Source organism: Moschus berezovskii, chromosome 4, assembly GCF_049115385.1.
Source record: "Moschus berezovskii isolate FMDL1 chromosome 4, NW_MosBer_1.0, whole genome shotgun sequence".
NCBI lineage: Eukaryota > Metazoa > Chordata > Mammalia > Artiodactyla > Moschidae > Moschus > Moschus berezovskii.
In genome coordinates this window covers 21,349,400-21,637,757 of record NC_142463.1, presented here as the reverse complement: position 1 = coordinate 21,637,757, position 288,358 = coordinate 21,349,400, and the positions used below count along the sequence as shown (strand labels likewise).

Below are 288,358 nucleotides of genomic sequence, written 5' to 3'. Positions count from 1 at the left end.
TATTCCTCCGCCATCTTCCCGTGCTCCTCAGTCTGAGTTCTAACACAAAAACAGAACCAGCAGAATAGACATCCACAGAGGGCAAAAGATAAACACAGCAGGAGAAGCTGCCTGAGTGCTGCTTCTCCGCCCAGCCACGAGTTCTCCTGCCTCCTTCTCTGTCATCCCACTAGGAAGCTGAAAACCTGAGCTTCAGAAAGGAACATGGGGACCAGGCAGTCTGGTGGATCAGATGACTGACTGAGTGGGAACAGGGCAGGGAGAGACAGACCAGGCAAAGATCCTTCTCACACAGCACCAAAGGGGAGTGGGAAGGGCAGGGAAGTGTTGTGCTCACTCACCAATCCACTGGAAGAAGAAGTCATGTATATCTGGGCTTTAGGATCTTCAGGAGGCAGAGAAGACTGAGTCAGGCAGGGGCTGAGGGATTCCCTGAGGATGCCAGGTGATAAATAGGGTGGGTCCCCACCCGGCCAGATTTGGGTGCAGGCCCAGGGCCCCTCCCCACATGGCACCTTGACCCTTTGATCTCAGTAGCTTCAACTCCTCCCATCAGCCCTCACCTTCTCCAGTGTTCACAGCTTTGGCAAATCAAGGTCATAGATGTTTAGGAATCCAAGGAACTGTCCAAACCAAAGTCAGTGTCTTAAGAAAACTGGAGGGCCCAGACACAACCTTGTTCAAACTCCCGGTCTACTGGATCTGAAATAGCAACAGAAGGCCTGCCCCTCAGGAACACAGTGTTACCAGCCAGGCCAGCACGGAAAGAGAAGGCTGCCTGGGAAGCACCCCTCCCTGCATAATAAGCAAGTAAACAGTAAAGTAAAATGACTGCAGGTAGTACTAAGTCCTAAGAAGGAAATAAACACAGTGCTGGGAGAGAGACTGACAGGGAGGCCCTGCTTAGATACAGAGACTCAGAATGGATTCTTTTTGTAGAGGACATTCAAGGTCAAACCAATGGATGATAATGGAGCTGACCCTGTGAAGTATAAGGGGAAGGGCATTCCAGGTAAAGGTAGCAGCAAGCAATGTCTGGAGTAGGAAAAAATGTGGTGTCTTCCAAGAGCTGCCACTAGATGCGGCAGTGGCCCGAGATAAGGTTGGAGAGATCGTCTGGGGGGTGGTGTACATTCTAGGGCTGAGAGTATAGAATTATGATATAGGAAAAGCAGCTGGCACCATGGCAGCACATCACGGGCTGACACAAAATGAATGAGAGTCAGGTATTAACAAAGCTGGAGGTAGAAATTTAAGGTGATGGTCTTGATTCTGACACTGACGTGTTTTGTGTCTTGAGAACTCCACTATCCCTGTTTTCTTGTCCATAAAACAAACTTAATAACACATGGTCAATCAAGTAGTTGTGATTGTGCTTCATAAAGTATAAGCACTATGTAAACATTGAAGAGACAGCTTTAAAAGCTTTACTGCTTTTACTGCCAGCATTGTGCAGACTACAGAAAAAGGATACTGCACTTTTTCAGAATCATTTCTGTTTCTAAATCCGGGCAGAAAGATGTGATATAAATTTGTTCTCGTGCAGTTCTTCAGTCGTGTTTGACTCTTTGTGACCCCATGGACCACAGCACATCAGGCTTTCTTATCCTTCACTATCTCCTAGAGCTTGTTCAAAATCATGTCCATTGAGTGAGTGATGCCATCCAACCATCTCGTCCTCTGTCATCCCCTTCTCCTCCTGCCTTCAATCTTTCCCAGAATCACGGTCTATGTTAATCAGTCAGCTCTTCCCATAAGGTAGCCAAAGTATTGTAACTCAGCTTCAGCATCAGTCCTTCCAATGAATATTCAGGATAGATTTCCTTTAGTATTGACTGGTCTGAACTCCTTGCAATCCAAGGAACTCTCGAGAGTCTTCTCCAACATCACAGAATGAAAGCATCGATTCTTCAACACTCAGCTGTCTTCATGATCCAGTTCTCACCCACACATGACTACTGGAAAAACCATAGCTTTGACTTTACATACCCTCATCGGTAAATAATGTCTCTACTTTTTCATAGGTTGACTAGGATTGGTATGATTTTCCTTCCAAGGAGCAAATGTCTTTTAAAATTTCAAGGCTGCAGTAACTCTCCACAGTGATTTTGGAGCCCAAGAAAATAAATCTGTCACTGTTTCCATTGTTTCTCCATATAATTGCCATGAATTGGTGGGACCGGATGCCATGATCTTAGTTTTTTGAACGTTGAGTTTTAAGCCAACTCCAATGGCGGTGATACATAGTGACTCCTGGCCAACATAAAGATAATTGTTCTGTGACTTCCACTGCATGGGGAAAGCAAGCAAATATTTGGCTTGAAAGACTTTTGCTGGAAGTTGCTGTCTTTATGTGAGGGTAAAAGTAAACAAGATATGATAAGTTGCATCAAATCAAACCCAACTTTATCAAGTGCAGAGAACAAGAAGTGCCTGTGACCTCCCCACAGCAGTAATCACTTCAAGCTGCTGCCTTGGAAATTGACTACAATTTTCTGTTGCCTATAACCTCAATCAGGAACCATCCTGAAATAAAAATGCTAAGTTCCTTGTTAAAATATGGCACTAAAAAATGACGATAGTGTATTGAAGATGATGATTTAACTAGTTCAAAGTTACACTTCCTTCCTCTTTCATTCATTTATCAAATCAGTAAGTATTTACTGAGGATCATCAATAGGTACTGTCTTCAGGTCCAGGTTATGGAAATTATAAGGACATAGAATGCTAAGTGACAACTTTCAAGGAGTCCTTAGTTGGGTTAGATGAGTACCAAATGGATGGAAAAAATATTTATTGGTTAATAAATATTAACCTCAGATGACACTTTTTAAAAGAGTTTAGCTCATGCTTTACAGTTGAATAATACCACGTTGTAAGAAGTTCATTGAAAATTCTCCATAAACATCATTTTCAGTGATTGCTACATCAAACCACCCAGTTTGCCCAACACTTTCTCACAAAGGCAACCTTGAGTAGTGAGACTGCATTTATACCAGTACATGGAGTTGATAACCTGGAAGATTCTCCTGCTACTTGGATCACCGGAAAACAGATCAAGCATGAAAAACCCCTGGAAAATCAGGCTGCATTCATATATGGAGAGCAGTTCAGCCCACTCATTAATGTTCACGCTCATGATTAACAACAAAGTGTCTGGATCCAGACTGGGTTTGAATCCTGGTTCTACTTCTCACCAACAGAGTGACCCTGGGTGAGAATAGCCTCTTAGTGCCTTCATTTTCTTGCCTAGACTATGGGCATTATTTTAATCTGTCTTGTAGGACCCTTGGAGATCAAACATAATGTTCTTTGCCTAGTTCCTTTAATGCAGGAGGTGCTCACTAATGTTGGCTATTACCAAGCATTTTGAGCCCAGCTGTATAGAAGAGGCCAAGGACTGAGGAAGGGAAAGGGTAATGACCAGAATTCAAATCCAGCTTCTCCCACTTCAGAGTTCGTTCCTTTACTGCCCCTATGCTGTGGAGAAAAGCTAGTGCTGAGCCAAGTGAGGGAAAGAGTCAGGGTCCAAGAGTCCTTGTGTGGGTGCACAGAGGGGGATGGAAGACAACCAAAGAACAAGGTGAAATTGGAGAAGAATGAATGTAAGTGGTTACATGCCCTGGAGTTTGGACAGAGCTCAGGATTTAGGGGACAAAGAAAAGAACTCTGGCCTCACGGGTTGTGTAATAAATCCCCTGTCATGAGGATGGATAAAGGAGGAGGGTGTTGGGAGTAAGAGGTTAAATAGTTCAAAGAGCTCGTCCATGGGAAATGGGGCCCCTTTGAGAAAGCTCTCCAAAGAATCTTTCCTGAAATGTATGGTGTTTTACTTTCTGTGTTATGGGCCTTGGATATGACCTAGAAATAGATAATCGTGGGGAAAGTGAGAGGCGTGTTGAGTTGAAGACGATGTCCTCACCCTTTGCTTTTTCATGTATGACATCCATGGATTTGCCAATATTTGGAAATTTTTCCTAGCATTTGCCAACTGGTGTTCGCCTATGCATCCTCCAAGACCTCTTTATCTTTTAATTTTCCCCTTCCCTGGGTGGCCCAAGCCTACTATTCATTCCTTCAGTACATCCTTTATCATATTTTATTGAACTAATTCATTTTTTTGTCTTAAGGCACCAAACTGTGAACTCACAAGATATTAATTTTTGAGTGAATGCATGACTATGAATGAGTGAATACCTGTATGAGGTATTCAGAGATAGAATTACCATCCTACCTTTATTAGATTTGCAGGAGAACTGTAGCAATTGACCAGAAACTAGGTCTTAAAACAATATAAATTTATTGTGATATAATTCTTGGGGTCATAGATGAAATCAATATCACTGGGCCAAAATCAAGATATATCCAGGGCCATACTCTCCCTGGAATCTCTAGGGTGAATTCAGTCCCTTCCCTGTCCCCCCAGCTGCTTCTAATGTACCACTTGTAGGCATATTTACAATTTGATGCTCATCCTGACCTTATTATTCAGAGTACAGGGTGGAGTACAGAGTTAGCTTGTTGTTGGTAAAATAAATCATATCCTTAATTTTATATTAACTAATGGGTGTGGGATGGGTAGAAGAATTCAATGTGTTAATATTAAAGCAAGCAATAGAACTGAGGAATGATAAATATTAATACAGAGGAAGCTCATGTGTATAATGATTATTTAATATCCTACAACTGTGGCAATTAGTATAGGTATTCCATCGAAGACAATAAACTAGATTTTTCTGAAGGTATGCACACCCTAAAACTTCTTGTACCATTAATATTAGGAGTGCTTAGTTCAGTTCAGTTCAGTCGCTCAGTCGTGTCCGACTCTCTGTGACCCCATGAATCACAGCACGCCAGGCCTCCCTATCCATCACCAAATCCCGGAGTACACTCAAACTCATGTCCATCGAGTCGGTGATGCCATCCAGCCATCTCATTCTCTGTCGTCCCCTTCTCCTCCCACCCCCAACCTTTCCCAGCATCAGAGTCTTTTCCAGTGAGTCAACTTGTCGCATGAGGTGGCCAAAGTATTGCAGTTTCAGCTTTAGCATCAGTCCTTCCAATGAGCACCTAGGATTGATCTCCTCCAGAATGGACTGGTTGGATCTCCTTGCAGTACAAGGGACTCTCAAGAGTCTTCTCCAACACCACAGTTCAAAAGCATCAATTCTTCGGCGATCAGCCTTCTTCACAGTCCAACTTTCACATCCATACATGACCACTGGAAAAACCATAGCCTTGACTAGACGGACCTTTGTTGGCAAAGTAATGTCTCTGCTTTTTAATATACTATTAAGGAGCCTCAAAAAATAAAGTCTGACACTTTTCCCACTGTTTTTCCATCTATTTCCCATGATTTCCAATATTTAGCAAAGATATAGGCAGAGTTTTCGATGATTGTCCTATCTTTGTAGATCTTGCTCATCATTTAAATTACGAATAATGAATACAAAGCCTAAGTCTAACCCACTGGAATGGGTTGCCATTTCCTCCTTCAGGGGATCTTCTCGACCCAGGGATCGAGCCAGAATCTCCTGCATCTCCTACACCCCAGGATTTATTTGTTTTATAACTGACAGTTGGAACCTTTTGATTCAACCCATTTTGCCTAAGCCCCATCCCCCACCTCTGGCAACCTCCAATTTTTTCCTGTAAGTCCAGTTGTTTTATTTTGGATTAGACATTTAAGTGAGACAATCTTTTTGGTCTGACTTATTTTTGTTAGCATAGTGCCCTCAATTTTCATCCATGCTGTCACAAATAGCCAGATTGCCTTTTTTTTTACGTCTGAATTACATTCAATATATATATGCTCAGTCACTTCAGTCGTGTTTGACTCCTTGTGACTCTATACACTGTAGCCTACCAGGGTCTTTGGTCACTGGGGGTTCTCCAGGCACAAATACTGGAGTGGGTTGCTATGCCCTCCTCTGGGGGATCTTACCAGCTTAGGAATTGAACCCATGTCTCCTGCGGCTCCTGCATTAAAGGCGGATTTTTTTACTGCTGAGACACTGGGGAAGCCTCTCTCTCTCTTTATAAATATATACATATATATATACACACACATACATGTTTTATCCATTTATAAGCATTTTGTTTATTCATTCATCCATCAATTAACACTTAGATTGTTTCTGTATCTTGGCTGTTATAAATAACATACTATTTTCCGTAGAGGTTTCACCAAGTTATGTTGGCACACATCGTGCACAGTGTTCCCTTTTCTCAAGATCCTTGCCAACACATTTCTTCTCTTTTTGGTTATAAGCATTTTAACTGTTTGAGGTGATAACTTATTGTGATTTGACTTGCATTTCCCTGATTATTGATATTGAGCACCTTTTCCTGTGTCTGTAGGCCATCTATATGTTTTCTTTTGAAAAATGCCTATCCAGATCCTCTACCCTTTTCTAATCAGATATATAATTCTGCTATTAATTTTTTGAATTCTTTATCCATTTTGTAGACCAACCCTTTATCAGATATGTGAATGGCAAATATTTTCTCCCATCTGGTAGGTTGCCTCTTCATTTTGTTGAGCACTTTTGTTGCTGTGCAAAAGCTTTTCAGTTTGACCTATATGTTATATCCCACTTGCTTATTTTGCCTTTGGTGTCAAACCCAAAAAATCATTGCCAAGAATGATGCCAAGGAGGTCATTGACTATGTTTTATTCTAAGGAGTTTTAGGATCTTCTAAGCTTTGTTCACGTCTTTAATCTATTTTCAGCTAAGTGAGAGATAGTGGTTCAGCATCATTGTTTTGCATGTTACAGTCCAGTTTTCCCAACACCAATTATTAAAGAGATTGTCTTTTTCCCATTGTATATTCTTGACTCTTTTGTCATGAATTAACGAAAGAACATGTGTGTGATTATTTCTGGGTACTCTGTTCTATGGCAATGATCTATGTGTCCATTTTTATGACAATACTGTATTGTTTTGATTACCATAGCTTTGTAGTATAGGCTGAAGGCTGGGAGCATGATACCTCCAGACTTGTTCATTTTCTCAAGATCACTTTGGGTACGTGGGGACTTTCATGCTTTCAACATTTAAATTCTTGCTGAATTCAGTTTGTTAATATTTTGTTGAAGATCCTTGTATCTATGTCCATCACATATATTGGCCTGTAATTTTGTTTTCTTGAGATAACGGTATTCGGTTTTGTTGCCAGGGTAATACTGGCCTCATATAAAGGGTTTGGAAGTGTTTTCACCTATTCTATTTTGAGAAGAGTTTCAAAAGGATCACTATGAATTCTTCTTCAAAGTTTTCATAGAACTCACCAGTGAAGCTGTCTGGTCCTAGACAATTTATTTATTGAAGGTTTTTGATTATTGATTCAATCTCCTTACTAGTAATCAGTAACTTCAGATATTCTCTTTTCTTCATGTTTCAGACTTGGTAGGTTGTATGCTTTTAGAAATTTCTCCATTTCTTCTAGGTCATCAAATTTGTTGGCATGTAATTGTTCACAGTATTCTCTTATGTAACTTGTATTTCTGTAATATCACGTGTAACTTCTTTTTTCTTTTTTTTTCTTTTAGAGTCTAGTTAAAGTTTTCTCAGAAGAAAGCAAGAAGCTTTAAAATACCATTTTTTTGTTTAAGAACAGATTGCAACAAACAGTGTATTAAAGGCTCCCAAGCAGAGTGTAAAATCGTTAATGATATAATTGTTTTCTATCATAGTATAAAAGGGAATTTCTAGAACTACTGCTACAAGTGTAGTACTTCAGTGAAGTATCACTGAAACTGGTGTTGGATCCTCTATGGCTGATGGAACGTGAGGGGTGTAGTCCAAGGTGAGCACATTTTCTGGTTGCAGCTCAAAGTAAACCTATTAACACTGAAGAAGCTGAAGTTGAATGGTTCTTTGAAGACCTTCAAGTCCTTTGAGAACCAACACAAAAAAAGATGTCCTTTTCATTATAGAAGACTGGAATGCAAAAGTAGGAAGTCATGAAATACCTGGAGTAATAGGCAAATTTGGCCTTGGAGCACAGAATGAAGCAGGGCAAAGGCTAATAGAGTTTTGCCAAGAGAATGCACTGGTCATAGCAAACACCCTCTTTCAACAACACAAGAGAAGACTCTATACATGGACATCACTAGATGATCAACACCGAAATCAGATTGATTATATTCTTTGCAGCCAAAGATGGAGAAGCTCTATACAGTTAGCAAAAACAAGACCAGAGCTGACTGTGGCTCAGATCATGAACTCCTTATTGCCAAATTCAGACTTAAATTGAAGAAAGTAGGGAAAACCACTAGACCATTCAGGTATGACCTAAATCAAATCCCTTATGATTATACAGTGGAAGTGAGAAATAGACTTAAGGGACTAGATCTGATAGAGTGCCTGATGAACTCTGGACGGACGTTCGTGACATTGTACAGGAGACAGGGGCCAAGACTATCCCCATGGAAAAGAAATGCAAAAAAGCAAAATGGCTGTCTGAGGAGGCCTTACAAATAGCTGTGAAAAGAGAGAAGCAAAAAGTAAAGGAGAAAAAGAAAGATATAAGCATCTGAATGCAGAGTTCCAGAGAATACCAAGGAGAGATAAGAAAGCCTTCCTCAGTGATCAATACAAAGAAATAGAGGAAATCAACAGAATAGGAAAGACAAGAGATCTCTTCAAGAAAATTAGAGATACCAAGGGAATATTTCATGCAAAGAAGGGCTCGATAAAAGACAGAAATGGTATGGAACTAACAGAAGCAGAAGATATTAAGAAGAGGTGGCAAGAATACACAGAGGAAATGTACAAAAAAGATCTTCATGACCCAGATAATCACGATGGTGTGATCACTCACCTAGAGCCAGACATCTTGGAATGTAAAGTCAAGTAGGCCTTAGAAAGCATCACTGAGAACAAACTAGTGGAGGTGATGGAATTCCAGTTGAGTTATTTCAAATCCTGAAAGATGATGCTGTGAAAGTGCTGCACTCAATATGCCAGCAAATTTGGAAAACTCAGCAGTGGCCACAGGACTGGAAAAGTTCAGTTTTCATTCCAATCCCTAAGAAAGGCAATGCCAAAGAATGCTCAAACTACCGCATAATTGCACTCATCTCACACCCTAGTAAAGTCATGCTCAAAATTCTCCAAGCCAGGGTTCAGCAATACATGAACCGTGAACTTCCAGATGTTCAAGCAGGTTTTAGAAAAGGCAGAGGAACCAGAGATCAAATTGTCAACATCCACTGGATCATGAAAATGCAAAAGAGTTCCAGATAAACATCTATTCCTGCTTTATTGACCATGCCAAAGCCTTTGACTGTGTGGATCACAATAAACTGTGGAACATTCTGAAAGAGATGGGAATACCAGACCACCTGACCTGCCTCTTAAGAAACCTGTATGCGGGTCAGGAAGCAAGAGTTAGAACTGGACATGGAATAACAGACTGGTTCCAAATAGGAAAAGGAGTACGTCAAGTTGTATATTGTCACCCTGCTTATTTACCTTACATGCCGACTACATCATGAGGAACGCTGGGCTGGAAGAAGCACAAGCTGGAAAGAAGATTGCCGGGAGAAATATCAATAAGCTCAGAATGCAGATGACACCACCCTTATGGCAGAAAGTAAAGAGGAACTAAAAAGCCTCTTGATGAAGGTGAAAGAGGAGAGTGAAAAAGTTGACTTAAAGCTCAACAGTCAAACAACTAAGGTCATGGCATCTGGTCCCATCACATCATGGAAAATAGATGGGGAAACAGAGGAAACAGAGTCAGACATTATATTTTTGGGCTCCAAAATCACTGTGGATGCTGGTTGCATTAATGGAATTAAAATCGCTTACTCCTTGGAAGGAAAATTATGACCAACTTAGATAGCATATTAAAAAGCAGAGACATTACTTTGCCAAAAAAGGCCCATCTAGTCAAGGCTATGGTTTTTCCAGTGGTCATTTATGGATGTGTGAGTTGGACTGTGAAGAAAGCTGATCACTGAAAAATTGATGCCTTTGAATCGTGGTGTTGAAGAAGACTCTTGAGAGACCCTTGGACTGCAAGGAGATGCAACCAGTCCATTCTAAAGGAGATCAATCCTGGGTGTTCATTGGAAGGAATGATGCTAAAGCTGAAACTCCAATACTTTGGCCATCTCATGTGAAGAGTTGACTAACTAGAAAAGACTCTGATGCTGGGAGGGATTGGGGGCAGGAGGAGAAGGGGACAACAGAGAATGAGATGGCTGGATGGCATCACTGACTCGATGGACATGAGTTTGAGTGAACTCCGGGAGTTGGTGATGGACAGGGAGGCCTGGCGTGCTGTGATCCATGGGTTCGCAAAGAGTCAGACACTACTGAGCGACTGACCTGAACTGAACTGATTGAAAAACCAATCATTCCAATGTGATCATAGGGTTTCCCTGCAGGCTGAGACAGTGAAGAATCTACCTGCAAAGCAGGAGACCCAGGTTTGATCCCTGGGTCAGGAAGATCATCTGGAGGAGGGCATAGCAACCCAACCAGCATTTTTGCCTAGAAAATGCTATGGACAGAGAGGCCTAGTGGACTACAGTCCATGGGGTCACAAAGACCTGAGAAGCCTTGCGTGACTAACCAGTCATTGCAATTTGATTATAAAAATGTGCTTAAAGAGTTGTTAATTAGCCACAGTCACAACCAGGAGGTAGGTTGGAGGGAGAAGAACAGGGGACTAGGAGTGCAGGAATGGCTCAGGTTCTTGGACAAGGTTGGGGTCAACAAGTCCACAGGACAAAGTCTTGCTGCATAACAATCACATGGTCCCCAGGTAAAAGCCAGCAAACCTCTCAGGCGGCCCCTCACCCAGTCCTGGGAGCTCAGTCCTCTTCAGGCCCTATGCTGGTAACGTCGGGTCTGTCAAAAACCCCTACCTTAGGGAGATCTCAGGCTGTCGTGGCAGCCCGGCCATCTGAGGACAACAGCTGTTCCTTCCTGAGTCTCCCTGTTCTCCAGGCTGAGCACCTTCAGCTGTTCTCACAGGCTTCCAGATGTTTCCCTGCCCATCCCTCAAGTCCACCCTCACTGCCAGGACCTGAGCTTGCCTCGGAGCACAGACATCAGTCTGATGGATCAGCCCTGTGGGTCCACTGTGTGTGGAGACACAGACAGGAATCTAAGATGGTGTCATGTCACAGTGTAAGAGGTTCACCTGCTGTGTGGGACATTAGGTCAGGTAGAGTGACCAATTGGTTTGATTTTGTGGAACACAAGAATTTGCTTAAAACTGACATTCGCAGACCGAATGATCAGCCTCAAGGATGGCCTTGAAGCAAAGCGTGCTGATATTTGACTGTGCCCTTAAACTGGGTCTGGTTATCTCTGGGCATGCTTCCCTGCGACAGTGTGCTGTGAGTTTCCCGGGGCTGAGGCATCATCCCCTTCCTTTACCCCTGTACACAACACAGAGGCTGACCTGGAGGGATGCTCAGCCCAGGTGTGTGGAGAGAGAGGACAAGAGAAATGAGTCGCTTGCAGGCTGGGGAAGCACAGCATCTACCCACTGAATGAGCCAGCACTCAGCCCTGTAGTGGGGCGGGGCAGGGGGGTAGAGGGGGTGAGGGCACACTGTGGAGCCAGTCTTTTTGCAAGAGAAGGAGTCTCAGTCATCATCAGCAGAGTGGAGCTAAGACGGGGACTGTTAGAATCAGCCACAGACAGACATACAGCCCAGTTAGTTCATGGAGGTTGTTGTATTAGATTTCCAGGTTATTTTGATTTTGAGAAACTGTGGGATTTTTTGGGTGCAAATGTCACCTTTCTGAGCTAAGGGTTGACACATGGAACCATTAAAACACTTGCACTGCTGTTCCCACTTCACTGATGGCCATTGCATAGTATTTAGACTCTGTAAGTGGATAATTTCTCTTATGTCAACTGTGTTACTCATGGTGCTTCCATAATGGCTAAGATGGTGAAGAATCTGCCTGCAATGCAAGAGACCTGGGCCTGATCCCTGAAACCGGAGGATCCCCTGGGGAGGGTACAGCTACCACTCCATTATACTTTGGAGTATATTGGAGAATTGCTATACTTAGGAGAACTCCAGGGACACAGGAGCCTGGCAGGCTGCAGCCCATGAAGTGGCAAAGAGTAGGACACAAACTGCATGATTTACACACACACAGAGTGGGTTGCTTAATCTTCTCTCAGTTCCTGCTGGTCTAATAGAGCAATTGCAACCAAATATTCCTAGCTGTTATAACACAGAGATGTTTTTCAACACTTCTGTTACCGTCAGTTAGGAATTAGAATGCCAACTTAATTGAGTAGAACAAAGGACGTGCCTAGGAAGAAGTATTTGCAGGCGTCTGGCTTTCTTGGGCACCAGGCTATCAGAAATGACATCCCGGACCTCTGGGTCCACGAGAGGAGATCCAAGAAAACTAGGTAATATAGCTGGAGTGTTAAGAGGCTCCTAAACGTCAGTCCCTGCACTGGATCAGTAGAACAGGGCAGATTAAATGATGGTCATGACTTTGGAGCACAGAGCAGCCCTCTGAATGCACTCAAGCAGACATGTCTCAGGTCAGGGCAGGATTGTCAGCCCCCACTAGAGCAGGAGCTCCATAAAGGCAAGGATTCTGTTGCTCACTGCTGAATCTCTAGCTCCTAGGATGGCAATTGATCCAAAGTGTGTACTCAAGATATAGGTATCAAATAAATGAATTACTGAGCTCATCTACCCACCCAATTGTTCATGATTTTGACATTCATGTGGTGGAAACATTATGGGATGTCTGCTCAGCTCACTTGCTCCCAGATCTCTTCCCTCAAGAGGGTGGGCCTTTGGAAGGCCTTCACTCCAGCCATAGTTGACTGTACAGGTGGACACCTTGGCCATGATGTAAGAATCAGAGTCTTAGAATAGGATTTAATAAGGCCCCTCAGGCTTAAGGGTGGCAGGACGGGGAAACGTTCCAATGCCAGAAGGGTGGACATTCCCTCCTCCACCGCCCAAACCAGCGTGCATGGAAAGGAACTGTGTCTGTTGATTCATGACAGCATCACCAACCCCTGGAAAACTGTCTGGTTCAAGGTAGAGCCTCCATAGACACTTGCAGAGGGATGCCTGCATGGATGTACAGAGCGAAAGAATGGGAGATGCAGTCCTGGCAGCCCTCTAGTCCCTGGTTCTCCCCTTCCACACCCTGGCTGCCCCTGCCCCTGGGCTCTGTGAGATGCCCCTGAGAACCGGCTTTATTTTTGTGCTTCCTTCTTTCCTACATTAGCTCTGATTCTATCTGACACTTGCAAAAGGAATTTTGTATTAAACTCACTCATCACTCCTATATGTACTCATTCCTTCTTCATGAACTTATTGCTTCTTTGAAAAGTGAGGCTTAATCCCTATGAACATGCTCTACACTGAGTCTAAAAACAGGGATGATAGATATGAAAGGCAAACCTGTGAACATGATACCAAGCAATCAGAACATTGAATGGAAACGTGATAAGAGAGGCACCCAGGGAGTCTTAGGAATCCTGGGAAGGGACACCTTGGGGTCAGCAGCTTTGGGTTTAAATGAGCTCACCTGGGTATATATCTTTTACATGGGTTTCCTCATTCTTCAGTGAAACAAGATCAAGTAATAATCCCCCCTCATACAGGTTTGCCTTGAGTTTTACATAAGCCTATGAAAATGTTTTGTACTCCATAGAGTTAATCCCTGAACATTTATCAAGCATTCACTGTGTGTAAAGTTCCAATAGCAGTTCTGAGTGAGAAACAATGAAGGAAATGAAATCAGATCTTAGGCCAAGTTCTGGAGAGATATTGAAAGTCTGGATCCGAGTCTAGCTCAGCAGTTCTAGTCTTCGATCTCTGTGGATACCCTCAGAACCATCTTGCCATGTCTGTGCAAACACTCATCCTTACCTCAAGCACTTAACCTTAAAACAGAGTTGCTGCTGTTTTGTTATAGTTCAAAGGAACAGAAACAGCAACAACTGCTGAAAAGGACAGAGAAATTTCCATGTATTCGTGTTCACTACTGTGGGTGAGCAAGGTTAGCCCTGTGACTCTGACCCTGACGACATGAAGATGGTCCTGCGAAGGACAGGCGGAGTGAAACCCATATGCCCGCAGGAACAAAGCTTCCCTCTTGGGTACATGCCTCTGGGTCGTGAAATTCCAACATAGACTGTCCTTTCGGCATCAGTACATGACTCTCTACCAGCCATCCTTGAAGCCTGAGAGAGTCAGGGATGGGAAGCAAGTTTGTGGTGACTGAGACAGATTGATAGCTGAGAGTCATCAGGAAGGGAAGGCAGTTCATAGTATTATTATTATTAAAAATAGTCATGATAGTAGCAACAACCCTCTGAAGTATTTTCTTGGATCTAAAGAATAAGAGATACAAGCATTCTTAGTAACATGAACTCTTCTTATTTAGTGCCAGATGAGAACCTCCACTCACCACTGTAGTGAAAGCCCGCGTATAGATGAAGACCCAGCACATCCAAACGTAATAAAATAAATAAATAATTGTTGAATAAAAAAAATAGCTCTGTAAGCTGCCCAATAGTATTCTTTATATATGAGAAATGAGGAGATTGTTTCATGCCTATCACTATGGAGAAAACTTGTGAGATGATTGATTTTCTTACTATTTTCTGAACAGTGAATAATTAATAACAACTAACAAAGAAAGAGATTATTAAATGTTTTCAGAGTGTGATTATATTTCAAATACATATGAGCTGTTGTAATGTATTGTTGAAACCTTTTATTGCCATGTCCTTGATTTACCCTGCTCTACAGTGTTAAGTGTACAGCACAGGAATTCAGATTCTTTTCCCTGATAGTTACTACAAAATATTGAGTGTAGTTCCTCATTTCATATTGTAGGTCCTTGTTTCCCTACGCTTTTTTAACCTTTATCTGAAACTGTCACATCTTAATGGAATAGCCATTTTGGAAATTCACTTTCCAGAAATGTACTGGCCTTGCTGAATTTTCCTGTGACATACCTACTTCTGACAATCTTGGTTCCTTCTGTGTAGTCCCCAGTCACCTCTTTGACAAGTTTCCCTGAACACACCCATTTGTGGGCCAGAGAATGGTTCTCGCCTTTTGGAGGGGCAGATGTGGTTCGAGTACCAGTGGATGCTGACCCCAGCCTTCCACCATGGCATCCTGAAGTCTTCTGTGGGGCTCATGGCCTACTCTGTCCAACTGATGGTGGTGAGTCCACCTCTCTCTCATCTGCACATACTCACACCAAGCTCAGTCCACAGTTCACTCTCAAGCAGATATATCCATCAAACATCAGTCAGACACAGCCCCCCAGAATAATGCGCTCAACCCCAGAGACAGGCACATTACACACTAGAGTGCACAAACACACTGTCAAGTGCTGAAACTCCCTTCGACAGCCAAGCCTATTCCCTCTTGCAGACACATGGACACATTATTACTTATCTTATGTGACACACACCTCAACACACATGTGCTACTGCCATATGGAGACAAGAATTTGTGGCTATGGTGGGCTGCATCTGGGCCCCCAGAGTCCTCATCTCTGGCTGGGAACCACTGTTCTGGGACAGACGCAGTGATCAAGGAGAGGAAGGCTCACCTGCAGAAGGAGGGACAGCTAGAGAAGGAGAAGACCAAGAGGGACTTGGACTTCCAGGACATCTTCTTCTTTGCCAGAGTGAGTGTGGGCAGGAGAGGCCTGAGCCTTTGGGCAGAAGCAAACCGGAGGGTATACTGGCACTCCTGCCCGGCCTCCTTAGATGGAGAATGGGAGCAGCCTGTCTTACAAGAACCTGTGGAAGTTTCAGTTGCCTTGGAGAAATGAAAATGATTCATGTTGTCAAGCAGGGTGTTTCATGGCTCTTTTTACAAGAGAATTAAACCTGATTCTGAACAATATCACACTGTTAAATAAGACACCTCAGGGATATGCTATTCAAGGAAGTTTTTTTTTTAATCAGCTTGTTTGTTTTTTCTTTAACCTTTCATATTTTCTACTGAAATGAAAGTCGCTCCGTAGGGTACAACTCTTTGCAACTCTATGAACTGTAAAGTGCCAGGCTCCTCTGTCTGTGGAATTCTCCAGGCAAGAATACTGGAAATGGTAGCCATTGCTTTTTTCAGGGAATCTTCCTGAACAAGGATCAACCTGGGTCTTCTGCATTGCAGGCTGATTCTTTACCCTCTGAGCCACCAGCCCAATTTTTATTGGAGTACACTCAATTATCAATGTGTGATAGTTTCAGGTGAACACTGAAGGGACTCAGTCATCAAGAAGTCTTTTAAAATATTTACTTTTCTGTTTTATTTCAAACTGTCTAAAGGTTTCAAAAATGTAAGCAAGTGATCATTTGCAGTATCCAAGTATGTCTCAAACTTCCAGATCAAGTTACAAATATTATCTTCTCTTTATAATACTTATATTTTGTAACAAAAGAGATTGGTTTAAGAAAACAGAAACAAAAAAACAGCATCAAATCTGGAGTCCAGGTCTGAGCTCTGCCTTGACCTTCACCCTCCAGGAGGTGGGCGGGGAGATCCTCCCAGATCAGGCTGGGTGCTCAGGGGAGGCCAGCCACAGTCAGGGGCAGTCAGCGATCCAGAAGCCTCTGCACCATGAGTGTCTCTGCACTGAGCCCCTCCAGAGCCCTGGGCGGCGTCTCTGGGCTCCTGCAGGTGGTCTCCCTGCTCGGCCTGGTTCTGCTTCTTCTCAAGGTGGTACAGCTCTACCTGCACAGACAGTGGATGCTCAAAGCCCTTCACCAGTTCCCATCTCCTCCTTCCCACTGGTTCTATGGGCACAAGAAAGAGGTAGGATGGAGCTGGATGGGGGAGTGGGAGCGCAGGGAGGGCCGGAGATCTAGAGCATGGTCACACTCAGCAAGTTCATACCTGGCCCTGTGCTTGCCTGAGAGCACAGATGTCCAGTCTGATGGATCAGCCCTGTGGGTTCACTGTGTGCGGAGACAACAGACAGGAATCTAAGAAGATGTCAGGTCACAGGATAAGAGGCTTATCTGCTGGGTTGTGTTATGTCAGGTATGGAGACAAACCGGCTTGGTTCATTCAGACTAAGGGATTTTCTAGTCCCATAAGGTCAGTGCCAGAAACCCACACCAGAGGCCACACACAGGAGCGAAACCCCATGATGGGGCCAAGTGAGGAGAACTGCCTCTCTGGTGTCCTCTCTCTGAACTCTGAGCTCTTGGAACTGAGCCTGTAATCCTGCTCACCCTCAGCCCCCACAACAGAGCCTGCACAGAGTGGTGTCAGACCATTGTGTGGAGGGACAGGCAGGAGGGAAAGGAGCAGCTTGCAGCTTGGGAGGGGTAGCACCTGCCCACCCAGCACTGGCACCAAAGCCTGGAGGTGGGGGAGCCAGAGCAAAGTCTGGGGCCACATGGAAATGGGCCACCAAGGGTCTGTGGTTAAACAAGTTAGGAGATAATCACAGGTTGCAGAGAGCTGAGGTCTCTCTTTCTCAGCAGCACGATTAGAGCAGAGTGGAGACAAAGAGAAGAACTAGAAGCAGCCCAAGCCCCATGTGGGCTGGCCCAGCACCTCTCTCCCCTCTCCTTCCTACTCTCCTGCACCCCAGGTCACTCAAGGTCCTCCCCCCTTGCCTGTGCATTCCAGCCTCTGGGACTCGGCTCCCATGTGCCCTCTCCCTAGAATGGTCTCATCCCTCCTATTTCTGTCTCACAAGCCCAGGGCCAAGTCATTTTCATCCTGGGTCTTCCAGGAGTGGAGAGGACACTCTTTTTGCCTTGGATGTCCTTCCCACAAGTCAGTGATTACTGGACTCAACTATTTCTCTCTGCAAGATCGTAGCTATGAGCTTCTTCTGGGAAATCTTGCCTCAGGTTCATCTTTCTACCCTGAAATCATCTTGATAAATTATGAGTCAAAGAAAGAGCTAGTACAGGAAGACTTTCCTAACATCCAGGTCTGAGTTAGGCCCCCTTCCCCAAAGCTTATCCATAGGCTTTGTCTCCTGTCCGTCACACTTTTATGACACCCTCCTGTTATGGTCATTTGATGCTGTTGCTAAGTCACGTCATTCATGTCTGACTCTGTGCAACCCCATAGACGGAAGCCCACCAGGCTCCCCCGTCCCTGGGATTCTCCAGGCAAGAACACTGGAGTGGGTTGCCATTTCCTTCTCCAATGCATGAAAGAGAAAAGTGAAATGGAAGTTGCTCAGTCGTGTCTGACTCTTAGCGAGCCCATGGACTGTAGCCTCCCAGGCTCCTCTGTCCATGGGATTTCCCAGGCAAGAGTACTGGAGTAGGGTGCCACTGCCTTCTCCAATAGTCATTTGATTTCTCAGTCTATTTCACTAGCCTGCAGGCTCCAAACAGACTCTAGAGCCACATCCTAATTTAGTGCCTTGAATCTGTGTCTGGCACAGAGTTACTGCTCAGTAAAGACACGCTCAGTGAAGGAACATGGCCCAGAGTAGCCAAATTGCCTCAGAGCTGGTGAGTCTTGATGGTAGAAGGATGCAGGCAGAGATCAGATACCAAAGTGCAGAGGGCTGATCTGACTGACACAGAAGCCATTGAAATAAAGACGATGTGACTAAATGGAACTTGCCTGGGATCAACTGCTGACAAGAAATCCAGAGGTAACTAAACAAACTGAGTCTCCAAAGTTGAGGAGAGACAGTTGCTCTGTGGTAACGATGACAGGCCACCAGGTAGAGGGAAGAACACGAGCAGAGACCTGGAAGATGAGCAGGTGGACGCAGTGCAGGGAGCGCTGGCAGTAGCATCCAGGAGGCAGAGCAATGGGTCCCGTGGAATCGCCAGCCTGTCAGGGCAAGAGGAGAGAGGGTAAAGTCAGAGAGGAAAGGCCATGTGATCCACACTCAGGGGTGCACAAAGATTCCACTACAAGAAGGGAAGTGCACAAAAGTTTCTGACAATTAGTCAGTGAATCTGAGATTAAAAATCCACATTCAAAATCTTATTTCAATACCATTCTCATATGTGTACATGCAGAATCGGTCCTACAGCTGTGCACACACTCATTATGGAAAACAATATTACTCACACAGTGTAATATTTTTTTTCCACTTAGCCATTCACATTCCAAACATTGTTTCATACTCATATACATTAACATGTAGGCTGGGATAGCATCAAACATATATATGACCAGGATGGCAAAATGAAATTAATATAGAAATTCAATTCTTAAACTATCTATCTCTTCTCTAAATAAGTCAAATAATATGAAAAAACTGCTCACTTTTTCCAGGGGATCTTCCCTCCAGGCATTGACCCAGTCTTCCACTTTGTAGGCATGTTCCTTAACACCTGAGCCACCAAGGAAGCCCACCAAGTGAGCCCACCAAGTGATACAAATTATCATAAATTGCTCAAGCAGTTATGTCACTGTGTGCAAATTATTTCTAAATGTTTCACAAGCCATGGAGTTGCCTTTGATGTAAGCCTCTGTAGGCAGTTTGTAGTGTTGGCCCATAATTCTACTTGACATGGGACAGAATCCGATCTTAGGAGAATGGTGGACACCCTAAAGGTTGGATGAGATTCCAGGTCAGAAGAAATAGTTCTAAGCTGTCAGTTCTGCTGATGGATCCAGAGTGATCACCTGGTACACTTCCAGGCCTTCACCTCCAGTCCTGCTCTGGAACTAAAAGAAAGAAGTTATTGACGTGTCTTTCCCTTGGTGACAGTTTGAAGAGGAGAGTGAGCTGCCACACCTACGGAAAAGGGTAGAGAAATACCCAAGGGCCTGTGTTCGCTGGATGTGGGGCACAAGAGCCTTTGTATTGGTCTACGACCCTGACTACATGAAGATGGTCCTGGGGAGATCAGGTGAGAGGGAAACCCTCAGCTGAAGACAACCTTGCATTTGAGTACATTAACTTTGGTGTGAAATCCCACAAGTCACAGGCACATCAGACACCAAGGCCGGAACTCCTTAAACACCATCCCAACCAAAGCCAGATAAGGACAATATTATTTACTATTCACTTATTTACTATTAATAAATGCTTTAGTCCTGGTGGGGCTGGTTTCTCTTTTACATCTTTTTTTCTTTTTACAAACATATTGAGATGATCCCAGACCTGGAGCCAATTCCCTGTCCACACTGTCCTAGGTTGGGCACCATTCACTGTTGCCTGTCCTGGGTCTTGAGATGGCCAGACCACCACCGATTGTAGAAAAAGCACAGATTCTGTCTCATTCTATGGCACTGAACAGAGTTTATGTTTCAGGGCAATTCACCATCTTAGTCCTTTTGGTGTTCTGCTCCGCAACACTGAGGCTACTTTCCTGGGACCACGGTGACTATCAGGACAGAGAGAGTCAGGGATGGGAGGCAAGTGGGTGGTGGCTTCAGCCTGACTGCCATTAGACAAGCACCAGGAAGGGAAGGGAGCCCATGGTCTAGACCTCAGCTACTCTAGAGGCTGTCTGCCATGTTTTGTTCCATCCATATTCCCTCCTTACTTTTCAGACCCAAAGGCTCACGTTAGCTACAGACACCTGAAGGCCTGGATTGGTAAGTACATTTAAATACAACTGCAAACCACCCACCCGTTAGGTTAACCAAGAGCAGTCTCTTTGTGTAAATGGAGAAGAACAGGTGCCAAGCACCCTCATCTCTGAATCAAATCTCATTTTTCTAATAATAACGTCAGTCTTTGTAATGGCGCTGTAGCCCTCCTCAAGCCTAGCCACTTCCTCATCACTTCTCAGTCTTTTCTAATGTTCCCAGCCTCACTTTTCAATAAGATCTTTTATCACCTGCCCACCCTACAGTTTTTCGACCTCATTGCTATCATAGTCACATGCTATGGACAGACATATTGGAAATTCACATCGCTGAAGTGGACTGACCTCACCGACCCTTGCTCCTGATGTGATTTCTCCTGACACCCTTGGTTCCTCCCAAGATGGCCCTAGTCTCCGCGACACCCATACACACCCTTCTGTGGTTCAGGGACAGGTTTGCTGCTGTTGGAGGGGCAGACGTGGTTCCAGCACCGGCGGATGCTGACCCCAGCCTTCCACTATGACATCCTAAAGCCCTACGTGGGAATCATGGCCGACTCTGTCCGAGCAATGCTGGTGAGTCCATCCCTTTTCACCATACACACTAGAATCCAGCACAGCTGACATAGTCCACTATCAGACACTTATGTCCCTCAGACACTCACTGAATAGAGCCACCCAGCTTGATGCACTCATGACTTAGTATGAGACAGGACTCGTTAAAACTGGTTGGGACAGAGGAACTTCTTTTTTTTATTTTTTTAGTGAAGGCTAATTATTTTACAATATTATATTCGTTGGTTTTGCCATACATTGACATGAACCCTCCCCGGGTGTACATGAGTTCCCCCTCCTGAACCCCCCTCCCACCTCCCTCCTCTCCTTATCCTCCCTCTGGGTCATCTCCGCATCCCAGTCCCTAGCATCCTGTAACATGCATCGACCCTGAACTGGCGATTCGTTTCACATATGGTAACATGTTTCAATGCCATTCTCCCAAACCATCCCACCCTCACCCTCTCCCAGGGAGTCCCAAAGACTGTTCTATACATCTGTGTCTCTTTTGCTGTCTCGTATACAGGGTTATCATTTGCATCTTTCTAAATTCCATATATATGCATTAGTATATTGTATTGGGTTTTTCTTTCTGGCTTACTTCACTCTGTATAATAGGCTCTAGTTTCATCCACCTCATTAGAGCTAGTTCAAATGCATTCTTTTTAATGGCTGAGTAATACTCCATTGTGTATATGTACCAAAGCGTCCTTATCCATTTGTCTTCAGATGGACATCTAGGTTGCTTCCAAGTCCTGGCTATTATAAACAGTGCTGCAATGAACATTGGAATACATGTGTCTCTTTTAATTCTGGTTTCCTCGGTGTGTATGCCCAGGAGTGCGATGGCTGGATCATATGGCAGTTCTATTTCTAGTTTTTTGAGCAATCTCCACACTGTTCTCCATAGTGGCTGTACTAGTTTGCATTCCCATCAACAGTGTAAGAGGGTTCCCTTCTCTCCACACCCTCTCCAGCATTTATTGCATGTAGACTTTTGGATAGCAGCCATTCTGACTGGTGTGAAATGATATCTCATTGTGGTTTTGATTTGCATTTCTCTGATTATGAGGGATGTTGAGCATCTTTTCATGTGTTTGTTAGCCATCTGTATGTCTTCTTTGGAGAAATGTCTGTTTAGTTCTTTGGCCCATTTTTTGATTGGGTCATTTATTTTTCTGGAATTGAGCTACAGGAGCTGCTTGTATATTTTGGAGATACATCCTTTATCAGTTGCTTCATTTGCTATTATTATCTCCCATTCTGAAGGCTGTCTTTTCACCTTGCTTATAGTTTCCTTTGCTGTGCAGAAGCTTTTGATTTTAATTAGGTCCCATTCGTTTATTTTTGCTTTTATTTCCAATATTCTGGGAGGTGGGTCTTGGAGGATCCTGCTGTGATTTATGTCAGAGAGTGATTTGCCTACATTCTCCTCTAGGAGTTTTATAGAATCTGGTCTTACATTTAGCTCTCTAATCCATTGTGAGTTTACTTATTTGCATGGTGTTAGCTAGTGTTCTAGTTTCATTCTTTTACAAGTGGTTGACCAGTTTACCCAGCACCACTTGTTAAAGAGGTTGTCTTTTCTCCATTGAATATTCTTGCCTCCCTTGTCAAAGATAAGGTGCCCATAGGTGCATGGATTTATCTCTGGGCTTTCTATTTTGTTCCACTGATCTATATTTCTGTCTTTATGCCAGTACCATACTGTCTTGATGACTGTGGCTTTGGAGTAGAGCCTGAAGTCCGGCAGGTTGATTCCCCCATTTCCATTTTTCTTCCTCAAGATTGCTTTGGCTATTCGAGGTTTTTTGTATTTCCATACAAATTGTGAGATTATTTGTTGTAGTTCTGTGAAAAATATCATTGGTATCTTGATAGGGATTGCATTGAATGTATAAGGGAGGGAGGAACTTCTAAGCATCAAATGGATCCATAGTTTTCTCTTCACCAAGAGAAATGAGGGGCATGGTGTATTCAGGGTCCACTCTTCTCCCATCTCCATGTCTGAACACAGGGGAATAGAGCAAGGAGGTCAGCTCAGATTGGCCCTGGCTGGCCTGGACAGTGGCAGCTTCGTTGGCAGAGTTGACATCCCAGGATGTCACACAGGTGGGCTCTGGCCTGGGTTCCATTGCTTCTGCACGTCACTGAGCCATTTATAGGAAGAAATGAGTCCAGGTCTACACTCAGAGAGCTGGGTCTTCAGAAACATCATTTCTGATCCAGACCAGGTATCACCTGTTCTTAGCTAACATTAGATGAATGAAAGGAGTTGAGTAGCTCATGCCCTGTCTTGGAGCCCCATTAGAGTCACTTTAGCTTTTCCTTGCCATGAAATATTTGCTTCCTAGTGTTGGATATCACCTGTCCAGATCAGCCCTCAGGACACAAAAGTTCTCCCTTTGTCCCCTGAGAAACTATGCTTTCTCCTCTGCCAAAGCTGGTTATTTTCATAGCTTATTGAAAATATTCAGGATTAGTCAGGATATTAGAAGAGAATATAACTGCATACATAAGAAAGATTCAGAAAAATAGGCTCATGTTTCACACGGGTGTTACAGCCCTAAGCTGCTAAAAGATGTCTGCTTAGGAAATGAGCAAATCTCATCTGAAGATGTAGAGACAGAGAGAAAGCCTGGCCTTGCAGCACAGGTCTTCTGGGGAAGCAGAGCAGGGTCGGTGCCTCCTCCCTCCACAGGACAAGTGGGAGGAGCTCGTCAGCCAGGACTCACATCTGGAGATCTTCGGGCACATCTCCTCGATGACCCTGGACACCATCATGAAGTGCGCCTTCAGCCACCAGGGTAGCGTCCAGATGGACAGGTCAGTGACAGCTCTTCAATGGCAAGGTCCTGTTTTCACCAATGGGAAGGACTTACCTGAGAGTCAGAAAGGGCAGTGTGGATGCTTATCAGCACAAAAGGTAACGTTCTCCAGAGAGACATGGACCATGGTAAAATTCCACCCAGACCACCCTTGACTCAGTCAGAGGTCCCTGACTCCTGTACAGGGAGAAGCCTGGCCGCTCAGAAAGCTTGTGAAGGTCTCCAGGGGGAGGGCTCCAGGGCAATGAGGAGGAAATCACAATGCCTCAGTGGACTTGAGGAGTCCTCCACCCAGAGCCTCAGTCCCTCTCCAGGTCAGAGGTTCCCTCAACTCCAGTCTCTTCAGTGTCCTCTCCCTTCAGGAACGCACAGTCCTACACCCAGGCCATCAAGGACATCAGTCATCTGATTTATTCCCGACTGAGGAATGGTTTTCACCAGAATGACCTCATCTACAGGCTGACCCCTGAAGGCCATAGGAGCCACCAGGCCTGCCACATTGCCCATCAACACACAGGTTCTCCTCCCCACCCTGGGCTGCTCCCCCACCTTCATCAAGTTCATATGGACTAGCCTTGACCCCTTAGAGGGGTCAGACTCATGAGTCAGACTCAGAATCCAGACTCCTGCTCTTATTCAGGAGCTGGCATACACCTGCCTGTTGCAGGGACGGGGAATCCAGAGGTTGGGGTGTCAGATGTTGAACAGGAAGTAACAGGAGTTACCAGGTTGGTGATGACTGAGTGAGACCCCCTCCCAGCAGCATTCAGGCAGAGCCCCCATGGGCTGTGTCACTCGGGGATTCCCATCTGAGTAGATGATGCTGGAGCTCTCAGTCCTGACATGCTCACTCTGTCCCACCCTCACCCTCATCCACCTGGCACCCAGACTGGGCCTGAGGGGCAGATGGGTTTATGGTGAGTGCAGAATCTGAGCCCCCAGAGTGCTCTGTTTGGGTGGGAACCACTGTTCTGGGACAGACGCAGTGATCAAGGAGAGGAAGGCTCGCCTGCAGAAGGAGGGAGAGCTGGAGAAGGTGAGGAGCAAGAGGCACTTGGACTTCCTGGACATCCTCCTCTTTGCCAGAGTGAGTGTGGGCAGGAGAGGCCTGAGCCTTTGGGCAGAAGCACACAGGAAGAGCATACCTGCACTCTGGCCCTGCCTCCACAGATGGAGAATGGGAGCAGCTTGTCTGATGAGGACTTCCGTGCTGAAGTGGACACGTTCATGTTTGAGGGTCACGACACCACAGCCAGTGGCATCTCCTGGATCCTCTATGCTCTAGCCTCCCATCCTGAACATCAGCAGAGGTGTCGGGAAGAGATCCAGAGCCTCCTGGGGGATGGTGCTTCCATAACCTGGTGAGTGTCCTGGCAATGAAGAACCCTGTCCCACCTGAGCTAGAGAGAATCCCTGGTTGTCCAGTCCTGCCTGCCCTCAAGTGTGCTTCCTTTCAGGGACCATCTGGACCAGATGCCCTACACCACCATGTGCATCCAGGAGGCCATGAGACTCTATCCACCAGTACCAGTCATCAGCAGAGAGCTTAGCAAGCCCATCACCTTCCCTGATGGGCGCTCCTTACCTGCAGGTATGAACTTCACCTCACCACTCAGCTAAGCACTCTGTAGGACCACGTGCTAGACCAGAAATCGACCTGTTCTCCAGTTCCAGGATGCTCTGGCTCTTGTCTGACTGAATATAACATTTATTCTGTTCTGAATGAGTTTTAAAAAATGCTTTTCCGTAAAATTAGGATTAATACTACCATATATTCAACAATCCCACTACTGGGAATATACCCTGGGAAAACCAAAATCCAAAAAGCACACGTGCTGCAGTGTTCATTGCAGCATTGTTTACATTAGCCAGGACGTGGAAGCAACCTAGGTGTCCACTGACAGATGAATGGATAATGAAGACGTGGTCTGTATACAGAATGGAATATTACTCAGTATAAAATGGAACAAATCTGAGTCAGTTGCGGTGAGGTGGAAGAATCTACAGCCTGTTATGCAGAGTGAAGCACTCGGAAAGAGAAAACAAATCCATATATTAACACACACACATAGTATATAGGATCTAGGAAAACAGTTTTGATGAACCTATTTTCAGAGATGGATTGGAGATGCAGACATAAGAACGGACTTATGAACGCTTGAACGTAAGGAGAGAGTAGGATGAATTGAGAAAGTAACATCCACATTCCCAAAGAAAGGCAATGCCAAAAAAATCTCAAACTACGGCTCAATTGCACTCGTATCACACACTAGTAAAGTCATGCTCAAAATTCTCCAAGGCAGGTTTCAGAAATACGTGACCTGTGAACTTCCAGATGTTCAAGCTGGATTTAGAAAACGCAGAGGAACCAGAGATCAAATTGCCAACATCCGCTGGATCAGAAAACTGAGATCATGGCATCCGATCCCATCACTTCATGGCAAATAGATGGGGAAACAGTGGAAACAGTGGCTGAATTATTTTGGGGGGCTCCAATATCACTAAAGATGGTGATTGCAGCCATGAAATTAAAAGACGATACTCCCTGGAAGGAAAGTTATGACCAACCTAGACAGCATATTAAAAAGCAGAGACATTACTTTGTCAACAAAGGTCCATCTAGTCAAGGCTATGGTTTTTCTAATAGTCATGTATGAATGTGAGAGTTGGACTATAAAGAAAGCTGATCGCTGAACAATTGATGCTTTTGAACTGTGGTGATGGAGAAGACTCTGGAGAGTCCCTTGGACTGCAAGGAGATCCAACCAGTCCATCCTAAAGGAGATCAGTCCTGGGTGTTCATTGGAAGGACTGATGTTGTTGCTGAAACTCCAATACTTTGGCCACCTGATGCAAAGAGCTGACACATTTAAGAAGACCCTGATTCTGGGAAAGGTTGAGGGCAGGAGCAGAAGGGGATGGCAGAGGATGAGATGGTTGGATGGCATCAGCGACTCAGTGGACGCGGATTTGGTTGGACTCAAGCAGCTGATGATAGATAGGGAGGCCCGGTGTGCTGCGGTTCACGGGGTGGCCGAGAGTCAGACGCGGCTGAGGAATGAACTGCACTGAACAGCGACGCAGATGGACTGTCGTGTGTAAAATGCTAACATGTGTCTAGTGGAAGCTGCTACATAAGAGGAAGCCCAGCCTGCTGCTCCAGATGACCTACAGGGGTGGGATGGGAAGGGGGACAGAGGTGCACATGGAGGGGGTCCAGCTGTTGTTTCGTTGCCAAGTCATGTCTGGCTCTGTTGCCACCCCATAGACTGTGGCCCACCAGGCTCCACTGTCCATGACATTTCTCAGGCAAGAATACTGGAGTGAGTTGCCATTTCCTTCTCCATATATATACAGATACACAACTGTGCCTTATTTGCACAGGAGTATGGCAGAAACCAACACACCACTGTAAAGAAATTAACCTCTACTGAAAAAAAAATGTTTGACCAAAACTTGAATGCAACAAAGCTCAACAAATAAGCGTTGACCCTCCTGTGCAGTCTTATGATGGAGCCTAAAATTATAATTCTTGAATCATGAAAGCTTAAGAGAAAAGCAGAAGCAGGGGGAGGCATGGTTCTTCCATATGGGGTGTAAGTAAAGGAGGGAGCTCAAGAGACTCCACTGTCATGGGTCAGAGGGTCTAGTCTCTGAGGTGCCCTCTGGTGGATGGCAAAGAGCAGGTGATGATGAGGTCTGAGAGCCCTGCCATGGCTGGAGGCCACCCACTGACTCAGCACCCATTGGGTCTGAATCCCAGCCCTGTTCCCTCCTAACTGTGGGATCACAGACCCAACCCATAACCTCTCTGAGGCTCAGGTGCTTCATTGGCTCATGGGGACAGGAGTGCTTGCATGAGGATTAAATGATTCTTGCACATTCCCCAGGTTCATGATGGCACTTGATAAATGTGAGTTGTCACCTGAGCTGCTCCTAAGTGTAGCCTTGCAGTTCTTTTAATTCTCAATCCGGGGCTGTGCTCACCTACCCCTAATCTGTGATCGTGTGCTTTGTCATGCCCTGCCCAATTGTCTTGCAAGAGCATCATGTCATTAAGAGTGATGGAGGGTGCTCCCATGGTGGCTTCCAGGACTTTTGTGAAGACGCACATCCCCTACACTATGAGAACATCAGGCTTCTCTCTCTCCTCTGCCACACAGGAATCTTAGTCTCCCTCTCCATTTATGGACTTCATCACAACCCGAAGGTGTGGCCGAACCCAGAGGTATGATGGATGTAGGAGGAGGAGGTGGGAGGCTCTCTCGACACCAGACCCTTCTCCTGCTCCCTCTCTGGGACTCTTATCTCCCGGTGGGTTCATGTGAGGGGTTTGACCCAAAATGTCCTGGCCCCGGTGCTCTCACTGCAGGTGTTTGACCCAACCCGGTTTGCGCCAGGTTCTACTCGACACAGCCATGCCTTCCTGCCCTTCTCAGGAGGATCCAGGTGAGGCCTCTGTCCTGGGGGAAGCAAGTGTCACTGGTTGCTACCCGAAGTGTGTGACTGTCTACCTTCATATGAGCAGCATGACGTTCTGTCCTTGTATGTTGATAGGCTGAGAAGGAGGTGTGGGTATCCATGTACAAGAAGGTCTTCAGGACTCACCACAATGACACTGACCTCCTACTGTCCACAAGGATTGACCTCATTTCCATGTCAGTGGCCAATCCAAAGTATCCAGGGTTTTCCTCACTTTAGGAGTATGACGTTTTAGCATTACAAGTCTTCATGAAAGTTAAGCTACACATGTTTGGTTAGCACAATTTCAGTCACCTTAAAAGATGGTTTTTTCTGCTCCCACCTTCCTAGTCAGCCCACTGCTTTCTGCTTAATTCACTTGTCCACCCTCACTGTATTCGTTGCGCTTGCCTGGATTGTGAATACCATGTCCTGAGCCTTGTCATGTATGTGATGTATGTGATCATGTATGTGATCAGTTATAGTTGTAGTTTGAAGAAAGTTTCACAGTCATGAGTGTGCTCTCACTTCCTGCAGTACATCCGACATAGATTTGACTGTGTATTAATATAACCATGACATATATTTTCTGTTGGCAAAATTCTTTACAAAAAGCAGAGTGTAGATACCATAGTCCCAGTTTGTACAGAGCAATGTTAGTAAGAAAAATGTTAAAGTGGGGACAATCAAGTCCGCTTTGGGGACTCTATTGCTGATCCTGCTCATGATGCCAGTGTCTCACAGTTCACAGTGTGCACACTGTTCGCTGAAACCAGGATAGACGAAGCGTCAGCTAAGAGGCTGGGAGAGGACTGGAGGAGCCTAAGAACTGCAGACACGTTTATTCTCTCCTGGCTGTGTTATGGCCGCCATAACACAGTTCTGTCCTCCGTGACGCAGCCGCTGTAGCAGCAGCTTTAAACACCATAGCAAAGCTAGAACATAACCTCATATGACATAACCATGAGGTTGCTCCAATGTAGCCCCAGTGCAGCAGTAACCAGGGCATTCATAGTGAAACTCCTAAAGGCGTACCACACACCTCCGCCAGAGCTTTTTCAGGTGGAGTTCACATAACAGAAGTAGCCAGAGTCCAAGCGAGTACCATGTGACGCATGTACGCAGTGCTATACGTGGTCCAGCTGTTCCATAATTGTTAGTTACGAACCCTGAGGCAACAGTGAGGACCCCAGGGCGAGAGCGCTGACAACGCCATCTTAGCTAATGTGCTCTTTCCCTACAGGGGAGACTATTTTGTGTTTGAGACGTGCATTTCAAAAATCCGTTGCATGTAAAACATAAAGCACACTGAAATAGCTGTTAGCCGGGATGATACACTCCTAATTGATTGCTGAGAAGACTTTAAAGGCTACAAAACCTCCCCTGAAATAATGACTTTGTAACTTAGTAGAAAGAAGTTTTTTCTCCCTCTGCAGGTCTAGGAATCCCTCAGTTGATGAATCACCCTTTAGGGAGCAGTGTTTAATCAAAATGTCTTCCTGAATTGATTCTAGGATTTGGTTTACACCAGGGTCCAGTCCTTCCTTGTAGACATGGTTGCACGTCATGCAGGTGGCACTAGAGGGCAGGAGGGACTAGGCAGTTTGATTCCTAGGTCAGACTGAATATTTCTTATTTCTCATTCCACTTGAGTTGTTTTCAATTCAATTAATATTGTTTAAATATGAAAGTATGTATTAAGTGTGTCTCCATGTAACAAGACCTGTGCTGGGAGATGGGAACACAGGGATGATAACGCTGTCATCCCCCAGGGCTCACAGTCAACAACACATCTACTCAAGACAGACATCATTCACACATCCATCTTTCACTCATTCATTCCTTGAGCAGACTGTGGGAGGATGCATGATCCGGCACTGTGCTGGGCACTGGATGTGATGTGTCCTTGAGTTAACACCCATAATGCCTTGAGGGTCCAGAGTGGAAAGAGGTGCAGCCAGCAGAGAGGGTGAGGGTGGTGGTCACTGGATTGAGCCTTGAGCATGAGGATGGCAGCGGCAAGGCGAGGGGAGGGGACCTCAAGAGTCGCTGAGTCAGCAAGAGAGAGGGAAAGACCCCAGGTGAGTGAGGAAGTATCCAGAGAGGCTGTGATACAGCTGAGGCACCGGGACGTGTCCCCCCTGTGATGCGGAATAGAGCAGGCCTGGAACTCCTGTGGCTTTAGAGGGAGGGGAGGAATGGAGGCTGAAAAGGCCTGATGAGGAGCCCAAGGGATGATTAGGAGGGGCATTTCTGGATTAGAATGGGAAGGTTCCAAAGGTAGATTAACGGAGGGGCTGAGGGAGACAGGAAGCCAGGCCATTAACTGGGAGGGAATTGGTCTAGTAGGTTCAGGGTGGTTAGCGCTTTCCTCTCCAGGAAGCCTCCCTGTTGCCATTCTGATTCCTTGCACAGCCCTGTCTTGTCGTCTCTGGGAACTGTGCAGCCTGTTTGTCCACCGTAGGTGGTAAGGTTCTGAGAGGGTGTCCACCCTGCCCCTACAATGCCCTGGGCTGACCTGAAACCAGGAATTGCCAGTGGACGAGTGAATAAAGTACCAGTTCACAGTTCTTGATACATTTGACTTGAATCTGCGGCTTAGAACACTAATGCTCCCCAGGTTTTCCTGCCGAGAGCAGGAGTAGGAGTTAGGAGCTCGTCCTTAGAGAGGTGGGCTTTGTAATCTGAGAGGGAGAGAGCTTTGCTGGCAAGTTCAGGGCTGGACCTCGTGGAGGACAGCACTGAATCCCTGTGCTCAGCAGAGTTTTGAAGCCTCTGTTTACTTCCTTTTCATCTCCCAACCTAGGAACTGCATTGGGAAGCAGTTTGCCATGAATGAGTTGAAGGTGGCCGTGGCCCTGACTTTGCTTCGCTTTGAGGTGTCACCGGATCCCTCCAGGGTCCTATGCCCATGCCAGTCATTGTGCTGAGATCCAAAAATGGGATCCACTTGCAGCTCAGGAAGCTCTCTGATCCAGGTGGGGACAAGGGCAAGCTCTGAGGGCCCCTGCCTGCCACCTGTCTTGCTGTCACTCTCTCCTGTCCTTGCCCCTTTGCCCACTTCCTGCTTCTGTCTGCCCCTGTCAGCATGCCTCATCTCCTGCCTCCTGTCCAGCAGACTTTCTGCCCTTCTCCTCTCACCTTTCTCCAGGCTCCCAATCCGCTTGTGTCTCCACCCATCTCTGACCCCCTGCATCTCTCTGTGTCCACCCGCATCCTGATCACTCAACACCCTCCAGTCTTCGGTTCTCCCCTGGGATTCTCCATCTGCCTGCCTTCTGACCCTGAACTCACTTCTGTTTTGATGGTAAAATGAATTGTCTCTGCCTTAGGGACTTAGAACAGCACAAAGTTATCCTCTGATGGCTCTGGAGAGAGAAGTCAACAATGGGTTTCCCAGTACACAACCAAGATGTTGACAGGCCCCTCATCCTGTGACCTGGGACAGGATCCTGCTTTTCACCATTTTTGCATCTAGAGCTTCAGTCCTTGCATTCCTTGAGTCCTGGGCCCTCCTCCACATTCAAATCCAGCAGCGTCTTCAAATGTCCCTCTGCTTCTGTCTTCACATAACCTTCTCTTTCAGCAAGACTTTGTGCCCACCTGAGCAACTCAGATCAAACAGGCTCGTTCTGTGGTTCCGGATCAGGACCAGAACACCTGGGGAGCCATCACTGGACCTGTTGAATCCTGTGTGACTCCCTTTGCCCTGGGCCACTGCTCTCTCCTGTGTGAGATGGGTCTACCCCCGTTTCACTCACATGGTTTCCTCTCTCCCCATCCCTGGATAAAGTGCACAATATCATATGGAATGCGTGTGTCTTCTCTGAAAGCAGCAGGATGAAACAGAAGAGAGAAAAGGGAAGGGAATAACACGGGGAGGAGGAGGGGAGATAACACCTGCTCTGTGGGGCCGAGACCCTAGCAGGGAGAGCGTGTCCAGCCCCCCTGCAGCTTCACACTCTGGAGTCACTCAAGCCCCACATCCTGCCTGGCGCCTGAGGCTCCATGACAACTGAGTCAGGAAAAGGCCTCGTTGCCTAAGGCTCAGAGGGAAGACCCTCATATCAACACCTGTCAGGGAAGGAGCCTGCCCCTACTTCCGTGGTAGCTTTCTCACCACATCTGTAGAGGGGCCCAGACAGCGCCCACCCTGTGCTGAGCAGGGAATTCTTACAGACTTGGTCAGGCACAAGGGTCTCCTTCACCCCAGAAGGGATTCGAGAAGAGCCCAGCCTGCTCATGTCACCAGCCCCCTGGAGCCCTTCCTCACAGGCAGGGCCTTCAGGCTCCTCAGTTGCCACAAGTGGTGGGGGCGTGTGTGTGCAGGAGGGCCTGGGAGGAACCATCTGGGCGCAAGTCTTGGCTGCCACACAGGGAGAAGCCAGGCCCCTCAGAACACTTGTAAATACTGAGCTTCTCCAGAGGGTAAGGCAGCAATGACAATGCCTCAGTTGGGAATGCAAACTAGTATAGCCACTATGGAGAACAGTGTGGAGATTCCTTAAAAAACTGGAAATAGAACTGCCATATGACCCAGCAATCCCACCGCTGGGCATACACACCAAGGAAACCAGAATTGAAAGAGACGTGTTTAGCCCAGTGTTCATCACAGCACTGTTCACCATGGCCAGGACATGGAGAAACCTAGATGTGCATCAGCAGACGAATGGATAAGAAGTTGTGGTACACACACAATGAAATATTACTCAGTATAGGAAAGAACGCATTTGAGTCCATTCCAACGAGGCGGATGAAACTGGAGCACATTATACACAGTGAAGTATGTCAGAAAGAGAAAGACCAATACAGTACATTAATGCATATATTTACAATTTAGAAAGACGGTAATGATGACCCTATATGGAAGACAGCAAAAGAGACACAGATGTAACGAACAGACGTTTGGAGTACGTGGGAGAAGGAGAGAGTGGGGTGATATGAGAGAAGAGCACTGAACCATGTATATTGCCATATGTCAAACAGATGACCGTGCAAGTTCAGTACATGAAGCAGGACACTCAAAGCTGGTGCTCTGGGACAACCCAGAGAGATGGGATGGGGGGGGTTTCAGGATGGGGGACTCATGCACACCCGTGGCGGGTCAACTTGTGGCAAAAACCACCACAAATGTGTTAAGTAATCAGCCTCCAATTAAATAAATAAAAGGAAATTAGGTATTGTGGAAAAATTATAACGTAATACAAATGAACTTGTTTACAAAACAGAAACAGACTCACAGGCATAGAAACATGCATTGCTTACCAAGGAAAGAGGGAGAAAAGAATAAATTAGGAGTATGGGATCAGTCGATACATTACTGTATATAAAGTAGATAAATATCAAGAATCCACTGTATTGCACAGGGTATCTTTTCAAAATATTTCGATAACTTAAAATGGAGAAGAACCTAAAAAAGAATCTGTATGCATATAATGCATATATCTGAATCACTTTGTTGTACACCTGAACTAACACAGTGTTGCCAATCAACTAAAAGTTAATAAAGTAAAAAAAAACAAATAGCAGCATACATTGGCCTTTAATTTAGAGCATTTACACTCTGACTGACACTCTCCTGGAGAACCTTACCTCAGACATGCAAGTCATTGCCACCTAGTTGGTGCTGCATAGCTACCCCTCCTAATGTTATTTTTCTGGTTCTGGAATGCTTAACGAGAACACACATATTCATCAGTTGGTGAAGAAGAAGTAGCTACATTAGGGATTTAATGTTTCCAGCTTCACTGGGATCTTCCCATATGTCCCCACTCCAATTTCAGGTTCCCATTACTTCCCAATAAATGCTCACACTTTGGCAGAATATTGGGAAATCAGTTTGCATGTAATTCAGACACTGACAGGATGAGACTCTGGATTTAGTTTTCACCAACCTCAGTCCTGGCTGAGGCCCTGTGGCTACAGGTAACAAAGGTTTTTTTCAGGTCAGACATTGAAGCTTTCTGGTCAATTATGTGTAGTTTCACCTGGGAATTTGAATCCCAACCTCATTCATTTCCTTTGGCGCTTTCACCAGTACAGCTGGGACCAACCAGCCATTCTTACTAAACTCTTTAATTTGACTGAAAAGTTCTAAGATAGCGAGTATATGGTCATCAGAATCTTGCCTTTTATAAAAATTTGGTTAGTAACATCCAATGATGATGTTTTGTGTATCTTTATTTAAAATCCTCAAAGATGATGGCCTTAAAGGACCGCACTCAATATGTCAGCAAATTTGGAAAACTCAGCAGTGGCCACAGGACTGGCAAATGTCAGTTTCATTCCAATACCAAAGAAGAGCAATGCTAAAGAATGTTCATTCTACATATGCTTGTGCTCACTTTACATGCTAGCAAGATTATGCTCAAAATCCTTCAAGCTAGGATTCAGCAGTATGTGAATCGAGAATTTCCAGATGTGCAAGCTGGGTTTAAAAAACATAGAGGAACCAGAGATCAAATTATCAACATTCTCTGGATCATTGAGAAAGCAAGAGAATTCCAGAAAAACATCTACTTCTGCTTCATTGACTATGCTAAAGCCTTTGACTATGTGGATCACAACAAACTGTGGAAAATTCTTCAAGGGTTGGGAGTACCAGTCCAACTTACCTGTCTCCTGAGAAACCTGAATGATGCAAATCAAGAAGCAACAGTTAGAACTGGACGTGAAACAGCAGACTGCTTCCAAATAGAGAAAGGATTTCATCAAGGCTGTATATTGCCACCCTGTTTATTGAGTTTATATGCAGCGTATATCATGCGAAATGGTGGGCTGGATGACTCACAAACTGGAATCTAGATTGCCGGGAGAAATACCAACAACTTCAGATATGCAAATAATACCACTCTAATGGCAGAAAATGAAGAGGAACTAAAAGTCTCTTAATAAAACTGAAAGAAGGGAGTGAAAAAGCTGGCTTGAAACTCAGGGTTCAAAATACTAAGATCATGGCATCTGATTGCAACAATTCATGGCAAACAGAAGGAGAAAAAGTGGAAGCAGTGACAGATTTTATTTTCTTGGGCTCCAAAATCCCTGTGGATGGTGACTGCAGCCATGAAATTTGAGACACTTGCTCCTTGGATGGAAAACGATGATAAAACTATATAGCATATTAAAAAGCAGAGACATTATTTTGCTGACAAAGATCCGTATAGTGAAAGCTAAGGGTTTTTTTTAGTGGTCATGTACAGATTTGAGAGTTGGACCATAAAAAGGGCTGAGTCCCAAAGAATTGTTGCTTTCTATCTGTGATGCTGGAGAAGACTCCTGAGAGTTCCTTGGACTGCAAGGAGATCAAACCAGTCATTCCTATAGGAAATCAACCTTGAATATGCATTGGAAGAACTGATACTGAAGCTGAGGCTCCTGTACTTTGGCTACCTGACATGAAAAACAGACTCCCTGGAAAAGACCCCGATGCTGGGAAATATTGAGGACATGAAGAGAAGCGGGTGGTGGCAGATGAGATGGTTGATAGCATCACCAATTCAATGGACATGGGTGTGAACAAACTCCAGGAGAAAGTGAAGGACAGAGAAGCCTGGCATGCTGCAGTCCATGGGTCACAAAGAGCCAGACTCAACTTAGCAGTGGAACAACAACAACACTGCTACCTCATACCCTAGACTCCCTGTGTCCTCTTTACCACTGACCACATAGTCATTAGTGTCTTTCCAACTACTTCTATAAGAGAACCTTCCATCCAGAAGTAAACTCAGGAAACTCATCCCTAAGATTTTCCTCCTCTACAACCATTATGGGTAGCCAAATCTGAGATAGTCTGAGTTCTAACAGAGAAACAGAACCAGCAGAATAGACGTCCACACAGGGAAAAAGGCCAATGCAGCAGGAGAAGCTGCCTGATTGCTGCTTCTCCAACCAGCCATGAGTTCTCCTGCCTCCTTCTCTGTCATCCCACTAGGAAGCTGAAAAGCTGAGCTTCAGAAAGGAACATGGGGACCAGGCAGTCCAGTGGATCAGATGACTGACTGAGAGGGAGGAGAGCAGGGAGAGCCAAGCCAGGCAAAGATCCTTCTCACACAGCACCAAAGGGGAGTGGGAAGGGCAGGGAAGGCAGGTGCTCACTCACCAATCCACTGGAAGAAGTCATGTATATCTGGGCCTTAGGATCTTCAGGAGGCAGAGAAGACTGAGTCAGGCAGGGGCTGAGGGATTCCCTGAGGATGCCAGGTGATAAATAGGGTGGGTCCCCACCCGGCCAGATTTGGGTGCAGGCCCAGGACCCCTCCCCACATAGCACCTTGAGTCTTTTGCTCTCAGGAGCTTCAACTCCTCCCAGAAGCCCTCACCTTCTCCAGTGTTCACAGCTTTGGCAAAGCAAGGTCATAGATGTTTAGGAATCCAAGGAACTGTCCAAACCAGAGTCAGTGTCTTAAGAAAACTGGAGGGCCCAGGACAGCACCTTGTTCAAACTCCCGGTCTACTGGATCTGAAATACCAACAGAAGGCCTGCCCTCCAGGAGCCCAGTGTTACCAGCCAGGCCAGCAGGGAAAGAAAAGCCTGCCCGGGAAGTTGTAAGGAGCACCCCTCCCTGCATAATAAGCAAGTAAACAGTAAAGTAAAATGACTGCAGGTAGTACTAAGTCCTAAGAAGGAAATAAGCACAGTGCTGGGAGAGAGACTGACAGGGAGGCCCTGCTTAGATAGAGAGACCCAGGATGGACTCTTGTTGGAGAGGACATTCAAGGTCAAACCAATGGATGATAATGGAACTGACCCTGTGAAGAGTAAGGGGTGGGCATTCCATGTAAAGGGAGCAGCAAGCAGTGTCTGGAGTAGGAGAAAAGATGGTGTCTTCCAGGAGCTGCCACTAGATGCAGCAGTGGCCCAAGATAAGGTTGGAGAGATTGTCTGGGGGATGGTGTACCTTCCAGGACTGAGAGTATAGAAATGATTGTACAGGGAAAGCAGCTGGCACCATGCCAGCACATCGCAGGCTGACACAAAATGAATGAGAGTCAGGTATTAGCAAAGCTAGAGTTAGAATTTAAGGTGATGGTATTAATTCTGACACTGACCTGTTTTGTGTCTTGAGAAGTACATTATCCCTATTTTCTTGTCTGTGAAACAAGCTTCATAACACATGGTAAATCGAGTAGTTGCGATTGTGCTTTATAAAATATAAGCACTATGTAAATATTGAAGAGACAGCTTTAAAAGCTTTACAGTTGTTACAGCCAGCACTGTGTAGATTACGGAAAAAGGATACTGGGCTTTCTCAGAATCATTTCTATATCTAACTCCGAGCAGAAATATGTGATATAATTTGTTCTTGTGCAGTCCCTCAGTTGTGTTTGATTCTTGTGACCCCATGGACTGCAGCACGTCAGACTTTCTTACCCTTCACCATCTTCTAGAGCTTGTTCAAAATCATATCCATTGAATTAGTGATGCCATCCAACCATCTCGTCCTCTGTCATCCCCTTCTCCTCCTGCCTTCAATCTTTCCCAGCATCACAGCCTTTGTTCATCAGTCAGCTCTTTCCATAAGGTAACCAAAGTATTGGAACTCAGCTTCAGCGTCAGTCCTTCCAATGAATATTCAGGATTGATTTCCTTTAGAGTTGACTGGTTTGAACGTGCAGTCCAAGGGACTCTCGAGAATATTCTCCAAATCACAGTTTGAAAGCATCGATTCCTCAACACTCAGCTGTCTTCATGGTCCAGCTGTCAGGTCCATACATGACTACTGGAAAAACCATAGCTTTGACTTTACATAGCCTCTTCGGTAAATAATGTCTCTACTTTTTCATACGCTGACTAGGCTTGGTATGGTTTCCATCCAAGGAGCAAACGTCTTTTAAATTAATTTTTACAGCCACCGTCCACAGTGATTTTGGAGCCCAAGAAAACAGAGTCTATCACTGTTAGCCACAGTCCACAGTGATTTTGGAGCCCAAGAAAATAAAGGCTATCACTGTTTTCATTATTTCTCCATATAATTGCCATGAAGTGGTGGGACCAGATGCCATGATCTTAGTTTTTTGAATGTTGAGTTTTAAGCCAACTCCAATGGAGGTGATAATAGTGACTCCTGGCTAACAATAAAGAGAATTGTTCTGTGACTTCAACTGCATGGGGAAAGCAAGCAAATATTTGGCTTGCATGATTTTTCCTGGAAGTTGCTATCTTTATAAGAGGGTAAAAGTAATCACTTCATGAGAAATAGATGGGGAAACAGTGGAAACGGTATCAGACTTTCTGTTGGGGGGCTCCAAAATCACTGCAGATGGTGATTGCAGCCATGAAATTAAAAGGCACTTGCTCCTTTGAAGGAAAGTTATGACCAACTTAGACAGCATATTAAAAAGCAGAGACATCACTTTGCCAACAAAGGTCCATCTAGTCAAGGCTATGGTTTTTCCAGTGGTCATGTATGGATGTGAGAGTTGGCCTGTGAAGAAAGCTGATCGCCGAAGAATTGATGCTTTTGAACTGTGGTGTTGGAGGAGACTCTTGAGAGTCCCTTGGACTGCAAGGAGATCCAACTAGTCCATACTAAAGGAGATCAGTCCTGGGTGTTCATTGGAAGGACTGATGCTAAAGCTGAAACTCCAATACTTTGGCCACCTCATGTGAAGAGTTGACTCACTGGAAAAGACTCTGATGCTAGGAGGGATTGGGGGCGGGAGGAGACAGGGATGACAGAGAAAGAGATGGCTGGATAGCGTCAACGACTCGATGCACATGAGTTTGAGTGAACTCCAGGAGTTGGTGATGTACAGGGAGGCCTGGTGTGCTGCGATTCATGGTGTCACAAAGAGTCAGACAAAACTCAGTGACTGAACTGAACTGAAAAGTAAAGAAGGTATCATAAGTTGCAACAGCATCAAACCCAACTTTCTCAAATGCAGAGAACAAGACGTGCCTATGACCTCCCCACAGCAGTAATCACTTCAAGCTGCTGCCTTGGAAATTGACTACAATTTTCTGTTGCCTATAACCTCAATCAGGAACCATCCTGAAATAAAAATGCTAAGTTCCTTGTTAAAATATGGCACTAAAAAATGATGATAGTCTATTGAAGATGATGATTTAACTAGTCCAAAGTTACACTTCCTCCCTCTTTCATTCATTTATCAAATCAGGAAGTATTTACTGAGGATCATCAATAGGTACTGTCTTCTGGTCCAGGTTATGGAAATTATAAGGGCACAGAATGCTAAGTGACAACTTTCAAGGAGTCCTTGGTTGGGTTATGTGAGTACCAAATGAATGGAAAAAATATTTACTGGTTAATAGATATTAACCACAGCTGACATATTTTTTAAAGAGTTTAGCTCATGCTCTACAGTTGAATAATCTCACGTTGTAACAAGTTCATTGAAAATTCTCCATAAACATCATTTTCAGTGATTGCTACATCAAACCACCCAGTTTGCCCAACACTTTCTCACAAAGGCAGCCCTGAGTAGTGAGGCTGCATTTATACCAGTACATGGAGTTGATAACCTGGAAGATTCTCCTGCTACTTGGATCACCGGAAAACAGATCAAGCATGAAAAACCCTTGGAAAATCAGGCTGCATTCATATATTGACAGCCGTTCAACCCACTCATTAATGTTCACGCTCATGATTAACAACAAAGTGTCTGGATCCAGACTGGGTTTGAATCCTGGGTCTACTTCTCACCAACAGAGTGACCCTGGGTGAGAATAGCCTCTTAGTGCCTTCATTTTCTTGCCTAGACTATGGGCATTATTTTAATCTGTCTTGTAGGACCCTTGTGGGATCAAGCATAATGTTCTTTGCCTAGTTCCTTTAATGCAGGAGGTGCTCACTAATGTTAGCTATTACCAAGCATTTTGAGCCCAGCTGTATAGAAGAGGCCAAGGACTGAGGAAGGGAAAGGGTAACGACCAGAATTCAAATCCAGCTTCTCCCACTTCAGAGTTCATTTCTTTACTGCCCCTATGCTGTAGAGAAAAGCTAGTGCTGAGCCAAGTGAGGGAAAGAGTCAGGGTCCAAGAGTCCTTGTGTGGGGACACAGGGGGATGGAAGGCACCAAAGAACAAGGTGAAATTGGAGAAGAATGAGTGTAAGCGGTTACATGCCCTGGAGTTTGGATAGAGCTCCGGATTTAGGGGACAAAGAAAAGAACTCTGGCCTCACGGGTTGTGTAATAAATCCCCTGTCATGAGGATGGACAAAGGAGGAGGGTGTTGGGAGTAAGAGGTTAAATAGTTCAAAGAGCTCATCCATGGGAAATGGGACCCCTTTGGGAAAGCTTTCCAAAGAATCCTTCCTGAAATGCATGGTGTTTTACTTTCTGTGTTATGGGCCTTGGATATGACCTAGAAGGAGATAATCGTGGGTAAAGTGAGTTGCGTGTTGATTTGAAGATGATGTCCTCACCCCTTGCTTTTTCATGTATGACATCCATGGATTTGACAATTATTGGAAAATTTTCCTAGTGTTTGCCATCTGGTGTTCTCCTATCCATCCTCCAGACATCTTTATCTTTTAATTTTCCCCTTCCCTGGGTGGCCCAAGCCTACTATTCATTCCTTCAGTACATCCTTTATCATATTTTATTGAACTAATTCATTTTTCTGACTTAAGGCACCAAACCGTGAACTCACAAGATATTAATTTTTGAGTGAGTGAATGACTATGAATGAGTGAATACCTGTGTGAGGTATTCAGAGATAGAATTACCATCCTACCTTTATTAGATTTGCAGGAGAACTGTAGCAATTGCCCAGAAACTAGGTGACTTAAAACAATATATTGTGGTATAATTCTTGGGGTCATAGATGAAATCAATATCACTGGGCCAAGTCAAGATATTGGCAGGGCCATACTCTCCCTGAAATCTCTAGGGTGAGTTCAGTCCCTTCCCTGCCCCCGCAGCTGCTCCTAATGTACCAGTTGTAGGCATATTTACAATTTGAAGCTCATCCTGACCTTAGGATGGAGTACAGAGCTAGCATGTTATTGGTGAAATAAATCATATCCTTAATTTTATATTAACTAATGGGTGTGGTATGGGTAGAAGAATTCAGTGTGTTAATATTAAGGCAAGCAATAGAACTGAGCAATGATAAATATTAATACAGATGAAGCTCATGGGTATAATGATGCTTTAATATTTTACAACTTTGGCAATTAGTATAGGTATTCCATTGAAGACAATAAACTAGATTTTTTCTGAAGGTATGCACACCCTAAAACTTTTTGTACCTTTAATATTAGGAGTGCTATGGCTAATTAAATAGGAATAGCTAGTCACACGTAGAAGGAAATGGCAACCCACTCCCATACTCTTCCCTGGAAACTCCAGTGGATGGAGGAGCCTGGTAGGCTGCAGTCCATGGGGTCGCTAAGGGTCGGATACGACTGAGCGACTTCACTTTCACTTTTCACTTTCATGCATCGGAGAAGGAAATGGCAACCCACTCCAGTGTTCTTGCCTGGAGAATCCCAGGGACGGGGCAGCCTGGTGGGCTTCTGTCTATGGAATTGCACAGAGTCGGACACAACTGAAGTGACTTAGCAGCAGCAGCAGCTAGTCACAGGGCTTTCCAGGCGGTGCAGTGGTAAAAAATCCGACCGCCAGTGTAGGAGATGGCAGGAGACAGGTTTGATGCTTGAGTCAGGAAGATACCTTGAGGAGGAAATGGCAACCCACTCCAGTGTTCTTACCTGGAAAATCCCATGGACGGAAGAACCTGGAGGACTGTAGTCCATGGGGTCTCAAAGAGTTGGTCACGACTGAGCGACTGGGCACGCTCGAGCATGCAGGCAACTAATAGTAAGTCATTACAAATGAACATATTGTTAAGAATCTCCCCTCTGAATAGAAAGGTCTACGTGTTAACAATTACCAGGCTTTGCTACCTTAACAAACCCATTTTGGAGTAGAGCTAATGCTTATTGTTTTGATTAAGATGACTTCCCCTATTTAATATAAAAAACTTTGAAATGATCGGCCTTACTTCTGTTGCCCTTTTAAGATATAGAAGCCTGTCAGGAATGGTTTGTCTCAGTGCTAGATTTCCAATATTTAGCAAAGATATAGGCAGAGTTTTCAGTGATTGTCCTATCTTTGTAGATCTTGCTCATCATTTAAATTACGAATAATGAATACAAAGCCTAAGTCTAACCCACTGGAGTGGGGATCCTCCTTCAGGGGATCTTCTAGACCCAGGGATCGAGCCAGAATCTCCTGCATCTCCTACACCCCAGGATTTATTTGTTTTATAACTGACAGTTGGAACCTTTTGATTCAACCCATTTTGCCTAAGCCCCATCCCCCACCTCTGGCAACCTCCAATTTTTTTCCTGTAAGTCCAGTTGTTTTAGTTTATCTTGGATTAGACATTTAAGTGAGATGATGTCTTTCTTGGTCTGACATATTTTTGTTAGCCGTCAAGTTTCATCCATGCTGTCACAAATAGCCAGATTGCCTTCCTTTTCATGTCTGAATTACATTCCATATATGTATGCTCAGTCACTTCAGTCGTGTTTGACTCCTTGTGACTCTATACACTGTAGCCTCCCAGGCTCCTCTGCCCATGGGGATTCTCCAGGCAAGAATACTGGAGTGGGTTGTAATGCCCTCCTCCAGGGGATCTTCCCAGCTGAGGGACCGAACCCGTGTCTCCTGTGGCTCCTGCATTGCCGACGGATTTTTTACCACTGAGACACTGGGGAAGCCTCTCTCTCGCTCCCTCTCTCTCTATTTGTGTGTGTGTGTGTGTGTATCATGTTTTATCCATTTATAAACGTTTTGTTTATTCATTCATCCATCAGTTAACACTTAGATTGTTTCTGTATCTTGGAAACATACTGTTTTCCATAGAGGTTTCACCAAGTTACATTGCCACACATCGTGCATACATCCTTTTCTGAAGATCCTTGCTAACACATTTCTTGTCTTTTTGGTATAAACATTTTAACAGTTTGAGGTGATAACTCATTGTGGTTTGACTTGCATTTCCCTGATTATTGATATTGAGCACCTTTTCATGTGTCTATAGGCCACCTATATGTTTTCTTTTGAAAAATGCCTATCCAGATCTTCTACCCATTTCTAATCAGATATATAACTATTAATTTTATGAATTCTTTATCCATTTTGTAGACCAACCCTTTATCAGATATATGAATGGCAAATATTTTCTCCCATCTGGTAGGTTGCCTCTTCATGATGTTGATCACTTTCTTTGCAGTGCAGAAGTTTTTCAGTTTGACCCATATGTTATATCCCACTTGCTTATTTTGGTTTTGGTGTCAAACTCAAAAAATCATTGCCAAGACTGATGCCAAGGAGATTATCACCTATGTTTTCTTCTAAGGAGTTTTAGGATCTTCTGAGCTTATGTTCACGTCTTTAATCTATTTTCAGTTAAGTGTAAGATAGTGGTTCAGCATCATTGTTTTGCATATTACTGTCCAGCTTTCCCAACACCACTTGTTAAAGAGATTGTCTTTTTCCCATGGTATATTCTTGAGTCCCTCGTCATGAATTAACGAACCAATATATGTGGGATTATTTCTGGGAACTCTGTTCTATGTCAATGATCTATGTGTCCATTTTTATGACAATACTGTATTGCTTTGATTATTACAGTTTTGCAGTATAGGCTGAAGTCTGGGAGCATGATACCTCCAGATTTGTTCATTTCTCAATATTGCTTTGGGTACGTGGGGACTTTCATGCTTCCAACTTTTAAATTATTGTTCAATTCAGTTTGTTAATATTTTGTTGAAGATCCTTGTGTCTATGTCCATCAGATATTGGCCTGTAATTTTGTTTTCTTGAGATATCGTTATTTGGTTTCGTTGCCAGGGTAATACCGGCCTCATATAAAGGGTTTGGGAGTGTTTTCACCTATTCTCTTTTGAGAAGAGCTTCAAAAGAATCGGTATGAATTCTTCTTCAAAGTTTTAGTAGAACTCACAAGTGAAGCTGTCTGGTCCTAGACAATTTGTTTATTGAAGGTTTTTGATTACTGATTCAATCCCCTTACTAGTAATCAGCAAGTTTAGATTTTCTCTTTTCTTCATGTTTCAGACTTGGTAGGTTGTACACTTTTAGAAATGTATACATTTTTCTAGGTCATCAAATTTGTTGGCGTGTAATTGTTTGTCGCATTCTCTTATGTAACTTGTATTTCTGTGGTATCACTTGTAACATCTTTTTTCTTTTTTTCTTGAAGAGCCTAGTTAAAGTTTTCCCAGAAGAAAGCAACAAGTTTTAAAATTCCATTTTTTTGTTTAAGAACAGATTGCAACAAACAGTGTATTAAATGCTCCCAGTTAAGTTCATTCGCTCAGTCGTGTCCGACTCTCCGCGACCCCATGAATCACAGCACGACAGACCTCCCTGTCCATCACCAACTCCCGGAGTTCACTCAAACTCATGTGTATCGAGTCGGTAATGCCATCCAGCCATCTCATTCTCTGTCGTCCCCTTCTCCTCCTGCCCCCAATCCCTCCCAGCATCAGAGTCTTTTCCAGTGAGTCAACTCGTCGCATGAGGTGGCCAAAGTATTGGAGTTTCAGCTTTAGCATCAGTCCTTCCAATGAACACCCAGGACTGATCTCCTTTAGTATGGACTGGTTGGATCTCCTTGCAGTCCAAGGGAGTCTCAAGAGTCTTCTCCAACACCACAGTTCAAAGGCATCAATTCTTCGGCGATCAGCTTTCTTCGCAGGCCAACTCTCACATCCATACATGACCACTGGAAAAACCATAACCTTTACTAGAAGGACCTTTGAGGGCAAAGTAATGTCTCTGCTCTTTAAAATGCTATTTAAATTGGTCATAACTTTCCTCCCAAGGAGTAAGCGTTTTTTAATTTCATGGCTGCTATCAGCATTCGCAGTGATTTTGGAGCCCCCCAAAATAAAGCCTGACACTGTTTCCACTGCTTCTCCGTCTATTTCCCATGAAGTGATGGGAACAGATGCCATGATCTTAAGCAGAGTGTAAAACCGTTAATGATATAATTGTTTTCTATCATAGTATAAAAGGGAACTACTAGAACTACTCCTGCTACAAGTGTAGTAATTCAGTGAGGTAGGACTGAAACTGGTGTTGGATCCTCTGCGGCTGATTGAAAGCGAGGGGTGTAGTTCAAGGTGAACACATTTTCTGGTTGCAGCTCAGGTAAACCTATTAGTAGGAAAATACCATAATTAAGATCAAGCATAAAACTTTGTTGAAATTCTCAAGTATTTGAATGGAGAAGTAATTATGTATTGATATTGCAAAACCAATCATTCCAGTGTGATCATAGGGCTTCCCTGGAGGCTGAGACAGTGAAGAATCTATCCGCAATGCAGGAAACCAAGGTTTGATCCCTGGGTCAGGACGATCATCTGGAGGAGGGCATAGCAACCCAGTCCAGCATTCTTGCCTGGAAAATTCTATGGACAGAGAGACCTAGTGGACTACAGTCCACGGGGTCACAAAGACTCAGAAAAAGCCTTGCATGATTAACCAGTCATTGCAATGTGATTATAAAAATGTGCTTAAAGGGTTGTTAATTAGCCTTAGTCACAACCAGGAGGTAGGTAGGAGGGGGTAGGACAGTGGACTGGGAGTGCAGGAATGGCTCAGGTTCTTGGAACAAGGTTGTGGTCAACAAGTCCACAGGACAAAGTCTTGCTGTGTAACAATCACATGGTTCCCAGGTAAAAGCCAGCAAACCTCTCAGGTGGCCCCTCACCCAATCCTGGGAGCTCATTCCTCTTCAGGCCTTGTACTGGTAACCTCAGGTCTGTCAGACACCTCTTCCTTAGGGAGATCTCAGGCTGTCTTGGCAGCCCGGCCATCTGAGGACAACAGCAGTTCCTTCCTGAGTTTCCCTGTTCTCCAGGCTGAGCACCTTCAGCTGTTCTCACAGGCTTCCAGATGCTTTCCTGCCCATTCCTCAATCCCACCTTCCCTGCCGGGACCTGAGCTTGCCTCGGAGCACAGACATCAGTCTGATGGATCAGCCCTGTGGGTCCACTGTGTGTGGAGACAACAGACAGGAATCTAAGATGGTGTCATGTCACAGTGTAAGAGGTTCACCTGCTGTGTGGGACATTAGGTCAGGTAGAGCAGGTAACTGGCTTGATTTTGTGGAAAACAGGACTTTGCTTAAAACTGACATCCCCAGACAGAATGATCAGCCTCAAGGATGGCCTTGAAGCAAAGGGCACTGATATTTGACTTGTGCCCTTAAACTGGGTCTGGTTATCTCTGGTGGTGTTTCCCTCATACAGTGTGCTGTGTTTTCCTGGGGCTGAGGTATCATCCCCTTTCTTTACCCCTGTACACAGCACAGAGGCTGACCTTGAGGGATGCTCAGCCCAGGTGTGTGGAGAGAGAGAGGACGAGAGAAATGAGTCGCTTGCAGGCTGGGGAAGCACAGCATCTACCCACTGAATGAGCCAGCACTCAGCCCTGTGGCGGGGCGGGGCAGGGGGGTAGAGGGGGTGAGGGCACACTGTGGGGCCAGTCTTTTTGCAAGAGAAGGAGTCTCAGTCATCATCAGCAGAGTGGAGCTAAGACGGGGACTGTTAGAATCAGCCACAGAGAGACAGCCAAAGCCCAGTTAGTTCTCGGATGTTGTTCTATAAGATTTTCAGATGATTTAGATTTTGAGAAACTGTGGTGTTTTTTGGGTGCAAATGTCACCTCTCTGAGCTAAGGGTTAACACATGGAACCGTTAAAACACTTGCACTGCTGTTCCCACTTCACTGATGGCCATTGCATAGTATATAGACTCTGTAAGTGGATAATTGCTCTTATGTCAACTGTGTTACTCATGGTGCTTCCATAATGGCTCAGATGGTGAAGAATCTGCCTGCAATGCAGGAGACCTGGGCCTGATCCCTGAAACGGGAAGATCCCTGGAGAAGGGAATACTTTTATTGTACTTTGTCCATTATACTTTGGAGTATACTGGAGAATTGCAATACTTAGCAGTATTCCAGGGACAGAGGAGCCTGGCAGGCTGCAGTCCATGAAGTAGGACAAAGTGTAGGACACGACTGAACAACTAACACACAAACACAAATGGTGCTTAATCATCTCCTAATTTCTGCTGGTCTAATATAGCAATTGCAACCAAATATTTTTAGCTCATACAATACAGAGATTTTTTTCAATACCTGTGTTTTTGGCACATTTAGGAATTAGAATGCCAGCTTAACTGGGTAGAACTGAGGACATGCCCAGGAAGAATGACTTGCAGGCATCTGGCTTTCTTAGGCACCAAGCAATCAGAAAAGACATCCAGGTCCTCTGGGCCAACCAGAGGAGATCCAAGAAAACTAGGTAAAATAGCTAGAGTGGTTAGTTCAGTTCAGTTAAGTCGCTCAGTCGTGTCCGACTGTTTGCAACCCCATGAATCACAGCACGCCAGGCCTCCCTGTCCATGACCAACTCCCAGAGTTCACTCAAACTCATGTCCATCGAGTTGGTGATGCCATCCAGCCATCTCATTCTCTGTCGTCCCCGTCTCCTCCCACCCCCAATCCCTCCCAGCATCAGACTCTTTTCCAGTGAGTCAACTCCTTGCATGAGGCGGCCAAAGTATTGGAGTTTCAGCTTTAGCATCAGTCCTTCCAATGAACACCCAGGATTGTTCTCCTTTAGAATGGACTGGTTAAGAGGCTCCTTAATGTCAGTCCCTGCACTGGATCATAGAACAGGGCAGACCAAATGACGGTCATGACTTTGGAGCACAGAGCAGCCCTCAGGATGCACTCAAGCACAAGATCTTTCAGTTCAGGACAGGATTGTCAGCCCCCACTAGAACAGAAGCTCCATGATGGCAGGGATTCTGTTGCTCATGGCTGAATCTCTAGCTCCTAGGATGGCAATTGATCCAAAGCATGTACTCAAGATACAGGTATCAAATAAAAGAATAACTGAGCTCAGCCACCCACCCAAACTTTTATGTACTTGACTTCACTGTTGTGGAAACATTATGGGATGTCTGCCCAGCTCACTTGCTCCCAGATCTCTTCCCTCACAGAGGGTGGGCCTTTGAAAGCCTGTTAACCCAAGCCAGAGTTTTCTGTACAGGTGGACACCTTGGCCATGATATAAGAATCAGAGTCTTGGAATAGGATTCAACAGGGCCCCTCAGGATTAAGGGTGGCAGAATGGGGACACATGCCAACACCAAGAGGGTAGACATTCCCTTCTGCACCACCCGGACCCAGCTGTGCAAGGACAGGGACTGTATCTGTTGATTCATGACAGCATCACCAACCCCTAGAAAACTGTCTGGTTCAAGGTAGAGCCTCCATAGACACTTGCAGAGGGATGCCTGCATGGATGTACAGAGAGAAAGAATGGGCGATGCAGTCCTGGCAGCCCTCCAGTCCCTGGTTCTCCCCTTCCACACCCTGGCTGCCCCTGCCCTTGGGCTCTGTGAGATGCCCCTGAGAACCAGCTTTATTTTTTTTGCTTCCTTCTTTCCTACGTTGGAGAAGGAAATGGCAAACCACTCCAGTACTCTTGCCTGGAAAATCCCATGGACAGAGGAGCCTGGTAGGCTATATTCCATAGGGTTGCAAAGAGTCGGACACGACTGAGCGACTTCACTTTCACTTTCCTACGTTAGCTGTGATTCTGACTCTTTCAAACAGAATTTTGTATTAAAACTCACTCATCACTCCTACATGTACTCATTTCTGCTTCATGAAATTATTGCTTCTTTGAAAAGTGAGGCTTAATTCCTATGAACATGCTCTACACTCACTCTAAAAACAGGGATGATAGATATGAAAGGCAAGCCTGTGAACATGATGCCAAGCAATTAGAATATTGAATGGAAACGTGATAAGAGAGGCACCCAGGGAGTCTTGGGAATCCTGGGAAGGGACATCTTGGGGTCAGCAGCTTTGGGTTTAAATGAGCTCACCTGGGTATATATCTTTTACATGGGTTTCCTCATTCTTCAGTGAACAAGATCCAGTAATAATCCCCCCCTCATACAGGTTTGCCTTGAGTTTTACATAAGCCTATGAAAATGTTTTGTACTCCATGGAGTTAATCCCTGAACATTTATCAAGCACTCACTGTGTGTAAAGTTCCAATGGCAGTTCTGAGTGAGAAACAATGAAGGAAACGAAATCGGATCTTAGGCCAAGTTCTGGAGAGATATTGGAAGTCTGGATCCGAGTCTGGCTTAGCAGTTCTAGTCTTCGATCTCTGTGGATACACTCAGAACCATCTCACCATGCCTGTGCAAACACTCCTCCTTATCTCAAGCACTTGACCTTAAAACAGAGTTGCTGCTGTTTTTAATTTTTTGCTCTTGTTATAGATCCAAAGGAACTGAAACAGCAACAACTGCTGAAAAGGACAGAGAAATTCCCACGTATTCGTGTTCACTACTGTGGGTGAGCAAGGTTAGCCCTGTGACTCAGACCCTGACGACATGAAGGTGGTCCTGCGAAGGACAGGTGGAGTGAAACCCACATGCCAGCAGGAGAAAAGCTTCCCTCTTGGGTTCATGCCCCCGGGTCTGTGAAATTCCGACAGAGACTGGCCCTTCAGCATCAGTACGTGATTCTCTACCAGCCATCCTTGAAGCCTGAGAGAGTCAGGGATGGGAGGCAAGTTTGTGGTGACTGAGACAGATTGATAGCTGAGAGTCATCAGGAAGGGAAGACAGTTCATAGTATTATTATTGTTAAAAATAGTCATGATAGTAGCAACAACCCTCTGAAGTATTTTCTCAGCTCCAAAGAATAAGAAATAACAAGTACTCTTAGTAACATGAACTCTTCTTATTAAGTGTCAGATGTGTTCCCCTACTCACTGCAAATAGAGAAAATCTACACGTAGCAACAGAGACCCTGCACAACCAAACACAATTAAAATAAATAAATAATTTTTAAAAATAAAATAATAGGCCTATAAGTGGTCCAATATTATTCTTCATATACTAGAAAGGAGTAGATTGTTTCATAACCTATCGCTATGGATTAAAATCGTTAGATATCTCGGTTTTCTTACTTTTTCTGAATAATGAATAATTAATAACAACTATCAAAGGAAAGAGATTATTAAATGTTTTCAGAGTGTGATTATATTTCAAATATATTGAGTTTTTTATAACTCATTTTAAAAACCTTTGATTGCCATGTCGTTGATTTACCCTGTTCTGCACTGTTAGGTGTACAGAACAGGGATTCAGATTCTTTTCCCTTATAGTTTACTACAAAATATTGAGCTTACTTCCTCATCTTATACCACAGATAGTTGTTCCTCCCACTCTTTTCTAACCTTTATCTCAAACTGTCACATCTTAATGGAACTGCTCTTTGGAAATTCACTTTCCAGAAATATACAGGCCTTCTTGCCTTTTCCTGTGGCATACCTCCTTCTGACACGCTTGGTTCCTCCTATGTAGTCCCCAGTCACCCCTCTGATCCAGTCTCCTCAACCCCCACACACACCCACCTGGGAATGGTTCTCTCCTGTTGGAGGGGCAGATGTGGTTTCAGTACCAGCGGATGCTGACCCCAGCCTTCCACCGTGACATCCTGAAGTCCTCCATGGGGTTCATGGCATACTCTGTCCAGCTGATGGTGGTGAGTCCACCTCTCTCTCATCTGCACATACTCACACCAAGCTCAATCCACAGTTCACTCTCAAGCAGATATATCCATCAAACATCCGTCAGACACAGCCCCCCAGAATAATGCGCTCAACCCAGAGACAGGCACATTACACACTAGAGTGCACAAACACACTGTCAAGTGCTGAGACTCCCTTCGACAGACAAGCCTGTTCCCTCTTGCAGACACATGGACACATTATTACCCATCTTATGTGACACACACCTCAACACACATGTGCTACTGCCATATGGAGACAAGAATTTGGGGCTATGGTGGGGCTGCATCTGGGCCCCCAGAGTCCTCATCTCTGGCTGGGAACCACTGTTCTGGGACAGACGCAGTGAACAAGGAGAGGAAGGCTCATCTGCAAAAGGAGGGACAGCTAGAGAAGGAGAAGACCAGGAGGCACTTGGACTTCCTGGACATCGTCCTCTTTGCCAGAGTGAGTGTGGGCAGGAGAGGCCTGAGCCTTTGGGCAGAAGCAACAGGAAGGGATACCTGCACTCTGGCCCTGCCTCCACAGATGAAGAATAGGAGCAGCTTGTGTCACGAGAACCTGTGGAAGTTTCAGTTGCCTTGGAGGAATGAAAATGATTCATGTTGTCAAGCAGGGTATTCCAAGGCTATTTTTACTAGAGAATTAAACCTGATTCTGAACAATATCACACTGTTAAATAAGACACCCCAGGGATATGTTCAGAGAAGGCAATGACACCCCACTCCAGTACTCTTGACTGGAAAATTCCATGGATGGAGGAGCCTGGTAGGCTATAGTCCATGGGGTCACTAAGTGTCAGACACGAATGAGCTACTTGACTTTCACTTTTCACTTGCATGCATTGGAGAAGGAAATGGTAACCCACTCCAGTGTTCTTGCCTGGAGAATCCCAGGGATGGAGGAACCTGGTGGGCTGCCGTCTATGGGGTCACATAGAGTCGGACACAACAGAGGTGACTTTAGAGCTTAGCAGAAGGGATGTTATTCAAGGAAGCTTTTTTTTTTTAATCTATATGTTTGCTAGTTTTTTCTTAACTTTTTTTTTTTTTTTTTTTTTACTGAAAAGCAAGTTAGTCGCTCAGTAGAATCCAACTCTTTGCAATATATGGATTGTAATAATGTACCAGGGTCCTCTGTCTGTGGAATTCTCGAGGCAAGAATACTGGAATGGGTAGCCATTTCTTTGTCCAGGAGATCTTCCTGACTAAGGATCAACCTGGGTCTCCTGCATTGCAGGCAGATTTTTACCCTCTGAGCCACCAGCCCAAATTTTCTTGGAGTACACTCAACTATCAATGTGTGATAGTTCCAGGTGAACACTGAAGGGACTCAGTCATCAGGAAGCTGTTAAAAATATTTTTCTGTTTTATTTCAGACTGTCTAAAGGTTTCAAAAAATGTAAGCAAGCGATACTTTGCAGTATCCTAGAACAACCCAGATTCCTAGATCAATTTATAAACATTATCTTCTCAGCTTAATACTTACATTTTGTATCAAAAGAGAGATTGGTTTAAGAAACGCAAAAAAAAAAAAGAACAGCAACTCTGGAGGCCCAGGTCTGAGCTCTGCCTTCACCTTCACCCTCCCCCAGGTGGGCAGGGAGGTCCTCTCAGATAAGGCTGGATGCTCAGGGAAGGTCAGCCACAGTCAGGGGTGGTCAGCCACAGTCAGGGGCAGTCAGCGATCCAGAAGCCTCTGCACCATGAGTGTCTCTGCACTGAGCCCCTCCAGAGCCCTGGGCGGCGTCTCTGGGCTCCTGCAGGTGGTCTCCCTGCTCGGCCTGGTTCTGCTTCTGCTCAAGGCAGCACAGCTCTACCTGCGCAGACAGTGGCTGCTCAAAGCCCTACATCAGTTCCCATCTCCTCCTTCCCACTGGTTCTACGGACACAAGAAAGAGGTAGGATGGAGCTGGATGGGGGAGTGGGAGGGCAGGGAGGGCCAGAGATCTAGAGCATGGTCACACTCAGTAAGTTCATACCTGGCCCTGTGCTTGCCTGAGAGCACAGATGTCCAGTCTGATGGATCAGCCCTGTGGGTTCACTGTGTGTGGAGACAACAGACAGGAATCTAAGAAGATGTCAGGTCACAGGATAAGAGGCTTGCCTGCTAGATTGCATTAAGTCAGGTATGGAGACAAACCGGCTTGGTTCATTCAGACTAAGGGATTTTCTAGTCCCTTAAGGTCAGTGCCAGAAACCCACACCAGAGGCCACACACAGGAGCGAACTCTCATGATGGGGCCAGGTGAGAAGAACGGCCTCTCTGGTGTCCTGTCTCTGAACTCTGAGCTCTTGGAACTGAGCCTGTAATCCTGCTCACCCTCAGCCCCCACAACAGAGCCTGCACAGAGCGCTGTCAGTCCATCGTGTGGAGGGACAGGCAGGAGGGAAAGGAGCAGCTTGCAGCTTGGGAGGGGCAGCACCTGCCCACCCAACACTGGCACCAAAGCCTGGAGGTGGGGGAGCCCAGAGCAAAGTCTGAGGCCACATGGAAATGGGCCACCAAGGGTCTGTGGCTTAAACAAGTTTTAGGAGATAAGCACAGGTTGCAGAGAGCTGAGGTCTCTCTTTCTCAGCAGCACGATTAGAGCAGAGTGGAGACAAAGAGAAGAACTAAAAGCAGCCCAAGCCCCATGGGGGCTGGCCCAGCACCTCTCTCCCCTCTCCTTCCTACTCTTCTGTACCCCAGGTCACTCAAGGTCCTCCCCCACTGCCTGTGCATTTCAGCCTCTGGGACTCGGCTCCCAGTGCCCTCTCCCTGGAATGATCTCATCCCTCCTATGACTGTCTCACAAGACCCAGGACCAAGTCATCATCATCCTGAATCTCCCAGGAGTGGAGAGGACACTCTTTTACCTTGGATGTCCTTCCCACAAGTCAGTGCCTACTAGATGGAGCTATTTCTCTCTGCAAGATCGTAGCTATGAGCTTCTTCTGGGAAACCTTGCCTTGGGTTCATCTTTCCATCCTAAAAGCATCTTGGTAAATTATGAGTCAAAGACAAAGCCAGTGCAAGAAGACTCTCCTAACATCCAGGTCTGAGTTAGACCCCCTTCCCCAAAGCTTCCCCATAGGCTTTGTCTTCTGTCCATCACACTTTCATGACGCCCTCCTGTTATGGCCACTTGATCTCTCATCTATTTCACTAGCCTGCAGGCTCCAAACAGACAAACATCTAGAGCCACATCCTAATTTAGTGCCTTGAATCTGTGTCTGGCACAGAGTTACTGCTCAGTAAACACAAACTCAGTGAAGGAACGTGACCCAGAGTAGCCAAATTGCCTCAGAGCTGGTGAGTCTTGATGGTAGAAGGATGCAGGCAGAGATCATATACATATATATATATGCAGAGGGCTGATCTGAATGACACAGAAGCCACTGAAATAAAGATGATGTGACTAAATGGAAATTGCCTGGGATCAACCGCTGACAAGAAATCCAGAGGTAACTAAACAAACTGAGTCTCCAAAGTTGAGGAGAGGCAATTGCTCTGTGGTAACGATGACAGGCCACCAGGTAGAGGGAAGAACACGAGCAGAGACCTGGAAGATGAGCAGGTGGACCCAGTGCAGGGAGGCTGGCATCAGCATTCTGGGGGCCGAGCAATGGGTCCCGTGGAATCGCCAGCCTGTCAGGGCAAGAGGAGAGAGGGAAAAGTCAGAGAGGAAAAGCCATGTGGTCCACACTCAGGGGTGCACAAAGATTCCACTACAAGAAGGGAAGTGCACAAAAGTTTCTGACAATTAGTCAATAAATCTGAGATTAAAAATCCAGTTCTTAAACTATCTATCTCTTCTCTAAATAAACCAAATAATATGAAAAATTGTTCTTTCTCCAGGGGGTCTTCCCAACACAGGCATCAACCCAGGTCTCCCACTTTGTAGGTAAATTCCATAACACCTGAGGTGCCAGAGAAGCCCACCAAGTGATACAAATTATCATAAATTGCTCAAGCAGTTATGTCACTGTGTGCAAATTATTTCTAAATGTTTCACAAGCCGTGGAGATCTCTTTGATGTAAGACTCTGTAAGCAGTTTGTAGTGTTGGCCCATAACTCTACTTGACATGGGACAGAATCCGATCTTAGGAGAATGATGGACAGCCTTCAGGGTTGGATGAGATTCCAGGTCAGAAGAAATAGTTCTAAACTGTCAGTTCTGCTGATGGATCCAGAGTGATCACCTGGTACCCTTCCAGGCCTTCACCTCCACTTCTGCTCTGGAACTAAAACAAAGAAGTCATTGACTTGTCTTTCCCTTGGTGACAGTTTGAAGAGGAGGGTGAGCTGCCACACCTACGGAAAAGGGTAGAGAAATACCCAAGGGCCTGTGTTCGCTGGATGTGGGGCACAAGGGCCTTTGTATTCGTCTACGACCCTGACTACATGAAGATGGTCCTGGGGAGATCAGATGAGAGGGAAACCCTCAGCTGGAGACAACCTTGCATTTGAGTACATGCACTTCGGTGTGAAATCCCACAAGTCACAGGCACATCAGACGCCAAGGCCGGAAATCCTCCAAACACCCTCCCAGCCAAAGCCAGATAAGGACATTATTTACTATTAATAAATGCTTTAGTCCTGGTGGGGCTCGTTTCTCTTTTACATCTTTTTTTTCTTTTTACAAACATATTGAGATGATCCCAGACCTGGAGCCAATTCCCTGTCCACACTGTCCTAGGTTGGGCACCATTCACTGTTGCCTGTCCTGGGTCTTGAGATGGCCAGACCACCACCGATTGTAGAAAAAGCACAGATTCTGTCTCATTCTATGGCACTGAACAGAGTTTATGTTTCAGGGCAATTCACCATCTTAGTCCTTTTGGTGTTCTGCTCCGCAACACTGAGGCTACTTTCCTGGGACCACGGTGACTATCAGGACAGAGAGAGTCAGGGATGGGAGGCAAGTGGGTGGTGGCTTCAGCCTGACTGCCATTAGACAAGCACCAGGAAGGGAAGGGAGCCCATGGTTTAGACCTCAGCTACTCTAGAGGCTGTCTGCCATGTTTGGTCCCATCCATCTTCCCTCCTTACTTTTCAGACCCCAAGGATCAAATTATCCACAGATTCGCAAAGCCCTGGATTGGTAAGTATATTTAATAAAACTGCCAACCACCCACCGGTTATGTTAACCAAGAGCGGTCTGTTTGTGTAAATGGAGAAGAACAGGTGCCAAGCACCCTCATCTCTGTATCAAACCTCATTTTTCTAATAATAAGGTCAGCCTATGTAATTGCTCTGTAGCCCTCCTCAAGCCTAGCCACTTCCTCATCACTTCTCAGCCTTTTCTAATGTTCCCAGCCTGACTTTTCGATAAGTTCTTTTATCACCTGCCCCCCTACAGTTTCTTGACCTCATTGCTGTCATAGTCAATGTTATGGACAGACATACTGGAAATTCACATCGCTGAAGTGGTCTGACTTCACCGACCCTTGCCCCTCATGAGATTTCTTCTGACACCCTTGGCTCCTCCCAAGATGGCCCGAGTCTCCACGACACCCCCACACACCCTTCTGTGGTTCAGGGACAGGTTTGCTGCTGTTGGAGGGGCAGACGTGGTTCCAGCACCGGCGGATGCTGACCCCAGCCTTTCACTATGACATCCTAAAGCCCTACGTGGGAATCATGGCCGACTCTGTCTGAGCAATGCTGGTAAGTCCATCCCTAGTCACCATAAACACTAGAATCCAGCACAGCTGACATAGTCCACTATCAGACACTTACATCCCTCAGACAATCATTGAATAGAGCCACCCAGATTGATGCACTCATGACTTAGTACAAGACAGCACTTGTTAAAACTAGCTGGGACAGACGAACATCTAAGCATCGAGTGGATCCATAGTTTTCTCGTCACCACGAGAAATCAGGGCCAAGGTGTATTCAGGGTCCACTCTTCTCCCATCTCCATGTCTGAACACAGGGGAATAGAGCAAGCAGGTCAGCTCAGATTGGCCCTGGCTGACCTGGACAGTGGCAGCTTCGTTGGCAGAGTGGACATCCCAGGATGTCACACAAGTGGGCTCTGGCCGGGGTTCCATGGCTTCTGCACGTCACTGAGCCACTCACAGGAGGAAATGAGTCCCGATCTACAATCAGAGAGCTGGGTCTTCAAAAATATCACCTCTGATCCAGACCAAGTACCACCTGTTCTTAGCTAACATTAGATGAATGAAAGGAGTTGAGTAGCTCATGCCCCTTCTAGGAGTCCTATTAGAGCTACTTTAGCTTTTCCTTACCTGAAATAATTCCTTCCCAGTGTTGAATATCACCTGTCCAGATTTGACCTCTGAAGGCCGATGGAACCACCGGGCCTGTCACCTTGCCCATCAACACACAGGTTCCACTCTCCCTTCTGGGCTGTTCTGCCACCTTCATCATGCAGATGACACAAAAGTTCTACCTTTGTCCCCTGAGAAACTATGCTTTCTTCTCTGCCAAAGGTGGTTATTTTCATAAGTTATCCCAAATATTCAGGATTAGTCAGGATATTAGAACAGAATATAACTGCATACATAAGAAAGATTCAGAAAAATAGGCATCACGTTTCACACGGGTGTTACAGCCCTAAGCTGCTAAAAGATGTCTGCTTAGGAAATGAGCAAATCTCATCTGAAGATGTAGAGACAGAGAGAAAGCCTGGCCTTGCAGCACAGGTCTTCTGGGGAAGCAGAGCAGGGTCGGTGCCTCATCCCTCCACAGGACAAGTGGGAGGAGCTCGTCAGCCAGGACTCACATCTGGAGATCTTCGGGCACGTCTCCTCGATGACCCTGGACACCATCATGAAGTGCGCCTTCAGCCACCAGGGCAGCATCCAGACGGACAGGTCAGTGACAGCTCTTCAAAGGCAGGGTCCTGTTTTCATCAGTTGGGCAGGACTTACCTGAGAGTCAGAAAGGGCAGTGTGGATGCTTATCAGCACAAATAGTAACATTCTACACAAAGACATGGGCCAGGGTCAAATTCTACTAGGACCACCCTTGACCCAGTCAGAGGTCCCTGACTCTTGTACAGGGAGAAGCCTGGGCTCTCAGGACACTTGTAAAGGACTCCAGGGGCAGGACGCCAAGGACATGAGGCAGAAATCACAATGCCTTGTGTTACCTGAGGAATCTGACTCTCTGCAGGTCAGCACCTCCCTCAACTTCCGTCACCTTTGTGTCCTCTCCCTTCAGGAACTCCCAGTCGTACACCCAGGCCATCAGGGACCTCAGTCATCTGATTATGTGCCGACTGCGGAATGCTTTCCACCAGAACGACCTCATCTATAGACTGACCCCTGAAGGCCGCTGGAACCACCGGGCCTGTCACCTTGCCCATCAACACACAGGTTCCACTCCCCCTTCTGGGCTGTTCTGCCACCTTCATCATGCAGATGTGCAACGGCCTGGCCTTGACCCCTTAGGCAAAGCTCAGACTCCTCCTTCCTGTTCAGTAACTGGCATATACCCACCTGCTGCAGGGACTGGGAACCCAGAGGTCAGGGTGTCAGGTGTTGAACAGGGAGTTACAGGAGTCACCACGTTGCTGATGACTGAGTGAGACCCCCTCCCAGCAGCATTCAGGGGGAGCCCCCACGGGCTCACCCTCATCTACCTGGCACCCAGACTGGGCCTGAGGGGCAGATGGGGTTATGGTGAGTGCAGAATCTGAGCCCCCAGAGTGCTCAGCTCTGGCTGGGAACCACTGTTCTGGGACAGACGCAGTGATCAAGGAGAGAAAGGCTCACCTGCAGAAGGAGGGAGAGCTGGAGAAGGTGAGGAGCAGGAGGCACTTGGACTTCCTGGACATCCTCCTCTTTGCCAGAGTGAGTGTTGGAGGCGGGGCCTGAGCTTTTCGGCAGAAGCACACAGGAAGAGCAGACCCTGCACTCTGGCCCTGCCTCCACAGATGGAGAATGGGAGCAGCTTGTCTGACGAGGATCTCCGGGCTGAGGTGGACACGTTCATGTTCGAGGGTCACGACACCACAGCCAGTGGCATCTCCTGGATCCTCTATGCTCTAGCCTCCCATCCTGAACATCAGCAGAGGTGTCGGAAAGAGATCCAGAGCCTCCTGGGGGATCATGCTGCCATAACCTGGTGAGTGTCCTGGCAATGAAGAACCCTGTCCCACCTGAGCTAGAGAGAATCCCTGGTTGTCCAGTCCTGCCTGCCCTCAAGTGTGCTTCCTTTCAGGGACCATCTGGACCAGATGCCCTACACCACCATGTGCATAAAGGAGGCACTGAGACTCTATCCACCAGTGCCAGTCATCAACAGAGAGCTTAGCAAGCCCATCACCTTCCCTGATGGGCGCTCCTTACCTGCAGGTATGAACTTCACCTCACCACTCAGCTAAGCACTCTGTAGGACCACGTGCTAGACCAGAAATCCACCTGCTTTCCAGTTCCAGGATGCTCTGGCTCTTGTCTGCCTGAAGATAACAGTTATTCTATAGTTTGAATGAGTTTTAAAAAATGCTTTTCCATAAAACCTAGGATTAAGACTACCATATATTCAACAATCCTACTACTGGGAATATACCCTGGGAAAACCAGAATCCAAAAAGCACACGTGCTGCAGTGTTCATTGCAGCATTGTTTACAATAGCCAGGACGTGGAAGCAACCTAGGTGTCCACTGACAGATGAATGGATAATGAAGAAGTGATCCATATACAGAATGGAATATTACTCAGTATAAAATGGAACAAATCTGAGTCAGTTGCAGTGAGGTGGAAGAATCTACAGCCTGTTATACAGAGTGAAGCACTCAGAAAGAGAAAACAAAAAATATCATATATTAACACACACACGTATATATGGAATATAGGAAAATAGTGCTGATGAATGTACTTGCAGAGTAGCAATGTAGATGCAGACCTAGGGAATGGACTTGTGGACGCAGGAGGGGAAGGAGAGGGTAGGACAAATTGAGAAAGTAACATCACCATAGATAGACTATCATGTGTAAAATATTGGTATGTATCTAGTGGAAAGCTGCTATATAAAAGGAAGCCCAGCCTGATGCTCTAGATGACCTAGAGGGGTGGAATGGGAAGGGGGAGAGAGGTGTACATGGAGGGGGTACAGCTATTGTTTAGTTGTCAAGTCATGTTTGGCTCTTTTGCCACCCCACAGACTGTGGCCCACCAGGCTACCTGTCTATGACATTTCTCAGGCAAGAATACTGGAGTGAGTTGCCATTTCCTTCTCCATATATATATACAGATACATAACTCTGCCTTATTTGCCCTGTAGTATGGCAGAAACTAACACACCATTGCAATGGAATTAAACTTTACTGAAAGAAAAAATATTTGACACAAAACTTGAATGCAACAAAGCTCAACAAATAAATGTTGACCCTTCTGTGCGGTCTTATGATGGAGCCTAAACTTCTAATTCCTTGAATCATGAAGGCTTAAGAGAAAAGCAGAAGCAGGAGGAGGCATGGTTCTTCCATATGGGGTGTAAATAAAGGGGGGAGCTCAAGAGTCTCCACTGTCATGGGTCAAAGGGTCTAGTCTCTGAGGTGCCCTCTGGTGGATGGCAAAGAGCAGGTGATGATGAAGTCTGAGAGCTCTGCCATGGCTGGAGGCCACCCACTGACTCAGCACCCATTGGGTCTGAATCCCAGCCCTGTTCCTTCCTAACTGTGGGATCACAGAGACCCAACTCACAACCTCTCTGAGGCTCAGGTGCTTCATGGACTGGTGAGGACAGGAGTGCTTGCATGAGGATTAAATGATTCTTGCACATTCCCCAGGTTCATGATGGCACTCGATAAATGTGAGTTGTCACCTGAGCTGCTCCTAAGTGTAACCTTGCAGTTCTTTTAATTCTCAATATGGGGTTGTGGTCACCTACCCCTAATCTGTGATCGTGTGCTTTGTCATGCCCCGCCCAATTGTCTTGCAAGAACATCATGTCATTCAGAGTGACGGAGGGTGCTCCCATTGTGGCTCCCAGGACTTTTGTGAAGTCGCACGTCCCCTGCACTATGGCACCATCAGGCTTCTCTCTCTCCTCTCTGCCCCACAGGAATCTTAGTCGCCCTCTCCATTTATGGGCTTCATCACAACCCGAAGGTGTGGCCAAACCCAGAGGTACGATGGACATAGGGGGAGGAGATGAGATGTTCTCTCGACAACAAACCCTTCCCCTGCTCCCTCTCTGGGATTCGTATCCCCTGGTGGGTTCATGTGAGGGGTTTGACCCCAAATATCCTAGCCCTGGTGCTCTCTCTGCAGTTGTTTGACCCAACCCAGTTCGCACCAGGTTCTACTCAACACAACCATGCCTTCCTGCCCTTCTCAGGAGGATCCAGGTGAGGCTTCTGTCCTGGGGGAAGGAAGTGTCACTGGTTCCTACCTGATGTGTGTGGCTGTCTACCTTCATATGAGGAGCATGAAGTTCTGTCCTTGTATGCTGATGTGCTGAGAAGGAGGCGTGGGTCTCCATGTACACGACGGTCTTCAGGTTTCACCACAGGACACTGACCTCCTACTGTTCACAAGAATGACCTCATTTCCATGTCAGTGGCCAATCCAAAGTATCCAGGGTTTTCCTCACTTTAGGAGTATGATGTTTTAGCATTACAAGTGTTCATGAAATTTAAACTAACATGTTTGGTTAGCACAATTTCAGTCTCCTTAAAGATGATTTTCACTGTTCCCACCTTCCTAGTCAGCCCACTGCTTTCTGCTTAATTCACCTGTCCACCCTCACTGTATTCGTCGTGCTTGCCTGGATTGGGAACTTCATGTCCTGAGGCTCCCAGTCATGTATGTGATCAGTTATAGTTGTAGATTGAAGAAAGTTTCACAGTCATGAGTGTATTCTCACTTCCTGCAGTACATCCAACATAGATTTGACTGTGTATTAATATAACTGTGACATATATTTTCTGTTGGCAGAATTCTTTATTAAAAAGCAGAGTTTAGATACCATAGTCAGTCCCAGATTGTACAGAGCAATGTTAGTAAGAAAAATCTTAAACTGAAAGACAATCAAGTCTGCTTTGGGGACTCTATTGCTAATCCTGCTCATGATGCCAGGTGTCTTAGAGTTCACAAAGTCCACACTGTTCGCTGAACCCAGGATAGACGAAGCGTCAGCTAAGAGGCTGGGAGAGGACTGGAGGAGCCTAAGAACTGCAGACACGTTTATTCTCTCCTGGCTGTGTTATGGCCGCCATAACACAGCTCTGTCCTCCGTGACGCAGCCGCCGTAGCAGCAGCCGTAAACACCAAAGCAAAGCTAGAACATAACCTCATATGACATAACCATGAGGTTGCTCCAGTGTAGCCCCAATGCAGCAGTAACCAGGGCATTCATAGTGAAACTCCTAAAGGCGTAGCCCACACCTCCGCCAGAGCTTTTCCAGGTGGAGTTCATAAAACAGAAGTAGCCAGAGTCCAAGCGAGTACCATGTGACGCACGTATGCAGTGCTATACGTGGTCCAGCTGTTCCATAATCATTAGTTACAAACCCTGAGGCAACAGTGAGGACCACAGGGCGAGAGCGCTGACAACACCATCTTGGCTAATGTGCTCTTTCCCTACAGGGGAGACTATTTTGTGCTTGAGACGTGCATTTAAAAATTTTATTGCATGTGAAACATAAAGCACCCTTGAAATAGCTGTTAGCCTGGATGATACACTCCTAAATGATTGCCGTGAAGATCTTAAGGGCTACAGAACCTCCCCTGAAATAGTAACTTCAGTGACTTTGTAACTTAGTAGGAACAAGTTTTTTCTGACAGTACAGATCTAGGAAACTTTCAGTTGGTGAATCAACCTTTACAGAACAGTGTTGAAACAAACTGCCTTGGGGAATTGTTTCTAGGATTTGGTTTACACCAGGGTCCAGTCCTTCCTGTAGACATGGCTGCATGTCATGCAGCTGCCACTAGAGGGCAGGAGGGTCTAGGCAGTTTGTTTCTTAGGTCAGACTGAATAATATTTCTAATATTCTCATTCCACCTGAGTTGTTTTCAATTCAATTAATATTGTTCAAATGTGAAAGTATGTATTAAGCGTGTCTCCATGTACCAAGACCAGTGCTAGGAGTTGGGAACACAGGGATGATAATGCTGTCATCCCCCAGGGCTCACAGTCCACATACCAACACATTTACTCAAGACAAACATCGTTCACACATCCACTCTTTCACTCATTCATTCCTTAGCAGACTGTGGGAGGATGCATGATCCGGCACTGTGCTGGGCACTGGACGTGATGTGTCTTTGAGTTACAATCCATGGTGCCTTGAGGGTTCAGGTGGAAAGAGGTGCAGCCAGCAGAGGGGGTAAGGGTGGAGGTCACTGGATTGAGCCTTGAGCATGAGGATGGCAGAGGCGAGGGGAGGGGAGGGGATCTCAACAGTTGCTGAGTCAGCAAGAGAGGGACAGACCCCAGAGAGGGCTGTGATGCAGCTGAGGCACCGGGACGTGTCCCCCCTGTGATGCGGAACAGAGCAGGCCTGGAGCTCCTGTGGCTTTAGAGGGAGAGGAGGAATGGAGGCTGAAAAGGTCTGATGAGGAGCCCCAGGAATGATTAGGAGGGTTAGCGCAAGGAAGGTCATTTCTGGATTAGAGTGGGAAAGTTCCAAAGGTAGATTAACTGAGGGGCTGAGGGAGACAGGAAGCCAGACCATTAACTGGGAGGGAATTGGTCTAGTAGGTTCAAGGTGGTTAACCCTTGTCCTCTCCAGGGAGACTCCCTGTTGCCATTCTGATTCCTTCTACAACACTGTCTTGTCATCTCTGGGAACAGTGCAAGCCTGTTTGTCCACCGTAGGTGGTAAGGTCCTGAGAGGGTGTCCACCTTGCCCCTACAGTGCCCTGGGCTGACCTGAAAACAAGAATTGCCAGTGACGAGTGAATAAAGTACTTGTTCACAGTTCGTGATCCACTTGATTGACTCTGTGGCTTAGAGCACTGATGCCCCCCAGGTTTTCCTGCTGAGAGCAGGAGTTGGAGTTAGGAGCTAATCCTTAGACAGGTGGGCTTTGTAATCTGAGAAGGGGAGAGCTTTGCTGGCAAGTTCAGTGTGATGAGTAAGAAAGGGATCAGGGCTGGACGACGTGTAGGATAGCACTGAATCCCTGTGCTCGGCAGGGTTTAGAAGCCTCTGCTTACTTCCTTTTCATCTCCCAACCTAGGAACTGCATCGGGAGGCAGTTTGCCATGAATAAGTTGAAGGTGGCTGTGGCCCTGACCTTGCATCGCTTTGAGCTGTCACCGGATCCCTCCAGGGTCCCTGTGCCCATGCCAGTCATTGTGCTGAGACCCAAAAATGGGGTCCACTTGCAGCTCAGGAAGCTCTCTGATCCAGGTGGGGACAAGGACAAGCTCTGAGGGCCCCTGCCTGCCACCTGTCTTGCTGTCACTCTCCCCTGTCCTTGCCTCTTTGCCCACTTCCTGCTTCTGTCTGCCCCCTGCTCGCGTGCCTCATCTCCTGCCTCCTGCCCAGCAGACTTTCTGCCCTTCTCCTCTCACCTTTCTCCAGGCTCCCGATCCGCTTGTGTCTCCACCCATCTCTGACCCCCTGCATCTCTCTCTCCACCCACATCCTGATCACCCAACACCCTTCAGTCTTCGGTTCTCCCCTGGGATTCTCCATCTGCCTGCCTTCTGACTCTGAACTCACTTCCGTTTTGATGGTAAAATGAATTGTCTCTGCCTTAGGGACTTAGAACAGCACAAAGTTATCCTCTGATGGCTCTGGAGTGAGAAGTCAACAATGGGTTTCCCTGGACACAACCAAGATGTTGACAGGCCCCTCATCCTATGACCTGGGACAGGATACCGCTCTTTGACTTTCTGCATCTAGAGCTTCAATCCTTGCATTCCTTGAGTCCTGGGCCCTCCTCCACATTCAAATCCAGCAGCGTCTTCAAATGTCCCTCTGCTTCTGTCTTCACATAACCTTCTCTTTCACCAAGACTTTGTGCTCACCTGAGCAACTCAGATCAAACAGGCTCGTTCTGTGGTTCCGGATCAGGACCAGAACACCTGGGGAGCCATCACTGAACCTGTTGAATCCTGTGTGACTCCCTTTGCCCTGGGCCACTGCTCTCTCCTGTGTGAGATGGGTCTACCCCCGTTTCACTCACATGGTTTCCTCTCTCCCCATCCCTGGATAAAGTGCACAATATCATATGGAATGCGTGTGTCTTCTCTGAAAGCAGCAGGATGAAACAGAAGAGAGAAAAGGGAAGGGAATAACACGGGGAGGAGGAGGGGAGATAACACCTGCTCTGTGGGGCCGAGACCCTAGCAGGGAGAGCATGTCCAGCCCCCCTGCAGCTTCACACTCTGGAGTCACTCAAGCCCCACACCCTGCCTGGTGCCTGAGGCTCCATGACAACTGAGTCAGGAAAAGGCCTCGTTGCCTAAGGCTCAGAGGGAAGACGCTGATATCAACACCTGTCAGGGAAGGAGCCTGCCCCTACTTCCGTGGTAGCTTTCTCACCACATCTGTAGAGGGGCCCAGACAGCGCCCACCCTGTGCTGAGCAGGGAATTCTTACAGACTTGGTCAGGCACAAGGGTCTCCTTCACCCTAGAAGAGATTCGAGAAGAGCCCAGCCTGCTCATGTCACCAGCCCCCTGGAGCCCTTCCTCACAGGCAGGGCCTTCAGGCTCCTCAGTTGCCACAAGTGGTGGGGGCGTGTGTGTGCAGGAGGGCCTGGGAGGAACCATCTGGGCGCAAGTCTTGGCTGCCACACAGGGAGAAGCCAGGCCCCTCAGAACACTTGTAAATACTGAGCTTCTCCAGAGGGTAAGGCAGCAATGACAATGCCTCAGTTGGGAATGCAAACTAGTATAGCCACTGTGAAGAACAGTGTGGAGATTCCTTAAAAAACTGGAAATAGAACTGCCATATGACCCAGCAATCCCACCGCTGGGCATACACACCAAGGAAACCAGAATTGAAAGAGACGTGTTTAGCCCAGTGTTCATCACAGCACTGTTCACCATGGCCAGGACATGGAGAAACCTAGATGTGCATCAGCAGACGAATGGATAAGAAGTTGTGGTACACACACAATGAAATATTACTCAGTATAGGAAAGAACGCATTTGAGTCCATTCCAACGAGGCGGATGAAACTGGAGCACATTATACACAGTGAAGTACGTCAGAAAGAGAAAGACCAATACACTACATTAATGCATATATTTACAATTTAGAAAGACGGTAATGATGACCCTATATGGAAGACAGCAAAAGAGACACAGATGTAAAGAACAGACGTTTGGAGTACGTGGGAGAAGGAGAGAGTGGGGTGATATGAGAGAAGAGCACTGAACCATGTATATTGCCATATGTCAAACAGATGACCGTGCAAGTTCAGTACATGAAGCAGGACACTCAAAGCTGGTGCTCTGGGACAACCCAGAGAGATGGGATGGGGGGGGTTTCAGGATGGGGGACTCATGCACACCCGTGGCGGGTCGACGCATGGCAAAAACCACCACAATATTGTAAAGTAAGTAGCCTCCAATTCAAATAAATAAAAGGAATGGAGGTACTGTGGAAAAATTATAAAATAATACGAATGACCTTGTTTATGAAACAGAAAGAGACTCACAGGCATCGAAACATGCATTTGCTTACCAAGGAAAGAGGAAGAAAGGAATAAATTAGGAATATGGAATCAATCAATACACAGTACTGTATATAAAGTAGATGAATATAAAAAATTCACTGTATATCACAGGGAATCTTTTCAACATATTTCGATAAACTATAATGGAGAAGAATCTAAAAAAGAATCTGTATGCATATAATGCATATATCTGAATCACTTTGTTGTACACCTGAACTAACACAGTGTTGCAAATCAACTAAAAGTTAATAAAGTAAAAAAACAAATAGCAGCATACATTGGCCTTTAATTTAAAGCATTTACACTCTCCTGGAGAATGTTTCTTCAGACATGCAAGTCATTGCCACCTAGCTGGTGTTGCATAACTACCCCTTCTAAAGTTATTTTTCTGGTTCTGGAATGCTTAACGAGAACACACATATTCATCCGCTGGTAAAGAAGAAGTAGCTACATTTAGGGATTTAATATTTCCAGCTTCACTGGGATCTCCCCATATGTCCCCATTCCAATTTCAGGTTCCCTTCAGTTCAGTTCAGTTCAGTTCAGTTGCTCAGTCGTGTCCGACTCTTCGCGACCCCATGAATCACAGCACGCCAGGCCTCCCTGTCCATCACCAACTCCCGGAGTTCACTCAAACTCATGTCCACAGAGTCGGTGATGACATCCAGCCATCTCATTCTCGGTCGTCCCCTTCTCCTCCCACCCTCAACCTTTCCCCGCATCAGAGTTTTTTCCAGTGAGTCAACTCGTCGCATGAAGTGGCCAAAGTATTGCAGTTTCAGCTTTAGCATCAGTCCTTCCAGTGAATATCCAGGATTGATCTCCTTTAGAATGGACTGGTTGGATCTCCTTGCAGTACAAGGGACTCTCAAGAGTCTTCTCCAACACCACAGTTCAAAAGCATCAATTCTTCGGCGATCAGCTTTCTTCACAGTCCAACTCTCACATCCATACATGACCACGGGAAAAACCATAGCCTTGACTAGACCGACCTTTGTTGGCAAAGTAATGTCTCTGCTTTTTAATATACTATCAAGGTTGGTCATAACTTTCCTTCCAAGGAGTAAGCGTCTTTTAATTTCATGGCTGCAATCAGCATCTGCAGTGATTTTGGAGCCCAAAAAAATAAAGTCTGACACTGTTTCCACTGTTTTTCCATCTATTTCCCATGAAGTGATGGGACCAGATGCCATGATCTTTGTTTTCTGAATGTTGAGCTTCAAGCCAACCTTTTCACTCTCCTCTTTCACTTTCATCAAGAGGCTTTTGAGTTCCTCTTCACTTTCTGCCATAAGGGTAGTGTCATCTGCATATCCGAGGTTATTGATATTTCTCCCAGGAATCTTGATTCCAGCTTGTGCTTCTTCCAGCCCAGCATTCCTCATGATGTACTCTGCATATAAGTTAAATAAGCAAGGTGACAATATACAGCCTTGACGCACTCCTTTTCCTATTTGGAACCAGTCTGTTGTTCCATGTCCAGTTCTGGCTGTTGCTTCCTGACCTGCATACAGGTTTCTCAAGAGGCAGGTCAGGTGGTCTGGGATTCCCATCTCTTTCAGAATGTTCCACAGTTTATTGTGATCCACACAGTCAAAGGCTTTGGCATAGTCAATGAAGCAGAAATAGATGCTCTTCTGGAACTCTCTTGCTTTCTCCATGATCCAGCGGATGTTGGCAATTTGATCTCTGGTTCCTCTGCCTTTTCTAAAACCTGCTTGAACATCTGGGAGTTCATGGTTTACATACTGCTGAAGCCTGGCTTGGAGAATTTTGAGCATGACTTTACTAGCGTGTGAGATGAGTGTAATTGTCCGGTAGTTTGAGCATTCTTTGGCATTGCCTTTCTTTAGGATTGGAATGAAGACTGACCTTTTCCAGTCCTGTGGCCACTGCTGAGTTTTCCAAATTTCCTCACATATTGAGTGCAGCACTTTCACAGCATCATCTTTCAAGATTTGAAATAGCTCAACTGGAATTCCATCACCTCCACTAGCTTTGTTCTTAGTGATGCTTTCTAAGGCCCACTTGACTTCACATTCCAAGATGTCTGGCTCTAGGTCAGTGATCACTTTATCGTGACTATCTTGGTCGTGAAGAATAAATGCTCACACTCTGGCAGAAGATTGGGAAATCAGTTTGCATGTAATTCAGACACTGACAGGATGAGATTCTGGATTTAGTTTTCACAAACCTCAGCCCTGGCTGAGGCCCTGTGGCTACAGGAAACAAATGTTTTTTTCAGGTCAGACATTGAAGCTTTCTGGTCAGCTATGCGTAGTTTCGCCTGGGAATTTGAATCCCCAACCTCATTCATTTCCTTCGGTGCTTTCACCAGTACAGCTAGAACCCACCAGCCATTCTTACTAAACTCTTTAATTTTACTGAAAAGTTCTACGATATCAAGTATATGGTCATCAGAATCTTGCCTTTTATAAAAATTTGGTTAGTGACATCCAATGATGATGTTTTGTGGATCTTTATTTAAAATCTTCAAAGATAATGCTCTTAAAGGACTGTACTAAATATGTCAGCAAATTTGGAAAACTCAGCAGTGGCCAGAGGACTAGCAAAGGTCAGTTTTCATTCCAATCCCCAAAAAGGGCAATGCTAAAGAATGTTCAAACTGCATATCCTTGTGCTCACTTTTCATGCTAGCAAGATTATGTTCAAAATCCTTCAAGCTAGGATTTAGCAATATGTGAATCGAGAATTTCCAGATGTGCAAGCTGGGTTTAAAAAACATAGAGGAACCACAGATCAAATTATCAACATTCGCTGGATCATTGAGAAAGCAAGGGAATTCCAGAAAAACATCTACTTCTGCTTCATTGACTATGCTAAAGCCTTTGATCACATATGTGGATCACAGCAAACTGAAAATTCTTCAAGAGATGGGAGTATCAGACCACCTTACCTACCTCCTGAGAAACCTGAATGATGCAGGTCAAGAAGCAACAGTTAGAACTGGACATTAAACAACAGACTGGTTCCAAATTGAGAAAGGAGCATAACAGGACTGTATATTGTCACCCTGTTTATTGAGTTTATATGCAGAGTATAACATGGGAAATGTTGGGCTGGATAACTCACAAACTGTAATCTAGATAGCCGGGAGAAATACCAACAACTTCAGATATGCAGATGATACCACTCTAATGGCAGAAAATGAAGAACTAAAAGCCTCTTAATAAGACTGAAAAACAGGAGTGAAAAAGCTGGCTTGAAACTCAGGGTTCAAAATACTAAAGTCATGGCATCTGATTGCAACATTTCATGGCAAACAGAAGCAGAAAAAGTGGAAGCAGTGACAGATTTTATTTTCTTGGGCTCCAAAATCCCTGTGGATGGTGACTGCAGCCATGAAATTTGAGACACTTGCCCCTTGAATGGAAAACGATGATAAAACTATATAGCATATTAAAAAGCAGAGACAGTATTTTACTGACAAAGATCTGTATAGGGAAAGCTAAGGTTTTTTCCAGTTGGTCATGTACAGATGTAAGAGTTGGACCATAAAAATGGCTGAGTCCCAAAGAATTGTTGCTTTCTATCTGTGGTGCTAGAGAAGAATCCTGAGAGTTCCTTGGACTGCAAGGAGATCAAACCAGTCATTCCTAAAGGAAATCAACCTTGAATATTCATTGGAAGGACTGATACTGAAGCTGAGGCTCCTGTACTTTGGCTACCTGACATGAAAAACAGACTCATTGGAAAATACCCTGATGCTGGGAAATATTGAGGACAGGAAGAGAAAGGGGTGGTGGCGGATGAGATGGTGGGATAGCATCACCAATTCAATGGACATAAATTTGAACAAACTCCAGGCGAAACTGAAGGACAGAGAAACCTGGCATGCTGCAGTCCATGGGTCACAAAGAGCCAAACTCAAGTTAGCAAGGGAACAACAACAACACTGCTACCTCATGCCTTAGACTCCCTGTGTCCTCTTTACCACTGACCACATAGTCATCAGTGTCTTTCCAGCTACTTCTATTAGAGAACCTTCCATCCAGAAGTAAACTCAGGAAACTCATCCCTAAGATTTTCCTCCTCTACAACCATTATGGGTAGCAAACTCTGAGATAGTCTGAGTTCTAACAGAGAAACAGAACCAGCAGAATAGACGTCCACACAGGACAAAAGGGAAACGCAGCAGAAGAAGCTACCTGATTCCTCCTTCTCCGACCAGCCATGAGTTCTCCTGCCTCCTTCTCTGTCATCACACTAGGAAGCTGAACAGCTGAGCTCAGAAAGGAACATGGGGACCAGGCAGTCCGGTTGATCAGATGACTGACTGAGTGGGAACAGGGCAGGGAGAGACAGGCCAGGCAAAGATCCTTCTCACACAGCACGAAAGGGGAGTGGAAAAGGCAGGGAAGGCAGGTGCTCACTCACCAATCCACTGGAAGAAGATGTCATGTATATCTGGGCCTTAGGATCTTCAGGAGGCAGAGAAGACTGAGTCAGGCAGGGGTTGAGGGATTCCCTGAGGATGCCAGGTGATAAACAGGGTGGATCCACACCTGGCCAGACTTTGGGTGCAGGCCTAGGACCCCTCCCCATTTGCCACCCTGAGCCCTTTGCTCTCAGGAGCTTCAACTTCTCCCATCAGCCCTCACCTTCTCCAGTGTTCACAGCTTTGGCAAATCAAGGTCATAGATGTTTAGGAATCCAAGGAACTGTCCAAACCAGAGTCAGTGTCTTAAGAAAACTGGAGGGCCCAGGACACCACCTTGTTCAAACTCCCGGTCTACTGGATTTGAAATAGCAACAGAAGGCCTGCCCCCCAGGAACCCAGCGTTACCAGCCAGGCCAGCAGGGAAAGAGAAGGCTGCCTGGGAAGATGTAGGGAGCACCCCTCCCTGCATAATAAGCAAGTAAACAGTAAAGTAAAATGACGGCAGGTAGTACTAAGTCCTAAGAAGGAAATAAGCACAGTGCTGGGAGAGAGACTGACAGGGAGGCCCTGCTTAGATAGAGAGACCCAGGATGGTCTCTTGTTGGAGAGAACATTCAAGGTCAAACCAATGGATGATAATGGAGCTGACCCTGTGAAGAGTAAGGGGAAGGGCATTTCTGGAGTAGGAAAAAATGTGATGTATTCCAGGAGCTGCCACTAGATGTGGCAGTGGCCAGAGATAAGGTTGGAAAGATTCTGGGGGGTGGAGTACATTCTAGGGCTGAGAGTATAGAAATGATGGTACAGGGAAAGCAGCTGGCACCATGCCAGCACATCGCAGGCTGACACAAAATGAATGAGAGTCAGTTCAGTTCAGTCTCTCAGTCGTGTCCCACTCTTTGCGACCCCATGAATCACAGCACACCAGGCCTCCCTGTCCATCACCAACTCCCGGAGTTCACTCAAACTCATGTCCATTGAGTCGGTGATGCCATCAAGCCATCTCATTCTCTGTCGTCCCCGTCTCCTCCCACCCCCAATTCTTCCTAGCATCAGAGTCTTTTCCAGTGAGTCAACTCGACGCATGAGGTGGCCAAAGTATTGGAGTTTCAGCTTTAGCATCATCAGTCATTCCAGAGGACACCCAGGATTGATCTCCCCTAGAATGGACTGGTCGGATCTCCTTGCAGTACAAGGGACTCTCAAGAGTCTTCTCCAACACCACAGTTCAAAAGCATCAATTCTTCGGCAATCAGATTTCTTCACAGTCCAACTCTCACATCCATACATGACCACGGGAAAAACCATAGCCTTGACTAGACCGACCTTTGTTGGCAAAGTAATGTCTCTGCTTTTTAATATACTATCAAGGTTGGTCATAACTTTCCTTCCAAGGAGTAAGCGCCTTTTAATTTCATGGCTGCAGTCACCATCTGCAGTGATTTTGGAGTCCAAAGAAATAAAGCCTGTCACTGTTTCCACTATTTTCCCATCTATTTGCCATGAAGTCATGAGACCAGATGCCATGATCCTAGTTTTATGAATATTGAATTTTAAGCCAGCTTTTTCACTCTCCTCTTTCACTTTCATCAAGAGACTCTTTAGTTCTTCTTCACTTTCTGCCATAAGGGTGGTGTCATCTGCATATCTGAGGTTATTGATATTTCTCCCAGCAATCTTGATCAGGTATTAGCAAAGCTGGAGTTAGAATTTAAGGTGATGGTCTTAATTCTGACACTGAATTGTTTTGTGTCTTGAGAAGTCCACTATCCCTGTTTAGATGTTGTCCGTAAAACAAGCTTCATAACACATGGTAAATCGAGTAGTTGCGATTGTGCTTTATAAAGTGTAAGCACTATGTAAACATTGAAGAGACAGCTTTAAAAGCTTTACCGCTTTTACTGCCAGCATTGTGTAGATTACAAAAAAGGATATTGGGCTTTCTCAGAATCATTTCTGTATCTATATCCAGGCAGAAAGACGTGATTTAAATTTGTTTTTGTGCAGTCCCTCAGTCATGTTTGACTCTTTGTGACACCATGGACTGCAGCACATCAGGCTTTCTTATCCTTCACCATCTGCTAGAGCTTGTTCAAAATCAGGTCCATTGAGTCAGTGATGCCATCCAACCATCTCGTCCTCTGTCATCCCCTTCTCCTACTGCCTTCAATCTTTCCCAGCATCACGGCCTTTGTAATGAGTCAGCTCTTCCCATAAGGTAGCCAAAGTATTGGAACTCTGCTTCAGCATCAGTCCTTCCAAGGAATTTTCAGGATTGATTTCCTTTAGCATTGACTGGTTTGAACTCCTTGCAGTCCAAGGGACTCTCGAGAGTCTTCTCCAACATCACAGTTCTTTCGAAAGCTTCTTCTTCAACATTCAGCTGTCGTCATGGTCCAGCTGTCAAGTCCATACGTGACTACTGGAAAAACCATAGCTTTGACTTTACATACCTTCATCAGTAAATAATGTCACTACTTTTTCATATGCTGACTAGGCTTGGCATGGTTTTCCTTCCAAGGAGCAAATGTCTTTTAATTTCATGGTTGCAGTCACCTTCCACAGTGAATTTGGAGCCCAAGAAAATAAAGTCTGTCACTGTTTCCATTTTTTCTCTATAAAATTGCCATGAAGTGGTGGGACCAGATGCCATAATCTTAGTTTTTTCAATGTTGAGTTTTAAGATCCAGTGGGGGTGATACATAATGACTCCTGACTAAAATAAAGAGAATTGTTCTGTGACTTCAACTGCATGGGGAAAGCAAGGAACTATTCAGCTTGAAAGACTTTTCCTGGAAGTAGCTCTCTTTATATGAGGGTAAATGTAAATAAGATATAAGTTGCATCAGCATCAAACCCAACTTTCTCAAGTGCAGAGAACAAGAAGTGCCTGTGACTTCCCCATAGCAGTAATCACTTCAAGCTGCTGCCTTGGAAATTGACTACAATCCCTCTTCCACCTTTCCGTTGCCTAGAACCTGAACCAGGAACCATCCTGAAATAAAAATGTTAAGTTCCTTATTAAAATATGGCACTAAAAACTGACCCTAGTCTATTGAGGATGATGATTGAACTAGTCCAAAGTTACACTTCCTCCCTCTTTCATTCATTTATCAAATCAGTAAGTATTTACTGAGGATCATCAATAGGTACTGTCTTCTGGTCCAAGTTATGGAAATTATAAGGACATAGAATGCTAAGTGACAACTTTCAAGGAGTCCTTGGTTGGGTTATGTGAGCACCAAATGAATGAAAAAATATTTACTGGTTAATAAATATTAACCACAGCTGACATATTTTTTAAAGAGTTTAGCTCATGCTCTACAGTTGAATAATTTCACGTTGTAACAAGTTCATTGAAAATTCTCCATAAACATCATTTTCGGTGATTGCTACATCAAACCACCCAGTTTGCCCAACACTTTCTCACAAAGGCAGCCCTGAGTAGTGAGGCTGCATTTATACCAGTACATGGAGTTGATAACCTGGAAGATTCTCCTGCTACTTGGATCACCGGAAAACAGATCAAGCATGAAACACCCTTGGAAAATCAGGCTGCATTCATATATGGAGAGCAGTTCAGCCCACTCATTAATGTTCACGCTCATGATTAACAACAAAGTGTCTGGATCCAGACTGGGTTTGAATCCTGGGTCTACTTCTCACCAACAGAGTGACCCTGGGTGAGAATAGCCTCTTGGTGCCTTCATTTTCTTGCCTAGACTATGGGCATTATTTTAATCTGTCTTGTAGGACCCTTGTGGGATCAAACATAATGTTCTTTGCCTAGTTCCTTTAATGCAGGAGGTGCTCACTAATGTTGGCTATTACCAAGCATTTTGAGCCCAGCTGCATAGAAGAGGCCAAGGACTGGGGAAGGGAAAGGGTAATGACCAGAATTCAAATCCAGCTTCTCCCACTTCAGAGTTCATTCCCTTACTACCCCTATGCTGTGGAGAAAAGCTAGTGCTGAGCCAAGTGAGGGAAAGGATCAGGGTCCAAGAGTCCTTGTGTGGGGACACAGAGGGGGATGGAAGGCAACCAGAGAACAAGGTGAAATTGGAGAAGAATGAGTGTAAGCGGTTACATGCCCTGGAGTTTGGACAGAGCTCAGGTTTTAGGGGACAAAGAAAGAACTCTGGCCTCACAGGTTGTGTAATAAATCCCCTGTCATGAACATGGGAAAGGAGGAGGGTGTTGGGAGTAAGAGGTTAAATAGTTCAAAGAGCTCATCCATGGGAAATGGGGCCCCTTTGGGAAAGCTCTCCAAAGAATCTTTCCTGAAATGTATGGTGTTTTACTTTCTGTGTTATGGGCCTTGGATATGACCTAGAAGGAGATAATCACGGGAAAAGTGAGAGGCGTGTTGAGTTGAAGATGGTGTCCTTACCCCTTGCTTTTTCATGTATGACATCCATGGATTTGACAATACTTGGAAATTTTCCTAGTGTTTGCCATCTGGTGTTCTCCTATCCATCCTCCAGACATCTTTATTTTTTAATATTCTCCTTCCCTGGGTGGCCCAAGCCTACTATTCATTCCTTCAGTATATCTTTTATCATATTTTATTGAACTAATTCATTTTTCTGACTTAAGGCACCAAACCGTGAACTCACAAGATATTAATTTTTGAGTGAGTGAATGACTATGAATGAGTGAATACCTGTGTGAGGTATTCAGAGTTAGAATTACCATCCTACCTTTATTAGATTTGCAGGAGAACTGTAGCAATTGCCCAGAAACTAGGTGACTTAAAACAATATAAATTTATTGTGGTATAATTCTTGGGGTCATAGATGAAATCAATATCACTGGGCCAAGTCAAGATATTGGCAGGGTCATACTCTCCCTGAAATCTCTAGGGTGAATTCAGTCCCTTCCCTGCCCCCGCAGCTGCTCCTAATGTACCAGTTGTAGGCATATTTACAATTTGAAGTTCATCCTGACCTTAGGATGGAGTACAGAGCTAGCATGTTATTGGTGAAATAAATCATACCCTTAATTTTATATTAACTAATGGGTGTGGTATGGGTAGAAGAATTCAGTGTGTTAATATTAAGGCAAGCAATAGAACTGAGCAATGATAAATAGTAATACAGAGGAAGTTAAAGGGTATATTGATTCTTTAATATCTTACAACTTTGGCAATTAGTATAGGTATTCCATCTAAGACAATAAACTAGATTTTTTCTGAAGGTATGAATACCCTAAAACTTCTTGTACCATTGATATTAGAAGTGCTATGGCTAATTAAATAGAAATAGCTCGTCATAGGGCTCTCCAGGTGGTGCAGTGGTAAAAAATCTGACCACCAGTGTAGGAGATGGCAGGAGACAGGTTTGATGCATGAGTCAGGAAGATCCCTGGAGGAGGAAATGGCAACCCACTCCAGTGTTCTTACCTGGAAAATCCCATGGATGGAGGAACCTGGAGGGCTATAGTCCATAGGGTCGTAAAGAGTTGGTCACAACTGAGCAACTGGGCATGCTCGAGCATGCAAGAAACTTATAATAAGTCATTCAGTTCAGTTCAGTTCAGTTCAGTCGCTCAGTCGTGTCCGACTCTTTGCGACCCCATGAATTGCAGCACGCCAGACCTCCCTGTCCATCACCACTCCCGGAGTTCACTCAAACTCACGTCCATCGAGTTGGTGATGCCATCCAGTCATCTCATCTTCTGTCGTCCCCTTCTCCTCCTGCCCCCAATCCCTCCCAACATTAGGGTCTTTTCCATTAAGTCAACTCTTCACATGAGGTGGCCAACTATTGGAGTTTCAGCTTTAGTACCAGTCCTTGCAATGAACACCCAGGACTGATCTCCTTTAGAATGGACTGGTTGTATCTCCTCACAGTCCAAGGGACTCCAAGAGTCTTCTCCAACACCATGGTACAAAAGCATCAATTCTTCGGCGATCAGCTTTCTTCACAGTCCAACTTTCTATAATAAGTCATTACAAATGAACATAGTGTTAAGAATCTCCCCTCTGAATAGAAAGGTTTACGTGTTATACAATTACCAGACTTTGCTACCTTAACAAACCCATTTTGGAGTAGAGCTAATGTTTATGGCCTTGATTAAGATGACTTCCCCTATTTAATATAAAAAACTTTTAAATGATCGGCCTTACTTCTGTTGTCCTTTTAAAATATAGAAGCCTGTCAGGAATGGTCTGTCTGTTAGTGCTAGATTTCCAATATTTAGCAAAGATATAGGCAGAGCTTTCAATGATTCTCCTATCTTTTGTAGATCTTGCTCATCATTTAAATTACGAATAATGAATACAAAGCATAAGTCTAACCCACTGGAATGGGTCGCCATTTCCTCCTTTGGGGATCTTCTCGACCCAGGGATCGAGCCAGAATCTCCTGCATCTCCTACACCCCAGGATTTATTTATTTTATAACTGACAGTTGGAACCTTTTGACTCAACCCATTTTGCCTAAGCCCCATCCCCCACCTCTGGCAACCTCCAATTTTTTCCTGTAAGTCCAGTTGTTTTATTTTATTTTGGTTTAGACATTTAAGTGAGATGATGTCTTTCTTGGTCTGACATATTTTTGTTAACATAATGCCCTCAAGTTTCATCCATGCTGTCACAAATAGCCAGATTGCCTTCCTTTTTTATGTCTGAATTACATTCCATATATATATACATATATATGCTCAGTCACTTCAGTTGTGTTTGACTCCTTGTAACCCTATACACTGTAGCCTCCCAGGCTCCTCTGTCCATGGGGATTCTCCAGGCAAGAATACTGGAGTGGGTTGCTATGCCCTCCTCCGGGGGACCTTTCCAGCTAGGGATCGAACCTGTGTCTCCTGTGGCTCTTGCATTGCAGGCGGATTTTTTACCGCTAAGACACTAGGGAAGCCTCCCTCTCTCTCTCTCTCTGTGTCATGTTTTATCCATTTATAAACGTTTTGTTTATTCATTCATCCATCATTCATCAATTAACACTTAGATTGTTTCTATTTCTCTTGGCTGTTATAAATAACATAGTGTTTTCCATAGAGGTTTCACCAAGTTACATTGCCACACATCGTTCACAGTGTAACCTTTTCTCATGATCCTCGCTAACACATTTCTTGTCTTTTTTGTTATAAGAGTTTTAACAGTTTGAGGTGATAACTCATTGTGGTTTGACTTGCATTTTCCTGATGATTTTTGATACTGAGCACTTTTTCATGTGTCTGTAGGCCATCTATATGTTTCTTTTGAAAAATGCCTATCCAGATCCTCTACCCATTTCTAATCAGATATGTAATTCTGCTATTAATTTTATGAATTCTTTATCCATTTTGTAGACCAACCCTTTATCAGATATATGAATGGCAAATATTTTCTCCCATCTGGTAGGTTGCCTCTTCATTTTTTTGGAGCACTTTTGTTACTGAGCAGAAGATTTTCAGTTTGACTTATATGTTATATTCCACTTGCTTATTTTGATTTTGGTGTCAAACCCAAAAAATCATTGCCAAGACTGATGCCAAGGAGATTATCGCCTATGTTTTCTTCTAAGGAGTTTTAAGATCTTTTGAGCTTATGTTCACGTCTCTAATCTATTTTCAGTTAAGTTTAAGATAGTGGTTCAGCATCATTGTTTTGCATGTTACAGTCAGTTTTCCCAACACCACTTATTAAAGAGATTGCCTTTTTCCCATTGAATATTCTTGAATCCTTTGTCATGAATTAACGAACCAATATGTGTGGGATTATTTCTGGGAACTCTGTTCTATGTCAATGATCTATGTGTTTGTTTTTATGACAGTAGTGTATTGTTTTGATTACTACAGCTTTGAAGTATAGACTGAAGTCTGGGAGGATGATACCTCCAGATTTGTTCATTTTCTCAATATTGCTTTGGGTCCGTGGGGACTTTCATGCTTCCAACTTTTAAATTATTGTTCAATTCAATTTGTTAATATTTTGTTGAAGATCCATGGTGTCTATGTCCATCAGATATTGGCCTGTAATTTTGTTTTCTTGAGATAGCATTATTTGGTTTTGTTGCAAGGGTAATACTGGCCTCATATAAAGGGTTTGGGAGTGTTTTCACCTATTCTCTTTTGAGAAGAGCTTCAAAAGAATCGGTATGAATTCTTCTTCAAAGTTTTTGTAGAACTCACCAGTGAAGCTGTCTGGTCCTAGACAATTTGTTTATTGAAGGTTTTTGATTACTGATTCAATCCCCTTACTAGTAATCAGTAAGTTTAGATTTTCTCTTTTCTTCATGTTTCAGACTTGGTAGGTTGTAAGCTTTTAAAAATTTCTCCATTTCTTCTAGGTCATCAAATTTGTTGGCATGTATACTTTGGCCAGCTCATGTGACGAGTTGACTCACTGGAAAAGACTCTGATGCTGGGAAAGGTTGGGGGCGGGAGGAGAAGGGGACAACCAAGGGTGAGATGGTTGGATGGCATCACTGACTCTGTGGACATGAGTTTGAGTGAACTCCAGGAGTTGCTGATGGATAGGGAGGCCTGGCGTGCTGTGATTCATGGGGTTGCGGAGAGTCGGACACGACTGAGTGACTGAACTGAACTGAACTGAATTGTTCACAGTATTCTTTTATGTAACTTGTATATCTGTGGTATCAGTTGTAATATCTTTTTTCTTTTTTTCTTGGAGAGTCTAGTTAAAGTTTTCTCAGAAGAAAGCAACAAGTTTTAAAATACCATTTTTTTTGTTTAAGAACAGATTGCAACAAACAGTGTATTAAAGGCTCCCAAGCAGAGTGTGAAATCGTTGATTATATAATTGCTTTCTTTCATAGTATAAAGGGAATTCTAGAACTACTCCTGCTACAAGTGTAGTACTTCAGTGAAGTAGGACTGAAACTGGTTTTGGATCCTCTGTGGCTGACGGAAAGCGAGGGGTGTAGTCCAAGGTGAACACATTTTCTGGTTGCAGCTCAAAGTAAACCTATTAGTAGGAAAATACCATAATTAAGATCAAGGACAAAACTTTGTTGAAATTCTCAAGTATTTGAATGGAGAAGTAATTATGTATTGATATTATAAAACCAATCATTCCAATGTGATCACAGGGCTTCCCTGGAGGCTGAGACAGTGAAGAATCTACCTGCAATGCAGGAAACCAAGGTTTGATCCCTAGGTCAGGACGATCATCTGGAAGAGGCCACAGCAATGCAGTCCAGCATTCTTGCCTGGAAAATGTTATGGACAGAGAGGCCTAGTGGACTACAGTTCATGGGGTCACAAAGACCCAGAAAAGCCTTGCATGATTAATCAGTCATTGCAATGTGATTATAAAAATGTGCTTAAAGCGTTGTTAATTAGCCTCAGTCACAACCAGGAGGTAGGTGGTGGGGGAAGGACAGGGGACCGGGAAGGCAGGAATGGCTCGGGTTCTTAGAGTAAGGTTGGGGTCAACAAGTCCACAGGACAAAGTCTTGTTGTGTAACAATCACATGGTTCCCAGGGAAAAGCCAGCTAACCTCTCAGGTGGCCCCTCACCCAGTCCTGGGAGCTCACTCCTCTTCAGGCCCTGTACTGGTAACCTCGGGTCTTTCAGACACCCCTTCCTTAGGGAGATCTCAGACTGTCCTGGCAGTCGGGCCCTCTGAGGACAAAGCTGTTCCTTCCTGAGTCTCCCTGTTCTCCAGACTGAGCACCTTCAGCTGTTCTCACAGGCTTCCAGGTGCTTTCCTGCCCATTTGTCAATCCCACCCTCCCTGCCTGGACCTGAGCTTGCCTCGGAGCACAGACATCAGTCTGATGGATCAGCCCTTGGGACACTGTGTGTGGAGACACAGACAGGAATCTAAGATGCTGTCATGTCACAGTGTAAGAGGCTCGCCTGCTTTGTGGGAAATCAGGTCAGGTAGAGCGGGCCAACTTACTTGATTTTGTGGAAAACAGGACTTTGCTTAAAACTGACATCCCCAGACAGAATGATCAACCTCAAGGATGGCCTTGAAGCAAAGAGTGCTGATATTTGACTTGTGCCCTTAAACTGGGTCTGGTTATCTCTGGGCATGCTTCCCTCATACAGTGTGCTGTGAGTTTCCTGGGGCTGAGGTATCATCCCCTTCCTTTACCCCTGTACATAGCACAGAGGCTGACCTTGAGGGATGCTCAGCCCAGGTGTGTGGAGAGAGAGGATGAGAGAAATGAGTCGCTTGCAGGTTGGGGAAGCACAGCATCTACCCACTTAATGAGCCAGCACTCAGCCCTGTGGCAGGGTGGTACTGGGTTGTAGAGGGGGTGAGGGCACACTGTGTGGGGCCAGTCTTTTTGCAAGAGAAGGAGTCTCAGTCATCATCAGCAGAGTGGAGCTAAGACGGGGACTGTTAGAATCAGCCACAGAGAGACAGCCAAAACCCAGTTAGTTCATGGAGGTTGTTGTATTAGATTTCCAGGTTATTTTGATTTTGAGAAACTGTGGGGGTTTTTGGGTGCAAATGTCACCTTTCTGAGGTAAGGGTTGACACATGGAACCGTTAAAACACTTGCACTGCTGTTCCCACTTCACTGATGGCCATTGCATAGTATATAGACTCTGTAAGTGGATAATTGCTCTTATGTCAACTGTGTTACTCATGGTGCTTCCATAATGGCTCAGATGGTGAAGAATCTGCGTGCAATGAAGGAGACCTGGGCTTGATCCCTGAAACGGGAGGATCGCCTGGAGAAGGGAATAGGTACCACTCCTTTATACTTTGGAGTGTATTGGAGAATTGCAATACTTTGGAGAATTCCAGGGACAGAGGAGCCTGGCAGGCTACAGTCCATGGGGTCGCTAAGAGTCGGACACGACTGACAGACTTCAGTTTCACTTTTCACTTTCTGGCATTGAAGAAGGAAAGTGCAACCCACTCCAGTATTCTTGCCTGGAGAATCCCAGGGATGGAGGAGCTTGGTGGGCTGCCGTCTATGGGGTCGCACAGAGTCGAACACGACTGAAGTGACTTAGCAGCTTAGCAGCAGGGATATGTTATTCGAGGAAGCTTTTTTTTTTTTTTAATCTATATGATTGCTAGTTTTTTTTTCATCTTTTTTATTTTTTACTGAAAAGCAAATTAGTCACTCAGTAGGATCCAACTCTTTGCAATACTATGGATTGTAACGTGCCAGGGTCCTCTGTCTGTGGAATTCTCGAGGCAAGAATACTGGAATGGGTAGCCATTCCTTGTCCAGGAGATCTTCCTGAGTAAGGATTAACCTGGGTCTCCTGCATTGTAGGCAGATTTTTACCCTCTGAGCCACCAGCCCAAATTTTCTTGGAGTACACTCAACTATCAATGTGTGATAATTTCAGGTGAACACTGAAGGGACTCAGTCATCAGGAAGCTGTTAACAATATTTATTTTTCTGTTTTATTTCAGACTGTCTAAAGGTTTCAAAAAATGTAAGCAAGCGATAGTTTGCAGTATCCTAGAAAAACCCAGACTCACAGATCAATTTATAAACATTATCTTCCCTGCTTAAAACTTACATTTTGTACCAAAAGAGAGATTGGTTTAAGAAACGCAAAAACAAAAAAGAACAGCAACTCTGGAGGCCCAGGTCTGAGCTCTGCCTTCACCTTCACCCTCCCCCAGGTGGGCGGGGAGGTCCTCTCAGATCAGGCTGGGTGCTCAGGAGAGGTCAGCCACAGTCAGGGGCAGTCAGCAATCCAGAAGCCACTGCACCATGAGTGTCTCTGCACTGAGCCCCTCCAGAGCCCTGATCGGGGTCACTGGGCTCCTGCAGGTGGTCTCCCTGCTCGGCCTGGTTCTGCTTCTGCTCAAGGCAGCACAGCTCTACCTGCGCAGACAGTGGCTGCTCAAAGCCCTTCATCAGTTCCCATCTCCTCCTTCCCACTGGTTCTATGGACACAAGAAAGAGGTAGGATGGAGCTGAATGGGGGAGTGGGAGGGCAGTGAGGGCTGGAGATCTAGAGCATGGTCACACTCAGCAAGTTCATACCTGGCCCTGTGCTTGCCTGAGAGCACAGATGTCCAGTCCGATAGATCAGCCCTGTGGGTTCACTGTGTGTGGAGACAACAGACAGGAATCTAAGGTGTCAAGTCACAGGAAATGAGGCTTGCCTGCTGGGTTGGGTTATGTCAGGTATGGAGACAAACCGGCTTGGTTCATTCAGACTAAGGGATTTTCTAGGCCCTTAAGGTCAGAGCCAGAAACCCACACCAGAGGCCACACACAGGAGCAAACTCCCATGAAGGGGCCAGGTGAGGAGAACTGCCTCTCTGGTGTCTTATCTCTGAACTCTGAGCTCTTGGAACTGAGCCTGTAATCCTGCTCACCCTCAGCCCCCACAACAGAGCCTGCACAGAGTGGTGTCAGACCATTGTGTGGAGGGACAGGCAGGAGGGAAAGGAGCAGCTTGCAGCTTGGGAGGGGCAGCACCTGCCCACCCAGCACTGGCACCAAAGCCTGGAGGTGGGGAAGCCAGAGCAAAGTCTGGGGCCACATGGAAATGGGCCACCAAGGGTCTGTGGTTAAACAAGTTAGGAGATAATCACAGGTTGCAGAGAGCTGAGGTCTCTCTTTCTCAGCAGCACGATTAGAGCAGAGTGGAGACAAAGAGAAGAACTAGAAGCAGCCCAAGCCCCATGCAGGCTGGCCCAGCACCTCTCTCCCCTCTCCTTCCTACTCTCCTGCACCCCAAGTCACTCAAGGTCCTCCCCCCCTGCCTGTGCATTCCAGTCTCTGGGACTCGGCTCCCATGTGCCTTCTCCCTGGAATGATCTCGTCTCTCCTGTGACTGTCTGACAAGACCCAGGACCAAGTCATTTTCATCCTGAATCTCCCAGGAGTGGATAGGACACTCTTTTTCCCTTGGATGTCCCTCCCACAAGTCAGTGGTAACTGGATTCAACTATTTCTCTCTGCAAGATCGTAGCTATGAGCTCTTCTGGGAAATCTTGTCTTGGGTTCATCTTTCTACCCTGAAAGCATCTTGGTAAATTATGAGTCAAAGACAAAGCAAGTGCAGGAAGACTCTCCTAACATCCAGGTCTGAGTCAGGCCCCCTTCCCCAAAGCTTCCCCATAGGCTTTGTCTTCTGTCCATCACACTTTCATGACGCCCTCCTGTTACGGCCACTTGATCTCTCATCTGTTTCACTAGCCTGCAGGCTCCAAACAGACAAACATCTAGAGCCACATCCTAATTTAGTGCCTTGAATCTGTGTCTGGCACAGAGTTACTGCTCAGTAAACACAAACTCAGTGAAGGAACGTGACCCAGAGTAGCCAAATTGCCTCAGAGCTGGTGAGTCTTGATGGTAGAAGGATGCAGGCAGAGATCAGATACCAAAGTGCAGAGGGCTGATCTGAATGACACAGAAGCCACTGAAATAAAGACGATGTGACTAAATGGAACTTGCCTGGGATCAACTGCTGACAAGAAATCCAGAGGTAACTAAACAAACTGAGTCTCCAAAGTTGAGGAGAGGCAGTTGCTCTGTGGTAACGATGACAGGCCACCAGGTAGAGGGAAGAACACGAGCAGAGACCTGGAAGATGAGCAGGTGGACCCAGTGCAGGGAGGCTGGTGCAGCATCCTGGGGGCCGAGCAATGGGTCCTGTGGAATCGCCAGCCTGTCAGGGAAAAGGAGAGAGGGAAAAGTCAGAGAGGAAAGGCCATGTGGTCCACACTCAGGGGTGCACAAAGTCCACTACAAGATGGGAAGTGGGTTTTTTTTCCTTTGCAGCTTGAGGCAGTTGTAAAATAACTTAATGTAGCTTTTTACAACTGTGTATTCTATAGCCGTTTTTCATTTGGTGAAATTTTAACTGTTAATGTTTTTGGCATTGTGCTTTGTACCATTTATTAAATAAAAATTAAAAAAAAAAACAAGACGGGAAGTGCACAAAAGTTTCTGACAATTAGTCAATGAATCAGAGATTAAAAATCCACATATCAAAATCTTATTTCAATACCATTCTCATATGTTAACATGGAGAATCTGACCTGCAACTGTGCACACACTCATTATGGAAAATAATATAATAATATTATAATATTTTTATTTTTTTTAATTTTTTAATTTTAATTTTTTAATTTTTAATTTTTTTCACTTAGCCATACACATTCCAAACATTTTTCATACTCATATACTTTAACATGTATGCTGGGATAACATCAAACATATATATGATCAGGATGGCAAAATGAAATTAATATAGAAATTCAATTCTTAAACTATCTATCTCTTCTCTAAATTAACCAAATAATATGAAAATTGTTTACTTTCTCCAGGGGGTCTTCCCAACACAGGCATCAACCCAGGTCTCCCACTTTGTAGGTAAATTCCATAACACCTGAGGTGCCAGGGAAGCCCACCAAGTGATACAAATTATCATAAATTGCTCAAGCAATTCTGTCACTGCGTGCAAATTATTTCCAAATGTTTCACAGGCCATGGAGTTGTCTTTGATGTAAGATTCTATAGGCAGTTTGTAGTGTTGGCCCATAACTCTACTTGACATGGGACAGAATCCGATCTTAGAAGAATGGTGGACAGCCTGCAGGGTTGGATGAGATTCCAGGTCAGAAGAAATAGTTCTAAGCTGTCAGTTCTGCTGATGGATCCAGAGTGATCACCTGGTACCCTTCCAGGCCTTCACCTCCACTCCTGCTCTGGAACTAAAACAAAGAAGTCATTGACTCGTCTTTCCCTTGGTGACAGTTTGAAGAGGAGGGTGAGCTGCCATACCTACTGAAAATGGTAGAGAAATACCCAAGGGCCTGTGTTCGCTGGATGTGGGGCACAAGGGCCATTGTATTGGCCTATGACCCTGACTGCATGAAGATGGTCCTGGGGAGATCAGGTGAGAGGGAAACCCTCAGCTGGTGACGATCTTCCATTGAGTACATGTCCCTGGGTGTGAAATTCCACAAAAGACTGACACTTCTGTCTTCAAGGCCTGAATTCATCGAAACACCCTCTCAACCAAAGACAGTTAAAGACAACATTATTTACTATTAATAAATGCTTTACTCCTGGTGGGTCTGGTTTCTCTTTTAAGTCTTTTTTCTTTTTACAAACAAACAGAGATGATCCCAGACCTGGAGCCAATTCCCTGTCCACACTGTCCTAGGTTGGGCACCATTCACTGTTGCCTGTCCTGGGTCTTGAGATGGCCAGACCACCACCGATTGTAGAAAAAGCACAGATTCTGTCTCATTCTATGGCACTGAACAGAGTTTATGTTTCAGGGCAATTCACCATCTTAGTCCTTTTTGTGTTCTGCTCTACAACACTGAGGCTACTTTCCTGGGACCACGGTGACTATCAGGACAGAGAAAGTCAGGGATGGGAGGCAAGTGGGTGGTGGCTTCAGCCTGACTGCCATTAGACAAGCACCAGGAAGGGAAGGGAGCCCATGGTCTAGACCTCACTCTAGAGGCTGTCTGCCATGTTTGGTCCCATCCATCTTCCCTCCTTACTTTTCAGACCCCAAGGATCAAATTATCCACAGATTCGCAAAGCCCTGGATTGGTAAGTATATTTAAATACAACTGCAAACCACCCACCGGTTATGTTAACCAAGAGCGGTCTGTTTGTGTAAATGGAGAAGAACAGGTGCCAAGCACCCTCATCTCTGAATCAAACCTCATTTTTCTAATAATAACGTCAGTCTTTGTAATGGCGCTGTAGCCCTCCTCAAGCCTAGCCACTTCATCATCAAATCTCAGTCTTTTCTAATGTTCCCAGCCTGACTTTTCAATAAGTTCTTTTATCACCTGCCCCCCTACAGTTTCTTGACCTCATTGCTGTCATAGTCACATGCTATGGACAGACATATTGGAAATTCACATAGCTGAAGTGTGCTGACCTCACCGACCCTTGCCCCTCATGAGATTTCTCCTGACATCCCAAGATGGCCCGAGTCTCCACGACACCCACACACACCCTTCTGTGGTTCAGGGACAGGTTTGCTGCTGTTGGAGGGGCAGACATGGTTCCAGCACCGGCGGATGCTGACCCCAGCCTTTCACTATGACATCCTGAAGCCCTACGTGGGAATCATGGCCAACTCCGTCCGAGTGATGCTGGTGAGTCCATCCCTTGTCACCATAAACACTAGAATCCAGCACAGCTGACATAGTCCACTATCAGACACTTACATCCCTCTTACACTCATTGAATATAGCCACCCAGATTGATGCACACATGACTTAGTATGAGACAGCACTTGTTAAAACTAGCTGGGACAGAGGAACTTCTAAGCATCGAGTGGATCCATAGTTTTCTCCTCACCAAGAGAAATCAGGGCCATGGTGTATTCAGGGTCCACTCTTCTCCCATTTCCATGTCTGAACACAGGGGAATAGAGCAAGCAGGTCAGCTCAGTTTGACCCTGGCTGGCCTGGACAGTGGCATCTTCGTTAGCAGAGTGGACATCCCAGGATGTCACACAAGTGGGCTCTGGCCGGGGTTCCATGGCTTCTGCACGTCACTGAGCCATTCATAGGAGGGAATGAGTCCCGGTCTACAATCAGAGAGCTGGGTCTTCAAAAATATCACCTCTGATCCAGACCAAGTACCACCTGTTCTTAGCTAACATTAGATGAATGAAAGGAGTTGAGTAGCTCATGCCCCATCTAGGAGCCCCATTAGAGCTACTTTAGCTTTTCCTTACCTTGAAATATTTGCTTCCCAGTGTTGGATATCACCTGTCCAGATCCGACCTCAGGATGCAAAAGTTCTCCCTTTGTCCCTGAGAAACTATGCTTTCTGATTTGCCAAAGGTGGTTATTTTCATAAATTATCCCAAATATTCAGAATTAGTTAGGATATTAGAAGAGAATATAACTGCATTATTAGAAAGATTCAGAAAAACAGGCATCACGTTTCACACGGGTGTTACAGCCCTAAGCTGCTAAAAGATGTCTGCTTAGGAAATGAGGAAATCTCATCTGAAGATGTAGAGACAGAGAGAAAGCCTGGCCTTGCAGCACAGGTCTTCTGGGGAAGCAGAGCAGGGTCGGTGCCTCCTCCCTCCACAGGACAAGTGGGAGGAGCTCGTCAGCCAGGACTCACATCTGGAGATCTTCGGGCACGTCTCCACGATGACCCTGGACACCATCATGAAGTGCGCCTTCAGCCACCAGGGCAGCATCCAGACGGACAGGTCAGTGACAGCTCTTCAAAGGCAGGGTCCTGTTTTCATCAGTTGGGCAGGACTTACCTGAGAGTCAGAAAGGGCAGTGTGGATGCTTATCAGCCCCAAATAGTAACATTCTACACAGAGACATGGGCCAGGGTCAAATTCTACTCGGACCACCCTTGACCCAGTCAGAGGTCCCTGACTCTTGTACAGGGAGAAGCCTGGGCTCTCAGGACACTTGTAAAGGACTCCAGGGGCAGGACGCCAAGGACATGAGGCAGAAATCACAATGCCTTGTGTTACCTGAGGAATCTGACTCTCTGCAGGTCAGCACCTCCCTCAACTTCCGTCACCTTTGTGTCCTCTCCCTTCAGGAACTCCCAGTCCTACATCCAGGCCATCAGGGACCTCAGTCATCTGCTTATTTGCCGACTGCGGAATGCTTTCCACCAGAACGACCTCATCTACTGGCTGACCCCTGAAGGCCGCTGGAACCACCGAGTCTGTCACCTTGCCCATCAACACACAGGTTCCACTCCCCCTCCTGGGCTTCTCCCCCAACTTAATCATGCTGATGTGCAATGGCCTGGCCTTGATGCCTCATCAAAGCCCAGACTGCTTCCTGTTCAGGAACTGGCATACACCTACCTGCTGCAGGGACTGGGAACCCAGGGTTCGGGGTGTCAGCTGTTGAACAGGGAGTTATAGGGGTCACTACATTGCTGATGACTGAGTGAGAACCCCTCCCAGCAGCATTCAGGGAGAGCCCCCACGGGCTCACCCTCATCCACCTGGCACCCAGACTGGGCCTGAGGGACAGATGGGGTTATGGTGAGTGCAGAATCTGAGTCCCCAGAGTGCTCAGCTCTGGCTGGGAACCACTGTTCTGGGACAGACGCAGTGATCAAGGAGAGGAAGGCTCACCTGCAGAAGGAGGGAGAGCTGGAGAAGGTGAGGAGCAGGAGGCACTTGGACTTCCTGGACATCCTCCTCTTTGCCAGAGTGAGTGTTGGAGGCGGGGCCTGAGCCTTTCGGCAGAAGCACACAGGAAGAGCAGACCCTGCACTGTGGCCCTGCCTCCACAGATGGAGAATGGGAGCAGCTTGTCTGACAAGGATCTCCGGGCTGAGGTGGACACGTTCATGTTCGAGGGTCACGACACCACAGCCAGTGGCATCTCCTGGATCCTCTATGCTCTAGCCTCCCATCCTGAACATCAGCAGAGATGCAGGCAAGAGATCCAGAACCTCCTGCGAGATGACACCTCCATCACCTGGTGAGTGTCCAGGAGATAGAAGAACCCTGTTCCACTTGAGCTAGAGAGAATCCCTGGTTGTCTAGTCCTTCCTGCCATCATGGGCTTCCTTTCAGGGACCATCTGGACCAAATGCCCTACACCACCATGTGCATCCAGGAGGCCATGAGACTCTATCCACCAGTACCAGTCATCAGCAGAGAGCTTAGCAAACCCATCACCTTCCCTGACGGGCGCTCCTTACCTGCAGGTATGAACTTCACCTCAAAACTCAGCTAAGCACTCTGTAGGACGACGTGCTAGACCAGTAATCCACCTGCTTTCCAGTTCCAGGATGCTCTGGCTCTTGTCTGCCTGAAGATAACAGTTATTCTATAGTTTGAATGAGTTTTAAAAAAATGCTTTTCCATAAAACCTAGGATTAATACTACCATATATTCAACAATCCTACTACTGGGAATATACCCTGGGAAAACCAGAATCCAAAAAGCACACATGCTGCAGTGTTCATTGCAGCATTGTTTACATTAGCCAGGACGTGGAAGCAACCTAGGTGTCCACTGACAGATGAATGGATAATGAAGACGTGGTCTGTATACAGAATGGAATATTACTCAGTATAAAATGGAACAAATCTGAGTCAGTTGCGGTGAGGTGGAAGAATCTACAGCCTGTTATGCAGAGTGAAGCACTCAGAAAGGGAAAACAAATATCGTATATTAACACACACACGTATATATAGAATATTGGAAAATAGTGCTGATGAATGTACTTGCAGAGTAGCAATGTAGGTGCAGACATAAGGAATGAACTTGTGGACGCAGGAGGGGAAGAAGAGGGTAGGACAAATTGAGAAAGTAACATCGCCATAGATAGACTATCATGTGTAAATATTGGTATGTATCTAGTGGAAAGCTGCTATATAAAAGGAAGCCCAGCCTGATGCTCTAGATGACCTACAGGGGTGGAATGGGAAGGGGGAGAGAGGTGCACATGGAGGGGTACAGCCGTTGTTTAGTTGCCAAGTCATGTCTGGCTCTTTTGCCACCCCATAGACTGTGGCCCACCAGGCTCCCTGTCTATGACATTTCTCAGGCAAGAATACTGGAGCGAGTTGCCATTTCCTTCTCCATATATATACACAGATACATAACTGTGCCTTATTTGCACTGTATTATGGAATAAACCAACACACCATTGTAATGGAATTAAACTTTACTGAAGAAAAAATGTTTGACACAAAACTTGAATGCAACACAGCTCAACAAATAAATGTTGACCCTTCTGTGCGGTCTTATGATGGAGCCTAAATTTCTAATTCATTGAATCACGAAGGCTTAAGAGAAAAGCAGAAGCAGGGGGAGGCATGGTTCTTCCATATGGGGTGTAAGTAAAGGAGGGAGCTCAAGAGACTCCACTGTCATGGGTCAGAGGGTCTAGTCTCTGAGGTGCCCTCTGGTGGATGGCAAAGAGCAGGTGATGATGAGGTCTGAGAGCCCTGCCATGGCTGGAGGCCACCCACTGACTCAGCACCCATTGGGTCTGAATCCTAGCCCTGTTCTCTCTAACTGTGGGATCACAGACCCAACCCATAACCTCTCTGAGGCTCAGGTGCTTCATGGGCTCGTGGGCACAGGAGTGCTTGCGTGAGGATTAAATGATTCTTGCACATTCCCCAGGTTCATGATGGCACTTGATAAATGTGAGTTGTCACCAGAGCTGCTCCTAAGTGTAACCTTGCAGTTCTTTTAATTCTCAATCTGGGGCTATGCTCACCTACTCCTTAATCTGTGATCGTGTGCTTTGTCATGCCCCGCCCACCTGTCTTGCAAGAGCATCATGTCATTCAGACCGACGGAGGGTACTCCCATGGTGGCTTCCAGGACTTTTGTGAAGATGCACATCCCCTGCACTATGAGAACATCAGGCTTCTCTCTCACCTCTCTGCCCCACAGGAATCTCAGTCTCCCTCTCCATTTATGGACTTCATCACAACCCAAAGGTGTGGCCGAACCCAGAGGTACGATGGACATAGGGGGAGGAGATGGGATGTTCTCTTGACATCAAACCCTTCCCCTGCTCCCTCTTTGGGATTCTTATCCCCCAGTGGGTTCATGTGAGGGGTTTGACCCCAAATATCCTAGCCCTGGTGCTCTCACTGCAGGTGTTTGATCCAACCCGATTTGCTCCAGGTTCTACTCGCCACAGCCATGCCTTCCTGCCCTTCTCAGGAGGATCCAGGTGAGGCCTCTGTCCTGGGGGAAGCAAGTATAACCGGTTGCTACCCAGTGTGTATGACTATCTACCTTCATATGAAGAGCATGAAGGTCTGTCCTTGTATGTTGATGTGCTGAGAAGGAGTCTTGGGTCTCCACGTACACGAAGGTCTTCAGGACTCACCACAGGACACTGACCTCCTACTGTCCACAAGGATTGACCTCATTTCCATGTCAGTGGCCAATTCAAAGTATTCAGGGTTTTCCTCACTTTAGGAGTATGACATTTTAGCATTACAAGTCTTCATGAAATTTAAACTACACGTTTGGTTGGCACAATTTCGGTCACCTTAAAAGATGATTTTCTCTGTTCTCACCTTCCTAGTCAGTTCAAAGCTTTCTGCTTAATTCACCTGTCCACCCTCACTGTATTCGTCGTGCTTGCCTGGATTGGGAATTCCATGTCCTGAGGCTTCAAGTCATGTATGTGATCAGTTATAGTTCTAGTTTGAAGAAAGTTTCACAGTCATGAGTGTGCTCTCACTTCCTGCAGTACATCCGACATAGATTTGACTGTGTATTAATATAACCATGACATATATTTGCTGTTGGCAAAATTCTTTACAAAAAGCAGAGGTTAGATACCATAGTCCCAGATTGTACAGAGCAATGTTAGTAAGAAAAATGTTAAAGTGGGGACAATCAAGTCCGCTTTGGGGACTCTATTGCTGATCCTGCTCATGACGCCAGTGTCTCACAGTTCACAGTGTGCACACTGTTTGCTGAACCCAGGATAGACGAAGCGTCAGCTAAGAGGCTGGGAGAGGACTGGAGGAGCCTAAGAACTGCAGACACGTTTATTCTCTGCTGGCTGTGTTATGGCCGCCATAACACAGCTCTGTCCTCCTTGATGCAGCCGCCGTAGCAGCAGCCGTAAACACCATAGCAAAGCTAGAACATAACCCCACATGACATAACCATGAGGTTGCTCCAATGTAGCCCCAATGCAGCAGTAACCAAGGCATTCAGGTGAAACTTCTAAAGGCGTAGCCCACACCTCCCCCAGAGCTTTTCCAGGTGGAGCTTATATGACAAAAGTAGCCAGAGTCCAAGCGAGTACCATGTGATGCACGTATGCAGTGCTATACGTGGTCTAGCTGTTCCACAATCGTTGGTTACAAACCCTGTGGCAACAGTGAGGACCCCAGGGCGAGAGCGCTGACAATACCATCTTGGCTAATTTGCTCTTTCCCTACAGGGGAGACTACTTTGTGTTTGACACGTGCATTTCAAAAATCTATTGCATGTGAAACATAAAGCACCCTTGAAATAGCTGTTAGCCTGGATGATACACTCCTAAATGATTGCTGTGAAGATCTTAAAGGCTACAGAACCTCCCCTGAAATAGTAACTTCAGTGACTTTGTAACTTAGTAGGAACAAGTTTTTTCTGACAGTACAGATCTTGGAAACTTTCAGCTGGTGAATCAACCTTTACAGAAAAGTGTTGAAGCAAATTGTCTTCCTGAATTTTTTCTAGGATTTGCTTTACACCAGGGTCCAGTCCTTCCTTAACATGGCTGCAGGTCATGCAACTGCCACTAGAGGGCAAGAGGGACTAGGCGGTTTGATTCCTAGGCGGTCAAACTGAATATTTCTTATACTCTCATTCCTTTTGAGTTGTTTTTCAATTCAATTAATATTGTTCAAATGTGGAAGTATGTATTAAGTGTGTCTCCGTGTACCAAGACACTGGGATGTATCCTCCCTGTTATGTGAAACAGACTACTGTGGCTTTAGAGGGAAGGGAGGAAAGGAGGCTGAGAAGTCCTGATGAGGAGCCCAAGGGATGATTAAGAGGGTCATCTCTAGATTAGAATGGGAATGTTACAAAGGTAGATTGACTGAGGGTCTGAGGGAGACAGGAAGCCAGACCTTTAACTGGGAGGGAATTGGTCCAGTAGGTTCAGGGTTGTAAACCCTGTCCTCTCCAGGAAGCCCGGTTGCCATTCTGATTCCTTGTACAACCCCGTCTTGTCGTCTCTGGGTACTGTGCAAGCCTGTTTGTCCATCATAAGTGGTAAGGTCCTGAGAGGGTGTCCACCCTGACCCTATAGTGCCCTGGGCTGACCTGAAACCAGGAATTACCAGTGGACGAATGAATAAAGTACTAGTTCACAGTTCTTGATCCACTTGACTTGAATCTGTGGCTTAGAACACCGATGCTCCCCAGGTTTTCCTGCTGAGAGCAGGAGTAGGAGTTAAGAGCTAGTCCTTAGACAGGTGGGCTTTGTAATCTAATAGGGGGAGAGCTTTGCTGGCAAATTCGGTGTGATGAGTGAGGAACAAATCAGGGCTAGACCACGTGTAGGACAGCACTGAATCCCTCTGCTCAGCAGGGGTTAGTTAGAAGTCTCTGCTTACTTCCTTTTTATCTCCCAACCTAGGAACTGCATCGGGAGGCAGTTTGCCATGAATGAGTTAAAGGTGGCCGTGGCCCTGACCTTGCTTCGCTTTGAGCTGTCACTGGATCCCTCCAGGGTCTCTGTGCCCATGCCAGTCATTGTACTGAGATCCAAAAATGGGATTCACTTGCAGCTCAGGAAGCTCTCTGATCCAGGTGGGGACAAGGACAAGCTCTGAGGGCCCCTGCCTGCCACCTGTCTTGCTGTCACTCTCTCCTGCCCTTGCCCCTTTGCCCACTTCCTGCTTCTGTCTGCCCCCTGCCCGCGTGCCTCATCTCCTGCCTCCTGCCCAGCAGACTTTCTGCCCTTCTCCTCTCACCTTTCTCCAGGCTCCCCATCCACTTGTGTCTCCACCCATCTCTGACCCCCTGCATCTCTCTGTCCACCCGCATCCTGATCACCCAACACCCTCCAGTCTTCAGTTCTCCCCTGGGATTCTCCATCTGCCTGCCTTCTGACCCTGAACTCACTTTCGTTTTGAAGGTAAAATGAATTGTCTCTGCCTTAGGGATTTAGAACAGCACAAAGTTATCCTCTGATGACTCTGGAGTGAGAAGTCAACAATGGGTTTCCCTGGACACAACCAAGATGTTGACAGGCCCCTCATCCTGTGACCTGGAACAGGATACCGCTCTTTGACTTTCTGCATCTAGAGCTTCAATCCTTGCATTCCTAGAGTCCTGGGCCCTCCTCCACATTCAAATCCAGCAGCATCTTCAAATGTCCCTCTGCTTCTGTCTTCACATAACCTTCTCTTTCAGCAAGACTTTGTGCTCACCTGAGCAACTCAGATCAAACAGGCTCTTTCTGTGGTTCTGGATCAGGACCAGAACACCTGGGGAGCCATCACTGGACCTGTTGAATCCTGTGTGACTCCCTTTGCCCTGGGCCACTGCTCTCTCCTGTGTGAGATGGGTCTACCCCCGTTTCACTCACATGGTTTCCTCTCTCCCCATCCCTGGATAAAGTGCACAATATCATATGGAATGCGTGTGTCTTCTCTGAAAGCAGCAGGATGAAACAGAAGAGAGAAAAGGGAAGGGAATAACACGGGGAGGAGGAGGGGAGATAATACCTGCTCTGTGGGGCCGACCCTAGCAGGGAGAGCGTGTCCAGCCCCCTACAGCTTCACACTCTGGAGTCACTCAAGCCCCACACCCTGCCTGGTGCCTGAGGCTCCCATGACAGCTGAGTCAGGAGAAAGGCCTCGTTGCCTAAGGCTCAGAGGGAAGACGCTCACACCAACACCTGTCAGGGAAGGAGCTTGCCTCTTCTTCCGTGGTAGTTTTCTCACCACATCTGTAGAGGGGCCCAGCCAGCACCCACCCTGTGCTGAGCAGGGAAAGTTACAGACTTGGTCAGGCACAAGGGTCTCCTTCACCCCAGAAGACATTCGAGAAAAACCCATCCTACTCATGTCACCAGCCCCCTGGCAGCCCTTACTCATGGAAAGGGCCTTCAGGCTCCTCAGATGCCACAAGTGGTTGGGGTGTGTGTGTGGAGGAGGGCCTGGGAGGAACCACCAGGGAGCAAGTCTTGGCTGCCACACAGGGAGAAGCCAGGCCCCTCAGGACACTTGTAAATACTGAGCTTCTCCAGAGGGTAAGGCAGAAGTGACAATGCCTCAGTTGGGAATGCAAACTACTCTAGCCACTATGGAGAACAGTGTACAGATTCCTTAAAAAACTGGAACTAGAACTGCCATATGACCCAACAATCCCACCGCTGGGCATACACACCGAGGAAACCAGAATTGAAAGAGACGTGTTTAGCCTAATATTCATCACAGCACTGTTTACCATAGCCAGGACATGGAAGCAACCTAGATGTCCATCGGCAGATAAATGGATAAGGAAGTTGTGAATATGGATAAGGAAGTTGTGAAGTTGTGAATATTAGAGTATTACTCAGCTATATATATTTAAAAAAACGCATTTAGTCCGTTCTAATGAGATGGACGAAACTGGATTCTATTATATAGAGTGAAGAAAGTCAGAGAACGACCAATACAGTATATTAACGCATATATATGGATTTTAGAAAGACGGTAATGATGACCCTATATGGAAGATAGCAAAAGAGACACAGATGTAAAGAACAGACTTTTGGACTATGTGAGAAAGGCGAGGGTGGTGTGATATGAAAGAATAGGATTGAAACATGTATATTACCATATGTAAAACAGATGATCACGGCAAGTTCAGTACATGAAGCAGGACACTCAAAGCTGGTGCTCTGGGACAACCCAGAGAGATGGGGTGTGGGGAGGTTCAGGATGGGGGGACTCATGCACACCCATGGCTGGGTCGACATGTGGCAAAAACCACCACAAATTTGTAAAGTAATTAGCCTCCAATTAAAATAAATAAAAAGAATGGAGGTAGTGTGGAAAAATTATAAAATAGTATGAATGAACTTGTTTACAAAGAAGAAACGGACTCACAGGCATAGAAACATGCATTTGCTTACCAAGGAAACAGGGAGAAAGGAATAAATTAGGAGTATGGGATCAATCAATACACAGTGAAGGTTGGCTTGAAGCTCAACATTCAGAAAACAAAGATCATGGCATCTGGTCCCATCACTTCATGGGAAATAGATGGAAAAACAGTGGAAACAGTGTCAGACTTTATTTTTTGGGGCTCCAAAATCACTGCAGATGCTGATTGCAGCCATGAAATTAAAAGACGCTTACTCCTTGGAAGGAAAGTTATGACCAACATTGATAGTATATTAAAAAGTAGAGACATTACTTTGCCAACAAAGGTCCGTCTAGTCAAGGCTATGGTTTTTCCAGTGGTCATGTATGGATGTGAGAGTTGGACTGTGAAGAAAGCTGATCGCCGAAGAATCGATGCTTTTGAGCTGTGGTGTTGGAGAAGACTCTTGAGAGTCCCTTGGACTGCAAGGAGATCCAACCAGTCCATTCTAAAGGAGATCAATCCTGAGTGTTCATTGGAAGGACTGATGCTAAAGCTGAAACTGCAATACTTTGGCCACCTCATGCGGCGAGTTGACTCACTGGAAAAGACTCTGAGGCTGGGAAAGGTTGGGGGCGGGAGGAGAAGGGGACGACCGAGAATGAGATGGCTGGATGGCATCACCGACTCTGTGGACATGAGTTTGAGTGAACTCCGGGAGTTGGTGATGGACAGGGAGGCCTGGCGTGCTGTGATTCATGGGGTCACAAAGAGTTGGACACGACTGAGCGACTGAACTGAACTGATGGGATCAATAGATACACAGTGCTGTATATAAAGTAGATAAATATCAAGAATTCACTGTATTGTACAGATAATCCTATATTTCAATAGCCTATAATGGAAAATAATCTAAGAAAGAATGTGTATGCATATAATACATATATGTGAATCATTTTGCTGTACACCTGAAAGTTACACTCTATTGCATATCAACTAAAAGTCAATAAAGTAAAAAAAAAAAAAAAAAGCACCGTACATTGACCTTCAATATAGAGCATTTACACTCTCCTGGAGAACCTTACCTCAGACATGCAAGTTATTGCCACCTAGCTGGTGCTGCATACCTACCCCTCCTAAAATTATTTTTCTGGTTCTGGAATGCATAACAGGAACACATATATTCATCAGCTGGTAAAGAGGAAGTACTTAAATTTAGGGGTTTAAGGTTACCAGCTTCACTGGGATCTTCCCATATGTCCCCATTCCAATTTCAGGTTCCCATTACTACCCAATAAATGCTCACACTTTGGCAGAAGATTGGGAAATCAATTTGCGTGTAATTCAGACACTGACAGGATGAGACTCTGGATTTGGTTTTCACAAATCTCAGTCCTGGCTGAGGCCCTGTAGCTAAAGGAAACAAAGGTTACTTTCAGGTCAGATATTGAAGCTTTATGGTCAGTTTTGTGTAGTTTTGCCTGGGAATTTGAACCCCCACCTCATTCATTTCCTTCAGTGTTTTCACCAGTACAGCTAGGACCAACCAGCCATTCTTAATAAACTCTTTAATTTGACTGAAAAGTTCTAAGATATCGAATATGTGGTCCTCAGAATCTTGCTTTTTATAAAAATTTGGTTAGTAATATCCAATGATGATGTTTTGTGCATCTTTATTGAAATTCCTCAAAGATGATGCTCTTAAAGGACCACACTCAATATGTCAGCAAATTTGGAAAACTCAGCAGTGGTCACAGGACTGGCAAAGGTCAGTTTTCATTCCAATCCCCAAGAAGAGCAATGCTAAAGAATGTTCAAACTATATATCCTTGTGCTCACTTTACATGCTAGCAAGATTATGCTCAAAATCTTTCAAGCTAGGATTCAGCAGTATGTGAATCGAGAATTTCCAGATGTGCATGCTGGGTTTAAAAAACATAGAGGGGAGAAGGAACAAGATGGTGGAGGAATAGGATGGTGAGACCACTCTCTCCCCCACAAATTCATCAAAAGAACATTTGAACGCTGAGTAAAGTCCACAAAACCACTTCTGAATGCTGGCAGAGGACATCAGGCACCCAGAAAAGCAGCCCATTGTCTTTGAAAGGAGGTAGGAAAAAACATAAAAGATAAAAAGAGAGACAAAAGAAGTAAGGACGGAGCTCTGTCCGGGGAAGGGAGGCTTTAAAAAGAGAGAACTTTCCAAACACCAGGAAACACTCTCACTGGCAAATCTATGGCGAACCTTGGAACCTCAGAGGACCACATAACCCTCTTTTCTTTTTTAAGATCTTTTTAAAACCCTCAGATTACATGCCAAATGGTAACTCCCAGTGGAGAAGCAGCGCAGACACCTGCATACGCCATTAGCAAGTGGGGGCTGGGCAGGGAAGAGCCGGCTGAACTGCTTAGAGAGAGGACTGGGCTTGAATGCCGTTAGAACAATCTGAGAGAACTGGGGATAGCAAAGCAGACTGGGATAGGTTCCCCACAAAAAGGTGGAAAGCTCTAACCAAAGACTCCACCAGCCCCACTCACAGAACAAAGGACTGAGCAGAGCGAGCCGGCTGTGGTCAGCCCATCCCCAATCCCCCACCGAGACAGGCAGGGAGGGCAGCCAGAGCCGGAGGGGGCAACCACGGCCCCAGAAGGCATCCGATACCAAACTTCAGACAGGCTTGTTGCTAATTAAGACTTCTTGGGCTCAGGCCGGTGGATATCCGCCTGAGAAGGTGCACCGGTTGTACACCCAGAAAACCGAGTGGCAGGGATTGGGGAGGCGATAAGTCGCAGTGACTGCGCTCGCCAAACACCTGGTCACCTGAGCTGCTCGGACCGGGGAAGGCACAAAACGCAGGCCCAACCAAGTCTGCGCCTTTGTGGAGTACCCGAGAACCTGAACTTGAGCCGCTCACCTGGGAAGTGCATACAACCCAGCGCCGGCCTCGGAGAGTTCCCGGCAGAGCAACCTAGAGCCTGTGCAGTGTAGACTGGGACAGCACACGCGCTGTGAGTGGGGCCAAACCCAGTGTGGCCGAGACACTGCGAGCAATCCCCACAGACGCCAGAGATATTTGTCTGCAGTGTTCCTCCCTTCCCAGAACAGGACTGAACAACTGAGCCATTAAAAAGTGTCCACCCGCACCCTAGTGTCAGGGTGGAAATTAGACACTGAAGAGACCAGCAAACAGAAGCTAAAACAGAGGGAACCACCTTGAAAATGACAGATAGAGTAGTCTAGAAGCTACTCCAAGAATAAGACCAAAAACCAGAGGCAAGAGGCTTAAGCCCGAATCCTGAGACCACCAGAGAACTCCTGACTCCAGGGAACATTAATAGATAGGAGCTCATCAAACGTCTCCATACCTACACTAAAACCAAGCACCACTCAAGGGTCAACAAGTTCCAGAGCAAGACATACCATGCAAATTCTCCAGCAACACAGGAAAATAGCCCTGAACTTCAATATACAGCCTGCCCAAAGTCACTCCAAACCCACTGACATCTCATAACTCATTACGGGACACTTCATTAGACTCCAGAGAGAAGAAATCCAGCTCCACCCACCAGAACACCGACGAAAGCTTCTCTAAACAGGGAACCTTCACAAGTCACCCGTCCAACCACACACACAGCAAAGAAACTACATAATAAAGAGAACTCCAAAAACTGCCAGAAGAGGGAAAGGCGACCCCATGGAAAGCAATATAAGCAAGATGAAGAGGCAGAGAAATACCCAGCAAGTAAATGAACAGGATAAATGCCCACCAACACAAACAAAAGAAAAAGATATAGGGAATCTACCTGATAAAGAATTTCGAATTCTGGTGGTGAAAATGATTCAAAATCTTGAAAGCAAAATGCAGTTACAGATAAATAACCTGTAGAAAAGGATTGAGAAGATGGAAAAAAGGTTTAAGAAGGACTTCAGTTCAGTTCAGTCACTGAGTCGTGTCCGACTCTCCACGACCCCATGAATCATAGTACGCCAGGCCTCCCTGTCCATCACCAACTCCCAGGGTTCACTCAAACTCATGTCCACAGAGTCGGTGATGACATCCAGCCATCTCATTCTCTGTCGTCCCCTTCTCCACCCACCCATACCTTTCCCAGCATCAGAGTCTTTTCCAGTGAGCCAACTCGTCACATGAGGTGGCCAAAGTATTGCAGTTTCAGCTTTAGCATCAGTCCTTCCAATGAACACCCAGGATTGATCTCCTTTAGAATGGACTGGTTGGATCTCCTTGCAGTACAAGGGACTCTCAAGAGTCTTCTCCAACACCACAGCTCAAAAGCATCGATTCTTCGGCGATCAGCTTTCTTCACAGTCCAACTCTCACATCCATACATGACCACGGAAAACACCATAGCCTTGACTAGACGGACCTTTGTTGGCAAAGTAATGTCTCTGCTTTTTAATATACTATCAAGGTTGGTCATAACTTTCCTTCCAAGGAGTAAGCGTCTTTTAATTTCATGGCTGCATTCAGCATCTGCAGTGATTTTGGAGCCCAAAAAAATAAAGTCTGACACTGTTTCCACTGTTTTTCCATCTATTTCCCATGAAGTGATGGGACCAGATGCCATGATCTTTGTTTTCTGAATGTTGAGCTTCAAGCCAACCTTTTCACTCTCCTCTTTCACTTTCATCAAGAGGCTTTTGAGTTCCTCTTCACTTTCTGCCATAAGGGTAGTGTCATCTGCATATCTGAGGTTATTGATATTTCTCCCAGCAATCTTGATTCCGGCTTGTGCTTCTTCCAGCCCAGTGTTCCTCATGATGTACTCTGCATATAAGTTAAATAAGCAAGGTGACAATATACAGCCTTGACGTACTCCTTTTCCTATTTGGAACCAGTCTGTTGTTCCATGTCCAGTTCTGACTGTTGCTTCCTGACCTGCATACAGGTTTCTCAAGAGGCAGGTCAGGTGGTCTGGGATTCCCATCTCTTTCAGAATGTTCCACAGTTGATTGTGATCCACACAGTCAAAGGCTTTGGCATAGTCAATGAAGCAGAAATAGATGTTTTTCTGAAACTCTCTTGCTTTCTCCATGATCCAGCGGATGTTGGCAATTTGATCTCTGGTGCCTCTGCCTTTTCTAAAACCTGCTTGAACATCTGGGAGTTCACGGTTTACATACTGCTGAAGCCTGGCTTGGAGAATTTTGAGCATGACTTTACTAGCGTGTGAGATGAGTGCAATTGTGCGGTAGTTTGAGCATTCTTTGGCATTGCCTGTCTTTGGGATTGGAATGAAGACTGACCTCTTCCAGTCCTGTGGCCACTGCTGAGTTTTCCAAATCTGCTGGCATGTTGAGTGCAGCACTTTCACAGCATCATCTTTCAAGATTTGAAATAGCTCAACTGGAATTCCATCACCTCCACTAACTTTGTTTGTAGTGACGCTTTCTAAGGCCCACTTGACTTCACATTGCGAGATATCTGGCTCTAGGTCAGTGATCACGTTATTGTGACTATCTTGGTCGTGAAGATCTTTTTTGTACAGTTCTTCTGTGTATTCCTGCCACCTCTTCTTAATATCTTCTGCTTCTGTTAGGTCCATACCATTTCTGTCCTTTATCGAGCCCATCTTTGCATGAAATGTCCCCTTGGAATCTCTAATTTTCTTCAAGAGGTCTCTTGTTTTTCCTATTCAGTTTTTTTCCTCTATTGTTTTGCATTGATCACTGAGGAAGGCATTCTTATCTCTCCTTGCTATTCTTTGGAACTCTGCATTCAGATGCTTATATCTTTCCTTTTCTCCTTTGCTTTTTGCTTCTTTTCTTTTCACAGGTATTTGTAAGGCCTCAGACAGCTATTTCACTTTTTTCAGGAAATAAAAAAGAGTCAATATAAAATGAATAATGCAATAGATGAGATCAGAAACACTCTGGAGGGAACAAACAGTAGAATAACAGAGGCAGAAGACAGGATAAGCTAGCTGGAAGAAGAATTGTAGAAATAAATGAAACAGAGAGGAAAAAAGAAAAACGAATTAAAAGAAATGAGGACAATATTAGAGACCTCTGGGACAATGTTAAACGCTCCAACATTCGAATCATAGGAGTCCCAGAAGAAGAAGACAAAAAGAAAGCCCATGAGAGAATACTTGAGGAGAAAATAGTTGAAAATTTCCCTCAAATGGGGAAAGAAATAATCACCCAGGTCCAAGAAACCCAGAGAGTCCCCAACAGGATAAACCCAAGACGAAATACTCCAAGATACATATTAATCAAATTAACAAAGATCAAACACAAAGAACAAATATTAAAAACAACAAGGGAAAAGCAGCAAATAACACACAAGGGGATTCCCATAAGGATAACAGCTGATCTTTCAACAGAAACTCTTCAGGCCAGGAGGGAATGGCAAGACATACTTAAAGTGATGAAAGAAAATAACCTACAGCCCAGATTACTGTACCCAGAAAGTATCTCATTCAAATATGAAGGAGAAATCAAAAACTTTACAGACAAGCAAAAGCTGAGAGAATTCAGCATCACCAAACCAGCTCTCCAACAAATGCTAAAGGATCTTCGCTAGACAGGAAACACAGAAAGGGTGTATAAACTCAAACCCAAAGCAATAAAGAAAATGGCAACGGGATCATACTTATCAATAATTACCTTAAACATAAATGGGTTGAATGCCCCAACCAAAAGACAAAGGCTGGCTGAATAGATACAAAAACAAGACCCCCATATATGTTGTCTACAAGAGACACACCTCAAAATGAGGGAAACATACAGGCTAAAAGTGAAAGGCTGGAAAAAGATATTCCATGCAAATAGAGACCAAAAGAAAGCAGGGGTAGCAATACTCATATCAGATGAAATAGACTTTAAAACAAAGGCTGTGAAAAGAGACAAAGAAGGAAACTACATAATGATCAAAGAATCAATCCAAGAAGAAAATATAACAATTATAAATATCTATGCACCCAACATAGGAGCACCGCAATATGTAAGACAATTACTAACAAGTATGAAAGGGGAAATTAACAACAAAGCAATAATAGTTCAGTTAAGTTCAGTTCAGTCGCTCAGTCGTGTCTGACTCTCCGCGACCCCATGAATCATAGCACGCCAGGCCTCCCTGTCCATCACCAACTCCCGGAGTTCACTCAAACTCATGTCCACAGAGTCGGTGATGCCATCCAGCCATCTCATTCTCCGTCGTCCCCTTCTCCTCCCGCCCCAACCTTTCCCAGCATCAGAGTATTTTCCAGTGAGTCAACTCGTCGCATGAGGTGGCCAAAGTATTGCAGTTTCAGCTTTAGCATCAGTCCCTCCAATGAACATCCAGGATTGATCTCCTTTAGAATGGACTGGTTGGATCTCCTTGCAGTATAAGGGACTCTCAAGAATCTTCTCCAACACCACAGTTCAAAAGCATCGATTCTTCGGCTATCAGCTTTCTTCACAGTCCAACTCTCACATCCATACATGACCATGGGAAAAACCATTGCCTTGACTAGACAGACCTTGGTTGGCAAAGTAATGTCTCTGCTTTTTAATATACTATCAAGGTTGGTCATAACTTTCCTTCCAAAGAGCAAGCGTCTTTTAATTTCATGGCTGCAATCAGCATCTGCAGTGATTTTGGAGCCCAAAAAAATAAAGTCTGACACTGTTTCCACTGTTTTTCCATCTATTTCCCATGAAGTGATGGGACCAGATGCCATGATCTTTGTTTTCTGAATGTTGAGCTTCAAGCCAACCTTTTCATTCTCCTCTTTCACTTTCATCAAGAGGCTTTTGATGAAGAAAGTAGGCTTTTCCTTTTCACTTTCTGCCATAAGGGTAGTGTCATCTGCATATCTGAGGTTATTGATATTTCTCCCAGAAATCTAGATTCCGGCTAGTGCTTCTTCCAGCCCAGCGTTCCTCATGATGTACTCTGCATATAAGTTAAATAAGCATGGTGACAATATACAACCTTGACGTACACCTTTTCCTATTTGGAACCAGTCTGTTGTTCCATGTCCAGTTCTGACTGTTGCTTCCTGACCTGCATACAGGTTTCTCAAGAGGCAGGTCAGGTGGTCTGGGATTCCCATCTCTTTCAGAATGTTCCACAGTTGATTGTGATCCACACAGTCAAAGGCTTTGGCATAGTCAATGAAGCAGAAATAGATGTTTTTCTGAAACTCTCTTGCTTTCTCCATGATCCAGCGGATGTTGGCAATTTGATCTCTGGTGCCTCTGCCTTTTCTAAAACCTGCTTGAACATCTGGGAGTTCATGGTTTACATACTGCTGAAGCCTGGCTTGGAGAATTTTGAGCATGACTTTACTAGCGTGTGAGATGAGTGCAATTGTGCGGTAGTTTGAGCATTCTTTGGCATTGCCTGTCTTTGGGATTGGAATGAAGACTGACCTCTTCCAGTCCTGTGGCCACTGCTGAGTTTTCCAAATCTGCTGGCATGTTGAGTGCAGCACTTTCACAGCATCATCTTTCAGGACTTGAAATAGCTCAACTGGAATTCCATCACCTCCACTAGCTTTGTTTGTAGTGATGCTTTCTAAGGCCCACTTGACTTCACATTCCAAGATGTCTGGCTCTAGGTCAGTGATCACGTTATCGTGACTATCTTGGTCATGAAGATCTTTTTTGTACAGTTCTTCTGTGTATTCTTGCCACCTCTTCTTAATATCTTCTGCTTCTGTTAGGTCCATACCATTTCTGTCCTTTATCGAGCCCATCTTTGCATGAAATGTCCCCTTGGAATCTCTAAGTTTCTTGAAGAGGTCTCTTGTTTTTCCTATTCTGTTGTTTTCCTCTATTTTTTTGCATTGATCACTGAGGAAGGCTTTCTTATCTCTCCTTGCTATTCTTTGGAACTCTGCATTCAGATGCTTATATCTTTCCTTTTCTCCTTTGCTTTTTGCTTCTCTTCTTTTCAGAGCTATTTGTAAGGACTCCTCAGACAGCCATTTCGCTCTTTTGCATTTCTTTTCCATGGGGATGGTCTTGGTCCCTGTCTCCTGTACAATGTCACGAACCTCCGCCCAGAGTTCATCAGGCACTCTATCAATCAGATCTAGTCCCTTAAATCTATTTCTCACTTCCACTGTATAATCATAAGGGATTTGATTGAGGTCATATCTGAATGGTCTAGTGGTTTTCCCTACTTTCTTCAATTTAAGTCTGAACTTCGCAATAAGGAGTTCATGATCTGAGCCACAGTCAGCTCCTGGTCTTGTTTTCGCTAACTGTATACAGCTTCTCCATCTTTGGTTGCAAAGAATATAATCAATCTGATTTTGGTGTTGACCCTCTGGTGATGTCTATGTGTAGAGTCTTCTCTTGTGTTGTTGGAAGAGGGTGTTTGCTATGACCAGTGCATTCTCTTGGCAAAACTCTATTAGCCTTTGCCCTGCTTCATTCCGTGCTCCAAGGCCAAATTTGCCAGTTACTCCAGGTGTTTCTTGACTTCCTACCTTTGCATTCCAGTCCCCTATAATGAAAAGGACATCTTTTTTGGGTGTTCGTTCTAAAAGGTCTTGTAGGTCTTCATAGAACCGTTCAACTTCGGCTTCTTCAGCGTTACTGGTTGGGGCATAGGCCTGGATTACTGTAATATTGAATGGTTTGCCTTGGAAACAAACAGAAATCATTCTGTCATTTTTAAGATTGCATCGAAGTACTGCATTTCGGACTCTTTTGTTGACCATGATGGCTACTCCATTTCTTCTAAGGGATTCCTGTCCACAGTAGTAGATATAATGGTCATCTGAGTTAAATCCACCCATTCCAGTCCATTTTAATTCACTGATTCCTAGAATTTCGCAATAAGAGTAGGAGATTTTAATACACCACTTACATATATGGATAGATCAACTAAACAGAAAATTAACAAGGAAACACAAACTTTAAATGATACAATAGACCAGTTAGACCTAATAGATCTCTATAGGACATTCCACCCCAAAACAGTGAATTTCACCTTTTTATCAAGTGCACACGGAACATTTTCCAAGATAGAGCACATCCTGGGCCATAAATCTACCCTTGGTAAATTCAAAAAAATTGAAATTATTTCAAGCATCTTTTCTGACCACAACGCAGTAAGATTAGATCTCAATTATAGGAGAAAAACTATTAAAAATGCCAACATATGGAGGCTGAACAACACGCTGCTGAACAATGAACAAATCATAGGAGAAATCAAAAGAGAAATCAAAATATGCATAGAAATGAATGAAAATGAAAACACGACAACCCAAAACCTCTGGGACACTGTAAAAGCAGTGCTAAGGGGGAAGTTCATAGCAATACAGGCACACCTCAAGAAACAAGAAAAAAGTAAACTAAATAACCTAACTCTACATCTAAAGCAACTAGAAAAGGAAGAAATGAAGACCCCCAGGGTCAGTAGAAGGAAAGAAATCATAAAAATTAGGGCAGAGATAAATGCAAAAGAAACAAAGGAGACCATAGCAAAAATCAACAAAGCCAAAAGCTGGTTCTTTGAGAAGGTAAATAAAATTGACAAACCACTAGCCAGACTCATCAAGAAACAAAGGGAGAAGAAGCAAATCAATAAATTAGAAATGAAAATGGAGAGATCACAACCAACAACACAGAAATACAAAGGATTATTAGAGAATACTATCAGCAATTATATGGCAATAAAATGAATAATCTGGAAGAAATGGACAAATTCCTAGAAAAGTACACCTTTCCAAAACTTTACCAGGAAGAAATCGAAAATCTGAACAGACCCATCACAAGCACGGAACTAGAGTCTGTAATCAGAAATCTTCCAGCAAACAAAAGCCCAGGTCCAGACGGCTTCACAGCTGAATTCTACCAAAAATTTAGAGAAGAGCTAACATCTATTCTACTCAAACTCTTCCAGAAAATTGCTGAGGAAGGGAAACTTCCAAACTCATTCTGTGAGGCCACCATCACCCTAATCCCCAAACCTGGTAAAGACCCCACAAAAAAAGAAAACTACAGGCCAATATCACTGATGAACATAGATGCAAAAATCCTTAACAAGATTCTAGCAATCAGAATCCAGCAACACATTAAGAAGATCATACATCATGACCAAGTGGACTTTATCCCAGGAATGCAAGGATTCTTCAATATCCGCAAATCAATCGACGTAATACACCACATTCAGTTCAGTTCAGTTCAGTTCAGTTCAGTCGCTCAGTCGTGTCCAACTCTCCGTGACCCCATGAATAACAGCACGCCAGGCCTCCCTGTCCATCACCAACTCCAGGAGTTCACTCAAACTTATGTCCACAGAGTCAGTGATGCCATCCAGCCATCTCATTCTCGGTAATCCCCTTCTCCTCCCGCCCCCAAACTTTCCCAGCATCAGAGTCTTTTCCAGTGAGTCAACTCGTCGCATGAGGTGGCCAAAGTATTGCAGTTTCAGCTTCAGCATCAGTCCTTCCAATGAACACCCAGGATCGATCTCCCTTAGAATGGACTGGTTGGATCTCCTTGCAGTACAAGGGACTCTCAAGAGTCTTCTCCAACACCACAGTTCAAAAGCATCAATTCTTCGGTGATCATTTTCTTCACAGTCCAACTCTCACATCCATACATGACCACAGAAAAAACCATAGCCTTGACTAGACGGACCTTGGTTGGCAAAGTAATGTCTCTGCTTTTTAATATATTATCAAGGCAAACCACTTCAGTATACTTGCCTTGAGAACCCCATGAACAGTAACAAAGGGCAAAATGATAGGATACTGAATGAGGAATTCCCCAGGTCAGTAGGTGCCCAGTATGCTACTAGAGCTCAGTGGAGAAATAACTATAGAAGGAATAAAGGGATGGAGCAAAAGCAAAACCCATACCCAATTGTGGATGTGACCAGTGATAGAAGCAAGGTCCGGTGCTATAAAGAGCAATATTGCATAGGAACCTGGAATGTTAGGTCCATGAATCAAGGCAAATTGGAAGTGGTCAAACAGGAGATGGCAAGAGTGAACGTCGACATTCTAGGAATCAGTGAATTAAAATGGACTGGAATGGGTGAATTTAACTCGGATGACCATTATATCTACTACTGTGGACAGGAATCCCTTAGAAGAAATGGAGTAGCCATCATGGTCAACAAAAGAGTCCGAAATGCAGTACTTGCATGCAATCTTAAAAATGACAGGATGATTTCTGTTCGTTTCCAAGGCAAACCATTCAATATTACAGTAATCCAGGCCTATGCCCAAACCAGTAATGCTGAAGAAGCCGAAGTTGAACGGTTCTATGAAGACCTACAAGACCTTTTAGAACGAACACCCAAAAAAGATGTCCTTTTCATTATAGGGGACTGGAATGCAAAAGTAGGAATTCAAGAAACACCTGGAGTAACTGGCAAATTTGGCCTTGGAGCACGGAATGAAGCAGGGCAAAGGCTAATAGAGTTTTGCCAAGAGAATGCACTGGTCATAGCAAACACCCTCTTCCAACAACACAAGAGAAGACTCTACACATGGACATCACCAGATGGTCAACACCGAAATCAGATTGATTATATTCTTTGTAACCAAAGATGGAGAAGCTGTATACAGTTAGCGAAAACAAGACCAGGAGCTGACTGTGGCTCAGATCATGAACTCCTTATTGCGAAGTTCAGACTTAAATTGAAGAAAGTAGGGAAAACCACTAGACCTTTCAGATATGACCTCAATCAAATCCCTTATGATTATACAGTGGAAGTGAGAAATAGATTTAAGGGACTAGATCTGATTGATAGAGTGCCTGATGAACTCTGGGCGGAGGTTCGTGACATTGTACAGGAGACAGGGACCAAGACCATCCCCATGGAAAAGAAATGCAAAAGAGCGAAATGGCTGTCTGAGGAGGCCTTACAAATAGCTGTGAAAAGAAGAGAGGCGAAAAGCAAAGGAGAAAAGGAACGATATAAGCACCTGAGTGCAGAGTTCCAAAGAATAGCAAGGAGAGATAAGAAAGACTTCCTCAGTGATCAATGCAAAGAAATAGAGGAAAACAACAGAATAGGAAAAACAAGAGACCTCTTCAAGAAACTTAGAGATTCCAAGGGGACATTTCATGCAAAGATGGGCTCGATAAAGGACAGAAATGGTATGGACCTAACAGAAGCAGAAGATATTAAGAAGAGGTGGCAGGAATACACAGAAGAACTGTACAAAAAAGATCTTCATGACCAAGATAGTCACGATAACGTGACCACTGACCTAGAGCCAGACATCTTGGAATGGGAAGTCAAGTGGGCCTTAGAAAGCATCACTACAAACAAAGCTAGTGGAGGTGATGGAATTCCAGTTGAGCTATTTCAAGTCTTGAAATATGATGCTGTGAAAGTGCTGCACTCAACATGCCAGCAGATTTGGAAAACTCAGCAGTGGCCACAGGACTGGAAGAGGTCAGTCTTCATTCCAATCCCAAAGACAGGCAATGCCAAAGAATGCTCAAACTACCGGACAATTGCCCTCATCTCACACGCTAGCAAAGTCATGCTCAAAATTCTCCAACCAGGCTTTAGCAATGTGTAAACCGTGAACTTCCAGATGTTCAAGCAGGTTTTAGAAAAGGCAGAGGCACCAGAGATCAAATTGCCAACATCCGCTGGATCATGGAGAAAGCAAGAGAGTTCCAGAAGAGCATCTATTTCTGCTTCATTGACTATGCCAAAGCCTTTGACTGTGTGGATCACAACAAACTGTGGAAAATTCTGGAAGAGATGGGCATACCAGACCACCTGACCTGCCTCTTGAGAAACCTGTATGCAGGTCAGGAAGCAACAGTTAGCACTGGACATGGAACAACAGACTGGTTCCAAATAGGAAAATGTGTACGTCAAGGTTGTATATTGTCACCTTGCTTATTTAACTTATATGCAGAGTACATCATGAGGAACGCTGGGCTGGAAGAAGCACAAGCTGGAATCAAGATTGCTGGGAGAAATATCAATAACCTCAGATATGCAGATGACACTACCCTTATGGCAGAAAGTGAAGAGGAACTCAAAAGCCTCTTGATTTATTAATTTAGAATTATTTGATTTGGTCTCCGGGCAGCTGCTTGGAGGCCTGCCATAAGAATCTGGCAGTACACTCAGAGATGCTCCCTACCTTCTGCGCGCTCAAAGTCCTGCTGGGGCCGGGTCAATGGAAGTCCCTCATCAATTAGGTTTGGCTGCATGGTGGGCCTCCCGTCCAGACCAGGGACATGTTTCCGAGCTTCCGATAGAATCCGCTCCCATTCTTCTGTGGTGAAGAGCACCTGTAACAGCTACTGACAGTTATCCCAGGTGGGATTATAGGTGAAAAGGATAGAAACAAAAGGCTTTATCCATGCTGGTGGGTTTTCCGCCAGATATTGCCAGACCAGGATATAGGGCATCTGGTCCGGGTGGCCAGAAGGGCCGGGAGTGAGAACCTTCCCCCAACAGCTGGATGGTGGGCAGGCTGAAGGTTCCCTCCTTCGGCCACCTGACATTAAAAGTGGGCCACTCCGAGGAGCAGAGCGTCACCAGCTTATTCCTCTTCACTAGCAGAGACAAGTCTCCCACCCTAGATTTAAAGTCAGACAAATGATCCATCATAAGGGAGAGCGGGGTAGAGCTTCCTTGACCCATGACCACAGAATAGATTACGGCAGAGAACAGACACAGGAGAGAGACAGAGACAATGCCGGCACACACGATAACATGACAAACGGAGGACAAACGTCGGCCGAAAACACACTACTAGGTCTCTGAGACCTCTGAGGCTTCCTGCAGTTTAAAGTAACCTTACCGAAGGGCGTCCACTGCCCACCAGATTCCGGATCAGGAGAGACCTCCTCTCTCCCGCAGAGCCAGCTGCCTTCCAGTGCAAATGCTGGGCCTCGGCCTTATGCCGGCTATGGCGATCAATTCGCCCCTGAACAGACCTTGCAGAGCCAGCTGCCTTCCAGCGCGAATGCTGGGCCTTGGCCTTATGCCGGCTACGGCGATCAATTTGCCCCTGAACAGACCTTGCAGAGCCAGAAAAAGACAAGGGATACAGTTCTAGCGGACACACAAATTCGAACCGAGCTTTTCAACACCCACTGGCCAGTCCACCACAGCACATTCACAGGCGCCGTCTCATTCACACAATACTCAGGACCCTTACCTAGGGGTCCAAACGGCTTCCACTGTGGACGTCGTTCAGGCACCCCTTCGTTGGGGACGTCTCCCACGACTTCCAGTAATGGAGCCTCCAGGGTCGTAACCGGCTTCTTCCCTTCCACGAGAATTCTCAATTGGGACCGGGCAGAGACCTGTTTCAGTCTCTCCGGTCGAGGACCTGTTTCAGTCCTCCCCTCTAGGGCCAGGCAGAGACCTGTTTCAGTCCTCCACTCTAGGGCCAGGCAGAGACCTGTTTCAGTCCTCCCCTCTAGGGCCAGGCAGAGACCTCTTTCAGTCCTCCCCTCTAGGGCCAGGCAGAGACCTCTTTCAGTCCTCCCCTCTAGGGACCTGTTTCAGTCTTCCCCTCTAGGACCGGGCAGACCTGTTTCAGTCCCTCCGGTCGAAGACCTGTTTCAGTCTTCCCCTCTAGGGCCAGGCAGAGACCTGTTTCAGTCCCTCCGGTCGAGGACCTGTTTCAGTCCTCCCCTCTAGGAGGTGGCCAAACCTCCTGCCGTGGCTTTTGTGCAAACCTCGGTATCGGAGGTTGTCTGTCTCTTTGAGGAGGGGTCTTGGGATCCCGGACGAGCCCCCAAATGTTAGAGTCCGGAGTCGCCCTTCCCTCAAAGGAACAGAGGACACTCACGATAATGCAAGACACACAGAGAGGTTTATTTCCAGCTAGCTGGGGTCCAAGTGCCCGCCTGACGCAGCGGGTTTCAACAAGGACTCAACATCCATTTATGATAAAAACCCTCCAGAAAGTGGGAATAGAAGGGACATATCTCAACATAATAAAAGCTATATATGACAAACCCACAGCAAACATTATCCTCAATGGTGAAAAACTGAAAGCATTTCCCCTAATGTCAGGAACAAGTCAAGGGTGCCCACTCTCACCACTACTATTCAACATAGTTCTGGAAGTTTTGGCCACAGCAATCAGAGCAAAAAAAGACATAAAAGGAATACAAATTGGAAAAGAAGTAAAACTTTCACTGTTCGCTGATGACATGATCCTCTACACAGAAATCCCTAAAGACTCTACCAGAAAACTACTAGAGCTAATCAATGAATACAGTAAAGTTGCAGGATATAAAATCAACACACAGAAATCCCTTGCATTCCTATACACTAATAATGAGAAAATAGAAAGAGAAATTAAGGAAACTGTTCCATTCACTGTTGCAACGAAAAGAATTAAATACTTAGGAATATATCTACCTAAGGAAACAAAAGACTTGTACATAGAAAACTACAAAACACTAGTGAAAGTAATCAAAGAGGACACTAATAGATGGAGAAGTATACTGTGTTCATGGATCGGAAGAAAAAATTTGTCAAAATGAGTATACTACCCAAAGTAATTTATACATTCAATGCAATCCCTATCAAGCTACCAACGATATTTTTCACAGAACTAGAACAAATAATCTCACAATTTGTATGGAAATACAAAAAACCTCGAATAGCCAAAGCAATCTTGAAGAAGAAAAATGGAAGTGGGGGAATCAACCTGCCGGACTTCAGGCTCAACTACAAAGCCACAGTCATCAAGACAGTATGGTACTGGCATAAAGACAGAAATACAGATCAATGGAACAAAATAGAAAGCCCAGAGATAAATCCACGCACCTATGGACACCTTATCTTTGACAAAGGAGGCAAGAATATACAATGGAGAAAAGACAGTCTCTTTAACAAGTGGTGCTGGGAAAACTGGTCAGCCACTTGTAAAAGAATGAGACTAGAACACTTCCTAACACCATACACCAAAATAAACTCAAAATGGATTAGAGAGCTAAATGCAAGACCAGATTCTATAAAACTCCTAGAGGAGAACGTAGGCAAAACACTCTCCGACATAAATTACAGCAGGATCCTCCAAGACCCACCTCCCAGAATATTGGAAATAAAAGCAAAAATAAATGAATGGGACCTAATTAAAATCAAAAGCTTCTGCACAGCAAAGGAAACTATAAGCAAGGTGAAGAGACAGCCTTCAGAATGGGAGAAAATAATAGCAAATGAAGCAACTGATAAAGGATTAATCTCCAAAATATACAAGCAGCCCCTGCAGCTCAATTCCAGAAAAAAAAAAAAAATGACCCAATCAAAAAATGGGCCAATGAACTAAACAGACATTTCTCCAAAGTAGACATAAAGATGGCTAACAAACACATGAAAAAATGCTCAACATCCCTCATAATCAGAGAAATGCAAATCAAAACCACAATGAGATACCATTTCACACCAGTCAGAATGGCTGCTATCCAAAAGTCTACATGCAATAAATGCTGGAGAGGGTGTGGAGAAAAGGGAACCCTCTTACACTGTTGGTGGGAATGCAAACTAGTACAGTCACTATGGAGAACAGTGTGGAGATTTTTCAAAAAACTGGAAATAGAACTGCCATATGATCCAGCAATCGCACTCTTGGGCATACACACCAAGGAAACCAGAATTGAAAGAGACACATGTATTCCAATGTTCATTGCAGCACTGTTTATAATAGCCAGGACATGGAAGCAACCTAGATGTCCATCTGCAGACGAATGGATAAGAAAGCAGTGGTACATATACAAAATGGAGTATTACTCAGCCATTAAAAAGAATGAATTTGAATCAGTTCTAATGAGATGGATGAAACTGGAGCCTATTATACAGAGTGAAGTAAGCCAGAAAGAAAAACACCAATTCAGTATACTAACACATATATATGGAATTTAGGAAGATGCAAATGATAACCCTATATACAAGACAGCAAAAGAGACACAGATGTATAGAACAGTCTTTGGGACTTTGTGGGAGAGGGTGAGGGTGGGATGATTTGGGAGAATGGCATTGAAACATGTATGTTGTCATATGTGAAACGAATCGCCAGTTCAGGGTCGATGCATGTTACAGGATGCTCAGGACTGGTGTGCAGGGATGACCCAGAGGGAGGATAAAGGAAGGAGGGAGGTGGGAGGGGGGTTCAGGAGAGGGAACTCGTGTACACCAGGGGCGGATTCATGTCAATGTATGGCAAAACCAACCAATATAATATTGTAAAATAATTAGCCTCCAATTAAAAAAAAGTTAAAAAAAAAAACATAGAGGAACCAGAGATCAAATTATCAACATTTGCTTGATCATTGAGAAAGCAAGGGAATTCCATAAAAACACCTACTTCTGTTTCATTGACTATGCTAAAGCCTTTGACTATGTGGATCACAACAAACTTTGGAAAATTCTTCAAGAGATGGGAGTACCAGACCACCTTACCTCCCTCCTGAGAAACCTGAATGATGCAGGTCAAGAAGCAACAGTTAGAATTGAACACGAAACAACAGACTGGTTCCAAATTGAGAAAGGAGTACGTCAAGGCTGTATATTGTCACCCTGTTTATTGAGTTTATATGCAGCATATATCATGCAAAATGTTGGGGTGATTGACTCACAAACTGAAATTGGTATTGCTGGGAGAAATACCAAGAACTTCAGATATGCAGATGATACCACTCTAATGGTATCTAATCATCTGCAGAAAATGAAGAGGAACTTAAAAAACTCTTAATAAAACTGAAAGAAGGGAGTGAAAAAGCTGGCTTGAAACTCAGGGTTCAAAATACTAAGATCATGGCATCTGATTGCAACATTTCATGGCAAACAGAAGCAGAAAAAGTGGAAGCAGTGACAGATTTTATTTTCCACAAAATCCCTGTGGATGGTGACTGCAGCCATGAAATTTGAGACAATTGCTCCTTCGATGGAAAACGATGATAAAACTATATAGCATTTTTTAAAATTTATTTTAATTGGAGGCTAATTACCTTATTGTATTGGTTTTGCCATACATTGACATGAATCTGCCCCGAGTGTACATGTGTCCCCCATCCTGATCCCCCTCCCACCTCCCTCCCCATCCGATCCCTCTGGTTCATCCCAGCACACCAGCCCCGAGCATCCTGTATCATGCATCGAACTTGGACTGGCGATTCATTTCATTATTTTGTTGAAAAAAGATTCATATAATCAAAGCTAAGGTTTTTTCAGCGGTCATGTACAGATGTGAGAGTTGGACCATAAACAAGGCTGAACACTGACAAATTGTTCCTTTTGATTTGTGGTGCTGGAGAAGACTCCTGAGAGTCCCTTGGACTGCAAGGAGATCAAACCAGTCATTCCTAAAGGAAATCAACCTTGGATATTCATTGGAAAGACTGATACTGAAGCTCCTGTACTTTGGCTGCTGCTGCTAAGTCACTTCAGTCGTGTCTGACTCTGTATGACCCCATAGACGGAAGCCCACCAGGCTTCCCCATCCCTGGGATTCTCCAGGCAAGTATCTGACATGAAATACAGACTCATTGGAAAAGACCCTGATGCTGGGAAATATTGAGCACAGGAGGAGAAGGGGATGGCAGAGAATGAAATGGTTGGATAGCATCACCAATTCAATGGACATGAATTTGAACAAACTCCAGGAGAAACTGAAGGATGGAGAAGCTTGGCATGCTGCAGTCCATGGGTCACAAAGAGCCAAACTCAACTTAGCAACGGAACAACAACAACACTGCTACCTCATGCCCTAAACTCCCTGTGTCCTCTTTACCACTGACCACATAGTCATTAGTGTCTTTCCAACTGCTTCTATTAGAGAACCATTTCCATCCAGAAGACAACTCAGGAAACACATCCTTAAGATTTTGCTCCTCTACAACCATTATGGGTAGCAAACTCTGAGATAGTCTGAGTTCTAACAGAGAAACAGAACCAGCAGAATAGACATCCACACAGGACAAAAGACAAATGCAGCAGGAGAAGCTGCCTGAATGCTGCTTCTCCAACCAGCCACGAGTTCTCCTGCCTCCTTCTCTGTCATCACACTAGGAAGCTGAGCAGCTGAGCTTCAGAAAGGAACATGGGGACCAGGTAGTCCAGTGGATCAGATGACTGACTGAGTGGGAGCAGGGCAGGGAGAGACAGGCCAGGCAAAGATACTTCTCACACAGCACCAAAGGGGAGTGGGAAGGGCAGGGAAGTGTGGTGCTCACTCACCAATCCACTGAAAGAAGAAGTCATGTATATCTGGGCCTTAGGATCTTCAGGAGGCAGAGAAGACTGAGCCAGGTAGGGACCAAGGGATTCCCAGAGGAAGCCAGGTGATAAATAGGGTGGGTCCCCACCTGGCCAGATTTGTGTGCAGGCCCAGGACCACTCCCCACATGACACCTTGAGCCTTTTGATCTCAGGAAGCTTCCACTTGTCTCAGGAGCCCTCACCTCCTCGCGTGTACACAGCTTTGGCATAGTCAGGATCATCGATGTTTAGGAAGCCAAGGAACTGTCCAAGCCAGAGCGTGTGGCCTAAGGGAACTGGTGAGCCCAGGACACCATCTTGTTCAGACTCCCACTCTACTGGGTCTGAAATAGCAACAGAAGGCCTGCCCCTGATGAACCCAGGGACACCAGCCAAGCCAGCAGGGAAAGAAAAGCCTGCCCAGGAAGATGTAGGGAGCACCCCTCCCTGCATAATAAGCAAGTAAACAGTAAAGTAAAATGACTGCAAGCAGTACTAAGTCCTAAGAAGAAAACAAGCACAGTGCTGAGAGAGAGACTGACAGGGAGGCCCTGCTTATATAGAGTGACCCAGGATGGACTCTTGTTGGAGAGGACATTCAAGGTCAAACCAACGGATGATAATGGAGCTGACCCTGTGAAGAGTATGGGGAAGGGCATTCCAGGTAAAGGGAGCAGCAAGCAGTGTCTGGAGTAGGAAAAAAGATGGTGTCTTCCAGGAGCTGCCACTAGATGAGGCAGTGGCCCGAGATAAGGTTGGAGAGATTGTCTGGGAGTTGGTGTATGTTCTAGGACTGAGAATAGAGAAAGGATGGTACAGGGAAACCATCTCGTCCTTTGTCATCCCCTTCTCCTCCTGCCTTCAGTCTTTCCCAGCATCACAGTCTTTGTTAATGAGTCAGCTCTTCCCATAAGGTAGCCAAAATATTGGAACTCAGCTTCAACATCAGTCCTTCCAATGAATTTTCAGGATTGATTTCCTTTAGGATTGACTGATTCGAACTCCTTGGAGTCCAAGGGACTCTCGAGAGTCTTCTCCAACACCACAGTTGAAAAGCATCAATTCTTCGACACTCTGCTGTCTTCATGTTCCAGCTCTCACATCCACACATGACTACTGGAAAAACCATAGCTTTGACTTTACGTACCCTTGTCGGTAATGTCTCTACTTTTTCATATGTTGTCTAGGCTTCTCATGGTTTTTATTCCAAGGAGCAAGCACCTTATATTTATTTATTTTTGCTTTAAAATTTTTTTATCATTATTTAAAATTTTAATTGGAGGCTAATTACTTTACAATATTGTATTGGTTTTGCCATACATTGACATGAATCGTCCCCGGGTGTACATGTGTTCCCCATCTTGAACCCCTCTCCCACCTCCCTCCCCATATCATCCCTCTAGGTCATCCCAGCACCAGCCCAGAGCATCCTGTATCATGCATGGAACCTGGACTGGTGATTCGTTTCACATATGATAATATACATGTCTCAATGCCATTCTCCCAAATCATCCCACCCTCGCCCTCTCCCACAGAGTCCAAAAGATTGTTCTATACATCTGTGTCTCTTTTGCTGTCTCATTTACGGGGTTATCGTTACCATCTTTCTAAATTCCATATATATATGTTAGTATACTGTATTGGTGTTTTTCTTTTTTCTTTTTTTTTTTTGCAGTTTCTTTTTTTTCACATGCATATTTTATTCAAATTCTATAATGCTACTGTCAGAATATGTATTCTTTTTTATAATTTTTAATTTATTTATTTTAATTGGAGACTAATTACTTTACATTATTGTATTGGTTTTGCCATACATTGATATGAATCCTCCCTGGGTGTACATGAGTTCCCCATCTTGAACCCCCCTTCCACCTCCCTCCCCATCCCATCCATCTGGCTCATCCCAGTACACCAGCCCCAAGCATTCTGTATCATGCATCAAACCTGGACTGGCGATTCATTTCACATATGATAATATACATGTCTCAATGCCATTCTCCCAAATCATCCCACCCTCTCCCTCTGCCACAGTGTCCAAAAGACTGTTCTATACATCTGGGTCTCTTTTGCTGTCTCACATACAGGGTTATCATTATCATCTTTCTAAATTCCATATATATGCGTTAGCATACTGTATTGGTGTTTTTCTTTCTGGCTTACTTCACTCTGTATAATAGGCTCCAGTCTCATCCACCTCATTAGAACTGATTCAAATTTCTTCTTTTTAACATCTGAGTAATACTCCATTGTGTATATGTACCACAGCTTTCTTATCCATTCGTCTGCAGATGGACATCTAGGTTGCTTCCATGTCCTGGCTATTATAAACAGTGCTGCAATGAATATTGGAGTACATGTGTCTCTTTCAATTCTGGTTTCCTCGGTGTGTATGCCCAGGAGTGCGATTGCTGGGCCATATGGCAGTTCTATTTCCAGTTTTTCAAGGAATCTCCACACTGTTCTCCATAGTAGCTGTACTAGCTTGCATTCCCACCAACAGTGTAAGAGGGTTCCCTTTTCTCCACACCCTCTCCAGCATTTATTGTTTGTAGACTTTTGGATAGCAGCCATTCTGATTGGCGTTAGATGGTACCTCCTTGTGGTTTTGATTTGCATTTCTCTGATTATGAGGGATGTTGAGCATCTTTTCATGTGTTTGTTAGCCATCTGTATGTCTTCTTTGAAGAAATGTCTGTTTACTTCTTTGGCCCACTTTTTGACTGGGTCATTTATTTATCTGGAATTGAGATGCAGGAGTTGCTTGTGTATTTTTGAGATTAATTCTTTGTCAGTTGCTTCATTTGTTATTATTTTCTCCCATTCTGAACTCTGTCATTTCTCCTTGCTTATAGTTTCCTTTGCTGTGCAGAAGCTTTTAATTTTAATTAGGTCCCATTTGTTTATTTTTGCTTTTATTACCAATATTCTGGGAGGTGGGTCATGGAGGATCCTGCTGTGATTTATGTCGGAGAGTCTTTTGCCTATGTTCTCTAGGAATTTTATAGTTTCTGGTCTTACATTTATATCTTTAATCCATTTTGAGTTTACTTTTGTGTATGGTGTTAGAAAGTGTTCTAGTTTCATTCTTTTACAAGTGGCTGACCAGTTTTCCCAGCACCACCTGTTAAAAAGACTGTCTTTTCTCCATTTTATATTCTTGCATCCTTTGTCAAAGATAAGGTGTCCATAGGTGCATGGATTTATCTCTGGGCTTTCTATTTTGTTCCATTGATTTATATTTCTGTCTTTATGCCAGTACCATACTGTCTTGATGACTGTGGCTTTGTAGTAGAACCTGAAGTCAGGCAGGTTGATTCTTCCAGTTCCATTCTTCTTTCTCAAGATTGCTTTGGCTATTCGAGGTTTTTTTTATTTCCATACAAATTGTGAAATTATTTGTTCTAGCTCTCTGAAAAATACCATTGGTAGCTTGATAGGGATGGTATTGATACTTTAGATTACTTTGGGTAGTGTACTTATTTTCACTATTTTGATTCTTCCAATCCATGAACACGGTATATTTCTCCATATATTAGTGTCCTCTTTGATTTCTTTCATCAGTGTTTTATAGTTTTCTATATATAGGTCTTTTGTTTCTTTAGGTAGATATATTCCTAAGTATTTTATTCTTTTCGTTGTGAATGGAATTGTTTCCTTAATTTCTCTTTCTATTTTCTCATAATTAGTGTATAGGAATGCAAGGGATTTCTGTGTGTTGATTTTATATCCTGAAACTTTACTATATTCATTGATTAGCTTTAGTAATTTTCTGGTGGATACTTTAGGGTTTTCTATGTAGAGGATCATGTCATCTGCAAACAGTGAAAGTTTTACTTCTTCTTTTCCAATTTGGATTCCTTTTATGTCTTTTTCTGCTCTGATTGCTGTGCCCAACTCTTCCAAAACTATGTTGAATAGTAGTGGTGAGAGTGGGCACCCTTGTCTTGTTCCTGACTCTATGGGAAATGCTTTTAATTTTTCACCATTGAGGATAATGTTTGCTGTGGGTTTGTCATATATAGCTTTTATTATGTTGAGGTATGTTCCTTCTATTCCCACTTTCTGGAGGGTTTTTATCATAAATGGATGTTGAATTTAGTCAAAGGCTTTCTCTGCATCTATTGAGATAATCATATGGCTTTTAATGGCTTTTATTTTTCAGTTTGTTAATGTGGTGTATTACATTGATTGATTTGCAGATATTGAAGATTCCTTGCATTCCTGGGATAAAGCCCACTTGGTCATGATGTATGATCTTCTTAAAGTGCTGATGGATTCTTATTGCTATAATTTGTTAAGGATTTTTGCATCTATATTCGTCAGTGATATTGACCTGTAGTTTTCTTTTTTTGTGGCATCTTTGTCAGGTTTTGGTATTAGGGTGATGGTGGCCTCATAGAATGAGTTTGGAAATTTCCCTTCCTCAGCAATTTTCTGGAAGAGTTTGAGTAGGATAGGTGTTAGCTCTTCTCTAAATTCTTGGTAGAATTCAGCTGTGAAGCCATCTGGACCTGGGCTTTTGTTTGCTGGAAGATTTCTGATTACAGCTTCTATTTCTGTGCCTGTGATGGGTCTGTTAAGATTTTCTATTTCTTCCTGGTTCAGTTTTGTAAAGTTGTACTTTTCTAGGAAAATGTCCTTTTCTTCCAGATTATTCATTTTATTGCCATATAACTGCTGATAGTATTCTCCAATAATCTTTGTATTTCTGTGTTGTCGGTTGTGATCCCTCCATTTTCATTTCTAATTTTATTGATTTGGTTTTTCTCCTTTTGTTTCTTGATGAGTCTGGCTAGTGGTTTATCAACTTTATTTACCCTCTGAAAGAACCAGCTTTTGGCTTTGTTGATTTTTGCTATGGTCAACTTTGTTTCTTTGCATTTATTTCTGCCCTAATTTTTAAGATTTCTTTCCTTCTACTAACCCTGGGGTTCTTCAGTTCTTCCTTTTCTAGTTTCTTTAGGTGTAGAGTTAGGTTATTTAGCTGACATTTTTCTTGTTTCTTGAGGTATGCCTATATTGCTATGAACCTTCACCTTAGCACTGATTTTACAGAGTCCCAGAGGTTTTGGGTTGTTGTGTTTACATTTTCATTCGTTTCTATGCATATTTTGATTTCTTTTTTGATTTCTTCTACGATTTTTTGGTTATTCAGCAGCGTGTTATTCAGCCTCCATATGTTGGAATTTTTAATAGTTTTTCTCCTGTAATTGAGATCTAATCTTACTGCATTGTGTCAGAAAAGATGCTTGGAACGATTTCATTTTTTGTGAATTTACCAAGGCTAGATTTATGGCCCAGGATGTGATCTATCCTGGAGAAAGTTCCATGTACGCTTGAGAAAAAGTTGAAATTCATTGTTTTTGGGTGAAATGTTCTATAGATATCAATTAGGTCTAACTGATCTATTGTTTCACTTAAAGTTTGTGTTTCCTTGTTAATTTTCTGTTTAGTTATCTATCCATAGGTGTGAGTGGGGTATTAAAGTCTCCCACTGTTATTTTGTTATTGTTAATTTCCCCTTTCATACTTGTTATTAATTGTATTACATATTGCAGTGCTTCTATGTTGGGTGCATATATATTTATAATTATTATATCTTCTTCTTGGATTGATCCTTTGATCATTATGTATTGTCCTTCTTTGTCTCTTTTCACAGCCTTTGTTTTAAAGTCTATTTTATCTGATGTGAGTATTGCTACTCCTGCTTTCTTTTGGTCTCTGTTTGCATGGAATATCTTTTTCCATCCCTTCACTTTCAGTCTGTATGTGTCCCTCGTTTTGAGGTGGGTCTCTTGTAGACAACAAATATGGGGGTCTTGTTTTTTTATCCATCCAGCCAGTCTTTGTCTTTTGCTTGGGGCATTCAACCCATTTACATTTAAGGTAATTATTGATAAGTATGATCCCATTGCCATTTTCTTTATTGTTTTGGGTTCGAGTTTATACACCCTTTCTGTGTTTCCTGTCTAGAGAAGATCCTTTAGTATTTGTTGGAGAGCTGGTTTGGTGATGCTGAATTCTCTCAGCTTTTGCTTGCCTGTAAATCTATTGATTTCTCCTTCATATTTCAATGAGATCCTTGCTGGATGCAGTAATCTGGGCTGTAGGTTATTTTCTTTCATCACTTTAAGTATGCCCTGCCATTCTCTCCTGGCCTGAAGAGCTTCTATTGAAAGATCAGCTATTATCCTTATGGGAATCCCCTTGTGTTTTATTTGTTGCTTTTCCCTTGCTGCTTTTAATATTTGTTCCTTGTGTTTGATCTTTGTTAATTTGATTAATATGTGTCTTGGAGTATTTTGCCTTGGGCTTATCCTGTTTGGGAGTCTCTGGGTTTCCTGGACTTGAGTGATGATTTCCTTCCCCATTTTAGGGAAGTTTTCAACTATTATCTCAAGTATTCTCTCATGGTCTTTCTTTTTTTCTCCTTCTTCTGGTACTCCTATGATTCGAATGTTGGGGCATTTAACATTGTCCCAGAGGTCTCTGAGGTTGTCCTCATTTCTTTTAATTCATTTTTCTTTTTTCCTCTCTGTTTCATTTATTTCTATCTTCTATCTCACTTATCCTATCCTCTGCCTTCATTATTCTACTGTTGGTACCCTCCAGAGTGTTTTTTATCTCATTTATTGCATTATTCATTATATATTGACTCTTTTTTATTTCTTCTAGGCCCTTGTTAAACCTTTCTTGCATCTTCTCGATCCTTGTCTCCAAGCTATTTATCTGTAATTCCATTTTGTTTTCAAGATTCTGGATCATTTTCACTATCATTAGTCGGAATTCTTTATCAGGTAGATTCCCTATCTCTTCCTCTTTTGTTTGGTTTGGTGGGCATTTATCCTGTTCCTTTACCTTCTGGGTATTTCTCTGCCTCTTCATCTTCCTTATATTCTGTGTTTGTGGTGGTCTTTCCATATTCTTGTAGATTGTGGAGTTCTCTTCATTGTGGAGTATCGCTGTGGGTGGGGTTGGATGGTTGGCTTGTCAAGGATTCCTGGTTAGGGAAGCTTGTGTCGGTGTTCTGGTGGGTGGAGCTGGATTTCTTCTCTCTGGAGTGCAATGAAGTGTCCCATAATGAGTTATGAGATGTCAGTGGGTTTTGAGTGTCTTTGAGCAGCCTGTATATTGAAGCTCAGGGCTATTTTCCTGTGTTGCTGGAGAATTTGCGTGGTGTGTCTTGCTCTGGAACTTCTTGCCCTTGGGTGGTGCTTGGTTTCAGTGTAGGTATGGAGGCGTTTGATGAGCTCCTATCGATTAATGTTCCTTGGTGTCAGGAGTTCTCTGGTGTTCTCAGGATTTGGACTTAAGCCTCTTGCTTTGGTTTTCGGTCTTATTCTTGCAGCTACCTCAAGACTTCTCCATCTGTCACTTCCAAGGCGGTTTCCTCTGTTTTAGCTTCTTCTGTTTGCTGGTCTCTTCAGTGTCTAATATCCGCCATGACACAAGGGGGTGGTGGTGGACACTTTTTTAGACTCGCTTGTTCAGTCGTGCTGTGGGGAGGGAGGAACGCTGCAAACAAATATCATTGGCATCTGTGGGGAGTTGTCACAGTGTCTCAGCCACACTGGGTTTGCCTCCACTAACGGCGTCTGTGCTTTCCCTGTCTATACTGCCCTGCTCTATGTTGCTCTGCCAGGAACTGTCTGAGGCGGGCCCTGTGTTGAGTGAACTTCCCTGGTCAAAGCCGCTCAGAGTCAGGTACTCGGGTACTCCACAAAGGTGCAAACTTGGTTGGGCCTGCATTTTGTGCCCTTCCCCGGTCTGAGCAGTTCAGGTTACCAGGTGTTTAGTGAGCGCAGTCACTGCGACTTTTCGCCTCCCAGGTCCCTGCCGTTCAGTTTTTTGTGTGTACAACCAGCACACTTTCTCAGGCGGATGTCAACCACCCAGAATCCCTAGAAGTCTTGGTGAGCAACGAAGCCTGCTTTCAGTTTGGTAGATAATGCCTCTCTGGGGCCGCGATTGCCCCCTTCCAGCTCTGGTTGCACTCCCCTGCCTGTCTCGGTGGGGGATGGGCCGTCCGCAGCTGGCTAGCTCTATTTAGTCCTTTGTTCTGTGAGCGGATGTGGCGGTGTCTAGGTTAGGGCTTTTCACCTTTGCGGGGTAGCTATCCCACAGTCCGCTTTGCTACATCAAGTTAGCTCCCTCAGATTGCCCTTGGGGCATTCAGGCCCAGTCCTTACTCTAAGCTTGCAGCCCCTGCCTCCCTGCCCAGACCCCACTTGCTAGTTGCAAATGCGGGTGTCTGCGCTGCTTCACCACTGGGAGTTACCATTGGGCACACAATCTGTGGGTGTTAATCATTTATTTACTTTTCCTCCCAGTTATGTTGCCTTCTGACGTTCCAAGGCTAACCACAGACTCACCAGTGAGACTGTTTCCTGGTGTTTGAAAACTTCTCTAATTTTTAAGACTCCCTACCCAGGATGGATCTCTGTCCCTACCACTTTTGTCTCTCTTTTTATCTTTTATATTTTTTCCTACCTCCTTTTGAAGACAATGGGCTGCTTTTCTGGGTGCCTGACATCCTCTTTTGTTACTGTTCATGGGGTTCTCAAGGCAAGTATACTGAAGTGGTTTGCCATTCCCTTCTCCAGTGGACCACATTCGTCTGTGGTCCATGTGATCAGATCGGTTAGTTTCCTGTGATTATGATTTCAGTTTGTATGCCCTCTGATGTCCCCTCGCAATACCTACCATCTTATTTGGGTTTCTCTTACCTTGGGCGTGGAAAATCCCTTCACAGCCACTCCAGCAAAGTGCAGCCGCTGGACCTTACCTTGGACGAGGGGTATCTCCTCAAGGCCGCCCCTCCTGACCTTGAACGCAGAGTAGCTCCTCTCGGCCCTCTTGCGCCCACGCAGCCACCGCCTGTTGGACGTGGGGTCACAATAAAGAGTGGAACATTCTGAAACAGATGGGAATCCCAGACCACCTGACCTGCCTCTTGAGAAACCTGTATGCAGGTCAGGAAGCAACAGTTAGAACTGGACATGGAACAACAGACTGGTTCCAAATAGGAAAAGGTGTACGTCAAGGTTGTATATTGTCACCTTGCTTATTTAACTTATATGCAGATTACATCATGAGGAACGCTGGGCTGGAAGAAGCACAAGCTGGAATCAAGATTGCCAGGAGAAATATCAATAACCTCAGATATGCAGATGACACCACCCTTATGGCAGAAAGTGAAGAGGAACTCAAAAGCCTCTTGATGAAAGTGAAAGAGGAGAGTGAAAAGGTTGGCTTGAAGCTCAACATTCAGAAAACAAAGATCATGGCATCTGGTCCCATCACGTCATGGGAAATAGATGGAAAAACAGTGGAAACAGTGTCAGACTTTATTTTTTGGGGCTCCAAAATCACTGCGGATGCTGATTGCAGCCATGAAATTAAAAGACGCTTACTCCTTGGAAGGAAAGTTATGACCAACCTTGATAATATATTAAAAAGCAGAGACATTACTTTGCCAACCAAGGTCTGTCTAGTCAAGGTTATGGTTTTTCCCGTGGTCGTGTATGGATATGAGAGTTGGACTATGAAGAAAGCTGATCGCCGAAGAATCGATGCTTTTGAACTGTGGTGCTGGAGAAGACTCTTGAGAGTCCCTTGGACTGCAAGGAGATCCAACCAGTCCATTCTAAAGGAAATCAATCCTAGGTGTTCATTGGAGGGACTGATGCTAATGCTGAAACTGCAATACTTTGGTCACCTCATGCGACGAGTTGACGCACTGGAAAAGACTCTGAGGCTGGGAAACGTTGGGGCGGGAGGAGAAGGGGACGACGGAGAATGAGATGGCTGGATGGCATCACCGACTCTGTGGATATGAGTTTGAGTGAACTCCGGGAGTTGGTGATGGACAGGGAGGCCTGGCGTGCTGTGATTCATGGGGTCGCAGAGAGTCGGACTGAGCGACTGAACCGAACTGAACTGAAGTCCTCTACCAACATTCAGAAGTAGTTTTGTGGAATTTACTCAGCGTTCAAATGTACTTTTAATGAATTTGTGGGGGAGAAAGTGGCCTCGCTGTCCTATTCCTCCGCCATTTAGGACCGCCCCCGAGCAAGCATCTTTTAATTTTATGGTTGCAGTCAACATCCTCAGTGATTTTGGAGTCCAAGAAAATAAAGTATGTCACTGTTTCCATTGTTTATCCATATAAATGCCATAAAGTGATGGTACTGGATACCATGATGTTAGTTTTTTGAATGTTGAGGTTAAATAGCTTCAGTTGGAGTGATACATATTGACCCCAGGCTAAAACAAACAGAATTACTCTGTGACTTCCACTGCATGGGGAAGTTCAGTTCAGTTCAGTCACTCAGTCGTGTCCGACTCTCCGCGACACCATGAATCACAGCACGCCAGGCCTCCCTGTCCATCACCAACTCCCGGAGTTCACTCAAACTCATGTCCACAGAGTCAGTGATGTCATCCAGCCATCTCATTCTCAGTCGTCCCCTTCTCCTCCCACCCCCAACTTTTCCCAGCCTCAGAGTTTTTTCCAGTGAGTCAACTCGTCGCATGAGGTGGCCAAAGTATTGCAGTTTCAGCATTAGCATCAGTCCTTCCAATGAACACCCAGGACTGATCTCCTTTAGAATGGACTGGTTGGATCTCCTTGCAGTCCAAGGGACTCTCAAGAGTCTTCTCCAAAACCACAGTTCAAAAGCATAAATTCTTCGGCGATCAGCTTTCTTTACAGTCCAACTCTCACATCCATACATGACCATGGGAAAAACCATTGCCTTGACTAGATGGACCTTTGTTGGCAAAGTAATGTCTCTGCTTTTTAATATATTATCAAGGTTGGTCATAACTTTCCTTCCAAGGAGTAAGCGTCTTTTAATTTCATGGCTGCAATCAGCATCCGCAGTGATTTTGGAGCCCCAAAAAATAAAGTCTGACACTGTTTCCACTGTTTTTCCATCTATTTCCCATGAAGTGATGGGACCGGATGCCATGATCTTTGTTTTCTGAATGTTGAGCTTCAAGCCAACCTTTTCACTCTCCTCTTTCACTTTCATCAAGAGGCTTTTGAGTTCCTCTTCACTTTCTGCCATAAGGGTGGTGTCATCTGCATATCTGAGGTTATTGATATTTCTCCTGGCAATCTTGATTCCAGCTTGTGCTTCTTCCAGCCCAGCGTTCCTCATGATGTACTCTGCATATAAGTTAAATAAGCAAGGTGACAATATACAGCCTTGACGCACTCCTTTTCCTATTTGGAACCAGTCTGTTGTTCCATGTCCAGTTCTGACTGTTGCTTCCTGACCTGCATACAGGTTTCTCAAGAGGCAGGTCAGGTGGTCTGGTATTCCCATCTCTTTCAGAATGTTCCACAGTTGATTGTGATCCACACAGTCAAAGGCTTTGGCATAGTCAATGAAGCAGAAATAGATGCTCTTCTGGAACTCTCTTGCTTTCTCCATGATCCAGCCGATGTTGGCAATTTGATCTCTGGTGCCTCTGCCTTTTCGAAAACCTGCTTGAACATCTGGGAGTTCACGGTTCACATATTGCTGAAGCCTGGCTTGGAGAATTTTGAGCATGACTTTACTAGCGTGTGAGATGAGTGCAATTGTGCGGTAGTTTGAGCATTCTTTGGTATTGCCTTTCTTTGTGATTGGAATAAAGACTGACCTTTTCCAGTCCTGTGACCACTGCTGAGTTTTCCAAATCTGCTGGCATATTGAGTGCAGCACTTTCACGGCATCCTCTTTCAGGATTTGAAATAGCTCAACTGGAATTCCATCACCTCCACTAGCTTTGTTAGTAGTGATGCTTTCTAAGGCCCACTTGACTTCACATTCCAAGATGTCTGGCTCTAGGTCAGTGATCACGTTATCGTGACTATCTTGGTCGTGAAGATCTTTTTTGAACAGTTCTTCTGTGTATTCTTGCCACCTCTTCTTAATATCTTCTGCTTCTGTTAGATCCATACCATTTCTGTCCTTTATCGAGCCCATCTTTGCATGAAATGTTCCCTTGGTATCTCTAATTTTCTTGAAGAGATCTCTTGTTTTTCCTATTCTGTTGTTTTCCTCTATTTCTTTGCATTGATCACTGAGGAAGGTTTTCTTATCTCTCCTTGCTATTCTTTGGAACTCTGCATTCAGATGCTTCTATCTTTCCTTTTCTCCTTTGCTTTTCGCTTCTCTTCTTTTCACAGCTATTTGTAAGGCCTCCTCAGACAGTCATTTTGCTTGTTTGCATTTCTTTTCCATGGGGATGGTCTTGGTCCCTGTCTCCTGTACAATGTCACGAACCTCCGTCCAGGGTTCATCAGGCACTCTATCTACCAGATCTAGTCCTTTAAATCTATTTCTCACTTCCACTGTATAATCATCAGGGATTTGATTGAGGTCATATCTGAACGGTCTAGTGGTTTTCCCTACTTTCTTCAATTTAAGTCTAAATTTGGCAATAAGGAGTTCATGATCTGAGCCACAGTCAGCTCCTGGTCTTGTTTTCGCTAACTGTATACAGCTTCTCCATCTTTGGTTACAAAGAATATAATCAATCTGATTTTGGTGTTGACCATCGGTGATGTCCATGTGTAGAGTCTTCTCTTGTGTTGTTGGAAGAGGGTGTTTGCTATGACCAGTGCGTTCTCTTGACAGAACTCTATTAGCCTTTGCCCTGCTTCATTCCATGCTCCAAGGCCACATTTGCCTGTTACTCCAGGTGTTTCTTGACTTCCTACTTTTGCATTCCAGTCCCCTATAATGAAAAGGACATCTTTTTTGGATGTTAGTTCTTAAAGGTCTTGTAGGTCTTCATAGAACCGTTCAACTTCGGCTTCTTCAGCGTTACTGGTTGGGGCATAGGCCTGGATTACTGTAATATTGAATGGTTTGCCTTGGAAACGAACAGAAATCATTCTGTCGTTTTTAAGATTGCATCCAAGTACTGCATTTCGGACTCTTTTGTTGACCATGATGGCTACTCCATTTCTTCTAAGGGATTCCTGCCCACAGTAGTAGATATAATGGTCATCTGAGTTAAATTCACCCATTCCAGTCCAGTTTAATTCACTGATTCCTAGAATGTCTACATTCACTCTTGCCATCTCCTGTTTGACCACTTCCAATTTGCCTTGATTCATGGACCTAACATTCCAGGTTCATATGCAATATTGCTCTTTACAGCACCAGACCTTGCTTCTATCACCAGTCACATCCACAACTGGGTATTGGTTTTGCTTTTGTTCCATCCCGTCATTCCTTCTATAGTTATTTCTCCACTGATCTCCAGAACATACTGGGCACCTACCGAACTGGGGAATTCCTCATTCAGTATCCTATCATTTTGCCCTTTGATACTGTTCATGGGGTTCTCAAGGCAAGTATACTGAAGTGGTTTGCCATTATTAGGCTGTGGTCCATGTGATCAGATCGACTAGTTTCCTGTGATTTGATTTCAGTGTGGCTGCCCTCTGATGGCCCCTCAATACCTACCATCTTATTTGGGTTTCTCTTACCTTGGGCGTGGGATATCTCCACAACTGCTCCAAGAAAGCTCAGCCACTGCACCTTACCTTGGATGAGGGGTATCTCCTCAAGGCCGCCCCTCCTGACCTTGAATGTGGAGTAGCTCCTCTCGGCCCTCCTGCGCCCGCGCAGCCACCGCCTAGTGGACGTGGGGCAGCTCCTTCAGCCGCTAGCCTTGGCCTCAGGCGTGGGGTAGCTCCTCACCATCACGCCTCTTTGCATGGTCGGTTGCGCCGCCGCCAGGGCCGGGGTCTCTCGCATCTGCACCGCCTGGCTTGAAAGACTTTTCCTGGAAGTTGCTGTCTTTATATAAGCATAAAAGTAAACAAGATATGATAAGTTGCATTAGCATCAAACCCAACTTTCTCAAATGCAGAGAACAAGAAGTGCCTGTGACCTCCCCACAGCAGTAATCACTACAACCTGCTGCCTTGGGAATTGACGACATTCCTTCTGCCTTTCTGTTGCCTATAACCTGAGCCAGGAAGCATTCTGAAATAAAAATATTAATTTCCTTGTTAAAATATGGCACTAAAAACTGACCCTAGTCTATTGAAGATGATGATTTAACTTTTCCAAAGTTACACTTCCTCCCTCTTTCACTCATTTATCAATCAGTAAGTATTTATTTCAAATCCTGAAATATGATGCTGTGAAAGTGATGCACTCAATATGCCAGCAATTTTGGAAACCTCAGCAGTGGCCACAGGACTGGAAAAGGTCAGTTTTCATTCCAATCCCAAAGAAAAGCAATGCCAAAGAATGCTCAGACTACTGCACAATTGCACCCATCTCACACGCTTGTAAAGTCATACTCAAAATTCTCCAAGCCAGGCTTTAACAATATGTGAACTGTGAACTTCCAGGTGTTCAAGCTGCTTTTACAAAAGGCAGAGGAACCAAAGATCAAATTGCCAACATCTGCTGGATCATCAAAAAAGCAAGAGGGTTCCAGAAAAACATCTATTTCTGCTTTATTGACTATGCCAAAGCCTTTGACTGTGTGGATCACAATAAACTGTGGAAAATTCTGAAAGAGATGGGAATCCCAGACCACCTGACCTGCCTCTTGAGAAACCTGTATGCAGGTCATGAAGCAACAGTTAGAACTAGACATGGAACAACAGACTGGTTCCAAATAGGAAAAGGAGTACGTCAAGGCTGTATAGTGTCACCCTGCTTACTTAACTTATATGCAGAGTAAATCAAGAGAAATGCTGGGCTGGAAGAAGTACAAACTTGAATCAAGATTGCCAGGAGGGGGTGAGGGAGCAAGATTGAAGAGGAATAGGACGGCGAGACCACTTTCTCCCCCACAAATTTATCAAAAGAACATTTGAACGCTGAGTAAATTCCACAAAACAACTTCTGAATGCCAGCAGAGGACATCAGGCACCCAGAAAAGCAGCCCATTGTCTTCGAAAGGAGGTAGGAAAAAACATAAAAGATAAAAAGAGAGACAAAAGAAGTAGGGACGGAGCTCCATCCCGGGAAGGGAGGCTAAAAAGAGAGAGAAGTTTCCAAACACCAGGAAACACTCTTACTGGTGAGTCTGTGGTGAGCCTTGGAACCTCAGAGGGCCACATAATTGGGAGGAAAAAGAAAGAAATTATTAAAACCCACAAATTACCTGCCAAACGGTAACTTCCAGAGGAGAAGCAGCGCAGACGCCCAAATCCACCATTAGCAAGCAGGGGCTGGGCAGGGAGGAGCCAGTTGACCTGCTTAGAGAAAGGACTGGCCTTGAATGCCGCGAGAGCAACCTGAGAGAACTAACTGGGGACAGCAAAGCAGACTGTGGGATAGCTACCCCATGCCGCAAGAGCAATCTGAGAGAACTAACTGGGGACAGCAAAGCAGACTGTGGGATAGCTACCCCGAAAAAAGGCGAAAAGCCCTAACCTAAGACTCTACCAGTCCCGCTCACAGAACAAAGGACTGAGCAGAGTGAGGTGGCTGTGGTCGGCCCATGCCCTACCAAGACAGGCAGGGGAGGTCAGCCAGAGCCGAAAGGGGCCAACCGCGGCTCCATAGACGCATCCGATATCAACTACAGGCAGGCTTCGTTGCTCACCAAGACTTCTTGGGATTCTGACTGGTCGACATCCACCTGAGAAGGTGCGCCAGCTGTACAACCAGAATACTGAGTGGGAGGGACCGGGGAAGCGATAAGTCGCAGTGACCGCTCTCGCCAAACACCTGGTAGCCTGAGCTGCTCGCACCGGGGAAGGCACAAAACGCAGGCCCAACCAAGTCTGCACCTTTGTGGAGTACCCGAGTACCTGAACCTGAGCTGCTCAGACCTGGGAAGTGTATGCAACACAGGGCCCACCTCAGACAGTTCCCAGCAGAGAAACATAGAGCAGGGCAATATAGACAGGGAAAGCACACATGCCATGAGCAGGGGCAAACCCAGTGTGACCAAGACACTGTGAGCAATCCCCACAGATGCCAGAGATATTTGTCTGCAGTGTTCCTCCCTTCCCAGAACAGAACTGAAAAAGTGAGCCTTTAAAAAGTGTCCACCACCGCCCTCTAGTATCAGGGCAGAAATTAGACACTGAAGAGACCAGCAAACAGAGGCTAAAACAGAGGGAACCACCTTGGAAAATGACAGATAGAGAAGTCTAGAGGCTACTCCAAGAATAAGACCGAAAACCAGAAGCAAGAGGCTTAAGCCCGAATCCTGAGAACACCAGAGAACTCCTGACTCCAGGGAACATTAATTGATAGGAGCTCATCAAACGCCTCCATACCTACACTAAAACCAAGCACCACCCAAGTATCAACAAGTTCCAGAGCAAGACATACCACGCAAATTCTCCAGCAACACAGGAAAATAGCCCTGAGCTTCAATATACAGGCTGCCCAAAGTCACTCCAAAACCACTGACATCTCATAACTCATTATGGGATACTTCATTGCACTCCAGAGAGAAGAAATCCAGCTCCACCCACCAGAACACTGACACAAGCTTCCCTAAACTGGGAACCTTCACAAGTCACCCGTCCACCCCTACAAAACTACAAAATAAAGGAAACTACAAAATTGAGGAAACTACAAAATAAAGAGAACTCCACAAACTGCCAGAAGATGGAAAGGCCACCCCAAGCACAGCAATATAAGCAAGATGAAGAGGCAGAGAAATACCCAGCAAGTAAAGGAACAGGATAAATTCCCATGAACACAAACAAAAGAGGAAGATACAGGGAATATACCTGATAAAGAATTTTGAATTTTGATGGTGAAAATGATTCAAAATCTTGAAAGCAAAATGCAGTTACAGATAAATAACCTGGAGACAAGGATTGAGAAGATGCAAGAAAGGTTTAATAAGGATTTAGAGGAAATAAAAAGAGTCAATATACAATGAATAATGCAATAGATAAGATCAGAAACACTCTGGAGGGAACAAACAGTAGAATAACAGAGGCAGAAGACAGGATAAGCTAGCTAGAAGATACAATTGTAGAAATAAATGAAACAGAGAGGAAAAAAGAAAAATGAATTAAAGGAAATGAGGGCAATATTAGAGACCTCTGGGACAATGAAAATGCCCCAACATTCGAATCATAGGAGTCCCAGAAGAAGAAGACAAAAAGAAAGACCATGAGAGAATACTTGAGGAGATAATAATTGAAAATTTCCCTAAAATGGGGAAAGAAATAATCACCCAAGTCCAAGAAACCCAGCGAGTCCCTAACAGGATAAACCCACGGTGAAATACTCCAAGACACATATTAATCAAATTAACAAAGATCAAACACAAAGAACAAATATTAAAAACAACAAGGGAAAAACAATAAATAACACACAAGGGGATCCCCATAAGGATCACAGCTGATCTTTCAACAGAAACTCTTCAGGCCAGGAGGGAATGGCAAGATATACCTAAAGTGATGAAAGAAAGTAACCTACAGTCCATATTACTGTACCCAGCAAGGATCTCATTCAAATATGAACGAGAAATCAAAAGCTTTACAGAGAAGCGAAAGCTGAGAGAATTCAGCATCACCAAACCAGCTCTCCAACAAATACTAAAGGATCTTCTCTAGACAGGAAACAGAGAAAGGGTATATAAACTCGAACCCAAAACAATAAAGAAAATGGCAAAGGGATCATACTTAATCACCTTAAACGTAAATGGGTTGAATGCCCCAACCAAAGGACAAAAGCTGGCTGAATGGATACAAAAACAAGACCCCCGTATATGTTGTCTACAAGAGACCCACCTCAAAGTGAAGGACACATGCAGACTGAAAGTGAAGTGCTGGAAAGAGATATTCCACGCAAAAAGAGACCAAAAGAAAGCATGAGTAGCAATACTCATATCAGATAAAATGGACTTTAAAACAAAGGCTGTGAAAAGAGACAAAGAAGGAAACTACATAATGATCAAAGGATCAATCCAAGAAGAAAATATAACAATTATAAATAGTTATGCACCCAACATAGGAGCACTGCAATATGTAAGACAATTACTAACAAGTATGAAAGGGGAAATTAACAACAAGGCAATAATAGTGGGAGACTTTAATACCCCACTCACACCTATGGATAGATAAACTAAACAGAAAATTAACAAGGAAACACAAACTTTAAATGATACAATAGACCAGTTAGACCTAATAGATCTCTATACCCCAAAACAATGAATTTCACCTTTTCCTCAAGTGCACACAGAAACTTTTCCAGGATAGAGCACATCCTGGGCCATAAATCTAGCCTTGATAAATTCAAAAAAATTGAAATCATCCCAAGCATCTTTTCTGACCACAGTGCAGTAAGATTAGATCTCAATCACATGAAAAAAACTATTAAAAATGCCAACATATGGAGGCTGAACAACACGCTGCTGAATAACGAACAAATCATAGAAGAAATCAAAAGAGAAATCAAAATATGCATAGAAATGAATGAAAATGAAAACACAACAACCCAACCTCTGGCACTCTGTAAAAGCAGTGCTAAGGTGAAGGTTCATAGCAATACAGGCATACCTCAAGAAACAAGAAAAAATTCAACTAAATAACCTAACTCTACATCTAAAGCAACTCAGTTCAGTTCAGTCGCTCAGTCGTGTCCGACTCTCCGCGACCCCATGAATCACAGCACGCCAGGCCTCCCTGTCCATCACCAACTCCCGGAGTACACTCAAACTCATGTCCACAGAGTCGGTGATGCCATCCAGCCATCTCATTCTCCGTCGTCCCCTTCTCCTCCCGCCCCCAACCTTTCCCAGCATCAGAGTCTTTTCCAGTGAGTCAACTCGTCGCATGAGGTGGCCAAAGTATTGCAGTTTCAGCTTTAGAATCAGTCCCTCCAATGAACACCCAGGATTGATCTCCTTTAGAATGGACTGGTTGGATCTCCTTGCAGTATAAGGGACTCTCAAGAGTCTTCTCCAACACCACAGTTCAAAAGCATCGATTCTTCGGCGATCAGCTTTCTTCACAGTCCAACTCTCACATCCATACATGACCACGGGAAAAACCATTGCCTTGACTAGACGGACCTTGGTTGGCAAAGTAATGTCTCTGCTTTTTAATTTACTATCAAGGTTGGTCATAACTTTCCTTCCAAGGAGCAAGCGTCTTTTAATTTCATGGCTGCAATCAGCATCCGCAGTGATTTTGGAGCCCAAAAAAATAAAGTCTGACACTGTTTCCACTGTTTTTCCATCTATTTCCCATGAAGTGATGGGACCAGATGCCATGATCTTTGTTTTCTGAATGTTGAGCTTCAAGCCAACCTTTTCACTCTCCTCTTTCACTTTCATCAAGAGGCTTTTGAGTTCCTCTTCACTTTCTGCCATAAGGGTAGTGTCATCTGCATATCTGAGGTTATTGATATTTCTTCCAGCAATCTTGATTCCAGCTTGTGCTTCTTCCAGCCCAGTGTTCCTCAAGGAAAAAATGAAGAACCCCAGGGTCAGTAGAAGGAAAGAAATCGTAAAAATTAGGACAGAGATAAATGCAAAAGAAACAAAGGAGACCATAGCAAAAATCAACAAAGCCAAAACCTGGTTCTTTGAGAAGGTAAATAAAATTGACAAACCACTAGCCAGACTCATCAAGAAACAAAGGGAGAAGAACCAAATCAATAAAATTAGAAATGAAAATGGAGAGATTACAACTGACAACACAGAATTACAAAGGATTATTAGAGAATACTATCAGCAATTATATGGCAATAAAATGAATAACCTGTAAGAAATGGACAAATTCCTAGAAAAGTGCACCTTTCCAAAACTTTACCAGGAAGAAATCGAAAATCTGAACAGACCCATCACAAGCACGGAACTAGAGTCTGTAATCAGAAATCTTCCAGCAAACAAAAGCCCAGGTCCAGACGGCTTTACAGCTGAATTCTACCAAAAATTTAGAGAAGAGCTAACACCTATTCTACTCAAACTCTTCCAGAAAGTTGCTGAGGAAGGAAAACTTCCAAACTCATTCTATGAGGCCACCATCACCCTAATCCCCAAACCTGGTAAAGACCCCACAAAAAAAGAAAACTACAGGCCAATATCACTGATGAACATAGATGCAAAAATCCTTAACAAAATTCTAGCAATCAGAATCCAGCAACACATTAAGAAGATCATACATCATGACCAAGTGGGCTTTATCCCAGGAATGCAAGGAATCTTCAATATCTGCAAATCAATCAATGTAACACACCACATTAACAAACTGAAAAATAAAAATCGTATGATTATCTCAATAGATGCAGAGAAAGCCTTTGACAAAATTCAACATCCATTTATGATAAAAACCCTCCAGAAGGTGGGAATAGAAGGAACATCCCTGAACATAATAAAAGCTATATATGACAAACCCACAGCAAACATTATCCTCAACGGTGAAAAACTGAAAGCGTTTCCCCTAAAGTCAGGAAAAAGACAAGGGTGCCCACTCTCACCACTACTATTCAAAATAGTTCTGGAAGTTTTGGCCACAGCAATCAGAGCAGAAAAAGACATAAAAGGAATCCAAATTGGAAAAGAAGAAGTAAACCTCTCACTGTTCGCTGATGACATGATCCTCTACACAGAAAACCCTAAAGACTCTACCAGAAAACTACTAGAGCTAATCAATGAATACAGTAAAGTTTCAGGATATAAAATCAACACACAGAAATCCCTTGCATTCCTATACACTAATAATGAGAAAATAGAAAGAGAAATTAAGGAAACTGTTCCATTCACTGTTTCAACGAAAAGAATAAAATACTTAGGTATATATCTACCTAGGAGAAGGCAATGGCAAGCCACTCCAGTACTCTTGCCTAGAAAACCCCATGGATGGAGGAGCCTGGTAGGCTGCAGTCTGTGGGGTCGCTAAGGGTCGGACAGACTGAGCGACTTCACTTTTCACTTTCACACATTGGAGAAGGAAATGGCAACCCACTCCAGTGTTCCTGCCTGGAGAATCCCAGGGATAGCGGAGCCTGGTCGGCTACCGTCTATGGGGTCACACAGAGTCGGACACGACTGAAGTGACTTAGCAGCAGCAGCAGCAGCATATATCTACCTAAAGAAACAAAAGACCTGTACATAGAATGTACAGGAATGGCCCGGTTTCTAAGAGTATGGCTATGGTCATTGAGTCCACAGGACAAAGTCTTGTTGTGTAACAGTCACATGGTTCCTAGGGGAAAGCCAGCTAACCTCTCAGGTCTTCGCTCCTCACCCAGTCTTGGGAGCTCACTCCTTCCCACGCCCTGTGCTGGGGTCCTTGAGTCTGTCAGACACCCCTTCCTTAGGGAGATCTCAGACTGTCCCGGCAGCACTGCCCTTAGAAGACAACAGCTGTTCCTTCCTGAGTCTCCCTGTTCTCCAGGCTGAGCACCTTCAGCTGTTCTCACAGGCTTCCAGATGCTCCCCTGCCCCATTCGTCAATCCCACCCTCCCTGCCTGGACCTGAGCTTGCCTTGGAGCACAGACATCAGTCTGATGGATCAGCCCTGTGGGTCCACTGTGTGTGGAAACAACAGACAGGAATCTAAGATGGTGTCATGTCACAGTGTAAGAGGCTCACCTGCTGTGTGGGGAGTTGGGTCAGGTAGAGGGGGCCAACTGGCTTGATTTTGTGGAAAACAGGACTTTGCTTAAAACTGACATCCCCAGACAGAATGATCAGCCTCAAGGATGGCCTCTAAGCAAAGAGTGCTGATATTTGACTTGTGCCCTTAATCTGGGTCTGGTTATCTCTGGGCATGCTTCCCTCCTACAGTGTGCTGTTAGTTTCCTGGGGCTGAGGTACCATCCCCTTCCTGTACCCATGTACACAGCACAGAGACTGACCTGGAGGGATGCTCAGCCCAGGTGTGTGGCGAGAGAGAGGAAGAGAGAAATGAGCCACTTGCAGGCTGGGGTAGCACAGCATCTACCCACTTAATGAGCCAGCACTCAGCCCTGTGGCAGGGCGGGGCTGGAGTGTAGAGGGGGTGAGGGCACACTGTGGTGCCAGTCTTTTTGCAAGAGAATGAGTCTCAGTCATTATCAGCAGAGTGGCGCTAAGATAGGGACTGTTAGAATCAGCCACAGAGAGACAGTCAAAGCCCAGTTAGTTCACGGAAGTTGTTTTATTAGATTTCCAGATTATTTTTATTTTGAGAAATTGTGCTCTTTTTTGGGGTGCAAATGTCACTTTTCTGAGTTAAGTGTTGACACATGGAACCATTAAAACACTTTCACTGATCTTCCCATTTCACTGATGGCCATTACATAGTATATAGAGTCAGTACGTAGATAATTTCTCTTATGTCAATTGTATTACTCATGGTGCTTTCAAAATGGCTTGATGGTAAAGAATCTGCGTGCAATGCAGGAGACCTGGGTCTGATCTCTGAAACGGGAGGATCCCCAGAAGAAAGGAAAAGCTACCACTTCATTATACTTTGGAGTATATTGGAGAATTGCAATACTTAGTATTCTAGGAACAGAGGAGCCTTGGCAGGCTGCAGTCCATGAAGTGGCAAAGAGTAGGACATGACTGAACTACTAACACAAACACATGGTACTTAATCATCTCTCAATTCCTGCTGGTCTAATATAGCAATTGCAACCAAATATTTCTAGCTCTTATAATAGAGAGATTTTTTTTCAATACCTGTGTTATTGGCACAGTTAAAAGTAGAATACCAACTTAATTGGGTCGAACAAATGACATGCCCAGGAAGAAGGATTTGCAGGCATCTGACTTTCTTGGACACCAAGCAATCAGAAAAGATGTCCAGGTTCTCTGGGCCCAACAGAGGAGATCCAAGAAAACTAGGTAACATAGCTGGAGTGTTAAGAGGCTCCTAAAGGTAAGTCCTTGTACTGAATCAGTAGAACAAGGCAGAAAAGTGATGGTCATGACTTTGGAGCACAGAGCAGTCCCCGCAATGCACTCAAGCAGGACATGTCTCAGCTCAGGGCAGGATTGTCAGCCCCCACTAGAACAGAAGCTCCATGATGGCAGGGATTCTGTTGCTCACTGCTGAGTCTTTTGCTCCTAGGATGGCAATTGATCCAAAGTAAATCCTCAACATACAGGTATCAAATAAATGAATAACTGAGCTCATCCACCCACCCAATCTTTCATGTACTTGACATTCACTGTGGTGGAAACATTATGGGATATCTGCCCAGCTCACTTGCTCCCAGATCTCTTCCCTCACAAAGGGTGGGTCTTTGGAAGGCCTATTCACCCCAGCCACAGTTGATTGTAACAGATGGACACCTTGGCCATGATATTAGAATCAGAGTCTTGGAATAGGATTCAACAGGGCCCCTCAGGATTAAGGGTGGCAGAATGGGGAAATGTGCCAACCCCAGAAGGGTAGACATTCCCTCCTCCACTGCCCAGACCCAGTATGCATGATGGACAGGGACTGTGTCTGTTGATTCATGACTGTATCACCAACCCCTAGAAAACTGTCTGGTTCAAGGTAGAGCCTCCATAGACACTTGCAGAGGGATGCCTGCATGGATGTACAGAGAGAAAGAATGGGAGATGCAGTCCTGGCAGCCCTCCAGTCCCTGGTTCTCCCCTTCCACACCCTGGCTGCCCCTGCCCTCGGGCTCTTTGAGATGCCCCTGAGAACCAGCTTTATTTTTTTTGCTTCCTTCTTTCCTACGTCAGCTCTGATTCTATCTGATACTTTCAAACAGAATTTTGTATTAAAACTCACTCATCACTCCTACATGTACTCATTCCTTCTTCATGAACTTATTGCTTCTTTGAAAAGTGAGGCTTAATCCCTATGAACATGCTCTACACTGAGTCTAAAAACAGGGATGATAGATATGAAAGGCAAGCCTGTGAACATGATGCCAAGCAATCAGAACATTGAATGGAAATGTGATAAGAGAGGCACCCATGGAGTCTTGGGAATCCTGGGAAGGGACACCTTGGGGTCAGCAGCTTTGGGTTTAAATGAGCTCACCTGGGTATATATCCTTTACATGGGTTTCCTCATTCTTCAGTGAAACAAGATCAAGTAATAATCCCCCCTCATACAGGTTTGCCTTGAGTTTTACATAAGCCTATGAAAATGTTTTGTACTCCATGGAGTTAATCCCTGAACATTTATCAAGCATTCACTGTGTGTAAATTTCCAATGGCAGTTCTGAGTGAGAAACAATGAAGGAAACTAAATCAGATCTTAGGCCAAGTTCTTAGAGATATTGGAAGTCTGGATCCGAGTCTGGCTCAGCAGTTCTAGTCTTCAATCTCTGTGGATACCCTCAGAACCATCTCGCCATGCCTGTGCAAACTTTCATCCTTACCTCAATCACTTGACCTTAAAACAGAGTTGCTGCTGTTTTTAATTTTTTGCTCTTGTTATAGATCCAAAGGAACAGAAACAGCAACAACTGCTGAAAAGGACAGAGAAATTCCCATGTATTTGTGTTCACTACTGTGGGTGAGCAAGGTTAGCCCTGTGACCTCTGACCCTGACGACATGAAGGTGGTCCTGCAAAGGATAGGCAGAGTGAAACCCATATGCCAGCAGGAGCAAATCTTCCTTCTTGGGTACATGCCCCCGGGTCTGTGAAATTCCAACAGAGACTGGCCCTACAGCATCAGTACGTGACTTTCGACCAGCCATACTTGAAGCCTGAAAGAGTCAGGGATGGGAGGCAAGTTTGTGGTGACTGAGACAGATTGATAGCTGAGAGTCATCAGGAAGGGAAGGCAGTTCATAGTATTATTATTGTTAAAAATAGTCATGATAATAGCAAAACCCTCTGTAGTGTTTTCTCAGATCTAAAGAATAGGAGATAACAAGTACTCTTAGTAGCATGAACTCTTCTTATTAAGTGCCAGATGTGTTCTCCTACTCACCACAAATAGAAAAAGCCTGCATGTAGCAACGAAGACCCAGCACAACCAAACAGACTAAATTAATTTTTAAAATTTTTAATTAAAAAATAACCCTATAAGCTGCACAATATTATTCTTCAAATACTAGAAAGAAGATTCTTTTATGACCTATCACTATGGATAAAACTTCTGAGATGTCTCAGTTTTCTTAATTTTTTCTGTACAATGAATAAGTAAGAATGACTATCAAAGGAAAGAGATTTTTAAACGTTTTCAGAATGTGATTATATTTCAAACATAACTTATTTTAAAAAAAAAAAAACTTTTATTCCCATGTAGTTTATTTACCCTGTTCTGCAGTGTTAGGTGTGCAGCAGAGGGATTCAGATTCCTTTCCCTAATGGTTACTACAAAATATTGAGCATCGTTCCTTGTTTTATACTGTTGGTTCTTGTTTCTCCTACTCTTTTTTAAACTTTATCTCAAACTGTCGCATCTTAATGGAACAGCCATTTTGGAAATTCACTTTCCTGAATTGTACTGGCCTTCCTGATTTTCCTGTCACATACCTCCTTTTCACAATCTTGGTTCCTCCTATGTAGTCCCCAGTCACCCCTCTGATCCAGTCTCCTCGGCCCCCCCACACACCCATCTATGGTCCAGGGAAAGGTTCTCTCCTGTTGGAGGGGCAGATGTGGTTCCAGTACTGGCAGATGCTGACCCCAGCCTTCCACCATGACATCCTGAAGTCCTCCATGGGGCTCATGGCCTACTCTGTCCACCTGATGGTGGTGAGTCCACTTCTCTCTCATCCGCGCATATTCACACCAAGCTCAATCCACAGTTCACTCTCAAGCAGATATATCCATCAAACATCCGTCAGACACAGCCCCCCAGAATAAAGCGCTCAACCCCAGAGACAGGCACATTACACACTAGAGTGCACAAACACACTGTCAAGTGCTGAAACTCCCTTCGACAGCCAAGCCTGTTCCCTCTTGCAGACACATGGACACATTATTACTCATTTTATGTGACACACACCTCAACACACATGTGCTACTGCCATATGGAGACAAGAATTTGGGGCTATGGTGGGGCTGCATCTGGGCCCCCAGAGTCCTCATCTCTGGCTGGGAACCACTGTTCTGGGACAGACGCAGTGATCAAGGAGAGGAAGGCTCACCTGCAGAAGGAGGGAGAGCTGGAGAAGGAGAGGAAAAGGAGGCACTTGGACTTCCTGGACATCTTCCGCTTTGCCAGAGTGAGTGTGGGCAGGAGAGGCTTGAGCCTTTGGGCAGAAGCAACAGGAAGAGCATACCTGCACTCTGGCCCTGCCTCCATAGATGGAGAATGGGAGCAGCTTGTCTGACGAGCACCTCCATGCCGAGGTGGACAAGGTCAAGTTCAAGGGTCATGAGACCACAGCCAGTGGCATCTCCTGGGTCCTCTATGCTGTGGTCTCCCACCCTGTGCGTCAGCACAGGTGCCAGAAGAGATCAAGAGCCTCCTGGGGGATGGCACCTCCATCACCTGGTGAGTGTCCTGGAGATGGAAGAACCCTGTCCCACCTGAGCTAGAGAGAATCCCTGATTGTCCAGTCCTGCCTGCCCTCAGATGGGCTTCCTTTTGGGGACCATCTGGACAAGATGCCCTACACCACCATGTGTATCAAGGAGGCACTGAGATTCTACCCACCAGTACCACTTATTGGCAGAGAGCTCAGCAAGCCCATTACCTTCCCTGATGGGCACTCCTTACCTTCAGGTATGAACTTTATCTCACCACTCAGCTAATCACTCTGTAGGATCACGTGGTAGATCAGAAATCCACATGTGCTTTTCCAGTTGTGCGATGACATGACTATTGTATCCAAATTAAGGTAATTATTTACTCTGTAAAGTCACTTGCTCCTTGGAAGAAAAGCTATGAGTAACCTAGATAGTGTATTATAAAGCAGAGCCATTACTTTGCCAACAAACATCCTTCTAGTCAAAGCTATGGTTTTCCGGTAGTCATGTATGGATATGAGAGTTGAACCATAAAGAAAACTGAGCACTGAAGAATTGATGCTTTTGAACTGTGGTGTTGGAGAAAACTCTTCAGAATCTCTTGGACTGCAAGGAGACCAAACCTGTCAATGCTAAAGGAAATCAGTCCTGAATATTCATTGCAAGGACTGATGTTGAAGCTGAAACTCCAATACTTTGGCCACCTGGTACAAAGAAATGACTCATTAGAAAAGACCCTGATGCTGGGAAAGATTGAAGGCAGAAGGAGAAGGGGACAACATGAGTTTCAGCAAGCTCTGGGAGTTGGTGATGGACAGGGAAGCCTGGCGTCCTGCAGTTCATGGGGTCACAAAGAGTAGACACTACTGAGCACCTGAACTGAGCTAGGATAAGGTGTATGAAATGCATGACACAGAACCTCAACACAGCAAAAGCTCAACAAACAAATGTTCGCTCCTGAATGTTGTCTTGTAATAGGCCCTAAAATTCTAATTCCTTGAGATGTGAAGGCTTCAGAGAAGAGCAGACAGAAGCCAGAGGAGGTGTGATTCTTCCATATGGGGTCTAAGTATAGGAAGGCGCTCAGGAACTCCACTGTTATGGGTCAGATGGTCCAGTCTCTGAGGAGCCCTCTAATGGATGGCAGAAAACAACTGATGATGAGGTCTGAGAGCCCTGCCATGGCTGGAGGCTACCCATTGGCTCACCTCCCAGTGGGTCTGAATCCCAGCCCTGCCACTTCTTAGTTCTGTGATCATAGACACATCCCTTACCTCTTGGAGGCTCAGGGGCTTCATCTCATCACAGGGACAGAACTGCCTTCCTTGAAGGCTGTGTGAGGATTAGATGAATTACTGCACGTTCCCCAAGAGCCATGATGGCACTTGGTAAATATAGGTTGTCACCTGAGTTGCTCCTAAATGTAACCTGTGAATGATTTTACTTCTCAATTCAGGGCCATGGTCAGCTAGTCCTAATCTGTGCTCATATGCTTTGTCATGCCCAGACTGCCTGTCTTGCAAGACCACCATTTCTTTCAGAGTGATGGAGATACTGTTGCAGAAGTTGGTCTGTCAAGAAACCAAGCACCACATTTGGAAAGTTGGAAAATTCTGGTTTACTACGCTGGTGAGCCCAGAGGAGTTAACACTTCCAGTTCTGAGACTTGAAAAACCGAGTTACAGAGTTTTTATAGACAGTGAATGACACCAGACTTTAGTGGACATCTCTAACTCTTCATAGGCTAGTTCAAACTACGGGTCTCCTGCAGGCAGAAGCAGCAGTTAGGACACAGCAGGGCGGATGCCTGACCTTTCCACAAACAAACATGGTTAAGCAGGATTACAGGGGCTGGGTAATTGACAAGGGTGAGGAAGGTAAGTTTCAGCCCCTAGCATTGTACATTTCTGTCTTTCTGAAACTATGTAACTTATAAGACTTCGCAGGAGCTAGCTGAGTTGCAGAAGCAGAAAGAGCATGAGGTTGTTTCCTGCTGGGTGCAAGGTTTTATATTTTCCTCTTCAGTATGATGGCCATGGGAGAAGGGGATTGGATGCTCTCTCCCCACCAACTCCTCCACCTACTCCTGCTCTGGGATACTTGTCCCCTGGTGGATTGGTGGGAGGAGTTTGACCTCACCTGTCCTGGCCGCAGTACTCTCTCTTCAGGTGTTTGACCCATCCTAGTTTGCATCGGTTCCTGCTGGACACAACCATGCCTTCCTCCCCTTCTCAGGAGGATCCAGGTGAAGCCTTTGTACTTGGGGAAGAGGTGTAACTGGTTGCTACCCGATGTGTGTGGCTGACTACATTGATATGAAGTACACACAGTTATGTTCTTGTATGCTGATGTGTTTGTTAAGAAGACATGGGTCTCCATGTATAAGAATTCCATCAGGGTCTGCCACGGAGATACTGACCTGACATCCACAATGACTGGCCACATTTCCATGTCAGTGACCTATCCAAATTATTCTTGGATTTTTGTCACTTTAAGAGTATGACTTTGTTTTAGAAGTTTTCATGAAAGTTGAACTTCAGATGTTTGTTTTCACAATTATCAGTCATCTTTAAAAGTGGTTTTCTCTCTTACCACATTCCTAGTCCAGCCCACTGCCTTTTCTGCTTAATTCACCAACTAGCCAACAAAGGTCCATCTAGTCAAGGCTATGGTTTTTCCAGTGGTCATGTATGGATGTGAGAGTTGGACTGTGAAGAAAGCTGATCGCCAAAGAATTGATGCTTTTGAACTGTGGTGCTGGAGAAGATTTTTGAGAGTCCCTTGGTCTGCAAGGAGATCCAACCAGTCCATTCTAAAGGAGATCAGTCCTGGGTATTCATTGGAAGAACTGATGCTGAAGCTGAAATTCCAATACTTTGGCCACATCATGCGAAGAGTTGACTTATTGGAAAAGACTCTGATGCTGGGACAGATTGGGGGCAGGAGGAGAAGGGGACAACAGAGGATGAGATGGCTGGATGGCAACACCGACTTGATGGACATGAGTGTGAGTGAACTCCAGGAATTGGTGATGGACAGGGAGGCCTGGCGTGCTGTGATTCATGGGGTCGCAAAGGGTCGGACACGACTGAGCGACTGAACTGAACTGAACTGAATTGAGCCCCTCACTGTATCTGTCACGTTTCCATGAGTTTGGATTTCCAGCTGTCTTCCATGCCCTGAGGCTTCAAGTAATGTCTGTGATCAGTTACAGTTGCCATTTGAAGAAAGTTTTACAGTCATGTGTGTGTTCTCTATTTCTGTAATCCATCCCAACAAAATTTTGGCTGCATATTCCTATAAACATTACACCTCTCCAGCTGCTAAAATTCTTTATGTGTAGCAGGGCTTATAGTCCACAGTCCTAAAATCCAAACAGTCTAATATTGGCAAAAAGCATTAAGTAGAAGAGAGTCAAGTGCTTTTGGACAAAACTATCTTGTATTTGACACTAGCATTTGAAAAGTCCCTGGCATGTAAAATATAAGGCATCCTTGAAATAGCTGTTGACCTGGATGATACACTTCCTAAATGTATGCTCAGAAAACCCTAATGACTACAGATCCTCCACTGAAATAGTAACTTCCACAACTTTATACCTTTCTTAGCAGAAACATATTTTTTCCTGAATCCATAATTCTGTGAAATTTTCAGTTGGTGACTCAGTGTTCATAGAATAGGTCTGAGGCAAAGAATCTTCCAGAATGTACTCTGGAATTTGGCTTCTGCTAGGGTCTGGTCCTTTCTTTTAGACATGACTGCACTTGATGGGGTTGCCACTTGAGGACAGAGGGGAGTAGGCAGCTCTATCCCTAGGTCAGAGTTAATGTTTACTATAGTCATTTCCGGAGAAGGCAATGGCAACCCACTCCAGTGCTCTTGCCTGGAAAATCCCATGGACGGAGGAGCCTGGTGGACTGCAGTCCATGGGGTCGCTAAGAGACGAACACCACTGAGCGACTTCACTTTCACTTTTCACTTTCATGCATTGGAGAAGGAAACGGCAACCCACTCCTGTGTTCTTGCCTGGAAAATCCCAGGGACGGGGAGCCTGTTGGGCTAATGTCTATGGGGTTGCACAGAGTCGAACACGACTGAAGCAACTTAGCAGCAGCAGCAGCAGCGGCAGCATACTCATTTCAGTCTGGGTTGGTTTTTTCCTTTTAATTAGCACTGTTCAACTATTAAACTATGTAATAAGCCTGTCACTGTGTACCAAGTCCTGTACTAGAAAATTGGAACATAAAAGTGAAAGAAACAAATATCGCTATTCAAGACAGACATGGGGGTGGGGGTGGGGGGCTTCCCAGGTGACTCAGTGGTAAAGAATCAGTCTGTCAATGCAGGTGATGAGGGTTCGATCTCAGATCCAGGAAAATCCATCCCTGATCCAGGAAGATCCCACATGCCACAGGGTAACTAAGCCCGTGCACCACAGCCTGTGCTCTAGAGCCTGGGAGCCACCACTTCTGAGTCCCCGTGCTGCAACTACTGAAGCCCACGAGCTCGGGAGACTGTGTTCTGCAACAAGAGGGGCCAGTGCAATGGGAAGCTTGTGCACCGCAACTGGAGTGGAGCCCCTGTTCTCCACAACTAGAGAAAAGCCCACATAGCAACAAAGACCCATCACAACCAAAACTAGATGAATAAATAAAACTGCATTTTTATCAAAATGACAGACACCATGTCCTGTTGCCATTCCGACTTCCTTACTAATTCTGTCTTATTGTGTCTGGGGATTCAGGTCCCTGTGCTTCCCCATAGAAGACAAGAACTGGAGAGTGTGGCCCCCCCTCACCCCCTACAGTGCCTGGCCTGGCCTGAAAGCAGAAACTGCCTGTGGACCAGTGAACAAAGTTCTGCTTCACATTTCCTGGCACATTTGACTTGACTCCGTGGCTTAGAGTGCAGACGCTTCCCAACAGGATTTCCTGCTGAGAGCAGAATTAGGAGTTAGGAGCTAGTCCTTAGAGAGGTGGGCTTTGTCATAGGTCAGGGAGAAACCGTGAACCAAGGCTTGTGTGGCGAGTTCAGTGTGACATGTAAGGAAGGGATCAAGACTGGACCACGTGCAGGACAGTCCTGAATCCCTGTGCTCAGCAGGGGTTAGAAGCCTCTGCTTACTTTCTTTTTATCTCCCAACCCAGGAACTGCATCAGGAGGCAGTTTGCCATGAATGAGTTGAAGGTGGCTGTGGCCCTGACCTTGCTTCACTTTGAGCTGTCACCGGATCCCTCCAGGGTCCCTGTGCCCATGCCAGTCATTGTGCTGAGATCCAAAAATGGTGTCCACTTGCAGCTCAGGAAGCTCTCTGATCCAGGTGGGGACAAGGACAAGCTCTGAGGGCCCCTGCCTGCCATCCTGTATTGCTGTCACTCTCTCCTGTTCTTGCCCCTTTGCCCGCTTCCTGCTTCTGTCTGCCCCCTGCCCACGTGCCTCATCTCCTGCCTCCTGCCCAGCTGACTTCCCTCCTCCACTCTAATATCTGCCTTTGTTCCTCCCCTTCTGCTTGCCTGTCTTTCCCTATATTCACTTCTTTTTGCTGCTAAAATAATTAACCACAGCACTAGAAACTAAGAGGCCTTTCCAGGTGATACTAGTGGTAAAGAATCTGCCTGTAATGCAGGAGACATGAGTTCAATCCCTGGTGGGAAAGATCCCCTGAAGGAGAGCAGGGCAACCCATAGCATGCACATAAATGTAGGGACATAGAACAGTACAGTTATTCTCTGACAGCTGTGGAGTCAGAAATCTGAAATGGGTTTCCCTGGACACAACCAAAATGTTGGTGCACCCCACTCGAAGGATCTAGGACAGCATCCCCGCTCTTTGCCTTTTCTGCATCTAGAACAGCAATCCTTGCATTCCTTGGCTCTGGGCTCTCCTTCCTATATGAATCCAGCAGCATCTTCAAAAGTCCCTGTGCGTCTGTCTTCTCTTAAAATTTCTTCCAATAAAATTTCTCTAAACATTAATTACACAATCCCAAAGATTTTTTATTTTTATTTTTTATTTTAAACTAAGACTGCCTTATTTCAGTAGTGGCCATCTTTCACTGTATTTCAAATTTATATTCTCTCATTTATTTTGTTTGTTTTTCTTATTTTATTTTTTTTACATTATTGTATTGGTTTTGCCATACATTGACATGAATCTGCCCCGGGTGTACATGTGTTCCCCATCTTGAACCCCCCTCCAACCTTCCTCCCCATCCCATCCCTCTGGCTCATCCCAGTACACCAGCCCCAAGCATCCTGTATCATGCATTGAACCTGAACTGGTGATTCGTTTCACATATGATAATATACATGTTTCAATGCCATTCTCCCAAATCACCCCACCTTCGCCCTCTCCCATAGAGTCCAAAAGACTGTTCTATACATCTGGGTCTCTTTTGCTGTCTCGTATACAGGGTTATCGTTATCATCTTTCTCAATTCCATATATATGCATTAGTATACTGTATTGGTGTTTTTCTTTCTGGCTTACTTCACTCGGTATAATAGGCTCCAGTTTCATCCACCTCATTAGAACTGATTCAAATGTATTCTTTTTAATGGCTGAGTAACACTCCACTATGTATATGTACCACAGCTTTCTTATCCATTCGTCTGCAGATGGACATCTAGGTTGCTTCCATGTCCTGGCTATTATAAACAGTACTGCGATGAACATTGGAGTGCATGTGTCTCTTTCAATTCTGGTTTCCTCGGTGTGTATGCCCAGGAGTGTGATTGCTGGGTCATATGGCAGTTCTATTTCCAGTTTTTCAAGGAATCTCCACACTGTTCTCCATAGTGGCTGTACTAGTTTGCATTCCCACCAACAGTGTAAGAGGGTTCCCTTTTCTCCACACCCTCTCCAGCATTTATTGCTTGTAGACTTCTGGATAGCAGCCATTCTGACTGGTGTGAAATGGTACCTCATTGTGGTTTTGATTTGCATTTCTCTGATTATGTGTGATGTTGAGCATCTTTTCATGTGTTTGTTAGCCATCTTCATGTCTTCTTTGGAGAAATGTCCGTTTAGGTCTTTGGCCCATTTTTTTATTGGTCGTATATTCTCTCATTTCTTAAGATGGAAAATAGAGCTATTCATATAGACAAGTCACTGAAAACTTAAAAAATACATGATCACCCTTAACCTCAGTATTCATTAACCTACTGTAGGGTTAAAAAAAAGGAGGGAGTCTGTGAAATTTTCAGTTGCATTGGATAAATGAAAATGATTCATGTGGTCAAGTGGGGTACTTCAAGGTTATTTGATACTACAGAATTAAACACTGGTTCTGTGCAATATCACATTGCTAAATAAGATAACACATGGATAAGTTATTCAAGGATAACTTATTAAAAATAAGTTATTTTTTATCTGCATGGTTTTATTTTATTTTATTTAGTCTTTGTATATTCTATTGAAAAGAATGTGTTAGTCACTCAGTCGGGTCTCTTTGCGATGCTGTGAACTGGAATATGCCAGGCTCCTCTGTCCGTGGAATTCTCCAGGAAGGAATACTGGAGTAGGTTGCAATTCCCTTCTTTAGGGGATCTTCCTGACGCAGGGATTGAACCTGGGTCTCTTGAATTTGCAGGCAGACTCTTTAGCCTCTGAGCCACCAGCCCAATTTTGTATTGGCATACAGTCAGTTAACAATGTGTGTTAGTTTCAGGTGAACAGCTAAGGGACTCAGCCATCAGGAATCTTTAAAAAACATTTACTTTTCTGTTTCATTTAAAAATGTCTAAAGGTTTCAAAAATGTAAGCATGTGATAGGTTGCAGGATTCTGGAACAACCCAAATTCCTAGTTCAAGTTATGAATACTATCTTCTCTTTATAATACTTAAATTTAGTAACAAAAGAGATATTGGCTTAAATTAAAAAAAAAAAAAAAAAACGATTCTGCAGACCCAGGTCTGAGCTCTGCCTTCACCTTCAGCCTCCCCCAGGTGGGCAGGGGGATCCTTCCAGATTAGGCTGAGTGCTCAGGGGAAGTCAGCCACAGTCAGGGGCAGTCAGCGATCCAGAAGCCTCTGCACCATGAGTGTCTCTGCACTGAGCCCCTCCAGAGCCCTGGGCGGCGTCTCTGGGCTCCTGCAGGTGGTCTCCCTGCTCGGCCTGGTTCTGCTTCTGCTCAAGGCGGCACAGCTCTACCTGCACAGACAGTGGCTGCTCAAAGCCCTTCACCAGTTCCCATCTCCTCCTTCCCACTGGTTCTATGGGCACAAGAAAGAGGTAGGATGGAGCTGGATGGGAGAGTGGGAGGGTCGGGAGGGCCAGAGATCTAGAGCATGGTCACACTCGGCAAGTTCATACCTGGCCCTGTGCTTGCCTGAGAGCACAGATGTCCAGTCTGATGGATCAGCCCTGTGGGTTCACTGCGTGTGGAGACAACAGACAGGAATCTAAGAAGATGTCAGGTCACAGGATAAGAGGCTTACCTGCTGGGTTGGGTTATGTCAGGTATGGAGACAAACCAGCTTGGTTCATTCAGACTAAGGGATTTTCTAGTCCCTTAAGGTCAGTGCCAGAAACCCACACCAGAGGCCACACACAGGAGCAAATTCCCACGATGAGGCCAGGTGAGGAGAACTGCCTCTCTGGTGTCCTGTCTCTGAACTCTGAGCTCTTGGAACTGAGCCTGTAATCCTGCTCACCCTCAGCCCCCACAACAGAGCTTGCACAGAGCAGTGTCAGTCCATCGTGTGGAGGGACAGGCAGGAGGGAAAGGAGCAGCTTGCAGCTTGGGAGGGGCAGCACCTGCCCACCCAGCGCTGGCACCAAAGCCTGGAGGTGGGGGAACCAGAGCAAAGTCTGGGGCCACATGGAAATGGGCCACCAAGGGTCTGTGGCTTAAACAAGTTTTAGGAGATAATCAGAGGTTGCAGAGAGCTGAGGTCTCTCTTTCTCAGAAGCACGATTAGAGCAGATTGGAGACAGAAGAACTAGAAGCAGCCCAAGCCCCATGGGGGGCTGGCCCAGCACCTCTCTCCCCTCTCCTTCCTACTCTCCTGCACCCCAGGTCACTCAAGGTCCTTCCCCCTGCCTGTGCATTCCAGACTCTGGGACTCGGCTCCCATGTGCCTTCTCCCCAGAATGATCTCATCCCTCCTATGAGTATCTCACAAGCCCCAGGCCCAAGTCATTTTCATCCTGGGTTTCCCAGGAAAGGAGAGGACACTCTTTTTCCCTTGGATGTCCTTCCCACAAGTCAGTGGTAACAGGATTCAACTATGTCTCTCTGCTAGGTCGTAGCTATGAGATTTTCTGGGAAATCTTGCCTCGGGTTCATCTTTCTATCCTGAAAGCATCTTGGTAAATTATGAGTCAAAGAAAGAGCAAGTGCAGGACAAAGAGCTTTCTAACATCCAGGTCTGAGTTAGGCCCCCTTCCGCAGAGCTTCCTCATAGGCTTTGTCTTCTTTCCATCACACTTTCATGATGCCCTCCTGTTCCGGCCACTTGACCTCTCAGTCACCTCTACGCCCCTGCAGGGTCCAAACAGCATCCTAGAGCAGCATCCTAGTTCAGTGCCTTAAATCCATGTCTGGCACAGAGCAAATGCTCAGTAAACACAAGCTCAGTGAAGGAATGTGACCCAGAGTAGACAAGTTGCCTCAGAGCTGGTGAGTCTTGATGGTAAAAGGATGCAGGCAGAGATCAGATACCAAAGTGCAGAGGGTTGATCTGAGTGACAGAGAAGTCACTGAAATAAAGATTTGACTACATGGAACATTTGTTTAACCAACTGTTGATGAGATATCCAGAGGTGACAAAACAAACTGAGTCTCCAGAGTTGAGGAGAGGCAGTTTCTTTTTGCAGTTGTGGCAAAGATGACAGGCCACCAGGTAGAGGGAAGAACACAAGCAAAGACCTGGAAGATGAGCAGGTGGACCCAGTGCAGGGAGCGCTGGCAGCAGCATCCTGGGGGCTGAGCAATGGGTCCTGTGGAATCACCAGCCTGTCAGGACAAGAGGAGAGAGGGTAAAGTCAGAAAGGAAAGGCCTTTGTGGTCCACACTCAGGAGTGCACAAAGTCCATGACAAGACAGGAAGTGCACAAAAGTTTCTGACAATTAGTCAATGAAAATGAGATTAAAACTCCACATATCAAAATCTTATTGCAATACCATTTACATATGTGTACACTCAGAATCGGTCCTACAACTGTGCACACACAATATGGAAACTAATAAAATATACACACAATGTGGTATTTAATTTTTCCACCTAGCCATATACAACCAAAGACTCTTTCATACTAAGAAACATTAACATGTATGTTGGGATGATATTAAACATACCTAACGATCATCATGGCAAAATGAAATTAATATATAAATTCAATTCCTAAAATACCTATTTATTCTCTAAACAAACCAAGTTATATGACAAAACTGCTTACCAAATGATACAAATTATCATAAATTCCTCAAGCAGTTATGTCACTATGTACAAGTCATTTACAAAAGTTTCATAAACCAAAGAGTTATCCTTGATGTAAGTTTATGTAGGCTGTTTACCGTGTTGGCCCATAACTCTACCCAACATAGGACAGAACCTGATCTTAGGGTGATGGTGGACAGCCTGCAAGTTTGGATGATATTCCATGTCAGAAGAAATAGTTCTAAACTTTTAGTTCTGCTGGTGGATCCAGAGTGATCCTGGTAGGGCACTGATCTAGGTTGGGCACCTCTTCACTACTGCCTTTTCTGGGTCACGAGATGGCCAGACGACCACAGATTGTTGAAAAAAATACAGCTTCTGTCTTATTCTCTGGCACTGAACAGAGTTTATGTTTCAAGGCAATCCACCACCTCAGTCCTGTGGGTGTTCTGCTCTGGAACACCGAGTCTGCTTTCCTGGGACCACAGTGACTATCAGGACAGAGAGAGAGTCAGAGATGGGAGGCAAGGGTGTGGTGGCTTCAGACAGACTGCCATCTGGCAAGCACCAAGAAAGGGAAGGGACCACATGGTCTAAACATCTGTTGCTCTGGAGGCTGTATGCTGTGTTTCACCCCATCCACATTCCTTCCTTACTTTTCAGACCCAAAGACTCATATTGCCTACAGATATCTGAAGCCCTGGATTGGTAAGTACATTTATATGTAACTGCTGACCACACACCATTTAGGTTAACAAGAGCAGACTCTGTGTAAACGAAGAACAACAGGTGCCAGGCACCCTCATCTCTCAATCAAACCTCATTTCTCTTCTAATAAAACCATCAGTCTTTGTAATGCTGCTATAGCCCTCCTGAAGTTTAGCCTCTTCTTCATCACTACTCAGTCATTTCTAATGTTCCCAGCCTGACTTTTCATTGAGTCCTTCAATAACCTGCCCCCCCATTTCTAGACCTCTGTCTCACTGCTGTCATAATCCAATGCTATAGACAGACATATTGGAAATTCACATCCCTAATATGTACTGGCCTTGCTGACCCTTGCCCATGATGAGACTTCTCCTGATACCCTTGGTTCCTCCCAAGATGGCCCTAGTCTCCCCGACACCCATACACACTCATCTGTGGTTCAGGGACAGGTTTGCTGCTGTTGGAGGGGCAGATGTGGTTCTAGCATCAGTGGATGCTGACCCCAGCCTTCCACTATGACATCCTGAAGCCCTGTGTGGGACTCATGGCTGACTCTGTCCGAGTGATGCTGGTGAGTCCATCCCTTGTCACCATATGCACTAGAATCAAGCACAGCTGACAAAGTCTGCTCTCAGACACTTATGTCCCTCAGACATCCATTGAATAGAGCCCCACGGAATGATGCATCCTCAGCTTAGTATGAGAGCATTCATTAAAGCTGGGTGGGACAGAGGAACATTTAGGTACCAGCTTAGATCCATAATTTTCTCCTCACCAAGAGAAATCAGGGCCATGGTGTATTCAGGGTTCACTCTTCTCCCATCTCCATGTTTGAACACAGGGGAGTATATCAAGGAGGTCAGCTCAAATTGGCTCTGGCTGGCCTGGGCAATGGCAGCTTCAGTGGCAGAGTGGACATCCCAGGATGTCACACAGGTGGGCTCTGGCCTGGGTTCCACGGATTCTGCACATCACTGAGCCACTCATAGGAGGAAATGAATCCAGGTCTACACTCACAGAGCTGGGTCTTTACAAACATCACCTCTGATCTGGCAGAGGTACCACCTGGTCTTAGGCAACATTAAATGAATGAAAGGTATTGAGTAATTCATGCCCTTTATAGGAGCCCCATTAGAGCCACTTAAGCTTTTCTTTGCCTTGAAATATTTGCTTGCTCATGCTGGACATTGCCTGTCCAGTTCTGATCTCAGGACACAAAAGATTCTTCCTTTGTCTCCTGAGAAACTATGCTTTCTGCTCTACCCCATTTGAGGTATTATCATACATTATTCTTAAAATTCAGAATTAATTAAGATATTAAAAGAGAATATAACTATTATATAGTAAAGGTTCAAAGAAATAGGCATCACATTATTTATGTGTGCTACAGCACTAAGTAGCTAAAAGATGTCTGCTTAGGAAATGAGGAAATCTCATCTGAAGATGTAGAGACAGTGAGAAAGCCTGGCCTTGCAGCACAGGTCTTCTGGGGAAGCAGAGCAGGGTTGGTGCCTCCTCCCTCCACAGGACAAGTGGGAGGAGCTCGTTAGCCAGGACTCACATCTGGAGATCTTCGGGCACGTCTCCTCGATGACCCTGGACACCATCATGAAGTGCGCCTTCAGCCACCAGGGCAGCGTCCAGACGGACAGGTCAATGATAGGTCTTCCAGGCCAAGGTCCTGTTCTCACCAGCTGGGAAGGACCTGAGAGGCAATAAGGGCAGAGTGGATGTTTCTCAGCACAAAACCTTCTGCAGAGAGACATGAACCACGGTCAAATTCCACCCAGACCACCCTTGACTCAGTCACAGGTCCCTGATTCCTGCACAGGGAGAAGCCTGGACCCTCAGGACACTTGTAAAGGACTCCAGGAGGAGGGGTTCCAGGACAATGAGGAAGAAATGACAATGCCTCAGTGCTGCCTGTCCCCTCTGACTGAGGAATCATCCACTCAGAGCCCCACTCCCTCTCCAAGTCAGAAAGTGAAAGCTGTCCAGTTGTGTCAACTCTTTACAACCTCATGAAATATATAGTCCATGGAATTCTCCTTGGTCGTGGAAAATCTCTTCACAGCTGCTCCAGTAAAGTGCAGCCACTGTTCCTTACCTTGGACGAGGGGTATCTCTTCAAGGCCGCCCCTCTTGACCTTGAACGTGGAGTGGCTCCTCTCGGCCCTCCTGCCCCCACGCAGCCACCGCCTATTGGATGTGGGGTAGCTCCTCTCGGCCACGCCTCTTTGCCTGGTCGGTTGCGCCGGCCCGGTGTCTCTCGCGTCTGCACTGCAGGGGCCGGCGAGGGGGCATCAGAGGGCAGACACACTGAAATCACAATCACAGGAAACTAGTTGATCTGATCACATGGACCACAGCCGAATGTGGTCCACTGGAGAAGGGAATGGCAAACCACTTCAGTATACTTGCCTTGAGAACCCCATGAACAGTATCAAAGGGCAAAATGATAGGATACAAAATGAGGAATTCCCCAGGTCGGTAGGTGCACAATATGCTACTGGAGATCAGTGGAGAAGTAACTCTAGAAGGAATAAAGGGATGGAGCAAAAGCAAAACCAATACCCAATTGTGGATGTGACCGGTGATAGAAGCAAGGTCCGGTGCTGTAAAGAGCAATATTGCATAGGAACATGGAATATTAGGTCCATGAATCAAGGCAAATTGGAAGTGGTCAAACAGGAGATGGCAAGAGTGAACATAGACATTCTAGGAATCAGTGAATTAAAATGGACTGGAATGGGTGAAGTTAACTCAGATGACCATTATATCTACTACTGTGGGCAGGAATCCCTTAGAAGAAATGGAGTAGCCATCATGGTCAACAAAAGAGTCCGAAATGCAGTACTTGGATGCAATCTTAAAAACGACATAATGATTTCTGTTCGTTTCCAAGGCAAACCATTCAATATTACAGTAATCCAGGCCTATGCCCAAACCAGTAACGCTGAAGAAGCCGAAGTTGAACGGTTCTATGAAGACCTACAAGACCTTTTAGAACGAACACCCCAAAAAGATGTCCTTTTCATTATAGGGGACTGGAATGCAAAAGTAGGAAGTCAAGAAACACCTGGAGTAACAGGCAAATTTGGCCTTGGAGCACGGAATGAAGCAGGGCAAAGGCTAATAGAGTTTTGTCAAGAGAACACACTGGTCATAGCAAACACCCTCTTCCAACAACACAAGAGAAGACTCTACACATGGACATCACCAGATGGTCGACACCGAAATCAGATTGATTATATTCTTTGCAGCCAAAGATGGAGAAGCTGTATACAGTTAACAAAAACAAGACCAGAAGCTGACTGTGGCTCAGATCATGAACTCCTTATTGCCAAATTCAGACTGAAATTGAAGAAAGTAGGGAAAACCACTAGACCATTCAGATATGACCTCAATCAAATCCCTTATGATTATACAGTGGAAGTGAGAAATAGATTTAAGGGACTAGATCTGATAGATAGAGTGCCTGATGAACTCTGGACGGAGGTTCGTGACATTGTACAGGAGACAGGGACCAAGACCATCCCCATGGAAAAGAAATGTAAAAAAGCAAAATGGCTGTCTGAGGAGGCCTTACAAATAGCTGTGAAAAGAAGAGAAGCAAAAAGCAAAGGAGAAAAGGAAAAATATAAGCATCTGAATGCAGAGTTCCAAAGAATAGCAAGGAGAGATAAGATAGCCTTCCTCAGCGATCAATGCAAAGAAATAGAGGAAAACAACAGAATAGGAAAAACAAGAGATCTCTTCCAGAAACTTAGAGATTCCAAGGGAACATTTCATGCAAAGATGGGTCGATAAAGGACAGAAATGGTATGGACCTAACAGAAGCAGAAGATATTAAGAAGAGGTGGCAAGAATACACAGAAGAACTGTACAAAAAAAGATCTTCACAACCAAGATAGTCACGATACCATGATCACTGACCTAGAGCCAGACATCTTAGAATGTGAAGTCAAGTGGGCCTTAGAAAGCATCACTACGAACAAAGGTAGTGGAGGTGATGGAATTCCAGTTGAGCTATTTCAAATCTTGAAAGATGATGCTGTGAAAGTGCTGCACTCAATATGCCAGCAAATTTGGAAAACTCAGCAGTGGCCACAGGACTGAAAAATGTCAGTCTTCATTCCAATCCCAAAGAAAGGCAATGCCAAAGAATGCTCAAACTACCACACAGTTGCACTCATCTCACATGCTAGTAAAGTCATGCTCAAAATTCTCCAAGCCAGACTTCAGCAATATGTGAACCGTGAACTCCCAGATGTTCAAGCAGGTTTTAGAAAAGGCAGAGGAACCAGAGATCAAATTGCCAACATCCGCTGGATCATGGAGAAAGCAAGAGAGTTCCAGAAGAGCATCTATTTCTGCTTCATTGACTATGCCAAAGCCTTTGACTGTGTGGATCACAATAAACTGTGGAACATTCTGAAAGAGATGGGAATCCCAGACCACCTGACCTGCCTCTTGAGAAACCTGTATGCAGGTCAGGAAGCAACAGTCAGAACTGGATATGGAACAACAGACTGGTTCCAAATAGGGAGTACGTCAAGGCTGTATATTTTCACCTTGCTTATTTAACTTATATGCAGAGTACATCATGAGGAACGCTGGGCTGGAAGAAGCACAAGCTGGAATCAAGATTTCTGGGAGAAATATCAATAACCTCAGATATGCAGATGACACTACCCTTATGGCAGAAAGTGAAGAGGAACTCAAAAGCCTCTTGATGAAAGTGAAAGAGGAGAGTGAAAAGGTTGGCTTGAAGCTCAACATTCAGAAAACGAAGATCATGGCATCTGGTCCCATCACTTCATGGGAAATAGATGGAAAAACAGTGGAAACAGTGTCAGACTTTATTTTTTGGGGCTCCAAAATCACTGCGGATGCTGATTGCAGCCATGAAATTAAAAGACGCTTGCTCCTTGAAGGAAAGTTATGACCAACCTTGACAGTATATTTAAAAGCAGAGATATTACTTTGCCAACAAAGGTCCGTCTAGTCAAGGTTATGGTTTTTCCCGTGGTCATGTATGGATGTGAGAGTTGGACTGTGAAGAAAGCTGATCGCCAAAGAATTGATGCTTTTGAACTGTGGTGTTGGAGAAGACTCTTGAGAGTCCCCTGTACCGCAAGGAGATCCAACCAGTCTATTCTAAGGCAGATCGATCCTGGGTGTTCATTGGAAGGACTGATGCTGAAGCTGAAACTGCAATACTTTGGCCACCTCATGCGACGAGTTGACTCACTGGAAAAGACTCTGATGCTGGGAAAGGTTGGGGGCGGGAGGAGAAGGGGACGACGGAGAATGAGATGGCTGGATGGCATCACCGACTCTGTGGACATGAGTTTGAGTGAACTCCGGGAGTTGGTGATGGACAGGGAGGCCTGGCGTGCTGTGATTCATGGGGTCACGGAGAGTCGGACACGACTGAGCGACTGAACTGAACTGGAATTCTCCAGGCCGGAATACAGGAGTGGGTAGCCTTTCCCTTCTCCAGAGGGTCTTCTCAAACCAAAGGTTGAACCCAGGTTTCCTGCATTGCAGGCAGATTCTTTACCAGCTGAGCCACAAGGGAAGCCCAGAAATACTGGAGTGCATAGCCTTTCCCTTCTCCAGCAGATCTTCCCAACCAAAGAATTGAACTGAGGTCTCCTGAATTGCACGCAGATTCTTTACCATCTGATCTATCAAGGAAGCCTGACTGATCGACTTCACTTTCTTGGGCTTCCCTGGTGGCTCCGATGGTAAAGCGTCTGCCTCCAATCCAGGAGACCTGGGTTCAATCCCCAGGTCAGGAAGAACCCCCGGAGAAGGAAATGGCAACCCACTCCAGTACTCTTGCCTGGAAAGTTCCATGGACAGAGGATCCTGGTAAACTATGGTCCATGGGGTCACGACTGAGTGACTTCTCCAGGTCAGAGGCTCCCTCAACTCCAATCTTTTCTGCGTCCGCTCCCTTCAGGAACTTCCAGTCCTACATTCAGGTCATCAGGGACCTTGGTCATCTGATTTTTTCCTGACTGAGGAATGCTCCCCATCAGAACGACCTCATCTACAGGCTGACCCCTGGAGGCCACAGGAACCACCAGGCCAGCCACCTTGCCCATCAACACACAGGTTCCCCTCCTTCTCGTGGGCTGCTCCTTCATCAGACTCATGTGGAAGGGCCCGGCCTTGACCCTTCAGACAGAGCCCAGACTCCTGCTTTCTCTTCAGGAGCTGGCTCACACCCACCTGCTGCAGGGAGTGGGAACCCAGAAGTCAGGGTGTCAGGTGTTGAGTAGGGAGTTACAGGAGTCACCACGTTGGTGATGATCGAGTGAGACCCCCTCCCAGCAGCATTCAGGCAGAGCCTCCAAGGGCTGTGTTACTGCAATAGTAACTGTGTTACTATTCCCGTCTAGAGTAGATGATGCTGGAGCTCTCAGTCCTGATATGCTCACCCAGAGTCACCCTCACCCACATCCACCTGGCACCCAGACTGGGCCTGAAGAGCAGATGGGTCTATGGTGGGTGCTGCATATGGGCCCCCAGAGTCCTCAGCTCTGGCTGGGAACCACTGTTCTGGAACAGACGCAGTGATCAAGGAGAGGAAGGCTCACCTGCAGAAGGAGGGAGAGCTGGAGAAGGTGAGGAGCAGGAGGCACTTGGACTTCCTGGACATCCTCCTCTTTGCCAGAGTGAGTGTGGGCAGGAGAGGCCTGAGCCTTTGATCAGCAGCATACTGGAAGGACAGACTCTGTACTTTGGCCCTGCCTCCACAGATGGAGAATGGGAGCAGCTTTTCTGACAAGGACCTCTGTGCCTAAGTGGACACATTCATGTTCAAGGATCATGACACCACAGCCAGTGGCATCTCCTGGATCCTCTATGCTCTAACCTCCCACCCCGAGCATCAGCAGAGGTGCCAGGAAGAGATCCTGAGCCTCCTGGGGGATGGTGCCTCCATCACCTGGTGAGTGTCCAGGAGATAGAAGAACCCTGTCCTATCTGAGTTAGAGAGAATCCCTGGTTGTCCAGTCCTGCCTGCCTTCAGATGGGCTTCCTTTTGGGGACCATCTGGACCAGATGCCCTACACCACCATGTGCATCAAAGAGGCACTGAGACTCTATCCACCAGTACCAGTCATTGGCAGAGAGTTCAGCAAGCTCTTTACCTTCCCTGATGGATGCTCCTTACCTGCAGGTATGAATTTCACCTCACCACTCAGCTAAGCACTCTGTAAGACACACGGTAGACCCGAAATCCACATGTGCATTCCCAGTTCCAGGAGGCTCTAGCTCTTGTCTGCCTGAAGATAATATTTACTGTGTAGTTTGAATGAGTTTTGAAAAACACTCTTCATTAAAAAACCTACAGATAATACTACCATGTATCCAACCACTCACTGCTGCTGCTGCTGCTAAGTCACTTCAGTCATGTCTGACTCTGTGTGACCCCATAGACGGAAGCCCACCAGGCTCCCCCGTCCCTGGGATTCTCCAGGCAAGAACACTGGAGTGGGTTGCCATTTCCTTCTCCAATGTGTGAAAGTGGAAAGGCAAAAGTGAAAGTGAAGTCTCTCACTCGTGTCTGACCCTTAGCGACCCCACGGACTGCAGCCCACCAGGCTGCTCCATCCATGGGATTTTCTAGGCAAGAGTACTGGAGTGGCTTGCCATTGCCTTCTCCAACCACTCACTACTGGGAATATAACCTGAGAAAACCAGAATTCAAAAAGGACATGTACCCCAATGTTCATTGCAGCATTATTTACAACAGCCAGGACATGGAAGCAACCTAGGTGTCCACTGGCAGATGAATGGGTAATGAAGATATGTTCCATATACACAGTGGAATATTACTCAGTCATAAAACAGAATGAAACTGATTCAGTTGCAGTGAAGTGGATGAACCTACAGCCTGTCACACAGAGTGAGGTAACTCAGAAAGAGAAAAACAAATATTGAGACACACACACACATATAGAATCTAGAGAAATAGTTTTGATGAACCTATTTGCAGAGAAGGAATAAAGATGCAGACATAGAGAATGGACTTGTGGACACAGGTGGAAAGGAGAGAGTAGGACAAATTGAGAAAGTAGTGTTGATATATACACCACCGTGTGTAAAATATTAATATGTAGCTAGTAGAAAGCTGCTATATAACAGGGAGCCCAGTCTGTTGCTCTGAGATGATCTAGAGGGGTGGAATGTGAAAGTGGAGTGAGGTTCAAGATGGAGGGGATATGTATATAGTTGTTTAGTTGTTGAGTTGTGTCTGACTCTTTTGCCCCCCACAGACTGTAGCCCACAAGGCTCCACTGTCCACAGCATTTCCCAGGCAAGAATACTGCAGTGAGTTGCCATTTTCTTCCCCACATATATATGTATATATGTATGTGTCAGTTCGGTTCAGTTCAGTCGCTCAGTCATATCCGACTCTTTGTGACCCCATGAATCACAGCACGCCAGCCCTCCCTGTCCATCACCAACTCCCGGAGTTCACTCAAACTCATCTCCATTGAGTTGGTGATGCCATCCAGCCATCTCATTCTCTGTCATCCCCTTCTCCTCCCGCCCCCAATCCTTCCCAGCATCAGAGTCTTTTCCAGTGAGTCAACTCGTCACATGAGGTGACCAAAGTATTGGAGTTTCAGCTTTAGCATCAGTCCTTCCAATGAACACCCAGGATTGATCTCCTTTAGAATGGACTGGTTGGAATATATGGATGTATGTCCAGATCAGTTCAGTTCAGTTGCTCAGTCATGTCTGACTCTTTGCAACCCTATGGACTGCAGCACACCAGGCCTCCCTGTCCATTACCAACTCCCGGAGTTTACTTAGACTCATGCCCATTGAGTCAGTGATGACATCCAACCATCTCATCCTCCGTTGTCCCCTTCTCCTCCCGCCTTCAATCTTTCCCAGCATCAGGGTCTTTTCCAATAAGTCAGTTCTTTGAATCAGGTGGCCAAAGTATTGGAGTTTCAGCTTCAGCATCAGTCCTTCCAATGAATATTCAGGACTGATTTCCTTTAGGATGGACTGGTTGAATCTCCTTGCAGTCCAAGGGACTCTCAAGAGTCTTCTCCAACACCACAGTTCAAAAGCATTAATTTCTCAGCACTCAGCTTTCTTTATAGTCCAACTCTCACATCCATACATGACTACCGGAAAAACCATAGCTTTGAGTAGATGGACCTTTGTTGGCAAAGTAATGTCTCTGCTTTTAATATGCTGTCTAGGTTGGTCATACCGTTTCTTCCCAGGAGTAAGCATCTTTTAATTTCATGGCTGCAGTCACCATCTGCAGTGATTTTGGAGCCCCCCAAAATAAAGTCTGTCACTGTTTCCCCATCTATTTGCCATGAAGTATGTATGTAAGTGTGCATTATTTTAATTGTACAGCAGAAATCAACACAACACTGTAAATCAATTAACCTCCAATTGAAAAAAATTATTGACACAGAGCTTGAATGCAACAAAAGCTCAGTAGACAAATGTTGACCCTTCCGTATGGTCATATGATGGAGCCTAAAATTCTAATTCCTTGAAACATGAAGGCTTAAGAGAAAAGCAGACAAAGGGAGAGGCATGGTTCTTTCACATGGGGTCTAAGTAAAGGAGGGAGCTCAAGGACTGCACTGTCATGGGTCAGTTGTCTGGTCTCTGAGGTACCCCCTAGTAGATGGCAGAGAGCAGCTGACCATGTATCTGAGAGCCCTGCCATGGCTGGAGGCCACCCACTAACTCACTTCCCAGTGGGCCTGAATCCCAGTCCTACTCCCTCTTAGCTGTGGGATCATAGACCCAACCCTTAACCCCTCTGAGGCTCAAGTGCTTCATCTGCTCATAGGTATATGAGTGCTTGCCTTGAGGGCTGTGTGAGGATTAAATGAGTTACTACATATTCCCCAGATTCATAATGATGCTTGATAAATGTGAGTTGTCACTCGACTGTTCCTAAGTGTAACCTTGCAGTTCTTTTACTTCTCAATCCTGAGCCCTGGTCACCTTCTCCTAATCAGTGCTCATGTGCTTTGTCATGCCGCACCCACCTGTCTTCAAGAGTATCATTTCATTCAGAATGATGGAGGGTGCTCTCATGGTGGCTCCCAGGATGACTGTGAAGACGCACATCGCCTGCACTATGGGACCATCAGGCTTCTCTCTCTCCTCTCTGCCCCACAGGAATCATCCTCCCCTCTCCTTTTATGGGCTTCATCACAACCCAAAGGTGTGGCCAAACCCAGAGGTACAATGGTGGTGGGAGGAGGGCATGGGATGCTCTCTCCACAACAACCTGTCCTCCTGCTCCTGCTCTGAGAGTCTTGTCCCCTGGTAGATTGATGCTAGGAGTTTGACCCCACATGTCCTGGCCCCGGTGCTCTCTCTGCAGGTGTTCGACCCATCCCGGTTTGCATCAGGTTCTACTCGACACAGCCATGCCTTCCTGCCCTTCTTAGGAGGATCCAGGTGAGGCCTCTGTACTTGGGGAAGCAGGTGTCACTGGTTGCTACCTGCTGTGTGTGACTGTCTACATTCACATGTGGAGCATGAGGTTCTGTTTTTGTATGTTGATGTGCTGAGAAGGAGGCCTGGGTCTCCACGTATAAGAAAGCCTTCAGGGCCCTCCACAATGGCATTGACCTCCTGATGTCCATAAGGATTGACCTCATTTCCATGTCAGTGGCCAATCCAAAGTATCCAGAGTTTTCCTCACTTTAGGACTATGACTTTTTAGCACTAGAAGTTTTCATGAATGTTAAACTACACGTTTGGTTAGCACAATTTCAGTCACCTTAAAAGATGATTTTCTCTATTCCCGCATTCCTAGTTGGCACACTGCCTTTCTGTTTAATTCACCAGTCCCCCCCTCACAGTATCTGTGATGTTTGCATGGGTTTGGAACTTCAGCTACTTTCCATGTATAGGATCAGTTACAGTTGTCGTTTGAAGAAAGTTTCACGGTCATGAGTGAGTATGTTCTCTATCACTGCAGTACCTCCGATAGTTTTGACTGAGTATTAATATAACCGTGACATATTTTCCTGTTGCCAAAATTCCTTATATAATAGCAGAGGTTATATGCCATAGTCCCAGATTCTACAGAGTCTAATGTTAGTAAGAAAAAGCATAAAGTGGAGGACAATCAAGTCTTTGGGGAGTGTATTGCTGATCCTGCTCATGATGCCAACTATCTTGCTGTTCACACTGTGCACACTGTTTGCTGAACCCAGGGTAGTCAAGGCATGAGCTAAGAGGCTGGAAGAAGACTGGAGGAGCCATAGGAACTGCAGACACGTTTATTCTCTCCTGGCTGGCAGGGCTGCCATAACACTGCCTGTCTCTTCGCTGATGCAGCAGCTGTAGCAGCAGTCAGAGCATAACCATAAGGCAGCCAGAACACAGCCAGAACGTACCTCATATAACATAACCATGATGTTGCTCCAGTGTAGCCCCAGTGCAGCAGGAGCCAGGGTTTTCGTGGTGAAACTCATTAAGGTGTACCACTCACCACCCCCAGGGCTTTTCCAGGTGGGGCTTATATAACAAAAGTAGTCCCAGTCCAAGCGAGTACCATGTGAAGTGTGAATGCAGTGCTATACGTGATCTCAGCTGATACATAATCATTATTTACGAACTGTAGGGCAAAAGCAAGAGGCCTCAAGGCAAGAGAGCCTGAACATGCCATCTTGGTTAATTTGCTCTTTCCCTACAGGGGGGAAAACTTCTTTGTATTTGACAGATGCCTTTGAAAATCCCTTGCACGTAAAGTATAAAGCACCCTTGAAATAGCTGTTAACCTGGATGATACACTCCTAAGTGATTGCTGTGAAAATCTTAAAGGCTACAGAAAGTTAGGCTTCCCTGGTAGGTCAGTTGGTAAAGAGTTTGCCTGCAATGCGGGAGACCTGAGTTTGATCCCTGAGTTGGGAACATCCCCTGGAGAAGGAAATGAAACCCACTCCAGTATTCTTGCCTGGAGAATCCCATGGACTGGTGGGCTACATATAGTCCATGGGATCGTAATTTCAGTGACTTTGTAACTTAGTAGAAACAAGTTTTTTCTGACTCTACAGTCCTAGGAAATTTTCAGTCGGTGAATCAGCCTTTGCAGAACAGGTTTGAAGAAAATTGTCTTTTAAATTGGTTCTAGGATTTGGTTTACACCAGGGTCCGGTCCTTCCTTGTAGACGTGGCTGCATGTCATGCAGCTGCCACTAGAGGGCAGGAGGGACTAGGCGGTTTGATTCCTCAGTTCCGTTCAGCTCAGTCGCTCAGTCGTGTACGACTCTTTGCCACCCCATGAATCACAGGACGCCAGACTAAATATTTATTATACTCTCCCTCCATTTGGGTTGTTTTCAATTCAATTAATTTTGTTTAAATGTGAAAGTATGTATTAAGCGTGTCTCCGTGTGCCAAGACCTGTGCTAGGGTATGGGAACACAGGGATGATAACGCTGTCCTCCCCCAGGGCTCACTGTCAACAACATGTCTACTCAAGACAGACATCATTCACACATCCACTCGTTCACTCATTCATTCATTAAGCAGACTGTGGGAGGATCGATGATCTGGCACTGTGCTGGGCACTGGATGTGATGTATCCTTGAGTTAACACCCATGGTGCCTTGAGGGAGGGTCTAGAGTGGGAAGAGGGGGTGAGGATGGTGGTCACTGAATTGAGCCTTGAGCATGAGGATGGCAGCGGCAAGGCGAGGGGAGAGGCTCTCAAGAGTCGCTGAGTCAGGAGGAGGAGCTGGACAGACCCCAGGTGAGTGAGGAAGTATCCAGAGAGGGCTGTGATGCAGCTGAGGCACCGGGACGTGGCCCCTCTGTGATGCAGAACAGAGCAGGCCTGGAGCTCCTGTGGCTTTAGAGGGAGGGGAGGAATGGAGGCTGAAAAGGCCTGATGAGGAGCCCAAGGGATGGTTAGGAGGGGACATTTCTGGATTAGAATGGGAAGGTTCCAAAGGTAGATTGACTGAGGGGCTGAAGGGAGACAAGAAGTCAGACCATTAGTTGGGAGGCAAATGGTCAGCAGGTTCAGGGTCATTAACCCTTGTCCTCTCTAGGAAGCCTCCCTGTTGCCATTCTGATTCCTTGCACAACCCTGTCTTGTCATCTCTGGGGACTGGGCAGCCTGTTTTTCCACCATAGGTGGTAAGGTCCCAAGAGGGTGTCTCAGGACCCCTGCCCCCTACAGTGCCCTGGCCTGACCTAAAACCAGGAATTGCCTGTGGAAGAGTGAATAAAGTACTAGTTCACATTTTGATCCACTTGACTTGACTCTGTGGCTTAAAGCACTGATGCCTCCTTACAGGTTTCCTGCTGAGAGCAGAAGTAGGAGATTGGTGATAGTCCTTAGAGATGTGGGCTTTGTCTTAGGTCAGGGTGAGACTTTGGCCCAAAGTTTTGCTGGCAAGTTCATTGTGATGAGTTAGGAAGGGATCAGGGCTGGGCCATGTGGAGGACAGCCCTGAATCCCTGTGCTCAGCAGGGGTTAGAGGCCTCTGCTCTCTTCCTTTTCCCGTCCTTACCCAGGAACTGCATCAGGAAGCAGTTTGCCATGAATGAGTTGAAGGTGGCCGTGGCCCTGACCTTGCTTCGCTTTGAGCTGTCACTGGATCCCTCCAGGGTCCCTGTGTCCATTCCAGTCACGGTGCTGAGATCCAAAAATGGGGTCCACTTGCAGCTCAGGAAGCTCTCTGATCCAGGTGGGGACAAGGACAAGCTCTGAGGGCCCCTGCCTGCCATCCTGTCTTTCTGTCGCTCTCTGCTATCCTTGCCCCTTTGCCCACTTCCTGCTTCTGTCTGCCCGCTGCCCGCATGCCTCATCTCCTGCCTCCTGCCCAGCAGACTTTCTGCCCTTCTCCTCTCACCATTCTCCAGGCTCCCTATCTGCTTATCTCTCCGTCTCTGACCCCCTGTATCTCTTGCTGCTGCTGCTGCTGCTGCTAAGTCACTTCAGTCGTGTCCGACTCTGTGTGACCCAATAGATGGAAGCCCACCAGGCTCCCCCGTCCCTGGGATTCTCCAAGCAAGAACACTGGAGTGGGTTGCCATTTCCTTCTCCAATGTGTGAAAGTGAAAAGTGAAAGTGAAGTCGCTCAGTCTTGTCCAACCCTTAGCGACCCCACAGACTGCAGCCTACCAGGCTGCTCCATCCATGGGATTTTCTAGGCAAGAGTACTGGAGTGGCTTGCCATTGCCTTCTCTGCCTGTATCTCTTCAGTTCAGTTCAGTTCAGTCACTCAGTCGTGTCTGACTCTTTGCGACCCCATGAATCACAGCACACCAGGCCTCCCTGTCCATCACCAACTCCCGGAGTTCATTCAAAATCATGTCCACAGAGTCGGTGATGTCATCCAGCCATCTCATTCTCTGTTGTCCCCTTCTCCTCCCACCCCCAACCTTTCCCAGCCTCAGAGTCTTTTCCAGTGAGTCAACACGTCGCATGAGGTGGCCAAAGTATTGCAGTTTCAGCTTTAGCATAAGTCCTTCCAATGAACACCCAGGATTGATCTCCTTTAGAATGGATTGGTTGGATCTCCTTGCAGTCCAAGGGACTCTCAAGAGTCTTCTCCAACACCACAGTTCAAAAGCATCAATTCTCCGGCGATCAGCTTTCTTCACAGTCCAACTCTCACATCCATACATGACCATGGGAAAACCATAGCCTTGACTCCACAGACCTTGGTTGGCAAAGTAATGTCTCTGCTTTTTAATATACTATCTAGGTTGGTCATAACTTTTCTTCCAAGGAGTAAGCGTCTTTTAATTTCATGGCTGCAGTCAGCATCTGCAGTGATTTTGGAGCCCAAAAAAATAAAGTCTGACACTGTTTTCACTGTTTTTCCATCTATTTCCCATGAAGTGATGGGACCAGATGCAATGATCTTTGTTTTCTGAACGTTGAGCTTCAAGCCAACCTTTTCACTCTCCTCTTTCACTTTCATCAAGAGGCTTTTGAGTTCCTCTTCACTTTCTGCCATAAGGGTGGCGTCATCTGCATATCTGAGGTTATTGATATTTCTCCCAGCAATCTTGATTCCAGCTTGTGCTTCTTCCAGCCCAAAATAGATTTAAGGGACTAGATCTGATATATAGAGTGCCTGATGAACTCTGGACGGAGGTTCATGACATTGTACAGGAGACAGGGACCAAGAGCATCCCCATGGAAAAGAAATGTAAAAAAGCAAAATGGCTGTCTGAGGAGGCCTTACAAATAGCTGTGAAAAGAAGAGAAGTGAAAAGCAAAGGAGAAAAGGAAAGATATAAGCATCTGAATGCAGAGTTCCAAAGAATAGCAAGGAGAGATAAGAAAGCCTTCCTAAGTGATCAATGCAAAGAAATAGAGGAAAACAACAGAATAGGAAAAACAAGAGATCTCTTCCAGAAAATTAGAGATTCCAAGGGAACATTTCATGCAAAGATGGGCTCGATAAAGGACAGAAATGGTATGGAACTAACAGAAGCAGAAGATATTAAGAAGAGGTGGCAAGAATACACAGAAGAACTGTACAAAAAAGATCTTCACGACCAAGATAGTCACGATGACGTGATCACTGACCTAGAGCTAGACATCTTGGAATGTGAAGTCAAGTGGGCCTTAGGAAGCATCACTACGAACAAAGCTAGTGGAAGTGATGGAATTCCAGTTGAGCTATTTCAAATCTTGAAAGATGATGCTGTGAAAGTGCTGCACTCAATATGCCAGCAAATTCGGAAAACTCAGCAGTGGCCACAGGACTGAAAAAGTCAGTCTTCATTCCAATCCCAAAGAAAGGCAATACCAAAGAATGCTCAAACTACCGCACAATTGCACTCATCTCACATGCTAGTAAAGTCATGCTCAAAATTCTCCAAGCTAGGCTTCAGCAATATGTGAACCGTGAACTCCCAGATGTTCAAGCAGGTTTTAGAAAAGGCAGAGGCACCAGGGATCAAATAGCCAACATCCGCTGGATCATGGAGAAAGCAAGAGAGTTCCAGAAGAGCATCTATTTCTGCTTCATTGATTATGCCAAAGCGTTTGACTGTGTGGATCACAATAAACTGTGGAACATTCTGAAAGAGATGGGAATCCCAGACCACCTGACCTGCCTCTTGAGAAACCTGTATGCAGGTCAGGAAGCAACAGTCAGAACTGTACATGGAACAACAGACTGGTTCCAAATAGGAAAAGGAGTACATCAAGGCTGTATATTGTCACCTTGCTTATTTAACTTATATGCAGAGTACATCGTGAGGAATGCTGGGCTGTATCTCTTACTGTCCACCTAATCCTGATTGCCTGCTCTCCTCCAGTGTGTCTATTCTCTCCTGTTTTTCTTCCCTTCTGCCTGCCTGTCTATCCCTGTATTCACTTCTATTTTGATGCTAAAATAATTTGCCTCTGCCTTAGGGACTTAGAACAACACAAAGTTATCCTCTGATGGTTCTGAGTGAGAAGTCAGAAGTTGATTTCCCTAGACACAACCAAGATGTTGGAAAGTGCCCTATCCAGAGACCTAGGTTAGGATCGCACTTTTTGTGGTTTTCACATCGAGAGCTGCAATCCTTGCATTCCTTGGCTCCTGGGCCCTCCTCCACATTCAAGTCCAGCAGCATCTTCAAATGTCCCTCTGCTTCTTTCTTCACATAACCTTCTCTTTTATCAAGACTTGTGATTTACCTGGGTAATTCAGATAAAACAGGCTTGTTTTGGGGTTTTAGCAACTAGGACGAGGACACCTGCGGAGCCATCACTGGACCTACTAAGTCCTGTGTGACTTCCTTTGCCCTGTGGCTCGGCTCTCTACTGTGTGGGAGATGGGTCTAACCCTGTTTCACTCACACGGCATCCTCTTTCCCCATCTCTGGATAAAGTTCACAATATCATATGGAGTGTATGTGAATTCTCTGAAAGGAATTGGATGAGACAGAAGAGAGAGAAGTGGAGGGAAGACAGCAGAGAGGAGGAGGGGAGATGACACCTGCTCTGTGGGGCTGGGACCCCAGCAGGGAGAGCATGCCCAGCCCCCTGGAGCCTCACACTCCGGGGTCCCTCATGCCCCACACCCTGCCCAGCTTCTGAGGCCCTGTGACAGCTGAGTCAGGAGAAAGGGCTTGTCTCCAAAGGCTCAGAGGGAAGACGCTCACACCAGAACCTGTCGGGGAAGGAGCCTCCTGCTCCTCTGTGGTAGCTTCCTCACCATGTCTGTAGAGGGGCCCAGCCAGTACCCACCCTGTGCTAACAGGGAAGACTTTACAGACTTGGCCAGGCACATGGGCCTCCTTCACCCCAGAAGAGATTTGAGCAGAGCCCAGCCTGGCCATGTCACCAGCCTCCTGGCAGCCCTTCCTCACAGGCAAGGCCTCAGGCTCCTCAGAGGCCAAGAGTGGGTGCCTGTGCTGAGGACCTGAGGGGAACTAGCTGGGCACAAGCCTTGGCTATTGGGTGGGGATGTCAGACTCTAATCCAGGACAGCTGGTGTCACCTCTCCCACAGGGCAGCACCTTGGAATCCCTGGCAGGTGGACTGGCCACTCTGTGTGAGGACAGGTTTCTTCAGCCCTGCCATTCCTGGAGACCTTATTGAGGGGCCTGTCCTCCTGACCCTGGGCACTGACCAGAACCAGGCTCCTTGCTCTCCACCTCTATCTAGCCTTTCTGCACTCAGCCTTGCTATCTTATGGTTCTTCACACAAGTCCTCTTCCTCCCACCCCTGCCCTTCCTAGCCCAGGGCCCTGGTGCCAGAGGAGACCTACCTTCAGCCCTGTGCTGTGCTGTGATTGCGCCATGTGCCTCCTGAAGGGACATCTCCCCAGCCAGTGCCTGAAGCTGGGACCTTGAGACCAGTCCTCCTGCAATTGGTTCCTAGGTCACTAGGCTAGTTCGTTATGCTCCAAGAAGAGGCCAGAGGGACACTCTGTGTTTGACTGGAGGTGGGAAGGAAAATTAGTTTGGAGTATCCTGGGCAGGAAACTTGGCAGGTCCCCCAGGGTCAGGGAGTCAGAGAGGCACAGACTTGTCACTCTGAAAGGATGGGATTATGGTCCCTCACTCTCTTCACTATTCTTAGCACTGAACCACATTGCTTAACCAATCAAGGGAAGTTTCATTGTTCAGAGTCTTAGGGGAAGGGAAGGCAGAGAACTGAGAGGAACCCAAAAGGGGTGTAGGTTGGGCTGGGAGTTGGTTGAGTGTAGGTGGTTACCCACCCTGACCTTTAGCTTGGACAGATGTCAACCATGTGGCCCCATCGGTTGTGTGTGAACCACGCTTCATCACCCTAACCCTCCATCATGAGTTCAGACAAAAGAAGATAGTGTTGGGATCCCAGTTAAGCTGGTGAGGGGGCAGTTTGGAAGAAAGACTCAGAGTTGGAAAACCAACTTACGGTTACCAAATGGAAAAATTAGGGGCAAGGTAAATTAGAGGCTTGGTGTTAACATATCCACACTACTATATTTTAAGAAATAGTTAGCAAAGACCTATTGCATAGCAGGGAAATCTACTCAATATTCTGTAATAACTTATATGGAAAAAGAACCTGGAAAAATGGAATATGTACATATATAACTAAATCACTTTGCTGTACACCTAACACATTGCAAATCAACTAGATAACAATATAAATTAAAATTTTAGTTTAAAACAGCAACAAAAACCTGCACCTAAACACCATGAAACATCAATTGAAATCCAGAACATTACAGAGAAAATTATACAAAGAACTGACATATGTTAAAAGCATAAGATGACTGCACTTATTGGTATTAAAATTAACCATTCTTGCTGCAGTGCCTCATTAAACATTTATTTGCAGCCCAGAAGAGCACATCATACATATGTATTATTTTGCGCTGGCATTTCAGAAAGACTCATCTCACTATTAGTCCTTCTCTCAAACTGTAAGCCACATACAGAAATCTCCCTTGAAGCTTGAAGACAAAATAATGTAGAAGATTGTACAAGAAGGTTGAAGAACAGATGGGTAATAGATTTCACTGAACACTGCTGCTGCTAAGTTACTTCAGTCGTGTCCGACTCTGTGTGACCCCATAGAGGGCAGCCCACCAGGCTCCACTGTCCCTGGGATTCTCCAGGCAAGAACACTGGAGTGGGTTGCCATTTCCTTCTCCAATGTGTGAAAGTGAAAACTGAAAGTGAAGTCGCTCAGTCATGTCTGACTCGTAGCAACCCCATGGACTGCAGCCTACCAGGATCCTCCGTCCATGGGATTTTCTAGGCAAGAGTACTGGAGTGGCTTGCCATTGCCTTCTCCCTCACTGAACACTAAAGCATAACAAACTTACTAGAAAGGAAAATGTTGCCCAAGCATGGTTCAAATGCAATATACTGGATAAAATTTCTGTGTCAGGTATTTTTTTCTTTCAAGTTTTATTTGAGAACAATAGGAGACTAAAAAGCCTGTCTCACAATTTTTTTTAATTTATTTTTTTATTGAAGGATAATTGCTTTACAGAATTTTGTTGTTTTCTATCAAACCTCAACATGAATCAGCCATAGGTATACATATATCTCCTCCTTTTTGAACCTCCCCATCTCCCTCCTCATCCCACCCCTCTAGGTTGATACAGAGTCCCTGTTTGAGTTTCCTGAGCCATACAGCAAATTCCTGTTGGCTATCTGTTTTAGATATGGTAATATAAGTTTCCATATTACTCTTTCCATACATCTCACCTTCTCCTCCCCTCTCCCCATGTCCATAAGTCTATTCTCTATGTCTGTTTCTCCATTGCTGTCCTGTAAATAAATTCTTCAGAACCATTTTTTTAGATTCCATATATGTGCCTTAGAATATGATATTTATCTTTCTCTTTCTGACTCATTTCACTCTGTATAATAGGTTCTAGGTTCATCTACCTCATCAGAACTGACTCAAATGTGTTCTTTTTTATGGCTGAGTAAGAGAGTGAAGAAGGCTGACCGCCGAAGAATCGATGCTTTTGAACTGTGGTGTTGGAGAAGACTCTTGAGAGTCCCTTATACTGCAAGGAGATCCAACCAGTCCATTCTAGAGGAGATCAATCCTGGATGTTCATTGGAGGGACTGATGCTAAAGCTGAAACTGCAATACTTTGGCCACCTCATGCGACGAGTTGACTCACTGGAAAAGACTCTGATGCTGGGAAAGGTTGGGGCGGGAGGAGAAGGGGACGACTGAGAATGAGATGGCTGGATGGCATCACCGACTCTGTGGACATGAATTTGAGTGAACTCCGGGAGTTGGTGATGGACAGGGAGGCCTGGCGTGCTGTGATTCATGGGGTCGCGGAGAGTCGGACACGACTGAGCGACTGAACTGAACTGAACTGAACTGAATATTCTCTCATGTATATGTACCACAATTTCTTTATCTATTCATCTGTCGATGGGCATCTAAGTTGCTTCCAATGTTCTAGCTGTTTTAATAGTGCTGAAATGAACAATGGGATACATGTGTCTTTTTCAACCGTGCTTTCCTCAGGGTATATGTCTAGGAGTGGGATTGCAGGGTCATATGATGGTTTTATTCCTAGTTTTTTAAGGAATCTCCATACCATCTTCCATAATGGCTGTATTAACTTACATTGTCCCCAACAGTGCAAGAGAGTCCCCTTATCTCCACATCCTCTCCAGCATTTATTGTTTGTAGAGTTTTTGATGATGGCCATTCTGACCAGTGTAAGGTGATATTTCATTGTGGTTTTGATTTGCGTTTCTCTAATAATGGACTATGTTGAGCATCTTTTCATGTGTTTGTTAGCTATTGGTATGTATTCTTTAGAGAAATGTCTGTTTAGGTCTTTTCCCTACTTTTTGGTTGGGTTGTTTGTTTTCCTGGTATTGAGTTGTATGAGCTGCTTATATATTTTGGAAATTAATCCTTTGTCAGTTGTTTCATTTGCTATTATTTTCTACCATTCTGAGGGTTGTCTTTTCACCTTGATTATAGTTTCCTTTGCTGTGCAAAACCTTTTAAGTTTAATCAGGTCCCACTTGTTTACTTTTGTTTTATTTCTATTAGTCTAGGAGGTGCATCATAGAGGATCTTGCTTTGATTTATGTCATTGAGTGTTCTGCCTAAGTTTTCCTCTAAGAGTTTTGTAGTTTCTGGTCTTACATTTAGGTTTTTAATTTATTTTGAGTTTATCTTTGTGTATGGTGTTAGGAAGTCTTCTAATTTCATTCTTTTACATGTAGCTATCCAGTTTTCCAAGCACCATTTATTGAAGAGGTTATCTTTGCCCCATTGTATATTCTTGCTTCCTTTGTCAAGAATAAGGTACCCCTAGGTGCATGGATTTATTTCTGGGCTTTTTATCTTATTCCATTGGTCTATATTTCTGTTTTTGTGCCAATACCATACTGTCATGATGACTGTAGCTTTGTAGTATAATCTGAAGTCAAGAAGGTTGATTCCTCCAGCTCCATCCTTCTTTCTCAAGACTGCTTTGGCCATTCGGGGTCTTTTGTGTTTCCATATGAATTGTGAAATTTTTGGTTCTAGTTCTGTGAAAAATGCCATTGGTAATCTGATAGGGATCTCATTGAATATGTGATTGCATTTGGTAGTATAGTCATTCTCACAATATTGATTCTTCCTACCCAGGAAAATGGAATATCTCTCCATCTGTTTATGTCATCTTTGATTTCTTTCATTAGTGTCTTATAATTTTCTGTGTACAGTTCTTTTGTCTTCTTAGGTAAGTTTATTCTAAGATATTTAATTCTTTTTGTTGCAGTGGTGAATGGGATTGATTCCTTAATTTCCCTTTCTGATTTTTCATTGTTAGTATATAGAAATGCAAGTGATTTCTGTGTATTGATTTTGTATCCTGCAACTTTGCTAAATTCATTGATTAGCCCTAGTAATTTTTTGATACTATCGTTAGGGTTTTCTATGTACAGTATCATGTCATCTGCAAACAATGAGAACTTTACTTCTTTTCCAATCTGGATTCCTTTTATTTCTTTTTCTTCTCTGATTATGTAGCTAAGACTTCCAGAACTATGTTGAATAATAGTGGGGAAAGTGGACACCCTTGTCTTGTTCCAGCTCTTAGAGGGAATGCTTTCAGTTTCTCACCATTGAGAATAATATTTGCCATAGGCTTATCATATATGGCCTTTACTATGTGGAGGTAGGTTCCTTCTGTGCCCATTTTTTAAAGAGTTTTAATCATAAATGGGGGCTGAATTTTGTCAAAGGCTTTTTCTACATCTATTGAGATTATCATGGCTTTTATCTTTCAATTTGTTAACATGGTATATCACATTGATTAATTTGCGTATATTGAAGAATCCTTGCATGTCTGGAATAAACCCAACTTGATCATGTTGTGTAAGCTTTTTGATGTGTTGCTGAATTCTGTTTGCTAAAACTTTGTTGAGGATTTTTGCATCTATGTTCATCACTGATATTGGCCTGTTGTTTTCTTTTTTGGGTTGTCTTTGTCTGGTTTTGGTATCAGGGTGATGGTGGCCTCATAGAATGAGTTTGAAAGTGTTTCTTCCTCTGCTATTTTTTGAAAGAGTTTTAGAAGGATAGGCATTAGCTCTTCTCTAAATGTTGGTTCCGATCACTTCATGGCAAATAGATGCGGAAACAGTGGACAATTTTATTTTTCTGGGCTCCTAAATCACTGCAGATGGTGATTGCAGCAATGATATTAAAAGACGCTTACTCCTTGGAAGGAAAGTTATGACCAACCTAGACAGCATATTAAAAAGCAGAGACATTACTTTGACAACAAAGTTCCATCTAGTCATGGCAATGGTTTTTCCAGTGGTCATGTATGGATGTGAGAGTTGGGCTATAAAGAAAGTTGAGCACTGAAGAATTGATGTTTTTGAACTGTGGTGTTGGAGAAGACTCTTGAGAGTCCTTTGTACTGCAAGGAGATCCAACCAGTCCATCCTAAAGGAGATCAGTCCTGGGTGTTCATTGGTAGGACTGATGTTGAAGCCGAAACTGCAATACTTTTGCCACCTGATGCGAAGAGCTGACTCATTTGAAAAGACCCTGATGCTGGGAAAGATTGAGGGCAGGAGGAGAAGGGAACAACAGAGGATGAGATGGTTGGATGGCATCACCGACTCAATGGACATGGGTTTGGGTGGACTCCGGGGGATGGTGATGGACAGGGAAGCCTGGCGTGCTGCAGTTCATGGGGTCGCAAAGAGTTGGACACGACTGAGCAACTGACCTGAACTGAAATGTTTGATAGAATTCTCCTGTGAAGCCATCTGGTCCTGGGCTTTTGTTTTTTGAGAGATTTTGATCACAACTTCAATTTCAGGGCTTGTCCAACCAGTCCATTCTAAGGGAGATCAATCCTGGGTGTTCATTGGAAGGACTGATGCTAAAGCTGAAACTGCAATACTTTGGCCACCTCATGCGACGAGTTGACTCACTGGAAAAGACTCTGATGCTGGGAATGGTTGGGGGCGGGAGGAGAAGGGGACGACCGAGAATGAGATGGCTGGATGGTATCACCGACTCTGTGGATATGAGTTTGAGTGAACTCCGGGAGTTGGTGATGGATAGGGAGGCCTGGCTTGCTGTGATTCATGGGGTCGCGGAGAGTCGGACACGACTGAGCGACTGAACTGAACTGAACTGAACTGAATTGGGTTGTTCATAATTTCTATTTCTTCCTGGTTCAGTTTTGGAAGATTGAACTTTTCTAAGAATCTGTCATTTCTTCCAGGTTGTTCGTTTTATTGCCATATGGTTTTTCATTATATTCTCTTATAATCCTTTATATTTCTGCATTGTCTGTTGTAACCTCTCTTTTTTCATTTCTAACTTTGTTGATTTCATTCTTCTCTCTTTTTTTCTTGATGAGTCTGGCTAAACATTTGTCAATTTTGTTTATCTTCTCAAAGTTCCAGCTTTTAGTTTTATTAATCTTTACTGTTATTTCTTTCATTTCTTTTTCATTTATTTCTGCTCGGACATTTATGATTTCTTTCCTTTTACTGATTTTGGGGATTTTTTTGTTCTTCCTCCTCTAGTTGTTTTAGGTGTGAAGTTAGGCTATCTATTCGATGCTTTTCTTCTTTATTGTGGTAGGATTGTATTGCTATAAACTTCCCTCTTAGGACTGCTTTTGCTACATCCCACAGGTTTTGAGTTATCGTGTTTTCATTGTCATTTGTTTTTAGGAATGTTTTGATTTCCCTTTTGATTTCTTCAGTAACCTGTTGGTTTTTTAGAAATGTATTGTTTAATCTCCATATGTTTGTGTTTCTTACAGTTTTTTTCTTGTAATTGATATCTAGTCTCATAGTGGTGTTGTTGGAGAAGATGCATGATATGATTTCAGTTTTCTTAAATTTACTAAGGTTTGATTTGTGACCCAAGATGTGATCTATCCTGGAGAATATTCCATGTGCACTTGAGAAGAAAGTGTATTCTTCAGCATTTGGATGGAATGTCCTGAAGATATTATATCAATGAGATTCATCTCATCTCATATATCATTTAAGACTTGTGTTTCCCATGAAAAAATGCTCAACATCCCTCATAATCAGAGAAATGCAAATCAAAACCACAATGAGATACCATTTCACACCAATCAGAATGGCTGCTATCCAAAAGTCTACATGCAATAAATGCTGGAGAGGGTGTGGAGAAAAGGGAACCCTCTTACACGGTTGGTGGGAATGCAAACTAGTACGTCCACTATGGAGAACAGTGTGGAGATTCCTCAAAAAACTGGAAATAGAACTGCCATATGATCCAGCAATCGCACTCCTGGGCATACACACCGAGGAAACCAGAATTGAAAGAGACACATGTACTCCAATGTTCATTGCAGCACTGATGATAATATCCAGGACATGGAAGCAACCTAGATGTCCATCTGAAGATGAATGGATAAGAAAGCTTTGGTACATATACACAATGGAGTATTTTTCAGCCATCAAAAATAATGCATTTAAATCAGTTTTAATGAGGTGGATGAAACTGGAGCCAATTATACAGAGTGAAGTAAGCCAGAAAGAAAAACACCAATACAGTATACTAACGCATATATATGGAATTTAGAAAGATGGTAACCTGAACCCTGTACACAAGACTGCAAAAGAGACATAGGCATATAGAACAGTCTTTGGGACTCTGCGGGAGAGGGTGAAGGTGGGATGATTGGGGAGAACGGCATTGTAGCATGTATATTATCATAAGTGACCAGTCCAGGTTCGACGCATGATACAGGATGCTTGGGGCTGGTGCACGGGGATGACATGGAGGGTGGATATGGGGAAGAGGGAGGTGGGAGGGGGGTTCAAGAAAGAGAACACATGTATACCCTGGGCGGATTCATGTCAATGTATGGCAAAACCAACCAATATATTAATGTAAGGTAATTTGCCTCCAATAAAATAAATTAAAAAAAAAGACTTGTGTTTCCCTATTAATTTTCTGTTTTGATGATCTGTCCATTGATGTGAGTGGGGTGTTAAAGTCTCCTACTATTGTTGTGTTACTGTCAATTTCTCCTTTTATGTCAGTTAGTGTTTGCCTTATGTATTGCGGTGCTCCTATGTTGGGTGCACAGATATTTACAATTGTTATGTTTTCCTCTTGGACTGATCCCTTGATCATTATGTAATGTTCTTCCTTATCTCTTGTAATCTTCTTTATTTTAAGGTCTATTTTGTCTGATTTGAGGACTGTTACACCAGCTTTCTTTTGCTTCCCATTTGCATGGAATATATTTTCCATCTTCTCACTTTCAGTCTATATGTGTCTTGAGGTCTAAAGGGGGTTTCTTGTAGACAGCATATATATGGGTCATGTTTTTTATTCCATTCAGCCAGTCTGTGTCTTTTGGTTGGAGCATTTAATCCATTTACATTTAAAGTAATTATTGATATATATGTTCCTCTTGCCATTTTCTTAATTTTGGCGGGGGGGGGGTGATTTTGTAGATCTTTTTTCTTTGCTTGTATTTCTTGTCTATATAAGTCCGTTTAACATTTGTTGTTAAGCTGGTTTGGTGGTAGTGAATCCTCTTAACTTTTGATTGTCTGAAAGGCTTTTGATTTCTCCATCAATTTTGAATGAGATCCTTGCCAGGTACAGTAGTCTTGGTTGTAGATTTTTCCCTTTCAGTGCTTTAAATATATCCTGCCATCCCTTTCTGGCCTGCAGAGTTTCTGCTGAAAGATCAGCTGTTAAGCATATGGGGTTTCCCTTGTATGTTACTTGTTGCTTCTCTCTTGCTGCTTTTAATATTCTTTGTGTTTCATCTTTGTTAGTTTGATTAGTATGTTTCTTGACATGTTTCTCCTTGGGTTTATCCTGTATGGGACTCTTTGTGCCTCTTGGACTTGACTGACTATTTCCTCTTCCATGTTGGGGGAATTTTCAATTATAATCTCTTCAAAATTTTTCTCATATCCTTTCTTTTTCTCTTCTTCTTCTGGGACCCCTATTATTCAAATGTTGGTGCGTTTGATATTGTCCCAGAGGTCTCTGAGACTATCTTCAGTTCTTTTCATTCTTTTTACTTTATTCTGCTCTTCAGAAGTTATTTCCACCATTCCAGCTCACTGATTCATTCTTCTGCTTCAGATATTCTGCTACTGATTCCTTCTAGAGTATTTTTAATTTCAGTAATTGTGTTGTTTGTCTTTGCATGTTTATTCTTTAATTCTTCTAGGTCTTTGTTAATTGATTCTTGCATTTTCTCCATTTTGCTTTCAAGTTTTTTTTTATCATCTTTACTATCATTATTCTGAATTCGTTTTCAGGTAGTTTGCCTATTTCCTCTTCATTTATTTGGACTTCTGTGTTTCTACTTCGTTCCTCCATTTGTGTAGTATTTCTCTGACTTTTCATTATTTTTTTAACTTATTATGTTTGAGGTCTCCTTTTCCCAGGCTTCAAGGTTGAATTCGTTCTTCATTTTGGTTTCTGCCCTCTAAGGTTGGTCCAGTCGTTTGTGTAAGCTTCTCATAGGGTGAAATTTATGTTGAGCTTTTGTTTGTTTGTTTGCTCATTTGTTTTTCCTCTGATGGGCAAGGCTGAGTGAGGTGGTAATGTCTGCTGATGATTGGGTTTGTATTTTTGTTTTATTTGTTATTTATTTTTTAATTAATTTATTTTAATTAGAGGTTAATTACTTTATAGTATTGTAGTGGTTTTTGCCATACATTGACATGAATCAGCCATGGGTTTACATGTGTTCCCCGTCCTGAAATCCCCTCCCACCTTCCTTCTCATCCCATCCCTCTGGGTATCCCAGTGCACCAGCCCTGAGCACCCTGTCTCATGCATCGAACCTGGACTGGCTATTCGTTTCATATACGATAATATACATGTTTCAATGCTATTCTCTCAGATCATCCCACCCTCGCCTTCTCCCACAGAGTCCAAAAGACTTCTATACATCTATGTCTCTTTTGCTGTCTCATATGTAGGGTTACCATTACCATCTTTCTAAATTCCATATATATGAGTTAGTAAACTCTATTGGTGTTTTTCTTTCTGGTTTACTTCACTTTGTATAACAGGCTCCAGTTTCATCCACTTTATTAGAACTGATTCAAATGTATTCTTCTTAATAGCTGACTAATATTCCATTGTGTATATGTACCACAGCTTTCTTATCCTTTTGTCTGATGGACATCTAGGTTACTTCCATGTCCTGGCTATTGTAAATAGTGCTGCAATGAACATTGGGGTACACGTACAATTCTTTCAATATTCTTTCAATTCTGATTTCCTCGGTGTGTATGCCCAGGAATGGGATTGCTGAGTCATATGGCAGTTTTATTTTCAGTTTTTTAATTAATCTCTACACTGTTCTCCATAGTGGCTGTACTAGCTTGCATTCCCACAAAAAGTGTAAGAGGGTTCCCTTTTCTCCACACCCTCTCCAGCATTTATTGTTTGTAGACTTTTGGATAGCAGCCATTCTGACTGGCGTGATATGGTACCTTCTTGTGGTTTTGATTTTCGTTTCTCTGATAATGAGTGATATTGAGCATCTTTTCAGGTATTTGTTAGCCATCTGTATGTCTTCTTTGGAGAAATGACTGTTTTTGGCCCATTTTTTAATTGGGTCGTTTATTTTTCTGGAATTGAGCTACAGGCACTGCTTGTATATTTTTGAGATTAATCCTTTGTCACTTTCTTCGTTTGCTATTATTTTCTCCCATTCTGAAGGCTGTCTTTTCACTTTGCTTATAGTTTCCTTCGTTGTGCAAAAGCTTTTAAGTTTAATTAGGTCCCATTTGTTTATTTTTGCTTTTATTTCCATTACTCTGGGAGGTGGGTCATAGAGGATCCTGCTGTGATTTATATTGGAGAGTGTTTTGCCTATGTTTTCCTCTAGGGGTTAAGACAGTTTCTGGTCTTATGTTTAGATCTATAATCCATTTTGAGTTTATTTTTGTGTATGGTGTTAGAAAGTGTTCTAGTTTCATTCTTTTACAAGTAGTTGACCAGCTTTCCTAGCACCACTTGTTAAAGAGATTGTCTTTTCTCCATTGTATATTCTTTCCTCCTTTGTCAAAGATAAGGTGTCCATAGGTGCATGGATTTATCTCTGGGCTTTCTATTTTGTTCCATTGATCTATATTTCTGTCTTTGTGCCAGTACCATACTCTTGATGACTGTAGCTTTGTAGTATAACCTGAAGTCAGACAGGTTGATTCCTCCAGTTCTATTCTTCTCTCTCAAGAAGAATTGATTTGGCTATTCGATTTGGCTATTTTTGTATTTCCATACAAACTGTGAAGTGATTTGTTCTAGCTCTCTGAAAAATACCATTGATAGCTTGATAGGAATTGCATTGAATCTATAGATTGCTTTGGCTATTTTCACCATATTGATTCTTCTGATCCATGAACACGGTATATTTCTCCATCTATTAGTGTCCTTTTTGATTTCTTTCATCAGTGTTTTATAGTTTTCTATATATAGGTCTTTTGTTTCTTTAGGTAGATATATTCCTAAGTATTTTATTCTTTTCATTGTAATGGTGAATGGAATTGTTTCCTTAATTTCTCTTTCTGTTTTCTCACTGTTAGTGTATAGGAGTGCAAGGGATTTCTGTGTGTTAATTTTATATCCTGCAACTTTGCTATATTCGTTGATTAGCTCTAATAATTTTCTGGTAGAGTCTTTAGGGTTTTCTGTGTAGAGGATAATGTCATCTGCAAACAGTGAGTTTTACTTATTCTTTTCCAATCTGGATTCCTTTTATTTCTTTTTCTGCTCTGATTGTTGTGGTCAAAACTTCCAAAACTATGTTGAATAGTAGTGGTGAGAGTGGGCACCCTTGCCTTGTTCCTGTCTTTAGGGGAAATGCTTTCAATTTTTCACCATTGAGGATAGTGTTTGCTGTGGGTTTGTCATATATAGCTTTTATTATGTTGAGGTATGTTCCTTCTATGCCTGCTTTCTGGAGGGTTTTTATCATAAATGGATGTTGAATTTTGTCAAAGGCTTTTTCTACGTCTATTGAGATAATCATACATTTTTTAATCTTTCAATTTGTTAATGTGGTGTATTACATTGATTGATTTGTGGATATTAAAGAATCCTTTATTCCTGGGATAAAGCCCACTTGGTCATGATCTTTGATCTTTTTAATATGTTGTTGGATTCTGTTTGCTAGAATTTTGTTAAGGATTTTTGCGTCTATGTTCATCAGTGATATTGGCTTGTTTGTTTGTTGTTTAGATGAGGCATCCTACACAGGGTGTATTGGTGGTTGGGTGATGCCAGGTCTTGTATTCAAGTGGTTTCCTTTGTGTGAGTTCTCACTATTTGATACCCCCTAGGTTTAGTTCTCTGGTAGTCTAGTGTCTTGGAGTCAGTGTTCCCACTCCAAAGGCTCAGGGCTTGATCTCTGGTTAGGAGCAAAGATTCCATAAGTGGTTTGTTATGGCATTAAGTGAGATTAAAACAAATATCCAAAAACGAGAAACTGAAGATGAACCCCAGACAAATGGCAGTTACAAAATCAAGCAAACAATAATTAAAATAATGGAGTATACACACATACATATACATCCATCAGCAAACTCAAAACAGCCCAACAAAAACAAAGTTTTTGACCCAGCAAACAATAGATTGACCCAGCAAACAAAGGCAATAAAAAATTACATTTATCAGTTAAGAACAAAACTGACTAAAGCACAAACTGGAAAATAAAACTAAAGCAAAGTGCCAAGTGGGGAATAAAGCAATGAAAATAAAACTAACAAATATGTTGAGAGGAAAGGTAAGAAAGAAAGAATAGATATGCAAAGTTAAATAGAGGTAGATGAATAAGATTTAGATATATTAAAGTTTAATTGCAAGGGGAAAGGAACAGTAGGCAAGGCAAACAAAGGAAAAAATGTAGAAAAAAATATAATAGGTTTAAAAAATTAAAAGCTAAAATTATTTTCTAAAAATGATTTTAAAAAAAAAGGAAGAAGAAAGAAAAAGGTGGCGGGGGTGGGGGGGGAAGGAAAACTCCACAGAACTGCAAAAGCCCAACATAGATGCAGAGGTTTATAATGACAATAAAAAGTGTGACTGAATATACACGTATATACATACACCCATAAGCAAAATCAAAACAGTCCAACAAAAATAAAGTGCAATAGATTGACCCAGCAAACAAAGGAAACCTAAAATTATACCTACCAGAACAAAACTAACTAAAGCACAAATTGGAAAACAAGACTAAAAACAGGTGTCAATTGGGGTATAAAGCAATGAAAATAAAACTAACAAATACGTTGAGACTAAAGGAAAGAAAGAAAGAATAGACATGCAAAGTTAAATAGAGATAGATAAAGAAGATTTATATATATAAAAGATTAACTGCAAGAGAAAAAGAACAGTAGGAAAAGCAAACAAAGGAATAAACATAGCAAAAATAATAATAGGTTTAAAAAATTAAAATAAAAAATAGAGAGAGAGGGGAAAAAAACCTCTACAGAACTGCAAAAGTCCAGTATAGAGGCAGAGGTTTACAACAACAATAAAATACGTTACTGAGGAAATAAAAGCTCAAAAGATTAGTTAGATTTCATAGTGCCAATAAAATCGACAACTACAATGGGGGGTGGTGTGGGAGGATAAAAGAGGGAAAAAATCCAAAAGAATCTACAGGACAAGTCAAAACATAAGAATAATAAATGTTTCTCTTGAGTCACTGCTGTCAGGGTCCTCAGGTTGCTCGTGAATCTGCCCTGGAGGACTTGGGTTTGCCCCTGTGAGGGCCAGTTGTGGAGGTGGTGCAGCTGCTTGTGTTGCAGGTGTTCTAGCAGCACCAGGTACTCAGGGGAGTTGCCAGCTAGGGCAGCAGGAAATATAGTGATCTAGAAGGGTATGGCATCCCGTATTGGCCAATATGTTCCAGTGTCTTGCCTGGAGAAACCCCCTCCTTGACAGAGAAGCCTGGCAGGCCACAGTCCACAGGGCTGCAAAGAGGCATACACTACTGAAGCGACCCTGCACACATAGGTGCAAGACTTTTTTTCGCCTGTGGCAGCTCTGCCCCAGTGAGAGTTGAGCATGAAGGTAGCACAGCTGATTGACTCGCGGGGACCCTGGTGGAGCCAAGTGTGAAGGACACAGACTGCCTCTGCTGCAGGAGTTATGGCCCTATAAGAGTCTCTTCTCAAGCCTCTTGTAGCTGGCGATCAGAAGGCCTCTTTGGCCAGTCTTTCTCCACAGTTCCACCCATTCAGGCACTTAGAGGGCTTCCTTGCCTGGGGTCCTACTCTGCAGATTGGTGCATCAGGCACTTAAAGGGGCACCCTGGGTGGGGTCCAACTCTAGTTCAGTGCATCAGGCATTTGATGGGCCAGCCTCTCTATTGTTCAGCTGCCAGTGCTGGTGTGTGGGGGGAAAGAGGATATAATGATGGCTCCACCCCCTACATGTTACTCAGCAGTATCACCTTGCTTCCATGGCTGCCCAGCTTTCCTCCACAGGTATTTCCCACCACAGTCTCCTCCCTCACATGCCCTCGATCTGTCTCTGCATAGTCAAGAGCAGCCCTCGCCCAGGGATTGCTCCACAATCCCAAAACTCCAGCTCCCAGCCACTGCACTGTCTAGGTTATGTCTGGCTGCAGCAAGGACTGTCTGTTTCTCATTCTATTTAGGCTGCCACAGATCAGCTGTTTCCCTGTCATCCTTAAATGTTTCTCCTCTGACTCAGACAATTGTCCTGATGTGGGGATCGGACCCCTGCTTCAGTTCCCCCACCTGCCAAGGGCAGATCCAGTCCTACAAACACTCTCATTTTTCCCCCTTGTTCCTTTGTCCTACCAAGGTTTACATGGGTCTATATATTCTTTTCTGATGGTCAGGTACTCCTGTCCACTCTCAGCTGGTGTTCTGCATGCACTTCTGTGTCTGAAGGTGTATTCCTGATGTATCCATGGAGAGAGACGTATTCCACATTCACCTACTCCTTGCCATCTTGTTCCTCCCCTGTCTCACAATATTTGTGTCTCACTATTTTCATGTGCAACGTGTCCCCACTATAGGTTTCATGTTTATAATTGGGAGTTACATGCAGTCGCTGAGGCTGTAAAAATTCCAGAGTAATTAGTATTGTTTGAATGCAATGACATTTGTGTTCTCATGGTTCTTAAGACATGTCAGGCCAATAAGATGTATATGAAAAAGTATAAGAAGCTTTCCAAATGCTCTTCTGAAAGGTTGTACATTTTAAAGAAAAACTGAGGCAATAACACGTCATCTTCTTTTTGTAATCAATATGTTTAAGATTCAGTTCAGTTCAGTCACTCCATTGTGTCTGACTTGGCGATCCATTGGACTGCAGCACACCAGGCTTCCCTGCCCAACATAAGCTCCAGGAGCTTGCTCAAACTCATGTTCATCGAGTCAGTGATGCCATTTAATGATCTCATCCTCTGTTGTCCCCTTCTCCTCCTGCGTTCAATCTTTCCCAGTATCAGGGTCTTTTCCAATGAGTCAGTCCTTCGCATCAGGTAGCCGAAGGATTGGGGTTTCAGCTTCAGCATCAGTCCTTCCATGAACATCCAGGACTGTTTTAATCTCAAACCTTTAATATTTAAAATTAAAAGATCTAAAAAGATCTTTTTAGTCATTCATTCTCTTTCTGTAATCATAAAAAACTTACTCAGGATACGGGAATGCAGTATGAAAAAAAAATCTGCTGTGTGTGTGGCTCTTTTTAAGGTTTTCTTAACACAAGTGATTTTGTGCACTGGCAATATATGTTCCAGAGACTAACAAGGAGAATGCCTTCAATGAACAACGCAAATAAGTAGAGGAAAACAATAGAATGGGAAAGACTAGAGACCTCTTCAAGAAAACTGGAGCTATCAAGGGGGCATTTCATGCAAGGATGGGCACCAAAATGGATAGAAATGGTAAGGATCTAACAGAGGAAAAAGATAATAAGAAGAAGTGATAAGAATACACAGAAGAACTATACCAAAAATGTCTTAATGACCAGGGAAACCATGATAGTATGGTCACTCACCTTGAGTCAGACATCCTGAAGTATGAAGTCAAGTGACCCTTAGGAAACATTGTTATAAACAAAGCTAGTGAAAGTGATGGAATTTCAGTTGAGCTATTTAATAATCCTTAAAGATGATGCTATTAAAGTGCTGCACTAAATATGTCAACAAATTTGAAACACTCAGCAGTGGCCACAGGACTGAAAAAGGTCAATTTTCATTCCAATCCCAAAGAAGGGCAATGCCAAAGAATGTTCAAACTACTGATAGCTTATGGTGCCGCTGGATTTGTGGTCTCTGAAGAAGAAAATTTAACTCCAGGGCCAAAGACAGATTCAGTCACTCAGAGCTTTATGTAGCAAGGTTTTATCAGAGTGAAAAGGATAGAGAAAGCCTCCAGCAAAAGGGGAAGCGGGTAGGAGAGTACCCACCCTCACTAGTTAAAACAGGGATTATATACTTATCAACTGGCTGCTGAGAATAGATAAAAAGGGTACCTCAAGGTTTGTAAAAGTTCCACCAGATCCTTCGCCAAGGCATACATCCTGAGATAACGTCAATACAAAATTAGCCAATAGGAACAAGTTTCAGGCAATGTCTCTGGGCAAAATATACTGTTCTGTGTAATCAGGAGTATAAGTCTTGAGAAACAGGTTTCCAGGCAAGATTTGTTACAATTGTAATCACTAACACAGACCCTAAGAAAAGCATAATGGGGTCTTAGGAAAGCATTTTCCCCGAGTCATATGCATTACTGCAGTGTAGCCAGTTCTCTTCAGCAAGATGTATTGTTGCGATACCAGTTCAGGGCTAAAAGAAACACATGCTACAGTGACTAAGACAAAAAAAATGTATGAAAGAATGCCTCCTCCTCCTTTAAGGGCCTTGGACTACCTGACTAAGCTTTAACTCTCTCACTACCAGACAAGTGTGGTTTTCCTCAAAATACTTCAGTAAGCTTCAGTAGTACATGAATCGAGAACTTCCAGATGTACAAGCTAGGTTTAGAAAAGGCAGCGGAAAAAGAGATCTAATTGCCAACATTTGCTGGATCATAGAGAAAGCAAGGGGATTCCAGAAAAATATCTACTGCTTCATCAATTACCCTAAAGCCTTTGACTATGTGGATCACAAAAAACTATGGACAATTCTTAAAGAGTAGGAAGTACCAGACCACCTTACTTGTCTCCTGAGAAAGCTCAGTGTGGGTCAAGAAGCAACAGTTAGAACCTCACATTTAACAATGGACTGATCTAACCTGGAAAAGGAGTAAGACAAAGCTATATACTGTTACCTTGTTTCTTCAACCTCTAGGCAGGGTACATCATGTGAAATGTAGGACTAGATGAATCAGAAGCTGGAATCAAGATTGCCTGGAGAACTATCATCAACCTGAGATATGCAGATGATACCACTCTAATGGTAGAAAGTGATGAAGAACTAAAGAGCCTTTTGGTGTGGGTGAAAGAGGAGAGTGAAAAAGCTGGCTTAAAACTCAACACTCAAAAAACCAAGATCATGGCATCTGGCCTCATCACTTCATGTCAAATAGAAAGAGAAAGGTAGAAGCAGTGACAGATATTTTCTTGAACTCCAAAATCACTGCGAACTGTGACTGCAGCCATGAAATTAAAAGACGTTTCCTTCTTGGATGGAAAGCTATGACAAACCTAGACAGCATATTAAAAAGCAGAGACATCACTTTTCTGACAAAAGTCTATATAGTAAAATCTATGGTTTTTCCAGTAGTCATGTATTGATGTAAGATTTGGACCATTAAGGAAGGCTGAGTGCCAAAGAACTGATGCTTTTGAATTGTGGTCCAGGAGAAGACTCTTAGAGTCCCTTGTACTGCAAGGAGATCAAACCAGTCAATCCTTAAGGAAATCAACCCTGAATATTCATTGGAAGGACTGATGATGAAGCTGAAGCTCCAATAATTTGTCTCCCTGAGGCAAGAAGCCGACTCATTGGAAAAGACCCCAATGCTGGGAAAGAATGAAGGCAAAAGAAGAGGACAGCAGAGGATGACCTGGATAGACAGCATCACTGACTCAATGAACATGAATTTGAGCAAATTCCACAAGATAGTGAAGGACAGGGAAGCCTGGAGTGCTGCAGTTCATGGAGTAGCAGAGTCAGACACAATCTAGTGACTGAACAATAACAGCAATACATGGTCCTGTTCCTGGAAGTAACACAATAGGGAGCACATCTTACATTGCTTCATTTATCTACATTTTAATTTTAAAATAGTTTCTCTTAGTACTTGACATCAGTTCAGTTCAGTCGCTCAGTCGTGTCCGACTCTTTGCGAACCCATGAATCACAGCACACCAGGCCTCCCTGTCCATCACCAACTCCCGGACTTCACTCAAACTCATGTCCATCGAGTCGGTGATGCCATCCAGCCATCTCATTCTCTGTCGTCCCCTTCTCCTCCCGCCTCCAATCCTTCCCAGCATCAGAGTCTTTTCCATTGAGTCAACTCTTCGCATGAGGTGGCCAAAGTATTGGAGTTTCAATGACATTAAAGAGCTTAAAATGTGTTACATGCCTTAGAATTACGTTTGCTTTTTTTTGAGAATACTGTCACACTGATTGCATGGAAAAGCCTTTATTTTAGAACACCTGAATGCTTTTGCTGAGTGGTGCCTATTGCCGAGTGCCATCTTTCTAGGCTGGAGAGTATGTTTGAGTACACGCTTACTCCCAGAAAGACATTAGTCATCATTAACAGAAGCACTGACCCCAAATCTAACTGCTTCTCCAAAATGACCAAGTGGCATCTTCTTTCCTCACATTTTCACTGCTGTTTCGGACTTTTACAATGGAAATTTAATTTATCCCCTTTTCTTTGCCCTTTTTTCTTTTGCTTACCTAAATAACACTGTATTCAGGATGAGTTTCATATACAGCAAAAGAAGCTGCACCTATAACATAGCTAACAATAAAAAGATTACAAGATTCTCAGCTAACTACTTTATATGTCCCAACAGAAAAACATAGATGAAGTAAATAAACAACAGAATGAAAACAATAACTCAGAAAGGAAACTTGCTTTAAGAGTCTGAAGGCTACAAAAGGCAACTAAAGCAAGAGATTTGAATAAAATTTCCTAAACCTTAATTAATGACCCCAAATTTAAAAATCAAAGCAAAAAACTAAGACTCGCATATTTCAGTAGTGGTTATCTTTCACTGTATTTCAAATTTATATTCTCTCATCTCTTAAGATGGAAAATAGGGATATTCACATAGACACGTCACTGCAAACTTAAGAAAATACGTAAGCATCCATAGCCTCAGTGTGTATTAACCTATTGGAGGGTTTAAATAAAAGAAGAGGTAGAATTTTCAGTTGCATTGGACAAATGAAAATGAGCCATGTGGTCTTGTAAGGTACTCCACAGCTAGATGTTACTACAGACTTCAGCTCCAGTTCTGTGCAACATCACAATGTTAAATAAGACAACACAGGCATAAGATATTCGAGAAAGGTTTATTTTTAAATAAATATATACATTTTATTGAAGTATAATTGACTTACAATGTTTCAGGTGCACAGCTAGGTGATTCAGTTATACAAATACATATATATTTTTTTGAAATTATTTTCCATCATAGGCTATTACAAGATATTGGCTACAGTTCCCTATGTTATACAGTAAACCTTTGTTACTTGTTGTATATCTATTTTTAAATTAGAAATATAGCCTTCTATTCATACTAAGTCAAATAAGTGGAATAAAAATGTCACACATTCTTTAGTTAGGTAAAATTTCATGTTTTCTAAAATATATATATTATACATATTTATACATGTATGTATACAAAATCTTTTCTACTACACTTGATAAAGGCTTGAGAAAGAACATAAAAAAAAAAGAAGAGATGAAGAAGTTGGTGAACATAAACAAAATGAAATGGGAGCACTGAATATGAAATAGAAAAAGTGAAACAAACGAGATAAAAGTAAAAGACCATCATATAGTCCAGTTGTTTTTAAATGTGACTGCTCATTAGAAACATATCTGGAGCTCTGGGAAAAAAAAGAAATGTCTGAGCATTTCTTATCTTCATTTTTTTAAACCTTTTTATTTTATATTGAAAAGGAAGCATTAGTTGCTCAGTTGTGTCCAACTCTTTGCAACCCCAAATTGAAAATTTGTTTTGGGATAGAAAATAGTACTGTATTACACACTTAAAAATTTAAGAGGATAGATATCTATAGACATCTATAGATGTCTAGACATCAGGCTCCTCTGACAGCCTATCCTCTTAGAATCTATCTATAGATATCTATAGATGGACTGTCAGGCTGTCAGGCTCCTCTGTCCATGGAACTCTCCAGTAAAGAATAGTGCAGGGAGTTGCCATTCCCTTCTTCAGGAAATCTTCCCTACCCATGGATCGAACCCTGGGTCTCCTGCATTGCAGGCAGATTCTTTACCGTTTGAACTACCAGCCCAATTTTTTACTGGAGCATAGTCAGTTAACAATGTATGATAGTTTCAGGTGAACACAGAGAGAACTCAGCCATCAGAAAACTTCAAAAAACATTTACTTTTCTGTTTTATTTCAAATTGTCTAATTATTTCCCAAAAAAATTATAAGCATGTGATAGTTTGCAGGATCCTGGAACAACCCAAACTCCCCCTTCAAGTTATAAATACTATCTTCTCTTTTTTATTCTTTACATTTTGTAACATAAGAGAGAGTACATTAAATAAAACCAAACGCTAACACACAAAATAACTCTGGAGGCCCAGGTGTGAGATCTGCCTTCACCTTCACCCTCCCCCATGTGGGCGGGGAGATCCTCCCAGACCAAGCTAGGTGCTCCAGGAAGGTCAGCCACAGTCAGGGGCAGTCAGCGATCCAGAAGCCACTGCACCATGAGTGTCTCTGCACTGAGCCCCTCCAGAGCCCTGGGCAGCGTCTCTGGGCTCCTGCAGGTGGTCTCCCTGCTCGGCCTGGTTCTGCTGCTGCTCAAGGCAGCACAGCTCTACCTGCGCAGACAGTGGCTGCTCAAAGCCTTTCACCAGTTCCCATCTCCTCCTTCCCACTGGTTCTACGGACACAAGAAAGAGGTAGGATGGAGCTGGATGGGGGAGTGGAAGGGCAGGGAGGGCTGGAGTAAGGGATGGTCATGGTCAGTTAATCCATGGGACAAAGCCTTTTTGTGTGACCAGCAGATGGCCCCATGAAGTAACACAGCTTATCTCTTAGAGCTAGGCTCCTCACCAAGTCCTGGGGGCTTACTCCTCCCAATCCCTGTGCTGGTGTCCTCGGGTCTGTCAGACACCCCTTCCCCAGGGAGATCTCAGGCTGTCCTGGAAACCCTGCCCTTTGAAAACAATGGCTGTTCCTTATTGACTCTCCCTGCTCTCCAGGCAGAGCACCTTCAACTGTCCTCACAGAACAGGCTTCTAGATGCTTCCCTGCTCATCACTTAATTGCATGCTCCCTGCCTGGCCCCGAGCTTGCCTGGGAGCACAGACATCAGTTTGTTGGATCAGCCCTGTGGGTTCACTGTGTGTGGAGACAACAGACAGGAATCTAAGACGATGCAGGGTCACAGGAAAAGAGGCTCACCTCCTGGGTCGTGTTATGTCAGGTATTAGAAAAAACTGGCTTGGTTTCTTAGGACTGAGGGATTTTTTCAGACATGTAATTACAGTGCTTAATTCCTGACAAGTTGCTGGCATGCAGGAACAGTTTCCCAGAATGGGGTCAGGTGAGGAGAACTGCCTGCCTAGTATCCTCTCTCTGGACTATGAGCTCTTGGAACTGAGCCTGTAATCCCCCTGACCCTCAGCACCCAGCCCAGAGCCTGCACAGAGGGATGTCAGTCCATTGTGTGGAGGGACAGGAAGGAGGGAAAGAGCAGGCCGGGAGGTACAGCACTTGCCTAGAGGTGGGGGGAGCTCAGAGCAAAGTCAGGGGCCATGTGGAAATGGCTCACCAAGTGTCTGTGGCTTAAACAACTGTTAGGAGACAATCACAGGTTGAACAGATCTGAGGCCTCTCTTTCTCTGCAGCACAATTAGGGCAGAGTGGAGACAAAGACAAGAACTAGAAGCAGCCCAAGCCCCATGCGGGCTGGCCCAGCACCTTTCTCCCCTCTCCTTCCTAATCTCCTGCACCCCAGGTCACTCAAGGTCCTCCCCCGCTGCCTGTGCATTCCAGCCTCTGGGACTCGGCTCCCATGTGCCCTCTCCCTGGAATGATCTCATCCCTCATATGACTTTCTTACAAGCCCCAGGCCCAAGTCATTTTCATTCTGGGTCTCCCAGGAGTGGAGAGGACAACTCTTTTTTTCTTGGATATCCTTATCACAAGTCAGTGGTAACTGGATTCAGCTATTTCTCCCTGCAAGATCATATCTATGAGCTTCTTCTGGAAAGCCTGACTCTGGTTCATTTTTCTATCGTGAAATCATCTTGGTAAGTTATGAATCAAATAATGAGCAAGTGCAGGAAGACGACTTTTCTAACATCCAGGTCTGAGTTAGGCCCCCTTCCCCAAAGCTTCCCCATAGGCTTTGTCTTCCCTCCATCACACTTTCATGATCTGTTCCTGTTTGGCCGCTTAAACTCTCAGTCTCCTCCACTAGCCTGCAGGGTCCAAAGAGATGAGCATCTCGAGCCGCATCCTAATTTAGTACCTTAAATCTGTGTCTGGCACAAAGTAAATGCTCAGTAAACCCAGGCTTAGTGAAGGAACATTACCCACAGTACAAGTTGCCTCAAAACTGGGGAGTTCTTATAGCAGAAGAATGTAGGCAGAGATCAGATACCAAAGGGACAGAGGGTTGCTCTGAGTTACACAGAGTCATTGAAATGAAGACAATTTGACTACATGAAACATACCTGGGACCAATTGCTGATGAGAGATCCAGAGGTGACAAACTGAGTCTCCAAAGTTGAGGAAAGGCAGTTGCTCTGTGGCACAGAGGACAGGCCACCAGGTAGAGGGAAGAACGTGGGCAGAGACCTGGAAGATGAGCAAGTGGAGCCAGTGCAAGAAGCACTGGCAGCAGCATCTTGAAGGCAGAGCAATGCATCCTGTGGAATCATCACCTCGTCAGGGCAAGAGTAGAGACAGTAGAGCCAGAAAGGAAATGCCTTCGTGGTCCATAATCAGGAGTTTACAAAGATTCCTCTAAGCAGTGATAAGTGTCCAAAAGTTTCTGACAGTTAGTCAATGAAAATGAGATTAAAAATCCACATATCAAAATCTTACTTCAATACCATTCTCATATGTGTACACTCAGAATCTGTCCTACAACTGTGCACACACTCAATATGAGAAACAATAATATATACACACAATGTGGTATTTAATTTTTCCACTTAGCCATATACATTCCAAGCAATCTTTCTTACTAAGAAACATTAACATGTATGCTGGGATAATATTAAATGTGCGTAGTGATTGGTATGCAAAATGAAATTAATATATAAATTTAATTCTTAAGATATAATCTATTCATTGTTTAAATAAATCTAATCGTATGGCATCCGGTCCCATCACTTCATGGAAAATAGATGCGTAAACAGTGGAAACAGTGGCTGACTTTATTTTTCTGGGCTCCAAAATCACCGCAGATGGTGATTGCAGCCATGCAATTAAAAGACACTTACTCCTTGAAGGAAAGTTATGACCAACCTAGACAACATATTAAAAAGCAGAGATATTACTTTGCCAACAAAGGTCCGTCTAGTCAAGGCTATGGTTTTTCCAGTGGTCAGGTATGGATGTGAGAGTTGGACTATAAAGAAAGCTGAGTGCCAAAGAATTGATGCTTTTGAACTGTGGTGTTGGAGAAGACTTTTGAGAGTCCCTTGGACTTCAAGGAGATCCAACCAGTCCATCCTAAAGGAGATCAGTCCTGGGTGTTCATTGGAAGGACTGATGCTGAAGCTGAAACTCCAATATTTTGGCGCCCTGATGTGAAGAGCTGACTCATTTGAAAAGACCCTGATGCTGGAAAAGATTGAGGGCAGGAGAAGGGGATGACAGAGGATGAGATAGTTGGATGGCATCACCAACTCAATGGACATGGGTTTGGGTGTACTCTGGGGGTTGGTGATGGACAGGGAGGCCTGGCTTGCTGCGGTTCATGGAGTCACAAAGAGTAGGACATGACTGAGTGACTGACCTGAACTGAACTGAATCATATGACAACACTGCTTACCAAGTGATAGAAATTATCATCAGTTGCTCAAGCAATTATGTCATTGTGTACAAATGATTTCCAAAATTTTCATAAACCAAGTAATTATCTTTTATGTAAGTTTCTGTAGGCAGTTTGTAATGTTGACCCATACCTCTACCCAACATGGGACAGAATCTGATCTTAGGACAGTGATGGACAGCCTACAAGGTTGGATGAGATTCCAGGTCAGAAGAAATGGTTCTAAACTCTTAGTTCTGCTGATGGATCCAGAATGATTACCTGGGGCCCTTCCAGCCCTTCACCCTGACTTCAGCTCCAGAACTAAAAGAAAGGCATTATTGACTTGTCTTTCCCTTGGTGACAGTTTCAAGAGGAGAGTGAGCTGCCACTCCTACTGAAAAGGGTAGAGAAATATCCAAGGGCCTGTGTTCGCTGGCTGTGGGGCACAAGGGCCTTTGTATTGGTCTACGACCCTGACTACATGAAGATGGTCCTGGGGAGATCAGGTGAGAAGGAAACCCTCAGCCGGAGACAGCCTTCCATTTGAGTACATGTCCCTGGGTGTGAAATTCCACAAGAGACTGACACTTCAGACATCAAGGCCTGAACTCCTCCAAACACCCTCCCAACCACAAGCCAGACTGGGGTTTCTCTTTTATGTCTTACTTTTTACAAACAAATTGAGATGATCCCAGAACTGGAAGATGATTCCCTATCCACACAGATCTAGGAAGATGATTCCCTAATCCACACCTCTCATTGTTGCCTCTTCTGGGTAATGAGATGGCCAGATGACCACACGCTGTAGAAAAATCACAGTTTCTGTCTTATTCTCTGGCAGTGAACTGAGTTTATGTTTCAGGGCAATTCACCATGTTAGTCCTGTAGGTGTTCTGCTCTGGAACACCGAGTCTCCCTTCCTAGGAACACAATGACTATCAGGACAGAGAGAGTCAGGAATGGGAGGCAAGAGTGTTGTGGCTTCAGAAAGATTGTCATCTGATAAGAACCAAGCAAGGAAGGGAGTCCATGGTCTAGACCTCAACTGCTCCGGAGGCTCCTTGCAGAGTTTGTTGCCATCCACATTCCTTCTATACCTTTCAGACCCAAAGCCTCATAGAACCTACAAATACTTGACTCCCTGGATTGGTAAGTATATTTAAATACAACTGTAGACCACCCACCATTTAGGTTAAACAAGAGCGGTCTCTTTGCGTAAATGGAGAACAGGTGCCAGGCACCCTCATCTCTGAATCAAACCTCATTTCTCTTCTCCTAATAAAACCCTCAGCCTTTGCAATGGTGCTATAGCCCTCGTTTTACCTGAGCTTCTTCTTCATAACTTCTCAGTCTTTACCAATGTTCTCAGTCTAACTTTTTGATAAGTCCTTCAATCACCTGTCCACCTACTCTTTTTCAACCTCTGTCTCACTGCTCTCATAATCACGTCCTATGGACAGACATACTGTAAATTCACATCCCTGAAATGTACTGGGTTTTCCCACCCTTGCCTATGATGAGCCTTCTCCTGACACCCTTGGTTCCTCCCAAATTGGCCCCTCTCTCCCCAATGCCCATACACACCCATCCATGGTTCAGGGACAGGTTTGCTGCTGTTGGAGGGGCAGAAGTGGTTCCAGCACCGGCGGATGCTGACCCCAGCCTTCCACTATGACATCCTGAAGGCCTATGTGGGACTCATGGCCGACTCTGTCCGAGTGATGCTGGTGAGTCCATCCCTTGTCACCATATGCTCTAGAATCCAGCACAGCTGACAAAGTCCACTATCAGACACTTATATCCCTCAGACATCCATTGAATAGAGCCCCATGGAATGATGCATTCTCAACTTAGTATGAGACAGTGTTCATTAAAGCTAGGTGGGACAGAGGAACATGTAGGCACCAGCTTGGATCCATAATTTTCTCCTCACCACAAGAAATCAGGGCCATGGTGTATTCAGGGTCCACTCTTCTCCCATCTCCATGTTTGAACACAGGGCAGTAGATCAAGGAGGTCAGTGCAAATTGACCCTGGCTGGCCTAGGCAATGGCAGCTCTGGTGGCAGAGTGGACATCCCAGGATGTCACACAGGTGGGCCCTGGCCTGGGTTCCACGGATTCTGCACATCACTGAGCCACTCAAGGGAGGAAATGAGGCCAGGTCTACACTCACAGAACTGGGTCTTCACAAACATCACCTCTGATCTGGACTGGGTATCACCTGTTCTTCAGTTCCATTCAGTTCAGTTCAGTCACTCAGTCGTATCCGACTCTTTGTGACCCCATGAATCACAGCACGCCAGGCCTCCCTGTCCATCACCAACTCTCGGAGTTCATTCAAACCCACCTCCATCGATTCGGTGATGCCATCCAGCCATCTCATTCTCTGTCATCCCTTTCTCTTCCTGCCCCCAATCCCTCCCAGCATCTGAGTCTTTTCCAGTGAGTCAACTCTTCGCGTAAGGTGGCCAAAGTATAGGAGCTTCAGCTTTAGCATCAGTTCTTCCAATGAACACCCAGGACTGATCTCCTTTAACATGGACTGGTTGGACCTCCTTGCAGTCCAAGGGACTCTCAAGAGTCTTCTCCAACACCACAGTTCAAAAGCATCAATTCTTCGGTGCTCAGCTTTCTTCACAGTCCAACTCTCACATCCATACATGACCATACATGGCAAAACCAACCAATATAATAATGTAAAATAATTAGCCTCCAATAAAAAAAAAAAACAACATACATGACCACTGGAAAAACCATAGCCTTGACTAGATGGACCTTGGTTGGCAAAGAAATGTCTCTGCACCTGTTCTTAGGCAACATTAAATGAATGAAAGGAATTGAGTAGTTCATGCCCCTTCTAAGAGCCTCATTAGAGTCACTTTAGCTTTTCCTTGCCTTGAAATATTTGCTTTGTAGTGTTGGATATCACTTGTCCAAATCTGACCTCAGGACACGAAACATTCTCCCCTGAGAAACTATGCTTTCTGCTCAAACACAAGCTGGTTAATATCATAAATTATTCTTAAAATTCATAATTAATTAGGATATTAGAAGAGAATACAACTATTATATAGTAGCAGTTCAAAGAAATAGGCATTACATTATACATGTGTGTTACAGCTGTAAGTTGCTAAAACAAGTCTGCTTAGGAAATGAGGAAATTTCATCTGAAGATGTAGAGACAGAGAGAAAGCCTGGCCTTCTGGGGAAGCAGAGCAGGGTCAATCCCCATCCCTCCACAGGACAAGTGGGAGCAGCTCGTCAGCCAGGACTCACATCTGGAGATCTTCGGGCACGTCTCCTTGATGACCCTGGACACCATCATGAAGTGCGCCTTCAGCCACCAGGGCAGCATCCAGACGGACAGGTCAGTGACAGCTCTTCAACGGCAGGGTCCTCACTAGCTGGGAATGACTTACCTGAGAGTCAGTAAGGGCAGTGTTGATGCTTCTCAGCACAGAAAGTAAGTTCTGCAGAGAGACATGGACCACAGTCAAACTCTACCCATACTATTCTTGATTCAATCACTAGTTCCAGTTTCCTACACAGGGGGAAGCCTGGATCCTCAGGCCACTAAATACTGAGGGGTTCCTCGGGCTAAGACAGAAATGGCAATACCTAAGTGCTGCCTGTCCCTACTGACTGAGGAATCCTCGACCCAGAGCCCCAATCCCTCTCCAGGTCAGAGGCTCCCTCAGCTCCAGTCTCTTCTGCATCCTCTCCCTTCAGGAATTCCCAGTCCTACATCGAGGCCATCAGGGACCTCAGCCATATGAGCTTTTCCCGAATGAGGAATGCTTTCTACCAGAACGACCTCATCTACAGGCTGACCCCTGAAGGCCGCTGGAACCACCGGGCCTGCCAGCTCGTCCATCAACACACAGGTTCTCCTCCTTCTCATGGGCTGCTCTACACACCTTCATCAGGCACATATGGAAGGGACTGGCCCTGATCCCTCAGGCAGAGCCCAGACTCCTGCTTCCTCTTCAGGAACTGGCACACTCCCGCCTGCTGCAGGGAGTGGGAACCCAGAGATAAGGTGTCAGGTGTTGTGTAGGAAATTACAGGAGTCTCCAGGTTGGTGATGACTGAGTGAGACCCCCTCCCAGCAGCATTCAGGCAGAGCCTCCAAGGGCTGTGTTACTGCAATAGGAACTGTGTTACTATTCCCGTCTAGAGTAGATGATGCTGGAGCTCTCAGTCCTGATATGCTCATCCAGAGTCACCCTCATCCACATCCACCTGGCACCCAGATTGGGCCTGATGGGGCAGATGGGGCTATGGTGGGTACTGCATATGGTCCCCCAGAGTCCTCAGCTCTGGCTGGGAACCACTGTTCTGGAACAGACGCGGTGATCAAGGAGAGGAAGGCTCACCTGCAGAAGGAGGGAGAGCTGGAGAAGGTGAAGAGCAGGAGGCACTTGGACTTCCTGGACATCCTCCTCTTTGCCAGAGTAAGTGTGAGCAAAAGAGGCCTGAGCCTTTGGGCAGAAGCACCCAGGAAGGGCAGACCCTGCACTCTGGCCCTGCCTCCACAGATGGAGAATGGGAGCAGCTTGTCTGACAAGGACCTCCGTGCTGAAGTAGACACGTTCATGTTTGAGGGTCACGACACCACAGCCAGTGGCATCTCCTGGATCCTCTATGCTCTAGCCTCCCACCCCAAGCATCAGCAGAGATGCAGGCAAGAGATCCAGAGCCTCCTGGAAGATGACACCTCTATCACCTGGTGAGTGTCCAGGAGATGGAAGAACCCTGTTCCACTTGAGCTAGAGAGAATCCTTGGTTGTCCAGTCCTGCCTGCTCTCAGATGGGCTTCCTTTCAGGGACCATCTGGATCAGATGCCCTACACCACCATGTGCATCAAGGAGGCCATGAGACTCTATCCACCAGTACCAGCCATTGGCAGAGAGCTTAGCAAGCCCATCACCTTCCCTGATGGACGCTCCTTACCTGCAGGTATGAACTTCACCTCACTACTCAGCTAAGTACTCTGTAGGACCACGTGGTAGACCAGAAATCCACATGTGCTTTCCTAGTTGCAGTGAGCTCTGACTTTTTTCTGCCAGAAGATAATATTTACCCACTAGTTTGAATGAGTTTTGAAAAATGTTTTTCTTTAAAAACCTAGGAATAATTCTACCATATATCCAACAATCCCACTACTGGGAATATAACCTGAGATCCTGGAAATAAAAAAGAATGTGTACCACAGTGTTCATTGCAGCATTATTTACAATAGGCAGGACATGAAGCAAACTAGATGTCCATCGACAAATGACTGAATTATGAAGCTGTGGTCCATAAGCTCAAGGGAATATTACTCAGTCATAAAACAGTATGAAATTGAGTCTGTTGCAGTGAGGTGGATGAACCTGCAGCCTGTTATACAGAGTGAAATAACTCAGAAAAAGAAAAATAAATATCATATATTAACACATATATATAGAATCTAGAAAAATAGTACTGATGAACCCATTTGCAGAAAAGGAATGGAGATTTAAACATCAGTTCAGTTCAGTCACTCAGTCGTGTCTGACTCTTTGCAACCCCATGGACTGCAACACGCCAGGCTTCCCTGTCCATCACCAACTCCGAAGGATTACTTAAACTCATGTCCATCGAGTCGGTGATGCCATCCAACCCACATCCCCTTTTTCTTCTGCTGTCTATCTTTCCCAGCAAAAGGGTCTTTTCCAATGAATCAGGTCTTTGCATGAGGTGGCCAAAGTACTGGAGCTTCAGCTTCAGCATCAGTCCTTCCAATGAATATTCAGGACTTATTTCCTTTAGTATTGACTGGTTGGATCTCATCACAGTCCAAGGGACTCTCAAGAGTCTTCTCCAACACTACAGTTCAAAAGCACTAATTTCTTCAGTGCTCAGCTTTCTTTATGTTCCAACTCTCACATCCATACATGACTACCGGAAAAACCATAGCTTTGACTATATGGACCTTTATCTCAAAGTGATTTCTTGGCTTTTTAATATGCTGTCTTGGTTGGTCATAGCTTTTCTTCCAAAGACCAGTGTCTTTTAATTTCATCACTGCAGTTACCATCTGCAGTGATTTTGGAGTCCAAGAAAATAAAGTCTGTCACTGTTTCCATTGTTTCCCCATCTATTTGCCATGAAGTGATGGGATCCGGTGCCATAATCTTAGTTTTCTGAATGTTGATTTTTAAGCCACTTTTTCACTCTCCTCTTTCACTTTCATCAGGAGGCTCTTCAGTTCCTCTTTGTCTTCTGCCATAAGGGTGGTGTCATCTGCATATCTGAGGTTATTCATATTTCTCCTGGCAATCAGATTCCAGCTTGTGCTCCATCCAGCCTGGCATTTCCTATGATGTACTCTGCATATAAGTTAAATAAGCAGGGTGACAATATACAGCCTTGACATACTCCTTTCCCAATTTGGAACCAGTCAGTTGTTCCATGTCCGGTTCTAACTGTTACTTCTTGATGGGCATACAGGTTTCTCAAGAGGCAGGTAAGGTTTCCGGTATTCCCATCTCTTTCAGAATTTTCCACAGTTTATTGTGATCCACACAGTCAAAGGCTTTAGTGTAGTCAATAAAGCAGAAGTAGATAATTTTCTGGAACTCTCTTGCTTTTTCTATGATCCAACATATGTTGGCAATTTGATCTCTGGTTCCTCTGTCTTTTCTAAATCCAGCTGGAACATCTGGAAGTTCACAGTTCACATACTGCTGAAGACTCACTTGGAGAATTTTGAGGATTACTTTGCTAGTGTGTGAGATGAGTGCAATTGTATGGTAGTTTGAACATTCTTGGGCATTGCATTTCTTCAGGATTAGAGTGAAAACTGACCTTTTCCAGTCCTGTGGCCACTGCTGAGTTTTCCAAATTTGCTGGCATATTGAGTGCAGCACTTTCACAGAATTATCTTTTAGGATTTGAAATAGCTCAACTGGAATTCCAACACCTCCACTAGGTTTGTTTGCAGTGATGCTTCCTAAGCCCCACTTGACTTCACACTCCAGGATGTCTGGCTCTATGTGAATGATCACACTATCGTGGTTATCTGGGTCATTAAGATCTTTTTGTATATTTCTTTTGCATATTCTTGCCACCTTTTCTTAATATCTTCTGCTTTTCTTGGGTCCATATCACTTCTGTCCTTTATTATGCCTATCGTTGCATGAAAATTACCTTGGTATCTTTAACTTTCTTGAAGAGATATCCAGTCTTTACCATTCTATTTTTTTTTCCTCTATTTCTTTGCATTGATCACTGAGGAAGGTTTTTTTTAATCTCTCCTTGCTACTCTTTGGAACGCTGCATTCAGATGGATATCTTTTCTTTTCTTCTCTGCCTTTGCTTCTCTTCTCTCAGCAATTTGTAAGGCCTCCTCAGACAACCATTTTGCCTTTTTGCAATTCTTTTTCTTGGGGCTGTTATTGGTCACTGCCTCCTGTACAATGTCACAAACCTTTGTCCATACTTCTTCAGGCACTCTTCTATCAGATTTAATCCCTTGAATCTATTTGTCACTTCCACTGTATAATATTAAAAAGCTGAGACATTACTTTGCCAACAAAGGTCCATCTAGTCAAAGCTATGGTTGTGCCAGTAGTCATGTATGGATGTTAGAGCTGGACCAAAAAGAAGACTGAGAGCTGAAGAATAGATGCTTTGTTACTGTGGTGTTGGAGAAGACTCTTGATAGTCCCTTGGACTGCAAAGAGATCACACCAATCATTCCTAAAGGAAATCAATCCTGAATCCTCATTGGAAGGACCAATGCTGAAGCTGAAGCTCCAGTACTTCAGCCACCTGATGCGAAAGGCTGATTCATTAGAAAAGACTCTGATTCTGGGAAAGATTGAAGGCAGGAGGAGAGGGGGACAACAGAGGATACGATGGTTGGATGTCATCACTGACTCAATGAACATGGGTTTGAGCAAGCTCCAGGAGACTGTGTAGGACAGAAAAGCCAGGTGTGCTACAGTTCTAGGGGTGGCAAAGTCTGGTTGGACCTGACTGAGCGACTGAACAACAACACTAAAATAATTACCTAAAATTCGGGGAGTAAGCAGAGTGATGTGGTAAGTGGAAGTGCATATATGAACGTGTTTTCATCCACCCAGCCAGTCTATGTCTTTTGGTTGGTGCATTTAATCCATTTACATTTAAAGTAACTATTGATATGTATGATTCTATTCAGTTCAGTTCAATTCACTCACTCAGTCACGTCCTACTCTTTGTGACCCCATGAACTGCAGCAAGCCAGGCCTCCCTGTCCATCACCAACCCCCGGAGTCCACCCAAACCCATGTCCATCGAGTCAGTGATGCCATCCAACCATCTCATCCTCTGTCATCCCCTTCTCCTCCTGCCCTCAATCTTTCCCAGCATCAGGGTCTTTTCAAATGAGTCAGCTGTTCACATCAGGTGGCCAAAGTATTGGAGTTTCAACTTTAACATCAGTCCTTCCAATGAACACTCAGGACTGATTTCCTTTTAGAATGGACTGGTTGGATCTTCTTGCAGTCCAGGGGATTCTCAAGAGTCTTCTCCAACACCACAGTTCAAAAGCATCAATTCTTTGGCACTCAGCTTTCTTTATAGTCCAACTCTCACATCCATACATGACCACTGGAAAAACCATAGCCTTGACCAGACAGACCTTTGTTGGCAAAGTAATGTCTCTGCTTTTTAACATGCTATCTAGGTTGGTCATAACTTTCCTTCCAAGGAGTAAGCGTCTTTTAATTTCTTGGCTGCAATCAGCATCCGCAGTGATTTTGGAGCCCAAAAAAATAAAGTCTGACACTGTTTCCACTGATTCTCCATCTATTTCCCATTAAGTGATGGGACCAGATGCCATGATCTTTGTTTTTCTGAATGTTGAGCTTCAAGCCAACCTTTTCACTCTCCTCTTTCACTTTCATCAAGAGGCTCTTTAGTTCTTCATTTTCTGCCATAAGGGTAGTGCCTTCTGCATATCTGAGGTTATTGATATTTCTCCTGGCAATCTTGATTCCACCTTGTGCTTCTTCCAGACCAGCGTTTCTCATGGTGAACTCTGCATATAAGTTAAATAAGCAGGGTGACAATATACAACCTTGTCGTACTCCTTTTCCTATTTGGAACCAGTCTCTTGTTCCATGTCCAGTTCTAACTGTTGCTTCCTGACCTGCATACAGGTTTCTCAAGAGGCAGGTCAGGTGGTCTGGGATTCCCATCTCTTTCAGAATGTTCCACAGTTTGTTGTAATTCACACAGTCAAAGGCTTTGGCATAGTCAATGAAGCAGAAATAGATATTTTTCTGGAACTCTCTTGCTTTTTTGATGATCCAGCGGATGTTGGCAATTTGATCTCTGGTTCCTCTGCCTTTTCTAAAACCAGCTTCAGCATCTGGAAGTTCGTGGTTCACGTATTGCTGAAGCCTAGCTTGGAGAATTTTGAGCATGACTTTACTAGCGTGTAAGATGAGTGCAACTGGGCAGTAGTTCGAGCATTCTTTGGAATTGCCTTTCTTTGGGATTGGAATGAAAATTGTCCTTTTCCAGTCCTGTGGCCACTGCTGAGTTTTCCAAATTTGCTGGCATATTGACTGCAGCACTTTCACAGCATTATCTTTCAGGATTTGAAATAGCTCAACTGGAATTTCATCACCTCCACTAGCTTTGTTCGTAGTGATGCTTTCTAAGATTTCTTGACTTCACATTCCAGGATGTCTGGCTCTAGGTGAGTGATCACACCATCATGATTTTCTGGGTCGTGGAGATCTTTTTTCTACCGTTCTTCTGTGTATTCTTGCCACCTCTTCCTAATATCTTCTGTTTCTGTTAGGCCCCTACCATTTCTGTCCTTTATTGAGCCCATGTGATTCTATTACCATTTTTCTTAATTGTTTTGGATTTATTTTCTGTAGGTCTTTTCCTTCTCTTGTGTTTCCTACCTAGAGAAGTTCCTTTAACATTTGTTGTAAATCTGGTTTGGTGGTGCTGAATTCTCTTAAGTTTTGCTTGTCTGGTCTGGAAAGCTTATTTTTTCTCCATGAAATCTGAGGAAGAGTCTTTTTGGGTAGAGTATTCTTGATTGTATGTTCTTCCCTTTCATCACTTTAAATACATCATGCCATTCCATTCTGGCTTGTAGAGTTTCTGTTGGGAAATCAGCTGATAGCCTGATGGGAGTTCCCTTGTATGTTATTTGTTGTATTTCCCTTGTTGTTTTTAATATTTTATCTCTGTCTTTAATTTTTGTCAGTTTAATTACTATGTGTTTCCCTGTGTTCCTCCTTGAGTTTATCCTTTCTGGGACTGTCTGTTCTTCCTGGACTTGGCTGACTATTTTCTTTCCCATGTTCTGGAAGATTTCAGCTATTATCTCTTCAAATATTTTCTTTGTTCCTTTCTCTCTCCATTCTCATTCTGAGACCCCTACACTGCAAATGTTGTTTAGGCTTTCTTCATTTCTTGTCATTCTTTTTCTGTAGTCTTTTCCACAGCAGTGATTTCCACCATTCTGTCCTCCAGGTTATTTTTCCATTTTCCTGCTTCAGTTATTCTTCTATTGATTCCTTCTAGTGTATTATTTATCTCTGTTTGTTTATTCTTTAGTTGTTCTAGGTCTTTGGTCAACAGTTCTTGCATCTTCTCAATCTTTGCTTCTATTCTTTTCATGAAATCCTGGATCATTTTCACTTTCATTATTCTGAATTCTTTTTCTGGAAGGTTGCCTATCTCCACTTCATTTAGTTGTTTTTCTGGAATTTTATCTTGTCCCTTCATCTGGGACATAACTTTCTACTTTTTCATCATGATTAACTGTCTGTAATATGGTTTTTGTTTTAGTCATTGTGAGACTGTGCTTCTTCTTGCTTCTTCTGTCTGCCTTCTGTTGAACAAGGCTAAGACACTTGTGTAAGCTTCTTGATGGGACTGGTGATGGAAAAATTGGGTCTTGCTCTGTTGGACAGGGCCCTGCTCAGTTACACTTTAATCTAATATCTGCTGATGCGTGGGGTTGCACTCCCTCCCTGGTAGTTATTTGGTCTGAGGCAATGCAGCTCTGGGGTCTACAGGCTCTATGGTAGGGTGAATGGTGAATTCCAAGAGGGTTTATGCCAAGGGGGACCTTCCCATTCCCCTGTCCCTATGGTAAGCCCCTGCAGACCCACGCCTCCACAGGAGGCCCTCCAACACTAGTAGGTAGTTTTGGCTAGTCCCCTGTGGGGTCAGTGCTCCTCTCCTTTGGGTCTTGGTGCATGCAAGCTTTTGTTTAAGCTCTCCAAGTGTGGAGTCTGTTTCCCTCTTCCTCTGGAAGGCTAATAATCATTTCCTGTGGGCCCTCAAGTTTCCCTCCCTAGAGAGATTCCCAGTCACTTTGTCAGATGCCCATGTTGAGGAGCCTGACTTGTGGTTTAGAACCTTCACAATAATGCAAGAACTTCTTCAGGATTATTGTTCTCCAGTCTGTGGGTCACCCACCCTGCAGGTCTGGGATTTGATTTGATCATGATTGCACCCCTCCTACTGTCTTGCTGCAGCCTCTTCTTTGTTTTCAGTCATGGGTTATCTTTTTTTTATTGGGCTCCAGTGTCCTCCTGTTGATGGTTGTTCAATAGCTTGTTCCAGTTTTGGTGCTCACGCAGAAGGAGATGAGTGCACATCCTTCTACTCTGCTGTCTTGAACCAGAAACTATAGTTCTTGTTTAGCCACGATGTTATGTCCTACTCTTTTACAACCCTAGCTCTGCTGGTAAAGAATCTGCCTGCAAAGAAGGAGACCCCGGTTCCATTCTTAGGTCGGGAAGGTCCCCTGGAGGAGGGCATGGCAACCCACTCCAGTATTCTTGCCTGGAGAATCCCCATGCACAGAGGAGCCTGGTGAGCTACAGTAAATGGTGTCGCAAAGAGCCAGACACGACTGAGCAACTAAGCAGAGACTTAGCCCTCCAGCCTCCACCGTCCATAAGATTTTCCAGGCAAGAATACTGGAATGGGTTGCTATTTTCTATTCCATATATATATATAACATTGTACAGCCCAGTTCAGTTCAGTCACTCAGTCATGTCCGACTCTTTGCGACCCCATGATAACAGCACGCCAGGCCTCCCTGTCCATCACCAACTCCCGGAGTTCACTCAAACTCATGTGCATTGAGTCGGTGATGCAATCCAGTCATCTCACCTTCTGTTGTCCCCTTCTCCTCCTGCCCCCAATCCCTCCCAACATCAGGGTCTTTTCCATTGAGTCAACTCTTTGCATGAGGTGGCCAAAGTATTGGAGTTTCAGCTTTAGCATCAGTCCTTCCAATGAACACCCAGGACTGATCTCCTTTAGGATGGACTGGTTGGATCTCCTTGCAGTCCAAGGGACTCTCAAGAGTCTTCTCCAACACCACAATTCAGAAACATCAGTTCTTCAGTGATCAGCTTTCTTCACAGTCCAACTCTCACATCCATACATGACCACTGGAAAAACCATAGCCTTGACTAGATGGACCTTTGTTGGCAAAGTAATATCTCTGCTTTTTAATATGCTATCTAAGTTGGTCATAACTTTTCTCCCAAGGAGTAAGCGGCTTTTAATTTCATGGCTGCAATCAGCATCTGCAGTGATTTTGGAGCCCAGAAAAATAAAGTCAGGCACTGTTTTCACTGTTTCCCCATCTATTTGCCATGAAGTTATGGGACTGGATGTCATGATCTTAGTTTTCTGAATGTTGAGCTTTAAGCCAACTTTTTCACTCTTCTCTTTCACTTTCATCAAGAGGCTCTTTAGTTCTTCATTTTCTGCCATAAGGGTGGTGCCTTCTGCATATCTGAGGTTATTGATATTTCTCCCGGCCATCTTGATTCCAGCTTGTGCTTCTTCCAGCCCAGCGTTCCTCATGATGTACTCTGCATATAAGTTAAATAAGCAGGGTGACAATATACAACCTTGACGTACTCCTTTTCCTATTTGGAACCAGTCTCTTGTTCCATGTCCAGTTCTAACTGTTGCTTCCTGACCTGCATACAGGTTTCTCAAGAGCAGGTGGTCTGGTATTCCCCTCTTTCAGAATGTTCCACAGTTTGTTGTGATCCACATAGACAAAGGCTTTGGCATAGTCAATAAAGCAGAAATAGATATTTTTCTGGAATTCTCTTGCTTTTTCGTTGATCCAGCGAATGTTGACAATTTGACCTATGGTTTTTCTGCCCTTTCTAAAACCAGCTTCAACATCTGGAAGTTCACGGTTCACATATTGCTGAAGCCTAGCTTGGAGAATTTTGAGCATGACTTTACTAGCATGTGAGATGGGTGCAATTGTGCAGTAGTTCGAGCATTCTTTGGAATTGCCTTTCTTTGGGATTGGAATGAAAATTGTCCTTTTCCAGTCCTGTGGCCACTGCTGAGTTTTCCATATTTGCTGGCATATTGACTGCAGCACTTTCACAGCATTATCTTTCAGGATTTGAAATAGCTCAACTGGGATTCCATCATCTCCACTAGGTTTGTTTGCAGTGGTGCTTTTTAAGGCCCACTTGACTTCACACTCCAGGATGTCTGGTTCTAGGCGAGTGATCACACCATCATGATTATCTGGGTCGTGAAGATCTTTTTCTGTACAGTTCTTTTTTTGTTTTATTGGAGGCAAATTACTTTACATTAATATATTGGTTGGTTTTGCCATACATTGACATGAATCTGCCCTGGGTGTACATGTGTTTCCCCTCTTGAACCCCCCTCCCACCTCCCTCTTCCCCATATTCTCCCTCCAGGTCATCCCCGTGCACCAGCCCCAATCATCCTGTATCATGCGTCGAACCTGGACTGGTGATTCATTTCACATATGATAATATACATGTGACAATGCCATTCTCTCCAATCATCCCACCTTCACCCTCTCCCACAGAGTCCCAAAGACTGTTCTATATATCTGTGTCTCTTTTGCTGTCTCGTATACAGGGTTAAGGTTACCATCTTTCTAAATTCCATATATATGTGTTAGTATACTGTATTGATGTTTTTCTTTCAGGCTGACTTCACTCTGTATAATAGGCTCCAGTTTCATCCACCTCATTAGAACTGACTCAACTGGCATTCTTTTTGATGGCTGAAAAATACTCCATTGTGTATATGTACCAAAGCTTTCTTATCCATTCATCTGCAGATGGACATCTAGGTTGTTTCCATGTCCTCGTTATTATAAACAGTGCTGCAATGAACATTGGAGTACATGTGTTTCTTTCAATTCTGGTTTCCTCAGTGTGTACACCCAGGAGTGTGATTGCTGGATCATATGGCAGTTTTATTTCCAGTTTTTTGAGGAATCTCCACACTGTTCTCCATAGTGGCTGTACTAGTTTGCATTCCCACCAACCGTGTAAGAGGGTTCCCTTTTCTCCACACCCTCTCCAGCATTTATTGCATGTAGACTTTTGGATAGCAGCCATTCTGACTGGTGTGAAATGGTATCTCATTGTGGTTTTGATTTGCTCTGTACAGTTCTTTTGTGTATTCGTGCCACCTCTTCTTAATATCTTCTGCTTCTGTTAGATCCCTACAATTTCTGTCCTTTATCGAGCCCATCTTTGCATGAAATGTTCCCTTTGTATCTCTAACTTTCTTATCTCTCCTTGCTATTCTTTGGAACTCTGCATTCAAATGGGAATATCTTTCCTCTTCTCCTTTGCTTTTCACTTCTCTTCTTTTCACAGATATTTGTCAGGCCTCCTCAGGCAGCCATTTTGCTTTTTGCATTTCTTTTCCATGGGGATGGTCTTGGTCCCTGTCTCCTGTACAATGTCATGAACCTTCCTCCATAGTTCATCAGGTACTCTGTCTATCAGATCTAGTCCTAGTAACATCCAATTTAAAAACATGAGTGGGTTGCTGTTTCCATCTCTCTCTCTCTCTCTCTCTCTCTATATATATATATATATATATATACACACACATACACATATATATACATACAACATTGTACAGCTGGTAACTTCCAATTGAAAAAGTGATTGACACAACACTTGAATGCAACAAAAGCTCAATAAACAAATGTTGACCCTTGAATGTGGTCTTATAATGGAACCTAAAACTCTAATTCCTTGAAACATGAAGACTTAACAGAAAAGCAGATGGAAGCACAGGGAGGCATGCTTCTTCCACATGGATCTAAGTAAAGGAGGGAGCTTAGGGACTCCACTCTCATGGGTCGGATAGTCCAGTTTCTGAGGATTCCTCTGGTGGGTGGCAGAGAGCAGCTGATGATGAAGTCTGAGAGCCCTGCCATGACTGGAGGCCACCCACTGATTCACCTCCCAATGGGTCTGAATCCCAGCCCTGCCCCGCCTTAGCTGTGCAGTCATAGACCCATCCCTTAATCTTTCTGAGGCTCAGGTGCTTCATCGGTTCATGGGGATAGAACTGCCTTCCTTGAGTGCTGTGTGAGGATTAAATGAGTTATTGCACATTCCCTAGGGTCATGATGGCATTTGATAAATGTGTGTTGTCACCTGAGTTGCTCCTAAATGTAAGCCTCCAATTCTTTTACTTCTTAATCCTGGGTCCTGGTCACCTACTCCTAACAGAGCTCACGTGCTTTTTCATGCCCAGCCCACCTGTCTTGCAAGAACATTATTTCATTCAGAGTGATGGAGGGTGCTCCCATGGTGGCTCCCAGGACTTTTGTGAAGACATACTCCCCCTTTTCCATGGGGACCATCAGGCTTCTCTCTCTCCTCTATGCCCCACAGGAATCTTAGTCTCCCTCTCCTTTTATGGACTTCATCACAACCCAAACGTGTGGCCGAACCCAGAGGCAAGTTGGTGGTGTGAGGAAGGGATGGGATGCTCTCTCCACACCAGCCGCTCCTGCTCCTGCTCTGTGGATTGATGTGAGGAGTTTGACCCCACTGTCCTAGCCCCATTGCTCTCTCTGCAGGTGTTTGACCCATCCCGGTTTGCAACAGGTTCTACTCGACACAGCCATGCCTTCCTGCCCTTCTCAGGAGGATCCAGGTGAGGCCTCTGTACTTGGGGAAGCAGGTGTCACTGGTTGCTACCTGATATGTGTGACTGTCTACACTCGTACATGGTGCATGCAATTTCGTCCTTGTGTGTTGATGTGTTGAGAAGGAGGTGTGGGTCTCCATGTACAAGAAGGACTTCAGGGCCCACCACAATGACGTTGACCTCCTGATGTCCACAAGGATTGACATCATTTCCATGTCAGTGGCTGATCCAAAGTATCCAGGGTTTTCCTCACTTTAGGAGTATGACATCTTAACATCAGAAATCTTCTTGAAAGTTAAACTACACATGTTTGGTTTGGACAATTTCAATCACCTTAAAAGATGGTTTCCTCTGTTCCCACATTACTAGTTAGCCTGCTGCCTTTCTGCTTAATTCACCAGTCCACCTCTCACTGTATCTACTGTGTTTGCATGGGTTTGGAATTCCAGTTGCCTTCCATGTCCTGAGGCTTCAAGTCATGACTGTGATCAGTCACAGTTGTTGTTTGAATAAGTTTCACAGTCACAAGTATGTTCTTTAGTTCTATAACATCTGACATAATTTTGACTTCATATTAATATAACCATGACATATTTTCCTGTTACCAAAATTCTTTATATAATAGCAGAAGTTATATATCATAGTCTCAGAGTCTACAGAGTTTAATGTTAGCAGGATAAAGAGCAAAGTGGAGGATAATCAAGTCAGTTTTTGGGAGAAAACTGACTATTTTTTATTTGACAAGCATTTGTAAAGTCCCTTGCATGTAAAGTATAAAGCACCCTTGAAATAGCTATTAACCTGGATGATACATTCCTAAATGACTGAAGATCTTAAAGGCTACAGAACCTCCCCTGAAATAGTAACTTCAGTGACTTTGTAACTTAGTAGGAACAAGTTTTTTCTGACTCTAGAGTTCTAGGAAATTTTCAGCTGTGAATTAACATTCACAGAACAGCTTTGAAGCAAATTGTCTTCCTGAATTGCTTCTAGGATTTGGTTTACACCAGGGTCCAGTCCTTCCTTGTGGACATAGCTGCACATCATACAGCTGCCCCTAGAGGACAGGGGAGACTAGGCAGCTTGATTTTAGGTCAGAATGAATATTTATTATACTCTCACTCCATTTGAGTTATTTTCAATTCAATTAATATTGTTTAAATATGAAAGTATGCATTAAGCATGTCTCCATGTACCAAGACCTGTGCTAGGAGATGGGAACACAGGGATGATAACGCTGTCATCCCCCAGGGCTCACTGTCAACAACATGGCTACTCAAGACAAACATCATTCACATATTCACTCTTTCACTCATTCATTCCTTGAGCAGACTGTGGGAGGATGCATGATCCGGCACTGTGCTGGGCACTGGATGTGACGTGTCCTTGAGTTAACACCCATGATGCCTTGAGGGTCCCGAGTGGGAAGAGGTGCAGCCAGCAGAGGGGGTGAGGGTGGTGGTCACTGGATTGAGCCTTGAGCATGAAGATGGCAGAGGTAAGGGGAGGGGACCTCAACACTTGCTGAGTTAGAAAGAGGAGCTGGACAGACCCCAGGTGAGTGAGGAAGTATCCAGAGAGGGCTGTGATGCAGCTGAGGCACCGGGACGTGTCCCCCCTGTGATGCGGAACAGAGCAGGCCTGGAGCTCCTGTGGCTTTAGAGGGAGGGGAGGAATAGAGGCTGAAAAGGCCTGATGAGGAGCCCAAGGGATGGTTAGGAGGGGCATTTCTGGATTAGAATGGGAGGGTTCCAAAGGTAGATTAACTGAGGGGCTGAGGGGTACAGAAAGCCAGACCATTAATTGGGAGGCAAATGGTCAGCTGGTTAGGGTCGTTAACCCATGTCCCACCAAGAAGCCTCCCTGTTGCCATCCTGACTCCTTACACGACCCTGTCTTGTCATCTCTGGGGACTGGGCAGCCTGTCTGTCTACCACAGGTGGTAAGGTCCTGAGAGGTCGTCCACCCTGCCCCCATACAGTGCCCTGGCCTGACCTGAAACCAGGAATTACCAGTGGACAAGTGAATAAAGTACCAGTTTGCAGTTCTTGATCCACTTGACTTGACTCTGTGGTTTAGAGCACTGATGCTCCCCAACAGGATTTCCTGCTGAGAGCAGGAGTATGAGTTAGAAGATAGTCCTTAGAGAGGTGGGCTTAGTCATAGGTCAGGGGGAGAGTTTGGCCCAAGGCTTGGCTGTCAAGTTCAGTGTGATGAGTAAGGAAGGGATCAGGGCTGGACCACGTGGAGGACAGCCCTGAATCCCTGTGCTCAGCAGGGGCTAGAAGCCTCTGCTTACTTCCTTTTTATCTCCCAACCCAGGAACTGCATCGGAAAGCAGTTTGCCATGAATGAGTTGAAGGTGGCCGTGGCCCTGACCTTGCTTCGCTTTGAGCTGTCACCGGATCCCTCCAGGGTTCCTGTGCCCTCTCCAGTCATGGTGCTAAGATCCAAAAATGGGATCCACTTGCAGCTCAGGAAGCTCTTTAATCCAGGTGGAGACAAGGACAAGCTCTGAGGGCCCCTGCCTGCCATCCTGTTTTTCTGTCGCTCTCTGCTATCCTTGCCCCTTTGCCCACTTCCTGCTTCTGTCTGCCCCTGTCAGAGTGCCTCATCTCCTGCCTCCTGCCCAGCAGACTTTCTGCCCTTCTCCTCTCACCTTTCCCCAGGCTCCTGATCCACTTGTGTCTCCACCCATCTCTGACCCCCTGCATCTCTCTGTGTCCACCCGCATCCTGATCACCCGACATCCTCCAGTCTCTGTTCTCCTGTGTTTCTCCCATCTGCCTGCCTGTCTGACCCTGAATTCATGTACATCCCGCATGCTGCACAATGTGGCCTAAATAATTAATTAATAACTTTAATTAAAAATAATTTCTGTCTTGAACAAAATAAAATAAAATAATTTACCATTGGCTTAGGCACTTGGGGCTTCTCTTATGGTTCATGGAGTAAAGAACCCACCTGGTATGTAGGAGCCACCGGAGACTCAAGTTCAATATCTGGGTCAGGAAGATCCCTTGGAGAAGGAAATGGCAACCCACTCCAGTATTCTTGCCTGGGAAATCCCATGAACAGAGAGAGGAGCCTGGTGGATTGCAGTTCACGGGATGGCAAAGAGTTGGACTTGACTGAGCACAGGGTAGAATATCTTGGAGACTTAGAACAATACAGAGTTATTCTCTGAAGGCTCTGGAGTGAGAAATCTGAAGTGGGTTTCCCTGGGAAAAGGAAGATGTTGTCGGGATCCCCCTCCAAGGATCTAGGACAGGGTCCCACTCTTTGCCTTTTCTGCATCTAGCGCAGCAATCCTTGAACTCCTTGGCTCCTGGGCCCTCCTCCCTATGTGAATCCAGCAGCATCTCAAACATCCCTCTGCTTCTGTCTTCACATCACTTTCTCTTTCACCAGGACTTTTGTAATTAGATGAACATCTCAGATAAGACAGGCTTGTTCTCCTATCTGGGAATTAGGATGAGGACACCTGGGCAGCCATTGCTGGACCTGTTAAGTCTTGTGTGACCACAATCAGCCTGTCCCTGGATCTTTCTCATGTGTGATGGGCCTACCCATGTGTCAGTCATGTGGCTTCCCCTCTCTTGCTCTCCCTTAATAAAGTTAACAATGTCATATGGAGTGTACTTGTCTTATCTGAAAGGAGCTGGATGAAACAAAAGAGAGAGAAGTGGAGGGGAGAGAGTGGAGAGGAGGAGGGGGAACCCCAGCAGGGAAAGTGTGTCTGGCCCCCCTGCAGCCTCACACTCTGGGGTCCCTCATGTCCCACACGCTGCGTGGTACCTGAAGCTCCCATGATAGCTGAGTCAGGAGAAAGGGCTTGTCTCCAAAGGCTCAAAGGGAAGATGCTCACACCAGCACCTGTCGGGGAAGGAGCCTCCTGCTCTTCTGTGGTGGCTTCTTCACCACATCTATAGAGGGGCCCAGCCAGTGCCCACCCTGTGCTGAGCAGGGAAGATGTTACAGACTTGGCCAGGCACAAGGGGCTCATTTACCCCAAATGAGATTTGAGCAGAGTCCAGGCTGACCTTCTCTCCAGTCCCTTGGCAGCCCTTCTTCACAGGCAGGGCCTCAGGCTCCTCAGAAGCCTAAAGTGGGCGGCTGTGCTGGAGGGTCTGGGAGGAGCCAACTGGGCACAAGGCTTGGCTGCTGGGAGCAGGTGTCAGACCCAAATCCAAGACAGCTGGTGGCACCTCCCCCCACAGGACAGCACCTTGGAGTCTCTTGCATGTGTGCCCAGCCACTCTGAGTTAGGACGGTCTTCTTCAGCCCTGCCATTCCTGGAGGCCATGTTGGGACCTGTCCTCCTGACCCTGGGCACTGACCAGAACCAGGCCCTCTGCACTCCTCCTCCAGTCTCTCTGCACCCAGCCCTCCTCTCATCTGGTTCTGCACAGGTTCCCTTCCTTTCCACCCCTGCCCTTCCTAGCCTAAGGCCCCGGTGCCACAGGAGACCTCCAGGCAGCCCACATGCCCAGTAAAAGGGCATCTCCCTCAGCTCCTGCCTGCAGCTGAGACCTGTGGACCAATCTTCACACACACCCCGATTCCTAAGTCACTCAGCTAGTTCATTCCTCTCCAAAAAGGGGCCAGATGGTATTTAGTGCTAGACCAGGGATAGGGCAGGAGGGTTAGTTGGGAGTGTCCTGGACAGGAAATTTGGCAGATCCGCTAGAGTCAGGTGTTGCAGAAGAGCTCAGACTGGTCACTCTAAAAGCATGGGATGATGGTCCCTCACTCTCTTTACTATTCCTAGTGCTAAACCACATTTCTGAACCAATAAAAGAAAGTCTTTTTGTTCAGAGGCTAAGTGGAAGGGGAAGAAGAGATCTGAGAGGAACCCTAGATGGCGGAAGTTTGGGCTGGGAGGAGGTTGAGTGTCAGTGGTTACCCGCCCCTGACCTTTAATTTGGAAGGTGCCCAGGACGTGACTCCATCGGTTGTGTGTGAACCACCCATTATCATAAGGCCAGACAAATGAGGATGGTGTTGGGACTTGAGTTAAGCTGGTGAGGGAGCCATTCAGGAGGAAACTGGAGGCTTCTGAGAGAGCTGGCTTCCAAGTAATTCTTCATGGAAATCTTTGGTGTTTTGCTTTTTGAATCATGGGCATTAGATTTGATCTTCGAAGGGAGAATTATGACATCGTGATGTAAGAGACTGAAGATGAAGGCTTTCCCATCCCTTGTTTTTTGACATGATCTCCATGACTTTCTCAGTGCACAACCCTCTAGAAGCACTCTTTACCTGTTAAACTCCTATTCACCCTTCACAGCCCCATTTTTTTTAGTTTTCTTCTTTCCTTTTTATCCCTGTCAGTATCCAGTCCTCCACCACAAGCTTTATCATTTATTTTGCACTAGTGTAGCTTCTGCTTTTAATATAGCCTGTGAGCTCAAGAAATATTTGCTGAGTGAATGATTGACTGAATGAGCATTCCTAGGAGGTACATAGGAAATGAATTATTATCGCACCTTTCAAAGGAGACTGAAGCTTAGAGAGTACAAGTCACTGGCTTCATATATAGTAAAACTGCCTTAGGTCAGGCCTCCCGAATCCAAGGCCAGTGTTCCACCCACTAACACAGTCACCCAGTACATGCTGCATAGCTGATGGGACAAGCCTCAGGAACATTACAGAGGACGTGGGGCTGGCAGCATGAAGGTCCAACGGAGAAGGATTTCACATCAACGGGGACTCTCAGAGGCTGTTTTTCTCTGTCCACATCACTTTTCCCCTCTGAAATTAGTTTTCCTCTCTGAAACGGGAATGATAAGGAAACCAACCGTGACAAATGAATGTTTGGTGAACTAGACTGTGACTGTCTTGACGTCAAGCAGGTTTCCATTCTTCTTTGCTTTCAGCTGTGTCTCAGCACCGAGCAGACTGCCTGCCACATTGTAGGTGTACATTAAAGACACGGTGATAATAAGAAGAAGGAAAAGTGGGGGCACACTGGGCCATTTTAACTGTCAGCTGAGAAACTTTTTTCCCACTTTTTCCCAAAGTGCATCCTCTGCAGTTAATCAACTCTGGAGGCCCAGCTCTGGATTCTGCCCTCATCTTCACCCTCTTCTAGGTGAAATAAGTTCCCATTGTACTTTCCATATAAAATTCCATATACAATGGACTATTACTCAGCCCTAAAAAACAATGAAATAATGCCATTTTCAGGAACATGGATAGACCTAGAGATTATCAAACTAAGTGAAATAAGTCAAAGATAAATATCATATGATATCACTTAATATATGAAATTTAAAAGGTGATACAAATAATTTATTTATGAAACAGAGACAGACTCATAGAATCTGAAAACAAATTTACCATTACTAAAGGGGAAAGGTGAGGTTTGAGGGACAAATTAATAGTTTGGGATTAACATCTACGTACTCCTCCTCATCCTCCTCCTCCTCTTAAGTCACTTCAGTCATGTCCGACTCTGTGTGACCCCATAGACGGAAGCCCACCAGGCCCCACTGTCCCTGGGATTCTCCAGGCAAGAACACTGGAGTGGGTTGCCATTTCCTTCTCCAATGTGTGAAAGTGAAAAGGGAAAGTGAAGTCGCTCAGTCGTGACCGACCCTTAGCGACCCCACGGACTACAGCCTACCAGGCTCCTCCACCCATGGGATTTTCTAGGCAAGAGTACGATATATCAAAGAGATAATCAAACAATCTCTACTGTATAGCACAGGGAAATCTGCTCAGTATTCTGTAATAACTTTTATGGGGAAAGAATCTGAAAAAGAATGGATATATATATATATATGAATCACTTTGCTATATACTTGAAACTAACACTTTGTAATTAAACTAAACACCAGTATAAAATCAGAATTAAAATTAAAAAAAAAAAACAAAGAAACCCTCCACCTAAACACCATGAATTATCAGTTGAAATCCAGAATGTTATAGAGAGAATTACACAAATAAAAGAACTAACCTGTGTTATAAGCGTAAGATGACTGCACTTACCGGCATTGAGACTAACCATAGAAAGCTAATCGCCAAAGAATTGATGCTTTTGAACTGTGGTGCTGGAGAAGACTCTTAAGAGTCCCTTGGACTGCAAGGAGATCCAACCAGTCCATTCTAAAGGAGATCAGTCCTGGGTGTTCATTGGAAGGACTGATGCTAAAGTTGAAACTCCAATACTTTGGCCACCTCATGCGACGAGTTGACTCACTGGAAAAGACTCTGATGCTGGGAGGGATTGGGGGCGGGAGGAGAAGGGGATGACAGAGAATGAGATGGCTGGATGGCATCACCAACTCGAAGGACATGAGTTTGAGTGAACTCCGGGAGTTGGTGATGGACAGGGAGGCCTGGCATGCTGTGATTCATGGGGTCGCAAAGAGTCAGACGTGACTGAGCAACTGAACTGAACTGAACTGATACTTGCTACAGCTTCTCATTAAACATTCATTTGCACCCCAGAAGAGTATATCATACATATGTGTTGTTTTGCACTGGCACTTCAGAAAGACTCATCTCACAATTAGTCCTCCTCTCAAACTGTAAGCCACATAAAGAAATTTCCCTTGAAGCTTGATGACAAAATAATATAGAAGATTGTACAAGATGGATAACAGATTTCACTGAACACTAAAGCATGACACACTTACTTTAGAAAGGAAAATGTTCCCCAAGCATGGTTCAAATGCAAAATGCTGAATGAAATTGATGTGTCAGGTATTTTTCTCTTCCAAGTTTTATTGGAGAACAATAGGGGACTTTTAGAGCCTTGCCTCAAGCTTCCATGGTGGCCCATTGGTTAAGAATCTACCTTCCAATGCAAGGAACATAGATTTGATCTCTAGCCCACGAAGATTCCACATGCCGTGGGGCCATTAGACCACACACAACTATTGAAGTCCACATGCCCTACAGCCTGTGCACTACACTAAGAGAAACTGCTGCAATGAGAAGCCCACACTCTGCATAGAGAGTAGCCCCCATTCGCTAGCAACTAGAGAAAGCCCACACACAGCAAGGAAGACCCAGCACAACTAAAACTGAATCAATAAATGAATATACAATTTTTTAAAGTCGTGATGAAATAAGTAAGTTTCAAAAACAATAAATAAAAGTGCGGTCTCACATTTTTTGTGTCTCACTATTTTATGTTCAAAGTGTCCACATTATAGGCTGCATAGTCAGTTGTAATCCACAGTTATAAGCAGGCACTGAGGTTGTAAAAATCATAGAGTAATTAGTATTGTCTGAATCCAGTGACAGCTGTGTTTTAATGGTTCTCAAGACATGTCAGGCCAATAAAATGTGTATGAGAAAGTATGAGAAGCATTGCAAATGACCTTCTGAAAAGTCCTACACTTTAAGGAAAAATTGACGAAGTAACATGTCATCTTTTTTTTGTAGGCAGTGTATTTAAAATTTGTGCATGCTCAGTTGCTCAATCATGTCTGACTCTTTGTGACTCCATGGGCCTGTAGCGCACCAGGTTTCTCTGTCTATTTGATTCTCCAGGCAAGAATACTGGAGTGGTGATAGCTTATGGTGAACGGTGTCGGATTTGTGATCTCCGAAGAAGATTTAGCTTCAGGACCAGGGCCCAGGCTGGATCACTCAAGAGCTTTTGCATAGCAGAGTTTTATTAAAATATGAAAACTGACAGAGAAAGCTTCTAACATAGACATCTGAAGGGGGACAGAGAGTGCCCACTCTCTAGTCTTAGCAAGGGAGCTATATACATTTTAAATTGGTTATTACAATAAATCAAAAGAATGTCTCAAGGTTGTAAAGATCTTACCAGACCCACTCTCACAATTTACATTTCAAGATAACAGGATTCAGTTCAGTAACTCAGTCATGTCCGACTCTTTCTGACCCCTTGGACTGCAACACGCCAGGTTTCCCTGTCCACCACCAACTCCCAGAGTTTACTCAAACTCACATCCATCAAGTCAGTGGTGCCATCCAACCATCTCTGCTTCTGCTGTCCCCTTCTCCTCCTGCCTTCAATCTTCCCCAGCAACAGGATCTTCTCCAATGGGTCAGTTCTTCACATCAGGTGGCCAAAGGATTGGAGTTTCAGCTGCAGCATCAGTCCTTCCAATGAATATTCAGGACTGATTTCCTTTAGGAGTGACTGCTTTGATCTCCTTGTAGTCCAAGGGACTCTTTTGAACAGCACAGTACAAAAGCATCAATTCTTTGACACTCAGCCTTGTTTATGGTCCAGCTCTCACATCTACACACAACCACTGGAAAAACCATAGCTTTGACTAGACAGATCTTTGTTGGCAGAGTAATGTCTGCTTTTTAGTATGCTGTCTAGGTTGGTCATAGCTTTTCTTCCGAAGAGCAAGTCACCATCTTCAGTGATTTTTGAGCCCAAGAAAATAAAGTATGTCACTGTTTCCACATCTATTTGCCATGAAGTGATGGGACTGGATGCCATGATCTTTGTCTTTTGAATGCTGAGGTTTAAGCCAGTTTTTTCACTCCCCTCTTTCACCTTCATCAAGAGGCTCTTTAATTCATCTTTGCTTTCTGCCATTAGGGTGGTGCCATCTGAATGTTTGAGGTTATTGATATTTCTCCCTTCAGTCTTGATTCCAGCTTATGCTCCATCCAACCTGGCATTTCCCATGATGTAATCTGCATATAAGTTAAATAAGCAGGGTGACAGTATACAGCCTTGACATAATCTTTTCCCAATTTGGACCTAGTCAGTTGTTCCATGTCCGATTCTAACTGTTGCTTCTTGACCTGCTTACAGGTTTCCCAAGAGGCACGTAAGGTTGTCTGTTCCCATCTCTTTCAGAATTTTCCACAGTTTGTTGTGATCCACACAGTCAAAGGCTTTAGTGTAGTCAATAAATCAGAAGTAGATAATTTTCTGGAACTCTCTTGCTTTTTCTATGATCCAACATATGTTGGCAATTTGATCTCTGGTTCCTCTGCCTTTTCTAAATCCAGCTGGAACATCTGGAAGTTCATGGTTCACATACTGTTGAAGACTCATTTGGAGAATTTTGAGGATTACTTTGCTAGTGTGTGAGATGAGTGCAATTGTGTGGTAGTTTGAACATTATTTGGCATTGCATTTCTTTGGGATTAGAGTGAAAACTGACCTTTTCCAGTTCTGTGGCCACTGCTGAGTTTTCCAAATTTGCTGGCATACTAAGTGTAGCATTTTTACAGCATCATCTTTTAGGATTTGAACTAGCTCAACTGGAATTCCGTCACCTCCACTATCTTTGTTCATAGTGATGCTTCCTAAGGCCAACCTGACTTCACATTCTAGGATGTCTAGCTCTAGGTAAGTGACCACACCACTGTGGTTATCTGGGTCATGAAAACCTTTTTTGTATAGTTATTCTGTGTATTGTTGCCTCCTCTTATTATCTTCTGCTTCTGTTAGGTGCATACCACTTCTATTGTTTATTGTGCTCATCTTTGCATGAAATGTTCCCTTGATATCTCTAAGTTTCTTGAAGGGTCTCTAGTCTTTCCCATTCTATTGTTTTCCTCTATTTCTTGCATTGATCACTGAGGAAGGCTTTCTAATCTCTTCTTGCTATTCTTTGGAACTCTGCATTCAAATGGGTATATCTTTCCTTTTCTCCTTTGCTTTTTGCTTCTCTTCTTCTCTCAGCTATTTGTAAGGCCTCCTCAGACAACCATTTTGCCTTTTTGCATTTATTTTTCTTGGGGATGGTCTTGATCACTGCTTCCTGTACAATGTCATGAACCTCTGTCCATGGTTCTTCAGGCAGTCTATCAGATCTAATCCTTTGAATCTATTTCTCACTTCCACTGTATAATCATAAGGGATTTGATTTAGGTCATACCTGAATGGTCTAGTGGTTTTCCCTACTTTCTTCAATTTAAGTCTGGATTTTCCAATAAGGAGTTCATGATCTGAGCCACAGTCAGCTCCTGATCTTGTTTTTGCTGACAATATAGAGCTTCTTCATCTTTGGCTGCAAAGAATATAATCAATCTGATTTCGGTATTGACCATCTGGTGATGTCCACGTGTAGAGTCTTCTCTAGTGTTGTTGGAAAAGGGTGTTTGCCATGACCAGTGTGTTCTCTTGGCAAATCTCTGTTAGCCTTCACCCTGCTTCATTTTGTATTCCAAGGCCAAATTTGCCTGTTACTCCATGTATCTCTTGACTTCCTACTTTTGCATTCTAGTCCCCTATAATGAAAAGAACATATTTTGGGGGGTGTTAGTTCTAGAAGTTCTTATAAATCTTCATAGAACCATTTAACTTCAGCCTCATCAGCATTACTGGTTGGGGCACAGACTTGGATTACTGTAATATTGAATGGTTTGCCTTGGAAATGAACAGAGATCATTCTGTCGTTTTTGAGATTGCCTCTGTTGACTAAAAAGGATGTACAACTTGAGAGTTGTGAGTTAAGCTTTATTTGGAGCAAAATGAGGACTGCAGCCCATGAGATAGCATCTCAGATAACTCTGAGAGACAATTCCAAAGCAGCAGTGGGGGAAAGTCAATATATAAGGTTTTGGTGAAGGTGGAGTTCAATACCATGAGGCACTCAATTTACAAAAGGTTTTTTATTAGTCATGAGGATCTGATGGCACCATGAAGGGATTTAGTGCTTCTCTAGATATGAGGAGATGCAAGGATTGAGATCTTAAAATCTGTTCCTAAAAACATCCAAATATCTACAGACCTGTCCCACCAGATTCCCTGGAGCACAGAGTGCCTCACTCCAGCCTGAACTCCCTCAGGGATTGCTGAAGGTCAATAGCTATAGCAGCACGGGGTTCAATTTCCATAGAAGCAGATGGCAAATGCCTTTGTTGTTCAGTCATTGGCAATGCTCTTGGTAAGTGTCAATTTTTAGTTGACACATCCAAGTACTGCATTTCGGACTCTTTTGCTGACTATGAGGACTACTCCATTTATTCTAAGGGATTCTTGCCCACAGTAGTAGATATAATGGTTATCTGAGTTAAATTCACCCATTCCGGTAGATTTTAGTTCACTGATTCCTAGAATGTCGATGTTCACTCTTGCCATCTCCTGTTTGACCATTTCTAATTTACCTGATTCACAGACCTAACATTCCAGGTTCCTATGCAATATTGTTCTTTACAGCATTGGACTTTACTTTCATCACCAGTCACATTCACAACTGGGTGCTGTTTTTGCTTTGACTCCATCTCTTCATTCTTTCTGGAGTTATTTCTCCACTGATCTCCAGTAGCATATTGGGCACCTACTGACCTGGGGAGTTCATCTTTCAGTGTCATATCTTTTTTATTTTTCATGCTGTTCATGGGGTTCTCAAGGCAAGACTACTGAAGTGGTTTGCAATTTCCTTCTCCAGTGGATCATATTTTGTCAGAACTCTCCACCATGACCCATCAGTCTTGGGTGGCCCTACATGGCATGGCTCATAGTTTCATTGAATTAGACAAGGCTGAAACCACTTCAGTATACTTTCCTTGAGAACCCCATGAACAGCATGAAAAGGCAAAATGATAGGATACTGAATGAGGAATTCCCCAGGTCGGTAGGTACCCAGTATGCTGCTGGAGATCAGTGGAGAAATAACTCTAGAAGGAATGAAGGGATGGAGCCAAAGCAAAAACAATACATGGTTGTGGATGTGACCGGTGATAGAAGCAAGGTCCGATGCTATAAAAAGCAATATTGCATGGGAACCTGGAATGTTAGGTCCATGAATCAAGGCTAATTGGAAGTGGTCAAACAGGAGATGGCAAGAGTGAATGTAGACATTCTAGAAATCAGTGAACTAAAATGGACTGGAATGGGTGAATTTAACTCAGATGACCATTATATCTACTACTGTGGGCAGGAATCCCTTAGAAGAAATGGAGTAGCCATCATGGTCAACAAAAGAGTCCGAAATGCAGTACTTGGATGCAATCTCAAAAACAACAGAGTGATCTCTGTTCATTTCCAAGCAAACCATTCAATATTACAGTAATCCAGCCTACGCCCCAAACAGTAACGCTGAAGAAGCTGAAGTTAAACGGTTCTATAAAGACCTACAAGACCTTTTCAAACTAACACCCAAAAAAGATGCCCTTTTCATTATAGGGGACTGGAATGCAAAAGTAGGAAGTCAAGAAACACCTGGAGTAACAGACAAATTTGGAGCACAGAATGAAGCAGGGCAAAGGCTAATAGAATTTTGCCAAGAGAATGCACTGCTCATAGCAAACACCCTCTTTCAACTACACAAGAGAAGACTCTAAACGTGGACATCACCAGATGGTCAACACTGAAATCAGATTGATTATATTCTTTGCAGCCAAAGATGGAGGAGCTCTATATAGTTAGCAAAAACAAGACCGGGAGCTGACTGTGGCTCAGACCATGGACTCCTTATTGCCAAATTCAGACTTAAATTGAAGAAAGTAGGGAAAACCACTAGACCATTCAGATATGACCTCAATCAAATCCCTTATGATTATACAGTGGAAGTGAGAAATAGATTAAAGGGACTAGATCTGATAGATAGAGTGCCTGATGAACTCTGGACAGAGGTTCGTGACATTGTACAGGAGACAGGGACCAAGACCATCCCCATGGAAAAGAAATGCAAAAAAGCAAAATGGCTGTCTGAGGAGGCCTTACAAATAGCTGTGAAAAGAAGAGAGGCGAAAAGCAAAGGAGAAAAGGAAAGATATAAGCATCTGAATGCAGAGTTCCAAAGAATAGCAAGGAGAGATAAGAAAGCCTTCCTCAGTGATCAATGCAAAGAAATAGAGGAAAACAACAGAATAGGAAAGACAGGGAGGCCTGGCGTGCTGTGATTCATGGGGTCACAAAGAGACAGACACGACTGAGTGACTGAAATGAACTAAACTGAACTGAAATGCTTAAACACCTGGGTGAGGCTGGTTTCTCTTATTTCTTACTTTTTTTCTTATTACAGCCAAATTGAGATGGTCCTAGATCTGAAAGACAATTCCCTATCCACACTGATCAAGGCTGAGCACCTCTCACAGTTGCTTCTCCTTGGTCATGGGATGGCCAAACCACCACAAATTATAGTACACCCACAGGTTCTGTCTTATTCTAAGGCACTGAACAGAGCTAATGCTTCATAGCAATTCACCATTCTCAACTGCGCTGTGGGCTCCCTGACATTTTTGGTCCCCTCAACTTTTCTTCCTTACTTTTCTGGCCCAAAGTCTCATAGTATCTACAGATTCCTGATTCCCTGGATTGATAAGTACATTTAAATACAACAGTGTTCCACCTACTGCTGTTGCTGCTGCTAAGTCGCTTCAGTCATGTCCAACTCTGTGCAACCACATAGATGGCAGCCCACCAGGCTCCCCCGTCCCTGAGATTCTCCAGGCAAGAACACTGGCTTGGGTTGCCATTTCCTTCTCCAATGCATGAAACTGAAAAGTGAAAGTGAAGTCTCTCAGTCGTGTCCAACTCTTAGCGACCACATGGACTGCAGCCCACCAGGCTCCTCCGTCCATGGAATTTTCCAGGCAAGAGTACTGAAGTGGGGTGCCATTGCCTTCTCCATTCCACCTACTAGTTAGGTTAAAAAGAGCTTCCACTTTGCATAATGGAGAACTGCTGCCAGGCACCCGGTTACCACCTCCATCTCTGAATGAAGCCTTATTTCCCTTCTTCCAACACAACATTCATCCTTTGTAATGGTGCTGAGAGCCCTCCTGAAGCTGAGCATCTTCTTCATCTCTTCTCTGTCCTTTCCAGTGTTCTCAGCCTGACTTTTAGATAAGTCCTTCATTCACCTGCCCCCCCCCATTACTGTTTATCCACTTCTATCTCACTGCTGTCATACTCATGTCCTAGGGACAGGCATACTGGAAATTCACTTCCCTGAAATGTACTGTCTTTCCAACTCTTGCTCTTCATGAGCCTTCTCCTGACAAACTCGGTTCCTCCCAAGTTGGCCCCAGTCTCCGCAATGCCCATACACACCCATCTGTGGTCCAGGGACAGGTTTGCTGCTGTTGGAGGGGAAGACATTGTTCCAGCACTGGCAGATGCTGACTCCAGCCTTCCACTATGATATCCTGAAGCCCTACGTGGGACTCATAACCAACTCTGTCCAAGGGATGCTGGTGAGTTCAACCCTTGTTGCCAGTACCCACTCCCATTCAATACAATTGACAAAGTCCACTCTCAGACACTTGTGTCCCTCAGACATCCATCAGATACAGTCTCCAGAATGATGAATTTAGAACATAAGAGACAGTGCTCACCAAAACTGAATGGGACAGAGCACCAACTTGGATCCAAAATTTGTTCCTCAACAAAGGAAAAGAGGTTATTCAGGGTGCACATTCCTCTCATCTCCAAGTCTTCAACACAGCAGACTAGAAGAAGGACAGCTGTGCGAAGGCCTTGACTGGCTTAAGCAATGGCAGCTTCAGTGGAAGAATGGACATCCCAGAATGTTACTCAGGTGGGCTCTACCTGGGTCCAGGGATTCTATGTGGCACTGAGCCACTCATGGGAGCAAATGAAACCAGGTCTACACTCAAAGAGTTGGGTCTTCACAAACGTCATCTCTGATCCATCCAGGTACCACCTGGGCTCAGCTAATACTGGATAAATGAAAGGAACTGAAGCAAGTCAAGCCCCTTCATAGGAGCCCTAATAGAGCTTCTTAGGCTTTTCCTTGCCTTTAAATATTTGCTTACTAGTGTTGGACATCACCTGACCAATTGTCGATTTCTGTTCCCCTTTTGTCCCTGAGAAACTATGCTTTTTGCTCTGCCACAAGATGTTTATCATCATAAATTATTGCTAAAATTCAGAATTAACTCAAATATTATGAAAGAACATGTCAATTTATATAGTAAAATATTCATAGAAAACTAGCATCATATTATGTTATACTATGCTATGCTAAGTCACTTCAGTTGTGTCCGACTCTGTGTGACCCCATAGACGGCAGCCCACCAGGCTCCCCCGTCCCTGGGATTCTCCAGGCAAGAACACTGGAGTGGGTTGCCATTTCCTTCTCCAATGTGTGAAAGTGAAAAGTGAAAGTGAAGTCGCTCAGTCGTGTCCGACCCCTAGCGACCCCATGGACTGCAGCCTACCAGGTTCCTCCATCCATGGGATTTTCCAGGCAAGAGTACTGGAGTGGCTTGCCATTGCCTTCTCCGAGCATCATATTATACACATATGTTATAGCCTCAGTTGCTAAAACACATCTGCTTAGAGAGTGAGGAAATCTCATGCAAATAGGTAGAGACAGAAAGGGCCTGGCCTTGTCAGCCCAGGCCTCCTGGGAGAGCAAAGCAGAGTCAATACGCCTCTCCATAGGACAAGTGGGAGGAGCTCATCAGCCAGGACTCACATGTAGAGATCTTCAGACATGTCTCCTTGATGACCCTGGAAACCATCATGAAGTGCACCTTCAGCCTCCAGGGCAGCATCAAGACTGACAGGACAGTGATGGCACTTCAAGGGCAGGGTCCTGTTGTCACCAGCTGGGCAGGACTTATCTGAGAGTCAGTAAGTGCAGCAGGGATGTTGAAGCACAAAAATTAATGTTCTGCAGAGAAACATGGACCATGGTCAAATACCACCCAGACTGTTCTTGACTCAGTCACAGGTCACTGATTCCTATACAGGGAAAAGCCCGGTCCTTCAGGACACATGTAAATACTGAGGATTTTCAGAGGGTAAGACAGAAATGGCAATGCCTCAGTGTTGCTTGTCCCTACTGACTGAGGAATCCTCGACCCAGAGCCCTAATCCCTCTCCAGGTCAGAGGCTCCTTCAATTCCAGTCTCTTCTGCATCCTCTCCCTTCAGGAACTCCAAGTCTTACAACCAGGCCACCAGGGATCTCAACAATCTGATATTTTTATATATTTTGATATACATTGATCTCAACAATTCTGATATTTCCTGAATGAAAAATATATTCCACCAGAACGACCTCATCTACAGGCTGACCCTTGAAGGCTGCTGGAACCACCGGGCCTGCCAGCTAGCCCATCAACACACAGGTTCTCCTCCTTCTTGTGGGCTGCTCCACACACCTTCATAACCTCCACACACCTTTCACACATGTGAAAGGGCTTGGCCTTGACCCCTCAGGCAGAGCCCAGACTCCTGCTGCTTCTTCAGGATCTGAGACACAACTGCATGCTGAAGGGACTGGGAATCCAGAGGTCAGGGTGTCAGGTATTGAATAGGGAGTTACAGGAGTCACCATGTTGGTGATGACTGAGTGAGACCCCCTCCCAGCAGCATTCAGACAGAGCCTCCATTGGCTATGTTACTGCAGAGATTGCTGCCTGGAGTAGATGACACTGGAGCTCTCAGTCCTGACATGCTCACCCAGTCCCACCCTCACCCACATCCACCTGGCACCCAGACTGGGCCTGAGGGGCAGATAGGTCTATGATGGGTGCTGCATATGGTCCCCCAGAGTCCTCAGCTCTGGCTGGGAACCACTGTTCTGGGACAGATGCAGTGATTAAGGAGAGGAAGGCTCACCTGCAGAAGGAGGGAGAGCTGGAGAAGGTGAGGAGCAGGAGGCACTTGGACTTCCTGGACATCCTCCTCTTTGCCAGAGTGAGTGTGGGCAGGAGAGGCCTGAGCCTTTGGGCAGAAGCACACTGGAAGGGCAGACTCTGTACTCTGGCCCTGCCTCCACAGATGGAGAATGGGAGCAGCTTGTCTGACAAGGACCTCCGTGCCGCTGTGGACATGTTCATGTTCAAGGATCATGACACCATAGCCAGTGGCATCTCATGGATCCTCTGTGCTCTAGCCTCCCACCCTGAGTATCAGCAGAGGTGCCATAAAGAAATCCTGAGCCTCCTGGGGGATGGGCCTCCATCACCTGGTAAGTGTTCAGGAGATAGAAGAACCTTGTTCCATCTGAGCTAGAGAGAATCCCTGGTTGTCCAGTCCTGCCTGCCCTCAGATGGGTTTCCTTTTGGGGACCATCTGGACCAGATGCCCTACACCACCGTGTGCATCAAAGAGGCACTGAGACTCTATCCACCAGTATCAGTCATTGGCAGAGAGTTCAGCAAGCCCATCACCTTCCCTGATGGACGCTCCTTACCTTAGGTTACCTGTAGGTATGAACTACACCTCACCACTCACCTAAGTCCACTCCAAGACCACACAGGAACTCAGAGCCCCACATGGGCGCTTCCAGTTCTGGAATGGCATGACTATTGTTTCTGCCTCGAGATAGTTAATATTTGCTTTGAAGTATGGACAACTTTTGAAAAGTGCTTGATGCAGAATCTGAAGCAGCAAATGCTCAATAAACTGCTGGGCTTTGAATGGGGTCTTGTAATGGAGTCCTAGAGTTCTTAATTCCTTGAGTTGTAAAGGCTTGAAGCAAAAGTAGAGAGAAACAGGTGGAGACTGTTTTTTCCATGTGGGGTCTAAGGAGGGAGCTCAGTGAAATCACCGCCAGGGGTCACATGGACTTCTTTTTGAGGCCTTCCTGTGGATGGTAGAGAGGATCTGATGACCTGCCATGGCTGGAGGCCAACCATCAGCTCCCCTGTCAGTGGACCTGAATCCCAGCTCTGCCACTTCCTAACTGTGAGATCATAGACACATCCCTTAACCTCTCAAGGTTCAGGTGCTTCTTTTCCACCTGGGGATAAGACCGCCTTTCTTGAGGGCTGTGTGAGTACTAAATGAGCTACTGCACATTTCCAAAGGGTCATGATGGCACTTGATAAATGTGACTTGCCATCTGAGTCGCCCCTATATGTAAGCCTCCAATTCTTTAACTTCTCAGTCCTGGGCCCTGGTTACCTACTCTTAATCAGTGATCATGTGATTTGTCATGCCCAGCCCACCAGTCTTGCAAGAGCATTATTTCATTCAGAGTGATGGAGAGTGATTCAAGACACTTTGTGCCAGCACACGCCTGCGGCTCCATGGGGACCACCAGGCTTCTCTCCCTCCTCCCTTCCCCACAGGATTCATACTGATCCTCTCCTTTTATGGGTTTCATCACAACCCAAAGGTGTGGCCAAACCTGGAGGTAAGATGGTGGTGGGAGGAAGGGATGGGATGCTCTCTCCACACCAACCCCTCCTCCTGCTCCTGCTCTGAGAGTCTTGTCCCCTGGTAGATTGATGCTAGGAGTCTGACCCCACATGTCCTGGCCCTGGTGCTCTCTCCGCAGGTGTTTGACCCATCCCAGTTTGCACCAGGTTCTACTCGACACAGCCACGCCTTCCTGCCTTTCTAAGGAGGATTCAGATGAGGCCTCTGTACTTGGGGAAGCAGGTTGCACTGGTTGCTACCCGATACGTGTGATTGTCTACATTCAGATGTGGTGCATGCAGTTTTGTCCTTGTATGTTGATGTGTTGAGAAGGCGGGGTGGGTCTCCAGATATAAAAAGACTTTCAGGGCCCACCACAATGACTTTGATCTCCTGATTTCTGAAATGACTGGCCACATTTCCATGTCGGTGGCTGTTTCAAAGTACTCTGGGGATTTCCTCACTTTAGTTAAGTTCAGTTCAGTCGCTCAGTCATGTCTGACTCTCCGCGACCCCATGAATCACAGCGCACCAGGCCTCCCTGTCCATCACCAACTCCCAGAGCTCACTCAAACTCATGTCCACAGAGTCGGTGATGCCATCCAGCCATCTCGTTCTCGGTCGTCCCCTTCTTCTCCCACCCCCAACCTTTCCCAGCATCAGACTCTTTTCCAGTGAGTCAACACATCGCATGAGGTGGCCAAAGTATTGCAGTTTCAGCTTCAGCATCAGTCCTTCCAATGAACACCCAGGATCGATCTCCCTTAGAATGGACTGGTTGGATCTCCTTGCGGTACAAGGGACTCTCAAGAGTCTTCTCCAACACCACAGTTCAAAAGCATCAATTCTTCGGCGATCAGCTTTCTTCACAGTCAAACTCTCACATCCATACATGACCACAGGAAAAACCATGACTAGACGGACCTTAGTTGGCAAAGTAATGTCTCTGCTTTTTAATATACTATCAAGGTTGGTCATAACTTTCCTTCCAAGGAGTAAGCGTCTTTTAATTTCATGGCTGCAATCAGCATCTGCAGTGATTTTGGAGCCCAAACAAATAAAGTCTGACACTGTTCCTCACTTTAGGAGTATGACTTTTCAGCATCAGAAGTTTTCATGAGAGTTAATCTTCAGATGTTCAGTTCCGTTCAGTTCAGTCACTCAGTCGTGTCCGACTCTTTGCCACCCCATGAATCACAGCACGCCAGGCCTCCCTGTCCATCACCAACTCCCGGAATTCATTCAAACTCACGTCCACAGAGTCAGTGATGCCATCCAGCCCTCTCATTCTCTGTCGTCCCTTTCTCCTCCTGCCCCCAACATTTCCCAGCATCAGAGATTTTTCCAGTGAGTCAACTCGTCGCATGAGGTGGCCAAAGTATTGGAGTTTCAGCTTTAGCATCAGTCCTTCCAATGAACAGGAGACAGGGGCCAAGACCATCCCCATGGAAAAGAAATGCAAAAAAGCTAAATGGCTGTCTGAGGAAGCCTTACAAATAGCTGTGAAAAGAAGAGAAGCGAAAAGCAAAGGAGAAAAGGAAAGATATAAGCATCTGAATGCAGAGTTCCAAAGAATAGCAAGGAGAGATAAGAAAGCCTTCCTCAGTGATCAATGCAAAGAAATAGAGGAAAACAACAGAATAGGAAAAACAAGAGATCTCTTCAAGAAAATTAGAGATTTCAAGGGAACAATTCATGCAAAGATGGGGTCAATCAAGGACAGAAATGGTGTGGACCTAACAGAAGCAGAAGATATTAAGAAGAGATGGCAAGAATACACAGAAGAACTGTACAAAAAAGATCTTCACGACCAAGACAGTCACGATAACGTGATCACTGACCTAGAGCCAGACATCTTGGAATGTGAAGTCAAGTGGGCCTTAGGAAGCATCACTACGAACAAAGCTAGTGGAGGTGATGGAATTCCAGTTGAGCTATTTCAAATCTTGAAAGATGATGCTGTGAAAGTGCTGCACTCAATATGCCAGCAAATTTGGAAAACTCAGCAGTGGCCACAGGACTGGAAGAGGTCAGTCTTCATTCCAATCCCAAAGAAAGGCAATGCCAAAGAATGCTCAAACTACCGCACAATTGCACTCATCTCACACACTAGTAAAGTCATGCTCAAAATTCTTTAAGCCAGGCTTCAGCAATATGTGAACCGTGAACTCCCAGATGTTCAAGCAGGTTTTAGAAAAGGCTGAGGCACCAGAGATCAAATTGCCAACATCCACTGGATCATGGAGAAAGCAAGAGAGTTCCAGAAAAACATCTATTTCTGCTTCATTGACTATGCCAAAGCGTTTGTGTGGATCACAATAAACTGTGGAACATTCTGAAAGAGATGGGAATACCAGACCATCTGACCTGCCTCTTGAGAAACCTGTATGCAGGTCAGGAAGCAACAGTCAGATGCTTAGTTCTTTGCAATTATCAGTTATCTTAAAAGGTAGATGACTCTTCTCTCTTCCCACATTCCTAGTCAGAGCACTACCTTTTCTGCTTAAATCACCAGTCAGCCTCTCATTGTATATATTATGTTTCCATGGATTTGGACTTCCAGCTGTCTTCCTTCTTCCCATCTGTCCTGGAGGTTCAAGTCATATTAGTGATCAGTTACAATTGCCCTTTAAAGCAAGTTACACAGTCAATGTGTTCTCTATTTCTGTGGGGGACCCTAACAAATCTTTGACTAAATATTCACATAAATGTGATACCTTTTCAAGTTGCCCAAATTCTTTACATGTACACTGGATTTTATACCACACTCCCCAATTCTAGAGTGTCTAATGTTGGCAAAAAGCATAACGTGGAGGACAATCAAGTAATTGTGAGAGAAAAATCCATTTTGTATTTAACACAAGCATTTGAAAAGTTCCTTGCATGTAAATATAAAGCACACTTTAAAGGATGATTAAGGAGGATGACACATCCAGAATGACTATGGTGAAAATTGTAAGATCATCCCCTGAAACAGTAACATTCATAACTGCAGCTTCTTAGTAAGAACTTTTTTTTCTGAATCTACAATTCTGTGAAATTTTCAATTGGTGAATCAACCTTCACAGAACAGGTTTGAAGCCAATTGTCTTCCTGAATTGGTTCTAGGATTTGATTTGCACTAGGGTCCAGTCCTTCCTTGTAGACATGGCTGCATGTCATGCAGCTACCACTAGAGGACAGGAGGGACTTGGCAGCTTGATTCCTAGGTCAGAATTTATATCATACTATCATTCCATTTAGGTTGTTTTCAGTTCAGTTCAGTCGCTCAATCATGTCCGACTCTTTGGGACCCCATGAACTGCAGCACACCAGGCCTCCCTGTCCATCACCAACTCCCAGAGCTTACCCAAATTTATGTCCATGTCCATGAGTCAGTGATACCATCTAACCATCTCATCTTCTGTTGTCCCCTTCTCCTCCTACCCTCAATCCCTCCCAGCATCAGAGTCTTTTCCAATGAGTCAACTCTTCACATCAGGTGGCCAAAATATTGGAGTTTAAGCTTCAACATCAGTCCTTCCAATGGACACCCAGGACTGATTTCCTTTAAATTTTGTTTAAATATGAAAGTATGTATTAAGCATGTCTCCATGTGCCAAGACCTGTGCTAGGAGATGGGAACACAGGGATGATAACACTGTCCTCCCTCAGAACTCACTGTCAACAAATCAACATGTCTACTCAAGACAGACATCATTCACACATCCACTCTTTCACTCACTCATTCATTGAGCAGACTGTGGGAGGTTCAAAGATCTTGGCACTGTGCTAGGCACTGGATGTGATATGTCCTTGAGTTAACACTAATGGTGCCTTGAGGTGCCTTGAGGAGGGGAAAGGTGCAGCCAGCAGAGGTGGTGAAGGTGGTGGTCACTGGATTGAGCCTTGAGCATGTGGTCTGCAGAGGTGGGGGAAGGGACGACAAGAGAAGCTGAGTTGAGGAAGAGGAGCTGTGATAGCTTACAGTAAACTATATTGGATTCATGATATCTGAGGGAGAGAATTTCGTTTTGGGACCAGAGAGGTGGCTTCAGTCACTCAGAGCTTTGTGTGGTAAAAGTTTTATTACAGTCAAAAGGGGCAGAGAAAGCTTCTGACATAGACATCAGAAGGAGGCAGAGAGTGGTGCTAGTCTTAATAAGGGAAATCCCTTGTATTCCTCTACACTAACTATGAGAAAACAGAAAGAAATTAAGGCAACAATTCCATTCACCATTGCAACAAAAGAATAAAATACTTAGGAATATATCTACCTAAAGAAGCAAAAGACCTATATATAGAAAACTATCAAACACTGATGAAAGAAATCAAAGAGGACACAAATCGATGGAGAAATATACCATGTTCATGGATTGGAAGAATCAATATAGTGAAAATGAGTATACTACCCAAAGCAATCTATAGATTCAATGCAATCCCTATCAAGCTACCAACGGTATTTTTCAGAGAACTAGAACAGATAATTTCACAATTTGTATGGAAATACAAAAAACCTGTAATAGCCAAAGCAATATTGAGAAAGAAGAACGGAACAGGAGGAGTCAACCTGCCTGACTTCAGGCTCTACTACAAGGCTACAGTAATCAAGATAGTATGCTACTGGCACAAAGACAGAAATATAGATCAATGAAACAAAATAGAAAGCCCATAGATAAATACAAGCACCTATCTACTACTGTGGGCAGAAATCCCTTAGAAGAAATGGAGTAGCCATCATGGCCAACAAAAGAGTCCGAAATGCAGTACTCGGATGCAATCTTAAAAACAACAGAATGATTTCTGTTTGTTTCCAAGGAAAACCATTCAATATTTCAGTAATCCAAGTCTATGCCCCAACCAGTAATGCTGAAGAAGCCCAAGTTGAACAGTTCTATGAAGACCTACAAGACCTTTTAGAACTAACACCCAAAAAGATGTCCTTTTCATTATAGGGGTTTGGAATGCAAAAGTAGGAAGTCAAGAAACACCTGGAGTAACAGGCAAATTTGGCCTTGAGCCCAAAATGAAGCAGGGCAAAGGCTAATAGAGTTTTGACAAGAGAAAGCACTGGTCATAGCAAACACCCTCTTCCAACAACACAAGAGAAGACTCTACACATGGACATCACCAGATGGTCAACACCAAAATCAGATTGATTATCTGCAGCCAAAGATGGAGAAGCTGTATACAGTTAGCAAAAACAAGACCAGGAGCTGACTGTGGCTCAGATCATGAACTCCTTATTGCGAAATTCAGGCTTAAATTGATGAAAATAGGGCAAACCACTAGACAATTCAGGTATGACCTAAATCAAATCCCTTATGATTATACAGTGGAAGTGAGAAATAGATTAAAGGGACTAGATCTGATAGATAGAGTGCCTGATGAACTATGGACGGAGGTTCGTGACATTGTACAGGAGACAGGGACCAAGACCAACCCCATGGAAAAGAAATGCAAAAAAGCAAAATGGCTGTCTGAGGAGGCCTTACAAAAAGCTGTGAAAAGAAAAGAAGCGAAAAGCAAAGGAGAAAAGGAAAAATATATGCATCTGAATGTAGAGTTCCAAAGAATAGCTAGGAGAGATAAGAAAGCCTTCCTCAGTGATCAATGCAAAGAAATAGAGGGAAACAACAGAATAGGAAAAACAAGAGATCTTTTAAGAAAATTAGAGATACCAAGGGAACATTTCATGCAAAGATGGGCTCGAAGGACAGAAATAGTATGGACCTAACAGAAGTAGAAGATATTAAGAAGAGGTTGCAAGAATACACAGAAGAACTGTACAAAAAAGATCTTCACAACCAAGATAATCACGATGGCATGATCACTCACCTGGAACCAGACATCTTGGAATGTGAAGTCAGTGGGCCTTAGAAAGCATCACTACTAACAAAGCTAGTGGAAGTGATGGAATTCCAGTTGAGCTATTTCAAATCTTGAAAGATGATGCTGTGAAAGTGCTGCACTCAATATGCCAGCAAATTTGGAAAACTCAGCAGTGGCCACAGGACTGGGAAAGGTCAGTCTACATTCCAATCCCAAAGAAAGGCAATGCCAAAGAATGCTCGAACTACCACACAATTGCACTCATCTCACACGCTAGTAAAATGCTCAAAATTCTCCAAGCCAGGCTTCAGCAGTATGCGAACCATGAACTTCCAGATGTTCAAGCAGGTTTTAGAAAAGGCAGAGGCACCAGAGATCAAATTGCCAACATCCGCTGGATCATGGAGAAAGCAAGAGAGTTCCAGAAAAACATCTATTTCTGTTTCATTGTCTATGCCAAAGCATTTGTGTGGATCACAATAAACTGTGGAACATTCTGAAAGAGATGGGAATACCAGACCACCTGACCTGTCTCTTGAGAAACATGTATGCAGCTCAGGAAGCAACAGTTAGAACTGGTCATGGAACAACAGACTGGTTCCAAATAGGAAAAGGAGTACGTCAAGGTTGTATATTGTCACCCTGCTTATTTAACTTCTATGCAGAATACATCATGAGGAACGCTGGGCTGGAAGAAGCACAAGCTGGAATCAAGATTGCTGGGAGAAATATCAATAACCTCAGATATGCAGATGACACCACCCTTATGGCAGAAAGTGAAGAGAAACTCAAAGGCCTCTTGATGAAAGTGAAAGAGGAGAGTGAAAAGGTTGGCTTGAAGCTCAACATTCAGAAAACGAAGATCATGGCATCTGGCCCCATCACTTCATGGGAAATAGATGGGGAAACAGTGGAAACAGTGTCAGACTTTATTTTTGAGGGCTCCAAAACCACTGCAGATGCTGATTGCAGCCAGAAAATTAAAAGACGCTTACTCCTTGGAAGGAAAGTTATGACCAGCCTACACAGCATATTAAAAAGCAGAGACATTACTTTGCCAACCAAGGTCCGTCTAGTCAAGGCTATGGTTTTTCCCATGGTCATGTATGGATGTGAGAGTTGGACTGTGAAGAAAGCTGATCGCCGAAGAATTGATGCTTTTGAACTGTGGTGCTGGAGAAGACTCTTCAGAGTCCCTTGGACTGCAAGGAGATCCAACCAGTCCATTCTAAAGATCAGTCCTGGCTGTTCATTGGAAGGACTGATACTAAAGCTGAAATTCCAATACTTTGGCCACCTCATGCGACGAGTTGACTCACTGGAAAAGAGTCTGATGCTAGGAGGGATTGGGAGTGGGAGGAGACAGGGATGACAGAGAATGAGATGGCTGGATGGCATCACCGACTCGATGGACATGAGTTTGAGTGAACTCCGGGAGTTAGTGATGGACAAGGAGGCCTGGCATGCTGTGATTCATGGGGTCGCAAAGAGTTGGACACGACTGAGCGACTGATCTGAACTGATGGTCACCTTATCTTTGACAAAGGAGGCAAGAATATACTATGGAGAAAAAACAATCTCTTTAGCAAGTGGTGCTGGAAAAACTGGTCAACCACTTATAAAAGATTTATATACTTTTTCAGAAGAATGTCTCAAGGTTGTAGAGGTCTTATCAGACCCACTCCCACAACATACATCTTTAGATAATAGGATTAGTCAGAAGGTTCCTGTTAAGAAGGAGAAACATGTCCTGGATCAAGATACATTGTTGTTATACAATCAATAGTACAAGTTTAAGGAAAAATATACTCTTGAGCAAGATGTGTTTTGTTTTGTATTCTGTAATCATTACTTCTGGGTTTAAAGAAAGTTAGTCTTAGGCTTAAGGAAAAAAAATGTCTTATGTGACTAAGATGAAGGAATTAAGGGGGAAAAAATGGGTTTGTCCCTTTCTCCTCCTTGAATGCCCTGGTATCCTTATCAAACTACATAAGAAGAAGCTGGACAGGACCTAGATGAGTAAGGAACAATCCAGAGAGAGCTGTGATGCAGCTGTGGCACTGGATGGTATCCTCCTTGTGAAAGGGAACAGAACAGGCCTGGAGCTGCTGTGGCTTCAGTAGAGAAAGGGGACGCAGGGAGGCTGAAAAGGTCAGGTAAGGAGATCAAAGGATGGTTAGGGGGTCACTTCTAGAGTAGAATAGGAAGATTCCAGAACAGATTGACTGAAGGGCTGAGAGGAGACAGGAGACCAGTCCATTCATTAACTGGGAGGCAAATGGTCCAGCAGGTTCAGGGTCACTAATTCGTGTCCCACAAGGAAGTTGTCTGTTGCCATTCTGATTCCTTGCACAACCCTCTGCTGTCCTCTCTGGAAATGGGGACCCCTACTTGCCTGCCATAGAAGGTGAGGGCCTGACTGTGAAGCCCACCCTGTCCCACAGAGTGTCCTGGCCTGGCCTAAAACCAGAAACTGCCTATGAACCAGTGAACAAAGTTCTAATTCACATTTCCTGACTCGCTTGACTTGATTCTGTGCTTAGAGTGCAGATGCTCCCCAACAGGATCTCCTGCTGAGAGCAGAAGTGGGAGTTAGGAGGCAGTCTTTAAAGAGGTGGGCTTTGTCAAAAGACAAGGGGAGACTGTGGACCAAGGCCTGGGTGGCAAGTTCAGTGTGACCTATCGGGAAGGGATCACAGCTTGGTCATGTGGAGGACAGCCCTGAATCCCTGTCTCCAGCAGGGTTCAGAAGCCTCTGCTCACTTCTTTTTCCCATCCTGACCCAGGAACTGCATTTTCCTGGGTTTTCATGAATGAATTGAAGGTGGCTGTGACCCTGACCTTGCTTCAATTTGAACTGTCACCAGATCCCTCAAGAGTCCCAGTGCCCATTCGAAAACTTGTGTTGAAGTCTAAAAATGGGATCCACTTGTGGCTTAGGAAGATCCTCTGATCCGTTTGTGGACAGCACAAGCTCTGAGGGCCCCTGTCTGTCAGCCTGCCTTGCTGTGTCTCTCTCCTGTCCTTGCCTCTTTGCCCACTTCCTGCTTCCATCTGCCCATCTACCAGCCTACCTCATCTCCTGCTTCCTGCCCAGCAAACTTTCTGTCCTTCTCCTCTCACTTTTCTGTAGGCTCCCTATCTGCTTATCTGTCCATCTGTCTCTGAGCCCCTGTATCTCTCATTGTCCACCTGAATCCCAATCATCCGCCCTCCTCCATTCTCTCTACTGTCTCCCTGTGTTTCTCCCCTTCTGCCAGCCTGTCTGTCCCTGTATTCACTTCCTTTTGCTGATAAAATAATGTATTACTCCCTTAGGGAATAGACTCTGACAGTTCTGGAGTGAGAAATCTGAAATTGGTTGCCCTTGAATAACCAAGATGTTGGTGAGACCCCTCTCCAGGGATCTAGGACAGGGTCCCACTCTTTGCCTTTTCTGCATCGAGAGCTGCAATCCTTGCATTCCTTGGCTCCTGGGCCCTCCTCCACATTCAAATCCAGCAGCATCTTCAAATGAACCTCTGCTTCTGTCTTCACATCACCTTCTCTTTCATCATGACTTTGTGATTAGATGAACAGCTCAGATAACACAGGCTTGTTCTCCAGATCTGTGGTTGAGGACAAGGACACCTGGGCAGCCGTTGCTGGACCTGCTAAGTCCTGTGTGACTACCATTGGTCTGGGCCTCCAATCTCTCCCATGTGTGATGAGTCTTCCCAGGTGAGTCTTCACTCATATGGCTTCCCCTCTCTCACCCTCCCTGGATAAAGTTCACAATGTCATATGGAGTGTGTGTGTCTTCTCTGAAAGGAGCTGGGAAGGGAGAGGGAAAGGAGAAGGAAGGTGGGGGAAAACAGTGGGGAGGATGAGGGGAGATAACACCTGCTCTGTGGGGCTGGCAGCCCAGCAGGGAGAGCATGTCAAGCCCCCTTGCAGCCTCACACTCTGGGGTCCCTCATGCCCCACACCCTGCCTGGCATCTGAGGCTCCTGTGACAGCTGAGTCAGGAGAAAATTCTCATCTCCAAAGGCTCAGAGGGAAGACGCTCACACCAGCACCTGTCAGGAAAGGAGCCTCCCTGCTCTTCTGTGGTAGCTTCCTCACCATGTCTGTAGAGGGGCCCAGCCAGCACCCACCCTGTGCTAGCAGGGAAGACTTTACAGACTTGGTCAGGCACATAGATCTCCTTCACCCCAGAAAAGATTTGAGAAGAGCCCAGCCTGGCCATGTCACCAGCCTCCTGGCAGCCCTTCCTCACAGGCAGAACCTCAGGCTCCTCAGAGGCCACAAGTGGTGGGGGCATGTGTGTACTGGAGGGCCTGGGAGGAACCAGCTGGGCACAAGTGTTGGCTGCTGGGAGAGGATGTCAGATCCAAATCCAGGACAGCTGGTGGTACCTCCCACACAGGACAGCACCTTGGAGTCTCTGATCTTTCTCCTCAGCCACCATGGAGGATGGGCTTCTTCAGCCCTGGTATTCCTAGAGACTGGGAAGGGGGTAGTCCTCCTGACATGGGCACTGACCAGAACGAGGCCCCTTGCACTCCTCCTCCAACCTCTCTGCACACAGCCCTGCTCTCTTCTGGCTCTGCACACAGGTCCTCCTCCCTCCCACCCCTGCCCTTCCTAGCCCAGGGCCCTGGTGCCAGAGGTGACTTCCCTGCAGCCCTGGGGCTGCGCTGTTATGGTGCCATGTGCCTCTTGAAGGGGCATCTCCCCAGCCGGTGCCTGAAGCTGGAACCTTCAGACCAGTTCCCCTTTTTCCCAATCTCCCCAGGCCCTAGGCTTCAGGGCTAGTTCATCTGCTGCAAGGATGGGCCAGATGGACACTCTGGGCTAGATGGAGCATAGGGCAGGAGAGTTGACTGGGAGAGTCCTAGACAAGAAGCTTCTCAGGTCCCCTGGAGTCAGGAGGTACAGAAGGGCTTCAGTTGGTCACTCTGAGAGCCCATGACAACGGACTCACTCTCCTTTCTGTTCTTAGAGCTGAATCAAGATGCCGAACCAATAAAGGAGAATCTAGTCACTCAGAGTGTGGGGAGGAAGAGCTGCAGAGCCCTGAGAGGAACCCAGGACAAGGAGGGTATGGATGGGCTGGGAGGGGGTTGAGTGTAAGTGGTTACCCGCCCCTGACCTTTAGTTTGGACAAGCCCCCCAAATGTGGCTCCATAGGTTGTGCGTGAACCACCTATGAGGAGATCAGGCATTCAGGGAGAGTGTTGGGGTCAGAGTTACATAGGGTAGACGAGCCGGTCAAGAGGAATCGTAAGGCTCCTGAGAGAGCTGGCTTACAAGTAGATTTCATGGAAATCTTTGGTGTTTTACTTGGAATTGTAGGCATTGGATTTGATCTTAAAGGACAGAATTATGAAACAGTGATATAAGTCACTAAAGATGAAACTTCCCTCACCCCTTCCTCTTTTGCATATGATCTCCATCTCTTCTCAGTACCCACCTCTCTAACAGCACTCTACCCTTTGAACTCTTACTCACCCTTCAATGCCCCATTTTTTATTTGGTCAGGGGGAGCAGGTCAGTGTTTATTCCTGGACCACAAGAATTATTTTTATTGTACTAGGGTAAGTTTCTACCTTTAATACAGCCTGTGAGCTCAAGAAATATTTGATGAGTGAATGAATGACTGAAGGACCATTCCTGGGAGATATGTAGGAAATAAATTATTATCCCACCTTTCAAAATGGAAGCTGAGGCTCAGAGAGGACAAGTTACTAGCTTCATAAGTAGTAAAATCGCCCTGGGGCTGGGCCTCCTGGATCCAAGGCCAGTCATCCACTGGCACAGCCATCCAGGACACACTCCATAGTAGATGGGACAAGCCCTGGGTAACTATTCAGAGGAGCTGAGGCGGGCAGTTCTGAGATCCAACAGAGAAGGATTTCAATTTCACCAGGGTCTCTCAGAGGCTATTTTCTGCTGACAACATCACTTTTCCTCTCTGACGTTAGTTTTCCTCTCTGAAATGGGGATGATAATACAACAAACCACATCTACTGAAAGTCTGCCGAACTAAACTGTGACTGACTAGGTTCAAGTCAGCTCTACTTGCAGCTGTGTCTCAGCACCAGACAGAGAGCCTGGCACATTGCAGTTTCTCATTAAATATTTGGTGAGAAATATTAGAAGGAAAAGTTGGGGTATGCCTGGCCATTGTCACTGTCAGCTAAGAAAGGTTTTCTCCCACTCTTCCCCAAAGTGTATCCTGCACAATCAACTCTGGAGTCCCAGGTCTGAGCTCTGCCTTCACCTTCACCTTCACCCTCCCCGAGGTGGGCAGGGAAATCCTCCAGACTGGGTGCTCAGGGAAAGTCAACCACAGTCAGGGACAGTCAGCGATCCAGAAGCCACTGCACCATGAGTGTCTCTGCACTGAGCCCCTCCAGAGCCCTGATCGGGGTCACTGGGCTCCTGCAGGTGGTCTCCCTGCTCGGCCTGGTTCTGCTTCTGCTCAAGGCGGCACAGCTCTACCTGCGCAGACAGTGGCTGCTCAAAGCCCTTCACCAGTTCCCATCTCCTCCTTCCCACTGGCTCTGTGGACACGAGCAGGAGGTAGGACGGAGCTGGACCAGGGATTGGGAGGGCTGGGAGGGGAGGGGCTCTAGGGCATTCATGGTCAGTTAATCCATGGGACAAAGGCTTGCTGGGTGACCAGCACATGGCTCCATGAAGTAGCCCAGCTAACCTCTCAGGTCTTGGCTCCTCACCCAGTCCTGGGAGCTCACTCTTCCCAGGCCCTGTGCTGGTAACCTTGGGTCTGTCAGACACTCTTCCTTAAGGAGATCTCAGGCTGTCCTGGCAGCCCTGCCCTTTGAGGACAACAGCTGTTCCTTTCTGAGTCTCCCCACTCTCCAGGCAGAGCACCTTCAGCTGTTCTCACAGGCTTCCAGATGCTTCCCCGCCCCATCCCTCAATCCCACCCTCCCTGCCTGGATCTGAGCTCACCTCAGAGCACAGATATCAGTCTGAGGATCAGCCCTGTGGGCTCACGGTGTGTGGAGACAACAGACAGGAATGTAAGACAGTGTCATGTCACAGGAAAAGAGGCTCACTTGCTGGGTGGGGAGTTGTATCAGCTGTAGAGACAAACCAGCTCAGTTTGTTCAGACTGAGGAGATTATACGGTCTCATGGTGTCAGTGCCTAAACCCTGACACATTTCTGGCACAAAAGAGTGAAGCTCTTGCATTTGAATCAGTTTTAATGAGGTGGATGAAATTGGAGCCAATTATACAGAGTGAAGTAAGCCAGAAAGAAGAACATCAATACTGTATATTAACGCATATATATGGAATTTAGAAAAATGGTAACCTGAACCCTGTATAAGAGACTGCAAAAGAGACATAGGCATTTAGAACAGTCTTTGGGACTCTGTGGGAGAGGGTGAAGGTGGAATGATTGGGGAGAATGGAATTGTAGCATGTATATTATCATAAGTGACCAGTCCAGGTTCGACGCATACATTTTCCTCTGTTCATTTCTTTGCATTTGTGCTTTTTTAATAAAATTCTTTTTTAGAAATAAATAAATAAATAAATAAATAAATAAATAAATAAATAAATGCAATTTGTTCATAAGTCCAACAAAAAAAAAAAAAAAAAAGAGTGAAGCTTCCCAGGATGGGGCCAGGTGAGAAGAACTGAAATTTGAGTTGCCTGCCTGGTGTCATCTCTGGACCATGAGCTCTTGGAACTGAGCCTGTAATCCCCCTCACCCTGAGCACCCAGCACAGAGCCTGCACAGAGGGCTGTCAGTCCCTTGTGTGGAGGGACAGGAAGGCGGGAAAGGAGCAGCTTACAGGCTGGGAGGGGCAGGCAACTCCCCGCCCAGCACTGACAGCACTAGCCTAGGGGTTGCAAAGCTCAGATCAAAGACAGGAGCTGGGTGGAGAGGGGTCACCAAGGGTGTGTGGCTTAAACAGGTGTTAGGAGACAATCAGGGGTTGCAGAGAGCTGAGGCCTCTCTTTCTCTGCAGCACGATTAGAGCAGAGTGGAGCCAGAGACAGGAGCCCGAACCCCATGCGGCCTAGTCCTGTACCTCTCCTCATCTCCGGCACCCTAGGTGAGTCAAGGTCCTCCCCACCCACCTATGCATTCCAGCTTCTGGGACTCTGCTCTCATGGGCCCTCTCCCTGGAATGCTGTTGTCCCTCATGTCCATTTACCAAAGCCCAACCCCAAGCCATCTCCTCCAAGATGGGTCACACAAATGAAGAAGACAGCTCATTTTTTCCCTTGCAAGTCCTTCTCCTAAGTCAGCAATAACCAGATTTAGCTATTTTAGTTTTCAGTATTCTAAAGACTATTTTAGTCTTTGGTCTTCAGTCTTCAATACTATGAGCTCCTTCTGGGAGAGCCCACCTCTGGTTAAACTTTGTAACCCAAAAGCATCTTGGTAAATGATGAGTCAAAGAATGAGCAAGTGGAGGAAAAAGAGCTTTCTAACGTCCAGGTCTGAGTTAGGCCCCCTTCCCCAAAGCTTCCCCATAGGCTCTGTCTTCCCTCCATCACACATTCATGACCCCCCTCCTGTTATGACTGCTTAATTTCTGTCTCCTCCTCTAGCCTGCAGACTCCAAACAGGTTCAGTCAGTTCAGTTTAGTTCAGTCGCTCAGTCGTGTCCGACTCTCCGCGACCCCATGAATCACAGCACGCCAGGCCTCCCTGTCCATCACCAAATCCCGGAGTTCACTCAAACTCACGTCCACAGAGTCGGTGATGCCATCCAGCCATCTCATTCTCTGTGGTCCCCTTCTCCTCCCGCCCCCAACCTTTCCCAGCATCAGAGTCTTTTCCAGTGAGTCAACTCGTTAGCCACATCCTAATTCTGTGCCTTAAATCAGAGTCTGGCACAGAGTAAATGCTCAGTAAACACAGGCTGAGTGAAGGAACATGACCCACAGTAGACAAATTGCCTCAGAGCTCCTGAGTCCTGATGGGAGAAGGATGCAGGCAGAGATGAGATACCAAAGTGCAGAGGGTTGCTCTGAGTTACACAGAAGTCATTGAAGTAAAGATGATGTGACTACATGGAACATGCCTGGGACCAAATGTTGGTGAGAAATCCAGAGGCGACCAAATAAAGCTGAGTCTCCAAAATTGAGGAGAGGCTGTTGCTCTCTGGCAAAGAGGACGGACCACCAGGTAGAGGGAAGAACGTGAGCAAAGACCTGGAAGATGAGCAGGTGAAGCCAGTGCAGGGAGCACTGGCAGCAGCATCTTGGGGGCCGAGCAATGCATCCTGTGGAATCTCCAGCCTGTCAGGGCAAGAATAGAGAGAGTAAAATCAGAAAGGAAAGGGCTTGGTGGTCCACACTCAGGGGTGTACAAAGAAAGATTCCACTACAAGATGGGAAGTGCACACAAGTTTCTGGATATTAGTAAATTAAAATGAGGGCAAAAGTTCACATATCAAAATCTTACTTCAATACCATTTTCATACGTGTACATCCAGAAACTGTCCTGCAACTGTGTATATACTCAATTAGTAAAATAATATTATAGAGATACAATTTAGTACTTAATTTTTTATGTAGCCATATACATTCCAAACATTCTTTCATATTAACAAATGTTTACATACATGCTGGGATAATATTGAAAATATATAACAATCAATATGGCAAAATGAATTTAAATCTTAAGTTTAATTTTGCCATTTCTTCTTCCAGGGAATCATCCCAACCCAGGGACAGAATCCATGTCTCCTGTGTCTCCTACATTGCAGGCAGATTCATTACCTGCTGAACCATCAGGGAAGCCCTTTAAAATATAACCTATTTTATAATCTAAATACAATTATATGACAAAACTGCTGACCACGTGATATGTTCTATCATAAATTGCTCATGCAAATGTTGTAAAAATAACTTCCAAAAGTTTTGTACACCAGGAGTTTTCCTGGTGTAATTTTCTGTAGGTAACTTGTAATGCTGATCCATAGGTCGACCAGACAGTGGGACACAATCCAGTCTGAGGACAAGGATTTCAGGTCAGAAGAAATAGTTCTAAACTCTTAGTTCTGCTGGTGGTTCCAGAGGGATCATCTAGTACCCATCCTGCCCTTCACCCCCACTGCAGCTCTGGCAGTGAAATAAGGGTTTCATTGACTTGTCTTTCCCTTGGTGACAGTTCCAAGAGGAGATCAAGCTGCAACCCCTACTCTTACTGCAAAGGGTAAAGAAATACCTGAGAGCCTGTGCTCACTGGATGTGGGGAACTAACGCCCTGACTAAATGAAAGTGGCCCTGGGAGATCAGGTGAGATGGAAACCCATGTCCAAACAGAAGAAAGTCTCCCCTCTTGGGTACAAGCCGCTGCGTATAAAATTCCACAAGAGACTGGCACTTGAGACAACAAGGTCTGAACTCTTCTTTAATCAGCTATGTGTAAAACCTCCTCAGACAACCACTTTGCCTTCTTGCATTTCTTTTTCTTTGGGATGGCGTTGGTCACTGCCTCCTGTACAATATTACAAACCTCCACCCATAGTTCTTCAGACACTCTGTCAGAGTGTCTAATCCTTTGAATCTATTTGTCACTTTCACTGTATAAGGGATTTGATTTAGGTCATATCTGAATGGCCTAGTGGTTTTCCCTACTTTCTTCAATTTAAGTCTGAATTTGGCAAAAAGGAACTAATGATCTGAGCCACAGTCAGCTCCAGGTCTTGTTTTTCCTGACTGTATAAAGCCTCTTCATCTTCTACTGCAAATATAATCAATCTGATTTAGGTATGGCCATTTAGTGATGTCCATGTGTAGAATTGTCCCTTGTGCTGTTGGAAAAGGCTGTTTGCAATGACCAGCAGGTTCTCTTGACAAAACTCTGTTAACTTTTTCCCTGCTTCATTTTGTACTCTAAGGCCAAACTTGCCTGTTACTCCAGTATCTCTTGACTTCCTACTTTTGCATTCCAGTACCCTATGATGAAAAGGACATCCTTTTTTTGGGGTGGGGGGGGGGGCGTTAATTCTAAAAGGTCTTGTAGGTCTTCACAGAGTCGGTCAACTTCAGCTTCTTTGGCATCAGTGGTTGGGGCATAAACTTGGATTACTGTGGTGTTGAATGGTTTGCCTTGGAACAAGCCAAGATTATTCTCATTTTTGAGACTGTACCCAAGTACTGCATTTTGGACTTGTTTGTTGATTATGAGGGCTACTCCATTTCATCTAAAAGAGTCTTCCCCACACTAGTAGATATAATGGTCATCTTACTTAAATTCGCCTATTCCCATCCATTATAGTTCACTGACTCCTAAGATATCAATGTTCACTTATGCCAGTTCCTGCTTGACTACATCCAACTTACCTTGATTCATGGACCTAACATTTCAGGTTCCTATGCAGTTTTGTTCTTCACAGCATTGTACTTAACTTTCACCACCAGATATATCCACAACCAAGTGTCATTTTCACTTTGGCCCAGCCACTCGATTCTTTCTGAACCTGTGGCCTTCCACTCTTCTCCAGTAACATATTGAACATCTTCCTACCTAGGGGGCTCATCTTCGGGTGTCATATCTTTTTGTGTTATCATACTGTTCATGGGGTTCTTGGAGCAAAAATACTGGAGTGGCTTGCCATTCCCTCCTCCAGTGGACCACATTTTGTCAGAACTGTCTACTATAACTCATCCATCTTGGGTGGCCCTGGATGGCATGGCTCATAGCTTCATTGATTATAAAGGCCCCTTCAACACAAGGCGGTATCCATGAAGGGAAGATACCTGCTATGTACTGCCAAATAAAATTCAAGATTATCAACTTATATGCGAGATCTGAGGACAAGGAAATGCTTACCAAATTCATTTGGACTCTCCAAGGAGTGAGACAGGCACAAGCAGCCTCTGCTGATCCCTTGGCTCCAGTTCCTCATAGCTTTCAGGCAAAGGGGAGAAGTCCACTCTGGGTCCCTTTGTGGTCACCATAAAACTGTCATCTTAAAAAAGTGCACAACATAAAAACTGCGAGTAAAGTTTGTCTGGATCAAAATGAGGATTGCAGCACAGGCAACAGCACCTCAGATAGCTCTGAGAAAGTGCTCCAGAGAAGCATGGCAGGGAGCTACATATATATAGCAGAAGGTTTCTGCAAGTTTCAAGGAGCAGTCATCACCCTGAAGGGCTTTAGTGCTTTTCTAAATATGAATAGACACAACAATTGGGCTCATAAAATAAGCTCCTGAAAATATATAACTATCGGATGATCTGTTCTACCAGTTTTTCCCCAAGTACAGAGTTCCTCATTTCTTCTGTCTACCCTGAACTATTTTCAGGAGATATTGAAGATCAGCAACTGTGGGAGCACATGATTTAACCCCTGTAGAGGAAGATGGCAAGTGCCAATGGCACAGGCCAATTTGCAGTTGACAGTATAAATACATATATGACACCTTTTCTAGTTGTCTAAAATTAAATTTAAAAAAAATTAGACTGTAGTGAGCTGACTGCACAATTTTAGTTTCCCACCAGGGATGGATCTGATAGACAGAGTGCCTGAAGAACTATGGATGGAGGTTTGTAACATTGTTCAGGAGGTGGTGATCAAAACCATCCCCAAGAAAAAGAAAGGCAAAAAGGCAAAATGATTGTCTAAGGAGGCCTTACAAATAGCTGAGAAAAGAAGAGAAGTGAAAGGCAAAGGAGAAAAGGAAAGATATATCCATCTGAATGCAGAGTTCCAAAGAATAGCAAGGAGAGATAAGAAAGCCTTTTTAAGTGATCAGTGCAAAGAAATAGAGGAAAACAATAAAATGGGAAAGACTAGAGATCTCTTCAAGAAAATTAGAGATACCAGGGGAATATTTCATGCAAAAATGGGCACAATAAAGGACAGAAACAGTGTGGATATAACAGAAGCAGAAGATATTAAGAAGAGGTGGGAAGAATACACAGAAGAATTAAACAAAAGAGATCTTCATGACCCAGATAACCATAACGGTATGATCACTCACCTAGAGCCACACATCCTGGAGTACGAAGTCAAGTGGGCCTTAGGAAGCATCACTACGAACAAAGTTAGTGGAGATGATGGAATTCCAACTGAGCTATTTCAAGTCCTGAAAGATGATGCTGTTAAAGTGCTATACTCAGTATGCTAGCAAATTTGGAAAACTCAGCAGTAGCCACAGGACTGGAAAAGTCAGTTTTCATTCCAATCCCGAAGAAATGCATGGCAAAGAATGTTCAAACTACATTTCACTTGCTAGCAAAGTAATGCTCAAAATTCTCCAAGCAAGGCTTCAATAGTATGTGAAATGAGAACATCCAGATGTTCAGGTTGGATATAGAAAAGGCAGAGGAACCAGAGATCAAATTGCCAACATCCATTGGATCATAGAAAAAGCAAGAGAATGCCAGAAAAACATCTACTTCTGCTTCATTGACTACACTAAAGCCTTTGACTGTGTGAATCACAACAAACTGTGGAAAATTCTTCAAGAGATGGGAATACCAGATCACCTTACCTACCTCCTGAGAAACCTGTGTGCAGGTCAAGAAGCAACAGTTAGAACCAGACAAGGAACAACTGACTGGTTCCAAACTGGGAAAGGAGTACGTCAAGGCTGTATATTGTTACCCTGCTTATTTAACTTATATGCAGAGTACATCATGTGAAATGCCAGGCTGGATGAAGCACAACCTGGAATTAAGATTGCCAAGAGAAATATCAATAAATTCAGATACACAGATGACACCACCCGTATGTTAGAAAGCAAAGAGGAACTAAAAAGCCTCTTGATGAAAGTGAAAGAGGAGAGTGAAAAAGCTGGCTTAAAACTCAGTATTCAAAAAACAAGGATCATGGCATCCGGTCCCATCACTTCATGGCAAACAGAAGGGGCAACAATGGAAACAGTGACAGACTTTATTTTGGGGAGCTCCAAAACCACTGCTGGAGAAGGAAATGGCAACCCACTCCAGTATTCTTGCCTGGAGAATCCCAGAGACAGAGGAGCCTGGTGGGCTGCCATCTATGGGGTCACAGAGAGTCGGACACAACTGAAGCAACTTAGCAGCAGCAGCAGCAAAATCACTGCAGATGGTAACACAAAATTAAAAGATGCCTGCTCCTTGGAAGAAAAGCTATGACCAACCTAGACAGCATACTAAAAAGCAGAGACATTACTTTGCCAACAAAGATCTGTCTAGTCAAAGCTATGGTTTTTCCAGTAGTCATGTATAGATGTGAGAGCTGGACCATAAACAAGGCTGAGCGTCAAAGAATTGATGCTTTTGAACTGTGCTGTTCAAGAGTCCCTTGGACTGGAATGAGATCAAACCAGTCAATCCTAAAGGAAATCAGTCCTGAATATTCACTGGAAGGACTGATGCTGAAGCTGAGGCTCCGATCCTTTGGCAACCTGATGTGAAGAACTAACTCATTGGAAAAGACCCTGATGCTGGGAAATATTGAAGGCAGAAGGAGAAGGGAATGACAGAGGATGAGATGGTTGCATGGCATCACTGACTCAATGGACATGAGTTTGAGCAAGCTCCAGGAGATGGTGAAGGACAGGGAGGCCTGGATTGCTGCAGTCCATGGGGTCGCAAAGAGTGGGACACAGCTGAGTGACTGAACAACAACAGCAACAGTTTGAACCTGTGCCCCTTGCACTGGGAGCACAGACTCAACCACTGAGCCACCTGGGAAATCCCATGTCATAATCCCAGGATCTAGAGTCTAGTCTTGGCAGAAAAAGAATAAAATGGAGGGATACCAAGAGCTTTAGAGAGACTATTTTGCATTTGACACATGTATTTGAAAAGTTAATGGCATGTAAAATATAAAGCACACTTTAAATAACTGTTGTGCAGAGTGATACACTTCAAAATGAGGGCCGTGAAAATCCTCAAGGGCTACAGATACTCCCTTGAAACAGCCACTTCCATAACTTTGTAACTACTTAGGAAAACAAGCTTTTTCTGAGTCTATAATTCTGTGAAATTTTCTGTTGGTGAATCAAACTTCACAGAACAGAATTTGCTTTAGGATTTGGTTTCCGCAAGGTTGTGTTCTTACTTGTAGACACTGGCTGCAAATCAGGCAGCTGCCACTCAAGGACAGGGGATATTACACAACTCAGTTCCTAGGGCACAATTTTTTTTTCCAACTCATTTTGTTCAAATATAAAGCAATTTATTAAGCCTGTCTCTGTGTGCCAAGTCTTTTCTTAGGAGATGGGGACAAAAAGAGATGAAAGGCATTTTCCCTGCTTTGAAGAGTTCACAATCAAGAGAGAAATACTGCTATCAAGACAGATAGGCAGCATTTTCATATTGTAGAGGTTCTGCCTTATAAGATAGAAATCATACATTCATGAATTCTTTACTCTTTCATTCACTAAGCAGATTGTAGAAGGTTCCATGTTTCTGGCACTGTCCTGGACACTGCATGGTGATGTGGCCTTGAGTTAACACTAATGGTGTTTGGGGTCCAGGAAGGATGAGGTGTAGCCAACAAAGGGGATGGGAGCAGGTGGTCACTGGCTTGGGCTCTGTGCATATATGGCCGGCAGAGGTCGGGGGAGGGGACCATAAGAGCAGTTGAGTCAGGAAGAGGAGCTGGACAGACCCCAGGTGAACGAGGAACAATCCAGACAAGGCTGTCTTGCAGCTGAGACACTGGGCTGTGTCCTCCCTGTGATGGAGGCTTCAATACGGCTTCAGCAGAAGGCAATGAGGCAAGGAGACAGAAAAGGACAGATGAGGAGACCAAGGGATGGTTAGGGGGTCATTTCTAGAATAGACTAGGAAGACTCCAGAGGCAGATTGATGGAGGAGGCCAGACCATTAATTGGGAGGCAAATGGTCCAGCAGGTTCAAGGTCACTAACCCGTGTCCTCTCCAGAAAGCCTCCCTGTTGCCATTCTGATTCCTTACACAGCCCACTCTTGTTCTCTCAGGGGACGGGGAGCCCTGTTTGTCTGCCATAGATGGTGACAACCTGGAACTGTGGCACTCCTTACGCTCTACACTGCCCTGCCTGGCCTGAAACCAGAAAGTGCCTGTGGGCCAGTGAACACAGTTCTAATTCACATTTCCTGATTCACTTGACTTGACTCTGACTTAGTGTGCTGATCCTCCCCAACAGGATTCCCTGCTGCTGAGACCAGAAGGAGGAGTTAGGAGTCCTTAGAGACATAGGTTTTGTCAAAGGTCACAGGGAGAGTGTGGACCAAGACTTGGGTGGCGAGTTCAGTAAGAAAGGGATCAGGCTGGGCCACATGGAGGACAACTCTGACTGCCCTGTTCCTGGTCAATGGCCAATGTCTACCTAGCTCAGGGTTTGAGACCACTTTTCATTTCATTTACCCTGCTGGCCCAGGAACTGTATTGGAAAGCAGTTTGCCATAACTGAGTTGAAGGTGGCCATGGCCCTGACCTTGCTTCGCTTTGAGCTGTCACCAGATCCCCCCAGGGCCCATGTTCATTCAAAGACTTGTGTTGAAGTCTAAAAATGGGATCCACTTGCAGCTCAGGAAGCTCTCTGATCCAGGTAGGGACAAGGACAAACTCTGAGGACCCCTGCCTGCCATCCTGTCTTGCTGTCACTCTCTCCTGTCCTTGCCCCTTTGCCCACTTCCTGCTTCTGTCTGCCCCCTGCCCGCGTGCCTCATCTCCTGCCTCCTGCCCAGCAGACTTTCTGCTCTTCTCCTCTCACCTTTCTCCAGGCTCCCGATCCGCTTGTGTCTCCACCTGTCTCTGATCCCCTGCATCTCTCTCTGTCCACCCGAATCCTGATCACCCGACACCCTCTGGTCTGTCTGTTCTCCTGTGTTTCTCCCCTCTGCCTACCTGTCTGACCCTGAACTCACTTCCATCTTGATGCTAAAATGAATTGTCTCTGTCTTAGGGACTTAGAACAGCACAAAGTTATCCTCTGATGGCTCTGGAGTGAGAAGTCAGCTTCCCTGGACACAACCAAGATGCTGACAGGCCCCTCATCCAGGGACCTGGGACAGGATCCTGCTTTTTGCCATTTTTGCATCTAGAGCTTCAGTCCTTGCATTCCTTGACTCCTGGGCCCTCCTGCCTGTATGAATCCAGCAACATCTTCAAACATCCCTCTGCTTCTGTCTTCACATCGCTTTCTCTTTCATCAGGATCTTTGTGACTAGATGAACAACTCAGATAAGACAGGCTTGTTCTCCTGATCTGGGGATGAGGACGAGGACACCTGGGCAGCCATTGCTGGACCTGCTAAGTCCTGTGTGACCACCATCAGCCTGTCCCCCACTCTCTCCCGTGTGTGATGGGTCTTCCTGTGTGTTAGTCACGTGGCTTCCCCTCTCTTGCCCTCCCTGGATATAGACTGTGTGTGTCTTCTCTGAAAGGAGCTGGATGAAACAGAAGAGAGGGGAGGAGAGTGGAGACAGTGGAAGATGACATCTGCTCTGTGGGGCTGGGACCCCAGCAGGGAAGCATGTCTGGCCCCCCTGGAGCCTCACACTCTGGGGTCCCTCATGCCCCACACCCTGCCCAGCAGCTGAGGCCCCTGTGACAGCTGAGTCAGGAGAAAGGGCTTGTCTCCAAAGGCTCAGAGGGAAGATGCTTACACCAGCACCTGTCGGGCAAGAAGCCTCCCTGTTGTTCCATGGTGGCTTTCTCACCACATCTATAGAGGGGCCCAGCCAGAGCCCACACTGTGCTGAGCAGGGAAGATGTTACAGACTTGGCCAGGCACCAGGGTCTCCTTCACTCCAGAAGAGATTTGAGCAGAGCCCAGCCTGGCCAGGTCACCAGTCCCCCTTCCTCACAGGCAGGGCCTCAGATTCCTCTGAGGACAAGAGTGGGTGGCTAAATTGGAAGGCCTGGGAGGAACCATCTGGGCACAAGGCTTGGCTGTTGGGAGCAGAAGTCAGACCCAAATCCAGGACAGCTGGTGGCACTTTCCCCCACAGGACAGCACCTTGGAGTCCCTGGCATGCAGCCTGGCCACTCTGAGTGAGGACAGGCTTCTTCAACCCTGCCATTCCCGGAGACCATGTTGGGGCCTGTCCTCCTGACTCTGGGCAGTGACCAGAACCAGGCCCTTTGCACTCCTCCTCCAACCTCTCTGCCCCCAGTCCTGCTCTCTTCTGGTTCTGCACACAGGTTCCCTTCCTTCCCAGCCCTGCCCTTCCTAGCCTAGGGCCCCAGTGCCACAGGAGACCTCCAGCAGCCCTGGGCTGTGCTGTGATGTTGCCATGTGCCTCCTGATGGGACCTCTCCCCAGCCAGTGCCTGCTGCCGGGACCTTCAGACCAGTAATCCTCTCCCCATCTCCAGGTTCCTAGGTCACCAAGCTAGTTCATTCTGCTTCTAGAAGTGACCAGGGTAAGGCTTTCTTCTGTAACAGGGGTTTGTCACACTCTCACTTGCTCTTTCTATGGCCATCTTGGTTCTGCACTCCCCATACAAAACACCCAGTGAAGCCACAGAAAATACCCCTGCCCTAAAGCAGGAGTTGCCACAGTCCCAGGCTGAGACAAGGTCTGAAACAGAAAACAGAACTGGAGGAACAGGATTCTACACAAGCAACCACACAATCCCAGCTGGCAGCAGCAGCTGAAACTGATGGAGAACCCGGTCAGGAAAGCAAAACAGAGCTGGAGTGAAAAGAAGGCACGGAAGGCTATGTCCAAACTAGGTCTTCACCAGGTTACAGGGGTTACTAGAGTGACTATCCAGACATCTAAGAATATCCTTTTCGTCATCAAGAAACCAGATGTGTACAAGAGCCCAGCTTCAAATATCTAGATAGTTTTGAGGGAAGCCAAGATCAAGGACTTATCTCAGCAAGCACAATTAGCAGCTGCTGAGAAATTCAACGTTCAAAGTGAAGCTGTTTCCAAAATTCAGGAAAACACACAGATTCCAACTATACAAGAAGAGGGTGAAGAGGAAGAGGTTGATGAAACAGGCGTGGAAGTTAAGGACATAGAATTGGTCATATCACAAGCAAATGTGTCAAGAACAAAGGCAGTCCGAGCCCTGAAGAACAACAGTAATGATTCTGTAAGTGCTATTATGGCATTAACAGTAACTATCTGATAAAGGACTTTTTTTGGTGCTTCCAAAGAGTGACTGCAGCTGACTTTGAAGTTTGTACTGTTTCTAACATTAATAAAGTTAAAGCTTTTGGATGAAATAAATAAATAAATAAAGTGGCCAGGTAGACACTCTGTGTTTGACCAGGAATGGAGCAGTAGAGTTAGCTGGGTGTGTCCTAGACAGGAAGTTTGACGGGTCCCCTGGAGTGAAGTGGCACAGAAAGGTTCAGTCTGGTCACTCTCAGAGCATGGGGCGATGGGAACTTTTTCTTCTATGTGGCCAGCCATGAACATGAGTTGTAATCACAGGATTTTACAGGAGCTGAAGAGAATGACTAAGAAGAGACCCGGCTTGTTCCAGGCAGTAGGAAAGACCCCAGTTGCATCCATACTTCTACGTACATCTGCCAGGAGTATGGATACAACTGGGGTTGTACATAGACAGACATCCCTGTGCAACCTCAAGCTATATGTGTCCCTTACACACTCTACACTCTGCTCACACACATGCACACAAACCCTGGATCCTATGAGGCAGCAGGATCTCTTTGGAGAGCTGGTAGGATTAAGTGGAATTCAGCTTTGGTGCCCACTGGTCCGCCAGTTCCCCTCCCACAGGGACCTTCCCCATTCCTTCTGACTCCAGAGCTCTCACAGGCATGTGCCCTCAGAGAGAGATGCAATTCTACCCTTGGAGTCTTAGTCAAAAGAGGGCAGAGTCAGGTTCCTTCCCTTAGTGTTTAAGTGGGATAACAGCTTCTTCCAATGCTGCCTCACTGGCCTCCTGACAATCCAGGGATCAGAGGAGTAGATGCATCTTAGACTTGAGTTCCACCCATGGGTCAGAGATGGATAGTACACTGAGCTCTGATCCCTGGGGTTGCCTAGTGAAACCATTTCTTCACTCGTGCAGAGAAAGTTCTGTCCAGGGACAGGACAGAGGGGAAAGTGGGTGGCATGGGAGACACTCTGGTGAGGCCTCAGCATCCCAGCCTCAGGTGAGCAAGGAGATCTGAGTCTTGACAAGGCTTTGTAGGAGTTAGCTTGAGACCCATGGCCCAACTCCCAAGGCTGTGACCTTCTTCTCAAAGGGCACACATCAGCATCAGGAAGGATGTGTCTCCAGATGGTCTATCCCCAGGACAATATGAAGGCATCCCCAAGTCCCAGGACCAGAATTCCCCCTCTCTTGCCTCTCCCCTATAGCCCAGTTCCCTTCCTTCCATACCTGTCCAGTTCCTGGATTGAAGCCCACTAATGGCTTTAGACTTGAACTCTAGAGGTGTATATGCCCCCAGCCATCAGGCAGGGACTACTTTGGGAAGAACACTAATTCCCCATGTGGCCCCAGCCTGAGTCCTTCTCCAAAAGTCCCTCTTTGCACCCTCATACCTCACCCTGCCTTAAGGCCTGATTCAAGCACCATCTCTTCCAAGAAGCCAAACTTTAATGTCACTCTGCCAGCTTCCCCAGCCAAAATTCACATGCCCAGGGCACCAGGTAACAGTGATACAGATGCCAACGATGGCAGGAGTGCCCCAGAGACCCATCTCAGGAGGGGCAGAATTCACACCCATGAAACCATAGTCCATATTCCTCAACCTCAACAGTGGTTATCAGGGAGTTTTCTCTAAAAATTCATTCTTATATATTTTTGCTTTAAGCAGTTTTTCCTTATGTCTGTTATATTCCAGACACATACAAACAAAGTTAAACAAAGAAACAGATCTTGGTGAAGGGGGCAAGCTCCGAAAGCCATCTGTCTATTGTGTGGAGTGGATGAGTGTCTGGTCATAACCATCAGTCCCAAGGCACAGATTCCATGTGAATGCTGTGTAAATTTTAGAAAGATGGGCAACTATGGGAGATCAATAAAGAATCTAGAAGCAAGTAGATATTCAGCATGTTTGTTAAATGAATGAGTGAACTCTGAAACACATGTGCAGTTAGCATTTATAGACATACATGTTTACATGGCATTGCCTTTGAGGTGATTGTCTATCAGATGCCTATTCTGCTTCTAGTCCATAAGCCTACAGAAGACAGGGGAACACAGCTATTCTACAACCCAGCTTGGAGAGGGTAGCATCCAGGAAGAGGCCACAGGTTGGGCTGTCTGGGGCCCTCATCTCAGCAGAGCTACTTCTCAGAGCCCAGGCCCAGTGGCTTCAGATGGAGGTGGATTCCATTCTTGGAGCGTAGGACCAGTTGGGGCATCGGGATGGGTAGTCTCGAGGGATCCGGGGAAAACTCAAAACGGAGCAAGCAGAGGGCTGTGACCACCTTGACTTCATTCATAGCAAACTGCTGGCCGATGCAGTTCCTGCAATGAGAAGCACAAAATGACATCAGGCTATGAGATGTCCAGAGTGATGAAAACTAGCACTCTAAGTGTCCGACAGAAATCAGTCACTATGTATGGATGAATCATTGACTGATCGATTGATTTGCCTGGGCTTCAGAAACAGATCTTGGGGGCATAGTGAGGGTCCCAGACTAGGTAGTTTCACACCATGGGTTGTGACTTAAGAGTCTCTCTTGGAATGATTCACCCACCCTATCTGCCAAAGACAAGAGTATGCTAATGGCAGGACGAGGGTCCCTCGAACTTCCCTCACATCAGGGTCACCGCACACCCAGCATGGCCTTCCTCAACCAGAGTTCCCCCAAAGGATGTTCCATGACATCCTCCATCCTCACCTCTGGACAGGGATGTTGGGCTCTCCTTACCTGGGCCCAGCAGAGAAGGGAATGAAGGCAAAGCTGTGGCGTCCGGCCACATTCTCAGGAGAAAAGCGCAAGGGGTCGAAGACCTGAGGGGACAGGGCTTGTTTGAATATCTGCCAGGTCCCAGGGCAGGCTGACCCCACAGTAGCCCACCCCCTCTGAACTCCGAGCCCAGGGATGGCATACCTCAGGGTCAGGCCACACTGTACTATTCCTATGGAGGGCATAAATGTGCAGAGAAATCAGGCTGCCTGCGGGCAGAGCAGAAAACTGGTGACCAGACGGTCCTGGGATAGCCAGGCCCACCTCCTCACAGGGTCAGAATCCCCTAACTGGTGTCCCTAACTGAGCACCAGTCCCTCCCTGAGCACTGCCAGTGACAGAAGGTTCATAACCAGCCTCAACACATGAAGGTGTGTTGATCAACAGCACGCCTACTTCCCATAGCCCCAGCAGCAGGTGTAGCACCTGACACAGACATTTGTAGAACGGAAAAGAAAAGAGGACCAAACCCACTCCACCACGAGCAAGGACAGGCAAGGGTTATTACCCACTTTCTACTTTCCATTAACTGACTCTCAAGGGAAGTAGTTATTCATAATATTATGCCATCAGAAGTAACAACTACCATTCATTGGGTGCTTACTATGTGTCAGATCCAGAGTAAAACACTCCTTACAAAGCTACCACACACAGTTGTACAGCTTGTACATTGCACAGCGTCATAGTCTAAGTGAATGATGCCTCCTGAAGCTATTCAGGGTACAGTCTGCTTGGTGGTACATGACAGCCCTGATGAATACTGTCTCTTTAATCCTGACAATAGCTGTGTACAGCAGGGACCCTTCTCACCCCCAGTTCATACGAGACAGAGCAGAGGTATAGAGGGTAATGGATTTACCCACACATTGTGGAGCTAGGACTTTGATGCTGGCTGAACACAAAGCCTGGTCTCTTCCCCTCTGGTACAGGGGTAGAGAGAGCACCCACAAGAACTCTGGTTCCACCCCGAAATCTAACCCATCCCACCTGCAGGTAGAGAGCGACCATCCACAAAGTAGACAGGCTTGTTGAGCTGGCGGTACACCTGGGGCACAGGCGGGTACAGGCGGAAGCTCTCCTTGATGCACATGGTCAGGTAGGTCAACTCCGCCAGATCGTCCCTGCCAGCAACACAAGCGGGCTTTTGTGGGGAGCGGCACAGTCCTGTGGGAAGGCAGGCCCAGCCAGAATCCCCACTTCACTGCCTGCACACATCAGGAAGTCAGAGGGACACAAGCGCTCCAAGTGTCCAGGCCAGACGTAGAGTGGACACTCAGACGCAGGGACCTGGTTCCACTTTTCTCCATCCCTCCCTCATCGTCACTGCTAGGAAGGGAAAGCACAGGATCCTAGGGGTGTATGTGCACCTGGCCATCAACGGCAAGGTCACTCTTTCAGTGTCCTGCAGAAACCCCACCAGGGACAGTTCTTCAGGTTCTGCTTCATTCCCCATGGAGCTGGAATGGAAAGGGGTAGGGGCCGAATGAAGTAATAAATGCCAAACAATAACGAGCTTGGAGGGGATGAGTAACTACATATAGATAGACGGATAGATAGATAGATAGACAGATGGATAGATATTTCTATTTTGCCACTAGGAAGTTCAGACCTCAAATGTGCTCCAGCTATAATGACTGTGCAACAGCTTTCTGCTGCTGCTGCTGCTACTGCTAAGTCACTTCAGTCGTGTCCGACTCTGTGTGACCCCATAGATGGAAGCCCACCAGCCTCTCCCATCCCTGGGATTCTGCAGGCAAGAACACTGGAGCGGGTTGCCATTTCCTCTTCCAATGTGTGAAAGCTTACTACAGAGCTCCAAACTCTAGGATTTATTCCCCTGGTCCTCATTTTTCATTTGTGTTCTACATTTAATTGAATGTGTCCTTTAAGTTGCTTCAAGATTGAGATGGAACAAAATGAAAATTAAATAAATGTTTCAACCCCCTGCCTCCAGGCTGTGTTCACTGCTCCCCAGCGCAGAGCACCCAGAGCACCCAGCTCTCCCCCTTCACCTTGCTGAGCTCCACACATCTCTTTAGAAAGCCAGCTGGGGCCCACCCCTCTGACTCCTCTGTTCTGAACACGGGGCTGCTCACTATTACCTCACTCTCTGGTTTTCTCTAGCTTTTTGGTTCTGCAAGTTTGTCCTTCTAAAAACTCCCCCAGGGCAGTATTGGCCACTCACCCTCATCCCCCACACTCCTAACAGCATCTGGCACCTGGCTGGACACCCTAGGAGGTTTCCAACCTTTGACCAGTAAAACCACATCCTTCAAATCCCAGATCCTGGAATTCTAAGTCAGTCCCTCTCAGTGAGTCTAAAGTTTCTCCCCTTGATTGAACATTTTCTGTGGCCCCTGCCGTGTCCTATCCCTGGGCTGGAGGTAACCCAAGAATCTAGAGAAAAAGGTGACAGGACTCGAAAGCCCAAGGGGAAAAGGCAGGGAGAGGCGGGGCAGAGGGCACAGGCAGGAAGGGGGCCAGTCAAAATTGCCAAATATCATTCTCCAGAGAGAGATCAGCGTCAATCAGTGTCATGATAGTGAGCTCAAACTTGAACGAAGAAACAAAATAGTTGTAAGTTTCTAAGTGATGGAGTTTGGGCAACAGCCTTTTCTCCTTCATCAGAAGAGTCTAGAGGCTGCAAATGGCCATCCAAAAGCAGGTGGGAGGGAATCAGCTCTTCCTGCCACCCCAGCTCTGTTCATCCTCAGTTTTCAAATCCTTTTCCAATGCTCCCTGATCTGGGAACCCAGAAGGGTAGTCAGGTTCTGCCACCAGAGGGAGCCAACATGAAAGTCAGCCTCTTGATCACCTTTACAAGACACATCTGAAAATGGTCCATGGTGAGAGGAAGGGCTCCTGGCTGTGTCCACGCATAGCTTCCCCCCAAAAGCCACAACTCTGGAAGGGAAAATGACAAGGGCTAACTGCCCTCACCTGGTTTCCAGGATGGCCCTGTAGGCGCAGATCTTCCCTGGGACAGACTGGGCTCACCTACAGTCACACTCACCACTTCAAAGAGTCCCGGTCCCCTAGAATCTCTTGAACCTCTTCTCGACAACGTTGCTGGTGCTCAGGGTACAGGGACAGGCAGTAGAGAACCCATGAGATGGCACTGGTGGTGGTGTCATGGCCTGCGAACATGAATGTGTTCACCTCGGCCCGGAGGTCTTCATCTGACAGCTTGATCCCTTCTTCATCCTGGGTCAGGAAAGCACAATGGGACAGCCCAAGGCATGTGAGGTAGGTTCCAACAAGGCCTCACAAGTGAGGTGAAGTGAAGTGAAGTGAAGTCGCTCAGTCGTGTCCGACCCTTTGCGACCCCATGGATTGTAGCCCACCAGGCTCCTCGGTCCATGGGATTTTCCAGGCATGAATACTGGAGTGGGTTACCATTTCCTTCTCCAGGGGATCTTCCTGACCCAGGGATCGAACCTGGGTCTCCCGCATTGTAGGCAGACGCTTTACTGTCTGAGCCACCAGGGAAGCCCGTAAGAGTAGCTGTCAAATGAAAGTCTGGGAGAGGGAGGGAAATTCCTTTTCAGACTAGGGGTTCGGACCATCCCCTTGATTCCTATCTGTTCTCCCAAGGCCAGCTTGGATGACTCCTACTCCAGGAAGCTTTCTTTGATCCCTCTGGCCAAATGACTTGTGACTTTGCCCAGTCCTATCAATTTGGCTCACCTGACACACACAATGCTTTCTGGAGGAGGCATTTGTTAACATCTACCTCCTGTCCCTGCCACCTGACTGTGCGAAGCAGGAGGCCAGGGCTAGGGCTTTCTCAGCGTCTGCGTCCCTAGCAGGGCTCAGTGAGTTTGTGGAGTGAAAGGACCAGCTGAATGAGTGAATAAGTGAATGTTGCTGCAGGTGCTCAGTCACTTCAGTCACGTCCGACTCTGTGCGACCCTAAGGACTCTAGCCCCACCCAGACTCCTCTGTCCATGAGATTCTCCAGACAATGACCTCCTCAAATGAACGCATGAGTAATGTATAAAGTCTCAGGTTCTAGGTTGCTAAGATGCTTCAGAGTCTTCGAAGGCTGGAATTGGTCTTCTGTTTCAGCCTCCCTGCCACTACATCTCTCCCCAGCACCACACCAGTCACCTTCCCACCTCTGAGCCTTCGCTGATATATACCATGGGACAAGGGCTTCCCAGGTAGCTCAGCTGGTAAAGAATCTGCCTGCAATGCAGGAGACTCCAGTTCAATTCCTGGGTCAGGAAGATCCCCTGGACAAGGATAGGCTACCCACTCCAGTATTCTTGGGCTTTCCTGGTGGCTCAGACAATGAAGAATCTACCTGCAATGCTGGAGATCTGGGTTCAAGCCCTGGGTTGGGAAGATCCCCTGGAGGAGGGCACAGCAACCCACTCTAGTATTGTTGCCTGGAGAATCCCCCACGGACAGAGGAGCCTGGCAGGCTACAGTTCACGGGGTTGCAAAGAGTCGGACACGACTGAGCGACAGAGCACAGCACAGCACCACGGGACAAGAAACAGGTCATATTTGCTGGGGAAAGAGGAAAAATATGCTTAACAGCCCCTGCTGCTGTCCAGGGAGCCCTATCCCAGCAGGACAGTCTGAAGACCCGTCAGTGACATGTTCTCAGGCAAGGATAGGTGACTGCGCACTCACCCGGGCCCCCAGGAGAATGTCCAAGAAGTCCAGGTGCCTCTTGCTCTGTATCTTCTCCCGCTCTTTCTCATCCTGGAGGGCTGCTTTCCGTTCCCTGACGACCTGGTCTGGGCCGGGAGTACCGGGTGTCACTGCCTGGGGTCCCACCCTCTGCCCAAAAGGGGAATAGAGGTACTGCAATGGGAAGGGTCCCCCAGGAGCCAGGAGGAGCTAGACCAGAACCTAGGCCTCCTGTGGGTGGGCGGTGCAGGAAAGGCCCACCTGTGTGGTCATGGGCCACCTTGCAGGCCCGCAGGAAGCGGCGGCCATGTGGGGTGAGAAAGTAGATGAAGTCATTGTGGTACTGGAAGGAATCGATGCGCTGCTGCATCAGCAGTGTGAGTTCGCTGACCGCCAGGTAGTAGTTACTGTCCCTGCACAGTGGAGGGAGGGAGAGATGCTGAGACCCTGACCTGCAGCAGAGCCCCCGAGCGAGTGGAATCCAGTTGCAAGCTCTGCACTCTCTGTCCATCCTCTCCCCACCATCAAGCCTCCCATGAAAGCCATGGGAAAGGCCCGGCTCCAACTGAGCTGGGGCTCCCTAGGGCAGGACTCCCCTCTCCTCTCAGACCAGGGCCCAGAAGTCCTGTCACCTCATATGCCCTCTGAGCCAACCTGGGTGGAGACCGTGGTCAGCCCCGAGGGCCCCCTACCTGTCTTTCAGGCCGCTGGTTCCTTTGCCAAAGGTGCACTTCATGAGCGAGTCCAGCGCCATGTGGCCCACATCGCAGAAGATGTCAAAGCTCTTTTGCTCACGAGCCTTTTTCTCCCACTTGTCCTAGAGCCCAGAGATGGAAGGTGATGTGGAGGAGGGAGCCCGCCAGGCTGGGTATCCCACCCTGCCTGCAGGACTCACCACTGTCCTCCCCACACACACTCTGGGTCCCTGGCCTGGCCTCCATTCTGCTGCTATGGGTGGGGAGTGGGGGTGGTTCAGTCTCAGAGGGCAGAACCTATGGGCAGCCTCACCCAGCACACACAGCCAGGGCAGCTGTGTATGAGGGAAGAGGAGGGCAAAGAGGGGGTAAGCTCCCCAGCACAGTCTGTGTGCATCAGGCCCGCAGTGATGCTGGGGGTTGGAGAGGGGGTAGTCTCTTGCAAGGAGAAAGGCTAGCCCAGGTAACCTCGGTGATTATCCAGCTATAAGGCTCTGAGCCTAATTCTTGACCCCTGACCCCCAATATCCATTTTAGAGTTACTCTTGGCACTATTTCAGACAGTTGTGCTAGGCCGAGGATGAGGAGACACTTTTTAGATATGAAAGGACTTCCTAATATTCTCAGATACAGGCAGCCCTCCAGACTGCTACAGTAGGAGATTTCCTGAGGTCTCGCAGAGGCCCTTTGATGTGGGAAGAGGGAGTGCTGGTCTCCCGGTGGAGACAAAAGCCGGGGCTGTCGGGCAGCTTGGAGCCTCAGCACGTTGTCAGCACACAGCCAGCAGTAGGTATCAGGCAGAGCAAGGCTCACGCTGCTACTGCAGGCAGAACAGGGCCTCGAGCCCCAGCAATTCTCCTCACTGCCCTCTCCCAGGAAAAACTGGGGGCGGGGGCTGGCCCTGCAGCACAGCCTCCAGGAGCCTGGCACAGGGAGCTCACCAGCATGACACGTGTGGACTCAGCGAACACGCCCACATAGGGCTTCAGCACATCATAGTGGAAGCCAGGTGTGAGCAGCTTGCGATGCTGGAACCACTTAGGCCCTTGAAGAATCAGCAAGCCTTTCCCTGGGGAAGGCGTGGGAGAGGGACGGCTGGTAAGTTCACACAATCCTGCCCCACCCCTAGCAACCTAAGATCAAGCACACACCACCCCGCCTAACCCCACTCCCAGCCTCCTGATCAGCCTGGCATCTAAACCCAGGTCTGCCTTTCAGGCACCCAGACTCACAGCCTCTGGTGACACCAGCCTGGGTCCTGTCTTTCTACATTCTTTCCACAGGCCCTTGCCCCAGCCAGCACCACCAATAAAATCTCCTCAGATCACCTGTAGTGCCACCTCCTCCAGGAAGCTGTTCCTCACACTAAAACATTGCCCAGAGCCTTTGCCCTGCCTGCCCAGGGAAGAAGACACCCTGGCAGGACAAGTTGTTTGAGCTCCACCTCTCAGGCAGCCCGGAGTTCTCCCGCCTCCTCTGCTATTTCCTACTTAGAAACTGAGCTTAGGGTGGCAACTTGGGGCCAGGTGGTCCGGTGGATGGAGTAACCATAAGAGTAGACACTGGGCAAGGAGGGATCAGACAGGGAAGGCTCCTGGTCACCCAGCACCAAGGACAGGGAGGGCAAGTGCCTACTCACCAATCCACTGGAGGAAGAAGTCATACAAATCTGGGGCCTTAGGGTCTATAAGAGAAAGAGAAGCTTGGTCAAATGGGGACTGGGGGATTCCTGGAGGATATTTGGTGATGAATAGGGTGAGGACCTCACCTGCCCAGACTTAGGGTGCAGGCCCAGGATCCCTCCCCTCATGGCACCCTGAGCCCTTTGCTCTCAAGAAGCTCCAACTTCTCCCAGAGTCCTCACCTCCTCGACTGTATACAGCTTTGGCATAGTCAGGATCATAGATGTTCAGGAAGCCAAGAAATTGTCCAAGCCAGAGTTGGTGGGCATAAGGGAACTGGTGAGTCCAGGACACCACCTTGTCCAAACTCCCGGTCTGCTGGATCTGAAATAGCAACAGAAGGCCAGGCCACTCAGGAACCCAGCATCACCAGCCAGGCCAGCAGGGAAGAAAGGAGGCTGCCTGGGAAGGTGCAGGGAGCACCCCTCCCTCCTTCTGCAACCCTTCCCTCCCAGCCAGTCACAGTCCTACACATCTCTGGGCTCAGTCCTCTTTCCAGCCCCAGAGCCACTGCTCTAAGTTCAGGCCACACTTTGTTGCCCCTGGGTGAGCACAGCAACCCCAAACTGCCCAACTTACTTCCATCTGGTACCTGCCACCAATCTATCTCCACTGCAGCCAAAAAGAGGTTTCTTTCAGCATCAAACTTTTCATTAGAAAGAGAATTCCAGCTTGTTATTCAATACACCTCAAAATCACCTCGATTCCACCCCTAAATCATGGGGCACTTTTTTTAATTGAGGGCATACTACGTGCAGAGCACTGTCTAGATGTCTCAGGGGAATGAGAGAAACACAGTCCTTCCCATTCACTCTAGGGCGGAAAGAGTGATAAACAAATAAACAACAAAGTAAAATGACTGCAGACAGTAGTAAGTACTAACAAGGAAATAAGCACAGCTCTAGGAGAGAGACTTAACAGGGAGACTCTGCTGAGATAGAGTGACCAGGATGGACTCTTGTCGGAGAGGACATTCAAGGTCAAACTGAAGGATGATACTGGAGCTGACCTTGTGAAGAGTAAGGGAAGAGTGCTCTAAGGCAGAGGGAGCAGCAAGCAGTGTCCAGAGTAGGAAAAAGTATGGTGTCTCCCAGGAGCTGCCACTAGGTGGGGCAGTGGCCGGAGATGAGGCTGGAGAGACCAACCTCCGGAGATTTTTCTAGCCACATCTACTCACCCAGAGCTGCCTTATGTAAGTGGGGTATATGATAAATGCCTTTCCAAGACATGCCTTTTTTGTTTAAGATATTTGATGGCTCAGACAGTAAAGCGTGTGCCTACAATGAGGGAGACCTGGGTTCGATCCCTGGGTTGGAAAGATCCTCTGGAGAAGGAAATGGCAACTCACTCCAGTACTCTTGCCTGGAAAACCCGATGGATGGAGGAGCCTGGTAGGCTACAGTCCACGGGGTCGCAAAGAGTCGGACACGACTGAACGACTTCACTTATTTACAGTGTGTTTCTGACAACGGCCTAGTATCCCACTTCACGGGTATCAGTTCAGTTCAGTTCAGTCGCTCAGTCGTGTCCGACTCTCCGCGACCCCATGAATCACAGCACGCCAGGCCTCCCTGTCCATCACCAACTCTCGGAGTTCACTCAAACTCATGTCCACAGAGTCGGTGATGCCATCCAACCATCTCATTCTCTGTCGTCCCCTTCTCCTCCTGCCCCCAACCTTTCCTAGCATCAGTCTTTTCCAGTGAGTCAACTCGTCGCATGAAGTGGCCAAAGTATTGCAGTTTCAGCTTTAGCATCAGTCCTTCCAATGAACACCCAGGATTGATCTCCTTTAGAATGGACTGGTTGGATCTCCTTGCAGACCAAGGGACTCTCAAGAGTCTTCTCCAACACCACAGTTCAAAAGCATCAATTCTTCGGCGATCAGCTTTCTTCACAGTCCAACTCTCACATCCATACATGACCACGGGAAAAACCATAGCCTTGACTAGACGGACCTTTGTTGGCAAAGTAATGTCTCTGCTTTTTAATATGCTATCAAGGTTGGTCATAACTTTCCTTCAAGGAGCAAGCGTCTTTTAATTTCATGGCTGCAATCAGCATCTGCAGTGATTTTTGAGCCCCCAAAATTAAAGTCTGACACTGTTTCCACTGTTTTTCCACCTATTTCCCATGAAGTGATGGGACCAGATGCCATGATCTTTGTTTTCTGAATGTTGAGCTTCAAGCCAGCCTTTCCACTCTCCTCTTTCACTTTCGTCAAGAGGCTTTTTAGTTCCTCTTCACTTTCTGCCATAAGGGTAGTGTCATCTGCATATCTGAGGTTATTGATATTTCTCCCAGCAATCTTGATTCCAGCTTGTGCTTCTTCCAGCCCAGTGTTCCTCATGATGTACTCTGCATATAAGTTAAATAAGCAGGGTGACAATATACAGCCTTGACGTACTCCTTTTCCTATTTGGAACCAGTCTGTTGTTCCATGTACAGTTCTGACTGTTGCTTCCTGACCTGCATACAGGTTTCTCAAGAGGCAGGTCAGGTGGTCTGGGATTCCCATCTCTTTCATAATTTTCCACAGTTTATTGTGATCCACACAGTCAAAGGCTTTGGCATAGTCAATGAAGCAGAAATAGATGGTTTTCTGGAACTCTCTTGCTTTCTCCATGATCCAGCGGATGTTGGCAATTTGATCTCTGGTTCCTCTGGCTTTTCTAAAACCTGCTTGAACATCTGGGAGTTCACGGTTCACATATTGCTGAAGCCTGGCTTGGAGAATTTTGAGCATGACTTTACTAGTGTGTGAGATGAGTGCAATTGTGCGGTAGTTTGAACATTCTAGACCAGGAGCTGACTGTGGCTCAGATCATGAACTCCTTATTGCCAAATTCAGACTTAAATTGAAGAAAGTAGGGAAAACCACTAGACCATTCAGATATGACCTATATGAAATCCCTTATGATTATACAGTGGAAGTGAGAAATAGATTTAAGGGACTAGATCTGATAGATAGAGTGCCTGATGAACTCTGGATGGAGGTTCGTGACATTGTACAGGAGACAGGGACCAAGACCATCCCCATGGAAAAGAAATGCAAAAAAATGAAATGGCTGTCTGAGGAGGCCTTACAAATAGCTGTGAAAAGAAGAGAGGCGAAAAGCAAAGGAGAAAAGGAAAGATATAAGCATCTGAATGCAGAGTTCCAAAGAATAGCAAGGAGAGATAAGAAAGCCTTCCTCAGTGATCAGTTCAAAGAAATAGAGGAAAACAACAGAATAGGAAAAACAAGAGATCTCTTCAAGAAAATTAGAGATTCCAAGGGAACAATTCATGCAAAGATGGGCTCGATAAAGGACAGAAATGGTATGGACCTAACAGAAGCAGAAGATATTAAGAAGAGGTGGCAAGAATACACAGAAGAACTGTACAAAAAAGATCTTCACGACCAAGATAGTCACGATAACGTGATCACTGACCTAGAGCCAGACATCTTGGAATGTGAAGTCAAGTGGGCCTTAGAAAGCATCACTACGAACAAAGCTAGTGGAGGTGATGGAATTCCAGTTGAGCTATTTCAAATCTTGAAAGATGATGCTGTGAAAGTGCTGCACTCAATATGCCAGTAAATTTGGAAAACTCAGCAGTGGCCACAGGACTGGAAAAGGTCAGTCTTCATTCCAATCCCAAAGAAAGGCAATGCCAAAGAATGCTCAAACTTCAGGGGTATACCATAATGTATTTATCCATTTTCCGCTATTTTGAAGGAGACTTTTAGAAGGACACTTTAAACTCTCCAGTGGCCTTCCCATGGGTTAGTGCCATAGTTTGGGAGACAGTATAGTAACAACTAATCTTCATTAAGCACCTGCTGTGTGCCGGGCCTTCTTCTAAGCACCTTATATCTTGACTCATCACATCCTCAAAACCAATCTTCCCATTTCAGGGAAAAGTGAAGCTGTTCGGTCGTGTCCAACTCTTTGTGACCCCCATGGACCATATCCCATCAGGCTACTCTGTCCATGGGATTTTCTAGGCAAGAATACTGGAGTAGGTTGCCATTTTCTTCTCCAGGGGATCTTCCCAACCCAAGAATCAAACCCAGGTCTCCCGCATTGTAGGCAGACACTTTACCGTCTGAGCCACCAGGCAAGTAAGAGGAGCCTAAATACAGAGATCTGAGGTTGCTTCCCAAGAACTCACAGCAATCTTTGGGGCCTGACAGACCCGGGTTTGAATATTGATTTCCCCTATTTTTCAGATGTGTGAACTTGGGCAAGTCACTGTGACATTAATGAACACACAAGGCAGGCATGTCATTAGTTGAGGTCATGTGGATCCTGAGCAAGGGAAGCCCTCAACTGACTAGAAGTTTCCTCTCCTCCAAACCTTCCCTCCCATTCCCAATATCTTCTTCCAAGCCTCATCCCAGCATCTCCTGCACACATCCTCCTCCTCAATGCCCCTAAATTGCACTAAAGAGTGTGGTCTGGACATGCCCTGAGATACTTCCAACTGTGGGTAAAGCATTCACCAAACCTTGTCTCCTGTTACAAGGTAAACTGATCCTTGTGTTACACTCTCCAACCCAGTCCCCTGGAAACTTGACAACTGTAGAACATCAACTGTGTCGCTAGGCAATATAGCTATGGCCAAATGAACCCTGGGAGGTAAATAACATCTGGACTGGGAAGAACCATGAACACCTGATGAGAGCACCATGCTTTGGGCTTCTCTGAGTGTGGTGACTCTGGTAATGTGCATGACCTTGCAGGACCCTTGGGACTGCTAGTGGACACAGGGATTCAGTGGGACTTGGAAATTCGAAAACAAGCTTGACCCACATCCAGGATGGGGAGCTTATCTCCCTGCCTTTGGCCAGCCCCTGAGGAGCAGGCAGTGGCTAATGGCTATGTGGAGGTTGTGAGGAATGCCTGATGGCGCCTTGCTGGCTGGCTGCCCATATCCTTGGAGGAGACGGATGCTAACTGTGCCTCTAGTAGCCTTGTGAGTCTGGGTGCTTGAAACTAAGTCGACCTCTTGGGGTGTGACATCATCTCTGCGCATTTGTTATATACCATTCCTCACTCTTCGTATACCCTCTACCCAAGAGAGCCCATTGATGTTCTGTCTGTATCTTGGCATCCAGCCTGAATGACCTCTCCAGGAACCTCTCTAACCTTTCACCAGCTGACATCTCTGCCTCCTCTGGACCTCTCGAGCCCTACCAGGGCCTTACCCATGTTCGGCCTTGTGCTATAATTGGCTGGATGGCATCACCGACTTGATCGACATGAGTTTGAGTGAACTCCGGGAGTTGGTGATGGACAGGGAGGCCTGGAGTGCTGTGATTCATGGGGTCGCAAAGAGTCAGACACGACTGAGCGACTGAACTGAACTAAACTGAAGACCCAAAAAATTTAATAAAACTAACATTTGACATTCACTGAACATTTGATGTGTTCAGATACTGAGCTAATACTGCATGCAAATCCTTTTATTTAACTCTCAGAAAATTCTATAAGATAGGAACCATCATAATCCCTACTTCAGAGTTGAGAACAAGTCAACTATGAGAAGCTTAGTCACATGGCTGGTTAGCGATAGACCTGGGATTCACACCCAGGACCTCTGACCTGACCCCACCTGTGGGCCGAGAGTTTCCCAGGAGTACAGATCATGTGTGGGGCATCCCCGGGTCACTATGGAGCTCAGCAGGGGGCCCCGGATACAGAGTATACTTGATAAACAGTGTGCCAGATAAACAGAATGAAAAAGAAGCTGACAAAGAAGACTAGAAAGGAGGGAGAGAGCACACAAAGCATCTGGATAATCTAAACATTGGCCAGAGATAGGCCATCTCATGAAGAACCAGTCCAAGTCTCACTCAATCTGGGGAGTCAAAGAAGAAAGACTACCATCAGCACATCCTGTGTGGTAAACAGTACTGCAGATTTCTTTTTGTTTTCCCAGATGACCCTAGTCTGACTATTCTGGCTAAAGTCCAGATTCACTGCTCATTTCCACATTCTTTCTCACGACATAGGGAATGGGAGGGGACAGATATTATTGTGTATCTCCCATAAGTCAGGTGCTACGGGAGTGAATTCATAGATCACTTCAAGTACCTAATACAGAACCATCTTACAGATGAGAAAACTGAGGCTCACAGGTGTGAACTGACTTGCACTTTGCTTGTAGGTTAGTAGTGCTCTAACTCGGGTTAGTTCTTTTCCCCATACTGAAACCTGTCAGGGTTGCTGTGTTCAGCTGTATAAACTGTATACCACACAATCCTAGGGCGTGCCTTTCATGACAAGGCCTATGCAAGGACTGGCCCAGCTTTTCTTCCTTGTAAAGTTTCTTTTCACAGTCCTCACCCACTCAATTAATCCATGTTGTATCTTCCAGGAAACAACCCTGAAGAAGCACACAGGACATTTGAAAATTTAGCCCCAGGAATCCTTGTCTAGACCAAGCCACTTCTCCCAAAGGGGGACTGGGCTTGGCTACTTTGGCCTTCAGACAATCATCTGTGGTTTTTCTGGGGTTCCTGTTCTTCCAGGCCCTCTGTAGGGTCCAGTGTAATCTCCCCATAGAGCCTTTCCCCCTCTGCCTCTGAACTCATTATTCTGAGTTCAACCCAGGGGCGTTGTAAGAATTTCACTGCCCTTGTGAACACAATGTCCAAAAGGTTACAAGTGAGCAACATAATCTCTGCCAATCAGTAAAAGGGAACCTTCCTTCTGGTGTCCCTGACCTCGTTCTTGCTTCCTTCTTGTTTGGTATCCCTGGAAATAATCCCTTCCTCCCATGTCCCTCTTATTTTTCCATCTGCGCTCCTGGGTTTTCCCTGCTGACTTTTTGATCACCGTGACTGTGCCCTTTCTTTCCATCCGTCTCAAGTTCAATTGACAGGGGACAAGGAGAGGCTTAAATCACAAAGCCAGACTCACAGAATCTCAGGGTTGGAAGGAACCCTTGGCTGATCTGGTTCATCTGTGCCTCGTTTTCCTCCTCATTAGCTGTGAGTGTCCCCCTGGCCTGCAGCATCCCCACCCAGGACGGGAGATTTGACCTCATGCTGACACGTAGCACACGCACAGCACATACACAGCCTGAGCAAGCCCTGCCTCCCCACGCCCAGATTTCTTCTGCATGCCCTTGACCACCCCAGGAGCCTGGCAGGAGTGAGGATAGCTCTTGGTACCTGGCCCCACTAGTGGAGTGGCAGCAAAAGGGCTGGAGCATCCTCTCTCGAGGGGTCATGGCTGCCTGGCTAGCTTCTCTGGGTTACATAACTGGACAGCTCAGACCAGTCCTCAGATGACCCAAGTTGGGACGCCTACAGGACTCCGAGGTCTAGGCCAGCTTATTTTTCTCCAAAAGGAAGGAAGCAGGAAAAGAGCAAGTCGTGGAGATAATTCACTGATCCTGGCTCCAGAGCCACACACCGTTCATCCTCACATTTGCACTCATTATAGACATCACCAAGAATAAACAGGAGGGAATGGGAAGAGCAAGCACGGGCCCCACTCTCTTCTCTGCCTCCTCAGAACTGGAGGAAGTTTTGCTCTGAGGAGTAGATCTGAAAGAGGTCTCAACATTGCCAAACTACAGTCCTTCTTTATAGGTGGGAATGGTACATTCCAAAGACAAAGAGAACCATTCCACAGGAGTTGGGCCAACTGGGATTCTGACAGAGGCACTTTCTGCTGCCCCTCCTGTTAATGAGCCTGCCCAAGTCATCAGTCAGTTGAGCCAAATCTTAGAGGGCGAGTGTTCAATATACGAGATACCCACTTAGCCAGTCTGCTGCAGCCACAGCTCTCCCACAGGGAACAAACAAATCTGTTCACAAAAATGGGGTAGCAGTTCAGAAAAACAAATTGTTAAGGAGGGGAGGGGATGGGCTTTTCCTCTTCCTCAGCCTGCGGGGCTCCCTTGAGGCAGGTCATGCTGATCTCCGGTTCCCAGGACCCAGAGTTGCCTGGCCCAGCTCCTTCACCATGTGGGAACTTCTGCCCCCAGAGCTCAAATATCTCAAGCAACCAAAAACTTACTGCTTTTCAAAATGTAGTAGTCCCAACCATCTTTGGATCATCTTAATTCTTACTTCCCTGACAGTCCAGCACTTAAGACTCCCCACTCCCAGTGCAGAGGGCATGGGTGCAATCCCTGGCCAGGGATCTAGGATCCCCTATGCCACACAATGTGGCAAAAAAAAAAAAACCAGATTAAAAAGTTAAATAAAATAAAAATGTAAAAAGACTCCTTAGTCACTGAACTAAAAGTTGCCAGATTGTGGCCTTCCCCATGAGTTTGCAATCTGCTCTCTGGGGCTACACAGGCTTCAACTGTCCCTTGGGAATTGGGGGCCAGATCCTCCTGGGTCTGCTCTCCTCCAGGACATTCCTAGATGCCCTTGGGTGCTATAGTCTTCCCCACTCCATGGGCCCTGCCCCACCCCACACACACACCAGATTCATGAGCACTCAGGATGTTTGTGAGCCCCAGGCAGTGTCAAGGACAGCAAATCTGTGTAGTCAAAGCCAGAGGGGTTGGGAGTGCCCGCCAAGAAGAAGCAACAAAAAATTGGGACGAGGCAGTGTCCCTGAAAAAACCAGAAAAATCAGTGAGAAAAAAAAAGACTCAATTTACACAAACTCTTTGGAGATTCAACTATGAGGATGAGTGGGGAGCCATGGGGAACTTGGAGGAAGGGATCTATGCATGATGCTCCAAGGAGCAGAGAAATGGTTTCCCCCCAACTCTAGAGACGAGTAAGTGACTTTATCCTCCATCTTCCCTTTCAGAGACATACTACTGCACATGTATCTGTGAATGTACATGAATGCATAACACATGGAAGCAACCCCTTGCTCAACAGAAGGAGTTTGGGAGGCTTTGGTTGAGGTTGACACAGGTCACCTCGATTCTTCTAGCACCATATATTGGCTGGAAAGTATGGTGGGCCTTGCCCAATGGCACACAACTCTCAAGTCTAGGTTTTTTCAGTCCCAAAGCCTGTGTATGTTCTGCCTCCAACAACTGTCTCTGTCTTCAGCACCAAAGATGAACTCCAGCACCAGGAATAACCAGGTTGGAGTGGAGCACAGGAAGAAATCCAACACCTAAAAAGACAGAAGGGCAGACAGATATCCAAGAGGCACCCAGGAGTCCAGGGGAATGCAAACATTGGCCCTCACCCTGTGCGAGTGACTTTGCTGCCCAGAGTTGGGTCTCCCAGGGATACATTCACATATTCAACAGATGGGCGTGGAGCTCCCACTCTCAACGCCAGGCATGGTGCTAGTTCCTGGGGACATAGTGTGAACAGGACAAAGCCCTGCCCTCCCCAAACTTACTTGCCAAGAGGGGAGAAAGGAAATTAACAAGAATCAAATACATCAGGCATACAATTTCAGGTAGTGGCAATTCTTGGAAGAAAAGTAATGTAGAAAAGGGGGCAGGGGTGCTATTGTAGACAGGGGATTACAGGATCAGGGAAGCCCTCTCTCAGGTGACATTTGAGCAGAGATTGGCAGAAATACCTTCTAGAAAGCCTCATATTATTTGCCAGAATCTGTCCCTCCACTGTCCCTCCACCCCTCTGCTCCTTGCTCCTGGTAATGCACACTTGCTCTGCTTCACAGAGAAAAGTAGAACCTGTCAGAAAAGAGATCCCTTAAAGTCAGCTACCAGACCTAAAGAACCACTGCCTGCTCCCAACCTTCCCTCCTATTCCAGTAGAAAAGGTGTCCAGGGCTTGTCCAAGGCCACTCCCTTTAGATTTCAACCCTCCCCTCGGGTACCTTATCCATCAGTCCGACCTCTCTTGCCTAACACAGACCCCACCCTCTCTCCCAGCTCCTTGCCATTTGGCATTTAAAACATGTTGAAGTCGTTCGCCCTTGACCAAACAAAGCCTCCTTTGGTTCTGCTTCCTCTGCCAGCTAACAGCCCATTGCCCTCCTCCCTTCATAACCCAGTTTCTCAAATGAGCTGCCTCCTTGTTTCCACTTGCTCCTGCCTCGGCCCCCTCCTCTCCAGCAGTGATGGGACATGGTCAGCTCCCCGCTCTCTCTTGAGCTATCTCCTGGTTGCCCTCCTACCTCTCCTGATGCCCCATCTCAGCAGCTCCTCACCAATCATTAGATAATCAAAGACGGAAGCTCCCCAAAATCCAGCCTCTGGTCTGCTCCCAAGCTGCACCTTCTCCCTGAAGGCTCTCACCTGCTCCCATTGCTTCCTTTGCCATCTCCCTGACTGGTTCCTAAATGGGCCTCTCATCCCAGCTTACCTTTCTCCTGAGCTCCAGAAACGTGACCAGTCACCTCCTGGACATTTCTGCCTAACATCCTCCAGGGCCCTCAAACTCAGCATTTCCGAATGTGAGCACAGCATGTTTGCCCCCCAGATCTGCCCCTCCTCCCATACGTAGGGATGGAAACACCATCCATGCTGATACCAACAAGAAACATGGAATGATGTTTTCTCTCAGATTTATATTAATACTGAGGGAGATGCCCTGTGGAGGCTGCCCCTCTCCCCTGCAGATCCACCAAGAGACTTTTACATTGGAATCAGCTAACCAGAATTCAGAGAACTAAATGTAGCTGCTCTGGGGTTGGGGCCTTGTGTGGGGAGAAGGGAGGTCCTGCCATGAAACTCCCCAAATCCATAACCTAAGGTTCCCATATCCAGACACTGACAGGTGCTGCCAACCCCTGAGCCCCCACTTCCTGGGTCTCAGATCCCCACATTTCTACACATAGACAGACACAGAAATTGATTCCTCCAAGTTCCATAGCAGTCTTGTGGCTCAGGGGTCCTTTCTGTCTTTAGGTAACTTTGCCAAATTCTGCTCTGAGTCAGCTGTGTTGATGTCACAGTCTAATAAAGCTCCCAGAGCAATCCTATGTCCCCCTTCTCCTGGTACATGAAGGGAGTCTCCCTGACATATCTCATATCTGGCCACGATGAAGGCGTCAATGCCTACTCTCCCCCCATGCCCACAATACCAAGACAGGCTGCTCTGCCTCTCATTTCCCTCGTCCAGCTGGCTCACGCCATCAACATTGCCTCAGCCTCCACCCTGCTCTCCCTGCCTCCTATTTAGTCTCTGCCAATCCAGTCTTCACCCAGAAGCTAAAGTTTATTTTTCTACCACCCAAATCTGAGCTCTTCACTCCCTTGCATGAATCCACTCCCTGCTTCCCTGTTGTATTCACAATAAAGCCTTTTGACCCGGCCTGTGAGGTCCCATGTGATCTGTCTCCAACCCCACTCCAGTATTACTTTCTCCTCTTTGCCCTCTCTCTCACACCTCCAGAAGCATGGAACTACCTACGCAGGCATAAGACCTTGAGAAACAAACATCTGTTGAACAAATTAATTTCTTAAACATACCCTGCTCTTTCTGGCCTCTCCCTTTGGTATCATCAGAGGTATCATCTTCCTCCCTTCCTTCCGCACTTTCACGGGCTGCTATGTCCAGATTCTTCTCAGACTCGGCACAGCGACCCCTCCCTAGGCCCTAGGATCTGGGACACTGTGCAGTGTTATCTCTCTCTCTCAGACCGGGTTCCCCTAGGGCCTGGCTCTAGCCTTGTTTCTTCCTCTTCTGGCCTCAACATAGGGCCAGACCCAGAGTTATTGGTCAGACAATGCTAGCTGCTTGGGAACAAAGGGACCTTATCTGGCTCCTGAAGACTGGGTTGATTTAGGAGGAAGGAAGAGGATGAAGAAAGCAAGTGCTTCCTTGTGTTTTGCAGCAAGAGTCTGCCTATGATGACTGATACATGATGTCTATCTGCCCAGCAGTGTGCAGTGTATCTGTACTTTATCTCTGTTGATCCTCTTCCAACCCAGCAAGGTAAAAAGGTTTTTCTCAATGTGGAGAAAAGGAAATGGAAGCACAGAGAGGAAGTATGGTGAAGGCCCATGATCAATGTCTACTGAGTGAAAATAAACCACATCCCCAGGCCAGCACTCTTCACTAACCTGCACATGGTCACGGGAACCATCCCAGCAATGAGCAGGACCAGGGAAGAGGGCTTTTACACTCCCAGGAGATCACCTGTTCTGGGCTTGGAGTTGGCATTCTCCTTTCTCTCCTTCCAACACAGATTAGAGCCTCGGGCCCCTCCCAGGGGCCCCAACTTTCAGTCGACAATATGGCTGAGCACCTATTATGTGCTGGGTCCTCTCTGGGCCCCAGAGTAGAAAGTGGTAGACCCTGAAATAATCCCCCCGCCTCAAGGTGACACATTCTAAGAATTGAGGGGGCTGACGGGTAGAGGAAAGACTATAACTGGAGGCCAAGAGGGGAGAAGTGAATCATGATGGATATCTCTTCCCGGCCCCTGGGACCTTCCTTTTACCACCAGTCCTCCTCCTTGCTTTCCTACTTCCATCACCACGAGGCCCGAGAATCAAACATGCAGTTACTCTGTACAGACTGATCATGTCCTGGATGAAAAAGGCACAAGTCCATTCAGCTGGGAGCAGAGGTGCCAAGCCTTGGAGGAAAGCAGGGGTGTTGGGCCCACCATGATTCCCCAGGAAACATTTGTTGTGTCTGAGAGAAACCACCCCTCCAGGCCTTGCCCACCCTTCCTGGCGCCAAGGCCCTTCAGATACTTGTGTGAGAGCCAAGAAGCCAAAGCTAAGTTGTGTTCTAGGTCCTTAGTACATTCTCAAGGTGAGGGCAGGAGTACCCGGGGGAAGAGGGCAGACAGCACTGATATGGGGGTCGCGGAGCAAGGTCTCTGTCCTAGGAAAGCACACAGGCTGAGGGCAAATCCAGCTTTGATGGAGGCAAGGAGAAGAGGAGGAGACACAAGAGGAAAGGGGTTGAAGGCCTCCCTAAATGCCTTTCTTTCCCACACTAGGGTCATACCTCAGCCTTCCCATGAAGAGAACGTCCCTGTACTTAATACAGCCCCCAGATAACACCTGGCCCCTCCACTTGCCTTCCCCATCGTTGTCGCCTCTGTTGATACCCTGCCCTTCTCTCCTACGCTCACTGTCTGTCCATCCAGTGATAATCTGGGGAGGCTTGTGCTGCACCCTGAGGGAACAGGGCAGAATCGGACCAGACCTCCCTGGTCAAGTGGGGATGATGAGCAACAAACAGCGGATGACAACCATACAGGACAAGCACTGAGATGCCAAACCTGGGGCTGATGCAAAACACTGGCAAGGCAGCCCAGCCCCTAGGAGCCTGGTGGCAGCGAAGACTCTGGTGTCTGTTTTCTCCCTAGAGAGTGAACTCTTTGAGAGCAGAGCCTGGATCTGATTCATCTTCCAGAACTTTCTGTCCTTTTCTGGGTGGGTCTAGGATGCAGGTATGTTCCCTAGGCCATCCTAAGAAGACAATTATTTGTAGAGACTTATTCTGGCCTGGGCTTCCCCACTGGTTCAGTAGTAAAGAAGCTGCCTGCCAGTGCAGGAGATGCAGGTTCGATCCCTGGATTGGAAAGGTCCCCTGGAGGAGGGCATGGCAACCCACTCCAGTATCCTTGCCTGGAGAATCCCATGGACGGAGGGGCCTGGCGGGCTACAGTCCATAGGGTCACAAAGAGTCAGACACAACTGAGTAACTGATCACATTCTTGATCCCACCCAGAGGTAAGGCTTATCCTGAGTGTCAGTCATGAAGGAAAGGCAATTCCCTAGACTCCTTCTGGGAAAAGTTTACTCAGGACATAGTAGAAGTCTGTATTCCTCTCTCAAAACCTTTACCTCGGACAGCTATACCTACTTTTCCAAGCCTGGCTGCAGATCAAAACACTTGGGGGCGTTTTATTAACTCAGACCCCTAGCTCCAAAATGTCAGTCTTCAGGGCTCAGGGGCCAAGGAATCTGCTTCTCCCAGTTGATTCCAATGCAACTGTCCCTTTCTGTGTATTCAGAAACCTCTACTCTAAGTCCTCATGGAAGTAGGAACTAAGAGCTCCTCCTGACAATGGGTGCTAAAGGTCCCCACTGCCCTGAGATAACTGGGAAGGATGAGTCAGAATCTGAACCGAGGAAGATGCCTAGCCCCTGACCCAGTTCATAGGCATGGCAGGGAGAACTCCACCTCTGGGAGCACCGATTTTTAAATGGTTCAAGAGGTCTCTCAGGTGAGAGCACTTGTCCCTGCCTTCACTTCCATTTTCTGCCCTAAAAGGGGAAATATTTACAGCACACAGAACAAAAGGATGCTGGTTAAGCTCTAAATGAGACCGCCTAGTTGGATCAGACTCTCCAGGGAATCTTTTTCCCCAGGTTATCCCTGAGTCCTTAGCAGAGCTCTGTTTGAACCTTGGGCCTCAGAATGATGGGGAGGAGTCTGTGGCCCTTCTGAGTCCCAGCTTTTAAATCCCCCCCATTCCCCACCCCCACCTGAGGCCAGCTTGGAAAGTGAGAGTGAGGGGGAGACCCAGTGGGAAAGATGAATGGGAATCACAGCTCACAGGACCCCATTCCTCTGCCCAAGCATAGGCTCTCTTTCCATGGCCCCCAGCAGGTTAGGCCAGACTCCCAGAGGAAAAGGAGGCTGGTTTCTTTCCCTATCCTCCGCCAGTCACTTACCTCGAGGGCATGCCCAAAAAGCCAGTGGGTGGGGGGCCCTGAGAATCTGTCCATAGCCCTGGCTAGCATCTGCCTCCTCAGCAGCAGGCGAGTGAGCTTAAGGAAGACTAACACCGAGACCAGTCCAAAAGCCCACAGGCTCAGGTGGGAGAGACTCAGGGAGAGCAAAACAGGCGCCATGGCTGGAGCCGCAGTCACCCGGGTTTCTGCCTGCCTCCAACTGCCCTCAAGTTCCCTTATACTATGAGCCCAGGCACCCTGCCAGCTCCCACTCCAGCCACGCCCTGCAGTCAGTGACAGCCCAGGCTGGGCTGAGCTCCACGGGGCAGAGACAACAGTCCCCAAATTCATAGACAACAGAGGAGACAGCCTGGCTGATGTCTACCAAAACTCAAATGAAGAAAACTAGACAGCGGGCTTCAAAGAAACGAGGCAAGTTTCCTTAGAGGAACAAACAGAAGGCAATTCTTGGTATAATCACTGGCATAATAATGACCACCTTCTCAAGTAAGCTACCTTGGATGCTGCAGGTACTTGCCACACACTATTTCATTTAACCCAAACCAGGTCAGAAAAGTTTGTACACACAAGTTTGTATTATGATCTTGGGAGTGGAGTTGGCCTTTCTCAGACTCAGGCTTTCCCTTCTAGGGCTTGAACCTTGCTCCTGAAAATGACTCAACAAAATTAAAAAAAAAAAAAGGACTTAAAGCATCATGAGCCTGACATAAATGCAAGCTCTCCCAGCGGTCTGTGTCCAAAGGGAACAATGGAAGCTCTCTTGCAAGAAGGCACAGGCAAGCTGAGCCTCAGTTTCAGTATCTTGAAAATGAGTTTTAAAAGCAAGTACTGAGTTGACCTGTCTCTGACCCAGGCTCTCCCTTCTGGGGTTTGAACCTTGCTGCTGAAGTGACTCAATGAAAAAAAATAGGACTTAAAGCATCATGAGCCTGACATAAATGCAAGCTCTCCCAGCAGTCCATGTCCAAAGGGAACAATGGAAGCTCTCTTGCAAGAAGGCACAGGCAAGCTGAGCCTCAGTTTCATTATCTGGAAAATGAGTTTAAAAAGCAAGTACTGATGACCTTCTTGTTTGAGTTAAACAAGATAGTGTGTAACATTCAATGTAACTTGTGTGAAAAGATGGTCATTATTATACCGATGGCTACACAACTCGTCGCACACCCTGCTGTTCACACGGTGGCTGAAATCTGGCAACCATCTTCACTTCCAGCACCAGAGAGAGGTCACCACATTCCCAGAATCAGAGACTCACCAGCATTCAATTCCTAGGCCCTGATCCTACCAGCTACCCCTTGCGTTACCTTGGCAGTGTGATTCTTGAAACCAAAATGTGCCTTCCTGGAGCTCTTACTGGCTATGCCCTCAAGGACCCAGTAGAAAATGTCAACTGCGAAGAAAAACTTAGAGATAACCTCCAATTCAGTAGTTACCTGGGTGAAGGAGATGGAGACATTGAGCCTCTGCCTTTATCCAAATGCTTTCCAAAAGCTCTTCTCCTCCAGAAAGCCTTCCTCCACACCCTTCCTCCATTTCAGAAACACAAACTAGAGCCAGTCTTCTAACCATCTGCAACTCTTCTTGGGTTTGCTCACATTTTGCCTTGCAGCAGTTGTCTTATCTAGAATGCTTGTCTTGGCCTCAAATCTCCCCATTCTGCTGCGTCAGAGACTAAGCTGGTCTTTTCCTTCATTTGCATGGCTAAGCAGGACAGACAGAATACAAGCATTCAACGAAACCTGTGATCAGGTGGATGAGTTAAAGGATGGACACCCTGGAGGATTCTGCAGGCCCCGGGTTTTACTGGAATTAGGAGAATATTGGCAACATGCACCCACTGCACTGCCCCATTTTTACCCATAGCTCAGTAAATCTTCAAGGGAGGCTTTGTATCAGGGTTCTCTCCTCTTCCCCAGCACCCAGCACAGTAGACACTTAATAAAAAATTGTTTGTTGAATGGATTTTGAAGGGATTGGCTGTTATAGTGGGAGATGGGGGAAGAGAAAGTGAGAAAAGGTTGATTGATCAATGCAAAATATACTGCAACTGCCGAACTGGTAGTTTCTGGACAGTGAATTTTGCCCCTCTTGTGGCTGGGTCCCAGGGATTGCTGCCTAGTGAGGACCCCAGAGCTCACGACTATCCTCAACCTCCAATCAAGCTTACTATGCTTGATTCAATTTCCTAGGAATGTCAGACATACAGAATGAGTGGTAAGTGTGAATTCTTGATAGGAGTGAGGAGGGATCAGATTACATCCAAGGAAAGAAAAGTTGTGTCTAGAACAATAGTCCCCCATCCTGATTCACACTGGAATCACCTAGAGAGTTTCAGAAACATCTGATGTCCTCGATGCATCCCCACCTCTGAGCTCACCCGCATCTCTCTTCTGCTCACATGGCCTTCTTTGTGGGGTTGTGGTAAGGATCCTGAGAGCGTGACAATGGTCTGTGCTCATTGCTGGTTTTCTCTGCTACAGTCAGAACCCAAAGTGAGTTGGGGGAGGCAGGGGGGATGGCTCCTCAACCTGGTATCTGGGACTCCCAGATCTGTGTGGTCAGCCCAGCTCCTTCCACTTGTGCTGTGTTTGCTCAGAAGAAACCCCAACCAGCTCTGGCCAAGTATCTTGGTCTTGAAAGTGTGAGATATAGGGGAGACAAGTGTGAAGCATGTGGATGGGGAGGGCAAGAGGAATATGACAGGGTTGGGCTGGATCAAAGTTGGTTATTCTGCAGGCTCTGTCCAGAGAGAGGTAGGGTTCTTCCAAGATGTTCTGATCCACCTTAAGATGCCTGTGTCACAAGGACAGCTAAGGATGCAGCATAATAGAGGAAGACTTGACTTAGAATCCCTGATCTTCTAAGGACGCCAGACTCCAGCCCTTTCACCTGGAACAGTATGGTAGTTTAGGTTCTGGATAAGACAGAGAGCTGTGTAATGTTCTGAAACAAATGAGTAAGAGATGCCTCAACCCTGGGAAGGATGGATACGGTCTTGGCAAATAGGAGGAGAAAGAGAAGTGGGAGAGCAGAACAGATGAAACCCAGCAGACCCAAGTTACACACAGCAAAGAAGATAAACATCAAAGAGGAGATCGGCAGACAAGAGGAGCCAAGAACGGTGCCAATTTTCTCCGATCCATCATCAAACTGATTCATTTGTTTACTGACATGTATGTATTGAGTACCTTCTATCCGCAGATATTTCACTAGGTACTCAAATGATAATAAACAAGACAGACAGGGAGCTCACATTCTAACACTGTTCTGCCAAACAACAAAAAAGACTTTTCCCAATATTCCCAAGAGCCTGGGGCCAGAACTCAATTCCCCTGTCGGCCAGGTCACCCTGTTCCTGGGAAGATGGCTTCTAGGAAGCCCAGTAGACTGAAGATTCTTGAGAAAGAATTAGGAAATATGAGTTCTGGTTTTCATTCTGTCTGTGGCTCACTGAGTGACCTCAAACAAAAACCCACAGCCCTTGTGCCTCCATTGCCCCATCAGTGCATCAGATGATGTCTGGGCGTTCACGGGGCTGTGGTGACGATTCTGAGATGATGGCAATGTTCAGAGCTCTCCAGAGGACAAGTGATGGTACGTCTGCACCAGCAGTTTGTATAAGCCATCTCACTGCCTCTCTGCCTGCCTTTATGCTCTGGTCATTCCTACAGCAGCCGGTTGCACACATATGTAACCTGTTGGCACCTCACCTCTTTCTCACATCTCTCGTTTTCTGTTCGTGCATCTGCCAAGTGAGACACCTGGTGGGGGTCTGTGCAGTCGTGCCTTCACAGGTACACACACCTCTTTGGACCAGACAGTTAAAAACCCTGAGGAAACCTTTGACTGTTGGGGAAGGAGAACCTTCCCCCCAAATGCACACCCATCTTGAGTTCTTGTGGCTAGACTAATAATAAAACTGATGCAAGACAGAATAACAAGAAAAAAAGAAACCAATTTGATTTCTATGTTCAGAAGTCTCATAGAAATAGGACCTGAGAAGTGACCAAGTTCAGTTCAGTTCAGTTCAGTTCAGTCGCTCAGTCGTGTCCGACTCTTTGCCACCCCATGAATCACAGCACGCCAGGCCTCCCTGTCCATCACCAACTCCCAGAGTTCACTCAAACTCATGTCCATCGAGTTGCTGATGCCATCCAGCCATCTCATTCTCTGTCATCCCCTTCTCCTCCCGCCCCCAATCCTTCCAGCATCAGAGTCTTTTCCAGTGAGTCAACTCATCGCATGAGGTGGCCAAAGTATTGCAGTTTCAGCTTCAGCATCAGTCCTTCCAATGAACACCCAGGATTGATCTCCTCCAGAATGGACTGATTGGATCTCCTTGCAGTCCAAGGGACTCTCAAGAGTCTTTTCCAACACCACGGTTCAAAAGCATCAATTCTTCGGCGATCAGCTTTCTTCACAGTCCAACTCTCACATCCATACATGACCACGGGAAAAACCATAGCCTTGACTAGATGGACCTTGGTTGGCAAAGTAATGTCTCTGCTTTTTAATGTACTGTCTAGGTTGGTCATAACTTTCCTTCCAAGGAGTAAGCGTCTTTTAATTTCCTGGCTGCAATCAGCATCCGCAGTGATTTTGGAGCCCCAAAAAATAAAGTCTGACACTGTTTCCACTGTTTTTCCATCTATTTCCCATGAAGTGATGGGACCAGATGCCATGATCTTCGTTTTCTGAATGTTGAGCTCAAGCCAACCTTTTCACTCTCCTCTTTCACTTTCATCAAGAGGCTTTTGAGTTCCTCTTCACTTTCTGCCATAAGGGTGGTGTCATCTGCATATCTGAGGTTATTGATATTTCTCCCAGCTATCTTGATTCCAGCTTGTGCTTCTTCCAGCCCAGCGTTCCTCATGATGTACTCTGCATATAAGTTAAATAAGCAGGGTGACAATATACAACCTTGACATACTCCTTTTCCTATTTGGAACCAGTCTGTTGTTCCATGTCCAGTTCTGACTGTTGCTTCCTGACCTGCATACAGGTTTCTCAAGAGGCAGGTCAGGTGGTCTGGGATTCCCATCTCTTTCAGAATGTTCCACAGTTTATTGTGATCCACACAGTCAAAGGCTTTGGCATAGTCAATGAAGCAGAAATAGATGTTTTTCTGGAACTCTCTTGCTTTCTCCATGATCCAGCAGATGTTGGCAATTTGATCTCTGGTTCCTCTGGCTTTTCTAAAACCTGCTTGAACATCTGGGAGTTCATGGTTCACATATTGCTGAAGCCTGGCTTGGAGAATTTTGAGCATGACTTTACTAGCATGTGAGATGAGTGCAATTGTGCGGTAGTTTGAGCATTCTTTAGCACTGCCTTTCTTTGGGATTGGAATGAAGACTGACCTTTTGACCAAAGCAGGCAGCTTTTCTGATTTTTAAACACAGAAACAATAGATTTGAGAGGAATTTGCAGGAAAGAACTTAGGTTTGGGTGCTTAACTAGCAAGGAATTTCAGCAAAGTTTGGGCTTGGGGATGAAACTGAGCAGGACCCTATGGGGCCTTCCTGGGACAGGCCTTTCCCCCGTATCCTCTGCTTTAGCTTCTCTCTGAAGTACCTGGATAGCAGTATTTGATGCACATTTCCTGAGTTGTTTTACAGATGTGAAAAGCCCCCACCAGGGGCTTCCCAGATGGCTCAGTGATTAAGAATCCATCTGCTAATGCAGGAGACATGGGTTCAATCCCTGGTCCAAGAAGATCCCTGATGCCACGGAGCAACTAAGCCCCTGTGCCATAACTATTGAGCCTGTGCTCCAGAGTCTGGCAACCACAATTACTGAGTCCACGCGCCTCAACTACTGAGACCGCAAGCCCTGGAACGTGAGCTCCGCAACAAGAGAGGGCACAGCACCAAGAAGCCAGTGCACCACAGCTGGAGAGTGGCACCCACTCACAGCAACTAGAGGAAAGCCCCTGAAGCAATGGAGACTTGACACAGACAAAAATTAATTAATATTTAAAAAACAAACAAAAAAACGCACCAAATGGAAGATACTAACTTCCTGACACCTAAGGACTGGTAAGGTTAACCTCTGTGACACCACCCTGTTCACTCACTATCAGCCAATCAGAGAGCTGTGAAAGCTGATCCCATATCCTGCGACCCCCGCCCCTCCGCTTTTCACCTGGCTTTTAAAATTGCTTTGCTGAAACCCTTCGGGGAGCTTGGGGTTTGTGAGAACCTGAGCCACCCATCTCCTTGCCTGCCCCTGCAATAAACCATTCTCTGCTCCAAACTCTGAGTTTCAGTTTGTTTGACCTCGCTGCATGTCAGGCACATGAACTTGGGCTAACCATTTTGGCGAGCCAGCCTAGGAATCAACCATAGCTAGGGGCAGCCCCTTCCCTGAGCCTCCAGCAGCTGCCCGGGCTCATTTCACTCCAGGGATCTCAGAAGACCTATCCCCGACAGGCGCCAGCCATCCAGGACACGAGGCAATTTGGAGCTGAGAAATATCCAGAGCTGTGGTCCATATTAGGTGTCACTGGGTGAGTTGCTCCAGCTTGCTCAGGCTGGGAATTCTTTCCACTCTATCTGGGCTGCTTCCCTTTCAGGAATTGAGCCACTTGGTCTGTTCTCTTTCAAGAGCCCGCCCAGTATGTTTGGAGGCCTCTATCTGGGAGTAGGAGTGGAACTTCAGGCTACACCACCTCTGATTTTCTGTCTGTGTGCCTGTTGCTTCATTGTTGTTTGTGTTCTTGGGTGTGAGAACCTCATTTTGAGGTGAGCCACTTGTGGTCCATTCTCTTTCAGGAGCCAGACCACTCTGGAGCCTCCGTCTGGGAATGAAAGTGAAAATTCTGGACTTTGGGACCTTATGTTTGTTGTTTGTGTGTGTGTTAGTACTTGCATTGACCAGTTGAAACATCTTTGGTGAATAAGGGGCTCATGAGTGATGAAGCCAGAGTATCTTCTCCATTGCATTGATTTTTTCCTTTGGAGGAGCATTGGTTGGGAGTTTTTTCCCTTTTGAACTAGCCTTGGTCATTCATTCAGCTTCATCTCCAATGGGGGCATTGGTTGGGGTTCTTCTCTTTTGGACTGATGGGGCACTAGTTGGGAATCTTCCTTTTGGGGGCTAGGAAACTGTGACCCCAAGAGACAAATTTGGATTGCCATTTACTTGATATTTGATAACAGTGGCTGTGAATAATTGTGAGTGGTCAGAACTGTGTTCCCTCTTATAGTCCCCTGGGGTTTCTTTGCAAAACTAGGAGCTCTTTATGGGCTTCCCAGGTGGCTCAGATTGTAAAGAATCTACCTGCCAATACAGGGAACCTGGATTTGATTTCTGGGTCAGGAAGATCCTCTGGAGAAGGAAATGGCAATCCAGTATTCTTGCCTGGAGAATTCCATGGACAGAGGAGCCTGGTAGGATACTGTCCATGGGGTCACAAAGAGCTGGACACAGTTGAGCAACTAACACACACACACAGGAGTTCTTTGGCTATGCTCCCTAAACAAAAGAAAATGCCTCAATACTCCCCAAGATCTGGAGAGCAAAGGTCCCTAACAGCTTGATTTTTAATCAAAGTGGGTCTTTTGTAATTGCTTTTATCTCAAGGGGGTATGTGTCTATGAATGACTATCTCAGTTCAGTTCAGTCGCTCAGTCGTGTCTGACTCTCCGCGACCCCATGAATCACAGCACGCCAGGCCTCCCTGTCCATCACCAACTCCCGGAGTACACTCAAACTCATGTCCACAGAGTCGGTGATGCCATCCATCCGTCGTCCCCTTCTCCTCCCGCCCCCAACCTTTCCCAGCATCAGAGTCTTTTCCAGTGTCCAAATCCCTTTTTCTCCTAGTTTTGCTGGCATAAAGGCATGTGACTGTGAGAAGATGATGTATATTACTGTATATTACTGTTATTTGTTTGTTTAATCTGAATTGAGTATTTGGGAACTAGAAAAAAATTGACTTTGAGCATTCATAAATTAAATATAAAAGAAGCTATACAAAATGAGTTTCAAGTTCACATGAACAGGGAAATACTCTAAGTTAATACCTAATATTAAGGTTTGTTTGTTGATCTTGTTACAGCAGGCAGGTAGCTAGGGGGACAGGGCCCAGATGGCAGGAAATCACCCATCTTGTAAACAAACGTGGGGGGTGGTACATGGGCAGACAAAGGAAGGAACCTGCAGACTGACAGGAGACCACATCTTTTGGGTGATAAGTATCTTAGAAGCAGGCAGAGATAGGTAGGGAAAGGCAGAATCTCCTGCTTCCCAGTGTAACCTGTTGCTTATTATGCTCTCATTACAGTAAAATTAGCCTTGCAGATAAGAAGTACCCGTCAGGCACCGATGCCGTGACACTTTTGATCTAAGCTAAATAAGTACAAAAATCCTTCCTCCCCAAGGGGAAATGGAGCTGGAATGAAAATCAGGGAATACGACCTCCAAGTTCCTCCTTCTCCAGTGAATATTCCACCCCTTCATTTGTATACCCCTCATAACTGACTTGCAAAGA

At 45.3% G+C, this 288,358-nt stretch overlaps 3 protein-coding genes and 6 pseudogenes across 7 annotated transcripts; 8 read left to right on the top strand and 1 right to left on the bottom strand.

Moving 5' to 3' along the window:
• Positions 1–16,605: 16,605 nt before the first annotated feature.
• On the top strand, positions 16,606–31,361 carry LOC129540794 (cytochrome P450 4A24-like; annotated as a pseudogene).
• A 21,313-nt stretch (positions 31,362–52,674) lies between these two features.
• Positions 52,675–64,314, top strand: LOC129540324 (cytochrome P450 4A24-like; annotated as a pseudogene).
• Positions 64,315–82,627: 18,313 nt separating this feature from the next.
• Positions 82,628–94,168, top strand: LOC129540799 (cytochrome P450 4A24-like). 2 transcript variants are annotated; one of them, XM_055402212.2, is made up of 12 exons: positions 82,628–82,822; positions 85,631–85,772; positions 86,399–86,443; positions 86,873–87,000; positions 87,955–88,079; positions 88,430–88,584; positions 88,951–89,057; positions 89,141–89,331; positions 89,427–89,560; positions 91,266–91,330; positions 91,475–91,551; positions 93,973–94,168. In XM_055402212.2, the coding sequence occupies exons 1-12, from the start codon at positions 82,628–82,630 to the stop codon at positions 94,166–94,168; spliced, it is 1,560 nt and encodes a 519-aa protein (XP_055258187.2). The 2 variants fall into 2 exon arrangements, with proteins under 2 accessions (XP_055258187.2, XP_088690959.1); XM_088834833.1 differs by having other exon boundaries at positions 87,955–88,083; positions 88,509–88,584.
• A 48,299-nt stretch (positions 94,169–142,467) lies between these two features.
• Positions 142,468–148,252, top strand: LOC129540323 (cytochrome P450 4A11-like; annotated as a pseudogene).
• A 2,694-nt stretch (positions 148,253–150,946) lies between these two features.
• Positions 150,947–167,740, top strand: LOC129540322 (cytochrome P450 4A11-like; annotated as a pseudogene).
• Positions 167,741–192,370: 24,630 nt separating this feature from the next.
• Positions 192,371–214,153, top strand: LOC129540745 (taurochenodeoxycholic 6 alpha-hydroxylase-like). 3 transcript variants are annotated; one of them, XM_088834831.1, is made up of 12 exons: positions 192,371–192,565; positions 196,022–196,163; positions 196,762–196,806; positions 197,257–197,384; positions 198,902–199,026; positions 199,485–199,543; positions 200,007–200,113; positions 200,198–200,388; positions 200,486–200,619; positions 211,377–211,441; positions 211,565–211,641; positions 213,958–214,153. In XM_088834831.1, the coding sequence occupies exons 1-12, from the start codon at positions 192,371–192,373 to the stop codon at positions 214,151–214,153; spliced, it is 1,464 nt and encodes a 487-aa protein (XP_088690957.1). The 3 variants fall into 3 exon arrangements, with proteins under 3 accessions (XP_088690957.1, XP_055258091.1, XP_088690958.1); XM_055402116.2 differs by having other exon boundaries at positions 199,389–199,543; XM_088834832.1 differs by lacking the exons at positions 199,485–199,543; positions 200,198–200,388 and having other exon boundaries at positions 200,007–200,119; positions 200,470–200,619.
• Positions 214,154–223,472: 9,319 nt separating this feature from the next.
• LOC129540321 (cytochrome P450 4A11-like) lies at positions 223,473–253,098 on the top strand (annotated as a pseudogene).
• A 1,756-nt stretch (positions 253,099–254,854) lies between these two features.
• Positions 254,855–255,521, top strand: LOC129540320 (nascent polypeptide-associated complex subunit alpha pseudogene; annotated as a pseudogene).
• A 1,932-nt stretch (positions 255,522–257,453) lies between these two features.
• On the bottom strand, positions 257,454–280,063 carry CYP4B1 (cytochrome P450 family 4 subfamily B member 1). Of its 2 annotated transcripts, XM_055402114.2 has the most exons (12): positions 279,844–280,063; positions 265,488–265,629; positions 265,263–265,307; positions 264,565–264,692; positions 263,621–263,745; positions 263,190–263,341; positions 262,929–263,035; positions 261,301–261,491; positions 259,275–259,408; positions 258,432–258,496; positions 258,249–258,331; positions 257,454–257,841 (listed from the first exon to the last, which is right to left on the bottom strand). In XM_055402114.2, exons 1-12 carry the CDS (start codon positions 280,021–280,023, stop codon positions 257,658–257,660), a joined length of 1,536 nt encoding a protein of 511 aa, XP_055258089.1. In that variant the 5' UTR covers positions 280,024–280,063; the 3' UTR covers positions 257,454–257,657. The 2 variants fall into 2 exon arrangements, with proteins under 2 accessions (XP_055258089.1, XP_055258090.1); XM_055402115.2 differs by lacking the exons at positions 257,454–257,841; positions 258,249–258,331; positions 258,432–258,496; positions 259,275–259,408 and adding an exon at positions 259,478–259,744.
• Between the last annotated feature and the right edge of the window lie 8,295 nt (positions 280,064–288,358).

Excerpts from the sequence above, each read along its gene's own strand:
- LOC129540745 (XM_055402116.2), top strand. The coding sequence starts at position 192,371 with ATGAGTGTCTCTGCACTGAGCCCCTCCAGAGCCCTGGGCAGCGTCTCT. Across the intron at positions 199,027-199,388 it reads GGCAGCATCCAGACGGACAG|GAATTCCCAGTCCTACATCG; the intron begins GTCAGTGACAGC and ends CTCTCCCTTCAG. Across the intron at positions 199,544-200,006 it reads GCTCGTCCATCAACACACAG|ACGCGGTGATCAAGGAGAGG; the intron begins GTTCTCCTCCTT and ends GTTCTGGAACAG.
- CYP4B1 (XM_055402114.2), bottom strand. The coding sequence starts at position 280,023 with ATGGCGCCTGTTTTGCTCTCCCTGAGTCTCTCCCACCTGAGCCTGTGG. Across the intron at positions 265,630-279,843 it reads TTTTTGGGCATGCCCTCGAG|ATCCAGCAGACCGGGAGTTT; the intron begins GTAAGTGACTGG and ends TTGCTATTTCAG. Across the intron at positions 261,492-262,928 it reads ACATTCTCCTGGGGGCCCGG|GATGAAGAAGGGATCAAGCT; the intron begins GTGAGTGCGCAG and ends TTCCTGACCCAG.
- LOC129540799 (XM_055402212.2), top strand. The coding sequence starts at position 82,628 with ATGAGTGTCTCTGCACTGAGCCCCTCCAGAGCCCTGATCGGGGTCACT. Across the intron at positions 91,331-91,474 it reads AGGTGTGGCCGAACCCAGAG|GTGTTTGATCCAACCCGATT; the intron begins GTACGATGGACA and ends CTCTCACTGCAG. Across the intron at positions 91,552-93,972 it reads CCCTTCTCAGGAGGATCCAG|GAACTGCATCGGGAGGCAGT; the intron begins GTGAGGCCTCTG and ends CTCCCAACCTAG.